This window comes from Microcaecilia unicolor, chromosome 4 (genome assembly GCF_901765095.1).
Source record: "Microcaecilia unicolor chromosome 4, aMicUni1.1, whole genome shotgun sequence".
NCBI lineage: Eukaryota > Metazoa > Chordata > Amphibia > Gymnophiona > Siphonopidae > Microcaecilia > Microcaecilia unicolor.
The window spans coordinates 308330247-308618604 of record NC_044034.1 but is presented as its reverse complement, the minus strand read 5'-3'; the positions used below and the strand labels follow the sequence as shown (position 1 = coordinate 308618604).

At 43.0% G+C, this 288358-nt stretch overlaps 1 protein-coding gene and 1 long non-coding RNA gene across 3 annotated transcripts; one reads left to right on the top strand and one right to left on the bottom strand.

Moving 5' to 3' along the window:
- Positions 1-67557: 67557 nt before the first annotated feature.
- Positions 67558-194001, bottom strand: LOC115469316 (zinc metalloproteinase-disintegrin-like NaMP). 2 transcript variants are annotated; one of them, XM_030201822.1, is made up of 27 exons: positions 193827-194001; positions 178186-178274; positions 168551-168627; positions 162539-162617; positions 158622-158698; positions 153581-153764; positions 153263-153325; positions 150411-150482; positions 145448-145617; positions 142156-142240; positions 137414-137544; positions 135008-135185; positions 127624-127713; positions 125080-125275; positions 118808-118910; positions 110892-111048; positions 106656-106736; positions 103122-103197; positions 99556-99585; positions 98888-98999; positions 97398-97497; positions 92101-92169; positions 85877-85939; positions 83857-83913; positions 77327-77404; positions 72131-72199; positions 67558-68471 (listed from the first exon to the last, which is right to left on the bottom strand). In XM_030201822.1, the coding sequence occupies exons 1-27, from the start codon at positions 193879-193881 to the stop codon at positions 68436-68438; spliced, it is 2577 nt and encodes an 858-aa protein (XP_030057682.1). In that variant the 5' UTR covers positions 193882-194001; the 3' UTR covers positions 67558-68435. The 2 variants fall into 2 exon arrangements, with proteins under 2 accessions (XP_030057682.1, XP_030057683.1); XM_030201823.1 differs by lacking the exon at positions 99556-99585.
- Positions 194002-225514: 31513 nt separating this feature from the next.
- Positions 225515-244925, top strand: LOC115468091. Its single transcript, XR_003941821.1, has 3 exons — positions 225515-225620; positions 238440-238446; positions 244915-244925. It is a non-coding gene; the product is annotated as an uncharacterized LOC115468091 (long non-coding RNA).
- Positions 244926-288358: the final 43433 nt, after the last annotated feature.

Genomic DNA, 288358 nt, shown 5'->3' with positions numbered 1-288358 from the left:
TGCATGATGCAGAATGTTGCCTGGGGCATAAATATTAGCCCTGCAGAAATTTTATGTGCAAGAAATTTTTACAAGGCTAATAAAAACACACAGAACAGCACTCTAGCTCATGCATAGATGTGTGCCTGTACCCTCGTTTTTGTCCAGACATGCACACAGTGAAGTCACCTTTAGCGCAGAAACCGTGCATGCATGGGCCAGGCAGGGTCTCCCTAATTAGTGTGCAAGTGCTGCATGTGTTACATTTCCATCTCATTTGCTTACAACACTGCTGCGGAATTTTTTCTCATTAATCTCACTGTAAAGCCATACATTCATCGGGGCATGGCTCTTCCATGAGGCTTTCTGCATCGCCCTCCTCAGTCAGTCCCCCTTTCCCCAACCGGCTTACCCACCCTTGTGTATGAAGTTCTTTCACTTGCTTCCATCTCTTTTTTCTCAGCCTGTAGCTTTTATGTAAAGGGAGTTTGGGGGGGGTGGGGGGGGGGGGAGGTTATGGGGTTTTTTTGAGGGGGCTGTGAAGGGAGGAGGGTTATATTCAAAATGTTTTTGCCATTGCTCCAGATGTTTGCTTTGTATTTGAAATGGCTGTATGTGGATTTCAGTGTTGCGCTATATGCCTTTAGTTTTAATTTATTCGAAAGCTTCCTGTACATATATCGTGAAAGAAATGTAAATCACTAAAACAGCATATAAATATTGTCAGCATTGACCTTTAAACCATCCGAATTGGAAGAGTTGCCACTCATTGAATTGGAGGTGAGAAAGCGGGTAGGTAGCGTCTCGTCTAAGAAGTTAAAGATGCTATCTCTATTTGTACCTATTCTTTATGTTTGCGGAGTCAGGTATTTGATTTTTCTTCTTGGTATATGTAGCTGATAGTTTGTTTAAAGTACACCAATAATGGCGGCAGCCCAGGGGAGACAGCTTCAGCTTTTTGACATCATGCCGCCTCCTGTCATTAAACCTCCTTGAGCCACCCAAGATTTACACACCTGCAATTGCACTAGCCATAGACCTGGCATAACTACAGGTATATAAATGTCATAAGGGCATGTGTAACTTACAGTATTCCATACATTATGCACAAGTATTCCTTGCTCCACCTATGTGAACATCCACTTACATTTATAGCGCTATCCCCAAAATTCTATATATCGGGGCCTTAATTTCTGCATGGAAATTGGAAGCGTATTCTATAACAATGCACATAATTTAATTGGTTAACAAGCACGTAAATTCCAAGTCACATAATTGAAAAGGGCATGGAATGAGTGGGTCATGGGCATTTCTAAAATCTATGCACATTATTATAGAATACATCCGGTCTGCGCCTAATATAGATACATAGGGATTTATGCCAAGTAAAATGTGGCTTAAATGGACACAATCAAATTTGGTCACATGGAAAGGCAATTGGCATATTCTATATACTTGTGTGGAATTTAAGCCTATTCTATAAAATTGAGGCATACTTTAGAAAATACACCTAGGTGTATTTTTTTCTGTGCATATTTTTCAGGTGCCATATGCAGCTCACAGAATAGTACTTAGTCACTTTCTATCACTTACATGCTGACTTTCTGTACATTTACATTCACAAGTATCATGTAAATACAGGTCCTCAAGTTATAGAATTGCCTTTCACATGTGTAGCTCAGTGATAATATGGTGAAGCCCCATTTTACAAAGAACGTAGAGACTGGAATTGACGTGTCCAGGTCGGGATGCGTTCAGTTCCAATGATATTTTAGAAAAGGATTTGCCATCACAGAACCTTTTGTAAAATGATGGCATGTACAGCAGAAGCAGGCCATTTTAGAAATGTACATGTTGAAAAACTGAACAGCATGAACACATCAGATTCCACATGGAAGTGGCTATTTCACTACTTTCCTATGTAAGTGCCAAAATTCTATATATAGTTGCCCATTTTACAAATCTACTTGCCAATTCAGTAGTGAGGCCACAGTTTTAATGTGGTTTCATTTTGGAAGTGGACATAAACTACATGAGATGAAGAGAGTGATTCCCTTTATCTTTGTTATACAGCCCCTGGTCAAATACAGGCAACATTTAAATCATATGCATAGTAACATAATATATTGTAAATAACTTCGTAAATGACTGGCAGAGAAGAACAATTTGGCCAACTCAGGCTTAATCATATGCTATGTGAAGTCAACATATAAAAACAAATGTGCCATTTATCCATTCCTATACTATACTATAGCTAATTACAGGCTGGGTAGCCTTCAGCATCACCTGAAAATACTGACTTTCAGATTCTTTTCCAGAATTAACTTATAAATGCATATGTTCGAGCCATAGAAGTACAGCACCCATCTTTTCACTTAACCGAGACTGCCAGATAAGAGAACTACAGCTGGTGAGGGTGTAAATATAGTTGACAATGCTTTTTTCAGCTACATGGGGAAAGTGGGAAGGCTGTAAATTAAATGTAAGACTTGATGCTGAGACAGCACTACTGTGAAGAATGATAAGGGAAAGAGCAGACGTGCTAAACAAATACTTCTGTGTTCATATACAAAAATCATGGCAAAGGACTGTGGTTGACTGACAAAGGTACAGTATGTATAGGAATGCAGTAGATATCGCATCATTCACAGAAGAAAGTGTTATGAACATAGTAGCAGTAGAGTGGAGGAGTGGCCCAGTGGTGTTCCCTAGCCGATGCGCCCCCCCCCCCCGGGTGCAGGCGCCCCCCCCCCCCCCCGGTGAAATTACCACCCTCCCCCCCGTGCATTTTTACCTGCTGGGGGCGTGCCGCGCGCCTGTTGGCCGAGTCCGCTCGTTCCTTCCCTGCTGCTCCCTCTGCCCTGGAACAGGAAGTAACCTGTTCCGCGCAGAGGGAGCAGCAGGGAGGAACGTGTGGGACTCGGCCAACAGGCGTGCGGCACCCCTCAGCGGTGTGCACCCGGGGTGGACCGCCCCCACCGCTCCCCCCTTGGTACGCCACTGGAGTGGCCTAGTGGTTGGAGCTCCTGGTCTTGCATCCAGAGGTGCCTGGGGCAAATCCCACTGCTGATTCTTGTAATCTTGGGCAAGCCACTTACCCTCATTACCTCAGGTACAAACTTAGATTGTGAGGCTTCCAGGAACAGGGGAATACCCACTGTACCTAAACGTAACTCACCTTGACCTACTACTGAAAAGGTGTGAGCAAATTCCAAATAAACAACTTGAAAAACTGAAACTGGTCAAACCCATGAGACTGGATGGGATACATCCTGGGTTATTGAGGGAGCTCAGAGAAGAAACAGAATGGAATATGAGTGAATGGTGGTTCCTCTAGAACTACAGGCCAGTAAGCCTCAATTGGTGATTGGAAAACTAATGAGTTACTGCTGAAAAGACAGGATAGTAAATTTCCTAAAATTTGATGAGTTACAAGATCTGAAAGCAACATAGCTTTACCAAAGGAAAATCATGCCAAACGAACCTGACTGATTTCTGTGACTGGTTGCTGTTGAGCAGATATAAAAGTTGACATGGGAAATTTTCCCCATACACATATATTCCCTTTGTGAAATAGGGAATATGTATGTAGCTTTTAGTCCTGTCCAGGCTCTGCCCAAACCACACTCCTTTGAGATCATTACATTATACAGAGCTTATAGCCCTCAGATACCAATACCAATGCGAGTTACATAGCCATTGATAATTGAACCATTTGTTCAAATAAACTTACAAAAAAATATATAGTTAACAAAATGATCTCTAAAAATTTGTTTTCCATCAAGTACAACAAATTTATGAAATAGGAAAGTCTTAAGCATCCTTCTGAAATCCAAATAATTTCTGTTTGTTCTAATTCCAAACAGTAAGAAGTTCCATAGAGAGACAGCTTGATAAGAAAAGGAAGAACAGAAACATTTTACAGACTTAGGGGTGAATTTTATATATGTCACTGAAAAAAGCACTGTTTTGTAAGCTGTGCTTAAAGTTAGGTGTGGTTTACAGAATAACACCTATGCCTGGGAATCACGCCTAATTTTAGGCACCGTCAATTTGCACCAGATGAAACATGAAGCAAATCTTCACGCCTAAATTAGGCAGATTCCTCCCCTATTTATAAAAGGGGTTCTCAAGCCATTCCTCAGGACACACGTAGTCAGTCAGGTTTTCAGGAGATGTCAAGAGATGCTAAACTCTATGAACATTCTTAATAGAGCAGCAAGAAAGTCTGAGGACTAGCCTAGTGGTTACTGCAGTGGACTGTAGACCAAGGAATGTAGGTTCAAATTCCACTTCAACTCTTTCTTTTTAAATCGTGAGTCCTCCAGGGACAGAAAGATATCTATTGCACCTAAATATGACACCTGCATGCCTGAAGGATATTGAAGTGGTGGTCATTCAGGCGTAGAGTTACTTTTTTCCTGGAGGGCTTACAATTAAAAGTAAAATTCACAAACAGTTCCAAGATGGCGTTGTGAATGGACGCACCTGTGTTAGCTCCTGGAAGTTGCTCAGTTTGTAGGTCCTCTATAGCACCTCTGTCGCCTCATTAAGCATGGGGAAATGGAGGGGAAAAGTGAAGGAACATCCCTCAGCTCCTGTGACTTCTTCAGCCATGAGGCAGACAACTTTGCAATTTTTCAGACAGCAACCAGGTCCTCAGGGCTTTTCGACCCCCTCTGCAACTCTCGGCACTTCGGTGTCGATTGACAATGGAAACGGGGCTTCCCTGAGCCCCGTGGAACAAGTTGCTCCACCCCAGCCTGGAGGGGAGTTGCTGGCAGCTCTGACAGGGAAGGAAGCCGAAGGAGCTCAGCCCGACCTGTTTGAGGGAGTGTCTGCAGTAACGGAGGCTGAATCTCAACCCCGCCGAGAACTATTGCTACAATCAGCTTCAAAGGTATTGCCTCAGGATATAGTTTCTAAACTTGCTTGTGTTGAAGATCAACCTCACCCTTCTCCAGCCATTAGTGGTGTAAATAGACCAGCAACTGTGACATTAGAGTCACTATGGGATATGGTTTACAGCATTCACACTTCTATGCAAACTACTTTAAAAATGAATACTTCTGACATAAAGACTCTTTCTGAGGCTGCCCTGCTTCAGGCGCAAAAGACTGCACAGCAAACCTTAGATTTGGAGACTGTGAATATTAAAATTCAAGAAATGGGATCTGTAGAAACGGCTTTGGTTAAGGATAATAATTTCCTACATAAAAGATTGGAGTACCTAGAAAACCAGACTAGAAGATTAAACCTCAGGTTTCTTAATTTTCCCAAATCGCCTTTAATTTCCCCTTTGGACATGGTTAAAAATATATGATTGATATTCTTGGAATGGATAAGGACTCACTGCCTCCCCTTACTCGGGCTTATTACATCAGGAGTGGTGGAGTGGTGGAAGAAAATCCCCCAATAGCAGGGGAAGGAATGGATCTTACTTCTTTCCTTGAAAGTTCATTGGAGATAATTACTCAGAGGTTGACTCTGCTTGTTACTTTTGTGCTGGAGCCTGACAGGAATGCCGTATTAAGGCTTTCCTTGAGACACTTAGAAAATCTGTTTTTGGGCTCAAAAATTCGTATTTTTCCTGATCTCTCAAGGCCTACACAGATGAGACGGAGGGCCTTTTTGGAACTCCGCCCTAGGGTGGTGGCACTGGGAGCAACTTTTATATTACGTTTTCCTTGTTATTGTAATGTAATGCTTGAGGGTAAACAGTTTCAATTTGTAGACCCAAAATAGTTAAAACAATTTCTAGATGCTAGAGTGGAATTGAATGTTGTGTGCCCTCCCTAAATGCAGGCTGGGGTCTGAACCAGAGCTTGCAACCACTAGTCCTTAATTATTGCTAAATGTTTTACTTTAAATTCTAAATTCTTGGATTCCAAAATTTCCTAAACTTGTGGACAGAAAGGCTGTTAATGATATTTCTCTTTATTTTTGCCTTTTGTATAAATGCCGATTGCATATTCACGTATTGTGATGATATATGGAAATATATGAATAAAGAAATAAAAAAAAAAATTCACAAACAGCTGGTTAGATTTGAACTTGGATTTCCTGATTCACAGCATTAGGCTACCCCCTCTGCTGTGTGTGTAGCACATGGACATCCATTTGTGACATTCTCAGTTGGGTATCCTTTAGTAAATACCGTTCCAAGTGTTGCAAATGACTTCTTCCCTCAAATCTCCTTGAGATCTACCTGGTTTCATGCCTCAGCCCTAGGTACAACCTTTGACTACATTGGTCAATTCCAGAGACCCTAGTCCAGGGCTACTCAATTCCATCATCTGGCCTCTGTCACTCAAGAGTTGGTTACCCAATCTGCAGAAAGACTCTTCTTGTTGCATTGAACTACAATTAGTGCTTGCATTCTTGGTTTCAACTGCTTACAATAAGTTTGTTATTTATTTGTAATAACCAGCTGTAAATTAAGAAAGTGAGTCTCCTGTTTGGATATTGAACTGGTTTAGCTCACTGTTGAGTAATGCATGGAAGTACATGTTATGAAAACAGTACATATTTAATGCCACTGGCCACATGAGAAGCAGCACTGAATATACAAGAATGATTTAAATGATGCAACTGGCATTTGAACAACCACTGGCCATGGAGTTTACATTTTGACCTACTATTCTCTAAGCACATTGTATGATAGTTTTCTCAGAGGTTTTTGTTGTTGTTGTTATTCTTTGTTATATTTTTTAAGATTAACATTACATCCCTTTTTGATGCACTTAGTTAAATTTACACCTCATAGCACATCCAGTATCTGGCACTTGCGAATGATTTATTAATATAGTGCAGTTTAAAATGCCTTGTTAGATAATCTAGGCAGTAACATTCAGGCTTCTACCTTATTTGTACTCTACTCTGCTGATCAAAGAATTATTTTCCTTCTCATGTTGCTAGAATGTTCTGTAACAATCTTAGCTGCCAAATTCTGGACCATTCTTCATGGTTTGCTAGGTCCCTTCTCATGTTTTCCACATCATCTATGGTGTCTCCCCTATCGCAGATTTTGATATCACCCACAAAGAGGCAAACCATACCAGGTTCACTATAGGGTCCATACTGAGGTAACTCAGTTTATTTATTAGTCATCTATGCAGAATTGTGCCAAAGGCTTTGCTAAAATCTAAGTACACCACATCTAGTGCTCTCTCTTGATCCAACTCTCTGGTCACCTAGTAAAAGAAAGTAATCTGTCTGACAAGACCTACTTCTAGTAAAACCATGCAGCCTCAGGTCCTGCAATCCACTGGATTCATGAAACCTTACTGTTCTTTGTTTTAGAAGTGTTTCCATTAATTTACTTAACACAGAGGTCAGATTAAGCAGCCTGTAGTTCCCAATCTCCGCCTTACTCCTGCTTTTGTGGAAAGAGATCACATCCATCTTTATCCAGTCCTGTGGGACCACTCTCCACTCTAGAGCAACATCAGACAGCGGCACTGTCAGACCTTCACTAAGTTCCTTCAGTACTCTCAGATGTATGCCATCTGGCCCTATTGCTTGGTCCGCCATTAGCTTAGCTAGCTTCTCGTGAACACAACCTCATTTAAGGTCTACCAGACTTCCATTCCTATTTGTGTTTGTCTTCTGTGGTCCTGCTCAAAAGAACATAAGAATAGCTATAATAGGAAAGACCAACAGTCCATCTAGCCCAGTATCCTGCTTCCAACAGTGGCAAATCCAGGTCACAAATACCTGGCAGAAACCCAAATAGTAGCAACATTCTATGCTACCAATCCCAGGGCAAGCAGTCACTTTCCCCATGTCTATCTCCAGTGTACAGCAGGTATAGTTTAACATAAAACTTATAATTTTGTTAACAGCATAACAATAGTAAAATAACCAAGAATAACTATAAAACAATAAATGAGGTAAACTTGAAAACAGTAAATTGGAACTTAATAATAGAACTTCTGTGAAACAGTATCAAAAATATACACATTTAACAGGACTGGAATTCAAATACCAGAGATATAATACAATGTTAGCATAATACTAATGATACACCTAATAAACATGCATTAGAACATTCAACTAACATTGACATGATGCTAAAGATTTTCTATAATACGGCTTACTATGTAGCTGAGGGACTAACAGCAGATCGTTGCGTACATCTAGTAGCGCTATAGAAATGATAAGTAGTAATAGTAGTAATAGGGAACAAGATGTGTGGTACAGAGTCAGTTGGGATAATTTGATGGTTAGCTAAACTCAAGGCAAGTTCTTTGTATAATTAAGCAAGAGGTAAGGAACTGATCTAAGTTACAGAATGTGTAGCAAGCTAGTCCAGGTGCAGAATGGGTGTCTAGTCAGTCACCCTACGTATTAAAGACTTGGGATAAGAGCCAGGCTTTCACATGCTTCCTGAAGTAGAGGTAGTCTCGAGTCATACATAGCCCCTCTGGGAGTAAATCCCAGAGGGTGGGGGCTACTCCTGAGAAGGCTCGCTGGTGGGTATCACACCGTACAATTTCTTTTGACGATGGTACAGATAGTGATGATTCTTGAGAGAACCTTAGAGGTCTGAAAGGTGTGTAAAGGGCTAACTTATTCTTTAAGTACTCTGGCCCATTTTGTCTCAGGACCTTGAAAATCAGAGAGTTTTAAATTTAGCCCTGTAAGATACTGGTAGCCAGTGTAGTTTTTGCAGGAAGGTTGTGATGTGGTTACACCACTTGCAGTCTTCTATAAGGTGTGCTGCAGCATTCTGAATTAGTTGGAGCTGATACAAAGTCTTTTTGGTTTGGCCAGTGTACAGGGTATCACTGTAGTCTTGTAATGATGCTATCATGGCATGGACCACTGTGGTCAGACTGGTCTTTCCAATATACGGACAGAGATTTTGTTACTGCAATAGATGATAGAGACAATTTTTGAAAGTTGTTTGAATTTGTGGGATCAAAGTGAGTAATGAGTATAGCAGTATCTCAAGATTCCTGATCTTTGATTTTAGGGGGAGTTTATTCTTCCCAAAAGGTATTTTGAACTCGGGTATTTGTCCACTTGTGTTTTGTACCCAAAGAATCTGTGTTTCATTTGGGTTCAGGCAAAGTTTGTTGTTTGTCCATTCATGAGTTGCAGTTAGGCAGGCAGTCAGTTTACTCAGAGCTGTGGGTAGATCTGGTTCAGTGGGTATGAGTAGTTGCACATCATCAGCATAGAAGTAGATTTTTATGTCCTTTGACTAAAGCAGCTCACCCAGAGGCTTGATATTAAATATTGTGGGAGACAGTATGGAACCTGTGGCACCCCACAGTCCAGTGCCCAAAGTGATGATGTGCTGTTGCTGAACAGAACTGATTGTTGTCTATCTGACGGATAGGATTTAAACCAAGTAAGTACTGTGCCACTGATACCTGTTTCTGCATGTCTTGTAAGCATGATATTATGATCCCCAGTGTTGAAGGCTGCCAAGAAATCGAACAACACTAGTATCAAGGCAGAGCCCCTGTCACATTTTTTTGTGTCTTTATCATCAAGAAGGGACAGAAGAACTGCCTCTGTTCAATACCCAGTTCTGAAGCCAGATTGACATGGGTCTAGCCAGTTACTTTCAAATAGCCAATCACTGAGTTGACTGTAGAATGTCCGTTCAATAAGTTTTGTCAGGAAAGGAATGTTAGAGACTTGTCGGTAGTTTTCGAGCTTGTCCTGGTTCACTGACCTTTTTTTCAGTAGGGGGCACACCAGGGGGGCCTCAGTGTCAATTGTAGAATTGTCCATGGAGGGTGATGTTCAAAGGATTTGTGCTCCTGACTTTGAGAGTTATACTTATAAATTGACCTCTTTGAAAATTTACTAGGGCTGAGTACTTAAATTTTTAATCAAATTTCACTAAACTGCTAAAATTAGGAGTGCAAAAAGTGGGTGGTGCAGTAGTGGATATAGACCAAGGAACAAAGGTTATCAGCTTAGTACTGATTTTTAGCACTAGGCTGATAAATCAGGTTCATAAATCTAGGCAAATGAATGGCAGGTCTAAATTTATAAGCATTCATTTCAATATTCAGCTGGCTCTGGCACCTCCAGCTAAGTTTGACCTGGATATTCAATGCTGGGCATTGTCCAGGTACCAGCATTGAATATCTGGGTTAGCAGCAATATCCAAAAGTTAAGATAGCTCTGTTATTAAATGGTTCTACTTGCCCGGTTGCTGTATGGGCACCAAAAGTGCATATTGCCTGTATCCAGAAAGTTTCCCTGACTTAATCTCCTCACTTCCCTGGCACTGCCTGGTCAGTGTTGCAGTGGTCAGAGGGGATATTCAGTGGCAATGTCCAGTTAAGTGCCGCTATATATTGTATCCTGAATTATTCAGCATGGTTTAACCGGGCAGGAGCCTTACCTGCCCGGTTAAATTCTTTTCGGTAATAGACCCATAACTTTTAAGCTCCTAAATCAACTCTGCCACCACTGGCAACAATGCTAGATAGTGCCAGCCCCAAGTCTGCATAAAGGAGTAGGGTTGAAGATTGGCTAGTTACTCAGCCCTGTAAAAATTGAAAAGACTACAGAAACAGTGCATCAAAATATTTTTTGAGGGGCTGTGTTATGGGTGGAGAAAGCATTAACCAGCTAGTGTGTTCACATTAGCATGTACTAACTGGATAACATTGCTTTAACATGGGAGCACTTAGCACCTATGTTATTTTTTTGCAAGTCACGTGCTAATGCACGTTAATGTAGGATCTGAAAAAATACAAAATAAAGGGGCCCATTTGCCAAACTGCAGTAAAAGCGGCCTTAGTGCACCTTAAGCAGGCCAGTCCCACACTCTAATGCCATTTTTACTGTCTGGGTAAAATAGCTGATTTTTCAATTTTCGCTATTAATGACCACACGCTAATTTTCCCACTTGCGCATGGCCATTAGTACAGGAGACCCTATCACCACCTATTTTGTAGGTCATAAGGGATCATATGCTAACCATGCTCTAATCGATTAGCATATGGCAATATAGCTGAGCTAACCGATTAGCGCAGAGCACACCCAATCTTTGCCCTCAGACCTGCCCCAGCGCTAAAAACTAAATTCTATTTTTTAGCATGTGGGTAGCATATGCTGATCCCAAAATTACTGCGGGATGCCTGAGCACACTCCATGGTAAGGAATATTTAGCGAAGGTCCGCCAAGACGGAGGAACATCGAGATCCCACAATATAGTAACAGGGAAAAGAAAGGAGTGGGAAATAGACCAGGCTGACCAGGAACAAACAGGGAGACTTCAGATGCTGGTAAAAACGTTTATTGGTAAAGTCTCGACACAGCACTGTGTTTTGGCAGTGAGCCTGCTTCAGGAGGTCTTTATAAAACATATGTAAAGCAATCAGATGGTCAATAAACATTGGTACAAACAGATCTTGAAAAAAGGTCTTGAGAAAGACCTTTGGATAAAAATTTGAAGATTCGGCATAAAATGAGCTGTCTTACCAGCATCTGAAGTCTCCTCGTTTGTTCCTGGTCAGCCTGGTCTATTTCCCACTCCCTTCTTTCCCAAGGAATATTTAGCTGCGGTAAGCACACGTTAGTGCTTACCGCATCTTAGTAAAAGGATCCCAAAAACCCTATTTTACTGCTGCATTAACAATGGGCTTAGTGCATGGGAAAGTTCCACATTAAAAAACGCTAGCCCATTTTTTACTCATTTTATAAAAATGGTTCATTAATTGCATCACAAGAAGATACTGAAAAGAAACAATTTATATTACAGCAGTACTATCAACAAAATAAAGAAGTTAAAAAGGTACAAGATAAAATAAGAGATGAGCTGAAGAAAATGCTCAAATACCAGACGAAGCAGAACAAAAAAGAGACTTGAAAACAGTGAATTGCAAAATCAATCAGTTAACAGGAATAGAAAAAAAGAAAATTATTACCTGTTAAAGAAACTGAAGAAAAAGAAAAAGTCCAATTTGGAGAAGAACATTTTAAGGAAATACTAAACCATTCAAAGCCTGAAACAGCATTAGGCCAGCTGATTGCTACAGAGCTGCAGACAGAGACCAGGCCATTCAGAATGGATGAGATAAGAAAAGCAATTAAGAGGCTATGGAATGGTAAATTGACAGGAATAAACAGCTATGCAGAACTCTTGAAGAAAGGATCAAATCATATGTAAGAATGGCTACTACAATTATGTAATGTGACATGGAAAAGGAAAAAAAAAAAACCCACCAGATGACTGGAAGAAAGATATAATTGTATAGCTGCTGAAGAAAGAAGATTTATTGGACTGCAATAATTGGAGAGGAATTGTTCTGTTATTTGTATTCAAAAATGTTTATGGTTGAATGATTCTTAACTGGTTTAAGCCTCAAGTGGACAACTTTCTACAAGAAGAACAAGCAGAGTTGAGGCCCAACAAATCTGTTGTAGCTCAAATTTTCACACTGTGCAGAGCATTAAAAAAGGTTCTTGAGTACAAATCTCAGTATTTATAAATTTTGTTCATTTTGAAAAAACATTCAACAGCATCAATAGAGATAGCTTTATGGAGTACTATGAAATCATATGGGATACCTGTCATCAGAGTTATCGAAAACCTGTATAAGAAAAACAAATGCTGTGTATGAGTGGAAGATAGTTACACAAATTGGTTTAAAATAGTAACTGAAATCAAGCAAAGTTCTGTATTGTCACTATTGTTATTCAGCTTAGCCATAGACTGGTTAATGTGGAATACAGTAGAAGTTAAAAATACAGGAACCACATGGCTTGAAAACATGCAGCTAGAGGACTTGGATTTTGCAAATGATGTGGTCTTGTTGGCAAATTCTCTTCAGGCAATGGAGACCAAGACAGAATAATATATTTTGGTGATCAGATTGGGTTAACTATATCTAGCAAAAGATTACGTTTATGAGTTTAAACATAGCAGATAATATAGTGATCAAATTAAAAGAAGTTGAATTAAAAAGAGTACCAGAATTCACTTATTTAGGAAGTCTTGTTAAAGAAGGCAACAATACTGAAAACGACATGAAAAACAGACTGGGAAAAATCTGGGACAGTAAGAAATTAACAACTTGAACAAAGATACATGTGTATCTTGGAGAGCATTTTTGAAAGGACGTCCAAGTTGCGGTTTGGACGTCCTTGCAAAATGGCGAAATCCAGGGACAGGGAACCCCGTATTTTCGAAACAAGATGGACATCCATCTTTCATTTCGAAAATACAGTCAGAGACATCCAAATCCTTAAATTTGGTCATCCCTAGATTTGGTCATCCCTAGACATGGATGTTTCTGACTTACGGCGATTTTCGAAACCAAAGATGTCCATGTCAAAAACGTCCAAATGCAAGCCATTTGGGTATAGGAGGAGCCAGCATTTGTAGTGCACTGGTCCCCCTGACATGCCAGGACACCAACCGGGCACCCCAGAGGGCACTACAGTGGACTTTATAAATTGCTCCCAGGAGCATAGCTCCCTTACCTTGTGTGCTGAGCCCCTCGAACCCCCCCGAACCCACTACCCACAACTGTACATCACTACCATAGCCCTTACGGGGGAAGGGGGGTGCCTATATATAGGTACAGTGGGTTTGTGGTGGGTTTTGGAGAGCTTGCTGTTTCCTCCACAAATGTAACAGGTAGGGGGGGTATGGGCCTGGGTCTGCCTGTCTGAAGTGCACTGCAGTATCCACTAAAACTGCTCAAGGGACCTGCATGTGCTGTCATGGACCTGAGTATGACATCTGAAGCTGGCGTGGAGGGGCATAATCGGACAGCGCCGGCCAAATAGATGGCCGGCCATCTATTTGGCCAGCGCCATAAAGCGGCACCCCGATCGTATTATCGAAAAAAAGATAGCCGGCTATCTTTCGTTTCGATAATACGGTTGGAGCCGGCCAAATCTCAGCATTTGGGCCGGCTTTAGAGATGGCCGGCATTGGTTTCCGGCGATAATGGAAACTAATGCCGGCGACCTCAAACCCGGCCAAATGCAAGGTATTTGGTCATGGGAGGAGCCAGCATTTGTAGTGCACTGGTCCCCCTCACATGCCAGGACACCAACCGGGCACCCTAGGGGGCACAGCAGTGGACTTCAAAAATTGCTCCCAAGTCCATAGCTCCCTTACCTTGGGTGCTGAGCCCCCCAAATCCCACTCTCCACAACTCTACATCACTACCATAGCCCTCTTCCTAAAAGATGTGTACTATTTATAATGAGACACCCTCTTCCTAAACAGTGCACACTATTTGCAAAAAGACACCTTCTTCCTAAAGAGTGCATACTATTTGCAAAGATTGCACACTCTCTTGTCCAGATTGATTACAAATGTGTGAACCATGACATATGCACACACATGCATGCACTATCCAGAAAAGAGTATGCATTCTTTACAAATAGTACATTGTCTTTGCAAAGAATATGCACTCTCTGTGCCAGGGATGGGCACCCATGGTCCTTGAGGGCCACAACCCAGTCAAGTTTCAAGATTTCCACAATGAATATGCATGAGATCTATTTGCATACAATGGAAGTAGTACATGCAAGTCAATCTCATGCATATTCATTGTGGAAATCTTGAAAACCTGATTGGTTTGTGGCCCTATGCCATAGTTCCCATAATGAACAAACATCTGGAACCCCCCCCCCCCCACAACCAAATGAACATTCCATGAAACAGCATAGGAAATGATACAGAATGAAAAATTTCCAGCTGCCCATCCCTAATACACACGTTTGCCTGCCACCGGTAGATACATATGGAGGTTCAATTTTAGCATAGAAAGCATAAGTATACTTTCCCTTTCTATATTGCCATTATTTACATGTAAACCAGTCATATCAATTGATGCCACTGGTTCTAAAATTAACCACACTTTAATTGCTTCATGGAAAGAGTGCACTGTATGGTTTTCACAAGGCTTGAAAGAAACTATTTCTGAGATGTAAGTGGAGGGAGATTGGAAAAAGAAATGACTTACTCTTTGAACATTAAGTTTCAAACTACATGAAAGTGACAGATTGCCAATGGTGATCATGTTAAGTCTGAGTTTTTATTGTGGATGAGAATGAATTGATTTAAAATAATAAAAAAAACCCTTGTGTTTGGACAACTGTTAAAACCAATGTATATTATTAGGCATGCTCAAAAAACAAGTATTATATTACATTTTGTTATTCCTATCTCTAATGCCAATAAACAGAATAAAAAAAGAACTAAATCCATGCCGATCTGTAACTATAATCATTTATCCCTTCTAAATGCTAAAAAGCCCTTACAATACATTTTATTTCACTTTTACAAAATTCAAAAATCAATACATGTTTAAACATTCTTTTCTGCAATTCCTTGCATGTTCCAACAGTGATTATTTCAGGAAAAGTTTTCATTAGTGAAGTTTGCATGGTTTCCACTTCCCACAGTTTCATCTGTACACAAATATCTTACCATAGGAAATCATTGTTTTAGAGCAGTAATTACTGGAAGTTACCCAATATTGTCATGAAACGCCTAGCTACCCACCTGGGGTTACCCCGCGGCCACTTAGAGGGTCTATCCCCAGCACAGATCAGGTCCGCCTGCAGCTGCTGCTTGTACTCTACACTAGCACTCTCTCCCCACCAAATGGGTCACAACCGCCTCTGGGTGAGTCTCCCGCTCTCCAATTATCCCCAGTGATTTTTAGGTTACTGGAGCCACACTCCCAGTGGTCCCACAGTTCCCAGAAAGCACTCACAGACCCAACACACAAACCACCAGAATTCTTTATCAGTTAACATACAGATGGGAAACAAGAGGAAAATATCGCCAAATATTTTAACAAAAAAATCATAAACCTATGCAACACGCTACTTCAAGTCAATACTGACATTGAAAACATCCTCAACGAGCTGGACCCAACCCCTGCTGAATACCCAACTGACCAAACCTGGTCAAACATTACCCCCTTGACCGCAGAAACAGTTACTCAAGCGATCAAGAAGTTCTCCAACTCTCACTGCAAACTCGATACCTACCCCAGCTACCTACTGAAATCCGCCCCGGAACGCTTCATTGCAGACCTCACATCTCACCTGAACTACATGCTACAACAAGGTCACTTCCCCAAGGAAAATGGCAACATTCTACTCACCCCAATACCAAAAGACACCAAGAAAAAAACAGATGACATCACCAACTACCAACCAGTAGCGTCCATCCCGCTGGCAGTCAAGCTGATGGAAAGCATGGTAACCAAACAACTTACAGACTATATAACCAAATTCTCCATACTACATGAATCACAGTCAGGATTTCGCCCCCTCCATAGCACCGAAACAGTATTACTCACCCTTCTAGCCAAATTCAAACAAGAAATAGCAACAGGCAAAAGCATCCTCCTCCTCCAATTTGACATGTCGAGCTCGTTCAACATGGTAAACCACAATATACTAATAAGGCTACTAGACAAGTTCGGGATTAGTGGAAACACACTCAGCTAGATCAAGGGCTTCCTAACCACAAGGACATATCAAGTAAAGTCAAACTCAAACATATCATCACCGTGGAAAGCAGACTGCGGAGTACCACAAGGATCACTGTTATCACCGACCCTCTTCAACTTAATGATGATCCCACTAGCCAAGTACCTTTCCAACAATGGCCTTAACCCTTTCATCTATGCAGACAATGTCATAATTTACATTTCTTACAAAACCAAATTGACAGAAATCGCCAACAAAATCGAGCTAAGTTTGAACATCATGGACTCATGGGCCAACGCATTTCAACTAAAACTCAATAAAGAAAAAACACATTGTCATGTCCTCTCATCCCACTACAACACGGACAACCCCACAAGCATCGACACCTCAGGCCATACCCTCCCTATTTCAGACAGCCTGAAAATCCTCGGCATCATAATAGACTGCAACCTTACACTGGAGAGCCAAGTAAAATCCACCACAAAGAAAATGTTCCACTCAATGTGGAAGCTCAAACGAGTGAAAAAATACTTCCCGAGGGATACCTTTCGCAACTTGATACAATCAATGGTAATATGCCACCTCGACTACTGCAATGGAATCTATGAAGGATGCAAAGAACAAACCTTAAAGACACTGCAGACTGCTCAAAACACGGCAGCCAGGCTCATATTTGGAAAAACGCGATTTGAAAGTGCAAAACCCTTCTGCGAAAAACTACACTGGCTCCCAATCAAAGAACACATTGCCTTTAAAATCTGCACCATGGTCCACAAAATTCTCTATGGCGAAGTGCCTGGATACATGACAGATGTAATTGACCTACCAACCAGAAACACCTCCGATTCAACACGATCATATTTAAACCTACACTACCCAAGCTGTAAAGGTCTTAAAAAAATCCAGACCACCCAAAATACAGCAGCCAGATTGATATTCAGCAAAACACACTTCGACAGTGCCAAACCTCTCCGAGAAAAACTGCATTGGCTCCCAATTAAAGAACGGATCATCTTCAAAATTTGCACTCTGGTCCACAAAATCATATACAGTGTAGTTCCAGGATACATGATAGACCTCATAGATCTACCTACAAGAAACAGAGTCAGTTCTGCTAGATCATACCTAAACCTACACTACCCAAATTGCAAAGGCTTGAAATACAAAACAACTTACGCATCCGGCTTCTCCTACATAAGTGCACAACTATGGAATGGCCTCCCAAAAGCTGTGGAAACAATCCATGACCACCTTAACGTCCGGAAATCACTAAAGACCATTTTATTCCAAAAGGCTTACCCCACTGACCCAACTTAAGTGCCTGAATCCAGCAACACAACGAAACCAAATCCCGTAACGAACACTATATAACTCTTCTTTTCAATGACTCTCCTAATGTATCTGTAACACGTGAACCTCTTTGATAATAACATCACGTTGTATATGTTTTCCATTGAAGGCATCTAATGCCTCACGGTACTATGTAAGCCACATTGAGCCTGCAAATATGTGGGAAAATGTGGGGTACAAATGCAATAAATAAAAAAAATAAATATAAATCTACCTATGCATCCAGCTTCTCCTATATAAGCACACAATTGTGGAACACACTACCAAAAGCCTTAAAAGCGACCTACGACCATCTAAACTTCCGGAAAATACTAAAATCCACCCTGTTCAAAAAAGCATACCCTTCCGATTCAACCTAAAGAACTGACCTTGGCTACACAAGAAAACCGAAGCATATATGAACACAATGCTACTCTCCCACCTTACGACTATTACTGTGACTTTGCCATTTAAATTACATCTTATCACAACATCACATTGTATTTGTTCACACCGGAAACGGCAAACGCCTTTCCGGTACTATGTAAGCCACATTGAGCCTGCAAATAGGTGGGAAAATGTGGGATACAAATGTAATAAATAAATAAATAAATACATATATCGGGAAATATTACAATTGCAACATGTGGAAAAAAAGGAGAGGAAATTCCTGGGAACACACCTGACCTGCACTTGACCCTCCCATGGTCACATCCCTTTTGAAGTTGTAAACCATAAAATGTAGGCGTGTATGTTATAGAATAAGACATAGGGCAGAACTCTTCCTCCTTACAATTACCCAATGTGTCTGTCATACATGAACTCTACTCTGCCACAACATCACTCTGTATTTGTTCATACCGATCGCCTGTACGGTAACATGTAAGCCACATTGAGCCTGCAAATAGGTGGGAAAATGTGGGATACAAATGTAACAAATAAAAATAAAATAAAATAAACCGTGCGTAACTCCTAATTACTGCCAATTAAGGGCTTGTTAACTCCAATATTTGAATGTTAGCACCAAATAGACTGGTCAATGACTAAATTTGGGTGACAAATACAGAATCCAGGGGTCTGTGTAAAATAGCTCTTTCTACAGATGATTTTATTATTTCTTTTCATAGATCATGTTCATTAAATAAAATATGTTGATCCTTCTAGTTTGGGTAGATGTCTTTGATTAGGGAATAGAAATTTTTGCTTCTCATTTTTTGAATATTGTTTCTATACCAGTCATTTTTCTAGGGGAAGGAGGAACATAAGAGACAGATCTGGAAATCCATTTGAGTTATTCTATCCTTGGCTTGTTCAGAAATCACTCACCATAATATTTTAGAAGGTTCTACAGGGCACTAACAGTATTTATCAAGCAATGTAACTGTGTTATTTTTATACGATTGCATGCTGCTTTTTATGGCAAATGAGAGATGGATGCCTGCATTCATTAGACCTATATAAAGATCCCTCTCTAAAAATTGTGATGAAATGATCTGAGACTAAAAGCTGAGACCTGGTTGCAAAGAGGCAACTTTAATTGATTGAATTCCGAGTTGAAATGTGACAAGCAATTACATTAGAGATGTAATAGTAAGCATTGCTGAGCCTGGTGCAGTGAGCTAATGGAGCAGCCTCAGCTGTGTTTGCTTAGATTGTTAGAGAGAATGATTTTACAAAAATCAGAGCTTGATGTGTCATGCCAAACCTCTAGGAAAAGGAAAGCTTTAAAGATTTTTTCTGTTTCCATCCATTCTATTTGTATAATGGTTTAAGTGTTTTCTTTTCAAAGGACAACTTTGCTGTAGTCTCTGAATAAGTCTATTTCTAGAAGCTCTCCACTTTAAGCAGTTCTTTCCAGTGAACGGATATAGGAGCACCTTATACATATGATAATTATTATCATAATTATTTGGTATTATTGTGGGCCCTATTTTTTAGTGGCATTATCTCCTTTTGTGGAAGGATGCCCCCTACTAGTAGTACCATGAGACTATCACTAGAGGTCATGGCATCCATTTTGTTGTATAGAGCTAGATGGGCAGATGCAGAAAGGGAGCGCTCCTACCCCTGCCCACTGGGCTATCAGGAATCACCTCTGGGTAAGTCTCGGGGTGGTAGGAGCCTTGTGGTCAGGGTGAGAGTTTCCTTGCCCACATGTGAGCTGGGCTTGAATTTAGAGGAAAGGCTTCTAGGTATGATGGAATCCAGGGGGCTTAGATCATGGGTGGGAAGGTTGCAGGATTAGATTGTGTGTGTGTGTGTGGGGGGGGGGGGGGGGGATCAGATGTGAAGGGATGTGTATGGAGCAGTTACTCCATGATGGCAGGCTGTTCGGTGAATCCAGACTGCCCCTATCGGACCGACCGTTCACTTGACTGCCCCAATTTGACTGCCCCTATCGGACCGACCGTTCACTTGTCTATTAGATTGTAAGCTCTTTGAGCAGGGACTGTCTCTCTTTGTTAAATTGTACAGCGCTGCGTAACCCTAGTAGCGCTCTAGAAATGTTAAGTAGTAGTAGTAGTAGTATTTATTTGTGAAGAGGCCCACACTGCATTATCTGCCCAGTTGCAAATAGAAGTAAGTGTTTGCCCTCTGTGGTCAATGTAGGGCAAAAGCTAGAGTGGAGGAGTAGCCTAGTGGTTTATGCAGTACCCTCAGAACCAGGGGAATTGGGTTCAATTCCCACTGCAGCTGCTTGTGACTCTGGACAAGTCACTTAATCCTCCATTGCCGCAGGTACAAAATAAGTACCTGCACATAATATATAAACTGCTTTGATTATAACCGTAGAAAAGCAGTATATCAAATCCCATCCCTTTTCCTAGACAAGTTTCCTGCATTTACCACACTGGCTTTGCACTTACTTTAGTAAAAGACTCCCTTTGTTTTGTATTTACAATCTTAAATGGCCTAGCACCTCATTATATGGCATTCTTTTTCTCTTTTCCCATCTCTAAATAGAAAATTGTGCTACACTAAAAGACTGACTTTCTATTTTTTCAAAAGTTAAGGGTGTATTTGGAGTAGATCTTTTGTTTTTATAGCAATCTCTGAGAATAATTATCTTGCATAGTCCTTAAGAAGACAGTCTGAGTATTGTAATTTTTGTTGTGAATTGAAAACTTTTTTATTCAGTATGTATTTTAGAAATGACAAATAATGTATTTATTTATATTGTCCTTGATTTCCCATGGGATTCAGCAACCTGCAGGATCCTGGTACCGCAGGTTGCTGAATCCTGCCTTGGAGGAATAACGCTGCTTGTGAGCCACCTTGCAAGAATGTTCTTCCCACAATCCAGGAGCATTGGTATGTGAAACAGTGGCCTGATGCTCCCTGGTCACTAGCTCAGGGTCCCCCCAGACTTCCAGCCACCCCCCCATTCAAGCCCCCCCCCCCCCAGAGTTGAAGGCTCCCACTCCACCTTCCCCACCTGAAAGGTTGCATTGGTGGTCCAGGGTGGGGGTCTTCCAGGGTCCATGGGGTCTCCTGGGTCCTCTAAGTGGGTCTTCCAGGGTCAGGAGGGCTCTAGGAGTGAGTGATTCCTAGTCACCCCTGCCCTGTCCATGGCTGCCTTTAAAATAATGGTGCCCCTAGAGGTAGTCTTGTGCTACTACTGCTAGGGGTTATATTCCATATAAGGAAAGACCCCCTGGACACCCAGTAAAAAGCTGGGGTTATCTTACTATTGTTTTGGGGCCCTAATGCAACTTGTGATATATACATAAATCAATTCAAAAATACACTCAACAAAATATATATAAAAGAAAAATAATAATATTTTTCCTATGATTTGAGCCTGACTAAGCAGCACAGTTGATTGAGTAGCTAAGAGGAAATAGAATTGGCTGAATATAGTGATGAATCCTGATGGAAAAGATTGAGCTAAGTGATGCTTTTGGGAATATTGGTATACAGAAACTTTTTGAAGAAGGATATTCTGCCTTTGAAGCAAGAGTATTAAGAACTGTGATGGTTAGAATGGACACTAACAAAAATCAATGTCTGCAATTATTAGAATGTTAATGAGTTGGTTGGATTGAATATTGAAGATAGATATTTGATGTTAAATATTTACAGTATAAGCTGTATAATTTGAATGTAAATTTTCATCGGGGCTTATAGAATAGTGAAAAGAAGAAAAGAATTACTCAAGCCAAAGGAGGAATATGATTATTTTTATTTTTTATATATTTTGTTGAGTGTATTTTTGATTTATGTAGTATGAGAGGTTATCAGTTATGAGCGGTATGAATGAAAGGTGTATATGACTAATATGAAAGAAGAAGAACTAAGTAGCCTTGGTAGATATTTTATATGAATATTCAATAAAGGTTAATTTGTGACTAAATATTTAGTAGTTACTTGGTAAATTAGTTTAGATATGTTGTAACTAGATTGAAAAAGGGATATCGATGGGTGTAAATGCATATTCATTGGAGAAATCCTGAAATCCTGAATGGGTTGCGGCACTCGAGTACCGAGGCTGCCCACCCCTGTGCTGATTTGGGCACGTATTTTATAGAATAATGCCTAGCACTTATGTGTGTAAATGCAACCAGTGACATCATGTACACACATGAACACACCACCCAAACTCTTGTCCATGCTCTCATTACCTCTCGCCTTGAGTACTGCAACTTACTCCTCACTGGCCTCCCACTTAGCCATCTATCCCCCTTCAATCTGTTCAGAACTCTGCGGCACGTCTCCAACACCGCCAACTCCAGGCTCCGCTCATTCTGCCTCGCCTCACCCTATGCTTGGAACAACCTTCCTGAGCCCTTACGCCAAGCCCCCTCCCTGCCCATCTTCAAGTCTTTGCTTAAAACCCACCTCTTCAATGCTGCATTCAGCACCTAACTCTTACCGTTCACTAAATCCAGACTGCCCCAATTTGACCGCCCCTATCGGACTGTCCGTTCACTTGTCTCTTAGATTGTAAGCTCCTTGAGCAGGGACTGTCCCTCTATGTTAAATTGTACAGCGCTGCGTAACCCTAGTAGCGCTTTAGAAATGTTAAGTAGTAGTAGTAGTACTATTCTATAAACTGATGCACAAAAATGACACCTAAATTTAGACATTTGCCTTTCATATTTGTACCTGAGGCAATGGAGGGTTAAGGGGCCATTTTACTAAAGCTTAGTGGATGCTAATGGAATTACTGCACTCTAAATGCTAAGAAGCCCATTGGTATAAAATAGATTTCTTAGCATTTAGCATGTGCTTCATTCCATTAGCACATGCTAAGCTTTAGCCTCTAAGTGACTTATCTAAGATCACAAGGAGCATCTGTGGGATTTGAACAAGGCTTCTTTGGGTTTTAACTTACTGCTCTAAACATTAGGCTACTCCTTCATCTCACCTCTTATGTAATTATTATTATTATCCTTCATGCATTTAAATAGTGCTGCTATCAAAATTAAGAATCAAATGTACAATGATGACCCTGACTTATGTAATTGCTTTTCACAATTTGTCTTTATGATGAGCCCATACCATACCTGTCAGGATGCAGACAAATCTTTCACTTAACTGTTCCAGCAGCTAAAGGTTTGAGAAAAACTGTAGCTCAAACCTCACAATTTCACTGTGAATAATGATGTGCAAGCACTGAATTACTGCTCGCTTCAGACATCTGTAATTACTTTATGTTGATGGATACTGATCTGGTAAAAGCCTACTTACAGGCCACCAAAGGAAAGAGTTCTCGGGTGCTGATTAATATATTATTTTCAAGCAGCTTATCTTTGAAAACAGTGAATCTGGGTAATGCCATTCATTTCAGTTAGGTGATACAGGAAGTGCTGTAATAAATGGAGAGGAGAAATGGGGAAAGTGTGGTCTAGTAGGGGGTGCATGGAAAAAAGCTGTTTTGTCTTTCATTTTTAAATATATTTAAGGCTCATTTTGTTTATGTTGTTTTATCTCTTGCTAAAAAGACAGAAACTAAACTAAACAATATTTCATTGATTTGGAGGTGTATTTTCAAAGTATTTAGGCTTACAAAATTACATAGAGGGGCATTTTCGATATGATGTTGAAGTTCAACTTTGGATGTTTTGCTCAAAATGTCCAAAATCTAAATTGGAAAGAAGGTCATTTTCAAAAAAGAAAAACATCTCTCTTTTTTTTTTTTAATACTGTTTTGAACAAGGTTTTGTGCTTTGGATATTTTGTTTTTTGGTCCATTTTTGAAAAAAAAAAAGAATAAATAAGTGCAAAATGTAGAGATTCTTTCTATCGGGATGTAGGAGGAGCCTACATTTTTAGTAGACTGGTCCCCCAGACATCCCAGCAGAGCAATGAGTCACCCTAGAGGGCACTTCTGTGCACTTCATAAAAATGTTCCCAGGTACACATCTCACCTTTGCTCCTTTATCTTGTCACCTGAGCCTCCAAAACCCATCCAAACCCTACTACCTCCCATTATACACCACTTCAGTAGCCCTTATGGATGAAGGGAGCACCTATATGTGGGTACAGTAGGGTTTGGTAACTTTGGAAGGAGTCAAAGTTTCCACCACAAGTATGACAGGTAGAGGGAGATAGGGACCTGAATCCACAACTCCATAGCCAACTGCACCCAGCACTACACCACTCCAGGGCCTGCATAAACCTAACATCTGAGGTTGTCATAGAGGCTGGTAAGTCATATGTTTATTTATATTTTGGAGGGGTGAGAGGGGGGTCAGTTACCACTGGTGGGGTATTGGGGGTCATCCCTGATTCCCTCTAGAGATCATCTGGTCATTTAGGGCAACGTTTTGTGCCTTACTCATTATAAAAACAGGTCTAACTCAAAACTTCTTATGTTTAGTCCTGGGTGGTTTTGTTTTGTATCATTATGGCTGAAAAACATCTAAGTCATAGAAACACCCACATCCCACCCTTAACACCCCCCCCCCCCTCCCCGACACCTCCCCTTGGGATTTGGATGCACTGCAGAAGAACAGTATAGAAAAATGTCTAAAAAATAGGTTTCAAAAATACTGATTTGGACGTTTTTGTGAGAAAACGTCCAAATGCTGCTTTATGCCACTTTTTTCTCTTTCGAAAATGAGCCCCATTGTAACCTGTAGAACTTTGTAAGTCTAAGTGCTTTGAAAATGAGCCCCTTGGTGTCATCTCAGATGCAAAATGAAACAAAACAAAATGATAAATGTTATTTCCCTGGAAACATAGGAGAGGAAATCCAAAGCACACCCGAAGATCAAATTGGCCAAAAAAGCACAAGGAGCCTTCAAGAATAGGGGGGTGTCAAACAGTATTTATTTGTATTTATTTATTTTCAATATTTCTGTTCTACACTATCTGTAGGATCCTAGGTGGATTACAACTTAACATGCACATGTTAAAACAGATAAAACAAGGATTTATTTACCACCTTTTTGAAGGAATTTACTCAAGGCGGTGTACAGCAAGAATAAGTCAAACATAAGCAACAGACAATTACAGCAGTAAAAATATTCAAATAACAGTACAAAGTATGGCATGGTATACTGCTTACAATGTCAACACAATATGTAATAGAACATTTTAATAGACAGGAGTATAAGCAAAGATGGAACATATAGATATGTAAGAGAGTAAGAGGAGTTAGAAAATAAGGGGATTAATTTAAAGAAAGTTGCACATGAAGTCAGGTGCTTAAATATTATCTCAGCTAGGGTAGGAGTGGATGAAGATGACCTGCTATAGTACTTTATTAAGCAGGCCAAATGCTGTTTCCCTGTCATTTTATAGTCTAGTGGCCAGACAGCCAAACAAGTCAGTGATGTTGGAACTGGATAGTGTAAAGTTCCTGCTCTGACATGGTTTTGTCAATTGACTGGTTGAGCGGTTCTCAGTTCTATCCTGGAGGCGTATCTAACCAGTCTGGCTTTCAGGGTATCCTTAATGAATGCTTATACTATATGTGCACATACTAGAGATCAAACATATCCAAATCTATCTCATGAATATTCATTGTGGTTATCCAGGACAGGGCTGAGAACCACTGAACTAATTATTTCTCCTGTTCAGTTGTCATCATCAAGGACTGTCCAAACCCAACAAGTCATCTATATCTTCTCTTACAGGAGAGCTTTAAGAATGATTTTGGAAAACTATGAATTATATTTTCAAAATGGTCTCCCTCGTATATTGTAGAACTTTTAAAATAGTGCACTAACATTCTATTGTGCAAGTTTTTGGAAGAAAACTACTAGATAGCACTGAATAATTGGGAATATTTCTCATGGAATAAAGTGTTTTAATATGTGGTAGTGAATAGTTTTCATATTTCATTTACTTCAACTCAAATCACCAGACAGGTATTGTTTTGGCAATAAGATAAACTGTTGACATGATCTAAGTGTCGTAGCTTGCTGCCTTTACTTTTACCTTGGTGAGACCTCCACTTTGGAAGCAATGATGTACCCTGATGTCACACTGAGGGAACAGAATGAAAAGTATTCTTTGGAGAAAATGGATTTCCCAGCCAAGTGACACTTAACCATGCACAGCTCGACAGTGGCCCACTACAAGGTGACATTGTCTGTCTAGAACACAGAATTCACTCCCACCTGTACTGTCAAGTCATCAATTTGCAAAATAAGCTAGTGAAAGTTTGCTATTTTAGAAACAAGAAAAGTCCATACTGATTACTTTGGTGTTGAAATCGTACCCTCCTTCCTTATCACCCATGTACATGCTTGAACCTGTATCACATTATATTCTGCCAGATACTTGTAACCTGGATTGGCCATTGTTGGAAACAGGATACTGGGCTAGATGGGCCATTGTTGGTCTGACTCAGTATGGCTACTCTTAGGGGTCCTTTTAATAAGGTGCGCTGAAAAATGGCCTGCGGTAGTGTACATGCATGTTTTGGGTGAGTGCAGAATTATTTTTTAGTGCACCTACAAAAAACTGCCTTTTAAAATTTTTGCTGAAAATGGATGTGCGACAAAATGAAAATTGCCGCGCATCCATTTTGGGCCTGAGACCTCCCCGCAAGACATTGACCTAGCGGTAAGGTCTCACACGGTAACCGGGCGGTAATGGTCTACGAATGTAAAATTCCACTTGATGCGCGTAGCTGACGCACGTCAAAAAATATTTTTCAGACACGCATAGTGGACGCACACCAAAATTGGAGTTACCGCAAGGGCCACGCAGCAACCGGGCGGTAACTCCAATTTGGCACACGTTGGGCATGCATAGGCGCCTACGTGGCTTAGTAAAAGGGCCCCTTATGTTCTTATGTTCAAAGTGGCCAAAGAACATACAATAATTTCTAGGACTCTGTGTCTGATATGGAAGAACATCTAGGGCCTTTTCTGTGGTCTGGAGTGATTTGGGGTTACATTATATCAGAAAGATACTTTTTGTTTTATGACAAATTTATATATAATTCATATAGATAGATAGATAGATAGATAGATAGATAGATAGATAGATAGATATGAGTGTATATGTATAAATTTGAACCAACTCTAATTGATTCAGAATGCCACAGCACAATTGATATGAGATTTTAAGCAACATAATCATATCACATTTTTCTGCAAAAATGTCACTGGTTATCAGTACAATACAGTGCTAAATGTAAAACTCATGGAGCAATTCAGTAAAGGGCACCCAATGGCATGCCACAAAATTAGCACCGAAAATCATGGCACCAAGCCGTATTCTGTAAGGGTACTTACATGGGTAAATGCTGTTATAGAATATGGCAATAAGGTGCCACTTACACATGAATATGTAGCAGCAATCACTTACACCATGTTAATAGATGACATAAGTGTTCATTGCTATGTGGTACCACATTATGCTTAACTTACACAGAGGGGCGTTTTCGATATGACGTCTAAGTCGGACTTTGGATGTTTTGCAAAAAATGTCCAAAATCTGAATAGGAAAGAAGGCCATTTTCAAAAAAGAAAAATGTCTATCTTTTGTTTTGGAAAATACTGTTTTGAACAAGGTTTTGTGATTTGGATGTTTTGGTTTTTGGTCCATTTTCAAACAAAAAACAGCCAAGTGCAAAACGCACAAAATTAAGCCATTGGGATGTAGGAGGACCCAGCATTTTTAGTAGACTGGTCCCCCTGACCTCCCAGGAAAGCAATAGGACACCCTAGGGGGAACTGCAGTGGACTTCATAAAATGCAACCAGGTACACATCTCACCATTGCTCCTTTATCTTGTCTGCTGAGCTCCCCAAAACACATCATCTGGTCATTTAGGGAACCTTTTTGTGCCTTATTCGTTATAAAAACAGGTCTAGCTCAAAACGTCTTAGTGTTAGTCTTGGATGGTTTTGTTCTGATCCATTATGGCTGAAAAATGTCTAAGTGTTAGGAACACCCAAATCCCATCCTTAACACGCCCCTGACACCCCCCTTGTGATTTGAATGCACTTCTGACGGACTTCATAGAAAAATATCTAAAAATTGGTTTTTAAAATACCAATTTGGACGTTTTTGTGAGAAAAATGTCCAAATGCAGATTTATGCCACTTTTTGGACGTTTTTTCTCTTTTGAAAATGAGCCCAATAGTAACATAGTAGATGACGGCAAAGACCTGAATGACCCATTCAGTCTGCCCGAGATGAAGTCTGCTTGCACTGGCTTTGCTTTTCAGTTACTGTTGTTGCCATCTAATCACCGCTAAGCTTGTTCCTTCTACACAGGATTCCTTTGTGTTTATCCCATGCATTACTGTTTACAGTATGTACATATCCGAAAGAGCTGCCCATTGCCCCCTTTCACATATGTGCTAAAGTGAATATGCACATATTTTATAGAATCGTAGCTAAGACATACGCAGGTAAAGTGCCAATTAGTGACTCCTCTTGGATGCACCTATGTGCCAATAGGCACAAATTTATAGAATTGCCTTTCATGTCTGACCTTCAAAGTCCCTAAAGGAAATGGGCCAAAGCACCTGAAGAACAGAATCTCCTTTTAGGCACCCCCCCAAGTTTGTAAAAGTCCACCCCCCCAAGGAGTATCCCAACCACACCCTCTCCAAAGGAAATTATGGGATATGACACCCACCAACAAGCCCTCTTCAAAGTAGCCCCAAACTGTGGAATATACACCTAGAAAAACTTCACTTAACACGAGACTCTCTGCTTCAGGACACATCCAAATCTGGGCTATTCTCCCAAGACTTTAATGGAAGAAACAACTAACTAGCTGGGCACACACACAAGGACTAACACCCCCCACCCCCATTACCAAGCTGTGCTAGCGGCTGCTTTACAACAATGCTGACACAGCCCATTCAAAGTGAATGGGCTGTGTCAGCATTAGTGCGCTTAGTAAACCGGGGTGGGGGAACGGGACGGGACAGACTGTACATAACGCAGCAGGACTTGCTTACCACACGTATTCTAGCTGAACTCATTTTTATACACTTTTTCTGAGCAATTTGTCCTTAAGTTGATCACCCTTATCTTCTATTGAAGTCCTGTTACTCTGTCTTTATGTGCTATTAAAATGTTTTTATGTGTATTGTGTTGACATTTTAAGTAGCACGCTATGCCAATAATGTGCATTGCCATTTGAATATTTTTACTGCTGTAATTATTTATTCCTGGCTTAATAAACGACTTGGTGAACCACTTGAAAGTTGTGGTTTGGCTTCTTCCACTCTTATGGTCACTTTGGTTCATTTTGTGGAGGACATTTTTTCCTGTTTTGTATTGGTAATTATTTATTGCCCATGTCCAGGTTATACTTGCTTTACACTGCTTTGGGTGATTTTCTCCCAAAAGGCAGTATATAAATCATAGTAAATAAATGAATATGCATACTGAGCCAGGTAAATTCCCGTGCAGAATGTATTATTGGATGATTCATAAATGAATAATGCAAGAAAATGGGTCCAGTAGAAAGTAAAGGAAGAACTATTACCTCCTCTGCTCTAAAATGTGGATTGTGAAAAAAATAGCGAAGAATATTTGCAATAAACTAACCCTGTATTTAAAATTTATGGAAGACAAGGCTACATGTAAACTGAGTTGGAAGGGGTGCATGGAAGGTCACCAGAACCTTTCACGTATCATAGGCATTTGCAAAAATAGGGGCCATTTACTAATTTGCGTTAGGCGTTAATGTGCACCTATTGTGTCAAAAAATGGACTACTGCAAGATGTACTACAGAAGTATGTGATAGTTTTGGAATGTGCTAACATAGGAGCCCTTTTACTAAGCCGCGTAGGCGCCTATGCATGCTCAACATGCATCAATTTGGAGTTACCACCCAGCTACCGTGAGTCACGGGCAGTAATTTTATTTTTTACGCATGTCCGCTATGTGCAGTGGAAAATAATTTTTATTTTCCTGTGTGCAGCGGAAACCGGACGGTAATCATCATTCTACGTGCGTAGATGATTACTGCACGGTTACTGCGTGAGACCTTACCATTAAGTCAATGACTGGCGGAAAGGTCTCAGACCCAAAATGGACGTGCGCCAATTTTTATTTTGCTGCACGTCCATTTTTGGCAAAAATTAAAAAAGACCTTTTTTACAGGCTCGCTGAAAAATGAATGTGTGTGCGCCCAAAACATGCGCCTACACTAGCGCAGCCCATTTTTTGGCGCACCTTAGTAAAAGGACCCACATGTTTAAAATGTTTCTTTTTTTTGAGGGGGTGTGTCAGGGGCAGAGAGTGGGCATTCGTGCACTACACAGTTAGCGTATCTACATTACCACTCGCTAACTGGTTAGCATACAGATAATGCAGGAGTCCTTACCATCTACAAAATAGGAGATGGTAAATGCTCCAGCAGCAATTTTTAAAAAATGAATGCACACTAATGGCATTGCAGTTGGTCCAAAATGCAGCGGCAAGAACAAGGGGTCATGTAATGAAGCTACAAAGTAGTAAATTTAAAACAAATTGGAGAAAATTTTTCTTCACTCAACGTGTTATTAAACTCTGGAATTCATTGCCAGAGAATGTACTAAAGGCGGTTAGCTTAGCGGGGTTTAAAAAAGGATTGACTGGCTTCCTAAGGCAAAAGTCCATAGACCATTATTAAAATGGACTTGGGGATAATCCGCTGCTTATTTCTGGGATAAGCAGCATAAAATGTTTTGTACTTTTTAGGGGATCTTGCCAGGTATTTGTGACCTGGATCGGCCACTGTTGGAAACAGGATGCTGGGCTTGATGGACCTTTGGTCTGTCCCAGTATGGCAATACTTATGTACTTAAGTTTCAAAATTTGAGCATATAACACCTATGCTGAAGCAATTGCACTGGCTTCTGGTGCTTTTTCGAATTCATTATAAAGCACTGATTTTGATTCATCAAGCGTTATATTTGGGGACTCCCTTTTTTAATTTTTTTGCTCAATTGGTTTGTGATACTGACCGCGACAGTCATAGCGTTCAGAAAATGCGATGCACTTATCTGTAGCAAGAGTTCGGTATGCTGAGATGAGCCTTTCTGCTTTTTCCATTGTGGGGTTCAGTTACGAAAGGCCTTCCCTGGGCAACTTCGATTGTGCAGCAATGTGGGTCAGTTTAAGAAACTGCTAAAAACACAGCTGTTTGTGAAAGCCTTTATGTAAGAGCAATCTGTGTTTAATCTATTGAGGAAATAGTAGAAGTGGGTGACAGTTTGTTTGTGATATGTGGAATGTGATTGCTTTTCTTTCTTGTGGGCTTGTTTTTATCATGTATGTTATTTTGTAAACCACCTAGGTTATAGGCGATATAAATAAATTAGTGCATGTTTATTAATGCAAAAAATGCAAAAAGGGCATTTTTATGACTACAGTAAAACTGGCCATAGCACAAGAGTAAAAAACCTGCATAAAGGGCACACTAAGGCCTATTTTTACTGTAACTTCGTAGAAGGACCCCATAATTATGAATTGTGAACTGATAATAGTGTAGTATATGTATTGAACTGTCTTTCTAATTTGTACATCCAGACACAAACACATTCATGATGCTAAGCATCAAACCATGAAACCTGATCTGCAATTTTTTGTTCTTGGAGGATTTTTGGAAGCTGAGGTTACTTTCTTGTTAGTCTTCAAGCCTTGCAGCTGAATACTGTTTCCTTAATTACTGCAGATGTTATAAATCTGGCTATCTCATTGAAAATGCAGGGAGACCGGGCAGCAGCAACCAGTTTCTGGAGACATACTGCCAACCTGAGTCATTAATTTCAGTCTTTTGAAAAAATATGCTGCTTAATTCAAGACACTGGTATTCTGAGTATTTGCATACACAGGATAGGTTCTTATTACAGACAGGTATGAAATGTGGTTGTGAGCCAAAAGAAGTGATATCATGGCTGGCTTTAGGCTATCAGTGCTTCCAATGCTCCTTTGGCTTAATAGCTCCTTGACAAAGACAATATATTTCAAATTAATCTTTCATTCTACTTAACTCAAAGCATGAATGCGCTATTTGAAAGGATTAACAAAATTTACACCTAGTTCTTGTTAGTAGAGAAGGGCCAATGTGTTGCATATCAACCACAACAACCTCTTTCAAATCAAGGTCAACAAATCACTTAATAGAATAAGAACCTCAAAATGGACCAAGTATTAATATTTGGGGAGATTTACAGATCATATATTTTGTTTGCATTTCTTAAGTGGTGAAATGCTACTTGGCATTAAAATTGTGGTTCTGTTCAGATATACTTCAAAAGAGATCACAGTGGAGATATCAGAGCAGTGGAAGGACCCCTTAGAGCCAGATGGTGTTTGACTAAAGCCCCATAGGAGCTCTAATTAACCATTTGAGAGGGAGATACGAGATACTTTGCTGGGTATCTCATGTCGGTGCTGACATCATCTTAAAGAGCTGGACTGCTGTGGCATGTGACAGGAGAGGCATGACAAAAGGGATGACTAAAGGGGTGTGTTCTTTTGGAGCCCCTCAGGGCTACTTGGAGCTGGTTGGAGCAGCTTATAATATCAGGTACTGTTGGGGCTTCTTTATCTAGTTTTGGATTGAGGGATCATAGGGAAGCATAAAGCTAAAGTCAAAGAGATGCTTTCAACAAGGGCACAATTGAGCCCCATGGACAACTTTGTAGTACATCACACTCCAAATGGGGCTCCAACCTCTCAGCAAGATGGTGGCTTGGGTTTGCAATCAGGAATATCACTTGACCCTATACTATGTTCATCACCCCATCCTTCCAAACTCAATTAAATATATCCCCCTAGGGTCTTGTCCCAGGAAGTCCTGAAATTTGGAAAGAGTTTTCAGCATGTGTACTGACTAAATGAAAACAGTAACAGGAGAGCACCTTCTCCTGAGTTCTTTGCAGAAGTTAATTTCCTTGAAAGGCTTGGGCAAGAAAAGGCAATGAATTTAGTTTTTTCTTGAATGGATTCCCTATAGAGTCTCCTCTTGTACCTCCTGTCAAACTAGTCTGTTTCCCTGGCTAGTTGGGAAGGGGAGTAGGGGTGGGGTTAGATTCATTTGTTTCCCAAAGAGAGGTCTCTAGCTTGGAACTCTGGAAGTTCACAACTCATATGGAATCCATCTTTACTGGCTGCTTTGCACAATTGTGCAGTTTCTCTGGGGAAACAGCAACTAGATCTTCACAGGATGCAAAAAAGATATTGTCTTATTTTCTTTTCTATATTTTATTTCCCCAGAGTATTAATAGAATTGAAAAAATAAACTTGCAGAGCTATTGCTATAAGATATAATTTATCTTTAAAATCAAGCACGGTCCGGAAGATTGGAGGGTGGCCAATGTAACACCAATTTTTTAAAAGAGTTCCAGAGATGATCTGGGAAATTATAGACCAATGAGCCTGACGTTGGGTCTGGGCAAAATGGTAGAAACTATTTTAAAGAACAAATTACAGAGCGTATACATAAGCATGGATTAATGAGACAAATCCAACATAGATTTAGTCAAAGGAAAGCTTGTTTCACCAATCTACTACATTTCTTTGAAAGGGTAAACAAGCATGTGGATAATGGTGAGCCGGTCCGGTCTATATTGTGTATCTGGATTGTCAAAGGGCATTTCACAAAGTACCTTATAAAAGACTCTGTCCAGCCCCAAAGGGCTCCAAGAGCCACTCTCTGCCCTGACTTGTCATTGCGCCCTCAAGGGCTCTTTTAAGAGCCACTCTAATCTGGTCTTTGTCAGGGTGTGACTCACCTGCCACAAGCTGGGACCCACCTAGCCTTCGGGTTGGGTAGACTGTGTAAACCTGAATGTGGCCCAAGGCCTCACCCACCCTGAGGTGTGACAGTTTTGCCAATATTCTATATGCCTGTATCACTTGGAAGATGATGGAAGATTTGAAGAGTCACCATGTGCACTATCTTCTTATAAAGTTAAGTATTTTTCTTCTTCCAGTTTAAAGGTTTTGAGAGACACTTGTGGAAAGTATTTGTAACACAGACTGTGATAGTTTGTGCTGGGTTGAATTGGAGGTGTTTTTGACCACTGATGTTTCCTTTGAGTAGGCTTATTGCTGCTTTGTGACAGCCGTAGTAGAAGCCTTATTTTCAAGGTTTACTGAGGTCTTTTTTTTTTTTTGTTCGATTTTTATTCCTGCTTCGTTGTGGAGACTTTCTGTTTTTTTTTTTTCTGAATGTACTTTGGTTGATATGAAATAAATTAAATAAATACATGAAATAAATAAATAAATGCATATCTCCTGTGGAAATGTTTCAACCCTATATGCTTCAGATTTTATATATTTCTTCTCATGCTGTGCCTGGAGGGTAATTTTTATATTCTTTCTAGTTCTATAATACACATTTCTTTATTAATATTTTCTAAAATTCAAGACAGCAATACAGACAACATCTTTAACTACAAAACACACAAGTGCATGTTCCTTCTTGTTTCCATGCTATTTTCTTCACCCGTTGGCAGGGATGATTAACCACAGAATTGGGCTAGCAGTTCTCAGATTTTAGAATGTCAAAAACAGCAGTCTTCTCTTTTCAGCTGCTACTTTTTCATATTTATGTACTTGGCACACTCTATTCCACCAAGCAGTCATAACCACTGTTGTATTATCCTTCCAATGGTGTAAGATTAGTTGGATTGCCCGAGATAGCAGCAAATAACACAGTTTGTCTTTATTCTTCTCTAACTCAATTAGTAAAGACTGAGATTTTCAAATTATGATCTCTGATGACAAATTCACTTGCATTGTAGCAGTCTGGACCCATCACCCATCATTCTTCAGATTTCTATGACACAATCTAATTTCTATGAAAACAGCCTAGCTAAAGCTAAAAGAGACTATCTCTCTAGACTATTCTTACTACAAAGCTGGATTAGGTCCAACTGATATCCTAAGTACAGTCCAACAGTGGTGCCCCTCTGCCCTTCCATTGCTTAACTGAAAAGACATTAGGACTCAATGCTGAGAAATATCATTACTGTATGAAACAAAACATCATATATGTTTAAATGATTAGAAAAACACTGAAATTCATGTTGGATAACAGGTATGGCAGATGGCAGTGAAAGAGTTAAGTGCATGATAGCTAGGGGCAAAATCTCTGTGATCCTGTCCCTTCCCTTGGTGCCCTAAGCACTTGCTTATTTTGCTTAATGATTAATCCAGTGCTGATTTACTAGATCAAACACCTCTGGCCTCTACCACACCTTGAATATGCTCATCAGCTCATCTATTGTACCTGCACAACCTTCTCAATCAGTTGAAGAACTGGTAACAAGCTTCTATGATAAGGTAGCCAATCAATCACCTTCCCCTATACAAACCTCGACCCCTCCTGGGAACTCCTCCCAAGCTTCTTTCTTCTCTTTTAACCTTCCATCCATGGCTCAATTGTCTAAGATAATTTCATCACTTAACCACTTTCATCCTTTATGTTTAACATGCATGGGATAAACATAAAGGAATCCTGTGCAGAAGGAAGGGATCCTCAGGAGCTTAGCCTAGAATGGGTGGCAGAGCTGGTGGTTGGGAGACGGGGCTAGTGCTGGGCAGACTTATACGGTCTGTGCCGGGGCTGGTGGTTGGGAGGCGGGACTAGTGCTGGGCAGACTTATACTGTCTGTGCCAGAGCTGGTGGTGGGAGGCGGGGTTGGTGGTTGGGAGGCGGGGATAGGGCTGGACAGACTTATACGGTCTGTGCCCTGAAGAGGACAGTACAAATAAAAAAGTAGCACATATAAATTTATCTTTTTGGGCAGACTGGATGGACCGTGCTTGTCTTTTTCTGCCGTCATCTACTATGTTACTATCCAGCTTATAGTCGAAAGTAATCGCCGGCTATTTCCCGACACAAATCGGGATATGGCTGGCGATTTCGCAAAAGCGGCGAAAAGCGTATAATCGAAAGCTACATTTGTGATAGCTTCGCCGCTTTCCCTTCGCCTCGCCGGTGAAAGTTCAAAGGGGCGTGTTGGCGGCGAAGCGAAGGCGGGACATGGGCAGGCTTGGGCGTGGCTACCAGATGGCCAGCTTTCGTGGATAATAGAAAAATAAAACCCGGCGATAAGCAGTATTTCGCTGGGTTTACTTGGTCCTTTTATTTTCACGACCAAGCCTCAAAAGGGTGCCCCAACTGACCAGATGACCACCGGAGGGAATGGGGGATGACCTCTCCTTACTCCCCAGTGGTCGCCAACCCCCTCCCACACTAAAATTATTAAAATACACACCTTTTTTGCCAGCCTGTATGCCAGCCTCAAATGTCATACCCAGCACCCTGACAGCAGTATGCAGGTCCCTGGAACAGTTGTTGTTGGTTGCAGTGGACTGCAGAAAGGCAGAGCCAGGCCCATCCCCCCCTACCTGTTCCACTTGTGGTGGGTAATGTTGAGCCCTCCCAAACCCCCCAAAACCCACTGTCCCACATGTAGGTGCCCCCCTTTAGCCCTTAGGGCTAGGGTAATAGTGTACACTTGTGGGCAGTGGGTTTTGGGGGGGGATTTGGGGGACTCAGCACACAAGGGAAGGGTGATATGCACCTGGAAGCTAATTTGGTTGTTTATAAAAGATGTTTGAAGTGCCCCCTAGGGTGCCCGGTTTGTGTCCTGGCATGTGAGGGGGACCATTGCACTACAAATGCTGGCTCCTCCCACGGCCAAATGCCTTGGATTTCGCTGGGTTTGAGATCACCAGCAGTTTTTTCCATTATCGTGGAAAAACAAAAGTGGTGATCTCAAACCCGGCGAAATCCAAGGCATTTCGCTGGCCCACACCGTATTATCGAAAAAAAAGATGGCCGGCCATCTTTTTTGAAAATACGGTTCCGGCCAGCTGTTGCGCCGCCGCCAAAATAGATAGCTGGCGACCTATTTCGCCGGCGACGTTCGATTATTCCCCTCTATGTTACTATGTTACTATCATATAATGATCCTGTTACCAGGAGCATAGCCAGACCTTACGGTGGGAGGGGGCCAGAGCCCGAGGTTGGAGGCACATTTTGAGTGCCGCCCCGCCACCTCCCCATTGCCTCGCCTAACCAATACCTTTGCTGGCAGGGGTCCCCAACCCCCGCCAGCTGAAGCTTCAGCACCGGTCTCCGGCGCAGCCGCGTTCGCTGCCCTGTGTGCTCGTCTTTCTTGTTCTTGCTCCTCCTGTGCAAGCTGATGCTCCTTTATGTGGAACTGAGAAGGAGCATCAGCATGCACAAGAGGAGCAAGAAGAAAGAAGAGCAGGGCAGCGAACGCGGCTGCACCAGAGACCGGCGCTGAAGAAGTCTTCGGTTGGTGGGGGTTGGGGACCCCTGCCAGCCAAACCAGGGGCTCAGATGAAATTTGCGGGGCCCAGGCCCCCGTGGCCCCCCATAACTATGCCCCTGCCTGTTACCTACATTTTTACTCATACAATTCCTTCAACTTCTCACATACCTGCCTTCTATGGTGGTAGTTAGCTTATCTTTAGGAACTTTCCTCTCCCATGAAAGCCTGGTTCTATAGCCACACCCTGCTCTGTCTGTTACAGTTTGACTCTACCTTTGGCTCCTGCTTTTAGTCTAGCCCCAGTCCTGCAGTTGACTCTTGCTACAGTTAAACCCTGCTCCTGCTTTCTGCTATTGCCAAAGCTCTGTTTCTGCTTTCTGCTAAAGCCAAAACCCTGCTTCTGCTTTCTGCTAAAACCAAGCTCTGTTCCTGTCTCTGCTAAGACAAGTCTGTCCCTGAATCCTGTTCCTGTTGCCAAGCCAAGTCTGTTCTTGAATCCTGTTCCCGCTAAGCCATGTCTGTTCTTTCCAAGCCAAGTCTGTTCCTGAATCTTGGTCCAGCCTAGCCAAGTCTGTTTCTAAATCCTGTTCCTGCCAAGTCAAGTCTGTTCTTGAATCCTGTTCCTACCAAGTCAAGTCTGTTCCTGGTTCGTGATCCTGCCAAGCCAATTCTGTTCCTGGTTCCTGATTCTGCCAAGCCAAGTCTGGCTACTTCCTTGTCTATAGTATTGCTTCTGTTTGTTCCTGTTGCCTAACTCCTGCCCTGCTTTGTCTGCCATGTTTTGTGCCTAGCCTTGCCTTGTCTCATCTCATTCAGTCCAGTCCTGTCTGGATTTAGTCCTTGTCTTGTCTTGCCCTTTTCTGGACCACGTTTTAATCTAGTTCCATGTCTTGCTTTGTTCTGTTTTGCCTTGTATTGCCTGGGTCCTAGTCCCAGTTTTAATCTAGTTCCAAGTCTTGCCTTGTCCTGTCTGGGTTTCAGTTCTAGCCCCTTTGCCATGCTTTCCTTGCCTCATCTAGAGCCAGTCCTTATCTTGTCTATTGTACGTTGTTACCTCTGTCTTGCTTTGTCTAGTCTCCTGGTTTATTCTAGTCCTGTCTTGTCTAGTCCAGTCTTGCCATGCCTAGTCCTGTCTTGTTCTGACTTCTGCCTTGTGCCAGCCCAGGTAACTTGTCTGCCTCAGCTCCAGCTGCGGTCCAAGGACTCACTATACCTGAATCCGTGACAGGATAAAGGTGAGCCGATTGATGTAGAGTATCTAGATTTTCAGAAAGTTTTTGATAACTTTCCTCATGAGAGACTCCTGAGAAAATTAAAGAGTCATGGGATAAGAGGCAATGTTCTGGTGTGGATTAGGAATTGGTTATTGGACAGAAAACAGAGGGTAGGGTTAAATGTTCATGTCTCTCAATGGAGGAGGGTGAACAGTGGAGTGCCGCAGGGATCAGCACTGGGACTGGTGCTATTTAACATATCTATAAATGATATGGAAAACGGAATGACAAGTGAGGTGATTAAATTTGCAGATGACACAAAACTATTCAAGGTTGTTAAAACATGTGTGGACTATGAATATGAAAGACCTTAGGAAACTGGAAGACTGGGCATCCAAATGACAAATTAAATTTAATGTAGACAAATGCAAGGTGATGCACATTGGAAAGAATAATCTGAATCATAGTTACCTAGGTCCACCTTGTGGGTCAGCAACCAAGAAAAAGATCTAGATGTTGTTGTAGATAATACTCTGAAATCTTTTGCTCAATGTGCGGTGGCAGCCAAAAAAGCAAACAGGATGCTAGGAATTATTAGGAAAGAGATGGTGAATAAGACCCAAAATACTATAATTCTTCTGTTTCATTCCATGGTGTGATCTCACCTTGAGTATTGCGTTCAGCTCTGGTCATCGTTATCTCAAAAACGATATAGCAAAATTAGAAAAGGTTCAAAGAAGAATGGCCAAAATGATAAAGGAGATGGAACTCCTCTCATATGAGGAAAGGCTAAAGAGGTTAGGGCTCTTCATCTTGGAAACAAGATGGATTAGGGGAGATATGGCTGAGGTCTAAAACATCCTGAGTGGTGTAGATGAAGTAGAAGTAAATCAATGTTTCACTCATTCCAAAAGTACAAAGACTAGGGGACACTCAAGGAAGTTACATGGAAATACTTTTAAAACAAATAGGAAGAAATATTTTTTCACTCAACGAATAGTTATGCTCTTTTCCGGAAGATGTGGGAACAGTGATTGACATATCTTGGTTTAAAAAATGTTTGGACAAGTTTATGGAGGAAAAGTCCATAGTCTGCTATTGAGACAGACATGGGAAGTAACTGCTTACCCTGGGATTGGTAGCATGGAATGCCATGGTTTGGGTTTCTGCGAGGTACTTGTGACCTGGCTTTGGCCACTGTTGGAAACAGGATACTGGGCTAGATGGACCATTAGTGTGATCAAGTGTGGCTACTCTTATGTTCTTATGTACTGGTAAAGTTTCTACTTGGGGATGGTTTAGCTGGCTGTTGAAGCTACACTATACTTTGCCTAGAACAGCACATTAAGGGCTTTTGCAAGAGTTCAGAAGTTACATGCTCACAGAAAAATCAGTCTCAGTTGTTTTGTTGGAGATTATTGTTGAGTTGTATATTTTCAATAAATATTTAAAAATGAAGGAAACAGAAGTAGGTCTGAATGAAGGCAGAACCAAATTTATCCAGAAAGTGGCAATTTTCAGCTGCTATCTGGATGCATTATACATTTAGTTTAGGCAGTGCTGGTGTGGAACTGCTTAAAACATACATTCAGCACTGCTGCTTACACATATATCAGTACTGGATATAGAGATTAATTGAAGCGCCAATGCTAGGTCTTAAATTAATATGGACCCCATATTCAGAATGACACAGAGCTGAGTGAAAGAAGAGGATATATTTAGTTAGTTTTCCCAGTTTTCTTCACACAGGGAAATTTTTTGAAAAAATATTTCAAAATCACTCCTATAGGAAGTAATAGCAGCCTGCACGCACACCATCCTTGAACAGGAGGAAATATATTTGCAGCTGAGGACTGCTGGGGTGAATAAACGCTCTGAATGCATTATTTCTGTGAATAAGCATGTGCGGTAGAGTGGAGATCATTAATCTAACATCAGTGATTGACAGCGCCTCTTGTGTGTTCCAAATATCTTTTAACCTTACAATTACTTTTTGTGTGTGTGTGTGTGTGTTATGTTAATTGTTTGAAACTGTCTGCTTTTGGATTCCTTTGCTATTCATAATTCTTTGAACTGGGGTATTTGCCTTCCAGGGATCAAAATGATTTTGAAGTGAGTTGTGATATTTGTAGCTGAGTTCATAATGACACTAGCATTTTGGCACCAGATCAGATCTTATTTTAAAAGAAATCTCATATAGCTGATGAAAATATAACATAACCCTCTAGTGCCACCTGTTTTGTACTTTAGGACTACATAGATATGCAAGCTATATTTTCTTTTTTTTTATTTTTATAATAGGTTGCATCTTAAGCAACACTTTCCCTCTATTCTATAAACTTGCATGCATAATTTGAAGCTTGGGCTAGAATCTGTAAATGGCATCTAAAAAATAGGCACAGTTTAAAGAACAGCGCATGTGGCCGGGGAACACGCCTACATTTAGATGCGGCCATTTATGCTACTGAAAACCTGGTGTAAATACTCGTGCCTGAATGTAGGTGTGTTCCTCTGAATTCTACAACCACACGCGTAAATTTGTGGAATGCCTTCAACACGACCACACTCCTCCCATGGCAATGCCCCCTTTTCAGCTGCACGTTAGGATTTATGTGCGCCTCTTTGTAATACGTCTAAAAAGATGCATGTGTAAAATTCCAATATTGTCGATAATTGGTTGTTATTGGCCAATTATCATCACTGATTGGCTTGTTACTCAATTAGGGTGCACTCATAAATTTAACATGCACAACTCACCATGCCTTATATAGAATCTGGGGGTTAGTGCACAAATGCCAGTTATGTAAGTAATTTAATAATTAGCTGCTAATTGGTGTTAACAACCAATTATTAGTTAAATCGTTGTTAATTTTAACTGCCCTTAGTCGGGATTCTAGAGCTTGAATGCACAAAATTCATAGTGCCAAACTGCAAGGGAGGCAGGGTCGGCTCAAGGGACTGTGGTGCCCTGAGCCAACTTTTGCATTGGTGCTCCCTCTCCCATTACCACTTATCCTTCCACCTGTGATCCGGTATCTCCCCCTCTCTTTCAAGCAGGGGCATAGCCAGACCTTGCAGTGGGAGGGGGCCAGAGCCTGAGGTGGGGAGGCACATTTTGGTCTGCTGCCCTGCCGCCGCCCCCTGCTGCCTCGCCACCCCCCCCCCCCACTGACCTGCCACTCCCCACCTACTGCTGCAGCGCATACTTTGGCTGGCGGAGGGTCCCAACCCCCGCCAGCTGAAGCATTGTCCAGCGCCAGTCTCCGGCGCCACTGTGTTGCCTGCCCTGCTCTGTCTTCCCCTCACATCCTGCACACTCCTTTTAGTGAAATTGAACATGGACCCCTGGCAGCAAAACCAGAGACCCACAGGAAATTTGGGGGGCCCAGGGCCCCAGGTAGCTATGCCACTGCTTTCAAGTTCTCCTCCCATTTCTGGACCAGCTGAGGCAGTGGCTCAGGGCGCTGATAAAAAAGATTGCCAAAATCTCAGTCCAGCATCTATTCCTTAGGAGTTTGAAGGTAGACCAGACAGGGATTTTGGTGGCATTTATCACTGGCGCCCTGGGCCAGGGCCTCACATGGTCCATAGGTTGAGCCGGCCCTGGAGGGAGGTATGGACCTGGGAGAGGCATGCGTGGGTCAGGGATGTGCCCCACCCTTATGCACATACAGTGGTGGAAATAAGTATTTGATCCCTTGCTGATTTTGTAAGTTTGCCCACTGACAAAGACATGAGCAGCCCATAATTGAAGGGTAGGTTATTGGTAACAGTGAGAGATAGCACATCACAAATTAAATCCGGAAAATCACATTGTGGAAAGTATATGAATTTATTTGCATTCTGCAGAGGGAAATAAGTATTTAATCCCTCTGGCAAACAAGACCTAATACTTGGTGGCAAAACCCTTGTTGGCAAGCACAGCGGTCAGACGTCTTCTGTAGTTGATGATGAGGTTTGCACACATGTCAGGAGGAATTTTGGTCCACTCCTCTTTGCAGATCATCTCTAAATCATTAAGAGTTCTGGGCTGTCAGCTTGGCAACTCGCAGCTTCAGCTCCCTCCATAAGTTTTCAATGGGATTAAGGTCTGGTGACTGGCTAGGCCACTCCATGACCCTAATGTGCTTCTTCCTGAGCCACTCCTTTGTTGCCTTGGCTGTATGTTTTGGGTCATTGTCGTGCTGGAAGACCCAGCCACGACCCATTTTTAAGGCCCTGGCGGAGGGAAGGAGGTTGTCACTCAGAATTGTACGGTACATGGCCCCATCCATTCTCCCATTGATGCGGTGAAGTAGTCCTGTGCCCTTAGCAGAGAAACACCCCCAAAACATAACATTTCCACCTCCATGCTTGACAGTGGGGACGGTGTTCTTTGGGTCATAGGCAGCATTTCTCTTCCTCCAAACACGGCGAGTTGAGTTCATGCCAAAGAGCTCAATTTTTGTCTCATCTGACCACAGCACCTTCTCCCAATCACTCTCGGCATCATCCAGGTGTTCACTGGCAAACTTCAGACGGGCCGTCACATGTGCCTTCCGGAGCAGGGGGACCTTGCGGGCACTGCAGGATTGCAATCCGTTATGTCGTAATGTGTTACCAATGGTTTTCGTGGTGACAGTGGTCCCAGCTGCCTTGAGATCATTGACAAGTTCCCCCCTTGTAGTTGTAGGCTGATTTCTAACCTTCCTCATGATCAAGGATACCCCACGAGGTGAGATTTTGCGTGGAGCCCCAGATCTTTGTCGATTGACAGTCATTTTGTACTTCTTCCATTTTCTTACTATGGCACCAACAGTTGTCTCCTTCTCGCCCAGCGTCTTACTGATGGTTTTGTAGCCCATTCCAGCCTTGTGCAGGTGTATGATCTTGTCCCTGACATCCTTAGACAGCTCCTTGCTCTTGGCCATTTTGTAGAGGTTAGAGTCTGACTGATTCACTGAGTCTGTGGACAGGTGTCTTTCATATAGGTGACCATTGCCGACAGCTGTCTGTCATGCAGGTAACGAGTTGATTTGGAGCATCTACCTGGTCTGTAGGGGCCAGATCTCTTACTGGTTGGTGGGGGATCAAATACTTATTTCCCTCTGCAGAATGCAAATAAATTCATATACTTTCCACAATGTGATTTTCCGGATTTAATTTGTGATGTGCTATCTCTCACTGTTACCAATAACCTACCCTTCAATTATGGGCTGCTCATGTCTTTGTCAGTGGGCAAACTTACAAAATCAGCAAGGGATCAAATACTTATTTCCACCACTGTATGTTATAGAACATTAGCAATTACGTGCCTGACAGCAGTTAGAAACGGGCATTTACACCAGCCACTGAGCTAGTGTAAGTGCTTGCACTTAAGGGGGCCCTTTTACTAAGCCACATAAGCGTCTACGCGCGTCCAATGCATGCCAAAATGGAGTTACCACCTGGCTACTGCATGGCTCTTGCAGTAATTTCATTTTTTGGTGCACATCTGATATGTACGTCTGAAAAATAATTTTTATTTTCCGACGTGCGCCAAGTGGCATTTGATGTGTGTAGGTCATTACCGCCCATGAGACTTTACCGCTAGATCAATGGCTGGCGGTAAGGTCTCAGACCCAAAATGGACGTGTGGAAATTTTACATTTTGCCGAACTTCCATTTTCGGAAAAAAGTTTTTAAAATGGCATTTTTTTACAGGTGCGCTGAAAAATGATTCTGTGTGCACCCAAAACACGTGTCTACACTACTGCAGGCCATTTTTTAGCATGCCTTAGTAAAAGGGCCCCAAAGTTAGGCACATAACTGTATTCTATAACTGCAATTACATGTGTAATTGCCAATACAGAATTGGACATAGCATGCAGCATCCTGCTGCCTAACTGTAGGTGACATGAAGAGAATTACCCCCTTTATGGGCCAAGACTTGCATCCCATATTTAAAATCAAGACCCACCTTCATCCTTCATTCCCCTGACTCCAGTCCTCCTATCACTTTTTTTCTTCAGATGAAAGAGAATCTGGTACCCGAGTTTTAGAAGCAGAGCTACAAGGAAGAGATGCAGGAGAAAGACACTTTAGTTAGTGCCGACTTTATGTTGTTTCTAGTCTATTTGCATAAATTTATCCAGGGAACAGAAGTCCTTGTGCTGCAGAGGAACCTTGATCTCCCAGATGTAAGGGGTCACAGTGTCAATAGGCCAGTGTAAATGTGATTAGGAGTTCCTCCAGCAGATGGGGATGGGGTGAAAGGGGGAATCACTGCTCCTCTAGCGGGGAGGGGGTGAGAGTGGGGTGCAAAAAAAACAGTTCTGCAGAAATCTCTCCAGAACGTGAATTTATTTCATTTTGTGGGCATGATGAGTTTTACATTTCATCTGCTGACTGCAATAGAGAATTAATCCATCACTTTGATTTACATTGGTTGTTCTTAGTTAAAATTAAAACCAAAGAAATGCTTACTGAGCAAAGCCTCTTAACTGAAAGAAGAAGCAGATATACATGCATGCATCAGAGTCCAGTACCCTCCCCTCCCCCCCCCCCAAAAAAAATATACATATGGCAGTTTGCAGTTATTATTTTGTGAAATCTTAGTCCTGTAAAGTGCTGGTGCATCTTTAAATTCTGCTCATCCCAGCTTGTCAGACAGGGTATATTTTTTGGCTTGACTTTAAGCCCCACCCATATCTTTGCAGCATCTGCAGCAGAAATACTAAAGTCTGTTGGGACACCCAGGTCGGCATGGGCCGATCTGACGTCAGTCTGTTGGTCTGCAGCATGCACACAGCAGCATCACTGCAGATCTCAGCTTTCTTCTTGTTAAGGGGCTGTAGTGCTGATTGCCTCCTGTCAGTTCTTCAATGGACTTCTGCAGCAGCAGCAGGATGTGGTATGGGTCATGGGCTCAGCCCCCGACATATTTTGAAAGAGTTCTTATTGGCAAATATTTTGAATCACAAGAAAGAAAGTGTGACAGATTGTGTTACTGAAAAAGAATTAGAACTGGAATTATGTAAACTCACACTGAACACTGTAACATGAGAATTCCAATTAACTACTGATCTATAAAGAAATGCTGATCTGTAACACATTTATACAGATACCTACTGTACTTGAAGGTAACTCCCCTTGAGCTTCTATTGAAAAAGGTGTGAGCTAAACCCCTATAAACAGATACATAAAGAGAGTAATTATATAACAGGGTGCCTCATGGAAAGATGCTGTGCAAAGTGCATGTACAAGTAACTTTGTGTGTGTGTGTGCGTGCTGGCAACAATCAGCACATATGTGCACATGTTATAAAATACATGCATAAGTGCCAGTTACATCCCCACTCCACCCATTCTCTGCCTCAGGAACGCTTTCACATGTGAAGGGACATTCTATAAATAGATGGGTAAATGTATAATCATTTACACATGTAAGTATATGCATACCCGCGAAAGTGCCAGCAGGGCGCTTAAGTACTATTCTGCAAAGGTGCATATAACTTATATAGTGTGCAGATGCAATAGGACATATGCATGGGTAGAGCTCCTAGCTCTCAGAGAACATATCTGTTCTCTCGAGGCTAGAGTAGCAGACTTGGTGGAGCTGAGGGAGACAGAGAGGTAAATAGAGGAGACCTACAGGGATGTTGTAGAGAAGTCCCACCTCCAGTCTGGTAGCCCCTGTGCTACCTTGGAGGAGGGAGGTCTCCTAGAAGGAGAGCATCACCCTGGTGAAGTAGGAAGTACTCCTGTAGCCAGGACCTGCCCACCATGGGATGTACTATCCTCTCGCACCGAGGACATGTTTCCAAGTGCTGACCGGGAGGGAAAGGTTAGGACAGTTGTTGTAGTTGGTGATTCGATCATTAGGCATATAGATAGCTGGGTGGTTGGTGGATGTGAGGATCGCCTGGTGACTTGCCTGCGTGGTGCGAAGGTGGCAGACCTCACGCGTTACCTAGATAGGATTTTAGATAGTGCTGGGGAGGAGCCGGCTGTCTTGGTACATGTGGATACCAATGACATAGGAAAATGTGGGCGAGAGGTTCTGGAAGCCAAATTTAGGCTCTTAGGTAGAAAGCTTAAATCTAGAACCTCTATGGTAGCATTTTCTGAAATGTTACCCATTCCACGCACAGGGCCCAAGAGACAGGCAGAGCTCCGTAGTCTCCATGCGTGGATGAGACATTGGTGCCGGGATGAGGGTTTTAGATTTTTTAAGAACTGGGCAACATTCTGGGGAAGGGGGAGCCTATTCCGAAAGGATAGGCTCCACCTTAACCAGGGTGGGACCAGGCTGCTGGCATCGGTATTTAAAAATGAGATAGAGCAGCTTTTAAACTAGAAACGGGGGGAAGGCCGACAGTCACTCAAAAGCGCGTGGTTCAGGATAAGGTATGTTTCAAAGATATCAGCAAAACAGGGAAGATATGGTATCCTGATAGTGAGGTTGCAAAAGAGACCGTAGTAGATCAGGTGTCCTTAAATAAAAATAAAAATCAGACAAAAGATTTCAAATTAATACTGTCAAGCATCATGTAAATAGGAACAACAAACATACTTTGAAATGTCTATATGCGAATGCCAGGAGCCTAAGAAATAAGATGGGAGAGTTAGAATATATTGCACTAAATGAAAAATTAGATATACTAGGCATCTCTGAGACCTGGTGGAAGGAGGATAACCAGTGGGACACTGTCATACAGGGGTACAAATTATATTGTAGTGATAGGGTGGATTGAATTGGTGGAGGGGTAGCATTGTATATTAACGAGAGCCTTGAATCAAATAGATTGAAAATTCTGCAGGAAACAAAACACTTCTTGGAATCACTGTGGATTGAAATTCCAAGTGTAAAGGGGAAAATGATAGTGATAGGAGTGTACTACCATCCACCTGGCCAAGATGAACAGATGGATGCTGAAATGTTAAAGGAAATTAGAGACGCAAACAAACTGGGCAACACGATAATAATGGGTGAAATCAAGGACAGCTTTATGGAGCAGCTGGTACAGAAGCCGACGAGAGAAGGAAAAATTCTAGACCTAGTCCTTAGTGGAGCGCATGATCTGGTGCGGGAGGTAATGGTGCTTGATAACAGTGATCATAATATGATCGGATTTGATATTAGCTTTGAAGTAAGTATACATAGGAAATCAAATACGTTAGTGCTTAACTTTAAAAAAGGAGACTATGATAAAATGAGAAGAACGGTGAAAAAAAACTTAGAGCAGCGGCTGTGAGGGTCAAAAATTTACATCAGGCGTGGATACTGTTCAAAAACACCATCCTGGAAGCCCAGGCCAAGTATATTCCACGTATTAAAAAAGGAGGACGGAAGACCAAATGACAGCCGGCGTGGTTAAAAAGTGAGGTGAAGGAAGCTATTAGGCTAAAAGAAAATCCTTCAGAAAATGGAAGAAAGAACCGACTGAAAATAATAAGAAACAGCATAAGGAATGTCAAGTCAAATGCAAAGAGCTGATAAGGAAGGTTAAGAGGGACTCCGAAAAAAAGATTGTGTTGGAGGCAAAAACACATAGTAAAATTTTTTGTAGGTATATTAAAAGCAGGAAGCCGGCAAAAGAATTGGTTGGACTGCTAGATGACTGAGGAGTAAAAGAGACGATCAGGGAAGACAAAGCCATAGCGGAGAGATTAAATTAATTCTTTGCTTCAGTCTTCACCGAGGACAATTTGGGTGGGATACCATTGCCAGAAATGGTATTCAAAACTGACGAGTCAGAGAAACTTAATGAATTCTCTGTAAACCTGGAGGATGTAATGGGGCAGTTCTACAAACTGAAGAGCAGCAAATCTCCTGGACTGGATGGTATTCATCCCGGAGTACTGATAGAACTGAAAAAATGAGCTTGCGGAGCTATTGTTAGTAATATGTAATTTATCCTCAAAATCAAGCATGGTACTGGAAGATTGGAGGGTGGCCAATGTAACGCCGATTTTTAAAAAAGGTTCCAGAGGAGATCCGAGAAATTATAGACTGGTGGAGTCTGACGTCGGTGCCGGGCAAAATGGTAGAGACTATTATTAAGAACAAAATTACAGAGCATATTCAAAAGCATGGATTAATGAGACAAAGTCAACATGGATTTAGTGAAGGGAAATCTTGCCTCACCAATCTACTACATTTCTTTGAAGGGTGAACAAACATGTGGATAAAGGGGAGCTGGTTGATATTGTGTATCTGGATTTTCAGAAGGCGTTTGACAAAGTACCTCATGAAAGACTCCAGAAGAAATTGGAGTGGCCTAGTGGTTAGGGTGGTGGACTTTGGTCCTGAGGAACTGAGTTCAATTTCCACTTCAGGCACAGGTAGCTCCTTGTGACTCTGGGCAAGTCACTTAACCCTTTATTGCCACATTGAGCCTGCCATGAGTGGGAAAGCACAGGATACAAATGTAACAAAAATATTTGGAGAGTCATTGGATAGGAGGTAGTGTTTTATTGTGGATTAAAAACTGGTTGAAAGATAGAAAGCAGAGAGTAGGGTTAAATGGTCAATATTCTCAATGGAGAAGGGTAGTTAGTGGGGTTCCCCAGGGGTCTGTGCTGGGATTACTGCTTTTTAACATATTTATAAATGACCTAGAGATGGGAGTAACTAGTGAGGTAATTAAATTTGCTGATGACACAGAGTTGTTCAAAGTCGTTAAATCGCAGGAGGATTGTGAAAAATTACAAGAGGACCTCACGAGACTGGGCGTCTAAATGGCAGATGACATTTAATGTGAGCAAGTGCAAAGTGATGCATGTGGGAAAGAGGAACCCGAATTATAGCTACGTCATGTAAGGTTCCACGTTAGGAATCACAGACCAAGAAAGGGATCTAAGTGTTGTCGATGATACGTTGAAACCTTCTGCTCAGTGTGCTGCTGTGGCTAAGAAAGCAAATAGAATGTTAGGTATTATTAGGAAAGGAATGGAAAACAAAAATGAGGATGTTATAATGCCTTTGTATCACTCCATGGTGCGACCACACCTTGAATATTGTGTTCAATTCTGGTCGCTGCATCTCAAAAAAGATATAGTGGAATTAGAAAAGGTGCAGAGAAGGGCGACGAAAATGATAAAGGGGATGGGATGACTTCCCTATGAGGAAAGGCTAAAGCGGCTAGGGCTTCAGCTTGGAGAAAAGGCAGCTGAGGGGAGATATGATAGAGGTCTATAAAATAAAGAGTGGAGTTGAACGGGTAAATGTGAAGCGTCTGTTTACGCTTTCCAAAAATACTAGGACTAGGGGGCATGCGATGAAGCTACAATGTAGTATATTTAAAATGAATCAGAGAAACTTTTTCTTCTCTCAACATGTAATTAAACTCTGGAATTCGTTGCCACAGAATGTGGTAAAGGCGGTTAGCTTAGCGGAGTTTTAAAAAGGTTTGGACGGCTTCCTAAAGGAAAAGTCCATAGACCATTATTAAATCGACTTGGGGACAACCCACTATTTCTAGGATAAGCAGTATAAAATGTTTTGTACATTTTTGGGATCTTGCCAAGTATTTGTGACTTGGATTGGCCACTGTTGGAAACAGGATGCTGGGCTTGATGGACCTTTGGTCTTTCCCAGTATGGCAATACTTATGTACTTATGTAGATGGTTATAGCAGAGAGAACACTGATGGATTTATCTTTTAAAAACAGTGAATCCCAAGGGATTGAGGGTTCCTTTTACAAAGGCGTGCTGAAAAATGGTTTGTGGTATTGTAGGTGCGGGTTTTGCGCACGTGCCAATCAATTTTTTAGTGCGCCTGTAAAAAAGGCCTTTTTTTTTTTACAAAAATGGACGTGCAGCAAAATGAAAATTGCCGCCCATCCATTTTGGGTCTGAGACCTTACTGCCAGCCATTGACCTGGCAGTAAAGACTCATGTGGTAACTAGGTGGTAATGACCTACTCATGCCAAATACCACTTAGCCGTGCGTATTGGACATGCACCAAAAATGAAATTATTGCATGAACCACATAGTATTCTAGCGGTAACTCCATTTTGGCACATCATAGGCGTGCGTAGATGCTTATGTGGCTTAGTAAAAGGGCCCCTGAATAAATCTATTGAATGGCAATCCTTAAAAAGAGGTTTCTTTCTCTTTAAATCTGGAGTTGTGTGCTTATTGGGCGATGATGCTTAACAGTTTTCCTACTCAATTAGGTCCCATTCTACTTTACTGGTACAATGTTCACAAGAAACCGTTGCATGCTGAGGTCCATTTGAATCTGGCAGCCATCCTGTTGCCATTTGAGAAGTGGAGTTCCTCCTCCTGAAAAAATAGCAGGCGAAACAAGTGGCCCTAGTCGAGGTTTTCATTTGCAGTGTGCTAAGAGCCTGGTATGAGTTCTTCAAGTTGTGATTGTTTTGGAAATCTGTCTATGTTGAATAATTCTGCAAGAATGTTTTTTCTCCAGTAAATGTAGTTGTGAAGTTATTAGGTGGTGCCATTTTCTGAAGACAAGTGATTTTTATCATACGTTTGCTTGCACTATTTTGAGATTTTTGTGTTATATATGTAGAAGCTACATTGTGTAGTGACAGGTAATTGACCTTTAGTGGTGTGGTTCTGGGGGGGGGGGGGGGGAGTTTTGAACAGTGAATTTTTCTCCAAATAGAAAATTTTTTTGCACCGTTTTTTTTCTCACTGTTTTGGTTTCTCCCTGGTGACTATATGAGAAACCTATGATAGTATTGGACTCTGATATGTAGTTTTGAGGTTTTCTTTTTTAATATATGTGGGTCTTAATGTGTGCTCTGTACATTCTAATGTAAATTTTTTTCAAACTTTGATATTTTGGAAGTTTATATGGCTATTTAAGAGTCATGAGACCCACTCAACAATGGTCAGAAAACTGGGGACTGCACATGAGCTCCTTTTCTCTTTCTGGGTGGGGGTTGGGGAGTGGATGTAAAGAAATCCTTTTGCATGCTGATTGGATTTTCCTCACATAGATTTCTCTTTCTGCGAGATCTGCATAATTTTTATGAGCTTAATCCTTCATTCATGAAAGCCTCTGACCTTTCCTTTGCAGCTGGTGTCGTGAGCTCTGCACCATTTCATTTCTTATCCTTGTCTTTCCAGTCAGTTTGAGCTTAATTTTAAGCCCATTTGAACCTTCTTGTTACATGGCAATTGAGATGTCTTTTCTCCTGCCTGCTTTCCTTATCTGAGAAGGACTATGGTCCACTTGCTCTTCCTCCTTCCCCATTCTGCTTCCTTCTTTCTGCAAACAGCTAGGCCACAGTGTACTGTGGGGACTTTCCAAAGGGGCCCTTTTTCCAGGACACGGTAAAATCTGGCCTGGTGCACACCCAAAACACTTGCTCGCACTACCGCAGGCCACTTTTTGCCACAGCTTAGTAAGAGGGTCCCTTAGAGAGATCTGCATGCAAATCTCAATTAATGCCAATTAGTGCTGATAATTATTTGTTAATATCCAATGAACAGCACTGATCAGTGTTTAAATTTGCATGGGCTACCTTCTGCTTGCAAAAGAGGACATCACCCTCAGTTTAATGTGAGAAATTGACAAGAAATGTTCTCCTGAAAACCCAACTATGCTGCCCCTGACGTAGCATTAAGCGGTATATTAAACCTAATAAACTATAAACCATTCAATTTTCCGTTTTAGAACCATCATTTTCCTTATGTGCATTGCAGTGCTTTCATTTGTACATTGGGAAGGAATATTTGATGACTTCATTAACATCTATTTAAATACATTTAAATACAATTTGCAGCCATCTTTAGTGCACATGTTAACACTGTTGCTCAAATTTTCAGAGCTTTTGGCACTGTATAAAGTGTGCACACCTGGCGTTAACTGAATGTTAACGTCTGCAGTAGTTTTGAGTATCAACCCCTAAGGCCCCGATGCTCAAAAGTCACCATTAAATATTGCAGCCGCTGTTGAACTTATTGATTTCTAATACTACTACTTAACATTTCTAGAGTGCTACTAGGGTTACGCAGCGCTGTACAGTTTAACAAAGAAGGACAGTCCCTGCTCAAAGGAGCTCACAATCTAAAGGACGAAATGTCAAGTGGGGGCAGTCTAGTAACATAACTACAAATTGTAGTTATCCTAGAAAACTTGTTTCTAGTTTTCAAAACTCCTTTGGGAGATTTTATAAAATAAAGTTACTTGTTTGCAAATGAGATGCATGAAAAATTTGCAAGTGGCTCGGTAGGGAAAGCACCTAGCAAATGCGCAGAACAGTCCCTCGGTAAGAGTCCATATTCTACACATGTCCAGGAATCATTTTTTCCCACTGCTCCTTTCCCCTGCAGTGCTCAGTTTATTTGCTTTCCCTCTGATCCCCCCCCCCCCCCCCGATTGATTTTGCCAGTGTGATTGGGAATATTCTGCTTGTTAAAGCCTCCCAGCTGACATCATAGGGGCTTTCTCCAGCCAATAGGCTGTCTGCTTTTGTTTCTCCACCCCTCTAAGCTGTTCTCTGCTTTCCCACACTGTTTTGCTCCTCCTGCTATTGAAAAATGCAGGCAGACTGCACACAATGACAACTTCAGACCTGCCAGACAATTTTGCAAGTTAACCCCCGGATTCTATATAGTGCAACGTGAGTTGCATGCACAAATCTGATCATATTCTGGATCTGTGTGCGCAACTTAATTGGCTTAATAAGCCAATCAGCGCTGATAATTGCTGCTTAACTAGCAATTATTGACACTAATTATAATTTACACGTACAACTTGCTAAGCGTATTCTATAAAGTGGTCATGTAAATTCTATCATGCGGATCTCAAAAGTGGTCATGGTAATGGGAAGAGCATGGGCAGGTCATGGGCGTTCCTAATATTTATGCGCAGTGTTATAGAATATGCCTGCTCTGCGCCTAAATTATTCATAGGAATTTATACCAAGTTTTACTTGGCGTAAATGGCCATACTTACATTTAGTTGCAGTTTATAGAGTACACCTAAGCATATTTTTCGGCACTGATTTGTTTAGGCTGATATATAGAATCTAGCTCTAAAGGTAGGTGCTCCTTTCTGTGCATTGCATTGCATGGAATGTTCATTTTAATACTAATGAGCTCATTGTAATACATTTACGTTAGATTAACAGTAGTTGTTATGGTGAACGGTTAAAACCACAGAGGACCCCTTTGTGCATTAGACTTTATAACCAGTCTAAAACAAATGTTGCAGGCACGGTAAGCTTTGTGCATCAGCCCTTAAGTCAGGTTCCTCAGCCACAGTATATTCTTGTTAACCCATTAGTGCCCAATGTTCCCAAAATAAGCCATATGGGAACATCAGACACTAATGGGTTAAGGTGAGTGGATCCATTGTCCCTTAAGGTGGATTGTGGATGTCTTCTATATACTCCTTCATACAATGCTAACCCTAACTGGGTAAGTTATCTAAGTTAGGACAGCTATTTAAATGACCCTTTTAAACAAACACAAAGATAAATAGCTACTGAAGGTTATCACTACCTGTTTATCTTTTAGCCCCATCTCTACCCCTTCTATCTATATAATTTTTGGATTGACATTATTGAGATGTGCAGCCAAATTAATGAGCTTGCTGGCCCAAAATTTATAAAGCAAATTCTTTATATAGTTAGCTCCAAAATCAGTCATACAAATCCTTTAGCCTATGGACCTTGACGTTTTTAGCAGTAAACTCTCAAAGTATAGCAAAATATACCCAGTGTACCTGAATGTGACTCACCTTGAGCTACTATTGAAAAAGGTGTAAGCAAAATCAAATAAATAAGTTAAATCAATTTGAAAATTAACCTATATATGTATTATGATTGCTGACCTTACTCTATTTGCTTCAGTCTTCTGGTGACCCACGTGGTGTAACTCTGTCCCTTAATATGAACAACAATGTTATTCATGGGTGTATGAATCAAGAATTAAGCTAAGTGACGCTTATTAAGTCAACAGTTGCATTTGAATTATATTGAACGAAGGAGCCTGTTGGACTTGTACTAAGGGCCCTGTTTACTAAGCTGTGTTATAGGCGCGTTAGCATTTTTAACGCGCGTTAACCATGTATGCACGTTAACAGTATACATGCCTACAATATCCTTATCAGTGTCTACACAGCTAGCATGTGGCTAATTGTAGGCACGTTAAAAATGCTAACGTGCCTTAGTAAACAGGGCCCTAAATGAGGAGTTCTACAACCACGGTGTATTTTTATATAATTGCAAGAATACAACGTACAAACATTTCCACACACTGAAAATGTCTGGATTGGGTTATATATATGACAGTGTTACTCCCACTGTCTGTGGATACTGAGACTCAAACTAGGAAAGAAAAAAAGGCCTCAAAGAGCTCATAGATAATCACAGTTTACCAGAGCTGAACAGATCCATATGATCTTCTCTTCATCATCGGCCGAAAAAAAATCTTCCGCTTATGGTCAACTTCAGACTCATCAAATACCATTCGTCTTTTTAATTTTAGTTTTTATATTATGTATTTTTATATTTCTCTCAAATACTTCACTCCCGCTTAATGTAGACACTTGATACAAAAATGCTTCACCAGAGGGACAGCAAGCATATATAAATACCCCAAATGCCAAAATGGTAGTATCGTACAGACACTTATCTTTTAAAGTCGGTACTTTCTGTTGTCAGCACCACAGGATCATGTGCTGTGCCATGCTATCTTCACCCCCTTGCCCCAAGCCGACGGTGGCCAGCATTTCGCGCTGCTGCTTCAGGGTCTCGGTGACAGGGCTACTTTTGGGACGGTCACAGATTCTCTTCTCAGTGCTCTATTCATTTATATATTTGTATAATTGAACAAAAAAAGGATTAAGAGCTAATCACAAAAATTAATAATCAGAAGAATTAAACTATAGGAAATTTGGAGTTTTTTTGACCAAAGATATGATTGGAGTCCAGTATGAGCTGGTATTAAGACTTTACACTTGCTGCCTAGCCAGGACATTTGAGGTCTTTTCCTCCATTTAATTAGAAGTGAATAACATTGTTTTTGATATTAAGGGGCAGATATACGAACATGAGGGTGTTTTTCAGCTCATTGTTGTGTCATTGACATTAGATTTACTGAAATAAAAGTCTATATATTGATTTTGACCCACATGGTGTAACATGAGACTGTCCTGCAAATATTTGTCTGTTGCTTTAAAATAGATACGGTGACCATGCCAGTTAGAAGAATAATTTCACTTACCACATTGCTCAAGCTCCATATTACTGTGACAAAAGCATTCAAGTCTCCTAATGCAACCATATATTCCATCTGGTTCAAAAATTTGTTTTCCTGATTGCTTTAGGGGTTTTATTTTTTTGATGTTGTTTTCCCCTTTGTTAAGGTTTCATATTTGCTGGAATCTGAGGCATTTTTAAAATATCTCAACAAAATCTATAACTCCCTTTGGGAGTGTTTTTTTTTCTTTCCCAGGCTAAGGAGTTCTGTAGGATTAGCTCTTCTGAAAATCATGATCACGCTACCATAAACTGAAAACGCCCTTCACCTGAGGTCATTGATAGTCTGGTACTGCTTACTGCCAAGACACTGCCTTAAAGGCACTGCAGCGCCTCCTAATGGACAGCAAGTGAGCAACCACGAGCAGCCCTATATTAATTTCTAGAAATAAAAAAATTACATATTAGTAGAAGAACAGAATTGCTACTTGAAAAGGAACAAAACAGAGTAGCAAATGAACCTGAGTAAAGTGATGTGGTAGATGTGCTAGTCCACTTTTAAAGGTAATAAACAGAAATAAATCAACACATAGAAAAGAAAATATGATGATACCTTTTTTATTGGACTAACTTGATACACTTTTTGATTAGATTTCAAAGGTAACCCTTCTTCTTCAGATCAGAAATAAGCATATTTGACAAATATCAGAATATATATGTGAAACAAAAGTATTCCAATGACAATCTCACAGGAAGAGGGTGGGGTGGGTTAGATGAGAAACTGGTAGAACTGAGTGGATGAGAGACAAGGAGAAATGGATGGCTGATAAGAGAGTGACAAAGCAGTAGAATGTTATGGTTTATGGGATAGAAAGCCCAGATCTTTGTTAAGTCCTGTCTGGTGGGTGTCAAAATATTTCACCATTTTGACTTCAAAGGTCTTACATTCCTGGATTGTCATAAAATTTCCTTTTGTGTTTCACTTACATATTCTGAGATTTGACAACATTTGCTCATTTCTGATCAGAAGAAGGGTTGCCTTTGAAAGCTAATCAAAAAATGTATTAAGTTATTCCAATAAAGAAGGTATCATTTTGATTTCTTTTCAATGTTTTGATTTATTTCTATTTATTGCCAAAGAAACCTGGGAATTTTTCTTGGTATTATCCATTTTGTACTCTGTAATTTATTTTATTGTTACTATTATTTCTTTTACTCACGCCTACATTTTTGAGCATATATTCCAATTAAATCTAATTAGTGCCAATAATTGCTTGTTAAAAAACCAATTCTTAGTGCTAATTAACTTGTTATTTAATTAAATTGTATGTGCAAATTGGATATGTGCCCAAATTGAGACACAGAATTTTTGGCAACTTTTATAGAATTAGGGGGTATACAATTTGGGTGAACATTGTTATAGAATAGTGCAAGATGTGTGCCCAAATCCAAATTGATGCCAATTAGTGCCAATGAACACCGAATTATTGGCACTAATTGGCTTGTTAGCCAACTTAGGGTCCCTTTTACTAAGCAGCAGTAAGCCCAATGCAGTAGTTTCCATCCCTGTGTGCGCCAGTCTTTATCTGATGGTAGTCGCGGTTACTGCCGGGTTAATGCGGGAGCCTGCAATGGGTGGCAGTAAGTGCTCCTCCGAACACGGCCGTGTAGTAAGTGGTTCAGTTACTGTGTGGCCATTTCTTGTTGAGCAAAAAAAAACCCCAACCTGTCTTTTATCTGCTGCAGTAAAAGGGGGCCTCAGCGCACATCAAAAACATGAGCTGAAGCTAGCGCAGGCCTCCTTTTACCATTGCTTAGTAAAAGGAGCCCTTAGTTGGGTGCGCATCTTGGGTTGATGCCCAAATTGGGCGGCGTAAAGAAACTGGGGGATATATTACATTACTTTGGCATTAGACTTAAAATTGTCATGCCAACAAATTGATCTAAATCTGAATCTAGAATCAGACTTGTATGCTTTCTGGAGGAGGGAATGGGCTAGACTGCACTTATCTGCTTAGAAAGATGCAGTTCTCCAAAACACTGCAACAAAAAGGCGTGGGCCTTACCGCATGGCTTAACTGTAGAAGCCTACGGCAATGCTTGCATAATGGTTCGTTGGTTTATAGTTCCACCTTTTGGCCAACTAGAAAAATGCAAGACATGAAAATTATATGTATAGTACTGTGGATTCATCATATGCCTAGGAAACCATGACTTAGTCTGGGTTAAACCTGCTTACCTTCCAATTTTATTCTTCATAGGTCTAGTGCTAATGGACTGGAGGGTTAAAATTTGACCTTCTCATTCTAGAAATAGTATCAAAAGCATCAAGATTCACAAAAGCTACCATGAATATTGGTTTCTTTCCATCTTAAAGGGAGGTGGAAGTTTAGGTTGACTTTAGCCTCAATGTCCAATGAAGTTTTTTCAAGAGCCAGGGACCTGCCACTGAACTGTAATATAACCAAATGCCTCAGGTCTTCTTTATTCCAAGGTAGTTGGCACAGTTTAATAGAAGATGGAAGCTACCATTTGGCATATAAGTGACCTGGCATAAGAGAACATGTCAGGCAGTACATGTATTTATGGGCTCTTTTTATATTGTTGTAAATTCCTTTTAATTTTTATATGCTAGACCAGTGGCGTATCTATGTGGGGCCTGGGGGGGCTGGGATCCCTCATATTTGGGCCTTCCCCCCACCGACCCCTTCAACCCCCCCGCCACCATCTTTGACCCCCCCGGTGTCGCCAACCCTCCCCCGTCGCCATCGCCATCAAGTACCTGTGCTGGCGGGGGTCCCCAATCCCTGCCAGCTGAAGTTCTGTGTCTTCAGCCTGTCTCTGGGCCAGCGCGTTGCTTCAGCCTGCAGCAGCTGATCTGATTCTGGAAGCGGGAAGCCGATTCTCTTTGCATGGTATGAATCGTCCTGACGTCCTGCACGTAGGGCATCCTTAGTTTCCATTATTGCCGAAAATCAGAAACGACTAAGTCTAAGGACGACCATCTCTAGGGACGACATAAATTTCAAGATTTGGGCGTCCCCAACCGTATTATCAAAATGAAAGATGGACGCCCATCTTGTTTTGATAATACGGGTTTCCCTGCCCCTTCGCCAGGACGTCCTTAGAGATGGGCGCCCTTAGAGATGGTCGTCCCCGTTCGATTATGCCCCTCCACGTGTAACAATGGCGTCTGATATTTTAAAACTGTAACTTCTGGTAGTGCCATACTATGGGCTGTGGCAGTGGCGAAGCTGCACAAGGTATAAATATGGATGGGTGCAATAATTTGCTCCAAGCCCACCATCTCCTCTCATTGGAGGTGGCAAAGTAGGCATGACAGGGGCACCAGTGGCTAAGTTGCACAAGGTGAAGCTACAGTTCAGTAAGGTCCTGACTTCTGGTTATACTTTAGAGCAGTGGTTCATAATCCAGTCCTTGGGGCATACACAGCTAGTCAGGCTTTCAGGATTCCCAAAATGAATATGCAAGAGATAGATTTGCATCCTATGGAGTCGGTGCATACTGCCTTTAGAGTACTGATTTGTTTTTTTCTCAGCAGGAATGTTATTGTTTTTTTTTTACCAAAGAGTGAAACCAAAGATCCCTGTTGACCTCACTGTGATCCTTTATTACACACTCCCACCCACCATACTCACACACATAGCCAATGCATGTTCACACACCCCACAAGCACTAACTGCCAGCATGGACCCACACCTCATGTAGGAAAGACAGTCTAAATCCAGAGGTCTCTATTCCATCCTCATTCTTCTTGATCTTTCCGCTGCTTTTGACACTGTCGATCACAGCATACTCCTCGATACCCTGTCCTCACTTGGATTCCAGGGCTCTGTCCTTTCCTGGTTCTCTTCCTACCTCTCCCTCCGCACCTTCAGTGTTCACTCTGGTGGATCCTCTTCTACTTCTATCCCTCTGCCTGTCGGCGTATCTCAGGATTCTGTTCTTGGTCCCCTCCTCTTTTCTAGCTATACTTCTTCCCTTGGTTCATTTCTTTTCCTACCATCTCTATGCTGATGACTCCCAAATCTACCTTTCTACCCCTGATATCTCACCTTGCATCCAAACCAAAGTTTCAGCGTGCTAGTCTGACATTGCTGTCTGGATGTCTCAACGCCACCTGAAATTAAACATGACCAAAACCGAGCTTCTCATTTCCCCCCCTCTCATTCTCCCTGTCTCCTCAGCTCGAAACCCTGGGGTCATCTTCAACTCTTCTCTCTCCTTCTCTGCTCATATCCAGCAGATCGCCAAGACCTGTTGTTTCTTTCTTTACAACATCCGTAAAATCCGCCCCTTTCTTTCCGAGCACACTACCAAAATCCTCATCCACACCCTTGTCACCTCTCGTTTAGACTACTGCAATCTGCTTCTTGCTGGCCTCCCACTTAGTCACCTCTCCCCTCTCCAATCGGTTCAAAACTCTGCTGCCCATCTTGTCTTCCGCCAGGGTCGTTTTACTCATACTACCCCTCTCCTCAAGTCGCTTCACTGGCTCCCTATCCATTTTCGCATCCTGTTCAAACTTCTTCTACTAACCTATAAATGTACTCACTCTGCTGCTCCCCAGTATCTCTCCACACTCGTCCTTCCCTACACCCCTTCCTGTGCACTCCGCTCCATGGATAAATCCTTCTTATCTGTTCCCTTCTCCACTACTGCCAACTCCAGACTTTGCGCCTTCTGTCTCGCTGCACCCTATGCCTGGAATAAACTTCCTGAGCCCCTGTCTTGCCCCATCCTTGGCCAGCTTTAAATCTAGACTGAAAACCCACCTCTTTAACATTGCTTTTGACTCGTAACCACTTGTAACCACTCGCCTCTACCTACCCTCCTCTCCTCCTTCCTGTACACATTAATTGATTTGATTACTTTATTTTTTGTCTATTAGATTATAAGCTCTTTGAGCAGGGACTTTCTTCTATGTTTGTGCAGTGCTGCGTACGCCTTGTAGTGCTATAGAAATGCTAAATAGTAGTAGTAGTCTGAGTAAGTAATCTCTGCAGTGATCTACATCTACTGTTATAGGAGTAGCCTAATGGTTAGAACAGTGGGCTGAGAACCAGCAGAGTCCAATTCAAATCTCACTGCAGCTCCTTGTGATCTTGGGCAAGTCACTTAACCCTCAATTTCCTCAGGTATAAATGTAGACTGTGAGCCCTCCAGGGGCAGAAAAATACTTACTATAGCTAAATGTATACCACTGCAATAGCTTTTGGACTTGTAGGCATTAAAATAAAATATAATAATAATAATAATAGTAATAATAAAATATATAAGAACTGGTCAATCTATTGAAGGTCAAGTAAATTTAGCAATTTACAGGGGTCTACTATAGACAGGTTGGTTTGGGATGATTGTAAATTAGCGAGTTTGAAATAAATCTGCACCAAATCTGGCTGAATATCATTGCTGTGACAGCAGAACTTAGTTTTGCATCTACTAACCATCCTTCGACTCAGAGTTTTTTCTGCACCGCATCATTTATGTCCACCAATCACTAGTCTTTTTAAAGACTTGATTTAGTATCTTTCTTCCTTCCGTAATCTTTCGATTTTACCTTCAAGCTACCATCATATACAGACTCCTGAGGCAGGCATTGTTGCCGAAACATTTTTCTACACTCCATCTCCTTGCCTGTTTGGAAGAGTCTTGCTGATCACACTACTCCCCTGTTGTTGAATATCACTGGGGAAATTTCAACAAATATCTGAAGAGTTTGTTAAACTTAAAGTAAGTTTAAATTTGCTTGGTATGCATCTCTAGTCACCACTGCCAAGGATTCAAGCATGATTTCCAATAGAACATTAAAGATAACCAAAATTATAAGTATTTAATATTTTTTAATGCAAATAGGTTTAGACAGTACAAAAAAACTTGAAATTTTCAACTTCCAACACCATACAAACTAATTAAGTTACATGACCATAAAAATAAATGTTCATAGGACAGGATCCCAGATCAGAAAAAATATAATCATTTTTTAGTAACTTGTAAACCAGGAACTATTTACAGTAGTTCAAATATTGCCACACACCCGAAGAAAGGAGAAATACAATTATAATTCATACATGCATGAAATACTCAAATGTGCGCCACTATATCTTTTCTCCATTGAACTGAATTATCAAGAACCCCAATATTAAAGGTACCAAGTAAATAGTAATAGCTCCTCCTGGTTGCTGGAGTTTTAAGGCTTGAGCCATAGCTCTTTATTCCCCAGGATAATAATGATAGGAATAGGAATTAACCTTGGAAGTCATTATTAGAATTACCAGTCTCTCTCTGGAATAGGTCAAGATTTAGGCATAGGCAAAACATAGGCATACAGGCTAAAAAGGAGCCCTGCTCCTTCTTATTTCAGGGCTATACAGTGGCTCCACATCCCCTGTTTTCCAGCACAAGGGCTACCCTACTTCCCCTTCCCTTTATCCAACTGTCTGATCCACCATGAACCTCAAAATCTTAAATGTAGCCCTAATCAGAAGTATTTTTAAACTAAATTATGAAGTTTCGAGGGCATGGAGGATAACAGTAGCATGAGAATCATGCAGGCAGATATATTTGTTTACTTCAGAGCTCCAGTGTTTTCCTAGTAAGTGGGTTGGTTGGATAGATGTATGTAAATGATTTATATATGCTTAGAGTTTAAAGGTAGACCACACAAGAACATATGAATAGCCATACTGTGTCAGACCAATAGTCTATCTAGCCCAGTATCCTGCTTGCAATAGTGGCCAATTCAGGTCACAAGTACCTGACAGAATCCCAGATAGTAGCAAGATTCATACTACTGATCCTAGGGACAAGCAGTGGCTTTCCCTATGTCTATCTCAATTGCAGACTACGGACTTTCCTCCAGGAAATTGTCCAAACCTTTTTTAAACCTAGATACACTAACTGCTTAAATCACATCCTCTGGCAATGAGTTACAGAGCTTAACTATTCTTTGAGTGAAAAATAATATTTCCTCCTGTCATTTGAAAAGTAGTACCATGTAACTATCTTGAGTGTCACCTAGTCTCTGTACTTTCTGAAAGAGTAAAAAAATCAATTTACGTTTACCCATTCTATACCACCAAGTATTTTGTAGACTTGTATCATGCCCCCCCCAAGCCATCTCTTTTCCAAGCTGAAGAGTCCTAACCTCTTAAACCTTTCCTCATATAAGGAGTTCCATCCTCTTAACCATTTTGGTTGCACTTTGAACCTTTTCTAATTCCGTTATATCTCTTTTAAGATATGGTGACCAGAACTGCACACAATACTCAAGGTGTAGTTGCACTATGGAGCGATACAGAGACATTATAGTATTCTTTGTCTTATTTTCTACCCCCTTCCTAATGATTCCTAGCATTCTGCTTGCTTTGTTGGCTGCCACCACACAATGGGCAGAAGATTTCAGCATGTTTAAATTAGAATGAGGGGGGAAGCCAACAGTTGCTCAGGAACACATGGAGTGAGGTATCCTTAAATGATACTACTATAACAGGACATTTAGGGAATCCCAATAGAGAGGTTTCAACAAAGGTGAAAGAAAACCAGGCATGTTTAAGGATAGAGTAGAGCAAAGATTGCAAACTATATCTGTCAACTTCTAAGCAGCTTGTAGAATCAAGGAAAAAATACATTTGTCTGTATACAAATGCTAGAAGCCTAAAAAAATAAGCTAGGAGAGTTAGAGTTAGAGTATATAGCACTAAATGAAGAAGTAGATAAAATAGGTATTTCAGAGACTTGTTGGAAGGAGGACAATCAATGGGACACTGTGTTACCAGGGTATAAATTATATTGCAATGATAGGGTGGATCAAGTGTGTGTGGGGGGAGGGGTTGTGCTGTATGTTAAAGAGGGAATTGAGTCAAACAAAACAAAAATTCTGCATGAAACAGACAGTAATGTTGGATCCTTATGGATAGAAATTCAATGGGTGAAGGGAAAGAATATACAAATAGGGATATACTACCATTCCTCAGGCCAGAACGATAAGACAGATGAAGATACAGTAACAGAAATTAGAAAAGCTAGCAAATTTGACAACAGTATAATAATGGGTGATTACAATTGTCCCAATATTAACTGGTTAAATGCCACATCAGTGAGTGCTAGGGGGGGGGGGGGTAAGATTCATAGACATAATAAATGACTGCTTCTTGGAGCAACTGGTCCAGGAACCGACAATAGAGGGAACTATTTTAGATCTAGTCATTAGTGGAATACAGTATAAGAGGTAATGGTGTTGGGTCCACTGGAAAACAGTGATCATAACATGATTGATTTTGACTTAATAACTGGAGTGCAGTCAGTAAGGAAATCTACTGTAGTAGCATTAATTTTTAAAATGGTAAGTATGATAAAATAAGGAAAATGGTTAAAAAAAGATGAAAGGCTCAGCTACAAAGCTTATGACTTTAAATCAGGCATGGGTGTTGTTTAGAAATGCCGTTTTGGAAGCCCAGACCAGATGTATTCCATGTGTTAAAGGAAGAGTAAAGCCAGCATGGTTAAAGGGAAAAAAATGAAAATGGGTATTAGAGCCAAAAGAACATCTTTCAGAATATGGAAAAAAAATCCAAATGAAGAAAGCAAGAAGCTTTCATTGCTGGAGAATGTAGTGACAGCAGCTGGCCTTACGGAATTTAAGGGGGGTTTGGACAGATTCCCGAGAGAAAAGTCAATTGAACATTATTAATTTTTGTGTGTGTGTGTGTGTATGTGTGTGTGTGTGTAGGGGGGGGGGGGGGGGTTGCCGGGTTCTTGAAGCCTGGATTGGCCGCTGTCAGAGACAGGATGCTGGGCTTGATGGACCCTTGGTCTTTTCCCAGTATAGTGGTGCTTATGTACTTATGAAGCAACATAAGCACTGGCAAGTTAGATGGAAAGCATTGAGAAAGAAGGGCAAAAGAGAATACAAAGAGAAACTTGCCTTGGAGGCAAAAACTCATAGTAATAACTTTTTCAGGTTTATCAGAAAAAGGAAGCCTGTGAAAGAATTCATGGGATCCCTATATCATCAAGAAGCAGGGCTTAATTTATGGAGGAACATCCTGGAACGCAGTTCTACCACTTGTTTTCAGACTCTAGGTTAAGCAGAGGTGTTCTGTTCCAGTACCTCATTTCCAAGAAGCCTGTAGGTTGCAGGAGAGGATGGAATGAGGCTAAAGTAGCAGAAAATAGTTACTTTACTCCCTAATTCAGCCCCTCTTTTCCTGTTGCTACTGCCCCATCCTCTTCCCCGGCTCCACAGTTCCACTTCATTTTTGGTCTACAAATTAAGCCTGGTCAAGGAGTAAAAAAGGGACACTCAGAGAGGACAGGGCCATAGTAGAGGGTGAATGAATTCTTTGTCTCTGTGTAAGAGATCTACTTTTACTAGAGATGGTTTTTAAGGGTGACGATGTGGAGGAACTGAAAGAAATCTTGGTGAACCTGGAAGACTTACTGAGTCAAACTGACAGGTTAAAGAGTAATAAATCACCTGGACAAGATGGTATATACCCCAGGGTACTGAAAGAACTCAAATATGAAATTGCACATATGCTGTTAGTGATCTGTAACTTGTCGTTAAAATTGTCATTAGTACCAGAAAATTGGAGGGTAGCCAAAGTAACGCCTATTTTTAAAAGGGATCTGAGGTGATCCAGGAAATTATAGACTGGTAAGCCTGATGTCAGTGCAAGGCAAAATAGAGGAAAGTATTATAAAGAATAAAATCACTGAACACATAGACAAACATGGTTTAATAGGACAGAGTCAATATAGATTCAGCAAAGGGAAGTCTTGCCTCACCAGTTTGCTTAATTTCTTTGAATACATGAATAAACATGTTGATAAAGGTGAGCTGGTCGATGTAGTGTATCTAGATTTTCAGAAAGCGATTGACAAAGTCCCTTATGAGAGACTCTTGAGAACATTAAAAACCCATAGGATAGGAGACTATCCTGCTTATAATCGAACGAGAAAAACGCCCAAGTTCCGACCTAAATCGGGAGATGGACGTTTATCTCACAAAAACGAATAACGCGGTATAATCGACAGCCGACCTTGGACGTTTTCAACTGCACTCCATCGCGGAAGCGTACAAAGTTGACAGGGGTGTATTGGAGGCGTGGTGAAGGCGGGACTGGGGCATGGTTATCACCCGAACAGAGATGGGCGCCTTTCGCCGATAATGGAAAAAAAGTATGCGTTTGTAGCTAGAATTTAGGACACTTTTCCTGGACCCTGTTTTTTCACGAATAAGGCCCCAAAAAGTGCCCTAAATGACCAGATTACCACCAGAGGGAATCGGGGCTGACCTCCCCTGACTCCCCCAGTGGTCACTAACCCCCTCCCACCACAAAAAATGATGTTTCACAACTTTTTATTTTCACCCTCAAATGTCATACCCACCTCCCTGGCAGCAGTATGCAGGTCCCTGGAGCAGTTGTTAGGAGGTGCAGTGGACTTCAGGCAGGTGGACCCAGGCCCATCCCCCCTACCTGTTACAATTGTGCTGCTTAATGCTTAGTCGTCCAACCCCTCCCAAACCCACTGTACCCACATGTAGGTGCCCCCCTTTACCCCTTAGGGCTATAGTAATGGTGTAGACTTGTGGGCAATTGGGTTTGAGGGGGATTTGGGGGGCTCAACCCACAAGGGAAGGGTGCTATGCACCTGGTAGCTCTTTTACCTTTTTTTTTGTTTTTGTAAAAGTGCCCCCTAGGGTGCCCGGTTGGTATCCTGGCATGTGAGGGGGACCAGTGCACTACGAATCCTGGCCCCTCCCACAAACAAATGCCTTGGATTTATTCGTTTTTGAGCTGGGCGCTTTCATTTTCCATTATCGCTGAAAAACAAAAACGCCCAGCTCACAAATTGTCGAATAAAACATGGACGTCTATTTTTTTCAAAAATACGGTTCGGTCCGCCCCTTCACGGACCCGTTCTCGGAGATAAACGCTAATGGAGATAGACGTTTTCGTTCAATTATGCCCCTCCACGTTCTGTTGTGGATTAGGAATTGGTTGATGAATAGAAAACAGAGGGTAGGGTTAAATGGCCAATTCTTTCAGTGGATGAGGGTGAATAGTGGAGTGCCACAGGGATCTGTACTGGGAGTTGTGCTATTTAACATATTTATTAATGATCTGGAAATGGGAATGAGTGAAGTGCTTAAGTTTGCAGATGACACAAAATTATTCAAAGTTATTAAAATTCATGCAGATTGTGAAAAATTGCAGGAAGGCCTTAGGAAGCTGGAAGACTGGGCATCTAAATGGCTGATGAGATTTTAATGGGGACAAATGCAAAGTGATGCACATTAGGAATAATAATCCAAATCATAGTTATTTGATGCTAGTTTCTACCCTAGGAGTCAGCAACCACAAAAATGATCTAGGTGTCATTGTGGACAATACACTGAAATATTCTGCCCAGTGTGCGGTAGTGGCCAAAAAACCAACAGAATGCTAGGAATTATTAGGAAAGGGATAGAAACTAAGACCACATTTTCTGTATGTTCTCTTCTGTATGGATATAAACTCTTCAGATACATGCTTTTAAGTTACAATTACTGCCTAAAGTGCATGCTTAGATACTTCCAAAATATTCAGCATTGACAGTGATGCCTGAACTAAAAACCTGTATGATACAGGTTCCATCATGATCTTAGCAGGGGGCAGGCTGTAATTCAGAGATTCACTATTTTGATATTTTCAAAAATGGCATGTTTTCATTGTACCAGTCTAGACTCCTGCCTTTTAATCACATTTCCAGTGTTTTTTGGGGTGGGGGTGACTCTTCCAGGATTTTCAGAACTGGACAACTTGGGAAAATATATCTATGCCCCCAGGAAAACAGTTAAAAACCTTGAAGCAGTAAACATTGGGACAAATTCTGAGTGATGTTGGGAATATAATTGTAATGCCTCACTGTGACAGTACCCACTGCTGTATCAGAACATTGTAGCACAGAAGTATAAATAATCCATATTTAATGCTTTATATAATTTAAAGTGAACTAGATAAAACACGTGTTGAAAAAAATTGCAGTGTTGTACTGAAGAAAACATTCTCTGGACACACATTTTGTTGCAAGAAGTCAAAAGCACCATACATATAATTAATTATTATGAAAAGAATGTATTACATCAAAAATATAATATTCATTCAATTGATTTCTTGGCTTCAGTATCATTTTGACTCTGCCACTACAAAATAAAAGCAAGTTCTCAATATGAGAAAAAGGGAGAGGAGAGGCTCGTCTGACTGGCCACTGAATGACTATGCAATGGTGCCACCTGGTGTCCAAAAGAAGGAATTCTGGATGCATCCATTGCAGGTCAGTTCCCTAACACCATCCAACCTAAGTTGCATTTTAAAAACCTCCTTTATATATAGTTTAAAATAGTGAGCAAGCCTCTTGTTCCTGACCTCATACCTGCTAGCATGGCATAGCAGGAGTACTAATATACAGTATTTACACTAATTGTTCCTAAATGGTGCTGTTTTACTCAAGTATTCTAGCCCTCAGAACAGATATATTAAAATTACTACAGTCAGCTGACAAAATCGCTTAGTAGGTTTTCTTTTACAAAAGTTGTTGTAAATGTATTCATTGGAATTTCAGTAGTTCTGAAGTTTGTTCTTCAAGCATGTTATTTTTTTGGTCTATTTGTGGTTGGCTTCAATGCCTAAAGAAACAACAAAATACATAAATGAATTAGTATGAAAAAGAAAGCTTTCATTTGCAAGGGTAGGTAGTTTTGGAGAATCAGTTGCTGCATTTAACATATTAAATCGGTAAAATATGTTGAAAATGTTGTAGCCTGGTCTTTAAAATTTAATATTTAATAGAATAGAATCAGATCCCAGATCACTGCTGAAGGTCAGGAATGTTGTGAGCCCTTACCACCACATATTTTATAGGTGGTAAGGGATCACGCTCTAATCCCTCGCTAATTAGTTAGTGCATGGAAATGCAGATGCGCTAACTGATTATGCAGAAATGCCCACTCTCTGCCCCAGACATGCCCCCTCCCAGAAAAAAAATTCAACACATGGTTTGCACACGTACATTGGAAATTTACCACGGGACGCCTCAGTGCATCAACGGTAAGCCCTTTTAAGCTGTGGTAAGCACATGATCTTACAGCAGCTTAGTTAAAGGACCCTAACAGGGGCATTTTCGAAAGAGAAGGGCGTACATCTTTCGACACAAATCGGGAGATAGGCGTCCTTCTCTCAGGGTCATCCAAATCGGCATAATCGAAAGCCGATTTTGGGCGTCCTCAACTGCTTTCCATCGCGGCGATGACCAAAGTTCCCAGGGGCGTGTCGGCAGCATACTGAAGGCGGGACAGGGGCGTGCTTAAGAGATGGTCATCCTCGGCCAATAATGGAAAAAAGAAGGGCGTCCCTGACGAGCATTTGGCCAACTTTACTTGGTCCATTTTTTTTCATGACCAAGCCTCGAAAAGGTGCCTGAACTGACCAGATGACCACCGGAGGGAATCGGGGATGACCTCCCCTTACTCCCCCAGTGGTCGCCAACCCCCTCCCACCCCCCAAAAAAATTAAAGAACTTTTTTCTAGCCTCTATGCCAGCCTCAAATTTCATACCCAGCTCCCTGACAGCAGTTTGCAGGTCCCTGGAGCAGTTTTTAGTGAGTGCAGTGCACTTCAGGCAGGTGGACCCAGGTCCATCCCCCCCTACCTGTTGCACTTGTGGTGGTAAATGTGAGCCCTCCAAAACCCACCCGAAACCCACTGTACCCACATGTAGGTGCCCCTCTTCATCCCTAAGGGCTATGGTAGTGGTGTACAGTTGTGGGGAGTGGGTTTTGGGGGGCTCAGCACACAAGGGAAGGGAGCTATGCACCTGGGAGCAATTTCTGAAGTCCACTGCAGTGCCCCCTAGGGTGCCCGGTTGGTGTCCTGGCATGTGAGAGGGACCAGTGCACTATGAATGCTGGCTTCTCCCACGACTTGGATTTGGTCGTTTTTGAGATAGGCATCCTCGGTTTCCATTATCGGTGAAAACCAAGGTCGTCCATCACTAAGGTCAACCATCTCAACATTTAGGTCGATCGTCTCTAAGGTCGACCTAAATGTTGAGATTTGGGCGTCCCCGACCGTATTATCAAAACGAAAGATGGACGCCCATCTTGTTTCGATAATACGGGATGCCCCGCCTCTTCACGGCTCCGTCCTTAGAGATGGGTGCCCTTAGAGATGGTCGTCCCCGTTCGATTATCGCCCTCCACGTGTTTCATGATATGCACATAACTTATAGTATTCTACAACTTACGCGCATAGGAGTAGATTCTATATATGGCACCTAGGCATATTCTGTAAACCATGCCTAGATTTAGGTGTACTTTTTACAATATGCCTAGCGGGTTTATAGAACACACCTAGCAGTCATGCTTGCGCCTAACTCTAGGCATGTCCATTTTCACCAAGTTAAACTTGGTGTAAATATCGGTGCCTGTATTGTATAACCGTATGTGTAGATTTTCCTAATGCCCATGGGCCGCCCATTCCACGTTCATAGCCACGGCCGCTTTTTGGCAGTGTGCATTAGAATTTACACACACCACTTTACAGAATATGCTTAGCAAATTTGAATTAATGCCAATTAGTGTCAATAATTGCTTGTTAAGTGGCAATTATCAGCACCGATTGGCTTAAGTAATTTAAATTATACGCACAAATCCAGAATACAATCGGATTTGTGCGTGCAATTTCAGCTGCACTATATAGAATCTGGAGGATATGGGGTAGACATGCTCATTGTCCCTATGCTCCGTCCACATGTATGCCCCCTTGCAGTCACAAACTAATGCACTTACACGCTATGTTATAGAATATTGTGTAGAGCACATATGTGCATAAGTGCCAAAAATTGCCGCACATTTATCATAAGGTGCATGTAACTACACAAATACAGTTATAGAATTGTTCTAAAGATGTCTTTGTTTTGACCATCCATGGCTGCATAGGAGCTGACTCTGTGGGTGCTGTGGGTGCTTGAGCACCCCCAATATAGAGAATATTCATTGAATGTGTCCAGGGAGGGGTTATTTCCACTGGGCTTAGCACCCTCAATAATTTTGAAACGTTGGCTCCTATGCATGGCTGTCTCATGCCATCTTTCCATTGGGTACTCCTGGTTTGTTGACCAACCATCATATCCATCCATCCAGCCCCCACAGTGAGCCTAGGCCAGAAACGGTGAACACCAGTCCAGCAGCAAGGAATTAGATTTTCTGGGCAGTCATGTTATGCAGATTAACTGGCTTCTTGTACATAAATACCCCATGAAGGCCCACGGTGGAAAGCTTGGAAGCTAGACCTGTTCAGGGCATTTGAAAACTGGATTTTGCCATCCTCTTACAAGACTTTCTGTAGACCCAGTCTAACTAAGTTACTAGTCTTAAGGTGTTCTGTTCAACTAAAGGACACTTTTGCCCAGCTGGATAATTATCCACCATGAATGTGAAGCATCAGCATTATCCTTTTGTACCACAAAGGCCACAGCACATAACGATATCAGTTTTTAATTCCCACTTGGCCTTTGTATCTCAAGGATATTCTTCTGGCATTACTTCCACCTCTCTCGTGCAGTGGTTCGCAACCCAGTCTTGAAGGCCCATCTAAGTGGGTCTGAGTTTGTGGATACTCATAATGAACATGTATGAAATACATTTGCAGGTCTCCAATGTACCTCATGCATATTCATTATGGATATTCACAAAATCAGACCCACTTAGGTGTGTGTAGTCTTTGATGCTCTAGTGCAGGGCTTCTCAACCCATTCCTTAGAGCATACCCAGCCAGTCAAGTTTTCAGAAGCAGAAGAGTAGCCTATTGGTTGGTACAGCAGGCTGAGATCTGGGGGAACTGGGATAAATTCCCACTGCAGCTCCTTGTGACCTAGAGCAAGTCCCTTAACCCTCCATTGCCCCAGGTACAAAACTTAGATTGTGAGTCCACTAGGGACAAAGAAAGTACCTGCTTATAATGTGTACAGCACTAAATACATCTAGTTGTACTATAGAATAGATAAGTAGCAGTATAATATCCATGTGGAACATGAATGAAAGAAATTAGCATGCACTGCTACCTCAGTATGCAACTCTCTCATACATATTCATTGTGGATATATTGAAAACCCAACTGGTTGGGTGTGCCCTGACGACTGGGTTAAGAAGCACTGCTCTAGTGCACCATTATAGGTGAGATTTTTGCAGTAAGCTGAGAGAACCCCTGAGTTATAGTTGCTTTTATATTGAATGAGAAATATTCTGGATAGGTGATACAGCATGGATTGTAGAGTGCAGAACAGTACCTGGGGAGGAGGTGCTGGCAGGACTGGCTTCCCTTTGGGAACAGGTGGAGGATTACTTGGTTTTGGTACCTGTGACGCAATGAAATGCTTATTAGTATCATGCACCCTACCAGGCAAATTACATTGTCCTAGATTTCTTAGTTGTTCACAGGGGCACACTAATGCCTTACATTAAAGTACTTTGGCGAACAAAATAACCATACATATACACCTCTTAGCAGTGGTGTGCTGGTAAATTTTTAACAACAGGCTCTCTCCCCCATCCACCTCTGCGCCCCCCCCCCCCCATCCACCTCTGTGCCCCCCTCCCCCCAAATTGCAGAGCTGGCTATTCCCAGGGAGAGAGTTAGCTGGTAAAGTATTAACAACAGGCTCCCTCTGCAGGCATAGCCTGCTCTGCAATTTGGATGGTGGGGGGAGACCCAGGGGTGGATTTCTTGAAAGGATTATATAAATTTAGGATGCATCATGACTAGGGACACACACACACACACACACACACACACAAACACACATATGCTTAAGGGACACACACACACACACACACACACACACACACACACACGCTTATTTATTCAATATCACAATTCTTCATAGAAGCCACAAAACAATATTTTAGGGTAGATAGTGTTCACAAAGAGCTCCTTTTATTACCAACCAGACAGAGATAAGAGTTTTCAGTTTTGGCACAGTATAAGTTATCACAAGAACAAAATATAAGAAAACCAATATGGGCTGCATTAGGGGCTTATATAGCCCATTTATATAAACAAAATACATCTGCAAACAAAATATTTATTTTGACTAATAAAACCACTTCCCCCTGAAACATGTTCAAAATAGAATAATCCATTTGCATATCTAAAAGGTAAACTTCTACAAAACAGATGAAGATCTGATTCCATGTGTGCCCCAATGAAAGGAGAGTTTAATTCTACTTCCATTTAATTTCAATATATTCCATCAAACTTTATAACACCAGGCTTCCCATGGTAGATTACAACAACAACAACAACACAACAACAACAACAACAACAACAACAGTTAAGAGTGACCCATCAGGAAACAGGATATCCTCACGCACTAGCAGCAGCAGAAAATGCAATGAAAAATGTCAATTTAAATAAATAAATATTAGATCGCGCCGCGGGGCCTACCTGGCTGGAATGGAGTGGTGATCCAATCCAAGATTCTTCTACCGACGAGGAGGACGACGATGGACTGGTGGCTGGTGGCAGGGGTGTGTGTAAGTGCAACAGAAGGCACTACTACCTCGTGGCCAATGAAGAGTGCGGTCAGACGCGAGCTGCCTGGGGCGGACAGGAACCAAACTAACACCTGCAGGAGCTGAAGCAGGAAGGGCGCGCTTTCACTGGCGGGCAGGGTGCTGCAGGGGCGTCGTGACATTGACAGGGCGGGACTCGGAGAGGCAGAGAGAGAACGCGAGGAGCCGCTGGGAGGAGGACGGCATCCTGACGTCAACAGATGGGCCACTGGGCAGGACTGGGAGACACAGGAGAGGCGGAGAGAGAGAGCGAGAGGAGCCACTGGGAGGAGGTAGGTGTCGTGACATCGACTTGGAGACTGGAGAGGCGGAGAAAGAGCTGACAGCTGAACAACCGGCTCGCTAAATTCTTGAAAAAGTAACAACCGGCTCTGCAGAGCCGGTGCGAGCCGGCTCCAGCACACCACTGCCTCTTAGGATCAGCATGCAAGCAGCATTATAATGGCTGGTTATGGTGAAAACGGTCCCTATTGTGATTAGGATGTAGTGATCAACTGGTAAAAATAATCACCATGTGGAATATCTACTTTGGGGGAGGGGTATAGGGGGAGGGGCACTACTTCTGCTTTCCTAATCTACATGGTTTCTGTAATGATACCTTTTTTACCGTGATAATATGGTAAACAATTTCACATTTTAAATAGTAGATGGTGGCAGATAAAGACCTGTATGGTCCATCCAGTTTGCCCAACAAGATAAACTCATTACATAAGGTTGGCATAGTACTAGCTAGAATAATAATTTTTAAAAAAGCCTTAAAAACATGTAGGGCCATATTTATTAAAATGTGCTAAGGATTTGCACCTAAAACACTTTAACAGCTAAACTTAAGGAGTGTTTAGTGCATAACCTCAGCATTAACTGTTGAGGAGTTTCCCAAAACGTCGAGGAAGGCAGTTGTGCAGTTACTTCAGAGCAATGTTCCTTACTGTGTGTTAACGGATAGCTACACTGTCACAGAAAAACAAAACAAAAGAAGAACCAAAAAGCTTCCTCAAACAACTGCGAACACAAGCCATAAAAGAGGGTGGAAGCCACCAAGCCAACAGTCCAAAGGTATTAAATTCTGAGGACATACAGTTCTAATGTTCCAAATTATTTATTCATCAATAGTGTATACAGATAAAACTCAACACGGGCTGTGTTTCGGCACAGTAGCCTTCGTCAGGGGACCTGTATGGAGCTAATAGATACACAGCTGTGTCTATTAACATGCACTTCTGTTTTAACACAGATACAGTGTGCTGCCAGTGCTGTTCCCCACACTATCCTTCCAAAAACCTCTGTATTTCTCACTTTCCTTCCCTTCCCCCATTGATGGAGAGAGAAACATTAACTGTTTTTTGTACTAAAGTGTGGTGAAATCTGGGCTTGGTGCATTCTAACACGGGACTTTTCTGCACGCTAAGCCCAGATTTACCGTGGCATTAAAGCAGCTGGGCATTTGTTTTTCTTTGTTTTTTTGTTTTATAGGTCATGCACTAATGTTCCCATTAGCATGGAGCACCTGCATGAAAAACAGGACCGGGGGGGGGGGGGGGGGGGGGGGGGGGGGGGGGGCAGCAACCGCTTCCTGTTTAGGAAGCAGTAAGTACTCCTACATTAACCCTGTGTTATCCAGTTAGTGAATTCTAATGTGAACCTGCTAACTGGATAACTCAGGAATGCTCGCTCTCTGCCCATGACTTACCCTCTCTTAAAAAATATTTTAACAAAATAGTTAATGTGTGCTTAGGGCACTCAAAGAGGCAAAATATCGCAAAACGCTTTAACGTGATTAGCAGTAACCTATTTTCCCTGCGCTAAGGGGTCCTTTTATGAAGTTGTGGTAAAGGGGGCCTGCGCTGGCATCAGTGCATGTTTCTGATGCATGTCGAGGCCCCCTTCTACCACAGAGGGTAAAAGGCAGGTTTCCCTTTTCTAAGAAATGGCTGTGTGGCAAGTGAACCACTTGCTATGTGGTCATTTCGGTGGGGTGGGGGGGACGACACTTACTGCCACCCATTGAGGAGGTGGTGGTGGTGGTAAGGGCTGCTGCGCTAACCTGGCGGTAACCAGGCAGCACACAGCAGTATCCGATTACCGCCAGATACACAGAGGTGCTACAAAAATTCAAATATTTTTGCAGCATCGGAATTGGTGCGTGCTGGGGGATGGAGCTACCGCCGGGCTGCTGCTGTAGCCCAGCAGTACTTCCCTTTTAGTGAGCAGTAAGCCCACATTGGACTTACTGCCGCTTCGTGAAAGGGCCCCTAAGTACGTTAGGGCACCTATGTTAATTGGTACCATTCATTAAATCCTATGTTAGGGAAAGGTAAAGGGGATGGGGTTTGTAACACTGCCTTTCTGTGTTAAACATATATCGGACGATATTCAAAACCATTTAATCGGCAAGGATCGGCACCTAGCTAGTTAAATGGTACTTAACTGGCTATCCACCAATATTCAGCGGGAGATAGCTGGCTGTCTCCCACTAAATATTCCCGGTTAGCACTTAGTCATTGTATCACAAGAAATAACTGGCTATCTGCTGATATTCAGCACATCGCTGGCTGAGTTTGCAGTCAAATCTGGCCACGTCATTAGCAGGTCTCTCTCTGGCCAGCACTGAATATTGATTTGGTCGACTATGTTCTTAGTGCCCAAAAATAAACTGGATATTCAATTCCGGTCACTGGAAATGGCATGGCACTGAATATCCAGCATCACCGCCAACCACGGGAGTTAGCCGGGCTAACTCTGTGGTCTGAATATCGGCCCCATAGGGCCAGATTCAGTAAATGATGCCCAAAGTTAGGAGTCACTATGATCTGTTAGTATTCTGTAAAGCAGTGTTTCCCAAGTCCAGTCCTGGAGTAGCCTTTGCCAGTCAGGTTTTCAGGATATTCACAATAAATATGCATGAACTGCCTCCATTATATGGAAATCTCTTTCATACATATGCATTGTGGATATCCTGAAAACCTGACTGGTAAGGGGTACTCCAGGACCGGACTTGGGGAAACACCGCTGTAAAGGGTAACCTGCATGGAACAACCTTTACAGAATACTAGCTTGGTGCACTTCTTTCAGCTAACATTGGGCACGAGCATTTACACCTGCCAAGAGGCGTACAAATGCATGTAATCTACAACATTTCTGGGATGCTCCTGACCCACCCATGCCCCTCCTATAATCTTGCCCCCTTTTGAGTTGACACCAGGGGTGTAGCCAGACCTCAAGATGGGAGGGGACCAGAGCCCAAAGTGTGTGTGTGGGGGGGGGGGGGCACATTTTGGTCCGCCTCCCTGCCACTCCCTCCACCGCCACCGCTGCCACTGCACATACTTGAAACGTTTGTCCAGTGCTGGTCTCTGCTGCATTGCCTGCCCTACTCTCTCTTACCTTCACGTCCCGCATGCTCGTTTTAATAAAAGTGAGCATGCAACGATGTGAGAGGAAGAGCAGGGCAGGCAATGCGGCGGAGACCAGCGCTGGACAAACATTTCAGCTGGTGGGGGTTGGGGACTGCCACCAGCCAAACCAGGGGCCCAGAGCCAATTTTGGGGGGGGGGCCCAGGCCCCTGTGACCCCACATAGCTACGCCACTGTTGCACACTATGAAATTTAGGCACTCATGTTATAGAATAAGGTGTAGGGCAGATCCACACATAACTCCTAATCACTGCCAATGAAGTGCTTGTTACCATCAAAGTACCCGACGAAGAAAAACTGTACTAATTGTCACTGTATCAGCTGGCAACGTTTGCTGCTGCTGGCTGGGCCTAAACCCAAACTGAAAGGACCCATCCATGGCTATGGCACTGATTCAGATGCAGACGTATCAAATTCTATAGAATATTCAGATAAAAGTATCAGAATAACTTACTTACTCAGTGGGTTTTTGAATACGGGGCTCTATATTAACTTACAGAATTTGCCTGAGGCTGCTGGAACTCTGGTTTCAAAGCAGGAACAGGGGGTGGTCCTGTGGTTGGTTTCTTGGGAGGCTTTAGAAAGACAAAAAAGAGAAATGGCTTGAACTTGGAGCTAGAACAGATACTGAGTACAAGAAGGACGGTCAGTGATAACAGCTATCCCCCTGGTTCACTTCAGACTGCAGAACAGAAACCCAAAGCCCCAGCAGGGGTAGAGATCTTGAGGTTCTGCATAAAGGAACAGTACAATATCCAGTGGAACAGGTGTGTGCGGCTGAGTTTGAATAAACCTAGCATGGTCTCTGTATTTTAGCCCACTTCAATCATCCTGTTGCCCTTGCAGACACTGTTTAAATACTAACCAGGGCCTGTTCTGGGTACCCCACAGTCTGTCAGGTTTTCATGAGATCCACATTGAATACGCATAAAAATTTCCATTACATTGGAAACTCAGGGGCCCTTTAATTAGGCCGTGTAAGTGTCTACGCACGCCCAACGTGCACCAAAATGGAGTTACTGTACGGCTACCTTGTGGTAATTTCATTTTTGGCGCACATCCACTATGCGCGCCTGAAAAATATTTTTCATTTTCTGGCGTGTGTCAGATATGCGTGGCAAGTGGCATTTGGATGCACATAGGACATTGCCGCCCGGTTACCGCATGAGACTTTACCACTAGGTCAATAGCTGGCGGTAAGGTCTCAGACCCAAAACGGACGTGCGGCAATTTTCATTTTGCCACACGTCCAATTTGGGCACAAATTTTAAAAAGGCACTTTTTTGCAGGTGCGCTGAAAAATGATTCTGCGCGCTGTGAGCACTCTGGAGGGCTGGTACGAGGGAGAGGGGATAGTGGTTCTTTCAGCCGGCATCATCCCCGGTCATTCAGCCCAGCTAGGAGAGCAGGGCGCCCTCTAGGGATCAAACTGCCAGGGAAAGCTGTAATGCAGGAGAAAAACTACACTCCCCAGAAGCCAGTGCAGGGTCAGCTGAACTCTCAGGAGGGGGAGGGTGGAATGACTGATTGGGAGATGAGGTCTGATCCTGGAGATGGGGAACAGCTGGTGGAGCTTGGGGAGGAGGAGGAGATGGAGTGGAATAAAGCAGAGGTAGAAGGAGAAGGTAAGGGGGAATGTATGGAGGTGGGTGGTTTGGCTCTAACCCGTGCACACAGGGTGAGAGCTTTTGTGGCCTCAGCATTGCCCCGGTTGTGGAGTTTGGGGAAGCTGGGAGCAAAGCAGTGGGGGAGCAACTGGAAAGCACAACTTGCTACCATATTGGCTGTTCCCAAGAGGTAGTGCTGTGGAAGGGGGGGAAGGGTTTTAAGACAGAAAGGCATGTGCATTTTGGGGGAACTTAAAACTGTAGGAGGTGAGAGAGGGGGTGGTTCCAGCTAAATCTCCAAAACTATCTGCGGTGAAGATAGTGTGGCTGGAGGTTTGGGGAGGGAGAATTTAAAACAAAAGCCTGTAATTGAAAATGGATTAAAGTTTGCTGATAGTTGGAGGTGTAACAATAAAGAACTTGGATTGCTCTTTCTGCTGGAGTGGGACTGATTTTCTCAGCAGCTGGCAAGGTGGAGAGGGAGAGTAAGTGAAAGTGCGGTGGCTGGCTAGGAAAGCAGACGGAAGCCAGTGAAAGCTAAGCAGGGTCAACCCCGGCTCCCACCTGGAAGGGAGACCTGGTTACAGCGCGCACAAAACATGTGTCTACGCTACCGCAGGCCATTTTTCAGTGCACCTTAGTAAAAGGACCCCTTAATATATGCTCATTGGTCTCATACATATTCATTGTCGAGCTCCTGAAAACTTGACTGACTGTGTATCCCAGGACAGGTTTAGGGGAACCCTGCTCTAGAGTGATTTTCTGTGGGCATCTCTGTTGCAGTTAGCTAGTGTATAGTGGGCTTTTGGTGGGTTTTGGAGGGCTCACACTTTCCATCACAAGTCTAACAGAGTGGATTATTGGCCTGGGTCCTTTTCTCTACAGTGCACTGTACTGACTACTAGGATACTCCAGGGACCTGCTTGCTTTTCTAATAGGACTGGCCATAGCACCTGAAGCTGTCATATAGCCTGGTATTTACTATTACCTTACATATTTGGGAGGGGGAAGGGGGTCAGTGACCACTGAGAGAGTAAGGGCAGTCATGCCTTAATCACTCCAGTGGTAATTTAGGGAAAGTGAAATGGGACTTGACATACCGCCTTTCTGAGGTTTTTGCAACTACATTCAAAGCAGTTTACATACAGTGGGGGAAATAAGTATTTGATCCCTTGCTGATTTTGTAAGTTTGCCCACTGACAAAGACATGAGCAGCCCATAATTGAAGGGTAGGTTATTGGTAACAGTGAGAGATAGCACATCACAAATTAAATCCGGAAAATCACATTGTGGAAAGTATATGAATTTATTTGCATTCTGCAGAGGGAAATAAGTATTTGATCCCTCTGGCAAACAAGACCTAATACTTGGTGGCAAAACCCTTGTTGGCAAGCACAGCGGTCAGACGTCTTCTGTAGTTGATGATGAGGTTTGCACACATGTCAGGAGGAATTTTGGTCCACTCCTCTTTGCAGATCATCTCTAAATCATTAAGAGTTCTGGGCTGTCGCTTGGCAACTCGCAGCTTCAGCTCCCTCCATAAGTTTTCAATGGGATTAAGGTCTGGTGACTGGCTAGGCCACTCCATGACCCTAATGTGCTTCTTCCTGAGCCACTCCTTTGTTGCCTTGGCTGTATGTTTTGGGTCATTGTCATGCTGGAAGACCCAGCCACGACCCATTTTTAAGGCCCTGGCGGAGGGAAGGAGGTTGTCACTCAGAATTGTACGGTACATGGCCCCATCCATTCTCCCATTGATGCGGTGAAGTAGTCCTGTGCCCTTAGCAGAGAAACACCCCCAAAACATAACATTTCCGCCTCCATGCTTGACAGTGGGGACGGTGTTCTTTGGGTCATAGGCAGCATTTCTCTTCCTCCAAACACGGCGAGTTGAGTTCATGCCAAAGAGCTCAATTTTTGTCTCATCTGACCACAGCACCTTCTCCCAATCACTCTCGGCATCATCCAGGTGTTCACTGGCAAACTTCAGACGGGCCGTCACATGTGCCTTCCGGAGCAGGGGGACCTTGCGGGCACTGCAGGATTGCAATCCGTTATGTCGTAATGTGTTACCAATGGTTTTCGTGGTGACAGTGGTCCCAGCTGCCTTGAGATCATTGACAAGTTCCCCCCTTGTAGTTGTAGGCTGATTTCTAACCTTCCTCATGATCAAGGATACCCCACGAGGTGAGATTTTGCGTGGAGCCCCAGATCTTTGTCGATTGACAGTCATTTTGTACTTCTTCCATTTTCTTACTATGGCACCAACAGTTGTCTCCTTCTTGCCCAGCGTCTTACTGATGGTTTTGTAGCCCATTCCAGCCTTGTGCAGGTGTATGATCTTGTCCCTGACATCCTTAGACAGCTCCTTGCTCTTGGCCATTTTGTAGAGGTTAGAGTCTGACTGATTCACTGAGTCTGTGGACAGGTGTCTTTCATACAGGTGACCATTGCCGACAGCTGTCTGTCATGCAGGTAACGAGTTGATTTGGAGCATCTACCTGGTCTGTAGGGGCCAGATCTCTTACTGGTTGGTGGGGGATCAAATACTTATTTCCCTCTGCAGAATGCAAATAAATTCATATACTTTCCACAATGTGATTTTCCGGATTTAATTTGTGATGTGCTATCTCTCACTGTTACCAATAACCTACCCTTCAATTATGGGCTGCTCATGTCTTTGTCAGTGGGCAAACTTACAAAATCAGCAAGGGATCAAATACTTATTTCCCCCACTGTATATTCAGGTACTTATTTTGTACCAGGGGCAATGGAGGGTTAAGTGACTTGCCCAGAGTCACAAGGAGCTGCAGTGGGAATTGAACTCAGTTCCCCAGGATCAAAGTCCACTGCACTAACCACTAGGCTACTCTTCCACCTTTTGTGACTTAGTCACTATTAAAACAGGTCTAGCCCAAAAACATCTAGGTTTTAGCCCTAGACATTTTTGCTTTGTTTCATTTTCATTCAGAAAAACGTCCAAAAAACACCCAAATCCCACCTCCAATATGCCCCTGACACACCCCCTTGTGATTTGGACACGTTTCAGATGAACTGCATAGAAAAAGTCTTAAAATGGGGTTTTGAAAATAGCGATTTGGATGTTTTTACAAATGCTTTGTGCTGTTTTTTTTTATATTTTTCTGTTTCGAAAATAAGCCCCATGGAGGGGCATAATTGAACGAAAACGCCTATCTCCATGGGCGTTTATCTCCAAGAACGGGTCCGTGAAGGGGCGGACCGAACCGTATTTTGGGAAAAAATAGACGCCCATGTTTTATTCAACAATGTGTGAGCTGGGCGTTTTTGTTTTTCAGCGATAATGGAAAATGAAAGCGCCCAGCTCAAAAACGAATAACTCCAAGGCATTTGTTCGTGGGAGGGGCCAGGATTCGTAGTGCACTGGTCCCCCTCACATGCCAGGACATCAACCGGGCACCCTAGGGGGCACTTTTACAAAACCAAACAAAAAGGTAAAAGAGCTCCCAGGTGCATAGCACCCTTCCCTTGTGTGTTGAGCCCCCCAAATCCCCCTCAAAACCCACTGCCCACAAGTCTACACCATTACTATAGCCCTAAGGGGTGCAGGGGGGCACCTACATGTGGGTACAGTGGGTTTGGGGGGGTTGGACGACTAATAAGCATTAAGCAGCAAAATTGTAACAGGTAGGGGGGATGGGCCTGGGTCCACCTGCCTGAAGTCCACTGCACCCCCTAACAACTCCTCCAGTGACCTGCATACTGCTGTCAGGGAGCTGGGTATGACATTTGAGGGTGAAAATAAAAAGTTGAGAAACTTCATTTTTTGTGGTGGGAGGGGGTTAGTGACCACTGGGGGAGTCAGGGGAGGTCATCCCCGATTCCCTCCAGTGGTCATCTGGTCATTTAGGGCACTTTTTGGGGCCTTATTCGTGAAAAAACAGGGTCCAGGAAAAGTGTCCTAAATTCTAGCTAAAAACGCATACTTTTTTCCCATTATCGGTGAAATGCGCCCATCTCTGTTTGGCAGATAACCACGCCCCAGTTCCGCCTTCGCCACACCTCTGACACGCCCCCATAAACTTTGTCCACATCCGCGACGGATTGCAATTGAAAACGTCCAAAAATCGGCTTTCGATTATACCGCTTTATTCGTTTTTGTGAGATAAACGTCCATCTCCCGATTTAGGTCGGAACTTGGGCGTTTTTCTCATTCGATTATAAGCAGGATAGTAACATAAATGTTATATTGTAATTATCATGTGTATAACATTCTATTTCAATTGTACTTCACTTTGAGATTATTTGGTGAATCAAAACATAAAATTTTGATAAAAGTAAAATAAAGTACCTTTCTTGGCCAATGATTCGTATTTACGGTATATCATTAATTCATTTTTAGGTGGTCAGTAAGTTTTCTTTTCCCGGCAGGGTTTCTCTGCTCTTTAGTTAGAGTATTTTTGTCAAAGGCAGACTGGGAGACTGGGCGGCTAAATGGCAGATGACATTTAATGTGAACAAGTGCAAGATGATGCATGTGGGAAAAAAGAACCCAAATTATAGCTACGTCATGCAAGGTTCCACGTTAGGAGTTACAGACCAAGAAAGGGATCTGGGTGTCATTGTTGATAATACGCTGAAACCTTTTGCTCAGTGTGCTGCTGTGGCTAGGAAAGCGAATAGAATGTTGGGTATTATTAGGAAAGGTATGGAGAACAGATGCGAGGATGTTATAATGCCGTTGTATCGCTCCATGGTGCTACCGCACCTTGAGTATTGTGTTCAATTCTGGTCGCCGCATCTTAAGAAAGATATAGTAGAACTGGAAAAGGTGCAGCGAAGGGCGACAAAAATGATAGCGGGGATGTGATGACTTCCCTATGAAGAAAGACAAAGGAGGCTAGGGCTTTTCAGCTTGGAGAAGAGACGGCTGAGGGGAGACATGATAGAGGTATATAAAATAATGAGTGGAGTGGAACAGGTGGATGTGAAGCGTCTGTTCACGCTTTCCAAAAATACTAGGACTAGGGGGCATGCGATGAAACTACAGTGTAGTAAATTTAAAACAAATAGGAGAAAATGTTTCTTCATCCAACACGTAATTAAACTCTGGAATTCGTTGCCGGAGAACGTAGTGAAGGCGGTTAGCTTGGCAGAGTTTAAAAAGGGGTTGGACGGTTTCCTAAAGGATAAGTCCATACACCGCTACTAAATGGACTTGGGAAAAATCCACAATTTTGGGAATAACTTGTATAAAATGTTTGTACGCTTGGGAAGCTTGCCAGGTGCCCTTGACCTGGATTGGCTGTTGTCGGCGACAGGATGCTGGGCTCGATGGACCTTTGGTCTTTTCCCAGTATGGCATTACTTATGCACTTATGTACATTGCCAGCAATATGCATGGTGGCTAGAGGAGCCAGCTTTCACCTTTTCAGGCTTACCTTTGCTGAATTATCATAGATGGCTGAAGTGCTATTGAGTTCTACTCCCGGTGTTGTCTGTGGAGGAAACACAAAGAGGATTGCAGAGTTCTCCCAAAATGGCAAAGGGCAGGTGACAGTGTAAAGCTGTAAAGGCTGGGCCAATCACACAAGGTTCTAAACTGAGGGGCCCTTTTACTAAGCCGTGTAAGAGTCTACGAGTGTCCAACGTGCGCCAAAATGGAGCTACTGCCCGACTACCACGTGGCTCTTGTGGTAATTTTATTTTTGGCGTGCGTCCGATAAGTGTAATGGACACGCGCCAAGTGGCATTGGACACGCGTAGGTCATTACCACCCAGATTCTTTACTGCTAGGTCAATGGCTGGTGGTAAGGTCTCAGACCCAAAATGGACGTGCGGCAATTTTGATTTTGCCGCATGGCCATTTTTGGTAAAAATGGTCTTTTTTACAGGTCTTTTTTACAGGTGCGCTAAAAAATGGATCGACACGTGCCCAAAACCCACGCCTACACTACTGCAAGCCATTTTTCAGTGCGCCTTAGTACAAGGAACCCTGAGATATTTATGAGCCCTGGGATGGCCCCACCCATGTAGGCTAAACACTAATTATTACAACTGCATTCCATGGAACTGATCATCCTGAATAACAGAAATGTATCAACTTTGAGTTGTATCAGTTCTTTATTTTTTCTTAATTTTAGCACACAGCATTTTTTTTCTTGATATGTATTTGAGTCAGCATCCTCTTGGCTCCTTTGTGAACGTTCACATGCTCTGCCACATCCTTGTTCTACACTAAGACTTATCTTGTAGCCTGATCTGGAGGACTGTCACAGACTTCCCTAAAAGCCACAGATGGTTGACTGCATACCACAAGTGTCGACAGAAGTTGGTGCTTTTGCAATCCTAAAGACGTGTTGGATTCTACTGTGTGGATTTTTTTTTTTGAAGATATGTATCATGTGCTGTCCAAGTCTCTATTAACTTTCCGCACCTGCTCTGCAGGATATGCTAGTCTTTTGGCCTTCTGAAAATCCTTCTTCCATAGGCCTCTTCAATTTCACTCCTTGAGGGCTAAAGACGGCCAGATTTTCAGGGTATCTGTATTAGAAGATCTCTGGCAAGACTTCTCAAGGTATCTTTGGTCTGGCTGATATTCAGCTGGCGGCAGTGTGCATTTTTAAAAAAACACTTAGGGCCCCTTTTACCAAGCTGCGGCAAAAGGGGGCCTGTGCTGGCATCGGCGCATGTTTGTGTGGCACTGCCGGATTACCGCCAGGTACAACCCGGCACTATAAAAATAAAAATATTCTTGTAGTGCCAGATATGATGGCGCACTGGGGGTGGGAACTACCGCCAGTCTGCTATTGTAGCCTGGTGGTATTTCCTGTTTAGCGAGCAGTAAGCCCACAGTGGGCTTACCACTGCTTTGTAAAAGGGGCCCTCAGTGACGCTGGCTGAATTAGCCACCAATAATCAGTGCCAGGTCATATCTGGGCATCAGCACTGATTATTGGGGGCTAAATGGGGGTGGGCAGGCTGCCATACCTTATGCTGGCACGGATAATATTCAGGCAGGGCTCGCATAAGACTGTTATGCGAGCCCAAGCTGACTATCCGGCCGGCACCGGGGGGGGGGGGGGGGGGGGGGGGGGAGGAGGGGGCTTTGTCATGGGGATTGGGAGGGGGCTCAGGGGGCTCAAATTTGTTTAAACAAGTCATGCAGGTGCCAGCTCGATGTTCAGTGTCAACACTCGCATGTTATGTGGCCTAATTTAGGACAGCTTTTGAGCTGGACAGCACCAGATTCCTATTATAATCCTCTGTCCCCATTTTTTCCATTCTAGGTATAACATACAGTATTACAAGCACGGTTTCATGGTAATGTCAATAGCACTTATCTATGCAGCTGTTTCCTACTAAAAGTGGATTAGGAAAATAAGTGTGGGTGTGGGTGTGGGTGTGGGGGGAGAGGGTTGTTGTTTTTATTTTTGAAGAACAACCAAGCAGATAACTTACCACAACATGCTGAGGACTCGAATAACCTATCTTTGGTGGGCGTGGTCCATCGGAAGTGTTATACTGTATAAATATTAAGACCTGAATTAGTGAGAAGCAATCTAAGAAATGCTTACCATTCTCAAAGACCTACTGAATGGACAAGATAGTCAGCTAATTTTAGATGGTGAGGGGTTTCAGCTGAAAAATTTGTCTAAATCTTAGCTGGACAATTTTTTTAATTCAAAATTTTTATTAATTACTACTTCTACCTGTATAACTGGACAAAATTTGACCAAATAGGTTTAGCATGGCTATATTCCTTGTCTAAATTTAGCTAGTTAGCATTGAAAACCAGAAACTAACTGGGTAAAACCTTTAAAAATAAAAGCAATTAGCAATCCTTCCATCTTTCCTAACTCTTTATATACCAAGCACCTGAGATAGTAGGACCCCTTTCTCCCCCCTTCACTCTTTCTATATGCAAAATCCCTCTGGGGCAGCTGGTGCTCGCCTTGCTTTTCCTTCTCTTTCTACATAAGAATTTAACGTAAAAGAAGAGTCCATAAACCATTATTAAGATAGACTTGGGAAAATCTGCTGCTTATTCTTGAAATAAACAGTATAAAAATCTGTTTTACTTTCTTGGGAATCTGCCAGGTACTTGGACTTGATGGAACTTCAGTCTGTCCCAGTATGGCAAAGGTTATGTACATATGTACCTTTTTTTGGACAGAACCAAGGGAGAGGGAATCCCTGGCCAGCACTTCCTTTTTGAGACAGGAGAGAGAGAAAGGGATCTGCTGTCCATAGGGTTATTTTAATTTTATTATTTATATATTTTAAAAAAATTTATAGAGCCAGAAGGGCAGAGAGGAGGCTGCTGTCAGGGAGCTCTGTATTCTTTGAGACTGGTGAGGGTTATCCTCAGTCAGTTTTTTTGTTGGAATATTGGGCTGGCAGGTCATAGAGAAACAGTGGGCACTGGGGATGAGGAAAGGGCTCCAAAAATTTACATAATTTTATGATCAAACTTAGTTTCCACTTAGGAGGTAAATTTAAAAAGTAATTTTTGCGTGTATATGGCCGCATACTTGCATAAATGACATCATAAAATACTGACTAGTGTAAAAGTGTCATGACATGAAGGTGCATACTGTGAGGGAGGTAGATCAAGTTAGTATGCATACAGATTATAAACTACCGTAATCTATGCACCTTCATTAACACCAAGTTCTGATCATATCAACATTCAAACTACAATCTTTGCCACATATGATAACTAATGAAGGTGGCTGTGGAGGTGCCTACCAAGGAGGTTTGATTGGCAGGAGACAGCTTCGCATGACAAGGCTGAAGCCGCCTACACCCAAGGAGGCTTAATTGCTTCCCTATGCAGCAGTTGCCATCTTGGTACACTCAGAATACATTACTTTGTATGGCAGCAAGCTCTGCCTACTGGCTTCAGACCAGATAATGGGTCAATCATGCTCCTGTTGTCTCTTGTCAATTAAACCTCCCTGGTGCTTACCTATAATGTCATGTAATAAAATTACCCTTTGCATGTTTAATGTTCTCTCAGTGTAGACATATCTTTCTTGCTCAGATTTCTAAACAATATGCTTGGATGAAATGATTTGTGAATACATTTTTCCAACACATCTACATCTTTCTTTTCAAACTTTATTTTTATTGAGAATTTTCAGCACATTTCAATGCTTTCAGCATAGTCAGGTTATCCACTTATTTCACACTGCAAATGATAGATACACTAAAAGGCCTATTTATTGCACTGTAGTAAAATGTGCATGATTGCAGTTTAATAAATAGACTCCTTGGTGCAGGGCCACTGAAAGAGGTGGCAAGATGAGCACTTGCTAGAAGAATCATGCCCGGGGGTGGGGGATGCCATGCTATTGTCAACAGTGAGCAGACCTCTGCTCTCGATTGTCCACTTCTATGTGACCCAATGAATAGTTAAGATCTGGAACTTGTTACCAGAGGATTTAAACAAGGTTTAGACAAGTTCATTGAAGAAAAGTCCATAATCTGCTATTAAAATATACATGGGAAAAGCCACTAATTATCCATGGGATCAGTAGCATGGAATCTTGATACTCTTTGGGATTCTGCCAGGTACTTGTGACCTGAACTGGCCACTGCTGGAAACAGGATACTGGGCTACATGAACCACCAGTCTGACACAATAGACCAAGTTCTATAAATAGTGCTGAAAAAGGTGCGGGAAAAAAACATGCTAAGCGCTATTCTATCAGAGGCGCTGAAAGTTAGGCACCATTTATAACTAGCGCTTAGCGCCGGGATTTGCATCTAACTTTAGATGCAAGGATTTACACTAAGAGGGGCATAATCGAACGGGGCACCCAAGTTTTCATGAGGGCGTCCTTGCAGGACAGCCTGCGAAGGGGCGGGGAAACCCATATTAATGAAACAAGATGGGCGTCCATCTTTCGTTTCGATAATACGGTCGGGGATGCCCAAATCTCAACATTTAGGTCGACCTTAGAGATGGTCGACCTTAGAGATGGTCGTCCCCAGTTTTCGGCCATAATAGAAACTGAGGACACTCTAGAAATGTTAAGTAGTAGTAGTAGTAGGACGCCCATCTCAAAAATGACCAAATCCAAGCCCTTTGGTCATGGGAGGAGCCAGCATTCGTAGTGCACTGATCCCCCTGACATGCCAGGACACCAACCGGGCACCCTAGAGGGTACAGCAGTGGACTTCACAAATTGCTCCCAGGTGCATAGCTCCTTTACCTTGGGTGCTGAGCCCCCGAAAACCCACTCCCCACAACTGTACACCACTACCATGGCCCTAAGGGGTGAAGGGGGGCACCTACATGTGGGCACAGTGGGTTTGTGGTGGGTTTTGGAGGGCTCACATTTACCACCACAAGTGTAACAGGTAGGGGGGATGGGCCTGGGTCCACCTGCCTGAAGTGCACTGCACCCACTAAAACTGCTCCAGGGACGTGCATACTGCTGTCATGGAGCTGGGTATGACATTTGAGGCTGGCAAAAACTTTTTTAAAAGTTTTTTTTAGGGTGGGAGGGGGTTGGTGACCACTGGGGGAGTAAGGGGAGGTCATCCCCAATACCCTCCGGTGGTCATCTGGTCAGTTCGGGCACCTTTTCACGGCTTGGTCACAAGAAAAAAATTCACCAAGTAAAGCCTGTCAAGTGCTCGTCAGGGACGCCCTTCTTTTTTCCATTATCGACCGAGGACGCCCATCTCTTAATCATGCCCCATTCCCGCCTTCACTAAGGTGCTCCCGTGAACTTTGGTTGTCCCTGCAATGGAAAGCAGTTGAGGATGCCCAAAATCGGCTTTCGATTATGCCGATTTGGGTGACCCTGAGAGAAGGACGCCCATCTACCGATTTGTGTCGGACGATCGGCACCCTTCTCTTTCGAAAATAAGCCTGTAAGTAAACCTTGGTATAAATCCTTGTGCCTAACTTTGGCATGGATCCCCCTTATTCTATAATAGCACACATAACACCATTGATTCACCCATGATACTCCCATGGCCATGTTCCCTTTTTGGGGCCATATGTAAAATTTATGTGCAGATACCTGCAACTAAAAATGTGCAAGTACATTTTAATTAATGTCACTTAGTGCCAATAATTTATCATTAGTACTCAATCAGTACTAGTTGGCTTGTTATTCAATTAAATTGTGTGCGCAAATTGGGCACCTGCCCAAATTTGTACACATAATTATGAGCACCATGTATAGAATTTATGGGAATATGGCTATTCTTATGTTCTTATGGCTGTGTCATAAGTAGGGAATTCCCTCTTTACTTTGCTTGCATCATTGGAAAAGGATGCCCCCCAGTCACTAGCATCGCCCTGCCTAGCTCATGAAGGGGAATGGGCCTGAGTACATGAATAATAGGATGATCCTCCACACACCGCCAAGGACACTAAGGTCCTCCCAAGGACTATCACTAACCACATCCTCTCCAAAAGACATTACACCAGGGGCGTAGCTACGGGTGGGCCTGGGTGGGCCCAGGCCCACACAGTCTTTTGCGACCTTCTCCTCGACGATGACAGTCTTCTTGCAGCGGCGAGCGGGCGGGCGTAAAACCAGCAAGCAGCCAGGCTCGACTCCGTCCTTTGCTTCCTGCCCTCTCTCAGCGTCCCGCCCGCCCGAAAGGAAATGACATCAGAGGAAGGCGGGGTGCAGAGAGAGGGCAGGAAGCGAAGGACGGAGTGGAGCCTGGCTGCTTGCTACTTTTACGGGCGCCTGCCACTGCGACTTCGATGTACTGGGATCCCATATTCCACTCCCTGGCACTTCAAGCAGGTGGCTGGGGGACCTGGCCTTTTTCCAGCCTCGATGTTTTCTTCAGCTTTATCTGCATTCATTGACTAGTGTTCTTTCGGGAGCTCACTAGATTTTAGCTGGTAGGTGAGTTAAGCACGATGTATTTATACTGTTTAAAAAAGTGCAAGGGTATTTGCCCCCGCTCAACTACTTAACAGGGGTCTTTAGCTTGCAGACTTTCTGCTACCTAATTTTCAAATGGATAACTGTTCCTTTGAAAATTTGCTAAAATCCGTGTATTAAAGAGCCCAAAACTATGGGGATGACTGAAATTATTTCCAAAATGGGAAAAATCTTTTAGCGCCTCTGGCCCTGGTTTATTTTTTTTCTGTAATGCACATAATGGTCACAAATATTCTGTCCCTTTACATTTCAGATATATTGGTTGATTTTCTATATTTGATATTTTAACCTAGGTAAATGTAGCATATTTTAACGTCTACCGCATTGATTCCCAAACCTGTCCTGGAGACTCCCCTGCCAGTCAAGTTTTCAGGATGTCCACGGTGAATATTCCTGAGAGAGATTTACATTCACTGCCTCCACAGCATGCGGGTTTCTCTCATGGATGTTCATTGTGTTGTGTCATGTGTTTTTCATGTGTGATCAAGGTGCAGTATTCTGCTAGCGTGTAGTATTTGCAGCCCTTTTTGTTTTGCTTTTTTTTCACGAGGTAGTGTATTGGTGTTTTAGAGCCTAGTGTAATTACAGTTCTGCCTTTTCAAGCATAAGGTTGTAGCTCATCCTGTCCTTGGAATTAGTGCTGTTATGGTTTAGTAAGAATATGCGTGTGTTTTTGCACAAGTTTGTGTATAGCATTTTGCAGTAGAGAGATTGTGGGATAATGTAATTATATTTAAAAATATCAATTTTTCCATTAAGTATGTATGTGGTTATACTGATGCAGGGCAGCTGTTGGGCAGACTACTTAGAAATCCATCATCAAGTGAATTCTAAGGCCATATTTTGTAGGATCCCAAAAGACACTACTCATACTTATATAGACAGTGCGTGCCCACCCATATTAGCTCTGGGCCCACCCAAAATCTCAGGTCTGGCTAGGGCACTGCATTACACGATGTGATACCCGCAAACAAGCCTTCTCCGGAGTAGCCCCCACACTCTGGACTTCACTGACTGAAAGGCTCTGCTTAACACAAGACTACTTCAGGAAGCAGGTGAAAGCTTGACTCTTCAACCAGGTCTTTAATGGAAGAAGTAACTAACTTGCTAGTCTCACTTACACACACAAAAGGAGTGATTCGGACTGCACATACTGCAACAGGACATGTTTATCCACTCCTACCCTGAGATAATATTTAACCATCTCTCTGAACTCATGTGCAACTTTCTTTAAATCAGTCACCTTACTTTCTAACTCTTCTTACTCTCATACCTATCTATATTTTACATCTTTGCTTTACCCTTCACTATCAATTAATATGTTCTATTAGATATTGTGTTGACATTGTAATAAGTATATACCATGCCATACTTTGTATTATTTGAATATTTTTACTGCTATAATTGCCTATTGCTCATGTTTGATCTATTCTTACAGTACACCGCCTTGAGTGAATTCCTTCAAAAAGGCGGTAAATAAATTCTAATAAATAGATAAATAAATAAAGGGAAAGGGAGATGGGACTTGATATACTGCCTTTTTGAGGTTTTTGCAACTACATTCAAAGCGGTTTACATATATTCAGGTACTCAGTATCGCCTTGCCCTCCCTATATCTGGGGTGCTATAAAGCCCCCACCTTAGTATCTTATTCAGTACAAATTTTGCCATATGAACAAAACGGGGGAAACTGCTTTCTGAGGATGGCCCTATGCCAGAAATTCTAATGTAGGTTTAAAAAGCCTGTACCAATATACTTACAAAAGTTGGTTTTGGTTTGGTGGCCTGGCCAGGAGGAGGTGGAGGAAATAGAAGGGATCTTGCAGTGAGCTGATAGCAAAAAACCAGATTAATTTGTTGACAAATGTTTGATATTGCAGTAAAATAGAATTCAAATAACGAGACTGTGGTTAGTGGTAATACATTTCCCCAATGGGTCAAGTCAGGTTTGAACCAATTTCAGACTAGTTTCAGATCAACAGAATTTTCAAATATTTCACTCAGTCATCTGGGGAACAGCTACATTTCTTCCAAAGTGAATATGGGGAACATCTAATGGAGTTGATGTGGATTTGCTGATTTGAAGGAATATGTATTTCAATCAGAACCCTTCCCCATGCACCCAGCAAATATGACAAATATGCTTAAATTGCAGTTTCAGGTTTATTGGGTTTCTTTTGGAGAAGGAAATGCTTTGCCAAGCTAATTACTGGTTCACTGAACAAATTTGCAAACATTTTTACAATAAAACCAGCAGAAACAAACTGGCAGCACAATATAATTGGAGCATTTAATTGTATTTCTCTTTGTCCTTCAAATTCAAGACCTAATTAACATATTTTTTCTTAGTGGGATAAATTATGTTAGCAACAAAACTTGACAATCATCCTGTGATATATGAAAACAGAAGAAAAGACCAAAACTGAAAGCGCTGTATAAATCTCTAAGGATGTGTAAAGTTTATGCAAACATCAGCAAGTAATAGGGGTGAAGCAGAAGGATTTCACTGGCCTCTTTCACCTCTTTCTTCCCTTGTGACAGGCCACAGGGAGACTAATGACTCAGCCACACCACAGTGAGAAAATATTTGAGAAGTCAGAAGTGCCACAAAGCTAAAAGGAGTCAGGCAAAGCTGTATTGAAATATATCACATGCTCAAGACTGAGGTAAAAGAGTTAGGAGTCCTTTAATTAAGCTGCAGTAAAAAGGGGTCTGCGCTAGCATCAGCAAGTGTTTTTGACATGCACTGAGGCCCCTTTTTACTGCAGTGGGTAAAAGGCTGGCCATTTTTGAGGAAAAGAAATGGCTGTGCAGTAAGTGAATCATTTACCGCACGCCAATTTTAGTGGGGAGCCCTTACCGCCACTCATTGAGATGGTGGTAAGGGCTCCTGCACTAACCTAGCGGTATGAAGAGAAGTGGGATGTTTGACCACGGAAACCAAAAGCTGGAGAGATGAATTCTTCTGAAATCAAACGTTTATGCATCAGGAGTCTCAATGGACGGAGAGCATCTGATGCACAAATGTTGGAGAATATAAACTGGTTAAGTGTGGAGTCAATGAAGTCGGTCTTTTAAAAGAGACTTGCTTGTCGATGGGTTAAGTTACCGGCATAAACGTCTTTCGTTTATGCCAGTAACTTAACCCATCGATAAGCAAGTCTCTTTTTCAACAAAAGCTCTTTTTAAAGACCGACTTCATTGACTCCACACTTAACCAGTTTATATTCTCCAACATTTGCGCATCAGATGCTCTCCGTCCATTGAGACTCCTGATGCATAAACATTTGCTTTTAGAAGAATTCATCTCTCCAGCTTTTGGTTTCCATGGTCAAACATCCCACTTCTCTTCATACCTTGTGTTTTCTGTGGGACGTTCGAGTTCTCCGCCTTAGGCGGATCTTCCTGGACACTAACCTAGCGGTAACCAGGCAGTGTGTTGTGTTGCCCGATTACCACCAGTTAAGTTCTGGCACTATAAAAATCTAAAAATTACTGTAGTGCCAGAAATGGTATGTGCTGGGGGTAGAAACTACTGCCAGGCTCCTGCGGTAGTTCCGGTTTGGCACGCGGGAAGCCCGTTGCCACACGCCAACCCTTTAAGTAAAAGGGCCCCTAAACAAGCCTCCCCACACTGCTCATCATTTCATAGACCTTGTAGAGCTGAAGGGGGAAGTTATCAATAGGGGCTACCATTAAGATGTGTTACCACTGGTCCTATTTTATGCAATGAGACCTGGATACTAATAATCTGAGTTAACAGTAAAATAACTCATCTTAATGGTAGCTCGTGTTGATAACTCCCTCCTAAAGAGAAGAAAATTGCGGACTTCAATAAACTGACATAGAATTGAAGTGGGATGCATGATAATGAATCATAAAAATCACAATTAAAGAAAATAAGAGAGAAAGGATCAATGAGGAATATAGATGCTGGTACTGGAAAAAGTATTGAATTCACTGAACCCAGTTTCTGAAGGTCCATATACACATGAAATTATTTCAGATGAATGAGAGATTGTTTGGAAATTATTGCTTTCTACTCTCTCATAGAAAATTTATATTGACCGCGGTAGATAGATACATTTGTGGATGGAAAATGGTCATTTATGTGCATACTAGTAAAAAAGGCCCGTTTCTGACACATATGAAACGGGCGCTAGCAAGGTTTTCCTCATAGTGTGTATGTTTTGGAGAGTGTATGTGAGAGTGACTGTGTATGATAGAGAGAGTGAAAGTGCGAGTGTGTGTGTGTGTGTGAGAGAGAGAGTGAGTCTGGGTGTGAGTGTGTCTGTGAGAGAGTGTGTGTGTGAGAATGAGAATGTGTGCAATTGCGTATGGGAGACACAGTGTGATAGAGAGAGAGAGAGAGAGTGTGTTTCACACAGATACAGTGTGTACGAGAGTGAGAGTGTATGTGAGGCACAGATTGTCTGTGAGACTGAGTGTATGAGACCAAGCGAGTATGTAAGTGACTGTGTGACACATAGAGAGTGAATGTGATACACTGTGAGACAGAGTGTGTGAGAGTGAGAGACAGAAAGACATTGTCTGTGTGAGAGAGAGAGAGAGAGAGAGAGTGTGTGTGTGTGTGACAGAGATACCTCCCTCCCTCTCTCTCTATGGTGTCAGGCCCCCCTCTTTTTCTGGTGTCTGAGATTGCTGCCACTAAACCTAAGCAATTGGTGTGCTGGAGGAGAGAAAGAAAGAGAGTGTGTGTGTGTGTGTGTGGGGGGGGGATGTGTTGGAGGGGTTCAGCTTGGAAGAAGAGGGGTGTGGGGGATTCAGGATACGCTGCCAGATGAAAGTGAGAGAGTGAGTGTGTGTGTGTGTGTGTGTGTGTGTGGGGGGGGGGGGTTCAGGAAGCAATGCCAGATGACAGAGTGAGGGAGCGTGTGTGTGTGTGGGGGGGCAGGGGGTTCAGGAAGCGCTGCCAGATGAGTGAGAGAGTGAGTGTGTGTGTATGGGGTTTCATGAAGCGCTGCCAGATGAGAGAGAGTGAGTGTGTGTGGGGGGGGGGGGGGGGGGGGGGTAGAGGGGGGTTCAGGAAGCGCTGCCAGATGAGAGTGTGGGTGTGTGTGTTTTGGGGGTGTGGGGGGGGTGTTGGGGGGGTTCAGCTTGGAAAAAGAGGGGTGTGGGTGGTTCAGGAAGCGCTGCCAGATGAGTGAGTGAGTGTGTGTGTGGGGGGGGGGGGGGGTTCAAGTTTTGCCTGATGATAGTGAGTGTTTGTGTTTGTGGCGTGTGTTCAGGAAGCACTGGCAGATGAGAGAGTGAGTGAGTGTGTGTGTTGGGGGGGGGGGGGGTCAGGAAGCGGGGCTAAATGAGAGTGAGTGAGTAAGTGTGTGTGTGTGTTGGGGGGGGGGTTCAGGTACGGCTGCCAGATTAGTGAGTGACTGTGTGTGGGGGGTGGCAGGGGTTTCTGGAAGCACTGCCAGATGAGACAGAGTGATTGTGTGTGGGGGTGGGGTGCGTGGAGGGGGGGTTCAGGAAGCGTTGGCAGATGAGATTTTGTGAGAGTGTGTATGTTGGAGGGGTATGGGGGGTGTGTTGGGTGGTTCAGTTTGGAAGAAGAGGGGTGGGGGGGGGTCTGGAAGCGCTGCCAGATGAGTGTGGGGGGCGGTTTATCAAGCGTTTGCAGATGAGAGTGAGTTTGTGTGTGTGTGTGTGTGTGGTGGTGGTGGTGGGGTGGTTCAGGAAGTGTGGCTAAATGAGAGTGAGTGAGTGAGTGTGTGTGTGTGTGGGGGGGTTCAGGAACAGCTGCCAGATTAGTGAGTGACTGTGTGTGGGTGTGGCAGGGGTTTTAGGAAGCGCTGCCAGATGAGAGTGTGTGTGTGTGTGTATATGTGTGTGTGTGTACGTGGTTTCTGGAAGCGCTGCCATATGAGACAGAGTGTGTGTGTGTGTGTGTGTGGGGGGGGGGGGTTCAGGATGCGCTGGCAGATGAGATTTTTAGAGAGAGAGTGTGTGTGTTGGAGGGTTGTGGGGGGTGTGTTGTGGTGTTCAACTTGGAAGAAGAGGGGTGTGGGGGGGGGGGGTCTGGTAGGGCTGCCAGATGAGTGAGTGAATGTATGTGTGTGTGTGGGGGCAGGGGTTTCTGGAAGCGGTGCTTTGAAGATGAGTGAAGGAAGCGCTGCCAGATTGCAGGGGTTTGTTTTTTGCCGTCACTGCCTCCTCCGCGTGATGTTCTCCCCCCCCCCCGCCGCCATCCCACCCACCACGATGGTCCCGCTGCTGCCGCCATCCCACCCACCGTTGCGTAGTTTTGCTGGCGGGGGACCCAAAATCCCGCCAGCAGAAGTCCTGTGTTGTCTGCTGACTCAGCATGTTCTTCAGCATTGCTAGCCTCTGCTGGGCGGGGTTATGTGCGTCTGACGTCCTGCACGTGCATGACGTCAGACGCACAGAAGCCCTGCCTGCAGAGGCTAGTAATGCTGAAGATCACGCCGGAGTCTGAAGACAGGACTTGTGCTGGTGGGGTTTTGTGTCCTCCGCCAGCAAATCTACACGACGGTGGGTGGCTTGGGGTGGGCGGCTCGGAGGGGGGTGTTGCACCTCCTTCTTTTTGTGGGCTTTTCTTCTGTTGAGGTTTGTTGGTTGTTTTGGGGGGGCATTGCGCGAGGGGGGGCGGTGGGTGATGGACCTCGGTCATTCTGTTGGTGGGGCTTCATTTTATCTATGTAGCTTTCGGGTGGTTTTCGAGGTTGGTGGCCAGCGTTTCCTTGGCAGGGGGAGGAGTAGGGAAACACGCAGTCCCTTCTTTCATTTTTCTGTTGGTCTTCCGCCCTCGATGTCATGACGTTTGACGCGAGGGCGGGGCAGCAAGTCGTTCATTGGCTTCACCACCATGAACTTCAGAACGTTGTCCTCAGAACGTTGAGGGTGAGTTTTATTATATTAGATGTGTTCATATACTCATGAGAATGACTAGAATACCAGCATTTATGTGCGTTCTTGCCACCTAAAACTGGTTGGTTCTTTGTAAAATGATCCTCACAATGCCCATAATTTCCAGTGTTAGAAAATACAGTATTTCTTAAAATCTGCAGATTGACTCATACCTCAGGGGTGTGTACAATGGGAATATTCTGTTTTCTGCTCTGCTCCTGAACTGTGAATGCTGGGTTGCTTAAGCCAGATACATTAGAAGTGGGTTGAGTGCTGAAGAAAATAAAAATATTACTTACTATCTGCTATGAATATTCCAAGATTACTTTAGTCCTGTCCTGACATTGTAGACCCCTTTTACTAAGCTGCGTAGATACACGTGCCCAACGTGCGCCAAATTGGAGTTACCACCTGGTTACCACATGGCCCTTGTGGTAAATTTCAATTTTAGCACGTCTGCTATGCATCTCTGAAAAATATTTTTTATTTTCTGGCGCGCATAACAGACGTGTGCCAAGTGGCATCTGATGCGCGTAGGTCATTACTGCCCAATTCTTTACCGCTAGGTCTATGGCTGGCGGTAAGGTCTCAGACCCAAAATGGACACGCGGCAATTTTGATTTTGCCGCACGTCCATTTTCGGGGGAAACAAAGAAAGTGAGACCTTTTTTACAGGTGCGCTGAAAAATGGATTGGCGCATGCCCAAAACCCCCGCCTACACTACCGCAAGCCATTTTTCAGAGCACCTTTGTAAAAGGACCCCTGTGTGCATTAGATCTTCCACAGCTGGAATAAAATTGTTGGTCACTGTATGCTGTGCAGTACTCCATATATACTCATGGTGAGAAGCATCTAATTGAAACCCACAATGCAATGGAAGATCACCTGGAATCAGGACGTGGGGGACCTCTAATGAAATTTTGTGGCCTTTTTTTCATAATAGTGTTCTGATTGCCAACCCTTCATTTTGCCTTTAGTTGCTTTTACTAATAACTTTAAAGGCCTCTGTGGTGGGCACAAGCCTTTATGTTGACAATTGGGGAAAGGGAAATGTGTCTTGATATACCACCTTTCTGAGGTTTTTGCAACTACATTCAAAGCGGTTTACATATATTCAGGTACTTATTTTGTACCAGGGGCAATGGAGGGTTAAGTGACTTGCTCAGAGTCACAAGGAGCTGCAGTGGGAATCAAACTCAGTTCCCCAGGATCAAAGTCCACTGCACTAACCACGAGGCTACTCCTCCATTGGGCATGAGAGCCTTCATATTCAGTAGCTCCTGAACAAGGTAAATCAGAGTCTGGGTACCTAGGAGTCAAACTTTTCCAGTTATATCCTTTTTTCAAATATTGGACCTTTCAAAGGATGCAGTCCTATGTGAGAAACACTGACACAGAACACAGGAAGAGATGAGGCCTGCCTGACAACTGCACCCTACCAATATATTTTGCTACTCAAAGTGCTGATTTCATATGAAGTGCCCAAAACACCACAATGTGTATGGATGCGATTCAAAGGCTAAGGTGGTAGAGTATGAGAAAGATTGCTGCTAACCATTCATGGATTACTCATGGATTTTTTTTTTCAGCAAAAGCATGCTAGGTAGATTGGACTCACTGTTGGTTTATGAAGAAGATGAAATATGAAGATAGAGGTCTTACCTATGAAATTGCTTCATTGTCTGCGGAAACTTTTTGTATCGTATAAGCAACCCAATGATAACGCCAGTCACAATGATAATCATCACAACAACGACCACAATGATAGCAATACCTGAGAAAGAGAAGGAAGTTTTATCTCTCAAAGGCTAGCCAAGAAATGTATTTAGTCCATTAAAAAGTATTAGCAAATCTTTTCAAATTGACTGACATTGCAACTGCATTGCTTGAAGCAGAAATAAGGAGAGACAGCAGCCGCAGAAGTGGTTGAGTTTGTATTAAAATGTGGTTTAAATCAGAATCTCTTCCGGAAAGGGTTAAACATTGAAGAGGAGTTACAAACAAATCTTATTGCTAGAGGTGTTCAAATTCCTTCAAAACTCCTCTATAAACACCTGGAAGGATAAACGTTTTGTAGTGCACCCAGTCTCCTAACCCAGAAACCAACAGTACTCAACAGCTTAACTCAAGGTTAATGAATAAACATAGGAATTTCACACAAAGGCAACAACACAAAAGAATTATATGGTTTTGAAGCAAGTGCAACATAAAGATGAGGAATTGGCAGCAGTCCTGGATTAGTGCAGTAGCATATAAATCCTTGCAAATTGGCTGTTTGTGGAAATAAAGTTGTAGGTGATACATGTTAGTCCAATAAAAATGTAACTTACTTATGCTTTCAAGAGTTATCCTTTCCCCATCTGGTCAGTGAAGAAATAATGCAGTTACACTGGGTTTAAACAGTACAAACTCAGCTCAGTTTTAGATTGTTTGCAGATGTTAGTACTGCTCAGTGAAACAGGACTGGGGGATAGACAGAGGTAGTGTGACATTTCAAAGACCCTATATCTGATAATGAATCAGAGTGTAGGGGTGTGTAGTCCAAATTATTTTTATTTTGTTTTCCATGTTGTTGACAGGAATTTTCATTTTGCTACTGTTGCTGTTGTTGTTTTTAAGAATTATTATTATTTGGTTTTGGAAGAAATGTCATTAGTAATGCATACTCTTCCAAAAGAATGCACATTATTTTTCAATATTGTGTACACTGAGAAGAGTGCCTGCCACACACACACACACACACAATGGCAAGGGAAATGTCAAAGACATGAATGCACATCTTGTGTTAGTCTCAAAGGGCCAGGTTCAGTGAATCATACCCAAAGTTAGGCACCATTACGATCCACACTAAATATTCTGTAAAGGGCAGTCTGTGCTGTGCCTAATTTTGGTGCGGGCACTTATGCCTGTTGAAAGCTGGTGTAAATGCTCAAGACCAACTGAAGACAGTTAGGTGCGCAAATCTTGGTATTCTATAATATTGCACCTAATTTCTGGGAATACCCCTCATCTATGTGCCTCCCATGGCTACACCCTTTTTGAGTTGCATACTTTGGCCCCGATATTCAGACTGCGGGAGATAGCTGGGCTGTCTCCATTTCCAGTGACCGGTTTAACTTTGGCCGGTCCGATTTCAACTGGCTGCACTAATATTCAGTGCTGGCTGCTTAAAGTGAGACAGACAAAAGTTATTCCACCTATTTGGCTGCCAAACTTGGTTGCTCTTATAACCAGCTATCTTTAAGCTGCTAAGCAGCGATATTCAGTGCTTGATACTGGCTATCCAGCACTGAATACTTACGGATAGCTGCTTTTTAGCTGTCATTTTTGTTTGAATTTCGGGCGGTATGAAATTTAGGAGTAAATGTTATAGGACAGGGCATAGGGCAGATCCATGCATAACTCCAACTTACTGCCAATGAAGTGCTTGTTAACACCAATTATTGATTATTGGTGTCTAATTAATTAATTAGTTTATGTGCATATTGGGATCCACGCCCAAATTTGGGGGACCTATACAGATTCTGGGGTAAAGTGTTTGATCATTCTAATTTCTCAGATTTTCTATTCCTGTCTGCTCCTGGCGTTTCTTGTATGGCTATTGAGGCGTCATCTTCCTTTGAGAAATGTTGACCTAAGGAGCTGTCATTCAGGCCCGTTAATCAAAAGAAAATGCAGGTGCTAGAGGCCACTAGGGATGGACTAGCACCTGCATTTACACAGTGCCCATGATGAGAGGGCATCGGGCACAAGCGCATAGGGAATACCACAGAGTTCATTTAAATTATATTTACATGAGCTCTCCAGTATTCAGCCCGTATGATCAGAGCACTCTGCTCTGATCGTATGGGCCGAATAGCACCTTAACCCTATGACAGTTCGGAGCTGGCATTAGGGTTAAGGCTCTTTTTCTCCCCCATCCCATCCATGCTAGGCAGCCCAGGCTGCCACCATCAGTCCAGTGGATCCCTGGACTCCCCAATTGCTAAGGCCTTGGTGGCCTAGTGCTCCCCAAGCCCCCACACCACCTGGAAAGTGACATGGGGGGCTGAAGGTCTGGTGGACCTCCAGCCCCCCTAATCCCCCCCGACATCCCAAAAAACTCCCTGGTGGCCTAGTGGGCTACATACCCCACCCCTGGCCATCCTGGTGGTCTAGTGACCCCTCCCCCCATACCTCCTTGTGTGATGGAGGAGGCAATAGCACTCCCTCCTCTTCCAGTGCTGCCTCCAAAATGATGGCACCCTTCCTTGTCCAGTGCCTAAATTAGCATTTTATTAGCACTGATAATTGGGGAGTCAATTCCCTGTGCTGTTGCGGCACTAACTTTAGGGTGCTGTCTTGGAACAGTGCAGGGAATTGATCATCATGGCCTCAGCTTTTTAGTTTATATTATGTCTATAAAGATTAACAGGTATCACCTACAACTTAGTTGTTGACCTTATTTCCACATATCAAAGATAAGTTAGTAATCACAATTCTCTTCTCAAACTGACTTTTGAAATCTCAAGGTTGATAATGTCACTCTTCCCATGAATCCTTTGTACCAACAGACTGTCTAGCTCTTCTTTTCAGTTCAGTTACAACATGCCTAATTGGGCCCCTTTGAAAGTAGACAGATTGCCAGTTGAGTATTGCAAAAAGAAATATTGGTTAAGAGCTGATATTGCCATCAGTTTAATTACAGAGGTGGTATAAAGTTCCACAAAAGTGTGGCAAGTGTGGCAAATGAAGTGTAGTTTAAAATCACCACATTCTCACTCCAATTTCCACAGGGTCCTAGCAATATCAAGGTTTAGGGCTCTACTCAATGTCTGCACAGTCATGCAGCACAGCTGGGGAGGCGGTAGATATGGCGGTTAATGGGGACTCCTCTCTAGTCATTCAACCCCATTGCTCTTTCTTTAATCAACATGCAGGGCTTCACCTGGGACAAAATCCTTTTCTCCGTTGTTTTAAAAAACCTTTTTGTCCTGATGTGCTTCAGGCTTGCCACCTTTCTCTCTCTCTCTCGCTTTTTCTTCCTGTGCTCCAACTGGCTCTCAAAGTCAGATAGAATAAGGTATTGTGCAGACCTATAAAGCCATGGTAATCTGAGGCAGTCATTTGTATCAGGTCTGTAAGGGGTAATTTTATAGAACAGGGGTTCTCAACCCAGTTCTCGGGGAAACACCTAACTAGTCAAGTTTTCAGGCTATCCACAATGAAAATGCATGAGACAGATTTGCATACAATGGAGGCAGTGCATGCAAATTTCTCTCATGCGTATTCATTGTGGATATCCTGAAATCCTGACTGGCTAGGTATGTCTCAAGGACTGGGTTGAGAACCCCTGTTATAGAAGATTTATCATTCCTAAACCCTGTTTAATGCTTATAAAAGGCCTCTTGTAAAATTACCCCATGGGTTATGTGCTTAAAAGTATGAGTGATGACAAAAGGCACATAGTTTTATGCAACTTACATGTAAAGCTGTGGCCTATAAGAATATGAATATGCTGGAATTTGCAGGCACAGATGTTTATTGAAACCAAGGTTGCTATCTGGCACTATTTGCAATTACGTGGGAATTTTAATCCTCTTTTGTAGCACCACCCAACTTGCTTTAAACCAATTATTGCAGTGATGTTTTTTGGCTGCGAAACCAGTTAGGCATATTTTAACTCTGAATGCTGCAATCATGAGCCCTGAATCTGGCCACTAGATGTCGCAGTAGTGCAATGACTGGGACTCCCCCTCCCTAGTGACCTCTGTCTCCATGGCAACTGAATCCCAGCCAATCCAGACATTAGAGAGCTAGAATCACTGCACTGCCATTAAGTCGATAGATGTGAAATGTTAGTTGTTCTGCCACCACTAAACTCCATTACCATGGAAAGACATCACTCTGTACTTACTTGCTCCAGAAGCACTGTCACAGTTTGGTGGAGCCCAGCCTTCTTCACACTGGCATTTCAGTTCATGGTCACACACCTAACAAATCAACATTGTTTGTTATTTCTCCGTCTCAAGCACTGGGCATGTGTAAATTTTATCAGTACAGATGACAATTCTATTGTTTTTAAAACCCTAATGTATACATAATTCTAATAATCAGATCATTTCTATTTACAGCAGTTGTCTTCCAACTTTTGTCCAACAGAAAATCAGGTCTCAGACAACTTTTCCCCCCTTCTCTTCTTCTTTTTATGTGTAGTCTTTGCTCCTAAGTGTTTTTTGTGCTAAGATGATGCAAGGGAGGATAGGTCTTCATGTTCACCACTGTGCAGTGGGTGTATTCTTTTAGGATTTGGAAAGAACTATATAAGGTCCAGTATGTTGAGGTTGGAAATTAGAGGAGTTTGAGGTGTAAGGGTGATGTGATATGGGCTGAAGGGAACTAGGAGAGCTCTGAGGGAGCAGGAAAAGGATCTGCCTCTTGGAATGGCTGACTTGACCTATGAGATAGAGAGGACAATTCTCCCTAGGCTGGATATTCTTTAAGGGTGTGTATAAGTGCTATAGTATGTACTTGCACTGGGTAAATCTATCTTATTTGTACCCTTCTCCTCCACTGCCAGCTCCAGACTCCGTTCCTTTTATCTTGCTGTATCATATGCCTGGAATAGACTTCCTGAGTCGTCATCATCAGGCTTATTTTCGAAAGAGAAGGGCGCCCATCTTTCGACACAAATTGCAAGATGGGCATCCTTTTCCCAGGGTCGCCCAAATCGGCATAATCGAAAGCCGATTTTGGGTGTCCTCAATTGCTTTCCGTTGCGGGGACGACCAAAGTTCATGGGAGCGTGTCGGAAGCATAGCGAAGGCGGGACTGGGGCATGCTTAACACATGGGTGTCCTCGGCCGATAATGGAAAAAAGGGCATCCCTGATGAGCACTTGGCCGACTTTACTTGGTCCATTTTTTCTTGCGACCAAGCCTCAAAAAGGTGCCCGAACTGACCAGATGACCACCGGAGGAAATCGGGGATGACCTCCCCTTACTCCCCCAGTGGTCACTTACCTCCTCCCACCATAAAAAAACTTTTAAAATATTTTTTGTCAGCCTCAAATGTCATACCCAGCTCCCTGACAGCAGAATGCAGGTCCCTGGAGCAGTTTTAGTGGGTGCAGTGCACTTTAGTCAGGTGCACCCAGGCCCATCCCCCCCTACATGTTACACTTGTGTTGGTAAATGTGAGCCCTTCAAAACCCACCACAAACCCACTGTACCCACATGTAGGTGCCCCCTTCACCCCTTAGGACTATGGTAGTGTTGTACAGTAGTGGGTAGTGGGTTTTGGGGGATCAGCACCCAAGGTACTGGAGCTATGCACCTGGGAGCAATTTGAAGTCCACTGCAGTGCCCCCTAGGGTGCCCTGTTGGTGTCCTGGCATGTCAGGGGGACCAGTGCACTACGAATTCTGGCTCCTCCCACAACCAAAGGGCTTGGATTTGGTCGTTTTTGAGACGGGCGCTCTCGGTTTCCATTATCGCCGAAAACCGGAGACGACCATCTCTAAGATTGACCATCTCTAAGGTTGACCTAAATGTTGAGATTTGGGCGTCCCCGACTGTATTATCGAAATGAAAGATGGATGCCCATCTTGTTTCGATAATACAGGTTTCCCCACCCCTTCGCGAGGACGTCCTGTGAGGACGCCTTCAGGAAAACTTGGGCGTCCCGTTCAATTATGCCCCTCCATGTCAAGCTCCAGTTCTGGCCGTCTTCAAATCTAGGCTAAAAGCCCTGCTTTTAATTTCTAACTCCTATTCACTTGTTCAGTACCTATGTCTATTTTATCATTCCCACTTTAAATAATTCCCTTATCCCTTATTTGTCCTGTTTGTCTATCTTGATTAGTTGTAAGCTCTGTCAAGCAGTGACCATCTCTTACATGATCAGTATACAGCACTGTATACAACTAGCAGAACTATAGAAATGAGAAGTAGTAGTAGTAGTAGTAATAGTAGAACAGGAGAGGCGTAACTCGCATACTTACAGAATACTGTAAGTACATGCCATATTAGGTATGTCCATTTAAGCCTGCCATTGAGCTGGCATAAGAGGGCACACATAACTTTAGGTGTACCAATGTAGGTTTATGCTAGTATTCTATCATGGAATCTAGGTGCCCAGATACCATCATAGAATAAGTGAACCCCATGAAGCACTGGAGTGCCTAAGTTAGAGAATTACCCCCTATATCTGATATTCAAGGAAATGGGGCAGAATACTTGAACAAGATCTTCCTCTGTGCACCTCCAAGGTCACTAAAGTCCTGCCAAAGAATAACCCTAACCACACCCTCTTCAAAGGAAATCATTCATAGTGTCATCCCCCAATGAAAGAAGCCCCCACATTCTGGAATGCACTGCCAGAAAGGCTTGCATTAAGGAAGCAGATGAAAGCATTACTCTTTCCCTAAGCCTTTAATGGAAGGTACAATTAAATACCTAGTTAAATACACAAGGACTAACACTGGATACACATACTGTGTAGCAAGACTTGCTTATCCACTTTTTCTCTAGCTGAAATTATTTTCCTGCACATTTTCTGACTCGTGTGCAAATTTGTCATTCTGACAATCACCTTTATTTTTTATCTAACACTTGTTACTTTCTCTTATCTGTCTATATGTTCCATCTCTACTTATACCCTATGCTATTACGCTCTTTTACCCCCAAATTCAATAAAAAACATTAAAAATTACACATGCAAATTTGGGCATACATCCAATTTCCATCAATTTAATTGAATAATGAGACAATTAGTGCCAATAATTGGCTTTTTAACAATTATTGGTGCTAATTGGATTTAATTAAAATGTACTTGTGTAAATTTAGGCTCGGAATCCGTGCGTAAATTTTATGCATGGGTCCAAAAAGGGGGCATGGCCATGGGAGGGTCATGGGTGGATCGGGGGGAGTTCCTACAATTTATGAGAGTTGTAGAATAATGGGAATCCATGCCTAATTTAAGCATAGAGGTTTACACCAAGGTTTCACTACTGTAAATGTTTGCACCTAAATGTAGTTGCGGTTCCTAGTGCTAAGTGCTATTCTATAAATGGCACCTAACTTTAAGCGTCGTTTATAGGATAGCATTAAGCACTTTTTATAGAATTTAGGGGCCCTTTTACGCAGCAGTGGTAAGCCCAACGTGGCTGCCAGTGGTAGTCCCGCCCTGAGTGCATGCCATTTCCAGGGGAAAAAGAAAACCTCCGAAAATGGCTTGCATGGTGGTAAGCTGGCGGTAATCGGGCATCACCACATACTGCCCAGTTACAGCCGGGTTAGTGCGGGAGCCCTTATCGCCACCTCAAATCTGTCTAGACACTATGATAATCTCTTAAAGGCCCAGTTCCTTCTATCCATTCCCTTAAATACACCACGTGTGGCTCTCTTAACTATTATAAGCTCTCAAGAAGGTCAAAACACACAGATCTTACCGCATGTCCCTTGCACTTGGCTGCACAATTTGCTGTTCTGTAAGCAGTTTCAATATCGACACATCTCCCGGAGTTGCACACCTATAAGCCAGGAAACAAGTACAATTTCTTTTTCACATTTTCCCCTTAAATATGTTCTGAAGTACAATCAGTTCATATGTAATTATTAACCTCATACGAAGCTAGCCATCTGAATTACTAGAGTTCAGAATGGAACTCTTGCCTGTATGTGAATGTGGAAAAGTACAAGAGGTGAGTCTTTGAATACTTTATATCTTTTTACATTTCTTACAAGCTTTCCCTAGTGGTCTTGCATCTCCATAGCTTTGTCTTTATTCATGTGTAAAAGTGCCAATTAAAATGAAATATATTGGTCATGTATTCCAAGGTTCTGGTAGCAAACTAGGAGGGCACGATAGAGGGCAAAAGAAATAGATGAAAACAAAGTAGTCAGGGGCGATGACATAAAATATTGAAACTCTGGAAACTTGAGTGAGGCAAGAGGGAAACTGAGCAGGGGGCTCTTTTAGGTAGTCTCTTTTTCTGGCTGGGGTCAGTTTTGGGCAGTTTGGTTTTTGGTGTCCGTTTAATTTATATTTTTAAGAGGGAAAGACAGTTTTTCATCCCATACGTTTTTCTCATGTAGTATGAGTTTTTGCGTCTGGGTTTTTTTCTCTTTTTCCTCCTTAAATAGGAACCTATGATATTAACCTACTCCTGTTTATACAAGGCATTGTTAATACTTTGGTATTGTTCCTTGTCAGAAGGTTTGAGGTTCCATTTGTGAGATATATATTTCCTATATGGGTTGGAAATTTTTTCCATCAATTTAAAGGGACACCTCCAAACTAACTTTACATATATTAATCAAACTCCTCTTATCAGGTTGGAATATTCTTTATAGAGTTTGTATTCTCCTGTAGTTGTTAGAGTTTTTCTACATACACGAAGGGCAATTTGGGCTCATCACTACAATACAGCACAATGGGGTGAATTCTATGTATGACACTAATTTTCAGCACCAAAAATGCACTATTCTATAAGCTGTGCTTAAAGTTAGGTGTGATTTATAGAATAGCACTTATGCCCTGGAATCACACCTAACTTTAGGCACGGCCATTTGCACCAACTGAAATGTGGTGCAAATGTATGTGCCTAAGGGGCATAAGGACCTACGCACATGCAGCACGTGTCAAATCAGTATTACCACCCGGATGGCTATAATTCTGAGTTTGGCATGCACTGAAAAGACGCAGTAGAAAATATTTTCTATTTTCTACCATGTGGTGCTTTCCTGGCAGTAAATTGGCAGTTGGCATGTGCTGGACAGTTATCACATGGGTAATGCATGAGTCCTTACCGCTAAGTCAGTGGGTGGCATTAAGGGCTCAGGCTGTAAATAGATGCACGCTGCTTTTCATTTTCCTGCATGTCCATTTCCCGTCTCCCCTCCAAAAAACCTTTTTTCCAGATATGCTTGAGAAATGGTCCAGCACGCGTCCAATACACGTGCCCATGCTACTGGAGGCCACGTTTTGGTGTGCCTTTATAAAAGGGCCCCTAAATTAGGTGTGCTTCCTCCTTATTCTATAACTACACACATTAATTTTAGGAACGCCCCTGTTCCACCCATGACTCTCCCATTTCCACGCCCCCTTTTTGAACTCGCGTGTAAAATGTATGCACGTATATTCTAATTAAATCTAATTAGTGCCAATTCCTTGCTAATAAGCCAATTAGTACTAATTAGCTTGTTATTCAATTAAATTGTGCTTACAAATTGGGCATGTACCCAAATGTGTGTGTGCAAATTTTAGCAACTTTTATAGAATTAGGGAGAATGTGCTTAATTTCTTTGTGTGGTAGGGAGAAGGAATGCATATGTGACTGTGGTGTTACCTTGATGACATAAATGGTTATGTTCAAAGGTATAAGAACTAAAAAGCTGGGTTAGATCAAGTAGATCCATCTGTTCTATGTTTCTGTTATACTCCAAAAATATAGAGGATGAAAGACGTAGGATTTCTTCTACACAATACTCTTTCTCAATTAAGACTATTAGTACTTCAAACTGATGAAATCAAATATGAAGAACTCCGGAGAACACTTTCTGCAGGAGGAAAAACCTCTCTCTATCTATCTACTTATCATTTCTATAGCGCTACAAGGCATACGCAGCGCTGTACACTATACACAGAAGACAGTCCCTGCTCAAAGAGCTTACAATCTAGATAAGACAGGTAAAGAGAAAGAACAATTAAGGGGGTAAGGGAATAAAGAGGTGAGGATAAAGGACAGGGTAAGTGAGTTAGGAGTCAAAAGCAGTGGTAAAGAGGTGGGTTTTGAGTTTGGACTTGAAAACAGCTAAAGAAGGAGCTAGACGTACAGGCTCGGGAAGTCTATTCCAGGTGTGAGGTGCAGCGAGACAAAAGGAACGGAGTCTTGAATTAGCAGTAGAGGAGAAAGGGATTGATAAGAGAGATTTATCTACAGAACGGAGTACTCGAGGGGGAACAAAGGGGGAGACAAGAGTGGAGAGGTACTGGGGAGCAGCAGAATGAATGCACTTATAGGTCAATAGGAGAAGTTTGAACTGAATATGGAAACGGATAGGGAGCCAGTGAAGTGACGTAAGGAGAGGGCTAATGTGGGCATAGTGACTGTGGCGGAAAAAGCCTCAGAACCCCTCCCATCCACACATTAAAATTTTTCAAAGTGTTTCTGTTATGGCAATTATTGTCTATGGACCTGGACATTCACTAGGAAAACTGAATCAATACCAGGGCTGGTTTTTGGATGGTGTCACCTGTGCAACTACACATGGGACTAAATTCTCTATAATTGGTGCCTAAAAAAATTTGGTGCTGAAAAAAGTGCTTAAAGTTAGGCGCCGTTTGTAGAATAGCACTTAGAACTGGGAGCAGCAACTACATTTAGGCACGACCATTTACACCAACAAAACCTTGGTGTAAATCCCCATGCGTAAATTAGGCACAGATCCCTGTTATTCTATAACAACATATATAAATTATGGGAATGCCCACGATCCACCCATGACCCTCCCATGACTGCGCCCCCATTTGTGCGTATAACTTTTAATTAAATCCAATTAGCACCAATAATTGCTTGCTAAGAAGCAAATTATCGGTTCTCATTATCTCATTATTCAATTACATTGCATGTGCAAATTGGGTACATGGCCAAATTTGCATACATAATTTTTAGTGACTTTTATAGAATTTGAGGGGTGGTGATTTTGGCTGGTGAATGTGGAAAAGTACAGGAGGTGAGTCTTTGATGACTTTATATCTTTTTACATTTCTTACAAGCCACATTCACCAGCCAAAATCAGGGCTGGTGGGTAGAAATCTTCTGATGGTGGTGACAGCAGTAAGAAGAAAAATAATCATGGGTTCCATAAGCCAGTCCTGACCTTTGCTTGGGATTGTGTGGTAACAGCAAGTCCATGTGGAGGAAGGGATAAGGCCATTGCAAAGTCTATGAGTGCTTGTTAGCTTACAGACCCCAACCTAATTCTTCCTCCTCCTGCTGCTGCTACAACCTGAGGATATCTGCCAGACGAAAACCTGGCATCAACCAAATGAAGTAAAGAGAGCTTTGAAGAGTAAAAGGAGGGAGGGGAGGGAGATGACCCACATAGGGGTCATGGAGGCAAGAGTAGAAAGGAGAAGCCATATTTTTAGAGATCTTTAGCACAATGAAAGTGTTGAAAGATCTAATTCGGCATGGAGTCATCAAATATGAACCTTTACACAATTATTAGAAGAAAGGTATAGTGGTTTGAGCTTGATGCTGTGGATGCACTACGTAAAACATAAAAACCTAGGACAAGCTAGACCACCCATACTAATGATTAGAGGGAATAAAAATGGACAGATTTGTTCAAGAATAACAAAACATTTGAAAGAAGAGAGGAGAGTGGTTGCTGCATCAAAGATGCCCCCATTATGAAAATGGATATGGAACTGATCGTAGTAAATATGAGTAGATCTAGGTTTTAAACTGATTTACATCAAATACTACAAACACATTGTTCACCATAAGAAAATGTAATACATCATTAACCCATCCTTGTAGAGTAAATTTCTGTGGCTATTAATCAGCGCTGTATTCTGAATGTAATTCCTGGGTGATTAAGCTGTCCATAGGAAACACATAGTCTATTATTCGTGGGTTTCCAAAGCAACAAACCTTGCAAATATTGAGGGAGCTCACCTTTCCACTTCCACATTTTGTTCCATTTTCCACCATCCCCACAGTTTCTGGTTGACCATTGATTACACCTTTGCAGTCGTGGAATGACACCATGGATGCATATACACGGGGCATGTCGGAACCACCAGTGCAGTACAGCACACCACAGAGGATATCACTATATTGTTGAGGAAGGAAAGGAGTATACAGCTTTGATTATGGTATAGTGACAGAACTGGTAAATCTAAGAAGAAAAGAACTGTCAACTGGGTCATCATGCCCAACCACTTGTCTCTAGCAAGGCAAGCAGTGGTGTTAAGAGGAAGTATGTAAGAAATATGACAAGTGTGGAGTTATCTTCTGTCACATCTTCAAGTTGTCATGGCTTACTGAAACTAAGGTGCTACTTCTGACCATTCTTTTCGGTAAATCAGAGTTTATCTATTTTCCATAACTTAGGCAAAATGACTCAAACTCAGGGCCCAATGCACAAAGTTTACCATGCTTGCAACGTTTGCTTCAGTCTGGTTGTAGCTAGTCTAAAGCAAATGTTTTTAGTGTCTAATGCACAAAGGGGTTCTGCATCCCTTTTTACTGTTCGCCATCGCAGCTACCGATAACCCTATGCAAATGTATTACAACAAGTTCATTAGTATTAAAATGCACATTCCATGTGATGCAAAGAAAGAAGCGCCTACCTTTAATGTGCTAGATTGTCTGGCAGGTCAGTTCAGCCCTTCTCATCCATGCTGGCAACTCTGGGACTGACCCCCTGTCCAATTCCCTTCTCCCTTCAGCCTTTGCCTCCTGATCATCCCCCGGTCTGGTGCAGGGAGCCCTCCTGTCCTTCTTGTGCTCTTCTGACCTTTATTACAAAAGGGGGGGGGGGGGAGAGCAAACTCTGGACCCTGGAACTCTATTAATTTTCTGAGCAGGAGCTCTGAGTTTTTGTCCCAAAGATGAAGGGGAGCTCTGTCCCGAAGATGAAGATAGCTCTTGTTCTGAAGATGAAAGTGAGCTTGTTTCATGAGCACAGGCGCTCTCCCCTCCCCCCATCTGATCCTGGAAACTACTTGGGATCCTGTTCTGCACATGTACTAGGCACTTTACCTCACAGAATTTCCATGCATCTCATTAGCATGCCATCCCATTTGTGCATCGGTTGCTGTTTGGGAGTCGGTAAGTTCACTTGTGGATGCCATATTCAAGAGCAACCTTTGTGCATCGGCCCCTCGGTTATAATCTTCTTTCTTTCCTCTTCCCCCTATAGCCTGTTGTAAAGAGTCCTGAAGGCTAATACTGCGCTATCTTGTCTGTACTTTTCATTATCTTGTTTCATCAGTCATTATTAAAGTTTTTGGTTTTTCCTCTTGCATCACTTCATGGATGAAAATAACTTAGGAAACTTTTTAATAAAGCATGCTAAGCAGTTTGCACATGATTTTTTCACAAAGAAACAGAGAAAATGTTGGCAAATAAAAACCGTATGGCCTATCCAAGCTGTCTACCAACCCTTCCTCTTCCTTAGAGATTCCATGTGCTAGTTGCAAGCTTTCTTTAAGTCCAATACAGTCTTCACCTCCACCATCTCCACCAGGAGGCTGTTCCATGCATTCACCACCCTTTGCATAGAGAAGTATTTAAATGTCTCCATCATATCTCTATCTCTTGCCTTTCCTCCAAAGTATACCTATTGAGATCTTTTAAATCTATCCCCATACATTTTCGCCCCCGATTCTATATAGGTGGCCCAAAGTTGGGCATGGAAACTTGGGCACCCATGGCAGATGCATGGGAAAGGGAAATGGGACTTGATATACCACCTTTCTGAGGTTTTTGCAACTACATTCAAAGCGGTTTACATATATTCAGGTACTTTTTTGTACCAGGGGCAATGGAGGGTTAAGTGACTTGCCCAGAGTCACAAGGAGCTGCAGTGGGAATCAAACTCAGTTCCCCAGGATCAAAGTCTACTGCACTAACCACTAGGCTACTCAACAATCAATAATTGATGTTAATTGGCAACAATTTGGAGTTACATATGCATCTGCCCTAGGTACTATTCTATAAAATCCGCACCTAAGTTTTTTAGCGTGCAAGTCTAAAGCGGTGTGGTCATGGGAGGGGAATAGGCAGATCAGGGGGGCATTCCCAGAAGTTAGGCTCAATGTTATAGAATACTATAATTTGTGCACCCAACTGTCAGAAATTGGGTACCAGCATTTATACCAGTTTTTGGCAGGTGTAAATGCTGGTGCCCAAATTTAGGTGCAAAATTCACACTAAAATAATATTCTATACAGGGTACTCTGCATAGAGCATCCTTTATAAACTACTGTCTTAGGTGTCCTTTTACTAAGCCGCAGTAAAAAGTGGCCTGCGGTAGTACAAGCGCGTCTTTTCGGTATGCACTGGGCCATTTTTTACCACCTCTAGGAAAAAGGTCCTTTTTTAAGGGGCTGGAAAATGGACATGCGCTAAAATTGAAACCAGAGCGCATCCATTTTTGGCCTGAGACCTTACCATCACCCACTGACCTAGCAGTAAGTTTCACATGCTACCCGCAGTGCACGCCAACTGCTGTTTCTTGCTGGGTAAGTGGCCCACAGTAGAAAATAGAAAATTATTTTCTTTTGTGGGATTCGGCGTGCACCAAATTTGGAATTACCGCCCGGCTCATGCGCTAGCTGAATAGTAGTGCCAATTTGGTGCATGCTGTACACGCGTAGGCCCTTACACAGCTTAGTAAAAGGGCCCCTTAGTGCGGATCTTCCCAGTGTCTAGCTTTGGCCACCATTTACTGAATCTGGCCCCTTATGACAAAGACCACTAACCAGTGGCGTACCAAGGGGGGGCGGTGGGGGCGGTCCGCCCCGGGTGCACGCTGCTGGGGGGGGCCGCGGCGCGCACCTGGCTCCGAGTTCGCTATCTTCACTTGTTCGCTGCAGCTCCCTCTGCCCCGGAACAGGTTACTTCCTGTTCCGGGGCAGAGGGAGCTGCAGCGAACGAGTGAAGTTAGCGAACTTTTCAGAGTCGACAGGCGCGCGCCGCGGCATCCCCCCCCAGCGGCATGCACCTGGGGGGTGTCATTTCACTGGGGGGGGGGAGGTGTCATTGCACTGGGGGGGGGGCGCTGCACCCGGGAGGGGGGCGCATCGGCAATCCGCCCCGGGTGCCATGCAGGCTAGGAATGCCACTGCCATTAACCATTTCAGTAGCCACCCTCTGAACTGACTTCTTGCTGTTTATATCTTTTTGAAGGTGCGGTCTCCAGAATTGCACACAGTATTCTAAAGGCCCTGTTTACTAAGGAGCTCTAGCATTTTTAGTGCATGCTAAAAATTAGATCTTGATAACTGTGTAGATGACAATAGGAATATTATGGGCATCTACACGGTTAACGCATGCTGATGTTTAGATCGCGCTAAAAATGCTAATGTGCCTCTAGTGCGGCTTAGTAAACAGGGCCTAAATGTGGTCTCACCAGAGACTTATACAGAGGGATCATCACCTCCTTTTTCTTGCTGGCTATTCTTCTTCCTATGCACCCAAGCATCTTTCTGGTTTTTGCCATCACTTTTTCTACCTTTTCTACCTGTTTTGTCACCTTAAGATCATCAGATATGATCACCCCCAAGTCCCACTCTTCTTTCATATGCTCATACTTCAACATGAGCTAAGTCCCCTAGGTCAGGTTTCACATAACAGTTTGTATTTCAGATGAGCTGGGCGCAGGCTGAGGCTGGAGTATATCTGTTAGGCTGAAGAGAGATCTTTTCTTGGAGCATACTATAATCCACTTTCATACCAAAAAAGAAATTCCAAACTAGGGTTACCATACGACTCCAGAAAAAGGAGAACAGATCCTTTATTTATTATTTATCCTTTATTTATTTATTTATTATTTATTAGGATTTATTTACCACCTTTTTGAAGGAATTCACTCAAGGCGGTGTACAGTAAGAATAAATCAAACATGAGCAATAGGCAATTACAGCAGTAAAAAGTATGGGATAGTATACTACTTACAATGTCAACACAATACGTAATAGAACATTTTAATTGATAGTGAAGGGTAAAGCAAAGATGGAACATATAGATAGGTAAGAGAGTAAGAAGAGTTAGAAAGTATGGCGACTAATTTAAAGAAAGTTGCACATGAGGTCAGAGAGATAGTTAAATATTATATCAGCTAGGGTAGGAGTGGATAAACATGTCCTGCTGCAGTATGTGCAGCCTGTGTCACTCCTTGTGTGTGTGAGACTAACAAATTAGTTACTTCTTCCATTAAAGGCCTGGTTGAAGAGCCAAGCTTTCACTAGCTTCCTGAAGTAGAGATAGTTCCATTGAAAGCTTCCTTTTTCTGGAGTTATATGGTAACCCTAATCCAAACGACTCTGGATTCAACTCCAGCATCGTTAGTGAACAACTTGAAAAAATAGTTCATAACTGCTTTAGTATGTACAGTTTCAGGGCATGTCATAATCACAGGTCAGCTTCAGACATTATCTCCTCTAATACAGTTCAAGGCTTACATAGGTGTGAATTAATTTAAAGCATTTGTCTCCTATCCTCTCTGACTCATCCCAGATCAGGGGACCTCTGAGCACCAGCAAATGTCCCACCAGAAGTGAGGCTCCTGTGCTTCGACTTCTCTTCTACCTGGGGTGTTTTACCCCTCTCAGGAACCAACTGCAGGTACCCACTGCCCTGTGACAGGGGTCTCATTTACCAAGCACTACAAAATCCTCCTTCTTTATCCCGAGACTTCCTCCTCAGTACTTTGGTCTTGGTGGGCAACCAAAGACTATGTTTTCACAAAAGCAAACTCTTATTTATTTATTTATTTTTTTTGTTACATTTGTACCCCGTGCTTTCCCACTCGTGGCAGGCTCAATGCAGCTTACATGGGGCAATGGAGGGTTAAGTGACTTGCCCAGAGTCACAAGGAGCTGCCTGTGCCTGAAGTGGGAATTGAACTCAGTTCCTCAGTTCCCCAGGACCAAAGTCCACCACCCTAACCACTAGGCCACTCCTCCACTCCTGGCCCTATCCATTAGGGCTGGCCCCTCCCATGTCCATCCACCAGGCTGGCAATCCCAGCCCTCATTGTTTTAGTGACCACCAGAAGATCTTCTTACCTCCAGCCCCATACTACTACTACTTAATGCCAGAGGACTTCTTCTGGGGGGTTGAGGGTGGGGGTTCACAATGGTAAATGGTACTGTACAGCCATGGTAATCATTATTGCTCTAGCATAACTCACTAATTCAAGTGTTAACTGCATAGCCTGTTATGGGGTGAGAAATGGGTGTATTAAAGGATGAGAATTGGTAAGTGTATCCATACTAACTGGGAACATGCAGTAATTTTCTGAGCAGTAACTCTATGAGGCTATGCTGACACACAGGCTTTGCACATTGCTCAGTAAGGGCTAAATTATATATATGGTGCCAAAAAGAATCAGCACTGAAAAAACGCTATTCTATAAGCCACTCTTAAAGTTAGGCATGGTTTATAGAATAGTGCTTACGCCTGGGAATTACACCTAACTTTAGGCTTCGCCATTTGCACCAACTGAAACATGGTGCAAATGTATGTACCTACATTAGGTGTGTATCGCTGGTATTCTATAACCATGGGGGAGATTCTATATATGGCGCCTAAAAAAAAAATCAGTGCTCAAATCTGTGCCGGCTAAGCGTATTCTATTATAGGCACTGATTAAAGAATACACTTAGTTGATATCTCAGCTCCTAAAACTATGCACATCCATTTACACCAATGAAAATGTAGTGTAAATCCCTGACGTAGATTTATGCACTCTGGGCCCTATTCTATAACTATGCACCTAAATTTCAGAATGCCCACGAAATGCCCATTTCCCCACCCACAACCACATCCCTTTTTGCCTGCACGTGTTAGACGTTTGACACACTTTGTAACAGAATACGCTTAGCGAGTCGAGCATGCCAATTCTAATCAGTTCCAATTAGTGCTCATTATTTATTTATTTATTTAAGGTTCATTTCTACCCCACATTACTGCTTGTTAAGTGCTGTTATCAGCGCTCATTAGCTTCTTAAGCTTGTTAAGTTACGCACATTGTTACAGAATCCACACTGATTTTGGTGCAGATCTCTAGGTGCGCTATATAGAATCTGGGGGAATATACGTTAATTTTAGGAATGCCCCCATTCTGCCTAGGACCCTCCCATTTCTGTGCTCCCTTTTTCAAATCAGGCGTAAAATTTAGGCATGGATCCCGCACCTAAATTTACACGCATAAACTTCAATGTAATTTAATTAGTGCCAGTAATTGCTTGTCAAAAAGCCTGCACCCAAATTTGCACACGCAATTTGTAGCAACATTTACAGAATTAGGGGGCAAGTGCAAAACTTTAGTAAAAGGGCTCCTTAGTGTTAGTTTGGAACAGCTATAAATAAAGGTCCCAAGATTCAGAAAACGCTGAGCTCATAAATGTATGCTTCTAAGTAAGCCTCCTAAATTTGTGCCCTATTTTCAGCCAAACTTAACAGCATAACTTAAAAGTTATACTCATAAATTTAGGCCTGCCATTCTTTTATCTAGATACATGAGCCTATGATATGAGCCTAGTGCTGAAGATCAGTGCCAATTTCCTAACTTCTTTTTCCCCACCCTAAATACACCCCTGTTACCACCCACGTTTTACCACCATATATAGAATCTATTTATATGCATACTTTTGAAAATGTTAAAAGTATGAATGGAAGACCAAAGTCTGTTGAACTCCTACACCCCTTCAGGTATACCTCTTCCCCTCACAAGCAAAAGTATGTGGAAATAGCATTGCATATAAACTTTTACCTGTATAAATTCTGGGCAATTTCATAACAAGTCAATTTTGTACGTAAATCTCTGTTTTATGTATGTAAATGGCTCTTATAATTAAAGAATCATAGAACATGAGAGCAGTTAAAAACCTACTATTACTACTAATTTCTATAGTGCTACTAGATGTATACAACGCTGTACATATTATATGCAGGTACTTTCTCTATTCCCCAGAGGGCTCACAATTCAAGTCTTTTTGTACCTGAGGCAAAGGAAGGTTAAATGACTTGCCCAAGGTTACAAAGAGCTGCAATGGGAATCAAACCCACATTGCCAGGATCAAAGCCCACTGCACTAACCAATAGGCTACTCCTCCACCAGCAAGCCATGTAGTCTAAAAACCTGGGATAGGGTTGTTGCAGAGGGGTTGCACAAGCTAATTCTATCACAGCAGGGTAACTAATGAACTGGAAGAGAAACCGAAAAAGCACAGATAGCACAGAAAGATTTTCAAATGTTCTGTAGCATAGGGTGGCTCATGTTTATGTGGTGAGCCTCAGCATCTTTCTCCCCACTAAGCATGCACCAAGGCATCCGATGACTTAAATTTGGAGGTTTCTAGCACCTCCTCCAAAACTACAGGGCATTGGCGGGGGACATGATGATATGAATGATGTCAAGAGACTCCCATGTTCCCCAGTGGAAACCAGTACAAGGCATACAGTTCTAACCCTAACTCCATTGCTGTGGTACAGGTAGAATTGATTACAAGTACTGTATTAAAAGAAAGGGCTGACTGGAACAGCAGAAACCTTTTCAAATGCATTTTGTACTCAAAGAAGCTTGGAAGCTGACTACAAAAAGCTGTGGTGATCTTTCTGTATCATTCTAAGACAATTTTATAAAACAATGGCATCTAATTCAGCTAATTCTCTATAAGGCAAAGTAATACCACAAGAGCAGAAAACAATGTACAACACTGAGAGGTTTCAAGACTAAACACAACATCTAAGCTACAAAAAATGTTTTCCCTTTTTGCTCCTGTGGTGAAAATGTTTAGTATGCCTGGCCCAATACCACACTAGAACCTGACATCCTGGACTGGGCAGCTGGAACTGACCTGGGTGTACAGGGAACATATGAGCCTTCAGACTTATAGCAGTAGCCGTAATAATTTCCTTTCTTGTTCACTTCATAACAGGAATTGGCGGCTTTTACTCCACCTAAAAATAACAACCCATCCCCCCCAATCAAACAATTAAACCATATAAAAACATGAAGGAGACAAATATGGCATCAGCAGCATAAGTGGATGCAGCCAGAAAACATCTAAAAAGTGGAACTTCCCCTGGATTCTATATAGTGCGGCTTAAGTTTCTCGCACAAATCCAATTGTATTCTGGATATGAGTACGTAACTTAATAAGTTAACAAGCCAATCAGTGCTGATAATTGCCACTTAACAATCAACTATTGACACTGATTGGCATAATTAGAATTTACATGTAGAACTCTCTAAGCGTATTCTATAATATAATACGTGTAAATTCTAAGGGGTCCTTTTACAAAGGTGCACTGAAAAATGGCTTGCGGTAGTGTAGACACAAGTTTTGGGTGCACGCCGATCCATTTTTCAGTGTGCCTGTAAAAAAGGCCTTTTTACATTTTTGCCAAAAATGGACATGCGGCAAAATCAAAATTGCCAAGCGTCCATTATGGGTCTGCGACCTTACCGCCAGCCAGTCTCACTTACTAACTGGGTGGTAATGAGCTATGCACGCCAAATGCCACCTGGCACACGTCCGATATATGCGTCCAAAAATAAAAATTATTTTTTGGCCATGCGTATCGGACGCACACCAAAAATGAAATTACCCAAGAGCCATGTGGTAGCTGGGCGGTAACTCCATTTTGGCGTGCGTTGGGCATGCGTAGAGCCTTACATGGCTTAGTAAAAGAACCCCTAAGTCAAATAGTTAAAAAGGGGCGTGGCCATGGGCATGGAATGGACGGGTCATGGGCATTTCTAAAATCTATATGCGTGGTTATAGAATACACCCGGTCTACACGCAATTTAGACGTCGCCATTTATACCAAGTTTTACTTGGTGCAAGTGCCCATGACTAAATTTAGTCACACGGACTGGCGCTCAGCGTATTCTATAAACCACACAGAAATTTAGGCTTTAACTATAAAGTACACCAAAGTTCAGGCCTAATTTTATAGAATACACCTAGGTGTATTTCATTTCGGCGCCAAATTTTTAGGCATGATATATAGAATCTAATCCTTTACGTATATCTTCCTTTCTAAATCATCATTCATACATGCGTGCATCCTGGTGGTGGCAGGTATTTTCAGCAAGTGATCCATGAGGCAACTATGTGGTTTACAGTTTCTATTACAGGTACCTTACACTGTCCTTAATGGGCTCACAATCTAAGCATTCAGGCATTGTCCTTTGGGCTATACTTTGCCTGTCTGCTTACACTGTTATCCTAGGTATATCCTTTTGTTGTTCCATTTTGGCACTGTATACAATATTTACAGTGTTGAGAGTGGTTTTTGTGACCCCTGAAGCAGGCGGGTTTGACTGTTGAAACACGGCCTCGTGTAAACATGTATACTGGCAGAAATAAACACATGTGGGTGTTATACATTTCTACATCTTTTTAGAGGTCAACCCTAGGGATCTAGGTGTCATTGATGATGATATGTTGAAACCCTCTGCTCAGTGTGTAGCGGTGGCTACGAAAGCAAATCGAATGTTAAGTATTATTAGGAAAGGAATGGAAAACAAAAATGAGGATGTTATAATGCCTTTATATCGCTACATGGTGCGATCACACCTCAAGTACTGTGTGCAGTTCTGGTCACCATGTCTCAAAAAAGATATAGTAGAATTAGAAAAAGGTACTGAGAAGAGTGACAAAAATGATAAAGGGGATGGGAAAACTTCCTTATGAGGAAAGGCTAGAGCAGCTAGGGCTGTTCAGCTTAGAGAATAATTCACTATAAACACTGTGTTCAGTTTTACATACTCCAAAAACTTTTTTTTTTTTTTTTAAATTTATTATTTATTCATTTAAACAATATTTACAAGAAACATCTTGCTTAGGAAAGTGTCATATAACTAGGAACTGTTATAAAAGGAAAATACTCTCAAAAACAAGCATATAAATCTATACACTTTCAAATTTATAAGACACTCAAGTCCATAATGGGAGATCCAAGATTTCAGGTAATCTAAGGGGAGAATTATAGTAAAGGAAAAAAGTTGCTAGGTAAATCCTTCTCTGCTAAGAAATTATACATTATTCTTTAAAGCTTCTCCATTTTAACTGAGGCTACTAATGCTGACAGATGTTCAGGTTCAGTAAATGCATATTTCTTCCCCCCTAGCCTTACTATGCACTTGCAGGGGTACCTTAAAAAGAAGGCACCCCCAAGTTCAGAATTTCTGGCTTAAGGAGTAAAAATGGTTTCCTCCGTCGACGTGTCTCCTTGGAGACATCAGGAAATAACAATATTTTGAGACCCAAAAAAGGGTTCTCTTTATTACGGAAAAAAAGGCGGAAGATCCAATTCTTATCAGGTAGTAGGGCGACAGTTGCTACCAAAGTAGCGGCTGTCACCAATTCAGAGTCAGAAGTCTCAAGCAAAAGAGAAACGTCAATAGGTTTTTCAGTCTCTTGATTCAAGTTCCTTTCTGGGACATAATAAACGGGAAAAGGGTGGAAAGTCCTTTTCCTGAACATTCAAATTTTCACGGAAATAACGTTTCAACATATCAAGAGGAAGAACATTTGGAATCCTAGGAAAGTTAACGAATCTCAGGTTATGATTTTTGGTATAATTGTCAAAAACCTCTGTTTTCCGCCTGAGATTAGTTACATCTTTTACCATCAAAGTTTGTAACGTTTCCATCTTCATAATCCTTTGATCAATTTTTTCCATTTTTTCATTTAAAACTTTAAACTCTTCCTCCTTTTTTTTCAGGTCAGTTTCAATAGTCTTTACTCTTGGTAAAAACTCTTCAGTTTGCTTAAGAAAACATTGTCCCAGGTTAGACATTAAATCCCACAGAGTATCTAAAGTCACATTCTTTGGCTTGGCCACTAACTCTTTAGGAAGTTCAAACCTTACTGAAGACTGTAAATCTGCTGCACTTCGACCCTCAGTTTCTCTCTCCTCAATAAGTGGTGGTGATATGGGCAAACTTCCCTCCATTCCTTCCCCCGATGGTAAAGACGCTTCTCCCCGAGGTTCTTCCGGGTCCCCTACTCCTTCCGAGGGAGACCCCGTCGGGTCAAAGAGGAAGGAACTGGTGCCAAGCGGTTGAGGAGGAGGAGTGCGTGCAGCGGGGCTTAAAGTTGTTTCCAGTCCGGGGAAGCCAATATCTCCCGTTCGCCGGCGTTCCCAATCGGAGGCGTTCCGCCTTCTTGTATAAGTTCCCGTGGCCTCATGAATCGATCCAGAGGACCAGGTAATGGGGATGAATGCGGGGAAGCTCTGCCCGCAATTTTCCCTCGACGTTTAGGCATCGTAAGGAACGAGGTCTAAGGCGTCCTAGCAGGGCGCAGCCATCTTGGATCTCCACCAAAAACTTTATTTTTAATTGACATGTTCCAAAAAAAAAACCAACAACCCCACTCTAAACAATTTAATTGAAGGGTTTTTTTTTGAACATGCTAATTAAAAATACAATTTGAGTAAAAGAAGGGAGGTTGGAAGGTTTTTATGCCTGTGATGAATACATGAATGGGTAGAAAAGTTTAAAGGCACCTGTCAGAAATCTGAGGCTTTTCCTTCCCATTTTTCACATATGTATGTGAATCATTTTTTTGGAGTATGTAAAACTGAACACAATGTTTAAAGTGAAGAATTGCTGTTTTGGTGATTGGTAAACACAAAAGGTGCAGGTCTGCAGGATCTGGGGGATATTGATGGGCAGAAGTGGGAAACATGTACAATCATTTGTTCCTAGTAATAAAAAAAAGAGTCAGTCATGATAGGAACCTTCATCTATTCTATCGGTCCCTATTTACCTTCCTGTTCCTTTTATTTCTCCAGTGCTACACATGGAGGGGCATAATCAAACGTGGACGCCCATCTCCATGGCTGGCCATTTCCGAGGACGGGGCCGCGAAGGGGTGGGACAGACCATATTTTCGAAAAAGATGGGCGTCCATCTTTTGTTTCGATAATACGGTTTGTGCTGGGCAAATGCATCGGATTTGGGCGGATTTGAGATGGGCGGCCTTGGTTTTCAGCAATAATGGAAACCGAAGCCGCCCATCTCAAAAACGAACAACTTGAATGCATTTGGTCGTGGGAGGGGCCAGGATTCGTAGTGCACTGGTCCCCCTCACATGCCAGGACACCAACCGGGCACCCTAGGGGGCACTTGTAAAAAGTAAAAAAAAAATTAAAATGCCTCCCAGGTGCATAGCTCCCTTACCTTGGGTGCTGAGCCCCCCAAACCCCCCCCCCCCCAAACCCACTCCCCACAACTCTACACCATTACCATAGCACTTATGGGTGAAGGAGGGCACCTAGATGTGGCTAGAGTGGGTTTGGGGGGGGGGGGGGTTGGAGTGCTCCCATTTATCACCACAAGTGTAACAGGTAGGGGGGATGGGCCTGGGTCCACCTGCCTGAAGTGCACTGCACCCACTAACAACTGCTCCAGGGACCTGCATACTGCTGTCAGGGAGCTGGGTATGACAGCTGAGACTGGCATACAGGCTGGCAAAAAAAAGTTTTTAAAGTTCTTTTTTTTTTGGTGGGAGGGGGTTAGTGACCACTGGGGGAGTCAGGGGAGGTGATCCCCGATTCCCTCCGGTGGTCATCTGGGCAGTTGGGGCACTTTTTGGGGACTTGTTCGTGAAAAAAAAAGGGTCCAAAAAAAGCGGCCCAAATTATCGCTACTGCCGCCCTTCTTTTTTCCATTATCGACCGAGGGCGCCCATCTCTCCTTGGCCGATAAACACGCCCCAGTCCCGCCTTCACCACACCTCCGACACTCCCCCATCAACTTTGTTTGTTCCCGCGACGGACTGCAGTTGGAGGTGCCCAAAGTCGGCTTTCGATTATACTGATTTGGGCGCCCATGAGAGAAGGGCGCCCATCTCCCGATTTGAAAGATGGGTGCCCATCTCTTTCGAAAATAAGCTGGTTGATTTGTATGAAAGATGCCATATGAAATTTGAAGATAACAATCAGGGGCATTGTCAAAGAGAAAGGAGCCCATCTTTTGACACAAATCGGGAGATGGGCGGCCTTCTCTCAGGGTCGCCCAAATCGGCATAATCAAAAGCCAATTTTGGGCGTCCTCAACTGCTTTCCGTCACGGGGACAACCAAAGTTCATGGGGGCATGTCAGCAGCGTACCGAAGGCGGGATGGGGGCGTGGTTAAGAGATGGGCGTCCTCAGCCGATAATGGAAAAAAGAAGGGCGTCCCTGACGAGCATTTGGCCGACTTTACTTGGTCCCTTTTTTCCACGACCAAGCCTCGAAAAAGTGCCTGAACTGACCAGATGACCACCGGAGGGAATCGGAGATGACCTCCCCTTACTCCCCCAGTGGTCACCAACCCCCTCCCACCCTAACAAATTTTAAAAACATTTTTTGCCAGCCTCTATGCCAGCCTCAAATGTCATACCCAGCTCCATGACAGCAGTATGCAGGTCTCTGAAGCAGTTTTTAGTGGGTGCAGTGCACTTCAGGCAGGTGGACCCAGGCCCATCTCCCCACCTGTTACACTTGTGGTGGTAAATATGAGCCCTCCAAAACCCACATGAAACCCACTGTACCCACATGTAGGTGCCCCCCTTCATCCCTAAGGGCTATGATAGTGGTGTACAGTTGTGGGGAGTGGGGTTTGGGGGGGGGGGGTTGGGGGGCTCAGCACCGAAGGTAAGGGAGCTATGCAGCTGGGAGCAATTTGTGAAGTCTGCTGCAGTGTCCCCTAGGGTGCCAGGTTGGTGTCCTGGCATGTCAGGGGGACCAGTGCACTATGAATGCTGGCTCTTCCCATGACCAAATGCCTTGGATTTGGTCGTTTTTGAGATGGGCATCCTCGGTTTCCATTATCGGCGAAAACTGAGGTCGGCCATCTCTAAGGTCGACTATCTCAACATTTAGATCGATCATCTCTAAGGTCGACCTAAATGTTGAGATTTGGGCATCCCTGACCGTATTATTGAAATGAAAGATGGACGCCCATCTTGTTTCGATAATATGGGATGCCCTGCCCATGCATGGGAACATCCTCAGAGATAGGCACCCTTAGAGATGGTTGTCCCCGTTCGATTATGCCCCTCCACGTCATCTTGCGGGAATCCCTTCAGGTGTTAAACCCATCAGATTTCCATGGCGCCTTCCACTTACCTGCTCCCCACAGTTTATTGCATTGGTTGTCTAGGTAGGTGCATTGTCCCAGGTAACAGTACCCCTCTCCATTTTTGCATGGGTACCCATTAACACGGAAACTATTAGTTGGACAGTTGGGTGAGTCACCGTTACACATGTCAGCGATGTCACAGTCATTTTTGACTTCTCTGCACACTTTCCCAGCGCTCACAATCTGTAGGCAAGAACAGACAATAGCTGATGGTCTTGCCAAGCACTAATGCAAAGAAGTGCAGCCTACACGGATCTTTTCTACTGAAGCAATAGCCATCATTTTTGAATTTTCAGCCACGTCTGTCTCATTTTCAGTATAGAATTGGCATAGTTGCAGGCCTCTGGTAGACAGAGAGAAGCAGCAGGAAAGTTGAAGCTATAGAAGCTGGGGTTGGGGAGAGAGTTAGAATCTTGCTTTGGTAATAAGGATGTCTGAGCCAAGAGGCACCTACTTATTTTGTTATGAAACAACAGGAGTAACATGGGAGTAGAAAGATGATATAACTACAGAGGTGCAAAAAGCAGTAAAAGTAATGTTGTGCAGCATATTATGCCATACTTTGTATTGTCTGAATATTTTTACTGCTGCAATTGTCTATTGCTTATGTTAGACTTATTCTTGCTGTACACCGCCTTAGTGAATTTCGTTAAAAAGGCGGTAAATAAATCCTAAGAAATAAAATAAATAAAGAGTTTCAGCAAAGTGATTGGTCAATATCAAGAAAATTATAGGAAGTTACTGCCATACATTTTGGATTACCATCTGTTAGATGATTGCACATTACATTGGGGTTCTTTGAAACATATGCATTTAATTCAAAACAAATAAATAATTATGAGATCACACCCATTTTCAGTAACTATCAGATCAGCATAGTGATGCCACTGAATATAGGTGTAGAAAACACACTAATTTCTTATCATGTATGGAAGCCTATATAGTGAGGATATCACATGCAAATTTGTGATTTAATATTAATATAGTAAATGATTGCAGACAAACACCAGTGTAGCCAATCCAGGCTGTCCAGAAAGGTGGCTAGAGTTGTAACTGCCACTCTTTGCATGTTATCCCACTTTTGTTTAGGCTTGTAACTGCCACTCCATTCAGGTTACCCCCCTCTGAGATTAATTCTTTAAGTTTACTGTGTACCCATAGCTAGGTACCCAAAGAGTGCCTGTAGGAGACTATTCAATAAAGGAAATCAGGCAACTACCTCAGGGCCATCGAGGGGGGGGGGGGGGGGGGCAGGAAGGCAAAATTCCCCAGGCCCGGGCCTCCAAGGCCCGTCTCCTTTACAATATGTTATTCAATTAGGGGCGGGCAACAATAAAAAATGTTAATCAAAATTAATCGTGGTATTAAAATTTTTAATCACATCGTTAGAGCTTGTTGGTACTGGTAAATTCCCACTGCATGTAAATTTTTTAAACCTGCTGAATATAATGAAAAGTTGCATTTGCACACTTCCTTCCCACAGCACATTGCTCCCCCTCTCCTCCATATTCTTTTCTGCTGCATCCTTCCCCTTCAGCTCCCATTCTGCTGCTAAACCTGTTACCCCTGTCACACAGGCACTCATTTCTCTCCTGTACTACTGCTGACACTCCCCCCCCCCCAGTACACAAGTCTAGAATCCACCCCCTGCATTTATCTTAACATTTATCTGGGTTTTCATAGGGTCTCCGGCAGTGATTCCCACATGCTACTTGCAATTGACACTGATGTTGTCTCCCTGTTATGTTATGTCAATGTGAAATAGGATAGGCAGGGGAGAGCAAGCAATGCCGGGCAACAGACGGGAGTTAAAAATCTAGATCATGATTAAAAAATTTAATCGTAGTTAAAGAAAAATAAAAAAAACGTACTCGCATTAATAGTGCACTAAATGCCCACCCTTAATAGATACATCTTGACTTAATTACAATAGCTAGGGTTCTCCAACTAGCATAGCAAGTGGCAGGATCCTTAACTGGAAGCTAGACAGTTGACAGTTCAAATCCTAAGATCGCCAGCTGCTAAATAGACTGGAACATTGTGTAAAACCTTCACAGATCTTAATGGGTATCAGTTGACCAAAAGAAATATTGAAGTTTTCTATTTCTTAAGGACTGAAATTTGGATTGAAAAGTGCCAGTCAAATATGTCTAAAAAGGCAGCATAACTAAAATACCAAGTTAGATCATGTCCCTGAATTTCATTCCTTATGAACCACAAATTGCTGCACCTTTAAATTTCTGTGCCTCAAATGTATTGAACATTTACTGAATGATGATGATGATGGTAATGTTCCTCCTCTGCTTTCCATGTCAGTGAAGAGTGCTGTGATGATTCTACTTCCATTCACCCTTGTAGTAGCTGCTTGTATGTTTTTGGAGTTCAGAGACTGGGATAACTGCTTGCTGGTAGCAGGCATTTGCCGGCAGACTCTGTGACTCTGAGAAGCACATCAACACTTGCCAAACAAATTGGCACCACATCTAGAACAGGTTTTTTCCTAGCACATAGTCCAAAAGAAAATACCTCACCTGACAGTTCTCACAGCATTCCCCATGGGCGCACTTGGCTTCTCCCTTCAAGGTACAGGTATTTGCATCACAACAGGGATTGACACACTCCTGCCAATTAACAAAAGATAATACTATCAAGTATTTTTACTCTTTTCAACCTAATGCAATGAGGTTCAGGATGTCTGTCCCTCTGCCCTTCTGTCAAGGGTCAAAACACTGTGACTCTTTGAACAGTTAACAAATAGGACCAAATCTGGCATGGCAGAAAAGTGGGAGAAGGACACATTTAGTTAAAAAGTCCTGAGAAAAAAAAAATAAGGCACAGTGCATTTGTGTGGGGAGGCAGTACCAGGAGCTGCAGCACAGGAACACAGGGGGGTAATATCTAGCTGATAGCAGTAAGCGGCTTTTAAGTCGATCACAGCTGTGGGCTAAACTAACCCCAGATATTCAATGAGATGGAATGCATGGTTCCTGGCACTGAGTATGTGGCTATGGGGGCCTTTTACAAAGCAGCGGAAAGCCCAATGTGGGCTTACCGCTCGCTAAAACGGAAGTAGCGCTGGGCTACCACAGCAGCCCGGTGGTAGTTCCCATCCCCAGCACTTGCCAATTCTGGCGCTCAAAATATTTTTATTTTTGTAGCGCTGGTGTGTAGCCGGTGGTAATCACTGCCCAGTTACCACTGGCTTAGCACAGGAGCCCTTACCGCCACCTCAACGAGTAGCGGTAAGTGTTCCTCCTGAAATGGACGCGCGGTAAGTGCTTCACTTGCCGCATGGCCATTTCTTTAAAAAAAGAAAGACCTGCCTTTTACCCACTGCGGTACAAGGGGCCTCATCGCGCATCAAAAACACACACCGATGCCAGCACAGGCCCCCTTTTGCTGCAGCTTCATAAAAGGACCCCTATATGTGCTGACCTGGAAGCCTTTTTGCTGTCCTAACTTTATGCACTTACTTAGCCAGTTAACGGACTGAATATGGCCACTAACCATTTAAGTTCTGGCTCCGCCCATCCTCCACCTCCAGACCAAATCTAATTTACTCAGTAAGGGAATGGTCAGTTAGTACAGATATTCAGCTGCACTATCCAGTTAAGTGCCACTGAACAGCAGTGGCCAGCCAGCTCAACAGACCTTAAGCAGGCAGGACACTCTCCAACCTCATTAAACCCTTTTGAATATTGACCCCTTAATGATTACTGCTCCTTTGAAACTCTTGTCTCCGCTCTTATTTATAGACACCCACAGAGCTAAAAGAAATACACACATATACATACAAGCATAACTACACAAATATAGATATATACACAGATATAAACACACACACATAGTTGTGTGCAGCCCAAATGTGCATAAAACGTAGAGATCAGAATTGAGACATCCAGATTAGGACATGCTCAATTCCATTGGTATTTTAGAAAAGGATCCAATGACACAGAGCCTTTTCTAAAAGACCCATAGGAGTGTATGTGTATGCATGAGAGCAGTCAATGGAACAAAGAGAAAAGGGGTCCCACATCTTCCACAAAACACAAGCAAACCAAAACAAGGGTGGAAGAGGACAAAATCCAAATGACCAAACAAACAGCTGAGCAGGAGCTTAAAAAAATAAAGTTTATTGGGACCCAACACGGTCTGTGTTTCGGCAAAAGTGCCTTCTTCAGGAGTCTAAAAACATAAAATTGATTTGCAAATGTATAATTTAGAAGTACAATAAAACAATATTTAAAACATAAAATAACACTACAGAAATTAATATAATAATCATAATAAAAATGTTAATAATAGTAAAAACATATAGAGATAATAATATAGACATGATATTATTAATGACATACAAAGCGTTACAAAATTAAATATAAGTTTTCACATAAGTACATAAGTACATAAGTAATGCCATACTGGGAAAAGACCAAGGGTCCATCGAGCCCAGCATCCTGTCCACGACAGCGGCCAATCCAGGCCAAGGGCACCTGGCAAGCTTCCCAAACGTACAAACATTCTATACATGTTATTCCTGGAATTTTGGAGTTTTCCAAGTCCGTTTAGTAGCGATTTATGGACTTGTCCTTTAGGAAACCGTCCAACCCCTTTTTAAACTCTGCTAAGCTAACCGCCTTCACCACTTTCTCCGGCAACGAATTCCAGAGTTTAATTACACGTTGGGTGAAGAAAAATTTTCTCCGATTTGTTTTAAATTTACTACACTGTAGTTTCATCGCATGCCCCCTAGTCCTAGTATTTTTGGAAAGCGTGAACAGACGCTTCACATCCACCTGTTCCACTCCACTCATTATTTTATATACCCCTATCATGTCTCCCCTCAGCCGTCTCTTCTCCAAGCTGTATAGCCCTAGCCTCCTTAGTCTTTCTTCATAGGGAAGTCGTCCCATCCCCGCTATCATTTTAGTCGCCCTTCGCTGCACCTTTTCCAATTCTACTATATCTTTCTTGAGATGCGGCGACCAGAATTGAACACAATACTCAAGGTGCGGTCGCACCATGGAGCGATACAACGGCATTATAACATCCTCACACCTGTTTTCCATACCTTTCCTGATAATACCCAACATTCTATTCGCTTTCTTAGCCGCAGCAGCACACTGAGCAGAAGGTTTCAGTGTGTTATCGACGACGACACCCAGATCCCTTTCTTGGTCCGTAACTCCTAACGTGGAACCTTGCATGACGTAGCTATAATTCGGGTTCTTTTTTCTCACATGCATCACCTTGCACTTGCTCACATTAAACATCATCTGCCATTTAGCCGCCCAGTCTCCCAGTCTCGTAAGGTCCTCTTGTAATTTTTCACAATCCTGTCGCGATTTAACGACTTTGAATAACTTTGTGTCATCAGCAAATTTAATTACCTCGCTAGTTACTCCCATCTCTAAATCATTTATAAATATATTAAAAAGCAGCGGTCCTAGCATGGACCCCTGAGGAACCCCACTAACTATCCTTCTCCATTGTGAATAGGAATATCCTCAATAGCATGAAATTGTAAATACAGGTACCATATGGTCATAAGGACTAAATATAGTGACAACACAGTAAGATAATTCTAGTGAAACAAAAAGATATAGCTGCATGGTAGGCTCCATCTTTTGTTAACATGATATAATTTAATAAATAATAATGCCATAATATGATTGTCTCATCCGGAGGAATTAATACATTTTTGTAATATATGTAATTGAATAACTGTTTTTGCTCAGTTGGTTATGCATGAGAACAGCCATTTCACAGCCATGACAAAAATGGAGAAACTCAGCAATTTACACCTGTAAGTTGGTATTTCACAATTTAACACATGTAAATGTCGACACACATGCATTTGAACCATTTTGCAAACCTATCTATATAAATGCTGCTAATTAACTACAGAGGACACAATCTCTGTTTTCAACTTAAATAATGCAGATCTCAGGGTGCAGTCAATGGGTGAGATAGGTGATGGCCGCATGCAGCCTGTAGTATCTGCTGCTTTTCTGTTGTAAATGGAGTTCTTTGTTCTATTTCTTGTTTTAATAGTACTGTAAACTGCTTTGTTGCCAAGGGAAAGAGGTAGTAGAGCAAGTTTTAATAAAAATACACAGAGACACAGACCCAGACGCGCGCGCGCGCGCGCACACACACACACAAGGCTGGAAAGAATTTCCTGAACCATGCTTCAAATGCTTTCCGATGTTTTAGGATTAATTATTCACTGTTTAAAATCAAAGCTATATATCTAATATCCTAACTTACTAACCTTGGTTAATGTACATCAAGACGAGTTATTTAATACAAGTTCTATTATTTTCAGTGGGGCCTATTTACCAGGGGGGGGGGGCAAGTTATCAACATGGGTTGCTATTAAGACTGGTTAATTTACTGTTAATCTGGATTATTAGTAACTAGGTTTTACTGCCTAAAAGGGAACTTGTGCTAAAATAGCATCAGATAGTGCTAAAATAACCCATCTTAACAGTAGCCCACATTGATAACTATGTCCCTAACTGCCTGATATTCAGCCCATGGTGGTCAGCATTTTTTAAAACTCTGGCTGCTGCGTGTGTTTCTAGGCCTGGATATTAAGCGCTGGGCTATAAATCGGATATGGGCACAGAATATACAGTTCTTTGGCAGTTGCCTATTATTACCTCACATCATCTGTATTCAATGCCGGTAACTGGATAGCTATCTGGGAAAGTTAGAAAGCCTTTTCTGTGGTCTAACTTGCTTGGATCATTATCTGGGCACTGATACTAAATATCAGTGGTGCCTGGATAACTTCTGGTATGCCTTGGCCCCGCCCCGACATTACCTGGATAGTGCCAGGGTATTCAGCAGCATGATCCGGTTAAGTGCCATTGAATATCTGGTCAGGACCCAGTCTATAGGAATTAACCAGACACAGGGCTGCCGAGAGGGGGGGCGGGGCAAAATTCCCTGGGCCTGGCCTCCAAGGCGCTGGCAAGTTTCTTCCTGCCTGCTTGCTTCCAGGTTTGTCCTCTCCTGCTCCTGCATGCTGCCCAGGACCTGGATGACTGCATTAGTGCGATATTCTGTTAATGTAATCATCCAGATCTTGACTCCCGGCATTGACAGGAGCAGGCGAGGACAGATTGTGGGAGCAGGCAGGAAGAGGCTTGCCGTTGCCGGGCCCCTCCTTGGAGGCAGAGTCAGAAAGGTAAGACGGGCGGGAGGGAGTGGTGGCATGAGTGAATGTGTGTGGGGAGGGGGGGCGGTGTAAGTGGGAGGTGGCACGAGTAGGAGGGTGGCACGTGGCGGTCCGGTTCTGCTCCAGACCTGGCTGTGTCTCTCGGCGGCCCTGACCAGGCAGGAGCCATCCTATTTGGTTAACTCCCATTGGATTTTGACCCCTAAGTGCATAACTCATATTAAGCTATTAACATAGGTTAATTAATGAGGCCCTCAGTTTGGAACTGAGGCAATAGAGGGCAAACTGACTTGCTTAAGTCAAAAGTGGTATCTCTGAGAGTTTGTTTATCGTTTATTTCACTTGATATACCATTTCTCTTGTAATCAAAACAAAACAGTTTACAGTAGCAAATAAAACAATTAAAACAAACAGAACATAAAAACAAAGGAACACCATTATTTGATAGTAAAGCTCAAGCACTCAAGACCAGGGTCTTCATTAGCACAAACCTTCACCAGACTCAAAACAATCACAAACATTTCTAAAGTCCAGATTCAACTATATTTATCAATATAAATTAGCAAGTGCTTTTTCCTGTTCCCATTGCAAAAGATCGATCAGATAAACTGAATAACTCATAAGCTGAATTGAAGATAATTTATTGTCCAAAAGCCAAATTGAAAAAAAAAATAAGATTTCAATAGTACTCTGAAAGACTTATATGAATCTTCAAGCCTCAGATGCTGAGGAAGTGAGCTACAGAGGGCTGGGGCAAGGAAGAAAAAAAAAAATCAGCCGAGCGAGTTGATTCCCATCATGCTTTTGAGGGGGGTAGAAGGACCAGCCTATTATCAGTTAGAGAGGGAAGCATATGAGAAGGTGTGTAAGGAACAATATGGGTTGCTAGGTAGGAAGAAATGGCTGTGTGCAGAATTTTATAAGTCATTGTAAGGATTTTGTATATGATCCAATACTCAATGGGAGGGCAATGCAAAGCGCTGTGGTAGAGGAGAAATATGATCATATCATTTTACGTTACATATAATGCGTGCTGCGGTACTGAGTAATGCTTGGAGATGTTTGAGATTAGCCCTTGTGACACCTGCACAGATAGAATTACAGTTGTCACAGCGAGAGTTTATGTAGGAATAGTACAAAGAACACAATGAGGGTAAATCCAAAATGTAACGGACTGCTCTTAGACGACGAAGAAAGAAAAAGTCTGATTTCACAACTTGAGATATTTGAGGGGTGAATGACAAAGCAGAATCCAGAAATATCCCTAAATATCTAAATGAAGAAACAAGAGTTACTTGTCTATAAAATAGCACCGGTATCAGGGAAGGAGTAAAAGAGGAAGATCCCTTGATCCAACAGGCCGTTGTCTTTTCGGGATTGAGAATCAAGCGATGTTCCTTAAGCCAGTTGGCTACTTTTTGCAAACAATCTTGAAGACGGCCTAGGTTGGGGGGGATGTCAGAGTAGAGTAGTAGACCAGAAAAAAATCACAGCCTATTAGTAAGCATTAATGCCATAGGTCTGAATAAGTAGTGCAAGAAGACTTACAAAAATATTGAAAAGAGAAGGTGAGAGAACTGAACCCTGAGGAGCACCACAGGACAGTGAATGAGAGGAAGAGATAGATGTTTGTTGAACTACTATAAAAGACTGATTCTCCAAAAAAGAAATGAACCACTGCAGTACCGTCTCCGAAAAACGCAGTGAAGCTAAATGTGAAAGAAGAAGCGAGTAGTCAATAAGATCAAAATCAGCCAATAGATCCAAAGATGCAGGATCTTGGCCTGTGTGGTCCTAAGCTCACTGCTCAAACCAAAATGCTACTGTTTTATAGACTTGCTCAATAAACAAGGAAATGCAGCTTTGTATTCTAATAGTCTTGTCTAAAATGTGAATTGTTATAGGTTACAAGTAAGTTCTAGCAATCAAACTGCTCATGAGAATGGCATGAGACTATGGCCTTTATGTTAGAAGCTTTCTTATATGTAAATGTCAGCATCTAAACATTTAGAGAGTCCTAGATGTATAAATGCCATTTCAGAACAGGGGCTATTCATACTTGGGGAATCTAACTACGTACAGAATTCAAGGGAACCATGTGTATGGTAGGGACAAGGATTGTCCTGAGGGAGCCTACAGTATAAACATGGATTCTCCATTTCACATAGGGAATCCACATTTGAACAGAAAATGATAGACATCAGTAAATATAGCTGCCCCAAGACTCATATCAGTACACATCTGGTCTTTCTTATTCATACAACCTGCTGTCTTTGGGCTCCCCAACAATGTCCCCAACATCTTTTCTCCCTTCTTGGCTTCATCCCCTCTTTACGATGACCACTCTGATGCCAACACCTCAATGGCAGCCCCCACCTAATGGCAGCCCCATCAATGGAAGTTTTCACCTTGAGGCAACTCCCCTATGTGAGCAATCTCCCATGGAACCTCCAAGGGTCTAAGGTGGCAGAATGAGGACTCCCCGACATATCCCCCCCCCACTCCCCATTCCCAACCCATTTACCAGGCTTACCAGGGGTCCCTGGGGTCTGGTGGGACATGAACGATGCTCACTTGCACCCGCCTCAGTGATTGGGTTCTGCAAAATGGCCACTGAGACTTCTAATGGTAATTTCAGGGTTCAAACTTCCATAAGTGGGCAGATATCTATCATTTCTTCTCAGTAACACAATATGTTTACACAAGCAACATCATGTGAAAGTTAGACTTACCCCTGAATTTCCACAGTCACACTGCTCTCCACGTTCAACAAAGCCGTTCCCACACACAGGGTTTGCTATAATGTCTGTTTCCAAAGGCTTGTTCCTGATGCACTCAGGCATTCGGTTCAAAATATAATCATTAAAATTCTGATGGCTACAGGAACTGAATTCCCTAGGGGTGTTGTAACTGTACAGACCAATGGATAAAAGCATGCTTAATTCATAATTCATTGTGCACATGTATCACTATTATAATGCATGATTTGAGTCTGTATTAGTTTAGCTTAAGTTTCTAAAAAGTGACATCTGTGCATATTTTTAAAGCATTTAAAAAATGAAAACAAAACATCTCTTGGATACTCCATGCAGACAGTGTGGTTTGTTCTTTCTATGACATCTTCATCACATATTTCAAACCTCCCCCTCAAACATGGCAAAACTAACATAATCACAAGGCCTTCATTATCAGAAGCAGTAGCAACTTTTGATATTTGCCTTGGTTTTTACTGCTTCGGGTTTTGTGATGCCTATTGGGCACCTCTCCTTCTTAAGGGGGTTTATGTTTAATGTTTGTGAACTGTGCATTTCTCACACAGTTCATTTGGTCAGTTGACTTTTCCTGGAGTACTACAAAAATCCAAAATAACTGGGAATATATCTGGGCTGCAAGTGGCTATGCTAGCTGTAACTTATTTAAAAAGAACACACATATCAATATCATGGAACCCTAGGCATAACTCCGAGCACTATAGGCCATCCAGCATACATTAGCAATGAAATGAGAAAAACTCAAATGCTGATGTTCTATTTGTAGGATTCGATCCTGACTAAAATTTCAATATTAAAACATTGCTTTACCTGTGAGTAGTAGAGGATTGAAAGTAATCAAAATAGTTTTGTATTTCCCAAGATATTATTGGCAATAATGTTTTTCAGGTCTTTCTAATATTTGCTCCACCCAATAATATTACAACATTAGTCAACTAGGCCATTGTTATCAGAAGCAATACATAAAAACTAGCAAAAGCTATTGTAACTGTGTGCAGAGCACTGTTATTAGCACTATATAAAAGTGAGACTGTATTTCCCAAGGAGGTGTAATAAGTCAGGAGATGGCAGAAGCATTCTTGGCCCATTCTGTGGGTTGAAGCCAGTAGGCGGAGCTTGCCGCCATATTGAGTTACCCAAACCAATAGCAAACACTTAATACATCAATGGCAAACGTTTATTAGAAATAACAGACTGTCTATGCATGGTCCATCTGTTAAAAGTCTAAAGCTGTTCCAGTTAGTACTACTACTATAAATCATTTCTATAGCGCTACTAGTCGTACGCAGCGCTTCACAATTTAATATGAAGAAAAGACTGTCCATGCTCAAAAGAGCTTACAATCTAAATCAGGACAGACAGACAGGACAAATAAGGGATAAGAGTAGGAGAGACAGATAGGAAATATGGGGAAAGGGACTAATGAAGAGAGGAAGACAAGATAAAGTTAGATAGGCAGTGCCTTAAAAGGTGGATTTGCCAGGTACTTGTGACCTGGATTGGCCACTGTTGGAAACAAGATGCTAGGCTTGATGGACCTTCGGTCTGTCCCAGTATGGCAATACTTATGTACTTACGGAGGACAAAGGATTAAAAAAAAATTACTTGCCATTTATATCCCACATTATTCCAAGCAAACTCGGGTTCAATGTGGCTTGAAAATACAGTGAGACAGAGTAATAGAATTCAGTAACATCATGGGAGCAAGTAGATGGGTATGTATGAAACATTTGACACAGTTCAGTGCAGTGGAGAGCCAGGAAGCCATGGCTTGACAGGAGCCCATGGTGTGCTAACAGGAAGCGACAATGGAGAGGCAGAAGGAGAAGGAGGGCCTTGGCCTGGCCTGACAAAGAGACTTGGCTAAGGAGGACAGGATGGATTGCAACAGAGGTGCAGGTTCTGAGGGGGCTCTTCATCGGGGAGTCACCATGGTGTTTCTGAAGCTCCAGGATCAAGTGTGTATGTGTGAAATGCCCTGCTGGCTGTTGCCGGGAGTTATTTATGAAAGTGTGCAAGCTCTGGTAGCCAAGGTCAGCGGAAGTAAAATAATTAGGATGGACCCACTGCGGAGAGTGGAGCAGATTGGAGAGGTAGGCTGTGCTCCACTCTTAAATGTAGCTTCATAAATTGCCCTGATGACTGATTTGTGGTAATCCCATCCATCATAGGGTTGTTTTGGATGTATCAAGATGGCAGCTGTTGGGGAAACCAGCTTCAGCCTTGTGACGTCAAGCTGTCTCCTGTCTTATTAAACCTCCTTGGTATTTCCTAAGATGTGCTTCTTGCCTGCCTATCAAGATTTTAGTCATACAATATGGTATTCCTAGAACTTGTTTGATTCAGGTTCCAACCTGGATATCTAACCTTAAAGAGGGGGACATGATGCATGAGCCCGATGGACACCTGCAATCTCTTGTGTCATGGTTCATTCCAAGGTTATGACCCATCTCGTGTGCAACTGTAGCTCCCACTGCAATCGCAATCCTGCTGTGGTCCTGCAACAAAAGATTAAATTTGTGGACCAAAATGTGTACAGTCAATGAAGGAGAAACTAAAAGTATGCATACTTTAGAAAACGTTATTGCACAGATTTACCCAGTTACAGATGAGTAAACTGAGGCAGAGAGAGATAGTGATTTGCCTCAGGAGCTAGCCTAGAGATCCATTAATATTATGTGCTATCCAAATGTGAGATAAATCATCTGCACAGATGAATTATGATAGCAGGTAATTCACCATAATTTTCATCATCAGTCCAGATAAAAAGAGTTCTCATTGTTTTGAAAACTTTTTGAAATTCACACAACAAAATAAAGAAATAACATCTTGAATTTCAAAGCTGTCATCCTCAAAACAGGATTGCCAGTTAGAAAAATTTGTTCATGCCATGAACCTGGTGCGATGCCTTCAGGAAAGAGGCTATCCAATGTTGATCATTGAGCAAGCCTATATATGAGTTGGATTTGTGAATCATGACTCTTGTTACAACAACAGATAATGGATACTTCTATGTATTTTTCCTTATTGTATTGGTATAAGATATATAATTTGAACTATTTTTTTACATATTGGCATGTGTTGTCTTTGCACTCTAATTTTAATGAATTTGCAATTATTGCTTATAAGCAAGTGCTAATATTGAGGACTTATTTTTTCATAACTGTCTACACCAAGTTGATAAAATCACTGATCTTGGACAAAACAGCATGTGGCCAATGTGCCTAGTATAGCTGTATGAGAGAGGGTTAGAATGGAAACATCCCACTACAGGTTGGGTGATTAAAATGCAGTGGCATATGTCTTGTCTATTGACATTTGTGATCTACATTATCATCTGCCCTTGCCTGCTGGTATATGTGGGGCATATTTAAAAAAATGACAAAATGAGGTTTGAATTAGAACAGAAGTAGATTTAACATCAGAAACTTGACAGTTCCTCTAGCAGAACACTGGATATCTAGAAGCCATGCAGTCCAAGAGTTTAGATGGAGAATTCTCAATTTTGTTCCATTACATTGGGGTGGTGGTGACTGTAAACAGCAGCTATTTTGGTTTTTTTTTTTCTCAGCATGGTTACACCAATTGGTCTGAGTGCTGAATTAGAGTGGATGTCCTTCGTCAATAATTGTTAGTCACTATTTCTTTGATTGGTGGTCTGAATGACATGTCTATCATTGATATCTGTGATTTTGGGGCCATTCTACTCATTTGTTATTTAAACAGGACACTCACACCATTTTTCTTGCAGATTTTGATACAGAGTGGACCTTTGTTTGTTTGTGATATCCCTGATGCAGTTTTTTTGAAACATGATATCATGTCAGATGCTACAGCATATTATAGAAGACATCTAAAAAATTCACCAAATTCTATATATGACACCTAAAGTTATGTGTGCAATTGCGTGCACAGTTATAGAATAGGGTCATTTATACACGTAGAGGGGCATAATCGAACGGGTACGACCATCTCTAAGGGTGTCCATCTCTAAGGATGTCCCGGTGAAGGGGCAGGGAAACTCGTATTATCGAAACAAGATGGGCGTCCACCTTCGTTTTGATAATACAGTCAGGGACACCCAAATCTCAACATTTAGGTCGACCTTAGAGATGGTCATCCTCGGTTTTTGGCGATAATGGAAACCGAGGATGCCCATCTCAAAAACGACCAAATCCAAGTCATTTGGTTGTGGGAGGAGTCAGCATTCATTGTGTACTGGTCCCCCTGACATGCCAGGACACCAACCGGGCACCCTAGGGGCCACTGCAGTGGATTAACTGATGCACTAACTGAATGGAAAAAGGCATGCAGTGGTCACTAACCACCTCCTACCCTGAAAAAAAAAACAACTTTAAAAACTTTTGTCTTTTTTTTTTTTTAGAGTATGAGTGATGTCCTTTGCTATGCCTCCGCCTCCGTGACAGCAGTTGAGGATGTCGTTTGCTATTTCTTTGCCTCTGACACCCCCTTTATTTGGATTACAAGTAGCAACAGTGGGATTTAAACTGGCCACCTCTGGATTACAAGACCAGTGCTCTAACCACTAGACCACTCCACTCCCTTGAAATTTGGCCATCCCTGTTGGGGGGGGGGGCAGTTGAGGACATCCAAAATGTTTGAAAGAAGGACGTCCATGCCCTTGTTATGCCTCCACTGACACACACATACCGCCCCCCCCCCCAGGGACCTGCATACTGCCCTCCCCCCACAGGAATGGCCAAATTTCAAGGGAGTGGAATGAACTGAAGTGGAGAAGTGGCCTAGTGGTTAGAGCACTGGTCTTGCAATCCCAAGGTGGCTAGTTCAAATCCCCCTGTTGCTACTTGTGATCCAAAACCCAAAAAATAAAGGGAGTATCAGAGGCATAGTAGGCATGGACATCCTCTTCAAAAAAACATCCACATTTTGGACTTCTTCAACTGCGTTGCTCACACAGATGAGGGATATCGAAGGACGTCCTCAACTGCGGTCACAGGGACAGAGGCATAGCGAAGGAGGTCCTTCACCCATACTCTAAAAAAAAAGACAAAAGTTTTTAAAGTTGTTTTTTTCAGGGTGGGAGGTGGTTAGTGACCACTGGGGGATTAAGGGGACGTCATCCCCGATTCCCTCCGGTGGTAATCTGGTCATTTAGGGCACATTTTTGTGGCTTGGCCATAAAAAAAAAGGATCAAGTAAAGTCGGCCAAGTGTTCGTCAGGGACGCCCTTCTTTTTTCCATTATCGCTTGAGGACGCCCCTCTGTTATGCATGCCCCAGTCCCGCCTTCGCTACACTCTGACATGCCCCGGAGAACTTTGGTCATCCCCATGACGGGAAGCGGTTGGGGATGCCCAAAATCGGCTTTCGATTATGCCGATTTGGGCGACCCTAAGAGAAGGACGCCCATCTCCCGATTTGTGTCGGAAGATGGGCGTCCTTCCCTTTTGAAAATAAGCTAGATAATCAAATTAGCCAATTGGCACTAAATTGGCACTTAATTAGGGATAAGTACCAATAATTGGTGTTAAAAAGCCTACAAATAGGTGGGAAAATGTGGGGTACAAATGTAATAAATAAATAAATAAATAGCAGTTGTGTGCGTAACTGACATGTCTCTATTTTATAAACCAAGTGCCTAACTTCTCTTGAGCACAGCTGCAAAGGGAATATTAACATGGGAGGGGACTGGACACATCAGGGGCATTCCAACTAACCTTGCATGCACTTTATAGAATACTTGCTTTTACACATGCACCTGCTGCATTTAGGGGTCCTTTTAATAAGCTGAGGTAAAAAGGCCCCGCCCTAGCGGCGGTGGCCGATTTTGCCATGTGCTGAGGCCCCTTTTACCGCAGTAGGTAAAAAGGCCCAAAAAAGACATGGCCATTCGGTAAGATTTACATTATGGCAATGCAGGGGGGAGGGGAGTGCTTAACACCACCCACTGATGTGGCAGTAAGGGCTCCTGTGCTAACCTGGTGGGCCCTATTTTCACTAGTGTAGGAAATGGTGCACACTGGTGCTGGACCTATAGCTGGCACCCGCGTTGGGCCTGCGGTAGCTCCAGATTTTGGGCTTACCACCGCTTTGTAAAAGGGCCCCTTAGGTGCCACCATTTACACTAGCCATGGCATAAGTGGTCATGCCTAAAGGTGGGCATGTTACTAATTTTCTATAATAAATTTGGGCCCCTGTGTACTAAGGTGCATTAGCATTTTTAACGCGCCTACACTTAGCGTACACACTAACCATGTAGGTGCCTATAGGGATATTGTAGGCACGTACACGGTTAACGCACATATATGGCTAATGAGCGTTAAAGATGCTAATGCACCTATAATGCAGCTTAGTAAATAGGGCCCTTGGTGTGCAATTGTGCCATTATAGAATACTGGTTTAGTGCCAAGTTTTTCATGCCTAACTTTTAGCACCTTTTATTGAACTGGGCCCTTTATGTTTTGTTATGTGAATTTCAAAAATTTGGGGACTTATTTTGGGGATGTCTCCAATTCTATATTGATTGTACCTTTGAACACTTTGAATTAATATTTTATTTATTTATTTCTTGGGATTTATTAACTGCCTCTATGAAGAGATTCACGCAAGGTGTGTGGACTGATGATGGTAATTGTGGTGAATTACCTGCAGTGATAAGCTATCCATGTAGATGATTGATTCCCAAATTTGTTGTCCCATTATTCATTATATTTAAGATTATTGGGAATCGCTTTTTTCATTTAGCCCATGTGAGATTGGATGCTTATGAAAGCATCACTTCTAGACCTTTGGGGGATTGAATGTGGGGGGAACTAACACTAACCAGATAATAATCTTTGAGCTAAGATATAGGGGGTTGTTCAATGGCCTTGGTCATGGAGTAAATTATATAGAAGGGAAAAAAGCAAGACTATAAAGGGAACAAGAATGAAAATCTGTGAAAACCCTTGTCAACATCATGGAAGTGTGCTGAGCTGGCAAATTACCAATGACCTTGATGCAAGCCAAAGGTGAAGAGCATGGACAGCAGAGAAGCAAACAGAATTGGTTTCAGGATCCCATGCAGCTTTGCTCCAACCATGAAAGCACATCTCCTTCTATCATTTTTTAAATTAAAACAAAATTTACCTGAATGACACCAGCAGAATGGTCAGCGCTACACATGGTGCCCACGTATGCGAGTCCAACTGTTGCTCCATCAAAGTCAATGTTTCTAAAATAACCAGAAATACCTTCTAGTCTGATTTTTGTTATTTGTGTGGAGAGCAAGTAAGTGCGAGAGAAGGATGAGGTTTAGGGTGGAATTCTGGTAAGGCGGGTAATGACAATGTCTAAACAGGGCTCTGAAAAACTTGGGGCCCTGTTTACTGAGGTGTGCTAGCGTTTTTAGCAGACGCTAAAAATTAGTGCACGCCAACCCTAAAGACACCCATATATTCCTATGGGTGTCTCTAGCGTTAGAGCGTGCTAAAAAACACTAGCATGCCTATAGCGCGGCTTACTAAACAGGGTCTTGCTTTCATGGTTCAGACTAACCCACTTGGCAATGGGGAGTTAGTGCCCACAGTACATCACAATAAGTAAATTAGGGGCTCTTTTATTAAGCCACATAAGGATCTACACAAGCCCAATGCCAAAATGGAGTTACCACATGGCTACCATGTGGCTCTTGCGGTAATTTTATTTTTTGTGCGTGTCTGATATGCACGGCCGAAAAATAATTTTCATTTTCAGAAGCGTGTATCGGGCGCGTGCCAAGTGGCATTTGATGCACGTAGGTCATTACCGCCCGGTTACCACGTAAGTATTTACCACTAGATCAATGGCTGGCGGTAAGGTCGCAGACCCAAAATGGACATGCGGCAATTTTGATTTTGCCACACGTCCATTTTTGGCAAAAATAAAAAAAGGTGCATACCCAAAACCCGCACCTACACTACTGCAAACCATTTTTCAGCGCACCTTAGTAAAAGGACCCCTTAAAGCTTGGGCTATAGTTTTTCACAGAAAATTTGTACAAAGCACATTTTTCTCTTCATATTGAAGTATAAGGGGATTTCATAACAAATCTTTATGTATTCAGCTCCTATTCAGACATGAATTCTAGAGGCATTAGACCTAACACAGAATTCCATAGAATTTCTACATTCTGTATTCCTCTAGAAACTTATGTATATTTGGAACTAATATTCCACAGTCTTTTGTGTTCTAGAATTTGCTATATGCTATAACAGAAATATCTTGAAAGAACCAAATATTACTGTAGGTTTAAATGGCATAACTTAATGTCACAATGGGTCAGATTCAGTAAATGGTATCCAAATATGGGTGCCGAAAAAAAAATCGATGTTCTATAAAGCTGTGTTTCCCAAGTCCAGTCCTAGTGTACCCCTTGCCAGTCTGTTTTTTAGGATATCCACAATGAATATGCATGAAACTGATTTGCATACACTGCCTAGGTTATATGCAAATCTCTTTCATGCACATTCATTATGGAAATCCTGAAAACCTGACTGGCAAGGGGTACTCCAGGACCGGACTTGGGAAACACTGCTGTAAGGATGCTTTGGGATGAGCACTATTTACAGAATAGCATTGGGCGCCGAATTCCACGCCTAACCTTGGGCACAAGGACGTACACCAGCTGAAACTAGGTGTAAATCCTGGCGTGCGAGTTGGGCGTGCGGTATTCTATAAAATTGCATGCAATATTCTGGAATGCCCCTGCCCATTTCAATCCCATGGGAACCCCCCTTTGCAGTTGTGCATGGATACACTTAGGTGTTATCCTATAACTGGGTTCATAAGTGTATTTTTGCACCAATCTGCCATTTCAGTCCCATTTTGGCACCTTGCATCCATTAGAACATGTTTCTATGCTGAAAACTAGGTGCGGAATTAGTGCCTAACTTTAGGTGCCATTTATAGAATTGTACAGTAAATGTGCAGATTGATAACCACACTCAGACAGGAATGGCTGTCCACAGCAATGCAGGGAGGCAGTATGGCTGAAACAGGTTGCTAGCAGTAGCTTTGTGACTGGGAACTACTTACCCCCAAATTCTATAAATGGTGCCTAAAGTTAGTTGTGTAATTATGCTCCCAGTTAGAGAATAGGGTCAGTTATGTCTGTAATATAATTAGGGGCCCATTTACTAAGCTGTGGTAAAAGGGGACCTGCGCTAGCATCAGCATGTGTTTTTGACGTGTGCTGAGACCCCCTTTTACCAAGCGGGTAAAAGGCTGTCTTTTTTTTGCTCAAAGGAAATGGCTATGGAATAAGTGAAACGCTTACCCTGTGGCCATTTTATGTGTGTGTGGGGGGGAGGGGGGAAGCCCTTACCTCGACCCATTGAGATGGCGGTAGGGGCTTCTGGGCTAACCCTGCAGTAACCGGGCAGTGATTACCACTGGGTAAGCCCTGGCACTACAAAAATAGAAGATATTTCTGTAGCACTAGAAATGGCACATGCTGGGGGTGGGAACTAGCACCAGACTCCTGCGGTAACCCAGTGATAGCTCAGGATTAGTTTGCGCCAAGCCAATTGCTACGCTCCAAGTCTTTAGAAAAAGGGCCTCTTAATGAGCACTACATTGGCACTTAATTGCAGATAAGTATCAATTAGTGTTAACAAGCACTATATAACTTTTTCTTTGTGAAAAACCCCTTGCCCCCCCCCCCCTTTCACTCTTTAAACCAGCCACCCTATCCAACTGTAAGGCACCCCACTCATACACCCAGAAACCCAGCCATCACATCACACATCCCCACCATGTTATCGTGCCATTTCCCACGCTATGGAAAACTGTCTTGCAATGTTTAGCGTGGCGCTAACCCACGGTGATCAGGCAGGTAATCACCCTCAGTGGGTGGCGGTAAGGGTTCCCCCTCACATGGCCACACGGTAACAGCAATCTTACCATTTGGCTATTTTCAACATTTTTTACCCGCTGAGGTAAAAAGGGTCACAGCATGTGGGAAAAACAGCCCCTGCCACTAGCACAAGGCCCTCTTTACCACAGCTTAGTAAAAGGACCCCTGAGAGCATAAATTCACGTTTCCAAATTTCTCTTAAAGGACAATTACTTTGTTTTTGGGATTACCATTGCAAGTACTCAAAATTAGTATTAGCCGTTTTCCCTTTTCACTGCTATTTGTATTGCTCTCTTTTGGACCTGTGAGGGGCTACAAGCTCCTGTACAGCAACAACTTTGGTTATTCATTGTACTGGAATAATTAAAGGTACTGCAATCTGCAAAGGAACAAATTCTATCCTCCCGCCTCTTCTCTCCTCCAGGGACAGCTAGAGCAATTGGAATGTAATGGTTGTGTTCACATCTTTGGGATAAGCTTAATTGATTTGCAATGAATACATAAACATTGAATCCTCTTAGGTTTTACAGTAGAAGCCAAACTTACGTGATAAACTGGGCATTGTCATTTGGCTTTCTTTTCAGCAGGTCGTTGTTTCTCCAACTGGAGAATAGATCCAAATTCACATTGGCGGAAGAGTTCACTTTTATCAAATCTTTATTACTCCAGACTTCTATCCCAGTCAAAGCTACAAATATGTTTAAACCTTTATAAACCTAGGGAATGAGGAAGAAAATGCCTTTTCATCTTTCTCAAGGAATTATGGATTTTATGAATAATGAAACAGCTCAACTGTACTGATTTCTAGAAAATGTTATGCACCAAGGGCTTCTTTTACAAAGCTGTGATAGCAAATGAGAGGAAGCCCATAGGAATTGTATGGGTTTCCTCTCATTTGCTGCTACAGGAATCACTAGTGCGGTTTAGTAAAAAGAGGCTCCATATGAATACAGTCAAAATTATGCAGTGCTGGAAGGGTTAAGAAAAGAGTTTGTAGTTCCTAGTGAATTTTGCTATAATGAAATGTATGTTACAGTAAACATTTTTCAGAACATCAGATTGCTTTTCATGCATTTCAGTGCATACATGCTATGTATGTATTGTAGTAAGCTGCTTAGAATTGTAAAATAATGCAGAATATAATTTTTTTTTAAATAAATAAGGACTGATTCCATGGAGTTACACTCTTCACTACTGACAATGAGAAGCCTTGAATATTTTTAAAAATATTAATAAATCACCTTTCTAATCCAACAGGAATGCACAGAGGCCCCCTTTTACCAAGCTGCGGCAAAAGGGGGCCTGCACTGGTGTCTGCGTGTGTTTTTCACGTGCACCGAGGCCCCGTTCATCACAGCGGGTAAAAGGGAAGTCTCTCTTTCCTGCAGGAAATGACAATGCGGCAAGTAAAGCATTTGCTGTAAGGCCATTTCGGAGGGAAGCCCTTACCGCCACCCATTAAGGTGGCGGTAAGGGCTCCCGCGCTAACCTGGTGGTAACCGGGCAGCATTCGGCACTGCCCAATTACCGCTGGGTACACTCCGGCGCTACAAAAATAAATATATGTTTGTAGTGCCGGATATGACAGTGCGCTAGGGGTGAGAAGTACCACTGGGCTCTGTGATAGCTCGGCTTTGCTTCCTGTTTAGCGAGCGGTTACCACTACTTAGTAAAAGAGGCCCAGAATGATATACAATTTTTTAAATTTAAAGTCCAATAAAAATAATATTTAAGCAAAAAACATTAAATAAAAAAATTTATAATACTATCACTTAAAAAACACTAATTCAGAGTAGATCTTATTTTTGGATTTTTACAAATGCAAAGAGAATACGATCTTTATTTAGCTGGAAGATAAAAATGACAAACACATTTCAGGTTCTTTACCTTCTGTAGAGCTGATAATGTTTACTCCAATTTGAAGCAAAAACAATAGGCAATAGCTGCTAGTGTTGATAGATAACTATGGGACCGCTAGAATCTGGTCTTAGTACATTTTATTGCAGGACTTTCCAATGTGCTAAGGCAAGATTCAGCATGGCATAATATTAGGATTTTAAAATTATTGTGTTTATGTTCTGGTCATGCAATGATGTTTGCATTAGTATGCTGTACCAGTAAAAAAGTTAACACAGGAGCTTTTACTGCCTCCTATTTAGGAGGCGCTAAGGGGGGATTCTATATATGGCATCTAAAAATTTCGCATGGAAAACATTTCTGCCTCAGCGCATTCTATAAGCCACGCCTAGATTTAGGGGCAGTATCTAGAATATGCTTAGGCGACAATTGTAGCGTCTAAATTCATGTGCATCCATTTACACTAATGAAAACATGGCATAACTCCTGACACATAGATTTAGGTGCAGAGGGCCATGTTCTATAACTACATGTGTACATTTCAGAACGCCCATCAAATGTCCACTCCTACACCCATAACCACACCCCTTTTGTCCTCATGTATTAGAAGTTAGGCACTGTGTGTTACAGAATATGCTTAGCGAGTTGTGCATGTAAATCATAATTATTGCCAATTAGTGCTCATTATTGCTTGTTAAGTGCTTTTATCAATTGTAGTTTTTAAAGCCAATTAAGTTACATCCGCTATTATAGAATTTGCTTGGTTTCGGTGCGGATTTCTAGGCACTCTATATAGAATCTTAGGGTAAGTGCCAGATAGAGCCAGATTCTGTAAATGGTGTCTGAAAAATAGGTGCATCCAAAAATAGCACTTGCCTCCGGATTCTATATAGCGTGCCTAGAGAGATGAGCTGAAAATTAGGCACATTCTATAAGAACGATTGTAACTTAATTGGCTTAACAAATTTATCAGCATTGATAACAGCACTTAACAAGCAATAATGAACACTAATTGGCAACAGGGGCATTGCCAGACTTAGGTGGGAGGGGGGTCCAGAGCCCGAGGTAAGGGGGCACATTTTAGCCCCCCCCCCCGGCGCCACCGACTCCCCCTGCCATTGCCGACCCCCCTCCCGCCGCCAACCCTCCTCCTCTGCCGCCGTCACCTACCTTTGCTGACGGGGGACCCCAACCCCCGCCAGACGAGGTCCTCTTCTACCGGCGCAAGGCTTCGTTCTGTTTCTGTGAGTCTGACGTCCTGCACGTTGTACATACAGGATGTCAGACTCACAGAAACAGAACAAAGCCTTGCGCCGGAAGAAGAGGACCTCGGCTGGTGGGGGTTGGGGTCCCCCGCCAGCAAAGGTAGCCAACGGCGACAGTGGCGTGGGGTTGCTGGCAAAAGGGGGGTTGAGAGGGTCATCGGCAGGAGGGTCCAGGGACAAATCTATGGGGGCCCAGGCCCCCGTGGCCCCACGTAGCTACACCACTGATTGGCAATAATTAGAATTTACGTGCACAACTCATTATGTGTATTCTGTAATGAACTGTGCCAACATCTAACTTATGTAGTTGAGAAGGGGTGTGGTTACGGGTGGGGAAATGTGCATTCCAGAATTTACACCTGCAATTGTAGAATATGGCCCAGTGTGTGTAAATCTACATGCAGGGATTTAGGCCATGTTTTCATTGGCCTAAATGGAAGTGCATTGTTTTAGGCATTAGGATTTCTGCCTAAGCGTATTCTATATATCGTGCCTAAATCTAGGTGCTGCTTATAGAATATGCTTAGGTGGAAATCTTTACCATGTGATTTTTTTAGGTGCCATATATATAGAATCTGCCCTTTAGTGCTACTCTATAAACCATGTTTAAAGAACAGCGTGTAGGGCTGGGGAACAAATCTACATTTAAGTGCAGTAATTTACACCAATGAAAACCTGGTGTAAATACCTGTGCCTAAATTAGGTGCAGTTCCCCCAAATTCTATAAGCATCTGCGTAAGGCTGAGGGACGCCTCTGACATGCCCACACTCCTCTCATGTCCTTTTCAGCTATGCGTGTTAGAATTTATTCACGCCTCTTTTTTTGAATACGCCTAAAAAGAAGCACACGTAAATTTCAATGATTGTCAATTAATGCTGATAATTGGATGCTGATTGGCTCAATACTCAATTAAGTTGCATGCGTCAATTGGGTGAACACCCAATTTAACATACACAACTCACCATGCATCATATAGAATTCAGGGGTTAGTGTAATGCTTCCATGCCCATTCTCTGTCTATGACACGCCTCCTGTCAAAAATATATTTTTTAAATAGCTAATATAACAGGCAAACTACCACATTTTGTGGTAAGCATTTCTTTTTGCATGCTAAGCCCATTTTAGGGCTCTGAGCACTTTAGTTAAAGGATGATTGTGTTGTAATATGCAAACAGTACAATGTATAGGAGGAAATCATCCTCATCATGCTTAAAGGTAGCTCACCTAAAAATTCTCATTCTGTTTTGTTTCCCATGTTGTTGAGGGAAATGTTCATTTTGTTTGTGTTTAAAAAAAAAAAAACTCTCCATTTTGGGAGTAATATCATTAGTAGTGTGTACTCTTTTAGAAAGTTCACACTCCTCCACAAGAGTGCACACATCCTGTATATTGAAGAGTGTGCAGTATTGGGAAAGAGTCACCTTGTTCTGCAAGAGGGTACACTATTTCCTAACAGTGCACATAACAAGATTGAAAGCTTAAGGGCCCTTTTACGAAAGGGTTGGCGTGCAGCAATGGGCTTCCTGTAAGTGTTTACAGATCTGCCCTGGTGCTTTTGTTCATGCATTTTACTGAAAACCCAAGTGGATTACGAGGATTTTTTAAAAAGTAAGTGCCTCTTTTACTAAGCTGTGTAAGGCTCTATGCATGCCCAACGCGCACCAAAATGGACTTACCACCTGACTATCGTGTGCCTCTTACAGTAATTTCATTTTTCGTGCACGTCCGCTATGCGCGTCTGAAATTTTTTAAAATTTTTGAACGTGAGTAGCGGACGCGCTCCAAGTGGCATCTGATGCGCGTAGGTCCTTACCACCCAAATTCTTTACCACTAGGTCTACGGCTGGCGGTAAGGTCTCAGACCCAAAATGGGCATACGGCCATTTTGATTTTGCCGCATGTCCATTTTTGGAAAAAATAAAAGGCATTTTTTGTAGGTGCGCTGAAAAATAATTCTGCGCGCACCCAAAAACCGTGCCTATACTACCACAGGCCACTTTTTACCACGGCTTAGTAAAAGGACCCCTAGATTGCTAAAAACTCCAGATAAATGGGCATTCTTGAATGAGTGTATCTTGAGCATTCCTGCTTAGCATAAGAGTCCCTTGTTTGATGCAGCACTCTGCTAATAACAGTCTACTTGTTTTTCTCATAGCTTTTAGCCGTACAGTCCAAGCTAATATTGACTGCTACCAGACAGGATACTAGGACACCCATATGTTGTACTCATTTCTTGTCACTGAAATACCATCCATGCTGCATTTCTGGTGTACTGTTTTGCATTATTCGATTGTAGAATTAACTAACAAAGGATTAAGAAAAACAATCTTGATCAATAGCATTTTGCACTTCCCTTTGCACACACACACATATGAAAAACTCTTACCAAATTGACATAGTTAACAGTTTCAAAGCACCTCTTTCTTATGTTCTCGATGCTTTGATTGTATTTCCTATACTAAAAACAGAAAGAAAGTATTATTAGTTTAACTTAGCAAAACTGAGAGGGAAAAATAATTTGTTTGTGCCATATAAATACAGCATCTTATTTTATGGAAATAGAGGCTGTACATGCAGTAACTTGGTATAAACAGAAGCAGCTGAAAGGTACACTGTAGCACAAATGCCTCCAGAGCTAATGAGGAGTAGGGTAGAGGAATCCACTGCATTGTTGATTGGCAGGTATTTCCATACCAAGTATTCCTTTAATATTAGAAAGAGAGAAGTGCATAGAGCATGCTTAGTTGTATTCTATTGCCTTACAACAAACATGCTTAAGGGCAATTCACATAATCAGCCAAGGGAGAGCAATTTTTGAAAGGGAGATCTTAGCACACACTCCAACCCCATTCCACTATGTACCAGCCCCCTTCCATTCCTCCACCCCACCCACTCCACCCCACCCACTCCACCTTCTAGCCCTTCCTCTTGCCCCATTTCAACCCCCATGGTAATTCCCAAACAAATACCTTATTTACACCTGTTACAACAGGGATGGATGAGAACTACAGATAACCATTTCCGCTATCCTTCATGTCACTAGAGGCTGACCAAAAAACTGTTTTTTTTTTCTTGTTTCAGCCGAAACCAAATCTGTGGCCAAAATTGGTCACTTGGCTTCAGCTGTGAACACTGTTTAGTGAAAACTCCAGCAGTGCTGAATAGCGAGCTGCTAACTGTAGATATTTAGAGGAAGATAAGCAATTATCTCTTGCTAAATATCTGCGGTTAGGCGCCGATATGCTATTTAACCAGTCAGTGGCCAGATGGTTAAATAGCTTTGAATATTGGGGGATAGTGGATAGCAGAAGATAAAGACCAACAAGGCCCACTGAGTCTGCCCAGTAAGATAATTACATAAGTACATAAGTATTGCCATACTGAGACAGACTGAAGGTCCATCAAGCCCAACATCCTGTTTCCAACAGTGGCCAATCGAGGTTGCAAGTACCTGGCAAGATCCCAAAACAGTACAATACATTTTATGCTGCTTATCATAGAAATAGGCAGCGGATTTTCACCCAAGTCCATCTTAATATTAGTATATGGGGGGATCCAGGGCCTAACTTGGGAGTGAGGATTTGCACCAGGTTTCAGTTGGTGTAAATCCTCATGCCTGAAAGTTGGGCGCAGATCCTGTCACTACATGCTATTCTATAAATGGTACCCAGCTCGGAGTGCTGTTTATAGAATAACGCTCAGTGCACATTTTTTTCAGCGCACAAATTTGGGTGCCATTTACTGAATCTAAACCTGCCCATACCACACCCCCTTGCACTGCACACATAGTTATGATTTAGATTTGTACATCCCAGTTTCTAAAGTCAGGATTTAGACAGATATGTGACATTCAAATCGAAATGCAGACTCATGCATGTCCAAATCACAAATAAGGCTTCTAAAATAACCATCATAATGTATATTGGATCTATGTTACTTTTACCAATTGATAGAAGAGACAATGGGGCTCATTTTTGAAAGAGAAAAATACCCAAAACGTGACAAAAAGCAACATTTGGATGGATTTCTCCTCAAAACATCCAAATCAATATTTTCAAAACCTGTTTTGCAGACGGCTCTCTATGCATTTCATCTGCAGTGCATCTAAATCACAAGGGGGCATGTCGGGCATTTTGAAGGCGGGCTTAGGGTGTGCATAACATCTGGACTTTTTACAGCCATAATGGAACAAAACCAAAATGTCTAGGGTGAAAAGTTCAATGTTTTGGTCTAGACCTGTTTTTACAAATAAGATACAAAAGGTACCCTAAATGACCAGATGACCACTGGAGGGATTCAGGGATGACCTTAGTACACCAGTGGTCACTGACCCCCCTTCAACCCCCCCCAAATGCAAATAAAAATAGTACTCACAAACCTCTTTGACAGTGCACTGTAGACAGGTGGAACTAAGTCCATACCACTCACCAGAAACCCACTTTACCCATATATTGCTGCCCCTTCACCCCTAAGGGCTATTGTTGTGGTGTACAGTTGGGGGTAGTGGGTTAAGGGAGCAATGGTGAGATTTGTACCTGGGAGCATTTATATGAAGTTAGGGTGCCCCATTGCTCTCCTGGGATGTCTGGAGGCCCAGTCTGCTAAACATGCTGGCCCTTCCTACATCCCAATGACTTGATTTTGTACATTTTTAACTTGTTTGGGTTTTTCAAATGGCCTAAAAAGATAAACGCACAAAGCACAAAAACCTTGTTCGAAACAGTATTTTCGGGAAAAAAAAAAAAAAAAAGATATCTGTTTTTCCTTTTTTGAAACTGGGTATATTTTAATGCAAAATGTCCAAATTCCAACTTAGACAAACTATTGAAAATGTTCCTCAATATTCTAAGAAGTGGACTGAAAATAAAGCTATAGGTTTAGTAAAACAAACAAACAAAACAACAAACTGTGTATCTCTCAATGGCTTTGTCCTGAGAAAGGAGCAAGTAATTACCAAAGAGGAAGTGACATCATAATAGATCCTGAATTGAACTCTGACTATATTATATTGTGACCGCTAATGGCCTCACAACAAGTGATGAAGCAGCCCAAAGTATTTCCCTGAGCCTGTGTCTCCCTCCCCTAGCTATATGAAAACTTAACTTCATCTAATGCCTGCTCAAACACAATCCTGCTTGACTAATCTAATTAATATTTTAGGTTTCCGTTGGCATTGCCTTTTCCTTTGCCTAAAGGCTGAGTTGCAATATAGCTTTGAGTACATGGTCCCATACTCACCATGCTGTTATCAGCTACAAAGTAGAGTTCAACATATTTCTTTGCTTGCAGGAACTCCTGACTCTAAAAGAAAGTATGAGAACAGGTCCCGTTAGAAACTTTAGTGTAATTCTTGTGCATGAATAAGTCTTGTTTTTGTGAATTATTGTGCAGAAGGCAGTGTGCTGCTGATCTACTATGCATGCTTTTTAATAGAAGCTAATTGTGCTGTCCCACTTTCATGGTTTCTGTGCCTTAAACTTCCCTTTGCTTTAATTGCTGTGTTTGCTATCACAGATTTTTGCATGCATAAACATTGTTGATTTAATTTATACCCACTTCTTGGCCACTTCTGGATCTTGAGGTTTTAGCATTAGGATCTTCTTCCCAAGTTGTGTTGATGACACCACATGTTTTGGGGGCATTATCTATGGTCTCATATTCATAAACTGCATGTTCCTCACCGTCTGTCAGTTTCAAGGGTTCAATCAGATATCTCTGAGCCGCTGTCTTAAAGATGCCTCTGAAAGAAAATAATAAGAACGTGTAAAACAGTACAGTAATACCTCGGTTTTCGTTGACTTCGGTTATCGTCGGTTTCGGTTTTCGTCTATTTTTCCTGCGAAAAATTTGTCTCGGATTTCGTCGGTTGCCTTGGATTTCGTCGGTGTGCCCATGTGACCTCGCTGCTAATTTTGCGAAAACAAAGGGCCTTCTTCAGAGATTAAGGACATCTTCTCCATGTGGAGCAAGGTACAGGGGTTTGTGGAGAAAAATCACCCAGACAAAGCTGTTACAGGCCGTGTCTGCAACTTGTTTAATGATAATGTCTTGCCCCGTTTTAGGCAAATCTTAAAGAGGCGGCAGAAACAGACCTCTTTGGACAGCTTTCTTGTGCGACATGGGTCCACTGACTCTGAAGCTGGTCCTAGTGCCAAAAGACCAAGAAGGGAAGTGACCCCAGATAGTGCCATTATAGAGGGGCATCCCCCTTCCAAACAATAATATCTGCACCTCTCTCTCCCCTCCTCGCCGTCTTCCATACACCAAGAAGAGTCTTCAGAAAGGTAAATGCCATGTTAAATATTCATTTATTCTTTACATTAGTCTTTTATATTCATTTTATATTAATTTCTTATTGTTTTTAGTATTAAAAACTATATTTATTCTCTATAAAATGTGTTTTTGTATGTATTTTGGTGTGTCTAGAATGAATTAATTGGATTTACATTGATTCATATGGAAATAATTGCCTCGGTTTCGGATTTCGCCGATTGTTTTCGGACAGATTATTGACGAAAACCAAGGTATCACTGTACATTATAGAACTAGATTATGCGATATAACTTGCTAACAATAGAAGGTTTTTTATGAAAATTGTTCTTCTGACTCAATGAGGACCAGCTTCTACTAGGCAACAGTGCTGTGAACCTTTATGTGTCACCCACCGGAATTATACAACAAATGAAGGCAGGAAAAAGAGCAAAGTTTAGATATTCTGATGCTAGGAATAATGATTTTCTTTCGGTACTACCTAAACTGTAAATGCTTAGATAAAGTTTTAGGCAGAATAAAATTAAACTAATGAAGAAACGTGGCAAAAATCATTTTTGATAGCGGGTCCAAGGGTGGGGAATTTGTTGCCAGAACACATCAGGACAATGAGGAATACAAATCAATTCAAGAAATTGTTGAATTGTGGATGCATTTATGATTTGGACCAGTGAATTTACTTTTAGTTGGTTGAAAGAAAGTAATCATTGTACAATGGAGACAAGATAACGTGCTGTATTTTGTTTTGTTTTAATGTGTTTTTTTGGCTTTTATGATTATGTATGTATTTTTGTGATCCATACAGTTTTACATGGAATATAAATTAATAAAACTAAACTAAACTAAAAGTAGTCATATTAAGCACTGGCAACAATGATGCAATATTAAAAGAAAACAAAACTGGAATCGGTAATAGTAATTATGCCATTGCTTGTAACTAATGCTGAAAGTTAATTGCAGTTAACTATGCGGTTATAATTATTAATAGCAATGTTAAAAAAAAAACCCTGATTCTGATTAAAGAATTTAATCACACTGCGGCATCTCCTATCTCCTCCAAATATCTCTTCTGCTCTCTTCCACTCCTGACCCCAGTCCTCAGCATGACCCAGCATATTTCCCTCCAACCAGGATTCAACATCACCCCCCCCCCCCGCACATCAGCCTTCCTTAAAAATGGTCTTCTGTTGGTCCACAGCAGTGGCAGTGGTGCACATTTGGTGCCTGCAGTCTGCTCCAAAGCTTTCCCTCTGGCCTGTTCTGCCTCCTCTGATATCACTTCCTGTTTTTTCATGGGTGGGATGGGTCAGAGGGAAAGCTTCGGACCTGTCTGCAGGTAGCCACTGCAAGGGACCAACAGAAGACAACCTTGAAGGAAGACTGGGGGGAGAGGGGAATTGAGAGGGGGCAAATATGCCAAACTCTGAGTGGTAAAAATTAAGCGAGTGGTAGACTTGAAAGCAGAACTGGAAGGGTCACCAATGGAAGCTATTGCCAAAACAGTAAGCTCCAGCAGCCACGAAAAGTACTTTGTGTTGCTCCTGTTTGTTTTCCTACTCATGAGGGTGGAGGGGAGGGAGAGGTGCTGAACAATAGGAGGGAGGGAGAATGAAAGAGATAATGGACCTGGGGGAAGAGGAAAGGGAGGGATGGAAGGGAAAGGGAGATATGTTGGATCTGGGGGTGGGGGGTGGAAGGGAAGTTCTTTAAGGAAGGGAAGGGGATGGGATTTGATATACCGCCTTTCTGCGGTTACAATCAAAGCGGTTTACATATTATATACAGGTACTTATTTTGTACCTGGGGTAATAGAGATTTAAGTGATTTGCCTAGAGTCACAAGGAGCTGCAGTGGGAAATAAATACATAAATAAACAAACTTTAATCGTGCAATTTACCGCAATCAAGATGTTTCTATCCTGTGATTAATCGTGATTAGAAATTTTAAGCGCAATGTGGCCCTACTTGTAACCATTATCCTTTTAATGCACTGCAAGTCTATAGTGCTAGATTCATGCAGTCTGCCCTCAGCACACTCAGAATGTGACTCATAACTGCAGAGATGGTATGCTAGATCCAGAAGGATATTAGAGTACATTTATGGGGTAGATAGCAGTGATCAGTGGTTTTTGGCCACCACTGTCTTTATCCCAGTGGCCAGGCACTGGTATTGAATATCTGGGTATAAAGAAACATAGACTCTTGATGTCAGATAAAGGCCAAATGGCTCATTCAGTCTGCCCATCCTCTGTAACCCCTAACTTTTCCTTTTCCTAACGGATCCCACGTGCTTATCCCATGCTTTCTTAAACTGTGACACAGTCCTCAACTCCACAGCCTCCACTGGGAGGCCATTCCACGCTTCCACCACCCTTTCCGTGAAATAATACTTTCTTAGATTCTTCCTAAGCCTATTCCCTATGCGATTAAGTTCAGTATTCAGCCCTTAACTATATAAGGTGAAACACATAAAGATAAGACAGTGTTTCATGTGGTCCTATTTATGCGGTTACCCTACATACAGTAGTTAAGTGCTGATTGTTGACACTTAAACACAGAAGTGCTGATTTCCCCCCAGACAACCCACAAAATAGACAATAACCAGGAATATTCAAAGGCACTATCTGCTGCCCCCAGGCAAGTGATTTAAATGGTTTCTTGTTGTTTAAATCACTTTGAATATTAACCCTATAGGTATATGTAGAAATGGCTAAAGTTCTGCCTTTGCAGCAGCACCAGATTCTTTTGCCCTGTACCAGAATGAGAAACAGCTTTGACCTTTTCCTAATCCCATCAGCTTCCAGAACAGGGGGCTGTATCTTCCTTCCTGACTAACAGTGTAGGAGGAGCCATCCCTTGGAGGGAAAACAGGGCTCCTAAAAATACCCAGCTCCGTAGAGTATCTTTGTATTTGTTTTACAAATGGCATAGTCGCGGGTCTGCCCGAGTAGGCAGGGTCCCACCCAGCAGTGGCGCACATTGTTAGTGTAGCTGAAGGGGATCCCTAGGCCTCACAAGCTGAACAATCCTCTCTGGAGTCCTCCTGAGCAGTTTCATTCCCGGGGCAGTCAGCAGTGTGTTCCAGCAACTGATGCTGGCATTCCTCCCATCCCACACATGCTCAGTTTAATTGGCACCTCCATGCATGCACGCACGGGAGGGGGATGCTAGTTGAACTGAGCATGTGCAGTTGGGGGGTTGCAGTGCTGGTGTTGGGGATGAGACTGCTTGGGGGGTACTCCAGAGAGGACTTCAGAGAGGTCTCCAGAGAGGTCTGGCCAAGGTATTCATTTTACGGGAGGAGTAGCAGGCAGAGAGAAAATGTGTGGCTTGTGCCCACCCATTCCACCCCCCAGGCCCACACAAAAATTGAGGTCTGGCTGCAGACTACTTGCTCCTTAGAAACCCTATAGACCCTGTTTACTAAAAAACCTCTAAACCACTGTATTACATCTCTCACAATGCCTACATTTCCCAAAACATCCAACAATGTTACATGATCCACCAAATCAAAAGCAGATGACAAGTCAAATTGTAATAAAATGACTTGATAACCTTGAGACCTAAAAATTCTAGCTTGTGCTAACCATGAATTCAACGTCTCCCCTTACGCTCCTACCCGTAACCTCCGCTCACAGGATCCTTCTCCACCACCGCCAACTCCAGGCTCCGTCCTTTCTGCCTCGCCTCACCCTATGCTTGAAATAAACTCCCTGAGCCCATACGCCAAGCCCCCTCCCTGCCCATCTTCAAATCCTTGCTCAAAGCCCACCTCTTCAATGCCGCTTTTGGCACCTAACCATTATTCATCTATTCAGGAAATCTAGACTGCCACAATTTGATTGACTGCACTTTTTTTGTCCTTTAGATTGTAAGCTCCTTCGAGCAGGGACTGTCCTCTGTGTTAAATTGTACAGCGCTGCGTAACCCTGGTAGCGCTTTATAAATGTTAAGTAGTAGTAGTAGTAGTCTCAGTACTAAAACCCTGTCTAAAACCAGATTGTGTTTGCAAAAGCACATTGTGTCGATCTAAATAATCCTCCAACTCAGTGGCGTAGATAGGGGGGGGGGGGGGGTGCCAGGGGAGCGGCCGCTCCCCAAATGGAGTTCTGCCGGTGCCGGCGCCTATTTTTTCTCAATGTGTTGCATTGAAAATGTGCGCCAGTGCCGGTGGAAATCTGCTCTCGCACCGCTCTCGCTCCCCCCATTCCGTCAACCTGGCTCCGCTTCTGCTCCAACTGTTTTGCCACCAAACCCTCTATAATCTCAGCAAACATTAAGGAATGTCCTTTCCTGAAGCAGTCTACAATCTGTTAAAAAACACATACCTTATACCATTGCATATACTGATGCTTGCTGAAGATCCAGTTTCATTTTTTAGGTATCCTTGGTAGTAGCAGTTCTCCTAATTGGGGGTGGAATACAATGGTTAGAGGTAGCTTGGACAAACCTTATTTCTTTTTCTAGACAGATTTGTCATTAGAAGTATAAATTATATGTAAGTATCTGCACTGCCTAGCTTATGTTCGAAAGGGAATGACGCCCATCTTCCGACACAAATCAGGGGATGGGTGTCCTTCTCTCAAGGTCGCCCAAATCAGCATAATCGAAAGCCAATTTTGGGCGTCTTCAACTGCTTTCCATCGCAGGGATGACCAAAGTTCACGGGGGCGTGTCGGCAGTGTACCGAAGGCGGGACGGGGGCGTGGTTAAAAGATGGGCGTCCTCGGTCGATAATGGAAAAAAGAAGGGTGTCCCTGATGAGCATTTGGCTGACTTTACTTGGTCCAATTTTTTTCACAACCAAGCCTTGAAAAGGTGCCCGAACTGACCACATGACCACCGGAGGGAATCGGGGATCACCTTCCCTTACCCCCCCCCCCCCCCCAGTGGTCACCAACCCCCTCCCACCCAAAAAAAACATCTTCAAAAATATGTCGTGCCAGCCTCTATGCCAGCCTCAAATGTCATACCCAGCTCCATCACAGCAGTATGCAGATCCCTGGAGCAGTTTTTAGTGGGTACTGCAGTGCACTTCAGGCAGGCGGACCCAAGCCCATCCCCCCCTACCTGTTGCACTTGTGGTGGTAAATGTGAGCCCTCCAAAACCCACTGTAGCCACATCTAGGTGCCCCCCTTTACCCTTTAAGGGCTATGGTAGTGTTGTACAGTTATGGGTATTGGGGTTTGGGGGGCTCAGCACCCAAGGTAAGGGAATTATTCACCATGGGAGCAATTTATGAAGTCCACTGCAGTGCCTCCTAGGGCATGTGAGGGGGGGGGACCAGTGCACTACGAATGCTGGCTCCTTCTATGACCAAAGAGCTTGGATTTTGTCGTTTTTGAGATGGGCGTCCTCGGTTTGCATTATGGCCAAAAATCGGGGACGACCATCTCTAAGGTCGACCATCTCAACATTTAGGTCAACCATCTCTTAGATTGACCTAAATGTTGAGATTTGGGCGTCCCTGACTGTATTATCGAAACGAAAGATGGACGTCCATCTTGTTTCGATAATACGGGATGCCCCGCCCCTTTGCAGGGACATCCTCAGAGATGGATGCCCTTAGAGATGGGCATCCCCATTCAAAAATGCCCCTCCACGTGTGAAGATTTGAATTACAGTTGCCCGCCCACCTCTAACAAGTTTCACTGTAATTATATGTGTTAAGTGTAGTAAACATATGCAGTGTATTACATGATGCACATGTATAGATCCTTGCAGGACCCTCACTAGTCCTGTATGTCCCTGCCCCCAGAACCATACCAAATTGCAGAGCAGAGAAGGAGCATACCATCTAGTTATAGTATTCCCCCTTCCTGATATAGCAACAATGATACTGCCTCCCCTTTATAAGTTAGAGACCCTAATGAGCATGTGTGATGTTGCTGGTGATGTGGTGTGGTGATGTGAGCTGTGAGGAGTTAAGCTCTTAATTTGTCTGAGTGCAGGGCCCAGCCCTTGGGCCTCAGTTTTTTAATGCTTTGTAGGCAATTTCTCTAAATGGGTTGGTTTCGCGCATAATAAAATACTGGACTGGCAAATATAATAACAGCACAGTCACCTCACTTTAAATTGCCAGAAGTATAGTCACAAGGCACTTCTCCTGAAACCCACTTCTTCTATTTTATAATTTAATGATGGAGAAAAAGACTCAAACTTAAGTAACAGGCACACAGGGGATATACCTACAACTTTTTCCTGTGGCCACTACTTTTATCGGCAAAATACTCCATCAATTAAGTTCAAGAGCATCAAATAATCATGTGGGTTACACAGTAGGACATGTCTTCAACTCAACATGCACTAAAAATATTTTTCACTTATCTGCAGCTCTTCCACATACTGTCCCAGGAACTCCAGAACTTTTCACCTTATGGCATCTCCACATATGCACTTTTATAAAACTTAGTCCATGCTGTGGAATCTAACAAAATACCCGACAAGGATCCTTGTTTCTCCAGGTCTTGTGCATTCTTCAGGGGATTCACAAACTTGGTGCACTTGGTGAAACAAGGATACTTGTCACGTCTCATTTTGGAAGGTGGCTCCTACACCTACCTTCATAGAGAGGACATAGCAGGGGGATTATATTACTTTAACAGAATCTAAATCTAGCCATGTTGTGATAATATTTAGGAATCAGTATTCAATGTGATTTAATGAGCCAGGAGAAGCTCCTCACTGGTTAAATCGCTTGTACGGGGCTGATATTGAGCAGCATTTATCAAACTGATAACCAGCTATTTTATGGGCAGTGGGGGCGGAGTTGGCACTTATAGTGGTTAAGTGCCAATATTAATGATTTAACTGCCTAAGAGGGTCTTTTACTAAGCTGTGGTAGCGTTTCTAGCTCGCGGTACAAATCAGCTGGCGGTAAATGCCGAGACACCAGCTGATTTGTACTATGAGTTAAAAATGCTACTGCAGCTCAGTAAAAGACCTCTTAAGTTAACCAGACAAAATCAGACCGCATAAAACACAGTCCTATCTTGATGTGCTTCACCTTAACTGGTTAACTGCTGAATATGGCACTTAACCAGATAAGGGCAAGCCAGTTGCATAAACCCAAATATTCAATGCCAGTACCTGGATATCGCCCAACATTGAATATCTGGGGATAACACCAGCAGTGGCAAAAAAAGAAAAAGGTTATCACTGCCCACTGAACATCTACCTCATACCTAATAATTAGCTCAGTTGCCTGGCACAAATTTCATACCCAGGAATTAAGTTGGTAGGGCTGTGCAGCCAGAAAGCTTTTGCTTTGTTGCCATTTCTTGAAATGTTTGTTTTGAGTTTTTTTCCTTATGTCAACATAGGAATAATGTTAAGAACATGTGTACTTTTGAGAGCTTGTGCACTGTTTATAAATAATCACACTCTTTTAAGAGATTTGCACTGTTTGTAAACAGCACACTCTTTTGCGAGATTGTGCACACTTTTTCCCGATCGTGCACGCATGCATTCACTATTCATTCATGCACAATGGTTTGCACATGAGCACTATTGAAAGAGTGTGTGGTCTTTAGAAGAGTCCACACTATTGATGGCACAAGAAGAAGTACAACATTGTGCTTTTTTTCTGCTCGTTTTCATTTGCCAATGGAGTAAAATGATATAGGATATGGTTTTTTTTTACATTTCCTATGTTGTTTCAAATGAATGCACATCCCTACAAGGTGGTCTCACCATGTTTTACTGAAGCTACTGATATGCAGAGATGGCACATGGTTTGAGTGAGGAATAGTCTACGAATGCAAAGGAAAGCAACAAACTAGTGAATATAAGGAAATTTTAAAAAGACCCCCTTCTACCCTTTCCACTCTCACTTTATCCATGAATACAGGATGTGCCTGCCCTCAAATTAGAAACCTACTCGGGTTGGCCTGGAGGCAGATATGGACAGAACAATGGAGAGGAAGAAAGCTGGGAAATGAGAAGAGGGCTGAGAACAATTGTGGTGTTTATTAAATTTCCCAATCAGAAAATTCAGGAACTAAATTGAGAAACACCGACTCAGTGCACTGAGTACAAAACTGACATGCTAAGCTGGCATCTCTTTCTGCTATTTGAGAAGCAAAATATAGATAGATACTATTAGCTTCTCTTGCTGTTGAGCAATGTTTAAGCAGAGACAAACCTTCATCTATTCAGTAACAAAACATGTACTTATGGGTCACAGAGACAGCCTCCCTGTATAACAACATTGGAGTAAAGTCAATAGAATCCATAATGCCTTACCGAGAATGAAGGCGCTTTTGTCACTCTTTCTCCATTCTTTAAATAGTATGTTTCAGTGTAGGTTTTGGATATTAGGTCCCTGGAAGGAAAACAATACCTTTTTTATTAGGAGCTGTAGAATTTATTTTTATAGTGGGCCAATGAGTATATTAAGTGACAGAAGCAAAAGTAGCATTATAAAAGCTATCATCATACTTGCAAATACATGATTGATAGGTTACATGATTAAATATGATATTGTGTATAACAGTGGCTCTCAACCCAGTCCTCGGGGCACACCCATCCTTCAGATTTACAGGATATGCACAATGAATATGCATGAGATAGATTTGCATGCAATGTTTCCTTGCTGGTATGCAAATCTATCTCATGCATATTTATTGTGGATACCCTGAAAACCTGACTGGCTGGGTGTGCCGCGAAGGCTGGGTTGAGAAGTACTGAAATACTACTACTACTACTACTTATCATTTCTATAGCGCTACTTGACATACGCAGCGCTGTACACTTGAACATGAAGAGACAGTCCCTGCTCGACAGAGCTTACAATCTAATTAGGACAGACAAACAGGACAAATAAGAGATAAGGGAATATTAAAGTTCCTGCTCTGGAGTGTGCAAAGCCTCAATTTTAGAAGAGCTTTTTATATCTTGGTAGTATGAGTATTAATCTGTAAACTAATGTAATGCAATTAAAATAGTGTGCCCCTAAAAGCTGGATGTAAAGGGTAGCATGACTCATGCACAATGGCCCACTGTTGCACGTTATTAAGTTTGTACAGGGTTTATAGGTATGACAACAATGCAGGGACTGTCTCTTCATGTTCAAGTGTACAGTGCTGCGTATGTCTAGTAGCGCTATAGAAATGATAAGTAGTAGTAGTAGTATGTTCTTGATTTTGTATCTGTAGGCAGATACAGTGCACTCCATTTAAATGCACATCAGATAAGCGCATGCTCTGTTTAACTGCATGCCGTACTTCGGTCCCATTCTTGGCGCCATCAATTTCTATGGGGACAAACTTCGGTTTAGCGCACCACTAAGTGCAAGATTCGCTTATATGCATGGTTGAAGACCGCTCCTCTGCAGGAAAGACTCTGCATGGGTGCGCGCACGGAATATGAAAGCCGATTGGCATGTGACAACCAATGAGATTTCAAATTTACCGCCCCTTTAACTGCCACAGGCAGAATAAGCAAAAGAATGTTGTTAGAGTGTACACTGGGGTTGTCGTCGTCGTCGCGCAACTGTAAGACTTTAACACTGGCTGAAGGAATAGAAGTTCTTAAAAAATTAGGAAACAAACAAGGTCAAGCATCTATTGCTAAAGAATATGGTGTCAATCCCAGTCAAATATCTTGAAGCAGAAAGACCAGCTTCTGGAAGACTGACAAAACAATATAAATCCACAACGGAAACGAAAACGTGCGGGAAAAGCTGAGGAGGTAGAAGATGCTCTTCTTCTGTGGTTTTCTCAAGTCAGGAGCAGACAGTTTCCTGTCAGTGGTCCACTGCTTATGGAGAAAGCTAATCAGCTAGCTGAAAGTCTTGGACTAACTGAATTCAAAGCCACTGTTGGATGGTTGGAAAGAAACAGCATGGTGAAAAACAAGACGCTGATGACTTTGGTGCTGAAAATTGGGTTGTTTCAGTTCTTCCTACCATCTTGAACGAGTTTGCACTTCGTGACATTTTCAATGCTGCCAAAAACGGTCTCTACTGGCAAGCAATTCCTGATGGAACACTTGCATTCGAACAAGCCAAAACTACAGGAGGTAAAACGTCGAAGGACCGACCGACGATCCTGCTGCAATATGGATGGGAGTGAGAAGTTGGAACCACTCGTCATTGGAAAGAGCAAACAGCCCTGTTGCTTCAAGAATGTTAAGCTACTTTCTATGTCATATGAGGCTAATTCAAATTCATGGATGACTGGGGAAATTTGGAAGCAGTGGCTAAAGAAGTTAGACACTAGAATGCGGACACAAAAGCGTTAGATTTTGTTGCTTTGTGATAATTGTGCTGCACACAGTGATGATGTCAGGCTGTCTAACGTCAAGTTGGTCTTCCTGTCAACAAACACTACCTCTCTGATCCAACCTATGGATCAGGGCACAATAGCCAATTTCAAACAACATTATCGTGCTCTTGTGCTATGTCGTCTGATGAGCATTATGGATGACCAGACTGGCAAGGATAAACGTGCTGTTGAACTGGCTCATAATCTATCACTGTTGGATTCCCTACATATACAGAAAGAAGTCTGGAATCGTGTTGCACAGGCAACCATTGTGAACTGCTACAAGCGGGCAAGCTTTGTTAGGGATGTGGAGAGGGACGAAACAGATGCAGCTGTTGCAAACGCGTCAGATGAACAGGCTATTGACATCCTAGCCTGTGTTACTGAAGAGGAGTTTCATCACTATGTAGTTATTGATTACGATCTACAAACAGCTGACGACAGCACTGATGTCCAGATATGCACCTACATGCAGGCAACGACTGATGATGAAACAGATGATGAAATGAGCAGCGAGGCACATGCTGACGAAATTCAACAACCTCCTGTCACTTTTGCAAGAGCGCTGGAGAGTCTCAACACCGTGCGGGCCTATCTGGAGGCCACTGGATGTCAGTGCTATGACAGTTTTTACTGTCTGGCAGACGTAGTCTATGGAACTCACAGACACGAGTGTACAGAGGACTATGACTGGTTACTTCAAGTAAGCCTAATGTCAGTTAACGGAGACTGTATAACGTCAGTTAATGGAGACTATATACTGTACGTATAATAAACAGTACTGTACATATGTTTATCAGATGTCAAGTTTCTTTGGGTCACAACGGTTAAGTGTCTGAGTAAGTGGAACCAATGTTTCAGCCATCGTGCTGCAGCTTTCTGGGTATGCTGTGAGGTATGCAGTTTGTCTTTATTTATAATGGATTCTCAAACCCGATTGGCTAGGATTTGAGGTGGGTAGTTTCGTCAGGAAGGAAGAAGATCTCAGAGGGAAATTGAGGCAGGAAAGTCCATTGGGCACAAATCTGAATTTTGACAGGAAAGTTCATTGGCCACAAATTTGAAAGAAACCTCTCACCTCAAACCCCAGCCAATCAGGTTTGAGAACCTATTATCTATATCTATATAAAGAAAAACTGCAGACCTCACATTATACCCTGAGCAAGCCAGCATGATGGCTGGAAATCAGTTCCACTTACCCAGGCATGGTAAGACCTGAACAATTGCAGCAATCATGGCATCAGGCATGGAAGCCTAAGTTTTATTAAAAATTAAAAATAAGTAATATTAAACATTCTTCAGGAACTGCCTAGCACAAATATAACTTCTCCACTATATTGCTTTGGGCTCCAACTAAACTATATGCACACCCTGAAAAGGTTGTATTCATTTTTATGCCTTTTCTTTTATTCTTTTTGGCTTCTAGTATTACAAGACTGGTGTATCTATATAGGAAGCTGATCTTATTTATTTATTTTATTTGTTACATTTGTATCCCACATTTTCCCACCTATTTGCAGGCTCAATGTGGCTTACATTGTACAGTAGAGGCGATCGCCAATACCGGTATGAACAAATACAAAGTTAGGTTAATGACAGGGTAATGATCAAATGTGAGAGGCACATTGGAGGTTATAAGGAAGAATGGTTAGGTTATGTCCACTACAAACTTATATCTTGTGTTGCGGGATTAAGGCATTTAGGTAGGATCATTGGGGTATGCCTTTTCGAATAGGTAAGTCTTTAGGAGTTTCCGGAAGTTTACTTGGTCATATGTTGTTTTCACGGCAATTGGTAGTGCGTTCCATAGTTGTGTACTTACATAAGAGAAGCTGGATGCATAGGTTGATTTGTATTTGAGTCCTTTGCAGCTTGGGTGGTGGAGATTTAGGTATTTTCATGTTGGTCTTGTTGAGTTTATTTTTATTTTTGTTACACTTGTACCCCGCGCTTTCCCACTCATGGCAGGCTCAATGCGGCTTACATGGGGCAATGGAGGGTTAAGTGACTTGCCCAGAGTCACAAGGAGCTGCCTGTGCCTGAAGTTGGAATCAAACTCAGTTCCTCAGTTCCCCAGGACCAAAGTCCACCACCCTAACCACTAGGCCACTCCTCCACTGTTTCTGTTTGGTAGGTCTATAAGGTCTGTCATGTATCCCGGGGCATTGCTGTAGATGATTTTATGAACCAGGGTGCAGATTTTGAGCGCGATACATTCTTTGATTGGGAGCCAGTGTAGTTTTTCTAATAGTGGTTTGGCGCTTTCGAATCTAGTTGTTCCGAATATAAGCCTGGCTGCTGTGTTTTGTGCAGTTTGTAGTTTTTTAATGATTTGTTCTTTACATCCCGCATATATTCCGTTACAGTAGTCTAGATGGCTTAGTACCATGGATTGCACCAGGTTGCAAAATATTTCCCTTGGGAAGAAAGGTTTCACCCGTTTGAGCTTCCACATTGAATGAAACATTTTCTTTGTTGTAGCTTTCGCTTGGCTCTCTAGTGTGAGGTTTCGGTCGATTGTTACTCCGAGAATTTTCAGGTTGTCTGAGATAGGGAGAGTGTAGTCTGGGGTAGTTATGTTGGTGGGTTTGGTTGTATTATATTGGGATGAGAGGATAAGGCAGTGGGTTTTTTCTGTGTTAAGTTTTAGTTGAAATGCATTTGCCTATGAGTACATGATGTTTAAGCTGAATTTGATTTCTTTGGTGATTTCTGTTAGATCATTTTTGTAAGGGATGTACAATGTGACATCATCAGCGTATATGAAAGGGTTAAGGGTTAATGCTCTATATCATTGTCTTTAATTATCTGACTGATTATATTCTTGCTAAGTCCTTTTATGTTATTGTTCACAATACAGTTCATGAGCACATTATAGTATAGTTGTTTGTTGTTGAATTCAACTTGGTGTCTGTTATAATTTAGAGTGAAAGGGGTTCGTTGACAAGAACTCAGGACGCTGCTATATATTGTGATACCAAATAGCCAGTACAGGTCCCAAAACCCTGATTCCAGGTATAGGAGAACTAAATCCCACAACCCAAACTACTCATCCCTGAAGGTGTACCAAGACCTACCTCCCTGCAGGACATAATCAGTTACAGGGTTACAAAAAGGGGGCCCTGGGGCTACACACATATAAGCAAAACAAAATAATTGTACACGTTTTGACATGTACAATTATTTTGACTGGTTCAGGGCTCAGGGCTTATAGTTTATATGCTTATAGTTTATAAACAAGGGTTTATTGCTACTTGATCTTGCATCCAATAGATAGCAATATATGCTGAATAATTGTGAGATGTTTGTCAGTTACCAGCCAATATCAGATCAGTGTAGTAATGCTGCAAGCAGGGCCGGCGTTAGGGGGTGACAAACAGTGGAGTTGACCTGGGCCCCCATGCCACAGGGGCTCCAATGTGCCTCAAGCTGAAGAAGATATAGCTTGTAGGCAGGCTTTGGGGGCCCCTTCTCAGTTTCTGCCCTGGGCTCCTGCATGTCTAACACCAGCCCTGGTTGTTAATCTACTAGCTTGTTACCTATCTGGAAGCTTAAAAACTGATATATAAATTTGAGGACTGTCTGTGCATCGTGCAGAATACAAAGGAAACGCTCCTAGTTTTTGCTGTTGTGTCTTTCCGTAAGCAGCCACTCTTTTTAAAATGCCTTTTTCTTCCAGGAAGTATACTGAATGTCAATATACACAGATTTGGTTGCTATGCTTAAATGTTGGGAAATGTTCTTTTCCGAGAAAGGACGGATTTATAATTAGAAAGGATTTTTTTTCATTGATGTAGCAGAATAAACCCCATAAAATGACTTAAACTAACACAGGTCAGGTTTCATGACTGAAAGCAAAAACAGTCATGAGGCCTCATGATTCCAAAGCACATGATACTATGAGCAAAAGAGTGTGGTTAATGCTTACAACACCTGTTAACCAGTACTCTAAGCCCAGCATAACTAAATGATAAAAATAAAATAAACTTACACTGTTTTTTCAAGATGAAGCACCAATGGATTCCCTTGCACGTTGAGTCTATACTGCACACTGTCTGGATAACTACCCTGAAAATATATTTCCAAAATGTAGTTAATCTGTGGAAAATCCAATTAACAATGCTGCATTCTTTGACTTTTCCAATATGCTGACCAACTTTATACAGTGAATTTAGTAATGATAGGAAAACTTTGACCTACATTTCCTGGCCCTTTATTTTTCCAATAGAAAATTCTGCCACTTGTTGAATAATTACGTCCTCCTGCAGTCCATAAGTCCAATATTATTTTTGTTATGACAATTTTATTTGAAGGACTATGCTGCTAAACCCAGAGGCGATACAAGACTTTTGCCAACAACAAAATTTGGCATCAGTCCCACAGGATTTGCTTTGGATTTCCTGCTGATTCAAGGGAAGCCAGTAGTGGGCTTCCACAAATTGGCCGCATCTACATTGCAGTAGCTCTACTGGGAGCCATGGAATGGATTTTACTGATGGTTCTGTTTCTAAATTTAGAAAGGTTTATCAAAATTTCAACCAGACAAAAATCAACTTAGTGGCAGAAGGAGTGGCGTAGCCAGGACTGATCAGTGGTGTAGCCAAAGTGGATGGGCACAACATTTTTCCCTGTTCTTCCCTGTTTTCTGCCCTCTCCCCCAAAGTGCCTCCCAACTCAAATTCTAATACCTGAGTTGGTGTGGATTCTCAAGGTCAACCAGCTGAAGTGGCCCTCCTCCAGTGGCCAAAACGCTCCCCTATGCAGTGGAAATGTCTGCAGACCAGCAACATGCCAGCCCCCGGTTCATACTCAGTTTTTGCACATGTGCAAAAACTGAGCATGTGCAGGGGGCCAGTTCCACCAACTGCAGACAGTAGAGGAGTTCTGGTTGCCAGAATAGGACCTCTTCAGCTGGTGGGGATTCAGGATCCCTTTCAGCCATAGCAAGGAGGCTGAAACTTTAGATGAGTCTGAGCCCAAAGCGGGTGGGCCCTGGCCCACTAGTGGTTATGCCACTGTTGATACTATCACTAGTTCTCATTGACCTATTCCATCGGCATCTGACTATGAGGGCCTGACTCCAAATTTGAGAGGTCATGGTCCATTCAGGCCCACTTTGATTATATTCCTGGACTCCAAGCAATCTGCTGCTTGAGATGATGGATAAAGTGGTGCCCGCCCTTCTCCCAAAGAACTAAGAGCTAGGGGGGAGAAGTCCACTCTCAGAGGTCCAGTCTGGGAGCTGGGGGAAAGTAGGGTGATGCAGGGTCCCTTCCTTCAGACTATTGCTGAAGACTCCACCTATTCTTTCAACCCCTTCCTGCCCCACAGTGCTAGTCTCCCAGAAAGCAATGAGAGAAGCTCAGAAGCCCCAACATAACACCTTCAATCTATACAAAAACTACAAGGGGGTAGGGAAGTTCAATGGCCCCGACAAATACAAATACAAATACAGAGATGCTCTTCACCAAATGCAGAATAAGTGAATACAAATTAGAAAACGTGCAGACAAAAATTGAAATGGAGACCCCAAGAAGCCAGGCTCTGCATGCAGTGCAACACTAGGAACAGAAACATGTTTCCTTCCTCTTGGACTGTACAAAATACAAACATAAATCTTACAAGGGATGCTTATTCCAAAGATGATACAGTTCAATATTAAACAGAAAGTAAATCTCCTTTTTCTATCTCTGTTGTTTAGACATTTTGGACTAAATTCTATATATGACCCCCCCCCCCCCCCAAAAAAAAAAAAAACCCTGCTCAGCGCTATTCTATAAACCACGCTTAAAGATAGGCACGGTTTATAGAATAGTGCTTATGTCAAGGAAACTTAACTACATTTAGGTACAGCTGTTTACATCAACAGAAATGTGCTGCAAATGATTGTACCTAAATGAGGCATGGATTCCACCTTATTTGATAACTACTCTCGTATCAGAAAGGAATGTCCCCGATCCACCCATGACCGTCCCATTTCTATGCCCCCATTTTTGAATCACATGTAAAATTTAGGCTCAGATCTCATACCTAAATTTAGGCACATACATTTCAATTAAATTAGTGCCAATAATTGCTTGTGAAAAAGCCAATTATCAGCGCTAATTAGCTCATTATTCAATTAAATTGCATGTGCAAATTGGGTACCTGCTCAAATTTGCACACATATTTTTAGTGCATTTTGAGTTAGGCCATTTATTTTCCTAACTGCATTGATCTGGGCTATATTTTTGCCACTTTTCTAAATAGTCTCTCTCCCCCTCCCCTCAGCTCAATCTGATTCCCTGTACTCCCCTCCTTAGCTTCTGCTGGCACTGAATCTTTTAGTCCTCTTCCCCTTCCTGCTTCCAGCATCAGCCCCCTTTTCCTACCCCCACCACATTCCCAGCATTTTCCAGCATCAGCCCCTTCTCGTCCACCATCATCTTTTTGCCACACCATCTTTGTCATCTTTCCACATCTTTTATTAACCTGCACTCTCCTTCACCACTTCCCAAATCCATCTTTGGTTTTGCTCCTTCATCTTAATCATCACACTCTTCATATTTTATTCCCACTGTCCTCCCCCCATCCTGCCCTTAATCTCCCTCATTTTAACCCTTACTTGCCATCTCCCATTCTATCCCTTTTCCCAGTCCACTTTATCCTCTTTATCCCTGCTTCCCCTCTCCCCAGCTGTGAGTCTCTTTGTCTCTGCACATAATCACTGATCCCAGCTCTTCATTCCCATCTCAGTCACCAAGTCACTGCCTTAAGCCCCTTTGAACAGATGTTTCCCCCAGTTACTGAGTGCATGCTCTCTTCCACAACCAACTTCTGTTTGTTCCTATTTTCTCCTACCTGCCCTCACAATGAATAGGTAAACTCCTGATCTTTCAGAATCAAATATCTGAGTTCTCTCTCTCTCTCTTTCTACCTTGGAGCTTCATAATATACCTGCTGCTGTGGTCTCTCTCACCCCTCTTCTTGCTCCTCATCCCTCATTTCTCTCACATGGTTCAAGTATACCCAGCCTTTGCCTTGTGTCTCCTCTTAACCCATCCACCACATGATCATAACTCTCCATTCTGTTCAACATTTGCTCTCCCTTGTCCCCCATCCAGAATTCCCCCTTTCTCTCTTCTCCACCCCATCCAGAATCTCCCCTTACTCTTTCTCTTCTTTACCTCCAGTATCTCCTCTTGTTCTCTCTCTTCTTACCCCCTAGCATCTCCCCTCTCTTCCTTTTCCCCTACCAGAGCCTAGCATCTTCCTCTTCTCTCTGTTCCTTCTCATTGACCAGCATCTTCCCTCATTTTACCCCACCCCCATCCAACATCTCCTCTTGCTCTATCTCCTCTCCTCTCTTCCAGCATTTCCCCTCTTTATATCTCCTCCAGCATCTCCCCTCTTTCTTGTCCCCCATCTAACATCTCTACCCCTATAGCCCATTCAGCATGTCCCTGAGCCTATAGTACCAGCTCAAGATTTTGCTGTATTGGTGCTCACTCCTTCAACACATAATTCCTGTTACTGAGTGGTAGGGACATGGATGTTCAAAGGCTCCAGGCTTACTTTTTCTTTTAGTGCCACTTCTTTGGTTCCATACCACAGCTGATTCACATCTGCTTGTCCAATGACAACTCATGGACTAGTATCAAGGGTCCATGCCCCCCCCAACCTCTTTCCGTATATCGCTGCAATAAGCCCTATCACTATAGCATGGAGGGGCCTTTAAAATTTTGGACATTAGAGAAAAATTGTAAGGACAACTGCTATCCTTTTTATGGATTAAAAGAAAGTGAGGTGTCCACCACGGGAGTACTTGCTACTGCACTAAAATATTTGCCACCTGAGGTGACACGTCACCTTGCCACCCCTAGGTTTAGTTAGAGCTTGATGACAAACAATTGGCACATCTTAAAACTAAAACTACATCAGAATCATAAAATACATATAAATCGCTGAGCTATAATTCAGTTGCAAAGATAATCATAGGTTTTTGGAGGAGCAGGTCCCTGCCAGAATGCAGATTGGATTTTTTTTTTTTAAGTTCTCAGTATATACAATTCATCTCATTTTACTGATATTTTTCTAAATCCCAAATCCAGACTACTTAGCATACTGCAGAGGTAGAGAAGGACAGAAACTTTTATTTGCCTTCTATCCTAAAGTACTTATGAAACTCTAATGAACTTTATAGATCAAACAGAACATAAATAATTGCTTTGCTATGCAAACAAGAAATGGTAGAATAAGGAAGCTCTTTACTCTTGGTGATCTGCCCAGTGGTAATAGGGCAAAGAAACTACTCTGTGTAATATTTCCTTAGGGCAGTGGTTCCCAAACTTGGTCCTGTAGGCACCCCAGCCAGTCAGATTTTCAAGCTACCCACAATGAATATTCATGAGAGAGATTTGCATGCAGTGGAGGCAGTGGGGAGTCAATATTTAAAAGCACTTATGCTGTCGATGGTAGCAGTAGGTACATAAGTGCTTTAAAAATATCCCAGTGGTTGAATGTATAATTTTGGCTATATAAAACAGCCAAAGCTGTACTGTATGTTTTAAAAAAAGAGACATGGTTTAGGGCAGAGCAAGGACAGACAATAAAGTTATATGGCCAGTGGTGAAATTCAGCTGCTTGAATGTATAACATATATGTCCAAGCGGTGACCTGTAACTAGCAAGTCTAAACATTTAGCTTAAATGTTTTAAGTTTTATATGTGGGTCTTCAAAGCCAATATTTAGACAGATAGGGTCAGATTCTACATATGGCGCCTAGATTTGCATGCCGAAATCCAGCTGCATTCTAAAACTACACGCATACCTTAATTGACTCAATAAGCCAATCAGCGTTTTTAACAGCACTTGACAAGCAATAATGAGTACTAATTCACAGTAACTGCAAGTTACACGTACAACTTAGTAAGTGCATTCTATAATGAACTGCGCCTAAATGGTGAAGCGCAAAGTTGAAAATAAATGCACTCAGTTCAAAGGGGAATCTTTATGGGCTTTTTGTGGGTGTTCCAAAATTTTCATGCATAGTTATATAATACGGCCCAGTCTGCCTAAATCTACATGCCGGTATTTATACCAGGTTTTCGTTGGTGTAAATGGGCATGTGCAGATTTAGGCGCGATATCGACTAAACATATTCTATATACTGCATGGAACTCTTATAGAATATGCTTAAGCAAAGCTGAGTTCCGAGTGGAATTTTGAGGCACCATATATAGAATCTGGCCTATAGAGGGCAATTCTACAAGTGGACACCTCTATTTAAGTACATAAGTAATGCCATACTGGGAAAAGACCAAGGGTCCATCGAGCCTAGCATCCTGTCCACGACAGCGGCCAATCCAGGCCAAGGGCACCTGGCAAGATTCCCAAACGTACAAACATTCTATACATGTTATTCCTGGAATTTTGGAGTTTTCCAAGTCCGTTTAGTAGCGGTTTATGGACTTGTCCTTTAGGAAATCGTCCAACCCCTTTTTAAACTCTGCTAAGCTAACCGCCTTCACCACTTTCTCCGGCAACGAATTCCAGAGTTTAATTACACGTTGGGTGAAGAAAATTTTTCTCCGATTTGTTTTAAATTTACTACACTGTAGTTTCATCGCATGCCCCCTAGTCCTAGTATTTTTGGAAAGCGTGAACAGACGCTTCACATCCACCTGTTCCACTCCACTCATTATTTTATATACCTCTATCATGTCTCCCCTCAGCCGTCTCTTCTCCAAGCTGTATAGCCCTAGCCTCCTTAGTCTTTCTTCATAGGGAAGTCGTCCCATCCCCGCTATCATTTTAGTCGCCCTTCGCTGCACCTTTTCCAATTCTACTATATCTTTCTTGAGATGCGGCGACCAGAATTGAACACAATACTCAAGGTGCGGTCGCACCATGGAGCGATACAACGGCATTATAACATCCTCACACCTGTTTTCCATACCTTTCCTGATAATACCCAACATTCTATTCGCTTTCTTAGCCGCAGCAGCACACTGAGCAGAAGGTTTCAGTGTGTTATCGACGACGACATCCAGATCCCTTTCTTGGTCCGTAACTCCTAACGTGGAACCTTGCATGACGTAGCTATAATTTGGGTTCTTTTTTTCCCACATGCATCACCTTGCACTTGCTCACATTAAACATCATCTGCCATTTAGCCGCCCAGTCTCCCAGTCTCGTAAGGTCCTCTTGTAATTTTTCACAATCCTGTCGCGATTTAACGACTTTGAATAACTTTGTGTCATCAGCAAATTTAATTACCTCGCTAGTTACTCCCATCTCTAAATCATTTATAAATATATTAAAAAGCAGCGGTCCTAGCACGGACCCCTGAGGAACCCCACTAACTACCCTCCTCCATTGTGAATACTGCCCATTTAACCCCACTCTCTCTTTCCTATCCTTCAACCAGTTTTTAATCCACAATAGGACATTTCCTCCTATCCCATGACCCTCCAATTTCCTCTGTAGCCTTTCATGAGGTACCTTGTCAAACGCCTTTTGAAAATCCAGATACACAATATCAACCGACTCCCATTTGTCCACATGTTTGTTCACTCCTTCAAAGAATTGAAGTAAATTGGTCAGGCAAGATTTCCCCACACAAAAGCCATGCTGACTCGGTCTCAGTAATCCATGTCCTCGGATGTGCTCTGTAATTTTGTTTTTGATAATAGCCTCTACCATTTTTCCCGGCACCGACGTCAGACTCACCGGTCTATAATTTCCCGGATCTCCCCTGGAGCCTTTTTTAAAAATGGGCGTTACATTGGCCATCCTCCAATCTTCCGGTACCACGCTCGATTTTAAGGATAAGTTGCATATCACTAGCAGTAGCTCCGCAAGCTCGTTTTTCAGTTCTATTAGTACTCTAGGATGAATACCATCCGGTCCAGGAGATTTGCTACTCTTCAGTTTGCCGAACTGCCCCATTACGTCCTCCAGGTTTACCGTGAAGTCAGTAAGTTTCTCCGACTCGTCCGCTTGAAATACCATTTCCGACACCGGTATCCCACCCAAATCTTCCTCGGTGAAGACCGAAGCAAAGAATTCATTCAGTCTCTCCGCTATGTCTTTGTCTTCCTTGATCGCCCCTTTTACCCCTCGGTCATCCAGCAGCCCAACCGATTCTTTTGCCGGCTTCCTGCTTTTAATATACCGAAAAAAATTTTTACTATGTTTTTTTGCCTCTAATGCTATCTTTTTTTCATACTCCCTCTTGGCCTTCTTAATCTGCGCCTTGCATTTGCTTTGACACTCCTTATGCTGTTTCTTGTTATTTTCAGACGGTTCCGTCTTCCATTTTCTGAAGGCGTTTCTTTTAGCCCTAATAGCTTCCTTCACCTCACTTTTCAACCAGGCCGGGTGTCTTTTGGACTTCCGTCTTTCTTTTCTAATTCGCGGAATATGTATGGCCTGGGCCTCCAGGATGGTATTTTTGAACAGCGTCCACGCCTGATGTCACATGATGAAATCCTATCCTATTTTATAAAGGCATTAGTGCCCAGATTCTGTTATATAATACTGGTGTAACCCAGTATTGGTTCACTTTACATTTGTGCTTCCGCACATCGAGCTGCTGTAACTGTATTCATGTTAATGTGACAGGGATGGGCGTAACTTACAACATTCTGTAAGTTATACATGTAAATGGGATACATGCCTATATCCTGCCCATGCTCTGCCCATGTGTATGCCCTCTTTGCATTTATGCACAATACCTCTTATGTGTGCCCTTACAGCAGTGATTCCCAAATTGGGTTCCTCAAACACTCTTCAAGGGTTCCATGTCAGTGCAAGTTCTACCTAGTTGGGGACAGGAGCAGTCCTATCTCCTGCTTATGTTGGCTCCAGTATCAAAATGACTGCCAAGACCTCCCGCTGCAGTCTTGTGAGCCATTTTGTCAGCAGAGTCGGCATGGGCAGGAGCAATAAGCTAACACTCACGCCAGCTACCTCACCTAAATGACGTTGCCACCACCGAGTGATCATCATCATGATTCACGCAGACGTCATTTTGCTTTAAACATACACAGTTACCATGGTTTTCCATCATGAGGATCTGATCCTTATTAAAAATGTGTATATGGAGAAAGGTTAAGGTTCTCATAGACTGGTGTAAGAGCCCCCAGAAAAGAGGTGGAAGAGGGTAGTCGTAGAATATGTCAGGAAGCAGCAGGATCTGATCAGTTTGCACTGAAGAAAACATGTGAAAGTTGAAGAACCATGTTTTAAAGTGGCATTGTTTAGGTGAGGTGGCCCATGTGAGGGTCAGCTTATTCAGGATGATATATTCCAAATTTTATTGAATTTGTCAAGTTTTGACAGAGTTATATAGAAACAATCTTTGTATAGTTTTTATTTTTAAACACAGTATATGTACTACTAAAAATAATGCATACCATTATGGTAAATAGTTTAACGGTGAGTTATATTTACACGAGACTGATATACCATCACTAACTATCCAGGATGACTGGTTATTGGCGAACCTATCCCACTGTGAACCTTCTTAAAAAAGGCCTTTTACCTTTTGGTTATTTCCATCTGAGTATCCAAAGATGACTAGTTAAAATTATGCATTAATTTTGCCATCCAAAATCTACCCCTTCACTTTATAGGAAAAAATATCTAGAATATTTGACCTTAAAATGTTATATCTTTGCCTGGCATTTCCCCACTTTCCTTAATGCAGCATAATCAGACTCTTTGATGGGAAATAGTGGCAAATGTATGCAAAGGGGCATTATCTGAAGAAAACATAGGGGCTCTTTTATTAAGTTGCACTTAGTAAAACAGCACAGCGCATTTTCACGTGAGCCTTTCCTACACACCAATTTCTAGCACAGCCATCATAAAGGACATTTATCTATTTGTTTTATTTCTGGCCATGCACTAATGCTAGTATTAGCGTGCTGTCATTTAAAAAAATTACCATGGGAGCAATTACAGCCTCCTATTTAGAAGATGCTAAGGATCCTGTGTTGTGGACCCACTAACCATTTAATGTGGTGGTAATGTCAGAGTGCCAGCCAATTAGTGCTTCCACACACTGACACTACCACACACTTTAGCACATCCTGCATTAAGTCATTTATACGGTGTTAGATGTGTGTTAGCATGTAATGCAGCATAGCAAAAAGGCCTTATAAAATCCTCTTTACTAAAGTGTGATAAAAGTTTGCAGCTCAGCCACTAGAGGTAGTAGTGTAAGACCACTACTAGGGTTATGGGTACCATTCTGATGTCAAGCTGGCTACGGGGCAGCAGTGTCAGAATCACTCCTGCCCCTGACTGGATACTAGGTAACCCCCAGTAAGAGATGGGGATGTGATAGTAATTGATGAATGTTGGGGAGGGGGGCGCAGGACAAAGGGTATTTGATGGATGTTAGGCCATGGTAGATGCATTGCAGATAGAACAGATGTACTTTCCACCTTCTTTTTAGGAGATGGTAAGTATTTGAAGAGATAGCAGCAAATTCATTTGGTAACTGCTAATTCACATGGTAACTACTTACAGCACTTTAGTAAATGAGTGCAATAATTTGCTACACAATATAATACTATATATATACACCTCTTATCTACATGTACAACAACTCATTGCATGACATTTGTTAGCATTTACCTTTGTGTCTCTTTTATGTACAGAGTGGAGTTTCTGTGGGTATACCACTTCATATTGTGTTACGCCAGGTAATGGATCTAAGGCACTGGCTGCAAGAGAAAGAGAGTGTATTAGAGAAGAACACAACACAGTGCATGAATGTTGAGTATTTCATGTTCAGAAGATGATTCAAGTAGGGTTTATTCAACATTTATGCTATCCCTTCTTCCTTACAATGGCCAAGAAATATCAGCATGGACCATAACTTCAGCTTAACTGAAAGAGAGCAAAACAACAATTCTGCTATCTTAGGACATGCAGTACTGTGAGCATGTAGCATCATGTCCAAAAGTGACAGAGCCAGTTCTGGGTTTGCTATATAGTATGCATGAAGACATAATCCATGCAAGCCTGTCCTTCCTGATGTGTAGAGGATATACAGATTCTGCCTGGCAGAGACAGCTTGACAGTGATCAATATTGCCTCTACCAGTGTCAAGTGTGTGAACTTTTGATTTGGAAAGCTCTTGTAGTTTCTAGAATTAGGGCTGACCCTTTTGCTTGAGTGACAATGGGAGGAGGAGACACCCCTTTGGAGGAAAACTGATGGAATATACAGCCAAGCTCATGGGAGTGGCCTTAGAAACATTGAAAAAAAATGCAATGAAGGTAGATAAAGACCATATGGCCTATCCAGTTTGCCCATCCATTCCATCTCCTTTCCCCTCCTCTCCTTTAGAGATCCTATGTGCTTGTTCCATGTTATCTTGAATGCAAATATAGTCTTTGTTTCCACCACCTCCACCAGGAGGCCATTCCATGAATCCACCAACCTTTCCATGAGAATGTATTTCCTTGAGTTACTCCTGAGTCTGTCCCCTTTCATTTTCATCCTATGACCCCTCATTTCAGAGCTTCTTTTCAATTGAAAGAGACTTGCCTCCTGTGTATTTATGTCACAGAGGTAATTATGCCTTATCTTTAGGTTACTGCTTCTCAGGCCACTTCATCATTAAGTAAGGGGAGCTTAAGACTGACTAACACAACCAGAACATGGAGGAAAGAAGGAGTAAAGAAACAGTCACAGAATCTGCCAGTTGCATTGATTCCGGTAGATCTAGAATGGGGATCAGATCACTAACACTCCCTTCACAGGAAAAATAAGGAAAGTAACAATGGAAAGCATCTATCCAGGAGACGCATCCACACAGAGAAGCTCAGTAGTAAATCCCACTGGGGAAGGGACCAGCTTCTAGGACTGCTTACATATAAGCTCAAAAAGCCCAGCTCCCTGAGAAACTTCTACCTCATAAAATCTCTCTCTGGAAATCGGTCCAGAGGGAGAAACAATGGTAATGAACTATCTGCAAAGAACCTTTTCTAAAGCAGAGTATTTGCCAGAGTTTCTACTACATCTATTTATTTATTTCTAAACTTTAGAGACCACATGATCCACCATTCTCAGCAGTTTACAAAATAACATACATAATCATATAACAGCACATACAAAACATAATATCAATAATTTAAACATCAAACATTATAAAATCATCTCAAAACCACTTCAATAAGTACATCATCCTTGCCAAGTCACATTAAAGGCAATTTGAAATAGGTTTTCAGCAATTTTTTGAACTGAGCTACATTCCTTATTGCTCACACAGTAAGAGGTAGACTGTTCCACAATTTCAGTCCAGCAACACAACAAAAACTGAGGCTCTTTACTCTTCTAAATAAATTAGCAGAAACGAAGGTACATCTGATAGGTTATCTTGTACACACTGTTAAGATGGACATTTCTTTTATTTTACTTGTGACTGTAAATAGTTTATACTGAGAACTTGTGTGTCTTTTCCCCTTTACCATCCAAATAAACCCTTTTTGGTTGCAACTGCATCTTCTGGCCTGGACTGAGTTATTAAATGGAAGAAGTATCCTGAATGAGTAGATCTGTAGTGCTTTTCAGCATTCCAGATTTCTGGTCCCAGCCTTGACTTCACCATAGTCTGAAAACTACTCGACTAACCTGCTTTGATGCTCACTAGGCAACCATGGGTTATAAATGGAACTCTATGGTCACAGTAGAATGTGTTGAGGTCTTTGTGCACGAGCCTCTATATATTAATTGGCTAGTACAGATTTCATCTTTCAGGCATGAGATTTGCATGAAAAATCCAATGGGAACATTTTACTTGTCATGTGTATTGAGTGGAAGGCATTTCCATAATAATGCTACAAAAGAACCCCATTGCCACAGATCATTTTTATAACATCATTTTCATAACCATTAAAAAATAGCTATTATTTCAGAGAGACATAATAGTAAAAGTGCAGAAGCTTCAAATGGCAAAAGGCTAGTACAGAGACAACCCTTTAAAAACTATTTGTACCATGTCTGTTGGCACTATTTGCCTAGATTATATGCTTAAGAACATAAGCATTACCATACTGGGACAGACTGAAGGCCCATCAAGCCCAGCATCCTGTTTTCAACAGTAGCCAATCCAAGTCCAATCACCCCACAAGACCTCAAGTAAAACATATTTTATGCTGCTCATCCCAGAAATAAGCAGTGGATTTTCCCCAAATCCATCATAATAATGGCTTAAGGACTTTTTGTCCAAACCATTGACCTTGCTAAGCTAACTGCTTTTACCTCATTGTGTGGCAAAACATTCCAGAGTTTAATTTCATGTTGAGTGAAGAAATATTTTCTCCAGTTAGTTCAAATTTACTACTTAGTAGCTTCATTGCATAGAAAGAGTAAACAAGTGATTCACATCTTCCCGTTCCACTCCACTCAGTATTTTATAGACTATCAAATCTCCCCTCAGCCATCTCTTCTTGAAGCTGAAGAGCCCTAGTTTTTTTTAGTCTTTCCTCATAGGGAAGTCATCTCATCCCATTTATCATTTTTATTGCCCTTCTCTGCACCTTTTCTAATTCTGCTATATCTTTTTTGAGTTGCAGTGACCAAGTAGGAAAGCCTGTCCTATAACAACTTATGATAAAACAGCAAGAATGGATATCTCCCCTTCACCATTACACCATGAAGCAGCATTACCTACAACCTGAAAACTCAGATCTGCACTATTCTGAAAAAATGTGCCCTATGTCTTGGTGCCCTCCCAGAGATAAGCATTAACAGTTCTCTAAGGGTTATTCCTTCTTTTATGACACATAATTCTGTTTGCTACCTTCCAAATGTATTTATTGCATACTCCCAGCAAGAAAGAATATGTAACATTTTGCTGAGGTATGTGGCAGTCACTAAGATTTTCTGGTATCATTAGCATTGTCCTTTGGTGATGTGGTACTTGGTCTCAGTGGAGGCCTGCACATCAATGCAAAATCTTATTAAGGGTTTATTAGACTCCTTCAGTATTATATACAGTTACATCCCATCTGAAAATTGATTAGAAAGCAAACACATAAGGGATTTAGATTCCCTGGATGCTGTATGTTCTATTTCTTGTGTTTAAGGGCTTCTTTTACAAAGCTAAATTCAGTTCCTATGGGCATCCTCTCATTTGCTGCATGGGAATTGCTAGTGCAGCTTTGTAAAAGAAGCCCTACGTTATGTCATGTATTTTAAATTCCTTTTTCTTTGAATTTGATTCTTGATAACGCTCATCAGATTTGCTAATTAACTTCCTGTGTGCTCTCACACTGTTTTGAATCATATTCAGATAAAAATAGTCTTTGTGCATGTAATGTAGCACACGATTAAACAAACAGTAGAACTGTAAGAATCATTAAGGGGCATAGTTCATAGTTATCAATGTGAGCTACCATTTAGACATGTTTTTAGCACTAAGGGAGGATGTTATCAACTTGGGCTACTATTAAAAAGGTATTAATTTAACCACTAAGTGAGAATGTTATCAATGTTGATTACCATCAATGTATGCTACTATTAAGAGGTATTATTTTACCACCAATAGGTATTCTAGCAGAGACCCCATTTCATGCAATGAGATCTAGTTATCAATAACAGGGGCTAACAGTAAAATAATACATCTTTATGGTAGCCATGTAACTAATTCTCCCTTCTCCCAGTTACTAATAATTGGAATTAATAGTAAAATAATATGACTTAATGGTAGCTCAGGTTGATAACCCCCCTCCCATAATGCTAGAGAAACAAACTAGACTTTCTATATAACATTTTTTAAAGTTTATATCTTTTCAGTAGTAATTCTTGCTGAATGATATTAAGGAATCATGGGTATTTCCATGCCCCTCAAAGAGTTTGCAATCTAATTTTGTACATGAGACAATGAAGTGATTTGCTTACAGAGCCGAGACCAGCTTTTTCTGCACCCAAGACAGACATTCATAAGTATACCCCCTCCCTACCATACATACACAGGTTTTTTTTTTTTAAATCACATTTGCTTTATTTGTGAGAGTGGGGAGAGAGTTGAAAAGAGCAGTGGTTCTTCTCAGGACCTGTCAGGGCCCAATATTCTGTCAGTCAAGATGGAGACAGGGAGACCAACAGACCATAAGAACATAACCATCATTGCACTTGGACAGACCAAAGTTTCATGAAGCCTAGTATCCAACAGTGGTCAATCCAGGTCATGAGTACCTGGTGATCCCAAAAACAATAAAGTAGATTTCATGCTACTTATTCCAGGAATAAGTTGTGAATTTTCCCCAAGTCTACTATAATAATGGTTTATGGATTTTAAGAAATTGTCCAAACTTTTTAAACCTACTATGCTAACTCTTTTACCACATTCTCTGGCAAGGAATTCCAGAGATTAATTGCCCATTGAACCTCTAGACCAGTGATGGGCAACCTTTTGAGCTTGGTGTGTCAAAATTCACCAAAAAACCGAGCATAACTCGGGTGGTGTGTCACTTCAACAAAAATCACTGTTACTAGGACCGCCCCCGGGCCCCCCTACCCGAGATCGCTGCCCACCCGAGGTCACCAGGCCCCCCCTCCACCCGCTACCGGGCCCGGAACTAACCTTAAAGCCTCCTTTCACGTTGCAGCAAGCAGCAGCAGGGCAGACCTCTCCTCCTTCCTTCTGTGCTCCGCCCTAGCGGATGTTACGTCAGGCGAGGTCAGGACACGGAAGGAAGGAGTGGCCTGCCCTGCTGCTGCGACATGAAAGGAGGCTTTAAGGTTAGTTTCCGGGAGCGAGGAGGGAGGGCGGACCACACTGCGGCGGCGCCGCGTGTCATTGAAAATGGCTACGCGTGTCAGTGCTGATACGCATGTCATAGGTTCGCCATCAGGGCTCTAGACAGATAAATCTGGGGTGGCAATATAGGAGTAAGCCAAAGTAAAATGTCCACACATCAAAGGTAACAGGGGCTCCATTTAAGGTACTGGTTATGGTGCTTATTTTATGCCTATTTTGTAAAGAAAAGTGGGCATCTAGTTTGGACAGAGGTCTTACAGTATTAAATACTTTTAACTAGCATAACATCTGTTAGTTTGTTTCAGGATGAAATAGAGGGGCATAATCGAACGTCGCCGGCCAAATAGATCGCCGGTGATCTATGTTGGCGGTGGCGCTACAGCTGGCCGGAACCGTATTATCGAAAAAGATGGCCGGCCATCTTTTTTTTCGATAATACGGTTTAGCCCGGCCAAATGCCTTGGAGTTCGCTGGGTTTGAGATGGCCGGGTTTGTTTTTCAGCGATAATGGAAAGTTATGTCAGCCATCTCAAACCCCAGCCAAATTCAAGGCATTTGGCCGTGGGAGGAGCCAGCATTTTTAGCGCACTGACCCTCTGACATGCCAGGACACCAACCAGCCACCCTAGAGGTCACTGCGGTGGACTTCAGAAAAGCTCCCACGTGCATAGCTCCCTTACTTTGGGAGCTGAGCCCCCCAACCTCCCCCCCCAAACCCACTACCCACAAATGTACTGCACCCACTAAAATTGCTCCAGGGACCTGCATACAGCCTCTAAGACTTATTGCTGCTGTATAACTTTGGCACACCAGTTCACACCTGAAGACTAATCTCTCTGAAAAAGTCCTTTCTTGAAATAACCACGTTTACTCACAGTTAACTGCAGATCAGAGGTTGTGCCCCACTGGCAAAGAGTCCCCTGGTACTAAGATTAGCAGTAGGTCAGAGCTGGCACAATGGTGTACAATGCCCTCTTCAGCACCATTCAAGGTAAGAACTACATTCTCTAACGTGGGTAACACAGGAAAGGGAACTAAAACTGGCTTACAAAAATGGACACTACCGCATGGACTACAACAGGAAACAAAACAGGGCATACTCTGACCCAGTTAGCAGGGGGGAAAAGCACCATGGGAGTAGAGTCCAGTACCCTACACCCACCACAATGCATTGCTAATGTGACTCTGCAGGGCACCTAACAGAAAAGGTGTCATACTCACCCGAGAGCCACATCGCAACCAGGGAAAGGCTGTTGGAGGATACAACACATTCTGCTGTCATGGAGGTGGGTACGGCATTTGAGGCTGGCATACAGGCTGGCAAAAAAGGTTTTTAGTTTTATTTTTTTAGTTTGGAAGAGGATTGGTGACCACTGGGGGAGTATGGGAAGGTCATCCCCCATTCCCTCCAGTGGCCATCTGGTCATTTGCGGCACCTTTTTGAGGCTTGGTCGTGAAAATAAAAGGACCAAGTAAACCCAGCAAAATACTGCTTAACGCCGCTTTTTTTTCCCATTATCGGCGACACCTGGCCATCTGGTAGCCATGCCCATGCCCCGCCGTCGCTAATCTACCGACACGCCCTCTTGAACTTTCGCCGGCGAAGTGACGGGAAAGCGGCGATGCTGTCTAAAATGCCGCTTTCGATTATACTGATTTCGCCGCTTTTAAGAAATCGCCAGCCATCTCCCGATTTGTGCTGGAAGATAGCCGGCGATCACTTTCGATTATAAGCTGGATAATCATTCAAGACACTCTTTTTCCCTTTGTTCTTGCATTTTTCTTCTCTATAGACACCCTATCCCTCTTCACACCTGTTGCCTTCCTCCTTCCAGATGCTGTTCCTTCTTCTACCTTTCCCTCTTTCTGGATGCTCTTCATCCTTCTCAACCCCTCTTTCATTTTAACCCCACCCTCCTGAAGACATTACCCCATTTCACTCTCTCCCTCTAAAGAGGCTCTTCATTCTTAATGTCCATCTCTCATCACATCCTTCCACTCTTCAAAAGCTACCCCCCTTCTCACTTTGGCTTCTCCATTGCAAGTTCTTTCCCCTCCTTCCCTCAGTTCTCACTCTCCCCATCCTCCCAGACTTGACAGGTTACTATGGGATTACCCACACTCAATTCCCCTCCCACTGTTCCTCCCTACTGTCCATCTGAAAAAGTTTGCCTGAGAGCCAACAAAGTACTGAGGATAGTAGGACCACTAAAAAATCTGTTTGAACTTTTTCTTTAAAAATTTTCAATGTATATTTAAGAAACCTTCAGTTTGTAACATGAGTCATATCGTGGAAGTAATAAAAACCACAATGCTCAATATTTACTGATTTGAAACCCATTAGTTTTCTAGAACTTACAAGCTCCACACCATCACAGAGGTCCTTAGTGTGATCAGTTCACAATATTGCATTCAGTGAATAATAGTGAAAATTTTAAAGAAAGCACTATCCATAATACTGAAACTCCAATCTTAGTCAAAATACATGTGATTCCAAAATCTCATTCATCAATCATGAAAGTGTACTAAACCAAAATATAAGTCCATGACTTATCTGAATGGTGAGTCAATCACCACATGGTGACATGACAATCTGCCATCATTCCCTGCTGCCATGAGACCAAATCTCACAGCTCTAACCACAAGATTTGGCCCCAAGGTGGAAGGGGATGATGTCAGATTAAACATGTCTTCTGTTGCAGGCCTATAGGAATGTATGGTGGGAGGGGGATTGAGTGTGGGTAACCTGTGGTGGTTCATTCAGCATGGGAAGATGGGTATAATGGAGAACAAAGAGAAGGATAGAAGAAAGGGAGTTAGAAGAAAGGAGTTTCCTTATGCCCCTTGATGCATGACACCTTGGGCAGCCACCCTTTTTGCCACTCCTTAGTCCTGGCTCTATTTGTCCAAAATTTCAAGACTTGTCAATAAGATTCAAATCCTGGCTTCCCTGGTTCCTAGCCCACTGTGCTAAGTACTAGGTTACTCCTCCACTCTTACAAGGGGATTCTATAAAGGGCACTCAAACCTGCATGCCCAGATTTGGGTGTGATCCAGAGATGCAACTAAATTAGATAATGAACCAATTAATGTCAATAATTGGGTGCTATCAATTATTAATGTTAATTGGCATCAATTTAGGTTTGCATGCACATCTTGTTACGTGCTATTCCATAAAACTGGGCACCAGGAATAACACCTGATTTCAGCAGGCATAAGTTCTGGCACCCAAATTTGGGCACAGGAATCAGCACTACTCACTATTCCATAAAGGGCACTTAACCCAGAATGCTCTTTATAGAATAGCGATGGGTGCTGATTTTTTTTCAGTGCCCAAATTTGGGCAGCATTTACTGAATCTGGTCCTTAGTGTGTATAAAACTTTTTTTTAAAACTTTTATCTGAGTATGATTCAGTATAGTATCTGCAAACAGAGGAAGTTCCCAGGGACCAAAGCAGAAGTAAAGAAAAGAGGATTTTGAAAATATAATGAAATGTATCTCACGAACTGAAGACACCAGAACTTTACAGGCAAAAGAGTACAGCAACTATATCATACCCCCCCTCTTTCTGGGACAATGACACATTGATTAAAATGATGTGCACTATAAAATGATCAGTTATATGATGACACTGACGGGGCCAGGACTAGGACTGAGGCTTAGGAACTCGCCTGATTCTTTCCCACATCTCATGTTCCTTTGAGTAAATAAAGAGATATTAACTGGAATAAAATTGATGCCAATTAACATCGATAATAGCAAGGCAAGGACGAATTACTATACCTGTGCAACAAGGCCCACATTCTGCCAGTCAAGGAACAATATCATCCTAAAGTCATACTTAGGAATATGTGAAACACTCAGGAGTATTTTCAAAGCACTTAGACTTACAAAGTTACATGAAGGGCATTTTTGACATGACATCTAAGTCCAATTTTGCTTAAAAGATCTAAAATTCAAGTGGGGAATATAGTCATTTTCAAAAAGGCTGTTTGCTAGGTGTTTTTGTGCTCTGTGTGTTTATCTTTTTGGTCCATTAAAAAAAAAGTCCAAGTGAAAAATGCACAAAATCAAGTCATTGGGATATAGGAGGAGCCAGCATTCGTAGTAGACTGGTCACATATACATCCCAGGAGAACAATAGGGCACCCTAGGGGACACTGCAGTGGACTTCAAATAAATGCTCCCAGATACACATCTCACCTTTGCTCTCTTTTCTTGTCTACTGAGCCCCCCAAAACTGACTACCTCCTACTGTACACCAGGGGCGTAGCCAGCCTTCCGTGGGAGAGGGGTCCGAGCCCGGGGGGAGGGGGCACATTTTAGCCCTCCCCCCGGCGCCGCCCCCCCCACCGCCGACATTGCCGCCCCCCCTCCCGCCGCGAACCTGCCGCCGCTGCAGCCTACCTTTACTTTTGCTGGCGGGGGATCCCACTCCCCGCCAGCCGACGTCTTCTTCTTAGTCGCTTCCCGCTCTTCAATTTGTTTGCTGACGTCCTGCACGTTGTACGTGCAGGACGTCAGACTCAGAGAACAGAACTGTTCTCTGAGTCTGACGTCCTGCACGTATAATTACGTGCAGGACGTCAGCAAACAAATTGAAGTGCAGGAAGGACTGAGAAGACGTCGGCTGGCGGGGAGTGGGATCCCCCGCCAGCAAAAGTAAAGGTAGGCGGCGGCGGGGGCGGGTTCGCCGGGAGGGGGGTCCTTGGGTGAATCTGCGGGGGCCCCGGCCCCCTCAGGCCCCACGTAGCTACGCCACTGCTGTACACCATTACAATAACCCTTATAGGTGAAGGTGGCACCTATATGTGGGTACAGTGGGTTTCTGGTGAGTTTTGCGGGGCTCACAGTTTCTACCACAAGTGCAACAGATAGGGGGAGGTCTGGGTCTGGGTCCATCTGTCTGTAGTGCACTACACCAGTGGCGTAGAAAGGGGGGGCGGTGGGGCGGTCTGCCCTGGGTGCACGCCGCTGGGAGGTGTTGGCGCCTCTCTGGTTCCTTGCTCTCTCTGCCCCGGAACAGGTTATTTCCTGTTCCGGGGCAGAGAGAGCAGGGAACCAGCGAGGCGCCGACACCCCCCAGCGGCGTGCACGCGGCGGATTGGCTCTCCCACCCCTCACCGCCTTCCAGGTATGTTCTTCTCGGGGGGGGGGGTGCGCTCCGGAGGGGGGAGGGAGCGCTGCGCTGCACCCGGGGGGGGGGGGTGCGCAGCGGCGACCCGCCCCGGGTGTCAGCTGCCCTCGCGATGCCACTGCACTACACCCACCACTAGACTACTCCAGGGACCTGCATGCTGCTCTAATGGACCTGAGTATAACATCTGAGGCTGGCATAGAGGCTGATAAGTAATGTTTTTAATCACATTTGGGGGGTTGGGAGGGGGTTAGTGACCACTGGGAGAGTAATGGGAGGCAATCCCTGATCCCCTCCAGTGGTCATCTGGTCATAGGTCACTTTTTTATGGCTTATTCATTAAAACAGGTCTAGACCAAAATGTCCAACTTATAGACCTGGATGTTTTTGTTTTGTTCTACTATGGCAAAAAAACATCCAAGTGTTAGGAACGCCCAGATCCCACCCTTAAGATGTCCCTGACACATCCCCTTGTGATTTGAATGCACTTCTGACTGACGTCATAGAAAAATGTCTAAAAATTGGTTTTGAAAATACCAATTTGGACGTTTTTGTGAGAAAAACATCCGAATGCAGATTTATGCCACTTTTTGGACGCATTTCTCTTTTGAAAATGAGTCCCAGTAACTTATGGAATTTTATAAGTCTAAGTGCTTTGAAAATGAGCCGCACTGTGACATAACTTTGAAACATCCACTTATTTAAAAACAGATAAGAAGACTTCTGTAACAGTGATTAACTGCAATTCTATTAAATGAGAATGCCTAGAAATACTTTCACCCAGTGTCATTAAGACTCACTAATAAAATGGCAACTAGATCAGTGGACCTCTTACATCTAAACTAAGTCCCTCACACAGTACAGACTAAGAACTTCTAGAAAGCTCTAAGTCTGACATAGGCATGCATATCATCCTTATCCTCATGCAAACCGTAGCATGAACACTATCAGTGTTCCCCTTGCCTTAGCCACTCATCCCACACCCCCTGCATTTCTGTTGTAAAATTCCTCTCCTTTGTCTTGTTTGCTGGTGTTACTCTTTGAATCTTTCTTTGGTGGTTATGGGAAAGCTGCATTAAGAAGGACACCTTCACGTATTAGCAGCAGTATATCCATTTTTAATTTAAATTTTCAGACTACTACCAGCTACACTGATTTGTCTAGGATCACTTAATGGGTTCTTTGCAGAAGAGTGGAACTTGTATTTCACAGACATTACCTACTAGACCAGTGGTTCTCAAACTATCTCTAATATGCGATCTTCAACAATTAAGGGGGAAGTTATCAATGTGGGCTACTGTTGACGTGTTTTTTTTTACTGTTAGCCTTGCTTAGTGGCCTGATGCTCCCGGAGGGTAAAATTACCCCAGCAAAAAGCTGGAGTTATTTTGCTGTGCTTTTTGGCCCTAAATTGACTTGTGGTGTATCACCACAAGTCATGTTGGGGTATTTGCATAGTAATGAGATGCCAAACATGCATCTGCATATTTTGTATCTTATTACCACCTAACACACAGCGACTTACTTATCGCCACAGTATTTTAGGTCAGGAAGTGTTAGGGTCTTTTAAGTCATGTTAAGGCTCTAACATTGATTGATGAATTCCCCCCTTAGTGGTGAAATAACACATCTTAACGGCAGCCCAAGTAGATATCTACACCCATAAATGACCTGTACTTCACTTTGTAAGAACTTTGGGGAAAGGTACTAATTGGAGAAACAGGGACCAAATATACTTATACAGTCAAAACCTATGACAGCATAGAATATGCCCTGCTCATCCTCCCTAAAAACGTTCAGTTGTCCTGAGAGCCGGTCAGTCCCTCCCTAGGGTCAGCAGTGAAGGCAGGGTTCAGGGGCACTGCTGATCCCAACCTCCCCTCCACAAATCTGCCTGCAAAAGAGGGATCTGCACTCTGATCATGGTTGGTTCCCTCCTCTACTGACTGAGTGCTTGAGGTGTGTCGGGGCATCGGTGGAGGGGAAAATAGGGAAGGAACAAGACAGTGAGCAAGCATTGACCTTAAGTGAGCATTGTTCCCAATTTGTATGAGCGTGTTCACCTTAGAGGGCACACTGGAGGGCTGTAACCTGCATGAAGTATCAAGTACAATTCTGGCTGCCTTGTTGGGCATATTGGATGAACCACACAGGACATTACCATCATTCGTCATGGTACTATGTATTACACACAGCATTACTCCATTTGAGATAGCTGGGATTAGGAAACTGCCAAATATATTTTTCTGTATTTCTTTAATGTGTGTGAAGAAACATACTTAAGCAAACTGACCTTGTCCTTTTCAACTTTTTTAAAATATTTTTCTCTAGTTGTGTGAAAAATCTGCATAAAATACACTGTTAGAGGAACTTTGATTGGGAAGCCTGCCTTGTCTTGCAATAAAGAATTTAATAATAAAAGAAAATCCTGATTATGCTAAAAGAAAGAAAGAAAGAAAGAAACAAAATAATAATATTTGAAATTTCTGATGTAAACTAATTTTGGAATGGAAAGGGAATTTTTTTTAATACTAATTTTGGAGCCTGATCCACACAACAGCTTCACAAGTGGGCAAAGAGCAGAAATGTTTCACCCTACTTGTTTCCCCAATATATTTCAGACATTGGGAGTTACCGCCCAGCTACCATGTGGCCCTTATGGTAATTTCATTTTTGATGCGCATCTGCTACGCGCACCGGAAAATAATTTTTATTTTATGTCATGCAGCTGAAACCGGGCAGTAATCGTCATTCTATGTGTATAGACGATTACCACACGGTTAACATGTGAAACCTTACCACTAAGTCAATGGCTCGCGGTAAGGTTTCAGACCCAAAATAGATGCACTCCAATTTCGATTTTGCCGCATGTCCATTTTCAGCAAAATTTTAAAAAAGGTATTTTTTGAAGGCACGCTAAAAATGGATCTGTGCGCACCCAAAACAAATGTCTACACTACCGCAGGCCATTTTTCAGTGCACCTTAGTAAAAGGACCCCCAAGCAGGGGCATAGCTATGTGGGGCCACGGGGGCCTGGGCCCCCATAGATTTGGCCCTGGACCCCCCTGCCGATGACTCTCTCGACCCCCCTCCCGCCGCTAACCCACCGTCAACCCGCCATCGCCATCTGCTACCTTTGCTGGCGGGGGACCCCAACCCCCGCCAGCCGAGGTCCTCTTCTTCCTTTGTTTTGTTTCTGAGTCTGACGTCCTGCATGTACAACATGCAGGACGTCAGACTCAGAAACAGAATGAAGGAAGAAGAGGACCTCGGCTGGCGGGGGGTTGGGATCCCCCACCAGCAAAGGTAGGCGACGGCGGGGGAGGGTTGTAGGTGGGGGGGTCGAGAGGGTCGTCGGCAGGGGGGGGGGGTCAAAGTTGGTGGTGGCAGCAGACGGCGGCAGTGGGGGAGTCGGCAATGGTGGGGGGTGTCGGCGGTGCCGGGGGAGGGCTAAAATGTGCCCCCTCACCTCGGGCTCTGGACCCCTCTCCCGCCGAAGTCTGGCTACGCCCCTGCCCCCAAGTGAGCTGTAATTCCTGCTAACTATCCCCTCTTGTACCTAAGGATGAGGTGCAGTAACATTGAAAGGAACTGATGAACTTGTGCTGGCTGCCTTTTAATAACGTGTTCCTCATGGGACAGTGGGACTCGGGAAGTCTGGCATTCTACACCACTTTAGCAGACTGAAGATATACGTGTGTTATTTTACTAACATACTCAGATTTTATTTTTCCTTTGAATATTTTGTTCTGCTGTTTAGTTCGCAAGCTGTTCCACTCTGTGTTGAAAGGAGGCTAGGAATGCTGTCTGCTCTGTTTTTAGCCTTAGAGCTCCTGGTCTAATTCATCAAGCTGTTCATTATGCAAACAGGCGGGAAACCTCTTCACCACAAAGGGGAAAGCTAACAGTTGAACAACTCCTGAACAAAAACCACACACAGCGGAAACATCAGAGAAATGCCAACCATGGTAACTTCAAAGAGGATGGCAGAAAAAGACCAATTAACCCATTTAGCTGAAACTCATTTTCCAGTAAAAGATTCCTACTACTACTACTACTACTATTAAACATTTCTATAGCGCTACTATAGACTTACGCAGCGCTGTACAAATTAACATGAAAAGACAGTCCCTGCTCAACAGAGCTTACAATAGTTTAATTATATGTGAAGTTAGTTTTGTTTGCTTATCTCCAGAAGGAACTGCATCTTAGTGAGCAGGATTTCAGTAAGGACACAATGCAGGAAAAAAGCAGAGGACAACAGATCTAGTTTAAGTATAATATAAATAAGTAATTTTTCTTTCTGATATTGTTCTGGTTTGATTTTGAATGTTTATTTCATGTATGTTAATTTTGGATTTCAGGTATTATTTTTATATAATTTCATTTAATTTATATACCTCTTCTTGTATAAGCTGAATGGCTCATGATACAAAACATCTGGTAACTGTCAAATAAAATAGCAAACAAAAAGTACCCCTACTTCAGTACCAAAATAGTGCTTAAAAATTCAGCTTCAATTTCTTGAAAAATCACAGGTAGTTGTTTTTCTCCTTCACAGACTGTGACAACTTATTCCAGAGGACAGCACCCAGGTAACTGGAAGAGAAGTTTCTCATAACTAACAAATGGTCGATAAAGATGAAAGATATAATAGACCCTTCTGTGAAGACTTCAAAGACGTACCCAGGGTATTATAGTTCAATTAACTCATTAAATATCACGGCAGACCTTTGTACAAATTAAACAAGAGACTTTGAATATCAGTGTTGCTTCATTACACTGATGGCGGTTTAGGTTTTATGATTGTATATTGTTTTGGGCATTAGGTAAAGGAGATTAATGAATATAAATGAACAAAAAAAAAGCTATTTATTTTGTGACAATCAGTCATGTGTTATCTACGGCTAGCACAGTAATTTGACTTTCATCCCAGCAACCTTTCTAATGCATATGCTTCTTCAGTACAAACACAGTCTACCAGGTGAGAACAAAAACAGTACCTGAATGTACCGCGCCTTGAACGACTAAGAAATGCTTAAGCTAAATCCAAATCCCCTTTTCCCTTGCTGTAGTTGTTTAATCATTACTGGACTACAGCTGGGCAAACTGAAACATCAAGAAAGAACATAAGATTTCTAGCCATACCAGCCATTAGGAGTACAGGGATTGAACTCACAATTCCCTGAGGATCACTTGACTTATAGTTTCCTGTTCTTATTGCTGGGAGAACAGTCTGTTAGAGGTGGAACAAGTTAGCATTTCAAAAGAGATGCTTTGATTCTGGAGCACTAAGAACAGCAATAGTCACAAATTAGTGCTTTGTCCCATGTGAGAAATAACCAAGAACAAAATTTCTCTTACCTTTCTGCTCAACCAGTAGCAAGATGGCAGCGAGACAGAGTAAATGAAGATGCATTTCAGGTGGGGTGATGGAAAGAGAATGGCTGTTAAGAATTTAAGAAGAACTTGTTACAGCTTGGTACAAGTTCACTTCCCTGACACTATCTCTTCATCGACTGAGAAGAAACAAGGAGAGCGCACCTTTTTATTCTTGTCTCTGCATGAGCAAATATGTTTGCCTAAGGAGTTGCACAACTTCTGCAGGTTTCAAGAATGTATTTGTAGCAGAAGACGGAAGTGTTGACTGGATAATTGCACTCAGCTTGTTTCTGTGAGGACTGACCAGTGGTGTGCTGGTAAATGTTTAACAACAGGCTCTTTCCTCTGTCCACCTCTGCGCCCCCCCCCCATCCACATGTGCGCCTCCCTGTCCACCTCTCCCCCCCCCCCCCCCCCAAATTTCAGAGCTGGCTATAGCCGGGGAGAGAGCCTGGGGGGGGGGGGGGGCAATGCATTACTCCAGAAAAAAAAAATTAAATGATCCCAGGTTCTAATCTAATTCATGTTTAATATGGGATAAAATGCCATAAATAAGTAAATAAATATAAACTTTTAATGTTGAGCACCTGATTCTCAAAGTAGGCATATTCCAAACACTATAATGAAAATAAAATGATTTTTTCTACCTTTGTTTTCTGATCATGCTGGCCCAGTATCTGATTCTGCTGCTATCTATCCTCTTAACTCCATTTCCAGGGCTTCCTTTCTATTTATTTCTTTACTTTCCGCCTTTCTTCTTCATTTTTTGCCCTACATCCGTAAGTAAAAGCTGGGTCTTCCACAGATTTGACTGTCCAGTTGATCCGGCAGCTTCTGCCTATTTTCTTCATCCATATGCAGTTTTTCTCCTCTCTTCCTTTCCCCCTCATCTCATCTCCTTCCTCACTCTTCCCTCCCCTCTATCCATGTCCAGCATTTCTTCTCTCTCCTTTCCCTCTCCTCCATCCATGTCCAGCAACCCACCTCTCCCCTGCCCTCCCCTCCATCCACCCATGTCCAGCAACCCTCCTCTCCCCCCTAACCTCCCCTCCATCCACCCACCCGTGTCCAGCAACTCTCCTCTCCCCTGCCCTCCCCTCCATCCACCCATGTCCAGCAACTCTCCTCTCTCCTGCCCTCCCCTCCATCCACCCATGTCCAGCAACTCTCCTCTCCCCTGCCCTCCCTCCATCCATCCATATCAGCAATTCTCTTCTCTCCCCTGCTCCCCTCTATCCATCCATACTCATTGATTTCTTCTCTCCCCTGCCCCCCTCCAGCCATCCATACCCAGCAATTCTCTTCTCTACTTTGCCTACTACTACTACTACTATTTAGCATTTCTATAGCGCTACAAGGCATACGCAGCGCTGTACAAACATAGAAGAAAGACAGTCCCTGCTCAAAGAGCTTACAATCTAATAGACAAAAAATAAATAAAGTAATCAAATCAATTAATGTGAACGGGAAGGAAGAGAGGAGGGTAGGTGGAGGCGAGTGGTTACAAGTGGTTACGAGTCAAAAGCAATGTTAAAGAGGTGGGTTTTCAGTCTAGATTTAAAGGTGGCCAAGGATGGGGCAAGACGTAGGGGCTCAGGAAGTTTATTCCAGGCGTAGGGTGCAGCGAGACAGAAGGCGCGAAGTCTGGAGTTGGCAGTAGTGGAGAAGGGAACAGATAAGAAGGATTTAACCATGGAGCGGAGTGCACGGGAAGGGGTGTAGGGAAGGACGAGTGTGGAGAGATACTGGGGAGCAGCAGAGTGAATACATTTATAGGTTAGTAGAAGAAGTTTGAACAGGATGCGAAAACGGATAGGGAGCCAGTGAAGGGTCTTGAGGAGAGGGGTAGTATGAGTAAAGCGACCCTGGCGGAAGATGAGACGGGCAGCAGAGTTTTGAACCGACTGGAGAGGGGAGAGGTGACTAAGTGGGAGGCCAGCAAGAAGCAGATTGCAGTCACCAATACCCAGCGATTCTCTTCTCTTCTCTCCCCTGCCCCTCTCCAGCCACCCATACCCAGCGATTCTCTTCTCTCCCCTGCCCCCTCCAGCCACTCATACACAGTGATTCTCTTCTCTCCCCTGTCCCCCCTCCAGCCACCCATACCCAGCGATTCTCCTCGCTCCCCTGATTACCTCCGACGAAGCAGCCGCATTATTGTAAGCCCTGCCTGTCTCTAGCCTTCCCTTTGAGTTCATTCCCTCAGAGTCCCACCCTCGTGGAAAAAGGAAATAATGTCAGAAGGCGGGACTCTGAGGGAACAAACCAACGAAGGGAAGGCTAGAGACAGGCAGGGCTTTCAATGACACGGTCGAACGGAGGTATTAAAAAAGATTCACCCCCCCCCCCCCACCCAGGGCAGCGCAGGCAAATGAGGGCAGTGGTGGGAGGTGAGGTAAATGGGGTAAGCATGGCTTGTGGCGCTCTCCTGCCATGCTTACCTCGTTTACCAGAGCCGGCTCGCCCTGCAGAACAACCGGCTTACAAGATGTTAAAAAATTTAACAACCGGCTCTTGTGAGCCGGTGCGAGCTGGCTCCAGCACATCACTGGGACTGACTGATCTTTATAACCAGAGTCAGGGCCACAACTTCTGCTGGTTTCAAGAATAAATTTGTAGCAGAGGATGGAAGTGTTGCCTGGATGATTCCACGCAGCTTGTTTCTGTGAGGACAGACTGATAGAGTCAGGGCCAGCTAAACCATTGGACCAGGTGAGGCTCTGGAGAGGAGTAGATAGTGGGGTTCCCCAGTGGGGGTAAGTACCATTTACCTGCCCAGGTGCCGTTCCTTGCTGGTTAAATGGTTTTGAGCATCAGCAGATAAGTTTCCACACCAGTGTGTTAGAATTCAAAAGAGAAACAATAAAACCAGACTTCCAAAAACTGTCCAGATTTTCAGGATCTCCACAATGAATATGTATGAGATAAATTTGCATGCATTGTTCTCATGCATATTCTTTGTGGATATTCTAAAAACCTGGCTGGCTATGGGGGTCACCACGATAGGAGGAGAGGTTTGTGAAGTTGTGCATCAAAGGTTTTCCTGGAATTTTACAGATGGTGTTTGATTATGATCGGTGATAGATAGATAGATAGATAGATAGATAGATAGATAGATAGATAGATAGATAGATAGATAGATAGATAGATAGATAGATAGATAATCAATCTATCTATATCACTGATCATAATCAAACACCATCTGTAAAATTCCAGGAAAACTTATTATATATAAAAGGAGATTGAAGTCACCTTTCAGTGCTAATCAGAGAAATATTGTGCATAATGTGGAGGAATTTGCACTTGTATTTCTAACTTGGACTGATATTTTCATAGAAAGAAGAGCACAGGTGCAGTGTGCCTAAGTACATTTTATTTTATGAAGATCACAACGGGGAGTTGTTAGTAGTATATCTTATAGAGGAATATTGCAAAAGCAGCATGTGATGCCTTAAAGTATTTAAAGAAGATTTTGAATGTGCTGAGAGAGGTATCCCTCCTATTAGTAAAATATGCTATCTCCCTTCATGAGAAGATCTGGAGAAGGAAGTATTGGGAGATAAGGGACATTTTGATGTTGTCTCTGTGGAAATTTATTTTGAAGAGGTATATAGAAAAGGAGACTAACCAGCTTATTTTCGAAAGAGATCGCCGGCCATCTTCCGACCCAAATCGGGAGATGGCCGGCGATCTCCTGAAGTCGGCCAAATCGGTATAATCGAAAGCTGATTTTGACCGGCTTCCACTGCTTTGAATCGCAGAGGCGGCCAAACTTCAAGGAGGCATGTCGGTAACGTAGCGAAGACGCAACGGGAGCGGAACGAGGGCGTGCATTGAGATGGCCGGCTTTGCCCGATAATGGAAAAAAGAAGGGCGTCCCTGGCGAGAATTTGGTCCGCTTTATTTGGTCCCTTTTTTTTCAGGTCCAAGTCCCAAAAAAGTGCCCCAACTGACCAGATGACCACCGGAGGGAATCGGGGATCACCTCCCCTGACTCCCCCAGTGGTCACTAACCCCCTCCCACACTAAAAAAAAAACAACTTTAAAACCTTTTTTTTTGCCAGCCTCTATGCCAGCCTCAAATGTCATACTCAGGTCCATCGCAGCAGTATACAGGTCCCTGGAGCAGTTTTAGTGGGTGCAGTGGACTTCAGCATCAGACCCAGGCCCATCCCCCCCCCACCTGTTACACTTGTGGTAGTAAACGGGAGCCCTCCAACCCCCCCAAACCCACTGTACCCACATGCAGGTGCCCCTCTTCACCCATAAGGGCTATGGTAATGGTGTAGAGTTGTGGGGAGTGGGTTTTGGGGGGATTTGGGGGGCTCAACACCCAAGGTAAGGGAGCTATGCACCTGGGAGCTATTTTATTTTTAATTTTTATAACTGCCCCCTAGGCTGCCCGGTTGGTGTCCTGGCATGTCAGGGGACCAGTGCACTACAAATGCTGGCCCCTCCCATGATCAGATGCCTTGGATTTGGCTGGGTTTGAGATCACCGGCCTCGGTTTCCATTATGGGCAAAATCCGAGGCCGGCAATCTCAAACCCGGCCTTCTCTGACATTTGGGCGGCCCCAACCGTATTATCGATAAAAAAGATGGCCGCCCTTAGAGATGGGCAGCCCCGTTCGAAAATGCCCCTCTAAGGGGGTCATATTCAGCATGATTTAACTGGGCAGGTGTCACGATTGTGTCCATGTTTCAGGCTCTCATGCATCTCGCCACCTGGTGTTTAGACCTGGTGGCTGCGATGGACTGTCTGTTTGCTGTTTCCCATGTTCCAGAAGTGATGCCGGTCCGGATTTTCCAGCCTTCCAGACTGGCTCGGGATTTTTGGAACTAAGCAGCACCCTTACCTGGTGAACTCCCTTGTATGTTGCCTTTATTAACCACCTGGAAACTTTCTACTTTGCCTTGGCAGCAGAGGTCTTCAGTTGTGTTCTTGTCCTTGTTGGTCTGTTGCGGTTCCTGCCCTGAAAGCTTGCTTTGCCTGTCTTTGACCCTGCTGGTTTCCTGGTTAATGCTACGGTCTGCTGCCTGCCCAAGACTCTGCTTGTTTCCTGGTTTATTCTACTGTCTGCTGCCTGCCCAAGTCCCTGCTGGATTCCTGGTTTACTACTGATTGCCGCCGGTCTATAGACTCTGTTGGGTTCCTGGTTTCCCTTCTGCCTTGCTGCCTGCCGGTAAGACTCTGTTTAATTCATGGACTATTCTCCTGCTTCAGCTTAGTGATTCTGTTCCAGTCCAGCTGCTCCAGTCCGGCCTGTGCCCATCTGTCTGTGGTCTGCCTTGCCTCCTGTTTGGGTGATTTGCCTGCCGCTCCTCGGCAGTGGCCAAGGGCTCACTTTTCCTCACCAGTGTGACAGCAGGAGAGATGTAGGGGGATGAAGCAGAAGTGGTTTCCTGCCCCTTCCCTGTCTGATTCCAGGTGCAAAATGGCCCTTTGAGGTAATCTTGCTGTGCTATGGTTAGGGATCAGTCTTCCATATAAAGGCTGACTTCACAGTCTTCCATATAAGGGTTGATTTAATTGGTATTTATGCATATAAATTTAGGCATGGGATCTGCACCTATATTGTACGCCGTCTTTTCAGCGCAGAGTTTTTTTGGCACCATATATAGAATTCACCCTTTGCTGTCTAAATCTATGCAGCTCCTTACAGAATTATCCCTGTGTCTCTAAGCCTTTTTTTCTTTTGAGATCACCAAATGATGCACATTTGGTAGCCCTTGCAAACAATCAATTCAGACACTTGGAGGGGAATAATCGAACGGCGCCGGCGAAATAGATTGCTGGCAATCTATTTTGACGGTGCCGCATACAGCTGGCCAAACCGTGTTATCGAAAAAAAAAAGATGGCTGGCCATCTTCTTTCGATAATACTGTTTGGCCCGGCCAAATGCCAGAGTTCGCTGGGTTTGAGATGGCCGGTTTTGTTTTTCAGCGATAATGGAAAAAAATCCTGGCGATCTCAAACCCGGCGAAATCCAAGGCATTTGGTCATGGGAGGAGCCAGCATTTGTAGTGCACTGGTCCCCCTGACATGCCAGGACACCAGCCGGGCACCCTAGGGGGCACTTCTAAAAATTAAAAAAATATATGCAAATACCTCTCAGGTGCATAGTTCCCTTACCTTGGGTGCTGAACCCCCCCCCAAATCCCCCTAAAACCCACTCCCCACAACTCTACACTACTACCATAGGCCTTATGGGTGAAGAGGGGCACCTACATGTGGGTAGAGTGGGTTTTGGGGGGGGGGGGAGTTGGAGGGCTCAACACTTACCACCACAAGTGTAACAGGTGTGGTGGGGGGGGGATGGGCCTGGGTCCGCCTGCCTGAAGTCCACTGCAACCAACAAAAACTGTTCCAGGGACCTGCATACTGCTGTCAGGGAGCTGGGTATGACATTTGAGGCTGGCATACAGGCTGGCAAAAAAGGTATTTATTTTTATTTTTTTAGTGTGGGAGGGGGTTGGTGACCACTGGTGGAGTACGGGGAGGTTATACCCCATTCCCTCCGGTGATCATCTGGTCAGTTGGGGCACCTTTTTGAGGCTTGGTCGTGAAAATAAAAGGACCAAGTAAAACCAGTGAAATACTGATTAACGCTGCTTTTTTTTTTCATTATCCGCGAAAGCCGGCCATCTGGTAGCCATGCCCATGCCCGCCCATGTCCCACCTTCACTACGCCGCCGACACGCCCCCTTGAACTTTCACCGGCTCGGCGATGGGAAAGTGGCGATGCTGTCAAAAAAGCAGCTTTCGATTATACCGATTTTGCCGCTTTTGAGAGATTGCCAATGATCTCCCGATTTGTGTCAGAAGATCGCCAGCGATCTCTTTCGAAAATAAGCCTGTTATTGATTCAGTGCTGCACTGTTCAGGAATGTGCTCCAATGGTTTGAAATGTTGCTTTTTACTTAGGAGCCCTTTTACTAAGATAAGTAGTCACCTAAGTGTGTACAACGTGTGTCAAATTAGAACTACCACCCAGCTACTGTATGCCCTGGGCGGTAATTCTAATTTTGAAATGCGTCCAAAATCGCGGCAGAAAATAATTTCTATTTTTTACCATGTGGCGCTAACTGGGCAGTAATCACCAGTGCATGTGCACTGACAATTACCGCCCGGTTAATGTGTGAGACCTTACTGCTTAGTCAGTGGGTAGCGGTAAGGTCTCAGGCCCAAAATGGACGCGCGCTGATTTTTAATTTTGCCGCATGTCCAGTTTCAGCCAAAAAAGGCCTTTTTTGCAGGCACACTGAAAAATAGACCTGCATGCATCCAATAAATGAACCTACATCAGTGCAGGCCATTTTTTGGCATGCTGTAGTAAAAGGGCCCCTTAATTTTCAGCTGATTGCTTTAGGGATTATTGTGTATTTTTATGATTTCTAATTTTATTGCATGACATTTTAAAAATGTTTTGCGTATTGCTTTTCATTTTGTTTTGGTGGTTTTCCATGTTATTGTTTTTAGAATTCTTGAATTCACCTTGAATTGATTGTTGGCTAAGCGGACTATAAATGTCATTAAATGAATTAAATTAAATTGTGTAATTTCTTTCTTTCTTCTGGTTTGTGGACTTACTTCACAATATATGTTTTTTTTAATTCTCATTGATTATCTTGGATTGCTTATATATTTTCTTTGAATTGTTTTAATATTTCTGTGGAAGTTTTTTTTTTTTTGCTCTGTATTATAATATTGAAACTTCATTTAGAAAGAAAAGTTCATTTTTCCATATCACCTCCATTCGCATTACATTTCTAAATGTATCTAAATTCACACATGCAAGTATAATTGTATGTCCATCCCTACCTTTGAATCTGCAGATAGCATAGTGCTCTACTTCCTCCAGAGTTCAGTAAATTACCTGCAAACAGCATCGTTAATAATCTAAAAAAACTTGATAGCATCTGACGTTATTTGGTCTTTCAACAAATGTATTTTCCTGGCACTAACATGCACCATCCTGTACTTGTCCAGTGCTCTGCTTTGCTACTTAGACTGAGAATGTAACACATTAACTAAAGGAACCGATATATGAAAGAAAAAATAAATAAATAAAAGCTTAATGGCAAACTAAAAAAAACTCCAGTGCATACCTGCTATGCTTTGAACTACAAGCTCTCAAGATTTCCTCTCATTTTAAGCCGGGGGGGGGGGGGGGGGGGGGGGAGGCAGGAGGCTAGGTGTGCAAATGTTTTCTGTCTGTACTTTTCTATTGTGAGAAGATGTTATCTTTCGTTAGACCTTGGTTTCTAGATGGTTCATATACACTTAGAATTTAATGCACATTTGTTAGAATTAGAAATGTTAATATATTAAGATGCACCTCAGGGAGCTCTCATTACCTACAGTGCCTATTGTCCCGTTTCGGGACCTTACCAGTGCTCCCGCGGCGGGGAGCGATGATCGGCGGGGGCCATGGGCCCCGGTGCGGCAGAGACAGGCCGCTGACGGGGCCGGCACTTCCGCGGGGCGGCCCAAGGCTGGAGACCCGCGGGAACGAACGCCGGCCCCAGGGAAGGGAGGACGCCGGCCAAGATGGCGGCGGCGTCGTTGTCTCCCCGACCGGAGCTGAGAGGATTGCAAGTCCCGCCCCCTTGCGCCGGATTGGTGCATGGCAGGAGGAACTCCGCCTGCGAGGCGGGTCCTCCAATCCCGGCCATCCTTGCCTGTCAGGGCTACAGGGATTGGCTCTTCTCCAGGGAGAGGATGGACGGGCGGGGGATTTAAACCCCGGAACAAGGAGGGCTCGGGGCTTCCGTTTCAAATGTCAGAAGCCACCTCAGAGACTGTGTTCTTCGTCCTGCTAGCCGTCCTTGCTAGCCACTTCAGGGATTGTGTTCTTCGTCCTGCTAGCCGTCCTTGCTAGCCACTTCAGGGATTGTGTTCTTCGTCCTGCTAGCCGTCCTTGCTAGCCACCTCAGAGATTGTGTTCTTCGTCCTGCTAGCCGTCCTTGCTAGCCACCTCAGAGACTGTGTTCTTCGTCCTGCTAGCCGTCCTTGCTAGCCACTTCAGAGACTGTGTTCTTCGTCCTGCTAGCCGTCCTTGCTAGCCACCCTCAGAGACTGTGTTCCTTCCGCTAGCCGTCCTTGCTAGCCACCCTCAGAGACTGTGTTCTTCGTCCTGCTAGCCGTCCTTGCTAGCCACCCTCAGAGACTGTGTTCTTCGTCCTGCTAGCCGTCCTTGCTAGCCACTTCAGAGACTGTGTTCTTCGTCCTGCTAGCCGTCCTTGCTAGCCACCCTCAGAGACTGTGTTCCTTCCGCTAGCCGTCCTTGCTAGCCACCCTCAGAGACTGTGTTCTTCGTCCTGCTAGCCGTCCTTGCTAGCCACCCTCAGAGACTGTGTTCTTTGTCCTGCTAGCCGTCCTTGCTAGCCACCGTCAGAGACTGTGTTCCTTCCGCTAGCCGTCCTTGTTAGCCACCCTCAGAGACTGTGTTCCTTCAGCTAGCCGTCCTTGCTAGCCGCATCCAGAGACTGTGCTTTTGCAGCGCTAGCCGTCCCTGCTAGCCACTCAGTCGGGACTGTGTTGCTGGTGTTCAGCCAGGCCGGCCGTCACCCCGCGGTTCCAGCAGTCCCGCTGGCCGCCTGCAGCTGGGGGCTCAACCTCCGGTGAACGGCGGTCGCCGCGGGTGAAGATCCGGGGTGCGCGGCAGTCCTCTGAGGTCCTTCGGGCCTCAGAGAACCTAAGGGCTCACCACTACCTAGACGGGACACCTATTTACTTCAAGTTAAGAAAGAGGCAGAATACCCCTGATTCTATATAGTGTGACTAAAAGTTGCATGCGCAAATCTGGTCATATTCTGTATGTGCATGAGCAACTTAATTGATGAGCCAATCAACATCAATAATTGCCATTTAACAAGCAATTATTGACACTAACTGGCATTAATTATAATTTACACATACAACTGTCTAAGTGTATTCTGCAAAATAAAGCTCATAAATTCTAAGATGCCTAGTTGGAAAAGGGGCATGGCAATGGATGTAGAATGGGCGGATCGTGGGTGTTTCTAAAAACTATATGCATTATTGTAGAATATACCTAGTCTGCACCTAATTTAGGCGCCGGTGTAACTGCCCACAACTAAATTTAGTCACGTGGAGGGCGCTAGGTGTATTCTTTAAACCATGCCTAGGTGTATATTTTTCTGCACCAATTTTTTGGGCATGATATATAGAATCTAGCCCAAGATTCATACTTCACCTACCAGTCTGATGCTTTGTCAGTGAAGCCGAAAGTAGCAGACATTGTAAAGATAACAGTTGAGTAGATATAGCCACAGGATGGGAAGGAAGGAAAAAAAAGTGCCACCCCAGAAAACAGCTTGAGATTCTTTGCCACACCAGTTTCAGTCATTAGGTTGGGCCTGGGGTAGCCCAACCTCGTGTCTGATCAGATGGCTCACTGCCCTGGTTATTTATTGCATGGGTGAATGTCATAGATCAGGAAATGCTAGGAGGTAAAGTTTCAAGATGAAGTAAATGACTAATGGAGCAGCTGGTCCAAGAGCCAACAAGAGGGGGAGCTATTTTCGACCTAATTCTTAGTGGAACATAGGATTTAGTATGAGAGGTAATGGCATTAGGGCAACTTGAAAATAGTGATCATAATGTGATCAAATTGGATTTAATAACTGGAGGAAGAACACTAAAGATGAACTGCGCTAGCATTTTACTTCCAAAAGGGAAATGATGAAAATGTTTAAATAGTGAAAATGAGTAGCTACAAAGATTAAAGTGCTGGTATTCAATGGGATTTCAGTGTGTAAGAGAGGCTCATAGGCGCCCTGTATAAGAGGCTTGGGGAGGCTAAGCCTCCCCAGGCCAATCGTGGACTTCCCTTGGCTGCTCTTAAATGCTGCAATGACCGGCAGTCTCTGCCTCCTTCCCCCTCCCGCGCGAGTCTTGCACCGCCGCCCCCCCCCCCCAATCCATCCGCGTAGTCACTCTGTCTCCGGCCTGAGGCGTTCTTCCTCCGATGCCGGCGAATCAGCGATTCACATAGCCAGCCTTAATCTGCCTGCGTCGGAGCCTCTCCCTCAGACACATCCCGCCTCCTCTAATTCAACTTCCTGTCTTACGCAGAGGCGGGACGCGTCCGAGGGAGAGGTTCCAACGCAGGCAGATTAAGGCTGGCTATGTGAATCGCCGTGTCGGAGGGAGAACGCCTCAGGCTTTAATAATGATCGAGCACGTGAATGGGTGAGAGCGAAGAGACGGGGGGGGGGGGGCCAAAGCCGCGGATGGCTGGAGGGGGGCAGGGGAGAGAAGAGTCGCTGCCAGATCAGAGCTGGGAGGAGAGTAGAAAGGAGATCGATTTGAGGGACATGCTGTGCACAGAGGAATGGAGAAGGAGAGATTGGGGAACATTCTGGGCATGGGCAGTGGAAAGGAAGATTGGGGAACATGGAAGGGGAGATTGTGGGACATGCTAGGCATGGAGAAATGTGAGAAAGGAAATGGGAGGTTCATGCTGGGCATGGAGGAGGGTAGAAAAAGGGCGATTAGGGTGACATGCTGGGCACAGAGGAGTGAAGGTGGGAGGAAAGATCAGGGGGTAGTGCTGGAGAGGAGGGAAGGTGGAAAGAGAAATCAGGGAGATGCTGGTTAGGAAGGAAGGTGGAAGAGAATACCAGGAAGAGATGCTGGGCAAGAAGGAAGGGGGAAGAGAAAACCAGGAAGAGATGCTGGGCTACAAGGAAGGGAAGAAAGGAGAGATGCTTGGCATCAATGGAAAGGAAAGAGGGGAGATGTTAGAAATGGGTGAGGAAAGAGATGCACAGCTAGAAGGAAGCAGTAAAAAGAGGGAGCTGGAAGACTGGAGGATGAGAAAGAGGGATAAAGTTTGAGAGGCAAAAAATGTATTGGGGGAAGATGAGCATGAAAATAATCAATGTCTGAGTGGAAGAAACTGAGAAAATATAACATGGCAAATGAACAGGAGGCCCTGGACAGTGATCTAAGGGATACAGAGAGAGAATGAGACTACTATGCTTGGAAAATAGCATTACCAGGCATAAAGGTAGAAAAATAATTTTATTTTCCATTTATTGATTGAAATTTGTCAGCTTTTGGAATTAAAATCTGCTATCTCTATATTTTGCACTGTACATAAGGAAGGTTGCTGGACATAGGTGGATGGAGGGGAGAGGAGGGTTGCTGGATATGGATGGAAGGAAGAGATGAGTGAGGAAGGAGATGAGATGAGGGAAAAGGAAGAGAGAAAAACTGCACATGGAGGAAGAAAATAGGCAGAAGCTGGATCCACTGGACAGTCAAATCTGTGGAGGACCCAGCTTTTACTTACGGATGTAGGGCAAGAAATGAAGAAGAAAGGCGGAAAGTAAAGAAATAAATGGAAAGGAAGCCCTGGAAACGGAGTTAAGAGGACAGATAGCAGCAGAATCGGATACTGGGCCAGCATGATCAGAAAAACAAAGTCACCACACAACAAAGGTAGAAAAGATCATTTTATTTTCATTATAGTGTTTGGAATATATCCACTTTGAGAATTAGGTGCTCAGCATTAAAAGTTTATATTTATTTACTTATTTATGGCATTTTATCCCACATTAAACATGAATTAGGGTGTTTTGTGGCTCTACACGTATCATGATATTATGATCCCTTGTTTCATATTGTTGACGGTCTGCATTTTCCATATGGGTGGTATATTGGTGTATTAGGTTCTGCCCAGTGTAATATTTATGGTACAGTAAGGTTCTGAGTGTGTTTTGCAGTTGAGCGATTGTGGTTAGTATATGCTTTGAGCAACCACTTTATTCTTTGACATATGATACATAGCTTATATCTAAATTTAATAAAAGGTATTGTGACTTTTATTTTTATTTATTTTTTTTTCTGTGTGTTATCAGATAATTATGGATTTAAGCTCCACCCCTGGCCCCACCCCTAACCCCGCCCCCTTTAGCCTCCCCAAACAGTTGGGCCACCGACCGCCTATGGAGAGGCTCCTGTCCACTTAAACTCTGCTCAGTAGGCTGTCCCTGGATAGTCAGTGGCTCTGAACTACACAGTGCACAGAATACTCCCTCTGACTGTCCAAGCACTGTGCAGTTCATGACAGAGTTGGAGAAGATCCATAGTTATGCAGGCACTGGGCACATTCATTTCTGGTGCCTGCATTGCTAAACATGCAAATAGGATTGCACTCTTTGCTTAACTACATTGGTAAAGGCAGTGAATACTGGCCTGCATTCCCATAACTTCAAGGTTGGCAGCTGAACTTGAAATTCAACACTGGTGCTTGGACATGGTCTCAGCATTCAATATGCAAGTTAGATTCAGCCCACAGTGGACAGTGGTTTTAAAGCCGCTGACTGTTGTGGGCTGAATATTGGGTGGTAAGAGCTTAAATCAGACATGGATATTGTTTAAAAAAAATACTATTTTGGAAGTCCAAATCAGATGTATTCCACACATTAAAAAAGGTGGAAGGAAGGCCAAATGACTGTTGCCATGGTTAAGAGGTAAGGTGAAAGATACTATTATAGCAAAAACAGCATTGTTCAAAAAATAGAAAGCAGATTCAAATGAGCAGGAAAAAGCTTAAAAGGGCTTACCATAGGACATGCTTAGGTATCCTGTGTTAAGTTTGACATTTGTGCAAGCAAACTGTGCACAAAAGAATTTAATTTTTTTTCTTCTGTGGAGGGGGATATTGAGAGCAGAGAATGGATGTTTCTGCACTAATCATTTAGCACATCTATATTACTGTGTGTGACACCCCGAGCGGGGGTTGGCATGGCAGTGAAATAATACAGCTGAACAAAAGGATGAAACACAAAATAAGCATTTTATTTAAACAGATTCTTGGGTCTGTTCTTTCACAGAGCTCAAGACATAGGGTGGAAAGCCCTCTGTGGTTCAGCATCCAGAGTCTTAGGCAGGCCTCTGGAAGCAGGCCAAACACAGTCTATGGTTGTTGGTGTTCCCATACTCCAAACACAGCCTAGAAGTTCTCAGGTTCCTCCGAGAGCCAGACCTCAAAGCAAAACTTGGACAGTTCAATTCAATAGAAACAGTGGCTTACCTCAGTCAGGTCATGATTGTGGAAAAGATGCTTCAGCGGCATATGGAGGGCATTCACGTTTTCCCTCCCTTGGCCTCCGTAACTTCTGCCTGGCCCTGTCTCTTTGAAATTCCTGGTAGTGACTCCACCCCTCCTGGTTTACTTCCTGCCAAGGCGGGATCTGCACTCTTAAGGTGGCCCAGGCTAATTAAAGAGGGACTTTTCTTAAAGGTGAGGGGCAATGTCCTATGAACCCCGTCACACTGTGCATTAACTGATTAGTCTAGGATTAGCACATGAACCCTTACTGCCTATAAAATGGGTGGCAATAAGTGATCACATGCTAATTTTTGTTAATGACTGCATGTTAATGGCAACATTAGTGCATGTTCATTAATTGAGAAAATAGAATTGGCCATTTTCCAGCTGCGGGAAAAATGGCCTTAGCATGTGGGAAAATCCTGCTTAAAAGCATGCTAAGGCCAACTTTTCCCACAGCTTGGTAAAAGAACTCCTAAATCAATTTTCTGTTTTATTCTTTACTGAAGAGGATATAAGGGAGATGCCCATGCCAGATAAGGCAGGGGCGTAGCCACGGGTGGGCCTGGGTGGGCCCAGGTCCACCCAGTATTGTTTCAGGCCCACCCAGCAGTGGAGGCAGCGGAGCGGAGGGAGCAGGCTGAGCTCCGATCCCACATCTGCCTCCCCAGCCCGCCACTGCCCCGCCCCCCGCCGTACCTTTAAATATTACAGTTTTGCTGGAGTCGCGGGCAGCCGGCATTGAAGACATCGGCAGGCTTACGCTGGTTCCAGCAGCCTTCCCTTCCCTCGTTGCAAGTCGGATGATGGCTCCGTCCTCGTAGAAACAGGAAATACGTCAGAAGAGGGCGGAGCCATCATCCGACTTGCAACGAGGGAAGGGAAGGCTGCTGGAACCGGCGTAAGCCTGCCGATGTCTTCAATGCCGGTTGCCCGCGACTCCAGCAAAACTATAATATTTAAAGGTACGGCGGGCGGGCGGAAGGAAACAGGGCAGACAGGAGAGGAGGGTTGCTGCACATGGTGGAAGAAGGGGAGAGGGGGGTTGCTGGATGGAGGGAAGGGGAGAGGAGGGTTGCTGGACATGGTGGAAGAAGGGGAGAGGAGAGAGGAGGGTTGCTGGATGGAGGGAAGGGGAGAGGAGGGTTGCTGGACATGGTGGAAGAAGGGGAGAGGAGAGAAGAGGGTTGCTAGATGGAGGGAAGGGGAGAGGAGGGTTGCTGGATATGGTGGAAGAAGGGGAGAGGAGGGTTGCTGGATGGAGGGAAGGGGAGAGGAGGGTTGCTGGATGAAGGGAAGGGGAGAGGAGGGTTGCTGGACATGGTGGAAGAAGGGGAGAGGAGAGAGGAGGGTTGCTGGATGGAGGGAAGGGGAGAGGAGGGTTGCTGGACATGGTGGAAGAAGGGGAGAGGAGGGTTGCTGGATGGAGGGAAGGGGAGAGGAGGGTTGCTGGATGAAGGGAAGGGGAGAGGAGGGTTGCTGGACATGGTGGAAGAAGGGGAGAGGAGGGTTGCTGCACATGGTGGAAGAAGGGGAGAGGAGGGTTGCTGGATGGAGGGAAGGGGAGAGGAGGGTTGCTGGACATGGTGGAAGAAGGGGAGAGGAGAGAGGAGGGTTGCTGGATGGAGGGAAGGGGAGAGGAGGGTTGCTGGACATGGTGGAAGAAGGGGAGAGGAGGGTTGCTGGATGAAGGGAAGGGGAGAGGAGGGTTGCTGGACATGGTGGAAGAAGGGGAGAGGAGGGTTGCTGGATGGAGGGAAGGGGAGAGGAGGGTTGCTGGACATGGTGGAAGAAGGGGAGAGGAGGGTTGCTGGACATGGTGGAAGAAGGGGAGAGGAGAGGAGAGGGCAGGGGAGAGGAGGGTTGCTGGATGAAGGGAAGGGGAGAGGAGGGTTGCTGGACATGGTGGAAGAAGGGGAGAGGAGGGTTGCTGGACATGGATGGATGAGAGGGAAGGGAGAGAGAAGAAATGCTGGACATGGATGGAGGGGATGGAAGAATGAGGAAGGAGATGAGATGAGGGAAAAGGAAGAGAGGAGAAAAACTGCACATGGATGAAGAAAATAGGCAGAAGCTGGATCCACTAGACCCCTGATGGCGAACCTATGACACATGTGTCAGTATTGACACGCGTAGCCATTTTCGGTGACACGCGGCCGCATGTGGCCGCATACAGAGAAGCAGCGGCGTTCCCCGGGGCGGATCGCCGATGCGCCCCCCCCAAGGTGCAGCGCGACCTCCCCCCCCCCCGGTGCATGTTTACCCGCTGGGGGGGTGCCGTGTGCGCTCCTATTGGCTCCCTCCGAGTCCTCCGCTTGTTCCCTCCCTGCTGCTCTCTCTGCCCCGGCTCCTGCACGGCCGTTAGGGGATCTTTGACCTCACTTCCGGCCGGCGGAGCAGAGAGCAGCGGAATGCCGTGGGGGACGCATCTCTGGGGGCCCTGTGATCGCCATTACCACATAACCACAGCAACCATCATCCAATCTACTGTTCTGGGGTGTCGTGGATTTCTAATAGACCATCATTACTGAGATAGGTGAGGGGGAGGCTGGGAGAGGTGAGGGCATGTGCTATGGGTGCCGTTTCCCGCCATTAGAAATAGCGGCAGCCATCTTAATTTACATAAGGTGGTCAGTTAGGCTAGTTAACCCCTAATTGCCTGCAGGGCTAACAGGCTATCTATAATTCTATATTCTGTCACTGTCCCTCTGATGGAGAACCCAAAAAATAAAAAACCAAGGTTAAGTAAAGGAAGTGGTAGTAGCAGTAGCCGACCCTTTCAAGAGACATGGACCGAGATGTATGGCATTATAGAAAAAAATGGCAGATCATTTTGCGTTCTATGTACTGAAACGGTAGTAAGCAGAACGTGGAATATAAATAGACATTTTGAAACTAATCATTCCCAGCTCTTGAAAAAAAGTGAGGATGAAAGGAAGGAATACATTTCCAGGCAGCTACACTTTTACAAAAGCCAATCTAATTCCATCCTTAAATTTGTAAAAGGTTCTACAAATTTAACATCTGCAAGTTTGAGCATTGCTCACTCCATAGCTCAGCATGGAAAAGCACTCAGTGAGGGAGAATTTATTAAAGAAACTCTCCTAAGATGTGCACCAGTTCTATTTCACGATATGCAGAATAAAGATGCAATTATTAAGAGAATATCTGAGTTACCACTCAGTAGAAATATCAATTGAAGATTTAGCCAATGAAATTCAGCAACAAAAAAGTCACTAATAGGCAGATTAGTTAAAGAATTCCCCCTCCCCCTCACTTATCTTAGTTCACGGCACCCCACACAAGTTAAATAATATCAAGACCAACAAAAGAAACCGACTGACAGATGAACAAAGAAGTCACTAAGCAGGTAAGTTAAATAATTAGTTTTTGGTTTATTAAATACAGTTATATATTACAATTATACATTTTTGTTAAACTATAAATATCGCGAAATTATGTTTTTTTTTTCTCGAAGTGACACACCACCCGAGTTATGCTCGGTTTGTTGGCGAATTTTGACACACCAAGCTCAAAAGGTTGCCCATCACTGCACTAGACAGTCAAGTCTGCAGAGGACCCAGCTTTTACTTATGGATATAGAGCAAGAAATGAAGAAGAAAGGAGGAAAGTAAAGAAATAAATGGAAAGGAAGCCCTGGAAACGGAGTTAAGAGGACAGATAGCAGCAGAATCGGATACTGGGCCAGCATGATCAGAAAAACAGTCACCAGACAGCAAAGGTAGAAAAAAATCATTTTATTTTCATTATAGTGTTTGGAATATGTCCACTTTGAGAATCAGGTGCTCAACATTAAAAGTTTATATTTATTTACTTATTTATGGCATTTTATCCCACATTAAACATGAATTAAATTGGAACCTGGGATCATTTAATTTTTTTTTCCTGGAGACAGTAATGCATTGCCCCCCCCCCCCCCCCCCAGGCTCTCTCCCCGGCTATAGCCAGCTCTGCAATTTTTAAGGGGAGGTGGAGGGGGGGGGGGGTTGGGGGGGGGAGGTGGACGGGCGCAGAGGTGGACCGGGGAGAGAGCCTGTTGTTAAACATTTACCAGCACACCACTGTCTAGTGCCCACCCATCCAACCTGTTGGCCCACCCAAAAATTGACTTCTGGCTACGCCACTGAGATAAGGTACTTAATGGTGATGATTCAGAGGAACTGGATCAAATCTCAGTGAACTTGAAAGATGTAATAGGGCAAATTCATAGACTAAAGAGCAGAAAATCACTTGAATTGGATGGTATACAGCCACTCAAAAATAAAATTGCAGATATACTCTTAGTAACATATGAAACTATCTACAGTATGAGAAGATTAGGGGATGGCCAACTTAAGCCAAGTTTTAAAAAGGATTCCAGGAGTGATCTGGAGACAGGTGACTTTTATGTCAGTGCTGGGCAAACTGGTAAAAATTATTATAAAGAATACAATAACTCAACCTATAGACAGTTTAATGGGACAGAACAAACATGAGTTTAGACAAATGAAGTCATGAATCACTAATTTGTCACGTTTTGAATGTGTGAATTAACATGTAGTTTAAGGTGAACTGGCTGATGTAATCAAGTATCTGGATTTTCAGAAGGCATTTGACAAAGTTCCTTATGAGATACACTAGAGAAAATTAAAAAGTCATGGAAAATTACAATATTGGTGTTTTTTTATATGCAATAAAAGTTCAATAAAAATAGTCAATTTCAAAAGTTATGAGACAGAAGGTAATGTTATGGATTGGAAAACTGTTTTAAAGACAAAAAGCAAAAAGTAGGGTTAAATGGTCAATATTTTTGATGTAAAAAGGTGTACAGTGGAGTGCCCAGGGATCTGGTGCTTTTTAACATATTTATAAATGAGCTAGGAATGGGGGAAATGGGATGTGATCAAATATGCAGAAGACACAAAGGGGGTCTTTTACAAAGGCATGGTAGCATTTTTAGCATGCACAAAATGTTAGAGACACCTATAGGAATATGGGCTTTTCTAGCATTTAGCACATGCTTATTTTTAGCATGCACTAAAAATGCTAGTGCACCTTTGTAAAGGGCTCACAAAGTTATTCAAAATTGTTAAATCACAAGTGAATTGTGAGAAATTTCAGGAAGACCTTATGAGATTGGAAGGTTAGAGTGGCAATTCTATAAATGGTGCCCAAATTTGGGTGTTAAAATGCAGTGCTGTTTGTGCCAATTTTATAATAGCATCCGGGTGCTTAGATCCTGTTAACGAATGCTAGAGCAAACTGGCATTTGGTGCACCAAAATGTATGCATGCCCACTTATGGCAGGTCAATGGCTGGCTCAAACGGGCATGTGTATATGCAGCAAGCTATGCAGGCATCCTATAGTATTCTATAAGGGGTCTGTGCATATGTGTGTGTGTATGTCTGAGTGGGAGACATGCCCATGTCCCACCCAAACTCTGCTCATATGTACACCCCTGCTCTTACACATAATGCCACTTATGTGAGCCCTTATTAGGTCGACCTAAATGTTGAGATTTGGGTGTCCCTGACCGTATTATCGAAACGAATGATGGATGCCCATCTTGTTTCGATAATACGGGTTTCCCTGACCCTTCGCCAGGCCATCCTTACAGATGGGCGCCCTTAGCTATGAGCGTCCCCGTTCGATTTTGCTCCTCCATATGACAGAAAATGCTTAATGTATACAAGTTCAAAGTGTAATACTTAAGAAAGAATAATTCAAACAACAGTAAGTGATAAAGGTGTCATCTTGGACAATACATTGAAACCCTCTGTTAAGGACATGGCAGAGGTTAAGACAACAAGCAGAACGTTAGGAGAGGAATAGGTAATAAATCTGAGAATACTATAATGCATCTGTATCTGTACAAATCCGGTTGCTGCATCTTCAAAAATACAGAGCAGAATTAGAAAATGTAAAGAGAAAGATGACCAAAATGATAAAGGGTATGGAATGACTACCCTCTGAGGGAAAGTTAGTTAGGGTTCTTCGGCTTGGTGAGATGGATGAAGGGCAAAATTCTATTAAATCATGAGTGGAGGTCAATGAGTAGGCACAAAATCAGTTGTTTATTTATTTATATTCCACATTTTCCCAATCAAATTTTTCAAAACTACAAAGACTAGGGAATATGACATGAAGTTACTAAGAAGCACATTCAAAACAAATTAGAGAAAACATTTTTTCACTCAACTTATAATTAAGTTCTGGAATTTATTGCTGGAAGATGTGGTGAAAGCAGTTAGTGCAGCTGGGTTTAAAAAAGGATTTGACAAGTTCCTGAAGGAAACATCTTGAACTGTTGTTAAAAATGTAGACTTGGGGAAAGTTATTGCTGGGGATAAATCATCTACTGTTGGGATCCTATAAGGTACTTGTGACCTGGATTGACCACAGCTGGAAACATGAACTGGGTTTGATGGTTTGACCCAGTATGACAACCTCCCCCCCCCCCCCCCCCCAAAAAAAAAAAATGGAGACAAAACACCTATATGAAGGCAACAGAAAAGTTGAACAAAGTAGGGATGGACCATAGGTTTTCAACAAGAGGACAAAAGGGGCACTAGATATAAAAAGTCAATAATAATTTAATCAAACCCAATAAATATGGCAATGTCCACCAATAGGAATAAAAGGTATAGTAGGCCAAACAGTGTTTCTCCATCTGCTGTATAAAATCCACCAGAGAATAACATAACCGAGCTAATGGACCCTGTGGCATCGTGCAAGTTCAACAAAGCAGAGAGAAAGGGAAGAAAGAAGAATGAGAGGAAAAGGGGAAAACTGAGGGAAGTAAGGAGGGATTAAGAAGGAGAAGATCTTAGGATGGAGAAGGTGAGAAGAGGGAGGAGTCTATAATGTGGTGTTGGGGTAAGTGTGAGGGGGTAAAAACAGAGGAAATCTTAAATGTGAGGTGAGGAGGGTATAAGAAAGAGAAGGAGGGAGGGAGAGAGTGAGAAAAGGAAGTGCCTTTAGGAGGTAGGGAGAGAGAAGGCAGAGGAAAGAGATAGAGGGAGGGGTGAGAAGAGTGAGAAAGTGCCTTCAGAGGGAAAAAAGGAGGGAGTCAAAGAGGAAAAACACCACTAGTAGGATGAGATGAGAAGGGGGAGAAAAGAATCTCTACAATGGGTGAGATAGTGAGAAGGGAAAGGAAAAGGAAGAGTCTCTAGTGGCTGGGTGGGAGGAAGGAAAGCTGGAAGACAGGAAAGAAGAGTCTTGTGTGGGAAGAAACGATAAAGTGAGGGAGATGCCTTCAGTGGTAGGGAAGGTGAGAATGGGGAAGGGCATCTAGTGGGAGGGAGGGAATGAAGAGAGAGGTATGAAGAGGGTGAGAAGGAGGAAAGAATATCTGGGTAGAATGGTAGAAAGATGTGAAGGATCTGAAGGGCCTAGGAGAGGGCTGAGAGGCAATGTACAGAAATCGGACTGCAGAAAGGGAGAGAATATGGAAATGAGACTGGAAATCTGGGTAGGGGGTAAGGAAAGAATGAGATTAGATGCAAGAAGAGGTTAAGTGACAGGGAAAGAGCTGGGCTCTTGAAGGAACAATAAGAAGAAGGCAGATGAGTGCTTAGGAGCTGGTGAGTTCAGATGATAGAAAAAAAAAAGGGGGGGGGGAACAAGGGGCCAGGTGACAAAAAGAGAATAGGCTGGGGTGAGACAGAGACACAGAACTGGGCAGGAAAGGGGTGAGAGTGGGAAATGGAAAGATAGTAGAGTACCTGATTCCTCTGGGCTCAGCTCTGGAATGAAGTGGGATCCTGCCCTTGGAGCAATATGTGTGTGTGTGTGTGTGTGGGGGGGGGGGGGGGGGGGAGGAGTAGGAATGTAACTTGCCATGCATAAGTGCAGAGAGTGAATTACTTGTCCTGGATCACTGATTCAAACCAGAACCCTTAGTAATACAAACTATATTTATTTGAAAGGCTAAGTCTGTCCTAGATCATTGAGATCTTTTTTTTTACCTCCTTTTTAATTACATTGAATAATTATTTTGAATAAAGGTTTATGTACTTTTCAGTTAAGAGGGGATCTTTTTGTTTTGTAGTCCTGGTATTTCCAGATCATTGCCCACCAACTGGCTCCTTGTATAACCCTATCCCAAACTTCAGAATTTCTTGAAGAATCTTCAGAAGTATAACCATTGCTATTTAAAAGAAAAAACAAAAACAAACAAACAAACAAAAAAACACCTATTAGGTCAGTACTGGAGATGTGCTTTTCTCTGATTTTCATTGATTTTTTGGGGGGTTCATTTACACATTCATTGAAATCAATATTTTGATGTGTGTTAGAGCTTTTTAATGAGTACATATCATATATGTGTTAGTTCTACTTTATCCATATTTTAATGTGTATTACATCAATTTGGTGCACACTAACCCTCAAATTCTATAATTAACGCTTAAGGGTAAATTCAAGAAAGAATGCCAAAATTTAGGTGCCAAGATGATGAGAACTAAGCACAAATTTAGTGTAAGTCTGCAGTTTCATGCCTAGCTGTAGGTACAAGCATTTACATCGTCAAAGACTGGTGTAAGTGCTCACGCCTAACTGTTGGCAGTTGACGTGTAACTCCTGGTATTCTATAACATGTGCACTTAACTCCTAGGTATGTCTCTGACCTACCTATTTCCCTCCCACATCCACACCCCCTAGAAAGTGCATGCGATGGAATTGGCATGCAAAACTTCCAGAATAGCGACTAAGGGTAGTTGAGCATTCTATTGCTAATTGGTGCCAATTAGTACTAATTAAAATCAAATTAAGCCAATAATTGGCTGCTAATTCTAATAGCTGATTATTAAATTAAGTTGTGCACACACCTGACCTTATTTTGTAAATTGCATGTGCAAATTTGTGCGCTAAGCGTAAATGTGGGTGTGCAAGTTTATAGAATTAACATGCGCAAGTTATAGAATAAAAAGTCAGTTCTGTCTGTAAATTAATTTAACAATGAAGAGCTATTGGTGTTAATGAGAAATAATGGTCCATAAATGGCCTTAATTGGTGCAAAAATGAGAAGTTATGTGCTTAGATCCCCTTAGTCGGTTTTCTAGAAAGGGGCATGTGTGGGTCAGGAGCGTGTCCAGGATGACAATGCACAGGTTATAGAATACTATCACTTAACACATGTAACTGACATCATTTAGGCACACACTTATTCCAGACATTGAGCTAAACTAGTATCTATAACAACAATTACAAGCAGGGCCACTGAGAGACTGGGCCTGGCCCGGGGCAAGGCCGCCCCTGGGCCCTCCACCTGCCCCCCCTCTGCCCACCACCTGGCCGGGCCCCCCTGAATTAAAATCATAGAACCTCACCTTGACCTCGCTCCGTGTGAAAGAAGTGCAGCAGTGGCAGACTGCAGATCGCCTCCCTTCGGGCCTTCCCTCAAGGGCGGGACACAGGGAAGGAAGGCCTGAAGGGAGGCGATCTGCTGCTGCGCTTCTTTCACATGAAGCGAGGTCGAGGTGAGGCGCTATGATTTTAATTCACGGGGGCCCGGCCCGGTGGTGGATGGAGGGGGACGGTGGAGGGGACTGCGGTGCCAGGCCCGGGGAATTTTGTCCCCCCTGCGCCCCTCTCGGTGGCCCTGATTACAAGCATAATTGCCATTATCACCTAACTTTAGGTGCCCTTTCTTCAATTACCCCACGGGGGCAATTCTACAATCAGGTCTCTTCATTTAGGTGCCCTGAGGCTGTGCAATAGAAGCCTATTCTATAATGACACCTGGGTGCTCAGGTTCCATTAGAGAATACACGTATAACCCAGGATTGGTACACCTAACATTTATACAGCAGCCATAGACCCAGCATAACTGTGGGTGCCTAAATGCAGTGCAGATGCGTGTAACATATTTTTCTGTGAGTTATGCACATAACTGGGAACCCCATCCACACCCCTTTGCATTTGCACACAGTATAAAATAGCCCCTCAGTGACAAGGCCCAATACTCAGCACAGCAACATCAAATTCTCTTTTCAGTCTTGGACTGGCTAATGTGCAAGGTGGAGTTATTTAGTTTATTAAAACGTCCTATACCGCCGTATCTGAACAAACGAGTCTAGGAGGTTTACAGAATTAGCGCATACTAACCCCAGGATTCTATATAAGGCGCCTTAATCTATAACAATGTGCATAACTTAATTGGTTAACTAGCTAACCAGTGCAGATAACTAGATGCTAACAAGCAACTATCAGCACTAATTGGCATTAAGATTTATGTGCAGAACTCACTAAGCGTATTCTTTAACATGGTGCGCGTAAATTCTAAGTTGCATAGTTGACAAGGGGGCGTGGCCATAGGTGGGACATGGGTATTTCTAAAATCTATGCTTGTTGTTATAGAATATACCCATTCTGTGCCTAATTTAAGCATTGGGATTAACACCAAGTAAATCATGACATACATGGCCATGACTACATTTGGTCGCATGCCTATTCTATAAAATGTAGGCATACTTTACAGAATACGCCTAGGCTTGTTTTTTTTTCCACATGGAATTTTCAGGTGCCATATATAGAATCTAGCCCTAAATGCTGAGTATCCTATTTTATACCTATGGACCACATGGCACTTAGTGCACGCTAATGTCCGTTAGTATGTGCTAAGCTTTAGTAAAAGGGCCCTGAAATTTCAGTTATTCATATAGGAACTACAGCATCTTGCTAGAAAAGATAAGTAAAAGGTCTCAAGGAAGACATTCAGATCTCGGTGATTACCCTAAACAGGGCAACTAAAGTACTTTGCACAACAGGATGGCATACTAAGCCCTGGGAATATTGTTCCACAGAATAAGCAAAACCATGAGAAAGCTTCTTCACCAGTGGACTTGAGGGGTTTTTAAAAACTAATTTAGTGAAAAATGCCATACTCGCAATGCAGAAAGCAAGGGGCAGGGTGGAAAAGCAGTCACCCTTTGAATGCAAAATAAATTTCAGCACCTGGTTATAAGATAAGAGACCCAAGGAAAATGGTCCTCTCAAGTAATGAAAAGCCACTAACTGCCTCTATCCTTCTGCTGCTTAAAAGCTATGGGATGACGCACAGAACTGATCAGATGGCATCATTACTTGCTATCTATACCACATCCCAGAGGAAGTGACCTGAAATAAGAACATTGCAATCCAAATAGAGCACCAGCAATCTTAGTGTGCACACATGGGACATTTTTTTGCAACAAGAATTATGTTCATTTAAATACAGGGCATTGCACAGACTGCTGACTAAATTGCTTCCACAATTTCTTTGTTAACAGAATACATTAACATCTTTCTATTGACTAACCTAGCACCCAAAATAACAAATGTTCCCAAACCAGAAAACGTTAATGAAAATTATATTCTTAAATGTGAGTAAATGTGAGCTCTGTGGCCCAACTTCTGCTTACCAGCCCTTTGAAGAGCAATCCAAAATCTACCTTAGCAGAAGATTTGGAGAATAACTTCAAATCCTAATTCACAATAGCTGGAACCTGCCAAACATTGAATCCTTGGTGAAAAATGAGCCAGATGCCTAATTATCCCCTTAGTTAAACACACAAGATGTTTTATGAAAATTCACCTATTGAGCTAGCCCTGCAGGCAGAATGAGGTCGTTCCATGGTGCAACCGCACCTCGAATATTGTGTTCAATTCTGTTCACCGCATATCAAAAAAGATATAGTGGAATTAGAAAAGGTGCAGAGAAGGGCGACGAAAATGATAAAGGGGATGGGATGACTTCCCTATGAGGAAAGGCTAAAGCGGCTAGGGCTCTTCAGCTTGGAGAAAAGGCGGCTGAGGGGAGATATGATAGAGGTCTATAAAATAATGAGTGGAGTTGAACGGGTAGATATGAAGTGTCTGTTTATGCTTTCCAAAAATACTAGGACTAGGGGGCATGCGATGAAGTTACAATGTAGTAAATTTAAAATGAATCGGAGAAAATGTTTCTTCACTCAACGTGAAATTAACTCTGGAACTTGTTGCCAGAGAATGTGGTAAAGGCGGTTAGCTTAGCGGAGTTTAAAAAAGGTTTGCATGGCTTCCTAAAGGAAAAGTCCATAGTCTATTATTAAATGGACTTGGGGGAAAATCTACTATTTCTGGGATAAGCAGTATAAAATGTTTTGTACTTTTTGGGGATCTTGCCAGGTATTTGTGACCTGGATTGGCCACTGTTAGAAACAGGATGCTGGGCTTGTTGGAGCTTTGGTCTTTCCCAGTATGGCAATACTTATGTACTTATGTCAGTCAATGACAAACTTGCTCCAGGGCCAATTTCTTGGAGGAATAGGCCTCACATATGGCATCCAATAACTGTCTGACAGGTTGGGTGTTCTGTGTTGATGGTGACATGGCCATGCCTGCCTGATAGACTTCACAAGAGGCTCCCTAGTAATGGTAGGTAGTTAGATTATACTGTGGTGACAGACCCAAATTAGCAACAGGGTCTGCCTAGCAGGCTGTACACTTTCTAATGCAAGTGCTCAAATATCTAGGTCTGTCTTGTAAGATATGCAGGGAACCTAGGAGCTGAATTGAATTACACTTATAATCTGCAGGATTCTACCCAAGTGGTTCAATGAGCAGTACAGATAATTAGCCAAGTAAAAACTGCTGGGAAGATTAAAAATTCAAAATGAAATTACTCTAACATTATTCCCAAATATTCAATGCTGGTGCCTGGCATTAGCTATCTGGGAATAACGCTGGTGGCGGCTAAACAAAAATACTCACGTCAACCCCTAAGGGAAGCAATTCTTTAACTTGGTGCCTTCAATTAAATGTCCGGACAGCATGCAGTAGGAGCCTGTTCTGTAAAGAAACCTAGGTGCCTAGAGTCTCTTACTAAAATATTAGTGTAACCAACTACCAATGTGCCTAAAATTTAGGTGCTCACACTTACATTACCATAGAGCTGGTGTAAGTGTGTAGGCTCAAGTATGACTGTGCCACATGTAACTTACAGTATTCTGTAGTTTACTTGTATAAGTGGGAACCGTACCTATGTCCTGCCCATGCTGTGTCTCTATTCCCCTCCCCCATGCTAATACATGTTATGTAAGTGACCACTGGGGGAATAAGGCGGGGAGGTCATCCGTTAATCTCTCCAGTGGTTATTTCATCATTTAGGGCACCTTTTTGTGACTTAGGGGTATGTTTACTAAGGCGCATTGGTGTTTTTAACGTGCCTTTAAAGTTAAGGCGCGTTAAACGCTAACACACCAATACATTCCTTTAGGCATGTTAGCGTTTGACGTGATTTAGCATTTAATGTGCATTAAAAATGCTAACGCGCCTATAACACTCCTTTGTAAACACAGGTCTAAGTCATGATTGAACAGGTCTAGACCACACTGTCTAACTTTTAGCCCTGGATGCTTTTCCTTTGTTCCATTATGGCAGAAAACCATCCAAGTTTTGGGGACGTCCAAAATCTTGCCCCCAACATGCCCCCTTGTGATTTGGATGCACTACAAATGTACTGCATAGAAAACCATCTTAAAAATGGGTTTTGAAAAAAAAAAAAAAAACATCCATCTGCCGCTTTGTGCCACTTTTTGGATTTTTTTTGGGTCCATATACTAATTATTCCCTAAACTTGAATTAACATGAGTTGATGCTCATGAATACTCTCTAATTGGTAAATGAGACCCTAAATCCCTTTTGAAGTAATTTAATGAGGAAATTGTTTTTTTTATTTAAAGAAGAGAAAAAGGAAAGCTTTCCAACTTGTAACAAACATTTCTGTTAGGAAAGTAATCTATTAAAAACATGAAAGTCATAGAACAGGTTTGTGTACTGTCAGCAGGCCACCACCTTCAGGCCTTCCTGCAGGTATGAACTCAGCTGACCCTGGAAGGACCCGTCCCTGGACACAGCACTCCCAGAAGCAGACTCCAAAAATATGCTTAAAACTGCTTTATTCCTTCAGCAAGGCCAAGACATTTCCTCTTCCAGACTCCAGACTCAGTCCTTGGTTACAGCACATATCACCCCTTGTTCCCCCCCCCCACCCCCCCCCCCCCCCCCCCCCCCCCCCCCCGCCGGCCACAGTTTCGGGATACAGTTTAAATCATTCACTGCTTCCCCAGCGTAGCCTGATTCCTGGACACAGTTTTAAATCACTCACTGCTTCCCCAGCATGGCATGACTTCTGGACACAGTTTAAATCATTCACTGCTTCCCCAGCATGGCATGACTTCTGGACACAGTTCAAATCATTCACTGCTTCCCCGGCATGGCATGACTTCTGGACACAGTTCAAATCATTCACTGCTTCCCCAGGATGGCATGACTTCTGGACACAGTTCAAATCATTCACTGCTTCCCCAGCATGGCCAGGTTCCTGGACACAGTTCAAGTCACTACCTGTTTCTCCAGTCAGGACTGACTTCTGGCCACAGCTGAAATCATTCACTGCTTTACAGCACGGCACCTTTCTCCCCCTTGATTGGAACAGCTGCTTAATTTTTCTTCCAAGCTTTCCCCAGCCTTGAAGAAGGTTTGTTATGAAGCCTTTCAACTTCTTCCCTTATACCTGAGCTAGAGCAGCAATCTCCATGGGCTCACTTCCCCAGAAATCTTGGGCTTGGATCTCCTCTTCAACCTCTTTCTCCACCTCCCATTCCATGGGCTCCTCTCCCTTTATGGTCCCCAGCTGGTCCTCTCCCTCCTGATTATTCCTCCTCAGTCAATCCCTCTCCTCTCCCTCAGGATTCTGGGACTTGTAGTTCCCTTTCAGCTCCCTTTGCTTGCCCCCAGGGCTTTGCAGGGGTTCTTGAAAACTGTAGTCCTCCTCCCTTCTCCGGCTCTTGGGAAGCTTATGCCTCTGTGGGGGCGTGGCTTCCCAGCCCCTATGATCCTGGGATTTGTAGTTGGAATCCCGGGTATGAAACCTACCCATCTTGCTCCTCTTCCGGATCTCTGCTTCCCTGACCCTCAGGGGTTCCTCACAGTACTAACATTTAAGAGGACCAGAAAGAACATGTGCAAATAGGACAGATCTTTTTGATTTGCCTGCATTGTTTACACTGTACAAGGACACTTCTTTTTGAATTGCCTGCATTGTTTACACTGTACAAGGACACTTTTAACTAGGGATGTGCATTCATTTGAAATGAAATGATGACGTACTTTTTAAAAAACTGAAAGAAAATGAATGGAATTTTGTTCATTTTTATTTATTTTTTAAAAAGCTGACTGATGCTTAACCAAAACAAACAAACAAAAAAATCAACCAAAAAGCAAAACAACCAACAGCAACAAAAATGATGGTGCTCACCCCCAAATATTTGAGCCCTCCAGCCTCCAAACTCTCTTCTAATTGTGGAAATCTTCACAGAAATATTCAGACAGACAAACTCCAAAATAGTGCTATGTATTTAATTTATTTAGATTTTGCTCACACCTTTTTCAGTGGTAGCTCAAGGCAGGGGCATAGCCAGACCTCGGCGGGAGGGGGGGTCCAGAGCCCGAGGTGGGGGGCACATTTTAGCCCACCTCCCCCAGCCATCGACCCTCCCCTGAAACATTTGACCCCCCCTACTGCCGCCGCTGTCAACCGTCCCCCGCCGCCGCCGTTAGGCACCTTTGCAGGACGTGTGCAGGACGTCAGGAGTCAGTACTCACAGAAACAGATCAGCGAACATGCTGGAGACCGGCGTTGAAGAAGACTTCAGCTGGTGAGGGTTGGGGACCCCCGGCAGCAAAGGTACCTGGCGGCGGGGGGAAGGGGGGTCGAAAGTGGTGAGGGAGGGTCAGCGGCAGAGAGGGGTCAAAAGTAGAGGGGGCCAGGGCTAAATCTGTGGGGGCCCATACCCCTGTGGCCCCACCTAGCTACACCCCTGGCTCAAGGTGAGTTACATTTAGGTACACTGGGTATTTCCCTGTCAGGCTCACAATCTAATTTTGCACGTGAGGCAATGGAGGATTTAGGGGTCCTTTTACTAAGGTGCACCAAAAAATGGCATGCACTTTTGTAGATGCGTGTATTGTACACGTGCAGGTCCATTTTTTAGAGTGCCTGCAAAAACTGCCCTTTTTTTGGCCGAAAATGGACTTGCGGTGAAATGAAAATTGGCACACGTCCATTTTAGGCTTGAGACCTTACTGCTAGCCATTGACTTAGTGGTAAAGTCTAACGTGTTAACCGGGCAGTAATCATCAGCGCGTGTACAATGCCGATTACTGCCCAGTTAGTACCACATGCCAGAAATTTTCTAGGGCACATACTGGGTGTGCATAAAAATTGAAATTACTGCCTGGGCCACATGATAGTTCCCAATTGGCATGCATTAGGCGTGCGTATGTACCTACATGGCTTAGTAAAAGGTCCCCTAAGTGACTTGCCCAAGATCACAAGAAGCAGCAACAAGATTTGAACTGGCCACCTCTGGATATCAAAATGGGTGCTCCAACCACTAGGCCACTCCTCAATCTAAACATACAAAAAAAGTGCTTGCAGTATGGCCATATAACAATGGAGTCAATATTCATCCATCAGCAGTGAGTGTTTTTGCTCACCGCCAATGGCATCTTTCCTGGGACCTATATGAACTCTGGCTTTGAATATCTGGTTATTTTTAAGCCGGTTAAATTCTAGTGTAGAATTCCCCTCCCAGCTTTACAACCATCTTCAGGCACCCTTTTGTTTATATGTTTCTTAATTTAAAAAATAATTTTGAACCATCAGAAACAGCGTTGCTTTCTCTTCCCCTTGCAGTCAGAATGAAACATTTGCAAGCCACAACCCAGTACTTTTTGTTCCCCAAAATCATCACAGGTTATAACAACAATGTATTAAGATTTGATAAGCTGTAAAGGGGTCCGCTTCCTCTGCTCTGGGTTGGGGCCGGCAGCCCGGTTAGGCTCACAGGTTTCCAGCAAAGAACCAGACTGCCAAATGGACTTAAGACTAAAGTGCTTTATTCTCAATTTAGTTCCACTCTCAAAATTGAAATGCAGTTCACAAACAGGATTCAGGCCAGGTTCACAATTCCAGCCAACATTCAGTTCCTTAACAGTTCAGGCCCACTTCCTTTGCACTACCCCCTCTCTCCCTCAGAAGGGCTCAGTCAAAGTTCAGCTTGCTGTTCTATACATCCCAATAATTCAACCCTTTCACAAACAGTCTCTTCAAAGGAAACCACTACTTAATGCCCCTGTCCTCTTCACAGCACCCAGGAGGACCCTGTACCAAACAGGGCTGGCAGCTTTCCTCCTACCTCACAGCACCATACCCCTGTGGCCTCTCACACTGCCTTCATGTGCTGGACAGGGCTACATTTACATTCTCACACTCCATGGCAGCTTACTCTCCCCCCCCAGGGAAGCTCCAGTGGCAGGCCCTTTCCGTCCTCCACCTACTCCATGGCAGCTTCTCTCTCAATCAGTTTCCTCTCCCTCCAGGTGGCTGGGAGCCACCCAGAAATCTCTCCTTCTCTCACAGCTGGAGGGAATTATATACCGGCGATGCAGCTAAGGGACCGAGCTTCACCTCCTCTTCTCCCTCTAGTGGGGAAAGGAGTAACTGGCTCCCCTAGCACTGAGCCACTGCTCCCCCTGCTGGAGTTGGAAATCCATTCCACCCTTTTGGGGCTACCCTCCTCTCGCCTGCTTGCAAGGGCTTCTTGGAACTGTAGTTCAGGGATTATCTGCTTCTCTGTGGGGCCCCGAGTGCTAGCTTTGTCAAAAAGCTCACATTTTAAAAAAGTGATTACAATGCCAACTGTTGCTCCGAGCTACAAAGCTATGTAGATTTTCGGTAGCACTCCTTTTGCTTCTGTGGCATAATGTGTCCTCCCTGCCTTTGTTTCATCCCTTCCAACCCCACCTCATTTAAAATAGACCAATATATTCTGCTAAATTTACCTCAGTGATTGCTGGCTTTCCCTTACTTCTTTGCAACTAATGATTCTCAGTGTTTATTCCAGATTTCCTTAATTTTGTTACTATTCTAACCCTATTATCTTTGCTGGGAGGTTGTTCCATGTATCTTCTACTTGTTTCATGAAGATAATTGCACCTTGTGTAATTGATAATTCTCTTGGGGTAGTGTCTCCAAATGGGTTGGTTTTGTGCATACCATGACAGTAATGAACATCGCTCCAAAGCCAGGGTATGTGAGGTAAATTTGGTGATGACACAAAGTTGTTCAAAGTTGTTAATTCGCAAGAGGATTGTGAAAAATTGCAAAACGACTTTTTGAGACTGAGAGACTGGGCATCCAAATGACAGATGAAAGAGGAACTCAAACTATAGATATGTGATGCAAGGTTCCATATTAGGAGTCACTGCCCAGGAAAAGGATCTATGAGTCATTGTTAATGATACGTTGAAACCCTCTGCTCAGTGTGTAGCGGTGGCTAAGAAAGCAAATAGAATGCTAGAAATTATTAGGAAAGGAATGGAAAACAAAAATGAGAATGTTATAATGCCTTTGTATCACTCCATGGTGCAACTGCTATGTCTCAAAAAGAGGTATAGCGGAATTAGAAAACGTACAGAGAATGGTGACGAAAATGATAAACGAGATGGGACAACTTCCCTATGAAGAAAGGCTAAAGCAGGGACCACTAGAGGGATTAAGGTATAACCCCCCTTACTCCCCCAGTGGTCACTTAACCCCTCCCACCCCCCAAAGATGTACATACTAGGCTCTATTACAGCTTCAGATGTTATGGTCAGTCCTATTAGAGTAGCAAGCAGGTCCCTGGAGTAGCCTAGTGCACTGTAGAGAAGGGGACCCAAGCCCATATTGTAACCAGGGTTAAGAAATAAAGGGTTAAGAGAAAATAAAAAATACTTACCTGGGTCTTGGGAAGCAGTGGGGGTGTGCTGCAGGAGGCAGGGTTTTGTTTTTGGGCCGATTGTGGCTGGATTGCGGGGGGGATGCGCTGTGGGAGGCAGTTTTGTTTTGTTTTTTTGGTGGAGGAAAGGGGAGGTTTGCGCCGTTGTTTCAGGGCGCTGCCCGAGTCTTGGGGTCGCGTCGGGGCCGATGACGGGCCCATTTTGATAGTCGGGAGCGCTGCAGGAGGAGAGTGGCGCTCCCGAGAGATTTTTGGGGCCATCCGGTGCCTCCTCTGGAGGGAGAAGCGGCGCCGTTGTTTTTGGGCTCCCGGGGACGATTGGGCATGTCCCCGGGAGCGAAGAGGAGCAGCGCCGTCATTTTTTTTGATGGGGGTAGCGAGCGGGGCCTGCCTGGCCCGAGGGAGGAGCGTGAGAGGTGTGACGGGGGTGCGCGCACGCGCACGAACTGTTTTTCGGCAGGAGCTCCGGCGAGGCCTACAAGCCTGGGCCTCGATTTTTAAGCCGGAGCTCCAGAAGAATCGCGGTTTTTGGGGCAAATTTTTCAAAACGCTCCGTTTTTGCCCCAGGACGTCGGAGACCGGAACGGATGGAAGGCTTAACGTGAGGGGAAATTCTACAACAAGGTAAGGGGTCGTTTGGCCCGGAAATTTGATTGGTTAATTTTTAAATTGTGAAAATAGTGTTTTTTATTTTTAAAAAATCAGGGGTTTATTGGTTTTAAATTCTATTTACATATTTGGGTTCAGGGTATTTTTCTTTATTTTTGTGGGGGGTTACATTTTAAATTTTAATATTTTTTGGGGGTGTTCTGGTGTAGTGTGGGTTTTAAAGGGGTTAATTACATGGTAAAATTTTAAATTCGACATAGCAGGTAGAGGGGAGGGGGATTGAATTTTTAGAGTGGGTTTTAAATTATTTTGGGATTTTTGAGGGGGGTTTAGGAGAGATAATTGCGGGCGGACTGTAATAAGGGGTATTTTTAAATTTTAAAAGCAGGATTTAATAGGGAATGGGAAGTTTAATTAATGTAGAAATTTTGGGGTGATTTGGATATAGTTTTATAGGGTTTTTATTTAATTTTATTAATTTTCCATTAGTTTCTATGGGGTTAAAATGGGGATTTTGCACTGCTGGCCAGAATTCCGCTGGTCAGCAGTGGAGATTGGAATGTTGGTACTAGTCAGGGATTGGCTGGAAGGGTCTTGGAACGCAAGCCAAGGCTGTCTTGGAACGCAAGCCAAGGCTGGTTACCAAGGCAACTGGGGAGTTGCAGTTGGTCAGAGTAGGATTGATGGTCAGAGAGAGTGGAGGTGCTGAGGAGGTGCTGGTAGTGAGAAGAGGGTTTTAATGGTAAAAGATAGGATATTGGGAAAGGTTTCTGGTGATTGATGGTGAATGAAAGTGAGGTGTGTAAGGAAGGTGTGATTTATAGAATAAGCTTTAAAATTTTATTAGGATAGGGTGAATGTAGTAATAGGGTAAGAGTTAAGGGGAATTTGATAAGAGAGGGTTATTAGTGTAACAGTATTAGTAGCTTAAGGAGTATTTGGTAAAGGGTTTGGGAATAAATTTAAAGTTTAATTCAATGGAAGTAGAGTTATAGCTTAATGGGTAGTGAATTGAAATAAGAATTTGAATAGTGTAATAAAAGAATTGTGTGGGAGTGATTGTGTGAAAGGGACAATCAATCTCTCTCACCACAAGTTCAGGGAAAAAAAAAACCTAAAGTTTAGACCTGGAAGATAGGGAACATTTAATTAATTTTATTTTTGAAGAATAGTTGGCCACAGTTTTCCATATATCACTCCTTAGCTAAACTGGTTTCAGTTCAACCCAGGAAGAGAGGGTTTTGCCCCCATTTCATTTTGTTAAGGAAAGGTTTAGAATGAAAACTTCACAGAAACAAAGCAACTGTTGACAACGGGCCCCCACGCAAGAAAGACGGCGACAAGAACGGAGTGTGAACCAACGACAGCTAAGTGACATTCTGGGACACAAAAAGTGTTTAGAAGTAAAGAGAGAAAGACTAATAGGGAAGAAAAAAAAAAACAATACTTACCTTACTTCATTGGTGAGAGGGGTGGGCTGCTTACGGAGACCTGAAAAGAGAAAAGAAAACACCAAAGAATCAAATTCAGGGAAATACTCACAAAGAGAGAGAAAATACAGAGAAAATTTGGGTTTGCTAAGGTTAATTTGTACTTATCTGATTTTGGGGTGTGTTCTGACGAAAGCGAACCTAAAAGAGAAAAGAGGTACAAAAATAAGATAGCACAACAAGAGAGTTAATCTGCACATTGTATTACAATTATCTACTTTCAATGTTATAATATTTGTTATAGAAATTTCTGAAATTAAAGTTGACTTATTGTTTGAAAATCTTAATATTGTGTTGGTTCTGGTTAATTTAGAAAAGTATCCAATTTAGTTTATTTTTCCTCCCACATCTTTTTGAAAGGGTGGGACGAGGTTAGTATTCCTGCACCATCCCCTGAGCTCCGTGTGGTACCCAACATTAGCCACGACTACTAACAACAGGTGTTGGGTAAACCTACACAGATTGTGAAAAGGATGAGGCTTGTGTATGATGATGAAGCTCCCACCTCAGGTTCCCAGATCCCTCTTTCACTCAGGGTGAGCTGGTTCTCAGTATGCAGATTTTATGCAAATTAATGTCCTACCCCTTTCTACTCGGGGTGACCTGCTTCTCAACAAAGGCAAACAGAGTCAGGTCTTATCAACAGGATTTTTCATACAAATCTTTATTCCAGCCTCTGGGGCACACTTCTCTTAGCTTAAAACACTTTCACAAGCTTGAACAGTTCTTCTTGCTTAACCAGTTCATTTCTTCCTACTCAGTGCAATCTTCCATTTTAAATATTTCTTCTTCCTGAGCCCTCTCTCACAAGCCTTGGGCTCAGTCATAGATTTCTACTTGCACAGTTCTGACCCAACAGAGTTCTTCCCACTGGGCCCACTCACACAGGCATTTGGACTCAACATTAACTCAGTCCCGGACACATAGTCCCTCCTTGTAGCACCCAGCTCTAGACACCCAGTCTTTTCCTCTGGGACACCCAGTACCTCTTTGCTGTTCCAGACACACAGTCTTTTCACCACCAGGACATAGGGCTCAGCCAATACTTCACAAGGAGATCCTTCTGCTTAGCTACCAGCTCTCCTCTCCAGCCCCTAGCTTTCCTCCTCCCCTCCTCACAACTCAGGAGGGGTGTTAAGTAGTTAATGGCCAAACAGGACCCAGCCCCTAACCGGCTGCACCTGTTCCCTCCTCCAGGACTCTCCCCGGTCCTAGCGACCTCCAGCTATACCTGCCCTTACTGGCTCCCTTCAGCAACTCACCCAGCCCTTCTCCCTGGACATTTTTAGGGCAACAGCGCCCTCTAGGGGCCTAACCAGGGTAGGACAGCCTCTTCCTTCTTACATACCCCCACCCTTAAGATAATTGCTGCTCCATCTCAGCAACTCTTTTAGCCTTTTCCACTGAGGAGCAGCAATTCTTCACAAAGGGCTTACACTTTTCCAGGCTCATCCCTGTTCTATCCCTGGGCCTTACCAACCCCCCATCTATCTAGGCTCCTCATCCCCCTCTTAGCACACCCCATGGCCCCAGGCCCTTCCCATTCACCAGGCCTTGAGGGGCTCCCACTGCAGCGGGCCCTACCTGACCCTATTCTCCTGCAGTCCCCTCCCACCTCTTGGGCGCCCGACACTACCATGAGCCCTCCGAGGGAGGGGTCACCTAGCTCGCCTAGGTCCCTTATCTTCCTCTTAGCACCTCACATGGCTTGGCCCATCCCCCCATTCCCGGGGACCTGAGGTGCCTGACCGCAGCAGGTCCTGTCTGACCCTCCAACCGCGGCCAGCCTAACCACAGCAGGTCCTGTCTGACCCTCCAACTGCGGCCACCTCCTACCTCCTGGGGCTTCCGACCTCACCACGATCCCTCCGAGAAAGGGGTCACCTGACGACTCTTCTCTTAGCACCACACATGGCCCGGGCCCTTCCCTCTCACTAGGGTGCCCGCCCCCACCATGCTCCCCCAGGCTGGGCCCCTGCAGTAGGTCCCTTTTGACCCTCCCCCTGCAAGTCCCAAAACCTGGTTCTTAATGTCCAGCTTTAATAGATCCTCTCCAGCGATACTTGACTCAGGTGAGTGTTCTTGCCTTCTCCTCTCCAGCTTCTCAGGCCTCCATCCTTTCTGGCCGTCCGATGGGGTGCAGCCTGCAAGCACACAAAACAAAATCCAAGTGTGGCCTGTTTTCTCTCCTGGCCCTCTCACTTGTGCTGCACATCCCTGTGTGTCCGCCTCCCCCTCCGGGGAAGGGGCTTGTGGCCTCCTCCATCCCCTACAGCCACTCCCAAACCTCCAGTTCTCACTTACGTATCCACTCTCACCTCCCCCCTAGATACCCTTTACCTGGGGTAGGTGAGCAAAGCGCTTTTGCTAGTGTTGGCCCCCTCGACAGGCTTCTGGAACCACCGCCTCTGGAACCTCCAGGGACACCGCCATCTCACGCCGACCCCTCATCTGGTCTGATCTGGACTCCGCTGCTCCCACGTGGATGTTCAGTGAATATCCCACCGCTGCCACCATTTGTGAAAAGGATGAGGCTTGTGTATGATGATGAAGCTCCCACCTCAGGTTCCCAGATCCCTCTTTCACTCAGGGTGAGCTGGTTCTCAGTATGCAGATTTTATGCAAATTAATGTCCTACCCCTTTCTACTCGGGGTGACCTGCTTCTCAACAAAGGCAAACAGAGTCAGGTCTTATCAACAGGATCTTTCATACAAATCTTTATTCCAGCCTCTGGGGCACACTTCTCTTAGCTTAAAACACTTTCACAAGCTTGAACAGTTCTTCTTGCTTAACCAGTTCATTTCTTCCTACTCAGTGCAATCTTCCATTTTAAATATTTCTTCTTCCTGAGCCCTCTCTCACAAGCCTTGGGCTCAGTCATAGATTTCTACTTGCACAGTTCTGACCCAACAGAGTTCTTCCCACTGGGCCCACTCACACAGGCATTTGGACTCAACATTAACTCAGTCCCGGACACATAGTCCCTCCTTGTAGCACCCAGCTCTAGACACCCAGTCTTTTCCTCTGGGACACCCAGTACCTCTTTGCTGTTCCAGACACACAGTCTTTTCACCACCAGGACATAGGGCTCAGCCAATACTTCACAAGGAGATCCTTCTGCTTAGCTACCAGCTTTCCTCCTCCCCTCCTCACAACTCAGGAGGGGTGTTAAGTAGTTAATGGCCAAACAGGACCCAGCCCCTAACCGGCTGCACCTGTTCCCTCCTCCAGGACTCTCCCCGGTCCTAGCGACCTCCAGCTATACCTGCCCTTACTGGCTCCCTTCAGCAACTCACCCAGCCCTTCTCCCTGGACATTTTTAGGGCAACAGCGCCCTCTAGGGGCCTAACCAGGGTAGGACAGCCTCTTCCTTCTTACAAGATACAACGGAGCGCAGGGGGGTGGTGACAATATCCCACTCTGTTACATTTGTGAGCCATCCCAAACCCACCAAAAACCTACTATACCTACATACAGGTGACACTTGCAGGCATAAGGGCTATTGTAGTGGTGTACAGTTCAGCACAGTAGATTTTAGATTTTTGGTGGGTTTTGGAGGGCTCACCATACAATATAAGGAGGTAACAGTGAGATGTGTACTTGGGACCTTTTATGTAAAGTCCACTGCATGCCGCCTAGGGTTCCCTCTAGCTCTTCTGGGATGTCTTTGTGGCCAGTCTACTAAGAATACTGGCTCCTTCTACATTCCAATGGCTTGAGCACTGAGCACAAAAATATCTAGCAAATGGCGATTTTCGCAAAAAAAGAGACTTTTCCAGGTTCAAAAATGGCTATGTTCGCTACTGGAGTTTTGGAAGTTTTCTGTAAAATGTTCAGTCATATTTAGACGTCATTATTAAAAATGCCCCTCCACATCATAGAAAATGACAGCAGAAAAAGACCATCAGGCTCATTTTCGAAAGAGATGAACGTCCATCCAGTGGCGTTCCTGGCCTGGATGGCACCTGGGGCGGATCGCCGATGTGCCCCCCCCCCCCCGCTAAATGACACCTCCCCCCCAGCGAAATGACACCCCCCCGGGTGCAAGCCACTGGAGGGGTGCCGTGGTGCGCGCCTGCTCCGAGTTCGCTAACTTCGCTCGTTCGCTGCAGCTCCCTCTGCCCCGGAACAGGAAGTAACCTGTTCCGGGGCAGAGGGAGCTGCAGTGAACGAACGAAGTTAGCGAACTCGGAGCATGCGCGCGCCACGGCACCCCCCCCCCCCCAGCGGTGTGCACCCGGGCCGGACCGCCCTCACTGCCACCCCCCTTGGTACGCCACTGCGTCCATCTTCCGACATAAATCAGAACAAGGACGTCCATCTCCCAGAGACGTCCAAATCGGTATAATCGAAACCTGATTTTGGACGTCTCTAACTTAAGACCATCGCAAGGATGTCCAAATTTCAAGGGGGCATGTTGGAGGCTTGGTGAAGACCTAAAGTAAAACTTGGACATTTTCACCTGGACGTGTTTTTTTAACGAATAAGGCACAAAAAAGGTGCCTGAAGTGACCAGATGACCACCGTTACTCCCCCAGTAGTCACTAACCCCCTCCCACCCTCAAAAAACATCTTTAAAAATATTTCGTGCCAGCCTCTATGCCAGCCTCAGATGTCATACTCAATTCCTTGACAGCGCATGCAGGTCCCTGGAGCAGTTTTAGTGGGTACAGTGCACTTCAGACAGGCGGACCCAGGCCCATACTCCCCTACCTGTTATGTTTGTGTTAGAAACAGCGAGCCCTCCAAAACCCACCACAAACCCACTGTACCCACATCTAGATACCCCCTTCACCCGTAAGGGCTATGGAAGTGGTGTACAGTTGGGGGTAGTGGGTTTTTTTTTGGGGGGGGGGGATTGGAGGGCTCAGCACACACGGTAAGGGAGCTATGTACCTGGGAGCAATTTATGAAGTCCACTGCAGTGCCCCCTAGGGTGCCCAGTTGGTGTTCTGGCATGTCAGGGGGACCAGTGCACTACAAATGTTGGGCCCTCCCATATCCAAATGACTTGCATTTGGATGTTTTAGACATGGACGTCTTTGGTTTCAAAAATCGCCAAAAGTCAAAGACGTCCATGTCTAAGGATGTCCAAGTCCAAGGATGTCTTTGGTATTTTTGAAATGAAAGATGGACGTCCATCTTTTTTCAAAAATATGGTTCTTCCTACCCCCAGATTTGGACGTTTTACAAAGACGTCCAAATCCCAACTTGGACGTTTCTTTTGAAAATGCCCCTCCATATGACTCAGTCAGTCTGCCCATGCATACCATCTATTATCTCTGTCCATCCATACCATCTACTATCTCTTCCTCACCCTAAGAGATCCTATGTGCTTGTCCCATGCTTTCTTGAATTCAAATATTGTACAGTTTTTGTTTCCACTGCCTCCACCAGGAGGTCATTCCACAAATTCATCGTTCTTTCTGTGAAGTATTATTTCCGTATTTTACTCCTGATTGTATCCACTTTGATTTTATCATATGCCCCCTCTTTCTGGAGCTTCCTTTCAATTGAAAGACTTGCATCCTGTGGATTTATGCCATGGAGGTATTTAAATGTCTCTATCATATCTCCTCTCAACTGTCTTTCATCCAAAGTATACATATTGTGGTCAATATTCAAGGTGATTTGAGAGAGGCTCCTGACTGATTAAATCATGTTCACTGGACCAGCAGCTGATATTGAATGGCATATAACCATGCAGTGCCAGAGTATTGGCTCAGATTGTACAAATTAAATCTGATCAGTGGAGGGGCATTCCAGGAGCAGAGTCAGAGAGGAATTGGGAGGTGTGTGGGTACTGGTGATATTTTATTTTTTATTTTTATTACATTTGTACTCCACGCTTTCCTACTCATGGCAGGCTCAATGCGGCTTACATGGGGCAATGGAAGGTTAAGTGACTTGCCCAGAGTCACAAGGAGCTGCCTGTGCCTGAAGTAGGAATCAAACTCAGTTCTTCAGTTCCCCAGGACCAAAGTCCACCACCTTAACCACTAGGCCACTCCTAGTGGAACATTGGGCTGTACTTTGAAGCTCGATGATCCTTGCATGCTAAATATTCAGTGCTGTGCCCGCATAGCTAGTGACCAGGTAGGACTCCACAAAAGACTGTCTTAACTTTCATGCTTAACTGTACAGGTGGTGACACTGAATATCATCCAGCTCCCTCATAACGTTTGGATAGTGGCCTGATTCCTCCTCTGTTCTCCCCTCTCTCCCCCACACAAACAATATTGAATCTCCCTTCCAACAACCCATCTAAGAGCATGGACCCCTCAACAAAACCTTACCCTCCTCCCAACCCCCCTTTAAAAAGAAGTTCCCCTCCCAAAAGCCCACCCACTTCTGACCCTCCACTAAAAGCAACCCATCTCCTTTACCATTCCTCCTAAAATGCCTCCTCCCTCCTAAAGCATTTCACACCCACCTCTCGGACCCCCAAAACCACATTAGTATCAATGGTGCTCTAGAAGGTTAGGCTGGGCAAGTGCAAACCTCAATTACCCCTGTTCCTGCTGTCTCCATTTCAAAATAGCTGCTACGCTTTCTAGCTGTAGGTTTATGGTACTAGAGAGGTTGCAGTAGATATTTTGTGACTGGAGCCAGCATGTGCAGGAGTGATCAGGATTTGCTCCTGCTGAACCCACCCCCTAGACCACTAGGGATTCTACAGTAGGCCCATGGGGCCTATACAGTGGTGGAAATAAGTATTTGATCCCTTGCTGATTTTGTAAGTTTGCCCACTGACAAAGACATGAGCAGCTCATAATTGAAGGGTAGGTTATTGGTAACAGTGAGAGATAGCACATCACAAATTAAATCCGGAAAATCACATTGTGGAAAGTATATGAATTTATTTGCATTCTGCAGAGGGAAATAAGTATTTGATCCCCCACCAACCAGTAAGAGATCTGGCCCCTACAGACCAGGTAGATGCTCCAAATCAACTCGTTACCTGCATGACAGACAGCTGTCGGCAATGGTCACCTGTATGAAAGACACCTGTCCACAGACTCAGTGAATCAGTCAGACTCTAACCTCTACAAAATGGCCAAGAGCAAGGAGCTGTCTAAGGATGTCAGGGACAAGATCATACACCTGCACAAGGCTGGAATGGGCTACAAAACCATCAGTAAGACGCTGGGCGAGAAGGAGACAACTGTTGGTGCCATAGTAAGAAAATGGAAGAAGTACAAAATGACTGTCAATCGACAAAGATCTGGGGCTCCACGCAAAATCTCACCTCGTGGGGTATCCTTGATCATGAGGAAGGTTAGAAATCAGCCTACAACTACAAGGGGGGAACTTGTCAATGATCTCAAGGCAGCTGGGACCACTGTCACCACGAAAACCATTGGTAACACATTACGACATAACGGATTGCAATCCTGCAGTGCCCGCAAGGTCCCCCTGCTCCGGAAGGCACATGTGACGGCCCGTCTGAAGTTTGCCAGTGAACACCTGGATGATGCCGAGAGTGATTGGGAGAAGGTGCTGTGGTCAGATGAGACAAAAATTGAGCTCTTTGGCATGAACTCAACTCGCCGTGTTTGGAGGAAGAGAAATGCTGCCTATGACCCAAAGAACACCGTCCCCACTGTCAAGCATGGAGGTGGAAATGTTATGTTTTGGGGGTGTTTCTCTGCTAAGGGCACAGGACTACTTCACCGCATCAATGGGAGAATGGATGGGGCCATGTACCGTACAATTCTGAGTGACAACCTCCTTCCCTCCGCCAGGGCCTTAAAAATGGGTCGTGGCTGGGTCTTCCAGCACGACAATGACCCAAAACATACAGCCAAGGCAACAAAGGAGTGGCTCAGGAAGAAGCACATTAGGGTCATGGAGTGGCCTAGCCAGTCACCAGACCTTAATCCCATTGAAAACTTATGGAGGGAGCTGAAGCTGCGAGTTGCCAAGCGACAGCCCAGAACTCTTAATGATTTAGAGATGATCTGCAAAGAGGAGTGGACCAAAATTCCTCCTGACATGTGTGCAAACCTCATCATCAACTACAGAAGACGTCTGACCGCTGTGCTTGCCAACAAGGGTTTTTCCACCAAGTATTAGGTCTTGTTTGCCAGAGGGATTAAATACTTATTTCCCTCTGCAGAATGCAAATAAATTCATATACTTTCCACAATGTGATTTTCCGGATTTAATTTGTGATGTGCTATCTCTCACTGTTACCAATTACCTACCCTTCAATTATGGGCTGCTCATGTCTTTGTCAGTGGGCAAACTTACAAAATCAGCAAGGGATCAAATACTTATTTCCACCACTGTAGGTTAGTGGAAAAGTGGGGATGAGGCTTTATGAGGGGGAGGCATATCAGAAGGATCTGGGAGGGGGAATGGTCTGGGAGGGTCAGGAGGGGGTGGGCTTTTGACATTGGTGATGCTCTTGGGGGAGTTGTGAACAGAAATCCAGGGGGCAATTGGCATAGAGTGGTTGGGGAACTGAGTGGGGGGGACTGTGGGGAGCGGAAGGAGGGATTTGGACCAGAAAGGGGGATTATTTATGGGGATCTGGAAGATTCCCTTAACAAGTCCTGGCCAATATTCAGCTGAGATCTGCATAAATGTCTTATGCATGCCCTGGCTGAATATCAGCTGAGAATTGCGTAATTCTGGTGAGCAGGACATGTCCAGTCATACCCAGATATTCAATGTTGGTGCCCAGACATAGCCCAACACTGAATATCTGGGTCTACTTTAGCCAGCAGTGGTTAGTGATTAAAAAAACACTGACCACCACCAGTTGAATATTGACCAGATTGATGTCTTTAAGTCTGTCTCTATACGCTTTATCGTGAAGACCACTGACAATTTTAGTAGCTGCCCTCTGGACCATCTCCATCCTGTTTACATCTTTTTTACAATGTGGTCTCTTTAACTGTATGAGTACTGTAAATGGGATCTCACCATAGATTTATACAGAGGCACTATAACTTCCTTTCTCCTGGTGGCCATTCTTCTCCCTATGCACCCAAGCATTCTTCTGGCGTTTGCTATTGCTTTTTCTACTTGTTTGATCACCTTAAGATCATCACACATGTTCTATTCTTTCTTTTGGGTGAGTGGGAGTATAATCATTAGGAGAGGTTTGACTACAGGGTGGCGATCTCTTCAAGGGAGGGGGACTTTGATGGGGGAATTTATGATTGGGGGAGTCTATTCAGGTGGGGGATAGGGCTGTGATTGGGGGGGTGGAACATTGGGCTGTACTTTGAAGCTCGATGATCCTTGTATGCTAAATATTTTTTCATCATTTTAGGTCTATAATGTGCTTTACAGTGTGCACCCGCTATTCACTGCAAGCCATATTATGGAATTTACATACTAATTAGCTGCTTTACATGCATTTTCATGATTTGCATCTCATTGCTATGTATCACTAGGTAACTTATTTAATGCTACATTAGGGTGAGAAACCCAGGATTAGAGCCCTTTAATTTATGTTAAGGAGCTAATAATGTGGGTTGTTGCCCTAAAACAGCTTGAAAACTTAAGAACATAAGAATAGCCATACTGGGTCAGACCAATGGTCCATCTAGCCCAGTATCCTGTTTCCAACAGTAGTCAATCCAGGTCACAAGTACCTGGAAGAAAACCAAACAGTAGCAGCACTCCATATTACCAATCCCCGGGTAAGCAGTGGCTTCCCCATGTCGTCTTAACAACAGACCATGGACTTTGCCTCCAGGAACTTGTCCAAACCTTTTTTAAACCCAGATAGGCTAACTGCTGTAACCACATCCTCCGGCAACGAGCTCCAGAGCTTAACTATTCTTTGAGTGAAAAAATATTTCCTCCTATTTGTTTAAAAGTATTTCCATATAATTTCATTCAGTGTCCCCGGTTCTTTGTACTTTTTGAAAGAGTGAAAAATTGATTCATTTTTACCCATTCTACACCACTCAGGATTTTGAAGACCTCAATCATATCCCCCCTCAGCCATCTCTTTTCCAATCTGAAGAGCTCTAACCTCTTATGTCTTTCCTCATATGAGAGGCATTCCATCCCCTTTATCATTTTGGTTGCTCTTCTTTGAATCTTTACGTATATCTTTTTTGAGATATGGTGACCAGAATTGAATGCATTACTCAAGGTGAGGTCGCACCATGGAGCATTACAGAGGCATTATAATATTCTTGATCTTATTTACCATCCCTTTCCTAATAATTCCTAGCATTCTGTTTGTTTATTTTTTTGGCTGCTACCGAATCACTTTACATTTGTCCACATTAAATTTCATCTGCTATTTGGCTGCCCAGTCTTCCGGTTTCCTAAGGTCTTCCTGAAATTTTTCATAGTCTGCTTGTGTTTTGACAACTTTGAATATTTTTGTGTCATCTGCAAATTTAGGGGCCCTTTTACAAAAGCCATGAAGGGCTACCTCAGGTTTGGCGTGCGGTGATTCATTCCTACTGCCAGGCTACATGGGAGCCCGACGATAGTACTGACCCCCACCACGCAGCATTTCTGGTGCCAAAAAATTATTTAAAACTTTTTAACACTGGGGGCTTACCTGGCGGTAATCGGGCAGTGCTGGGTTAGTGCAAGAGCCCCTACCGCCTCCTAAATAGGAGGTGGTAAGGGTCTCCCTGGAAATGGCCTTGTGGCCAATATTACACTTACTGCACCGCCATTTCCATTTAAAAAAAAGCCCTTTTACTGGTGGTAGTAAAAGGAAGCCTAGTCGCATAGCAAAACCGCACACCGATGCCACCGCAGGTGTCCTTTTACCGCCATTTGGTAAAAGGACTACTTAATCACCTCACTTGTTTGAACTTCCAGATCATTTATAAATATGTTAAATAGCACTGGTCCCAGTACAGATCCCTGCAGCACTCCACTATTCAGCCTCCTCCTCCAATGAGAAAGATGGCCATTTAACCCTACCCTCTGTTTTCTGTCCAATAACCAACTTCTCAGCCACAAAAGGACATTGTCTGCTATCCAATGACTTTTTAATTTTCTCAGGAGTCTCCCATGAGGGACTTTGTCAAAAGCTGTCTGAAAATCTAGATACACTACATCAACTGACTTACCTTTATCCACATGTTTATTCATGCCTTCAAAGAAATGAAGGAAATTGGTGAGGCAAGACTTCCCTTGGCTGAACCCACACTGATTCTGTCCCATTAAACTATGTCTGTCTGCGTGTTCCATAATGTTATTCTTTATAATAGTTTCCATTACTTTGCACCCCTGTAGTTTTAAATCTAGCCTTGTATTGTACTGGTAGCCAGTGAAGTTTTTGCAGAAATGGTGAGATGTGGTCATGTCACTTACAACCTTCTTTCTATTTGTGGTGCTGCAGCATTCTGAATCAACTGGAATCAGACCAATGTAGAGTGCATTACAGTAATCCAGTCTTGATGTTATCATGGAGTGAACCACTGTGACAAGACTTGCTTTCTGAATGACTGGAGAGAGGCAGTTTAATTGTTGCAGATGATAGAATCAGCTCCTGAAAGTTGCTGGGATTTAGGGGATCAGTATAAAAGTATCCCAGTGTTCCCGATTTGTGATTTAAAGGTTTGCATCACCCAAAAGAGATTTTGATGTTAGGTATGTGATCGCTTGTGTTAGGGACCCACAAGAGCTCAGTTTTACTTGGGCTCAGGCAAAATTTGTTGTTTTTAGCCCGTTCTTGAATTTGTATTATACAGGTGTTTTGAAGGAATAGCAGTATTGGCGAAGAAAAATGATTTCTTACAGACTTTAATGCAGTCATACATAAAAAATGAACTCCCAGTTACTATAGCACTGCAGGCTTACTTTACCTTTCTACAAGCACGGACAAGTTTTCTCAGCAGAGCTTTTCTCCAGATGTGCATTCTCAACTCTACAAATACTTCAAGAATGAGTGTGCAGAGGCTTTCCCTGGTAGATTTCTAAAAGAATTAATTCTCTTCTATATACCAGATTTTTTTATTCAGTTCACATGCTTCTTCAAAATGGAGCAACAGCCAGCAGATAAGTCCAAGTGGATTTACAAAAGCAGCAATTAGCCATTATAAAGCTGAGAAGCTGGACTTTTGTTTCAGCTAATGCTGTGCTCTGCACTCTGTCCAGAAGTTTGCCATGGCTGGTATCACCAGCATTTTATTTATTCAGGCCCACAAAGAAAAAACTAGAGCCCTGGTCACCAAGTTTCCAGAGGGGTGTCAACATTTCAAATAATGGCTTGGAGTTTTGTTTCTGACAGCCAGAATTATATTAGGAAAAACAAAATATGAAAGTGCTAAACCCTTACGAGAAAAGCTACATTGGCTCCCACACAAAGAACGCATCATGTTCAAAATCTGTACCCTAGTTCACAAAATCATTCATGGTGATGCCCCAGCCTACATGTCAGAACTGATAGACTTACCACCCAGGAATGCAAAAAAATCATCCCGCACATTCCTTAATCTTCACTTCCCTAACTGTAAAGGTCTAAAATACAAACTAACACATAAGTCAACCTTTTCCTACTTGAGCACACAATTCTGGAATGCGCTGCCGCTCAATTAAAAAATGATCTATGAATTAACTAACTTCCGCAAACTTCTGAAGACCCATCTCTTTGACAAGACATACCACAACGACCAACACATGTGAACTTCCACACATGTACCCAGAACTGTCCTACAAAATTTACTTGTTATTCTACTATCATGTTTTATCATTATCATGTTACCCTAGATCCTTCTGCAATACCAAATGTCTAATTTTTACATATTTCCACTATTATGACATATTGTAAGCCACACTGAGCCTGCAAAGAGGTGGGAAAATGTGGGATACAAATGTAATAAAATAGAATTAAATAACTAACTAAATAAATACATATTATCATTGCTCCTACTTCACTAGCAGGGTTGACCATATAGTCCATGGCACAGCACACTCTTGTTTGAAATGTCTGCACATCAAGGCTGGCTGGAGTTTGGCATACTGCAGGAATAACATAGTTAATTTGGGAGATGGAAGGTGACTGCTGCAGCACTGAGGGGACATGTCAGAGGAGGTTTCCTGTGGCACAGGTTCCCTTGGTACTGCCCACGTATACTGTCTGAATTGGGTGAGGGAGGTTTACAGAGCAGAAGGTTTAAAACAAACAAAACAAGACATCTTATAATTGTCTCTTTTACTTTCCTACCATCAGCGCTGAATATTTAGCTTGTACTTATTAAGACTGCATTCAGTGGTGTGCTGGAAAGTTTTTAACAACAAGCTCTCTCTCTGGGCATAGCCAACCATACAATTTGGGGGGCTGAGGTGGATTGCAGTAGAGGTCTGTTTATTAAAGTGCAGTGCCAGTAAAATTACCCCTGCAACTACTGCCACACCCCAAAACTATCCTCTACAATTGGCACACCACAGCACAAATTTCCCATCCCCCTGTAAATATCCCATCACCCTGCAAACTGCCCAACTCAAAAATCTACCCCTGCAACTGCCCCACCAGCTTCCAAACTACCCTTACCCCCCAAAAAACTACCCTTTGCAACTGCCCCACTATTCCATAAATTATTCCCACCCCTAAAAAAATAACCTTCCCCAAGCCCCCTCCCCCCACACAAATGCCTTACCTGCAAACTGCCCTATCCCAGATACTACCCCTGGAAACTGCTCAACTCTCAAAAATTACCATATTCAACTGCCCTACTACCCCACAAATTATCTCCACCCCAAAACTACCCCTTCACTATTGCATCACTACCAATCTGCAAACTGCCCCACTATCCAGCAAACTACCTCCCACAATTGTCCCACCACCCCACAAACTGTCACCACTCTAAAAATTATTCCCCAACTACTGGCTGCACCACTCCACAAACTGCCCCACCACCAAACAGTACTCCTCAGAATTACTCCACCAATTTGCAAACTGCCTCTACCCACATATACGTACTAGCTCTCAATGCTGCCCCACCACCTTGTAAACTTCCTCATTCACCACCAACTGTCCTACCACCCAGCAAGTCACCACTATCTGCGAATCCACTCCCACACAACTGGCCCATCACCATGCAAACTGCACTGATCCACAAAAACACCCCTTACAACTGCCCTGCCACATAGCAAATTGCTCCTGCCCTCCTCCTCCCCCCAAATTACTGGCCTACAACTGGTCCACCATCCCACAAACTGACCCATCCTCAAAAACTGCTCCCCCACAACTGCCTCCTCCCTATAAAATGCCTTTTCCCTGGACTGGTGCAAAGGTATTGAGCACCCTAGGCAAACTTACAGCTTTGTACCTAATTTGCAGCCTCACCCAATTAACTTTCAGGTCCTTAATCTGCCCCACCCACAAAGATGTCATGCTTTTAAATAGTACACTTTATTTATTTATTGAGATTTACTAACCACCTTTATGAAGAGATTCACTCAAGGTGGTGTACAATGCATTTAGCTTGACATCACTTAAATTTATATTAACTCAGCAATAGTAAATAGACCAAATGTAAGCTTAAAACACAAATAAAGCAATAAGGTAAACATGGAAGTAGGCGAATTAAATTCTATCAATAGCAGTAATATGATGCATTAACACTAGTGTATACATTAAAAGAATACAGTAGAACATTCATATACAAGAAATATGATAAATGTCAGTGGCACAATAACAGACATCATGGAAGAACTTTTATGTTGTTTATGTGCAAATTTGTGTTTGTGTGTATGTCTATATATCAAACACACAAATAATGAGGGATTTTCCAAAAATCATTTACCACATCAGTGGACATTTTGGAAACTGCCCACCCTTCATGCAGTTAAAAGTACAGATGTACTGAATTCTATAAAAATTGCTAAAAAAAAAATCATTGTGGAAAAAATAACCGCTAAGCGGAATTCTATAAAGGTTGCGTGCCATTTATTGAATTATGCTTAGCGGCCATTTCCATGCCATTTATAGAACCTGCCTAGATATTTTCTGAACTGTTTATAGAATCTGCCTAAATTTCTGTGCTATTTATAAAATGATCTAAAATATTGGCGTGTAATGATTTCATGACATCATGCCTGATGGGACAGTGAGAAATTGGCATCCAGACATTGGCAGCCAAACTTCAGTGATGCTGACACCTTGCTGTTGGCCAGGATCTTACTAAAAAAAGGAAAAGCTGTACTTCACCCTCCCAGGCCACAGGAAGAGATCCTACCTAAGATAGAGGAGTGCCTGGGAGCAGCTGATAGTACAATATAATGCAAAAGCCTCATTCACCAGAGATGAAAGCATATTACTGTGCACAGGTTAAGCTCCTGGTTGCATTGGTCAGCTGTACCTGGGACAGTGCAGGGTTAATGGCTCAAGGTGACAAGAACTTGTACTGGAATTTGAGCAGGCCACTCCTGTATGATCAGTCAAATATTCTAACCACTAGGTTACCTCTTCTCCTGTGTAGCAATGCCTCTATAGAATGGGGAAGCCTCCTTCCCTAGGGATGTAAGTGTATAATGCAAGCAAATTACAGTGTAGTTCAGAGACAGCAGTAGGAAGGGGGACAGGTTCTGTTGAAGGCCATTCATTTAAGGTTGGGATGCTCCACCCTCTACCTTCCAGCAAAATAGAGAATGTCAGTACAGCTGTGAGAAGGAAGCTTCCCGAAGTTTAGAAAATTCATCCTGAAATAAAGATCATACCAGACTTGTAAAAGAGGAAACACCTCATAACAGCAAACCACCTTTTCCACACAGAGAAGATGTCCCATTTCAGAGTAGCAGAAATCAGGCAGCTAATTGGGCACCAAAATTGTCCATGGTTTTTGATATCACCAGATTCTATGATAAACTTTATAGCCCACCCCTACTCAAACATAGTTTCAGATTACCAGTTCCAGTAGTGTGATTTGCACCTGCCACCCCTTCAAATCCGCACCTCATCTGCTGCATAGTTTAATATCTCAGCCATTTGTACTGATTCATTAGTAGAGCAGCATGTTCATGACAGAGTGAAAGGCTACAGAGGAAATTGGAGGGTCATGGGATAGGAGGAAATGTCCTATTGTGGATTAAAAACTGGTTGAAGGATAGGAAACAGAGAGTGGGGTTAAATGGGCAGTATTCACAATGGAGAAGGGTAGTTAGTGGGATTCCTCAGGGGTCTGTGCTAGGACCGCTGCTTTTTAATATATTTATAAATGATTTAGAGATGGGAGTAACTAGCTAGGTAATTAAATTTGCTGATCACACAAAGTTATTCAAAGTCGTTAACTCGCGACAGGATTGTGAAAAATTACAGAAGGACCTTACAAGACTGGGAGACTGGGCGGCTAAATGGCAGATGACATTTAATGTGAGTAAGTGCAAGGTAATGCATGTGGGAAAAAAGAACCCGAATTATAGCTACGTCATGCAAGGTTCCACGTTTGGAGTTACGGACCAAGAAATGGATCTGGGTGTCGTCGTCAATAATACACTGAAACCTTCTGCTTAGTGTGCTGCTGTGGCTAGGAAAGCGAATAGAATGTTGGGTATTAATAGGAAAGGTATGGAAAATAAGTGTGAGGATGTTATAATGCCGTTGTATCGCTCCATGGTGCGACTGCACCTTGAGTATTGTGTTCAATTCTGGTTGCCGCATCTCAAGAAAGATATATTAGAATTGGAAAAGGTGCAGTGAAGGGCGACTAAAATGATAACGGGGATGGGACGACTTCGCTATGAAGAAAGACTAAGGAGGCTAGGGCTTTTCAGCTTGGAGAAGAGTCGGCTGAGGGGAGACATGATAGAGGTAAATAAAATAATGAGAGGAGTGGAACAGGTGGATGTGAAGCGTCTGTTCACGCTTTCCAAAAATACTAGGACTAGGGTGCATGCGATGAAACTACAGTGTAGTAAATTTAAAACAAATCGGAGAAAAAGTTTCTTCACTCAATGCATAATTAAACTCTGGAATTTGTTGCCGGAGAATGTGGTGAAGGTGGTTAACTTGGCTTAGTTTAAAAAGGGGTTAGACGGTTTCCTAAAGGCCAAGTCCATAAACCACTACTAAATGGACTTGGGAAAAATCCACAATTCCAGGAATAACATGTATAGAATGTTTGTACGTTTGGGTAGCTTGCCAGGTGCCCTTGGCCTGGATTGGCTGCTGTCATGGACAGGATGCTGGGCTCGATGGACCCTTGGTCTTTTCCCAGTGTGGCATTACTTATGTACTTATGTATGATAGCCATTTCTACATATGTCCTGACCTAGAAATAAGATCACTAAAACCACCACAGCAGCCTCTTTCCCTAGGTTATGAGGTAAATATCAAGACGTCTGTATAGCAATCTACACTGCATCAGGTGGAGGTGGAGGCAGGAGGAGTGATGAGCCACAGTAATGCCACTCCCCACTATGAATAGCGAGGTACCATCGTTAAACATCTGTATCTGCCACTCACCCTCCCTCCCCTTCTCCCTTCCCACCCCTATTCTCCAACCATACAGAAGACTTAAGTAGGACAAACTTTGCTGTTGATGATTCTCAAAGAGGCTTCTCACAGGAATACCTCTCACAGAACATCAATGTATGATCAGTATACACTTGTCCTCCATCTACCTCACCCAGGAGATACATTACCCAGGCCCTGTTTCCCCAAACACACATTTCTCTATGGGATGGATCAATGTTCCAAAGTAAAACATAAACCGATATGGATTGGTACAGATTCTACAGTGGCACTGAACCCTGGACTATGGTTTCTGAGGCTGCTGTATAAACCATTAGACTATAGCACCAGGCTGACTGTCAAATGTGTCACTGAGAGAAAACAAAAGCACTGCATAGTTAAGTATGACACATCTCTAACAGTGGCTCCTGTGCTTATCAACGTAGAGCTGTGACTAGGAGTTCTAGAAACTTGACGCTGGAATAAAGGCCATCCCAGACTTATGAAAGTGGAAATATGTCAAAAACCTAAAACACCTTCCTTGGTAGAGCTATGCCAGGTTACATGGTATTGACTGCAAAATAATCCTGGTTACCCCACCAATTACTGTTAGCTCTGCATGAATATAACCACCTAATTTCTGAGAACAGGTGCAAATATCAGCGTCAGTATTTGACATCATTACATTCTGCATGATAAGAAACCAGGTAGAAAAATCGGAGCTGAAATGTGACTTCATCCAAAAATGTGCATTATTATAGAATATGCTTAATCCATGCTTAAATTAAGTAGCTTGCGTTTATCCCTGTGCATTAATTTGGTGTGACTTATAGGAACACCCTGACACGCCCTTAAACAGAACACCGAAGAATTGTGTGACTTGGGACTTAAGCACGGATTGTTATAGAGTACGAGCTGCTCGTAAGTCCCAATTTATGCCAATTATTGCTGGTTGACACTCAATAATTAGCCTTGATTGACTCATTAGTCAATTGATTTGCACACTCTAATTGACAATGCACATGGATTTCCACCCACAAATTTTGGTGACTTATATAGAATCCAGGGGATAGTGTGCACTGTTAGCAGCAAACAAAAGCACAAAATCTTTGTGAAGAGTGTGCACTCAATCAGAAAGCATGCACACTTTTGCAAACAGTACACACATGTGCAAATCGTTGTGTGAATCTTTGAAAAGACAGTGCACTATTTTGAAAGAGTGCACACTCTTAAGAACATTGCCTCTGAAATAAAAATGAAGACTAGCCAAAACAAAACAAGCACAGATGCAAATGAAATAGAAAATGAAATGAAACAATAATTTTCTGGCTGCCCATACCTGGTTGTACACATGTATAATAGTAGGTATCATTCAATTAAGGATCAACTGCCATTTGAAAATGACATGAAAACACCAAAACATGTTAAATGTGGAAATGGCACAAATAAAAAGAAAAAATATATCATACCATGGCATTAATGCTGGATGCTAAGCAATCTATTATGTTTAGTGAAGGTTCTCAGTGGGATCCTTTTACAAAGCAGCACTACCAATTCTCAGTGTGGGAAATGAGAGGAAGCCCATTCAGTTCCTATGGACTTCCTCTCATTTGTTGCTAGCGTGGCTTTGTAAAAGGGGCCCTTAGGTACTTCAAATAAGCTGGCCTTATCAGTCCAACGGTAGAAACCCAAGAATCCCCTACTCACTGGGTCAGACCAATGGTCCATCTAGCCTAGTATCCTGTTTCTAATAGTGGCCAGTCCAGTTCACAAGTACCTGGCAGAAATCCAAATAGTAGAAACATTCCACGCTACCAATTCCAGGGCAAGTAGTGGAGTCCGTTCTCAATGCAATACTTTAATCATTTCAAGTCACATGGCAGTTTCTGATGTCTCTAATTCTGCTGACCACTGCTTCAAGAGAATGGCCACAGTCACTCCTGTCCTTCTTTAGGCCTCCCTTGTCCTTGCTTAGAGAAGGCTCCTCTTTCCACGTCTCTTCCCTGCACTTTCCTGAGGAGAGTTTCTCTCTTCACCTCTAGCAACATGTCTGGGGATCTCCTTGAGTGTTCCTAAGTCACCTATTAGACAGTCAAACACACTTGACAAAACCTGAGGGTTTTGCTGGATTTAAAGATTAGATTAAGTGCACCCTAGGCTACAATGATTTATCAGAAAATCCTATTCTATACAAAAACAATATCCTGTATTATCCTTTGTTTTCTTTCTATCAAGCCCAAACAAACCTAAAGGTAACACAGACAGTTTTTCCTTTGGTGTACGTAGGCGGGAGAGAGGGGATATGATAGAGATGTTTAAATACCTCAGTGGCGTTAATATACAGGAGGTGAGCTTAAATGGAAGAGCAGCCCAAACAGGATTCAAACAACAGATTCAGCATGTAAAGGGTTAAAGGGAACCCACACAGAGAAACAGCTCACAGCTGAGCTGCAGCACAACTAGAGGAAGGAGCAAGCTCCCATAGACTCAAACAGCAAATACAGAAAGTAAAGGGTTAAAGGCTAATCACACAGAGAAACAGTTCACACTGTGCCAAACATACAGACAATGGAGAATCACAAGGTAAGTTCACAGCTGAGGGAAATAATGCTAGAGTGTCCTATGCAAGCAAAGTTAGGTATAAATAGGGTCTGACATCTGACATAATCTGCCTCAGATGTCAGTCCAATCCCTGACATAGCCAGTCAGGACCTAGACCCTGTCACTACCATAATTGTCATATATATACCCATAAATTAATCCTTATTTTTATTCTATCAAAAATGATAATGAGAAGAAAGGGCATAAAGTACACAAATCAAGCAAAAGGCAACATGTAAAAGAGCTTTAACTTGTGGGTTCCAAGTTTTCAACAGACAACATATGAAACTGATGAGGGTTGTGGTGGTCTATTTTGATTGCACTGAAATCTATCATTAGCTTTCATTCATTTTAGATTTGTAATTAATGTGGAATGTTCATACGATAAGGAGCATGTTTTGCACTTCATTGTGATGCCAGCTGATTGAGTACTACGCAATAGCCCCCTCATTCTTTAACATAGCTCATAATGTTAAACACCAACTCTTTCATTCTATAACTTGGCACCTTAGGTGCCAACTGTATGTGTGTGTTATAGAATAATAACATTTAACAAGCATCAGAGGCGCAGTTATGTGCAAAAGGTAGGTGTTATTTTATAATATATACTCCAAAGTCACATACCGACGGATTTTATATAGTGTGCTTAGATTTAGGTGCCGAAAATAGTGCAGATTCTATAACACAGCATGCAACTCAATTGGTTTAACAAGCTAATGAACGCTGATAACAGCACTTAAGAAATAATGAGCACTAATTGGCACTGATTAGAATTTAGGCGCACAACTCGCTAAGCTTATTCTGTAACGATGTGCACCAAACTTCTAACGTGCAGAGGCAAAAAGGGGCATGGTTATGGGCAGGGAAATGGGCATTCCAAAATTTAGGTGCCTAGTTCTATTATATGGCCCAGTGCGCCTAAATCTATGCACTGAGATTTACACCAAGTTTTCGTTGGCTTGAATGGATTCAAGCAGATATCGGCGCTGACATATCAACTAAGCGTATTCTATAATCATTGCCTAAATCTAGGTGCCGATTATAGAATATGCTTAGTCTGTACTGATTTCAGCACCAATTTTTTAGCCATCATATATAGTATGTCCTCCATAATGCATAACAATGTTGGAGTGTACATCTGGACAAAACATAAGCTGGTCAAGGGCATGTCTCCACGTAATGAATGCAACTCTTAGAATACTATCAGTTGCACTCATTGCATGGTGCATTTAGGTGTGCCAACTTATGTCAGATATACCAGAAATTCTTTAAATAAATTTATCAGATTCAAGAGCTATCAAAGCAATTTCTTCTATATTTATGGGTTTGATTGGAAATTTCAGGTCTGAAGAAACTGGATGAAAACCTATCAAATATCAACATTTTAAACCAAGGACAATAAAACACCATCAAATTTTGTTCGATCAATATCAAGACTAAAGTTTCCCCAAAGAGCTTGAGGAAAAAAATCTGAGAAACATGCTGAATTGGAAAAGAGTTGAAAATCTACCTTGATTTCATCTTCTTATTATGTTTTCATGTCCTTTACTGACCAGGCCTGTGAACTGTATTAGATCTTGGGCTGTGTTGTCTGTTCATTAACTTCAGTAAAATGATAAATAATGGTACTGGTTGAATTTGTTTCTTGCCCTTCCAAACATGAGCTTAAGATACAGGTTCTATAGATATTTCATTACATCAGAGGATTTACATTCTGAGGATCTCATTTACTTCATTTATTAATTCACATTAATGTAAGTTATGCACTTAGGGATACATTCTATAACTAGTGCCTAAAAATTGCTGCAGAAAATGTAACACACATAGCACTATTCTATAAAGAGTCTGTGTCCTTTATAGAATCACACTTAGGCATAAACTGCGCCTAACTGTAGGTGTTTGCAATTAGGCCTGCTATAACCAGGCTTAAATGCAGGCGCCTACAGTTAGGTACAGTTTGGCCATATTCTATACCAAGGTTCATAACATTTTAAAATGTCCCCAGAAACAGTTATGTGCGTTAAATTGGGCATTCACTCAATTTAATGTGCGTAACTCTTAGGGCCCTGTTTACTAAGCAGCGTTATAGGTGCGTTAGTGTTTTTAACGTGCGTTAACCATGTATGCTCGTTAACCATCCATGTACGTGCCTACAATATCCTTATAGGTGCCTAACACACCTTAATAAACAGGGCCCTTAGGAGTATGTTTACTGAGGTGCATTAGCATTTTTAATGTGCCTGCAAATTTAAGGCACATTAAATGCTAACGCGTCTATACATTTCTATGGGTGCATTAGCGTTTAACGTGTGTACACCATTTACACGTGTTAAAAACACTAACGCGCTCATAGCACCGCTTAGTAAACCTAGCCCTTAGTGCCATATATAGAATTTGGCCCTTAGCAAATGGGCTCCAATTGAGAATAATGGGTCTCGTGTTAATTAAAATTAAAATACAGTTTAATAAATGAGATCCTAAGCTTGTACCTGAGACAATGAAGGCTAAAGTGACTTTCCTAAAATCATAAGGAGTATCAGTGGGAGAATTAAGATTTAAAGCTTGTCTTCCCTGGGCTTCAATTGACTACTCTAGCCACTAGGCTACTTCTCCACTCAGTAATAGGAGTCATTGCTTCTCTTAGATGTCATAGCCTTTCCTATATTTTGTCTCTTCCTAACCCCTTCCATCCCCTGTGGCCATTTATTAAAGGTTTTCAAAGAGACCCAAGATTGAGATAATATACTGTATGATGTGCAAACACAACTTAACATAAGCAGAAATTACTACAGAAACTAAAGAAATGTGAACAAGAATAGACATGACCAAAACTTGATGGATGGCTGTGGAATGTTTTCATATGTCCTTGGCTTTGAACAGATTGCAGTTTTAGAGGTTATGGCAGCAATAATAAGTGCCAATCAAGGCCATAAAAGTTTGAGATGTGGAACAATGCATGAAGAGCCTCAACTGACTAAATGACAAGGATTTATCCCTCTGAAAATGGAATAGTTGCATTTCATGCCCTTTTTGCAGTTATTTGGAAGCCCTTTTGAAGCATCACAGAATCTATTCTAGCCACTTTTGAAACTGCCATAGCACTCTCTGCTTTTTTAGTGACAGCTTTGGATAAACCTATGCTTAGAAAGCACATGCTTAAAATGCTACCAGTTTGATGACTGATGTGAAATGATTTACAAATCTTTGTTACATTCTTAGGGGACAGACTTTATTCCTATCAGAAAAACAACAACAACAATGATTTCCTATTTGAGGGGTCCTTTTACTAAGGTGCGCTGAGAAACGGCCTGCTGTAGTGTAGGCATGTGTTTTGGGCATGCACAGATCCATTTTTCAAACGTGCCTGCAAAAAAAAAAATGCCTTTTTAAACATTTTTGATGAAAATGGACGTGCGGGAAAATCAAAATTGGCACGTGTCTATTTTGGTTCTGAGACCTTACTGCCAGCCACTGACCTAGCGGTAAAGTCTCACACAGTAACTGGGTAGTAATGACCTATGTGCGTCAAATGCTACTTGATGTGTGTAGCGTATGCACGCCAGAAAATAAAAATGTTTTTTCTGATGTGCGTATCAGATGCACGCCAAAAATGAAATTACCACAAGATCCACGCAGTAGCCGGGTGGTAAATCCTTTTTGGCATTCATTGGGCACGTGTAGACGCTTACGTTGCTTTGTAAAAAGCCCCCCTGAAGAAGTAGAATATTATACCTTCCAGTGGCATTATCACAGAGTCATTTGAAAATCCAAAAGATGAGTAGTTAAACATGACTATAACTAACCATACCACATCCTTTTCATTGCTTTCTTTTATCTAAAAATATAAACAAAAAATAATCCACTTGTGTCCTATTAGCAGAACCATAATTTTGTGGTTTTGCATTGGCACACTGAGTTACAAGATTTGTGGCTCCACAGTTCCATGAAGCAGTAAATTAGGGTCCAGAAGCCCCCAAATGGCTGTAAAAAGCCAGAAAGATCTAGAAATGGAGAATGGGACTTATATACCACCTTCCTGTGATTTTTCCAACTACATTCAAAGTGGATTACATATTATATACAGGTACTTATTTGTACCTGGGACAATAGAGGGTTAAGTGACTTGCCCAGAGTCACAAGGAGCTGTAGTGGAAATTGAACCCAGCTCCCCAGGATCAGAGTCTGCTGCACTAACCACTAGGCTACTCCTCCACAGCACAAACTTACTTATCATCGTATATAGATTTGCTTTTGTTAAAGAAAAATGGGGGTTGGAGCAGAGAAAAATGTGTTAATCAGATTAAAAAAAAATCTTTCCTATAAGTAAATAGGAGCCTTTAAAATGGAACATGAAAAAAATGGTGCAGAACATGAGGTTTTGATTCCTTGCAGACCCCTATCTTCAGATGTGAATGTAGAGCTGAAGAGGGGAACTATTATAATATGACAAATATTGGCGAATGTGAATTTCCACAATAGGGTACAGCAGAAAGGGACTGCAGTTAATATTACTGGCTTAGAGAAAGAAGTAAACTGGTTCATTAAATGCTATATGATATGAGAGGAATGTCAGTGTGTAATTCCTAAGAACAGCAGGTTCTGTAGATCTATAACATGCTATACTCCTTCTAATAAAGGTAAAGTTTACATATAATTAGAATTGCATCAAGCAGCCTACAGTTTTAAGAAACTAATCTGGCACAGTTCTTTGCATAAGACATGCGGTCTTGCTATACTGCTGGAAACATCTTTGTTCCACCTTTTCAATCAGCTAAATGTCTGACTCACAATAGACTTGCATGAAGAGTATTTAACTGGATTTAATTGTTGGCAACAACCCTTTAGGGCATTCAGAACAAACATGAATCAGAAGAACCCTAGGTGATCATTGAATAGAAACTGGTGTAAATCAAACAACTAAAATTAATGACATGCAATAGATATGGAATCTATAACACTGGGAAAAAATTGGGTAGACTAGGGGGCAGATGCACTAACCCCACGGAAAGAGCCCTTCCCTTACCAATTCCTTAGCAAATCAGTAATAAACGGGCATGCATGAAGGAAATCGCATGCAAATGAGCTGCTCGCTGTTAGCTCATTTGCACTCAATTTCCTTCCTAAGGATGGGAAGCCAGTCGGCCAGCTGAGCATGCACAGAACAGCCAATCTTTATTCTGGCTGCTCTGCGCATGCCAAAGATGTCCTTCACAAAAAAAAGGATGTCCCTGACGAGCACCTGGACATTTTCATTCAGCTTTTGTGATGGGCGTCCTTCTCGGACATGTTTTTCTTATCTGTACCTTAAACGAAGTCTGAGTTTAGCTAGCCTCTAATGCTTGTTCGGCAGCTGGCATTGTTTAAAAGCATTAACCAGAAGTAAACTATGGCTTCATTTAAGGTACAGATACTGTGAGTTATAGAAAGCTGCTGTGAACTGTGATCAAAACTATTTGGATGTCCCGCCCTCCAGGTCTCTCTCAGCCAATCCCAGCGCGATTAGCTGTCACCGGTATCAGCTAAACATGCTGTGATTGGCTGAGAGAGACCTGGAGGGCGGGACGACCAAATAGTTTTGATTTGGACGTCCTCGCATGTCCCGATCCTGGGGGGGGGGGGGGGGGGGGGGGGGGGGCGCAAGCTGAAAACAACCTTGGATGGGACTGAGAATGTTGAGAGAACCTCCATGGCTGTGGTCATTTCAGGCACGTAAGAAAAACACATCTGAGAAGGACGCCCATTGCAAAAGCTGAAGAAAAACATCCAGGTGCTCCTCAGGGACGTCTTTTTTTTTTTTTAGTGAAGGACGTCCAAGTTTTAGGCACTTGGACGTCCTTCACTCAAAAAAAAAAAAAAAAAAAAAGAAGAACGTCCCTGATGAGCACTTGGATGTTTTTTTTCCTTCCGATTCCCTCACAGCAGCCCCAACAAGAGGTGCAGACCTCCCGTTAGGTTTTCCACGGTAAGGGGATCAGAAAACGGTAGTGCATCGCATACACATTATAATACTAATTTGCTCATTTGCATTCCATTTTCGTTAGCTGCTACCATGACAGAGAAATGGCTCGGAGAACCCTTTTGTGCATGTCCCGGTTTACTACTTGCGCGTTAAACTGGCTAGAACCGGTTTAAAAACCACGTTGCTGGCTTGTTAAGTTTAGTTCATCTAGCCCTAGGACCCTTGTAATAAAGTGCAAGATGACTTTGGATATGGGCATTTCACATGAAAAATAGTGCAAATTAACTAAAAACATTAGAAGTGCTTATTCTTCTTAGCTTTTTTTTTTTATTTTCATCTGTTTCTTCTGAGTTAGTGCATTATTATTATGTTTTTGTTTCTTGTGAGATGAGTTTTGTAAAAACAATAATTACAGTTAAATAAGTTTAGTTATTTTCCCCAAGAGCCAAAAAAGCCCCCTTACACAGTGGTGATACAATTTAAAAGGTCCTGATGGCAGCTTTGGAGGCACTCACAGTTCCTCCCCCACCCCCACCCCCCCCCCCCCGATCTCTGCCACCAAGATGACTTCAAAACTTTGCAGTTTATTGTGCTGCAACTCACCTCACCAGCCCTAACTTCAATGCAGGGCATAAATACCTAAAGTAAACTCTCTCCACTGAAGCCTGTTCCTTCAATCTCGAAATCTGAGTGCTGGCCCTGCCCCCACCACGTGTAATTAAACTCTGGAATTTATTGTACAAGAATTTGGCAAAAGCAGTTAGCTTAGCAGGGTTTAAAAAAGAGTTGGATAATTTCATTAAAAAAGTCCATAAGCTATTATTAAGATGGACTTGGGAAAATCCACTGCTTATTTCTAGGATAAGCAGCATAAAATCTGTTTTACTGTCCTGGGATCTTGCCAGACACTTGTGACCTGAATTGGCCACTGTTGGAAACAGGATACTTGGCTTGACAGTTCTTCTGTCCAGTGGCGTACCAAGGGGGGGGGGGCGGTCCGCCCCGGGTGCACGCCGCTGGGGGGGTGCCGCGCGTCTGTCGGCTCTTCGTTTTCATGCTCCCTTTGCCCCAGAACAGGTTACTTCCTGTTCCGGGGCAGAGGGAGCATGAAAATGAAGAGCCGGCAGGCGCGTGGCACCCCTCCCCCCAGCGGCGTGCACCCGGGGGGAGGTTCTTTCGCTGGTGGATCGGGGGTTCTTTCGCTGGGGGGGGCGTCGCACTGTTCTGGGGGGGCGCTGCACCTGGGGGGCGGGGCACATCGGCGATCCGCCCCGGGTGTCAGCCCCCCTAGGAACGCCACTACGTCCCAGTATGGCAATGCTTATGTTCTTACTGTCAAATAAATGTATGGGAAGGGTGGCATCACACTAGATCACCAGGGTTTGATTCCCCTTCAGGAATGTATTCATTTATGCCTCATATTATGGGCTGTCCATGAGGGCCTCCAAAAGAGGCCATCAAGGCCTTTCAAATTGAATCACTGCCAACCAAAAAGAATCTATTTTAAAGACTGTTTTGCATGTTTCCAAAGCCAGTAACGCACAAAGATCCTGGTCGAAATTTAGCTGTAGAATGCAGATGGGGCATGCTGTAGCTAAATTTCACCAAAATGAATGCTAACCAAGAACACTTTTACTGGTTAGTGCATGAAGGCCCTCAGTGGATGGTCCTTTTCTGCTGCCATCTTTTTTGTTACTGTGTAACAAGTCTTCTGCTGATTGTATTAATGGGATTGAGAGAACATTTTCTTCATGAAGCTGTCTTGAGATGTGCAGGCCCATTTTAGATAGAACACAGACATCAGAATTGATACATTCAGGTCAGCATATGTACAGTTCTGTCAATTTGTGCAGTAGGAGCAGCCATTTTACAAAGATAAACATTGGAAAATTGCATGGAAGAACTTGGCTACTTACAGGAATAAGTTACACACGCCAATTAGCAAGTTATAGTCTTTTGCCTGACATTTTGCAAACCTACACATATACTAATTAACAGAGGCTGCAATCCTTATTTCTATTCCTTTGGACAGGGAACTAAGCAATGAAGGATTCCATAATCCCTCTTTTAAAGGGCTAGCCAAAATTACCAATTTTTACAAAGCTACACATGCAAGGAAGCAGCTGTTAATCCTGACTTTGATGTATTGAGAAATACAAGTGCATTCCCTTTCTGAAAGGGAGAATAACATGTAGATTTTAGTTCTACCCAAGCCCTGCCAAACCACACCCACTTGCAATCTACACATAGTGCAGAAATGCTGGCGTTCTGAAATCGGGTTTTATATATGTATGTGATATACATGTGTAAATACTGGTATTTATACATGTAAATCATGACTAGGGCTTCTAAAGTAAGGCCCTCCATTCTTAGACAAAACCTTGTATTGCCTTCCAAAGATTACTGCTGATCAAAAGATTTTTTATTTTCCAATGCTTTCTCCAGTACCATGTGAGAGCTAACCAGGAAGCTGTTTTTCTATTTGCATATATTGAATGTCTTCCATGGAATCTGATGTGATTACATTTCATGGCAGTGCTATGATTGCTTAATGCACAATCGCTTGTACTGTATGTCCTCCACACTTTGCATAATAATTCTAACAATCTATAGAGGTTACGGCTCATCAGAAGCTGAAGAATAAGGAGAGCACAGAGGAAGTTCTGGCACTGCTTTTGCAAAATCACTGCATTGCATCAGTACCAAGGGCTCTGTGAGTGGGGTGTTCGCTCAGGGCACACATATAGAGGGGCACAAAAATTGTTCTCAGTCCACCATTTTCTTTCATTGGCAGAGGTGAAGTGGGCAGGGCAGGGGGTGCCAGTGAGTTGCACAGAGCACAGTTATAGCTCAGAATAGTCCTGCATGGTGTTTCTCCTTTTAAGCCTATCTAATGTGTCTTAGAAATCAAATTTTATCTGATTGGTCTATGATGGTTTACAAAGTTTGAGTTCACTTTGCTATTGTGGATGTCTGTCTTATTGCTTACATCCCTCTCCATCATCTAGTTTTGCATCATAAACCACCTGGATATTTCTTGTTTATCATACTATCAAATATAAATGATACTTGGTACTCAATATCAGGTGTAACCACAAACTGTTCATAAGTTCAACACCATTAAATCTTTCAATACTAAATCAATGTTTCCTTAATAAATGTCTAGATACATGAAATAGTAACCTAATGGTAAATGCAGTGGCTTGAGAACCAAGAAAACTAGGTTCAATTCCACTGTAGCTCCTTATAGCTCTTGATAAGTCACTTAAGGGCCTTTTTACGAAGCAGCGGTAAGCCCAATGCGGGCTTACCGCTCACTAAAAGGAAAGTACCGCTGGGCTACCGCAGCAGCCATTTTTGGGACTGCAAAAATATGTCAATTTTTGTAGCACTGATATGTACCCGATGGTAATTGGAGAGGCATTTGCAGACTCCGGTGAGAACAAATACAAAGTGATGTTGTGGTAAGATGATTTCATTTTTACCGCAGGCCCTTTTCCGTCCCATTAAAACCCTCCATTTTTTGTAGATACGGTAAAAACTGGCCCGGCACGCGCCCAACATGTGCGCCTACACTACCGCAGCCCACTTTTTACCTCGGCTTAATACATTTTTTTAAAATGTCTGTTTCTGGAAAATGCTATTCTTTGAAAGTTAGTCAAAAAAGGTATTGTTAGTCCAATAAGAAAGGTATCAACTTATCTCCTTTTGTTTTGTTTTTGTTTCTATTTATTGCCTTTAAAGTGGACTAATACAGCAACTATACCATTTTATTTATGTTTAAGTCATGAATTTGCTATCTACTCATGTCAGCACTTTCAATGCCAGGTTTTACAAAACTTGGCTATCCAAGGGGAGCCAATTATGGAGCCAAGCAAGAAGTCTCTGAATTTTTGCTTTTAGTAGCGGTATTGCACACTAGAAAGGTAAGCACAATTGCCCCCTCAGTGACTCCTGCAAACCCAGGTCCAAGCAAGCAGTCAGACATATGACTTGGAGCAAATGTAAATGCCAGTATTTAGGTTTTGTAAATTCTGGGTATATAAACTGGAAATGCATGCATGTCTTTCAGGTTCACCTCCATCAAACTGTCAACATATCTAAAGTTACCATATTTGCCCTAAGGAAAAAAAGAACACATGCCCCATCCCCTGCCACACCCCTACCCCGCCCCTGCCACTTTGACCCCCCAAAGAAAGCCAGATTCTCTCTCTCCCCCATGTAGATCCCCTCCCCAATTTTCCAGCCTCCCTCCACCCACATGACTCCATTCACTACCCCTCCCCTCCTTTACATTTGTGTGGTGCCCTGGAGGTCTAGTGACATCTTCTGGACAGGAAAGTCTTGTGAGGCTGCCGCTTGAACTCTTGGCAGCCATTTTGAATCGGCGCCGGGAGAAAGACAGTCTGCTCTTTCCTGCCCCAAAGAGGTCACTAGACCACCAGGGCACCACACTAAGGTAAAGGGGAGGAGGGAAGGATAGGACGCCCACCTGCCCGCCAGCCTGCTCGTTCATTCGCAAATCTGGACAAACAGGCAGGCTGGCAAAGCCTGCCCGGTTGCCTGGCCATGTCCTCAAAAACAGGACATGTCTGGGTAAAACCGGACATATGGTAACCCTAAACATATCCCCTTCAAAAATGTGCACGCTGCGGATCTACAGGTATAAGTAGTTGCTTTCTAAAATCACTATTTACATGCATAGGCATTTACACACATAGGGCTCTGTTTACTAAGCCGCACTGTAGGTGTGCAAACGTTTTAGTACAAGCTAAAAATTAGCACATGTTAATGCTATAGACACCCATAGGAATATAACGGGTGTCTCTATCATTAGCGCGCACTAATTTCTAGTACATGTTAAAAAGTTAGCGTGCCTACAGTGCAGCTTAGTAAACAGGGCTCTAACGCATTTACACATACAAACATTATACATCTAATTGCTGCATAAGCCTTGTAAAATGACCTCCCGACTCTAATTTGAATTTAACAGATTTAGCACCACAATATTCCTCAACCATTTTATTTATAAAATTATTTTCCTTAGAGCTTCTTTATATTACTTTATTTGACGACTCGCCTCACTAAAACAGAGAATAAACAATATAAATACCTCAACAAAACACAGAATGAGATCATATAATACAGAATGAGATTAAATATTGGATATTTTCTATTTATTTATTTGTAGTTTTTATAAACTATCTTCCAAATACTGTACACTAGGGTTGTTCAAAATGGTGTAAAAATGTTAAATACATAAAATACAATGTATAAAACCCCAAAATAAATATGCCTACTATACCTGAATGAAACTCTCCTTGAACCTGGGTATGAAAAGTCAAGTATGTTACCTTCTGTGTTTTTCTATCTCTGGCTTACCGGGCTTATCAGATTTGCATATGAGAACCTGAAGTGATCTTTAACATTTCAGCAAACATTGAACGGATATATTTAGATCCTTGTATTATTATTATTATTTATTGCATTTGTATCCCACATTCCCCCACCTATTTGCAGGCTCAATGTGGCTTACATAGATTTGATAACATTGTCATAGCTGGATATCAGATACAATTAGTTATGTGTGGCGATTAGGAAGGGGAGAGGGAAGAAGGAAGAGAGTTGTTTAGGTAGTTATAGAGGGTGTGCATTCATAATTGAGTGGACTTAGTGAAGTTATAGGTTCAAGTCGTTGTCTTTTTAGCATAAATAGGATAGTCACCTATTAATTTGTTCTTAATTGAACTAATGATTTCTTCTTTGAGAGCAATTCTTTATATAAATTTATAAATTGTTCAAGCACTTCATAATCTAAAGACATGTTAGTTCCCTCATCTGTTTTTATCAGCTCATCATTTTTGGTTGCATTACATCAGTGCAACATTCCTATTGCCATCATTGTGTCTGTCTGTCCATGTACAGGTTTCAGGGGCCCTCCCGGTTGACAAATTTGGCTGAAATTTTGTAGGAGAGCTCCTTACTCAGTTGCCAACACTTCTTACAGATTTACCCAGGTAGTGGTCTCCTGAAAGATGTGCTGGATGCATGCATGAGGCCTTGGGTGAATTGGAAGGAAGAGGTGGAAACAGATGTCACCAACAGAAATTTGACCATTAATCACAGTTCACATGTCTCTGATTCTATGTACCTAAAATATTTTTGTCCCTACCTTGCCCTAACATTTTTGTTTGCAAGCCATTAAAGGTTTATTCATACCTGATTTTTCTTTTACTTGGAAAAGAAGGTACGTCCTTCGTGTCTCTAATCACCCCTTTGTAATTCTGTGTAATTAGAGATAAGCCTATTACATGTAAGATCACCTATCACAAACATTGTTCAGGCCTTGTTTAAGCCATACAAATCACATTATGAATTACAATAAATTGTGTAGAGGAGAAGAAATGGAGAGGAAAGATGGGCTTGCTGGGAGTAGGTAAAGGGAGGAGAAGGAGCTGTCAGTGCCCCACCTCGGCGCAACACCCTAGCCCCTGCCCTGCAAAACCGCAAGCCAGGCAGGGGGAGGAGTAGGGAAACACGCGGAACGTGTTTCATCCCCCTGCCTGGGAAACAGCTGTCAGTGCCCCCCCCCCTCGGCACAACACCCAAGCCCCTGCCCTTCAAAACCGCGAGCCAAGCAGGGGGAGGAGTAGGGAAACACGCGGAACGTGTTTCCCTACTCCTCCCCCTGCCTGGGAAACAGCTGTCAGTGCCCCCCCCCTCGGCACAACACCCAAGCCCCTGCCCTTCAAAACCGCGAGCCAAGCAGGGGGAGGAGTAGGGAAACACGCGGAACGTGTTTCCCTACTCCTCCCCCTGCCTGGGAAACAGCTGTCAGTGCCCCCCCCCCTCGGCACAACACCCAAGCCCCTGCCCTTCAAAACCGCGAGCCAAGCAGGGGGAGGAGTAGGGAAACACGCGGAACGTGTTTCCCTACTCCTCCCCCTGCCTACCAATCAGCTCTCAGTGCCCCCCCCTCGGCGCAACACCCAAGCCCCTCTGCCCCGGCGCAGCACCCAATCCCCTACCCCCCTCAACGCATCACCCAAGACCCTCCCCCCGGCGCATCACCAAAGTCCCTACCCTCTCCTCTCGGGCACATCAACTCCCTCGCCACCCGCAGCCACCAATACTAACGCTGTCCAGCCGCTGCTGCTTCTCCTGTGGAGCAGCAGCGGCTGGTACAAAAAGAAAAAAGCCAAAAAAAAAGATTTTTAACCTAAAACGTGGCTCCGTAGACAGCCATCTGGCATTGGCTGTCGTCACTGCAGCTCCTCCTCCTCTCCCCTCCATGTCACTGCCCCTGCAGGAAGACCCCGGAGGAGCGCAGCTACGTCAGAGGGGAGAGGAGGAGCGGCTGCAGAGATGACAGCCAATGCCAGATGGCTGTCTACGGAGCCGTGTTTCAGGTTTAAAATCTTTTTTTGGCTTTTTTCTTTTTATACCGGCCGCTGCTGTTCAACAGGAGACGCAGCAGTGGCCGGACAGCGTTAGTATTGGCGGCTGCGGGTGGCGAGGGGGTTGATGTGCCCGAGGGGGGGGGGTAGGGGCTTGGGTGATGCGCTGGGGGGAGGGGTGGGTCGCTGGACATGGGAGCTGGAGGGGGGAAGGAGGAGGGGAGGGTCACTGGACATGGATGGCTGCAGGGGGGGCAGGGAAGAAGGAGGTGGGGGAGGGGGTCCTGAGACCAGATGGGTGGCTGCAGGGGAGGGCAGGGGGAGAGGAGGGTCACTGGACATGGGTGGCTGCAGGGGAGGCAAGGGGAAAGGAGAGGAGGGTTGTTGGACATGGGTGGCTGCAGGGGGGCAGGGGAGAGGAGGGTTGCTGGAGATGGGTGGCTGCAGGGGGAGCAGGGGAGAGACGAGGGCCGCTGCACATGCGTGGCTGCAGGGGCAGAGGAGGGTTGGTGGGGAGGGGGTCCTGAGACCAGATGGGTGGCTGCAGGGGAGGCAGGGGAGAAAGGAAGGATGCTGCAGGGGGGGGGGGGGATTACCTTGCTAGCGCCCGTTTCATTGCCTACCGCAACTGGCCTTTTATACTAGTATGGAATAACAGGAAATAAAATATGTAGTGGAATAGAAGGAAATAGGTAACAAAGAAAGAAATGGAGAATGAAAAGCATTGCTCACTGGTCTCTGAGCTCCAATGAAGATCTTCAGGAATTTTGTTGGAGACTCAAATAAATAGTATTGGTAAGGGTCGAGACTATAACACATTGCAAGAGACTTAAAGGATATGGAAAATAAAGAGGTAAAATTAAGAGAAATTAGATGAGAGGAAAGAAAATTCACAAAATCAAGAAGAAGAAGAAGCAGAAAATAACCAGTTTAAAATGTACTTACATTTTTAACTTGGTGGTTCGTCCAGTTCCTTTTTTTTTCTTTGGTTCATTTGGAAATAGAGTAGGATCTGGCACCATCAGACTTCATTTGTGCTGCTCAGGGACTTTTTCCCCTCTTCTATATAATTCCACACAAAAATCCTCTGATTTTCTGAAATATTGCAGTGACCATTCTGGACTGAAGGCCATGCAGCTTGGCTGTGCTGTGTTCAGAATTTTATAAATATGGGCCCTGAACCCTAGCCATCTAGATATTTCTCCCACATGAATGGCTACAACCCCCCTGAGGGCTGTGAATAATCTGCCATTTCCTGGACGTCTACATCATCGGAGCTCATATGTTTTGCCATGTACCTTCTGTGTAGTGTGATGTGTTTATGGAAACAGACTGTATTAAGGGGTCCTTTTACTAAGCCGCGATAAAAAGTGGCCTGCAGTAGTGTAGGTACGTGTTTTTGGCACACAGTGGGACACTTTTCACTGCAGCTGGGAAAAAAGGCATTAAAAAAAATGGGGCAGTAAATGGCCATGTGCTAAAATTAAAAGTAGCGCATGGCTATTTACTACCTGAGCCCTTTACCGCCACCCGTCGACCTAGTAGTAAGGGCTCATACGCTACTTGTATGGTAATCGGGAAGCACATGCCAATTTGGCCGTGCTGTCGATTACTGCTGGGAGCCCCCCCCCCCCATGGTAGAAAGTACCATTGGGAAATAGGGCACGCTAACTTTGAAACTACCACAGGGCGCCTGTGCTACCCCTGCGGTAGTGTTGATTTAGTGCGCTACCTGCATGTTAGCCCTACCACCACTTAGTAAAAAGGCCCCTAACAGCCTTAGGGGAACATGCGCTCACTTTGTGCTGTTCTCATGATAAAGTCACTGCTGTTTTCTGACACTTGTATTTCCATGCTGTTCTGCTGCGAATGTAAGTAAAGAGCGCCCTTTATTTTCATAGTACACTTGATGTGGAGTTAGTTCTCTTTATTATCTGGGTGCTAGAATTTGGATCTTGAGGTCTTTAGTGAGTACTTGGCAAAGGCCAGTTTTGTGGTAATTTATACTGTCTCAGGTTTCCCCGATAACACCCCGAAAGTTGTTATCTGTGTACGCTTCACAGATCTATGCTGACAGACCCTTTTCAAAATGTTTGCCTAATTGTAGACTATCTCATCCGGACATCTCTAATCAGATTTGTGCATCTTTTCTGAAATACTGCTCTCCATATCTTTATAAAATGGGTTTGAAATACAGTGGGGGAAATAAGTATTTGATCCCTTGCTGATTTTGTAAGTTTGCCCACTGACAAAGACATGAGCAGCCCATAATTGAAGGGTAGGTTATTGGTAACAGTGAGAGATAGCACATCACAAATTAAATCCGGAAAATCACATTGTGGAAAGTATATGAATTTATTTGCATTCTGCAGAGGGAAATAAGTATTTGATCCCCCACCAACCAGTAAGAGATCTGGCCCCTACAGACCAGGTAGATGCTCCAAATCAACTCGTTACCTGCATGACAGACAGCTGTCGGCAATGGTCACCTGTATGAAAGACACCTGTCCACAGACTCAGTGAATCAGTCAGACTCTAACCTCTACAAAATGGCCAAGAGCAAGGAGCTGTCTAAGGATGTCAGGGACAAGATCATACACCTGCACAAGGCTGGAATGGGCTACAAAACCATCAGTAAGACGCTGGGCGAGAAGGAGACAACTGTTGGTGCCATAGTAAGAAAATGGAAGAAGTACAAAATGACTGTCAATCGACAAAGATCTGGGGCTCCACGCAAAATCTCACCTCGTGGGGTATCCTTGATCATGAGGAAGGTTAGAAATCAGCCTACAACTACAAGGGGGGAACTTGTCAATGATCTCAAGGCAGCTGGGACCACTGTCACCACGAAAACCATTGGTAACACATTACGACATAACGGATTGCAATCCTGCAGTGCCCGCAAGGTCCCCCTGCTCCGGAAGGCACATGTGACGGCCCGTCTGAAGTTTGCCAGTGAACACCTGGATGATGCCGAGAGTGATTGGGAGAAGGTGCTGTGGTCAGATGAGACAAAAATTGAGCTCTTTGGCATGAACTCAACTCGCCGTGTTTGGAGGAAGAGAAATGCTGCCTATGACCCAAAGAACACCGTCCCCACTGTCAAGCATGGAGGCGGAAATGTTATGTTTTGGGGGTGTTTCTCTGCTAAGGGCACAGGACTACTTCACCGCATCAATGGGAGAATGGATGGGGCCATGTACCGTACAATTCTGAGTGACAACCTCCTTCCCTCCGCCAGGGCCTTAAAAATGGGTCGTGGCTGGGTCTTCCAGCACGACAATGACCCAAAACATACAGCCAAGGCAACAAAGGAGTGGCTCAGGAAGAAGCACATTAGGGTCGGAGTGGCCTAGCCAGTCACCAGACCTTAATCCCATTGAAAACTTATGGAGGGAGCTGAAGCTGCGAGTTGCCAAGCGACAGCCCAGAACTCTTAATGATTTAGAGATGATCTGCAAAGAGGAGTGGACCAAAATTCCTCCTGACATGTGTGCAAACCTCATCATCAACTACAGAAGACGTCTGACCGCTGTGCTTGCCAACAAGGGTTTTGCCACCAAGTATTAGGTCTTGTTTGCCAGAGGGATCAAATACTTATTTCCCTCTGCAGAATGCAAATAAATTCATATACTTTCCACAATGTGATTTTCCGGATTTAATTTGTGATGTGCTATCTCTCACTGTTACCAATAACCTACCCTTCAATTATGGGCTGCTCATGTCTTTGTCAGTGGGCAAACTTACAAAATCAGCAAGGGATCAAATACTTATTTCCCCCACTGTAGGTGCCTGCTTGGCCTTCACACTTAGGTAAAGTGTTATAAAATAACTGTCCACAACACTAAAGTATCCAATTGAAACTTGTACAATTGATGGCCACTGAAGCCCCTTTAGTAGCAGGGTTGCATTATTACATTTTTCTTTCTGTAGCACTATCTTAGCTACCGTATTCATAAGTACATAAGTATACAAGTATTGTCATACTGGGAAAGACCAAAGGTCCATCAAGCCCAGCATCCTGTTTCCAACAGTGGCCAATCCAGGTCACAAATACCTGGCAAGATCCCAAAAAAGTACAAAAACATTTTATACTGCTTATCCCAGAAATAGTGGATTTTCCCCAGGTCCATTTACTAATGGTCTATGGACTTTTCCTTTAGGAAGCCGTCCAAACTGTTTTTAAACTCCGCTAAGCTAACCACCTTTACCACATTCTCCGGCAACGAATTCCAGAGCATAATTACATGTTGAGTGAAGAAATATTTTCTCCAATTCTATAGTAACTGCCTTTGAATTGCTCCATGGTGTGACCACACCTCGAATACTGTGTGCAATTCTGGCTGCTGTATCTCAAAAAAGATACAGTGGAATTAGAAAAGGTACAGAGAAGGGTGATGAAAATGATAAAGGGGATGGGATGACTTCCCTGTGAAGAAAGGCTAAAGCAGATAGGGCTCTTCAGCTTGGAGAAGAGATGGCTGAGGGGAGATATGATAGAGGTCTATAAAATAATGAGTGGAATGGAATGGATGGATCTGAATCACTAGGGGGCAAGCAATGAAGCTATTAAGTAGTAAATTTAAATCAAATTGGAGAAAATATTTCTTAACTCAACTTATAATTAAATTCTGGAATTCATTGCTAGAGAATGTGGTAAAACACAGTTAGCTTAGCAGGGTTTAAAAAAGGTTTGGCTAACTTCCCAAAAGAAAAGTCCATAAGCCATTATTAAGATGGACTTGGGGAAAATCCACTGCTTATTTCTATGATAGGCAGCATAAAATCTATTTTACTCTTTTGGGTTCTTGCCAGGTACTTTGGCCTGGATTGGCCACTGTTGGAAAGAGGAAACTGGGCTTGATCGACTTTCGGTTTGTCCCAGTATGGCAACTCTTAAGTTCTTATGCTTGAGTTTAGTTCTTTCTAAACCTTGGCACAATGAACTGAAGTACTCAATATGCAACATCACCATTGCATGAGTCACTATCAACAAATTCTTCTGGTCCATATATGGCTGTAACTCGTGTAAGTCATGTAACAAACATCTGGCCACGGATTTTCTACGTTTCAGAAACTTGATTCTCTTTTTTTATCCCAGGCTTTTACTGAGAAAATGTTAAGCTCTGCAACTCACATCCAGTGCAAGTGGTAAAAACAGTTAATGAAGCTTGTTTAAAAAATGTTTGAACAAATTCCTGGAGGAAAAGTCCAGAAATTGTTTTTAAGGTAGACATGGGGAAAGCCGTTCCTTCTTGCTTCTTTTTGGAATTCTTTCAGATACTTGCGACCTGGACTGGCTACTATTGGAAACAGGATACTGGGCCAGATGGACCTTTGGTCTGACCCAGTATGGCAACTCATGTTATGTTCATTTTTACATTGCAGTGTTGTCTTATTTTCTTGTGTTGTGGTTATGATCATTTTTATGTGGTTTTATTTTGATATCATATAGTGTTTATGTATTGTTTGTTCCTTTGTTTTATATACTTATACTAAAGTGTACTTTCCTAGAGTGACTTTGTGATAAATAGTTATGTGCCAAATTTGGCATACAAATGATACATGCGTTGCTTATTTTATTTTTCTGGCTAACCTCCGGGACTCACTGGTGAGATGTATGCTACATCTATGTTGCTAGTTATTTTTGGAGTGCTACAAATTGTTTATGTGGCTAGATAATAAGGGTTTGGATTAATTTCAGAAGATTATTTTATTGAGTCACTTACAAAATAAACTTCAAATGATACACCTTTGATCATGGGTTATTGTGTTCTCTTGTTGATGTTTCCAGTTGTTCTATCATTCTTTATGTGAAATGCCATCTTACTCTGCAAAGTTTGCTAGGACAACTCAAATCAATGTTATGGAAGCACATAGCTGGTCAGGTGAATGGATATCATCTACAAGCATGTAATTAGAATAAGTGTGTTGCAAGTTTCACCCAGCTTTGCTATGATCATTCTGACATAATACTTTTGTTATTCCAATTCTCGTCTTCTTCAGAGCAGAATTAATCAATTGTACCAAATTTTCTGATTTTTATTTGTTACAGATATAATCAGGCTGGTATTCAAATGCATTTATAAAGCACATCTACATTAAGGCACACTTTACAGAATAGTGTGTAGGCTGGGGGAATTCACCTATATTTAGGCACGGCCAATTATGCTAGTGAAAACCTGGTGTAAATACCCATGTCTAAATGTAGAGACATTCCGCCAAATTCTATAACAATGCATGCAAATCCGAGTACCATCCCCAACACATCCACATTCCTCCCAGGGCTTCACCCCCTTTGAACATTGGAATTTACGTGTGCCCCTTTTCAGTATACGCTCAAAAAGAAGCTTGCGTCAATTTCAATTATTGCCAATTAGTGATGATCATTGGTTGTTAACAACTAATTATCATCACTGATTGGCTTATTTAGTAATTGAGTAGTGTATGTAAATTGGCAGTATGCACAATTTAACAGGCGCTACTTGCCACACCTTATATAGAATCCGGGGTCAAAGTATAATTCTACAATAGTGGGCCTCTTTTTAGGCACCAAGAATGACCATAATGCAAGCATATCTGCACTTATGTGTACAATGACATGCGTAACAGTGGTGTAGCTATGTGGGGCACAGGGGCCTGGGCCCCCATAGATTTGGCCCTGGATCCCCCTGCCGATGACCCTCTCGACCCCCCTCCCGTTGCCAACCCGTATACGTGCAGGACGTCAGACTCAGAAACAGAACGAAGGAAGGAAGAAAAGGACCTTGGCTGGCGGGGGTAGGGGGTCTCCCGCCAGCAAAGGTAGGCGATGGTGGCGGCCGGGGAGGGTTGGTGGCAGGAGGGGGGGTCAAGAGGGTCGTCGTCATGGGGGGTTCAAAGTTGTTGTTGGTGGTGGCGGGGGTCGGCAATGGCGGGTGGGTCAGCAGCGCCGGGGGGGGGGGGGGTAGTAAAATGTGCTCCTCACCTCGAGCTCTGGACCCCCTCCCGCCGAAGTCTGGCTATGCCCCTGATGCGTAAATGCCAGTATTCCAGCTACGTGCTATTAAACTAGTGCCTAAAGGGTCCTTTTACTAAGCTGTGGCAAAAGCGGGCCTGCACTGGCATCAGCAGGTGTTTTTGATGAGAGCTGTAGCGCCCTTTTTACCGCAGCGGGTAAAAGGCTGGTTTATTAAAAAGAAATGGCTGTCGCGCGGCTATTTCAGGGGGGAGCACTTACCGCCACCCATTGAGGTGGCAGTAAGGGCTCCTGCACTAACCCATCGGTAACCGGGCAGTGTGCAGTACTGCTCAATTACCGCTGGAAATGGCGCATGCTGGGGTAGGAAGTGGAACTACCGCCGGACTGCTGTGGTAGCCCGGTGGTACCTCCAGTTTAGCGTGTGTTTAGCCCGTATTGGGATTACTGCCGCTTAGTAAAAGGTCCACTAAATGCACTGGGGCATAGTTTGAAAATGGGTATATGCATGGGCAGAGTATGGGCATAGGCAGAGTTATAGAGTACTATAACTTACATGAGTTTTGTAGTAATCTAGACATGTGCTTATATGATACACCAGCTGTATGGTTGGTGTAAGTTGTCATGCCTAAAATATAGGCATAAATTTGCCCTGCTACACTAGTATTCTATAAAGAAAAGTAGACACCTTCTTTTTTTTTATATAGAATAGGCTCAAAATAAGTGCCTTTTTGGTGCCTAAAAAATTAAGCACATATATAAAATTACCCTCTCAGAGTCAAAGTTCAGCTGCTAAACATATAATCTATCTGTAAAAGTGTTGAAAGGCATAATGGGTAAACATTTTGTAGCTGGTTCCTTGTCTTTTAAAGCTGCTTCAGGGGCTATAGAAGGAGAACATTTCTTGCCTTTTGTATGTGGGTCTTGAGGTGCAGGAGAAGACTTTAAGATCCCAGGGTTTTCCTTCTTCCTCATTCATCCCTTCATTCACCCGGAAGATCCACAGTAGAGAGTTGAACAGGGGCAGAAATTTCACCCATCCCCACCCATCCCCAATAGAATCTAACCCATACCCACACATACCCACAGGACCTATCCCCACAGTCTCCTCTATCCTGCCCATATCTGCAGGAGTTGATACTATTATTTAGTTGCTTGCAGCCCTCGGTTTCCCCTCAACCCCAACAGCCTCCTGTGATTTTTTGGATGATATTAACTGTTCAGCCAATGAGTGCGCCAAGCCTAAGTCGGGTGTTGCATATGCCTCTCTGGGCATTACAAGCCTCATTCTGATACTCCAACTGTCTCTCTCCATATATTCCAAGCCTCATTCTAGTGCTCCAATTGCCTCTCTTAGGGTACCTTTTACAGAGTGGTGGTAAGCCCAACACGGTCATACCGCTCGCTCTTCTGGGACTACAGTCCCACCACGAGTATGTGCCATTTCCAGGGGAAAAAGAAACCCCCCAGAAATGGCTTGTGTGGCGATAATCTGGCTGTAATCAGGCATCACCGCATGCTGCCCAGTTACCACCGGGTTAGTGCGGGATCCCTTTTTGCCACCTCAATGGGTGGCAGTAAGGGCTCCTAGTTGCAAGGCAATGCGGTAAGAGTTATCTCACCATGTGGCCATTTTTTAGAGGCTTTTACCGGCTGCAGAAAGAACAGCCATGGCTTTGTAAAAATGGCCCCTGCAACTAGCGCAGGGCCCCTTTCCCGCAGCTTGGTAAATGGACCCCTTAGGACCTGTCATTTCTTTCTCTATAATATCACCAAAATTCGCCCTTTCCTTTCTGAGCACACTACCAGAACCCTCATCCACACTCTTATCACCTCTCGCTTAGACTATTGCAACTTGCTTCTCACAGGTCTCCCACTTAGCCATCTCTCTCCTCTTCAATCTGTTCAAAATTCTGCAGCACGACTAATATTCTGCCAGTGTCGTTATTCTCATATTAGCCCTCTCCTCAAGTCACTTCACTGGCTTCCTATCTGTTTCCGCATACAGTTCAAACTCCTCTTATTGACCTATAAGTGCATTCACTCTGCTGCTCCTCAGTACCTCTCCACTCTCATCTCTCCCTACATTCCTCCCCGGGAACTCCGTTCACTGGGTAAATCTCTCTTATCTGCACCCTTCTCCTCCACTGCTAACTCCAGACTCCGTTCCTTTTATCTTGCTGCACCTTATGCCTGGAATAGACTTCCTGAGCCGGTACGTCAAGCTCCATCTCTGGCCGTCTTCAAATCTAAGCTAAAAGCCCACCTTTTTGATGCTGCTTTTAACTCCTAACCCTTGTTCACTTGTTCAGAACCCTTATTTTATCATCCTCCCTTTAATATTCCCTTATCTCTTGTTTGTCTTGTTTGTCTGTCCTAATTAGATTGTAAGCTCTGTAGAGCAGGGACTGTCTCTTCATGTTCAAGTGTACAGCGCTGCGTACGTCTAGTAGCGCTATAGAAATGATAAGCAGTAGTAGTAATTTTTAATTCTGGAGTCACCAGAGATTTTGACTACACTCCTGCAGGAATCCCATGGTAACTTCTTCCATCCCCCTGGGAATCCTTTGGCAACTTCTTCCATACCAACAGGAATCCTGCGGGTTCTGCAGGATTCCCACAATCCACATTCCTGTACAAGTTCTCTAATCCACAATCTGATCCAGTTTGGCTGTATATATAAAAGTATATAATTTTCTGGGTGATCAAAATCAACATAACTAGCATGTTAGAATCAAAGACATTAAAAAATCAACAAACAAAAATGTAGGCAAGGGAAGACTTTTAAACTTTTTATTTATCAATTTCAAAGTACAATACTAAGAAATGCATGTTGTCAAGCAACATCAGAGATAAAAACAGAAATATTCAACCAATAACACTTTAGATTGATCCAAGAAATAAAATCTCTACCTCCAATATAACAGTTCATCATAACAAAAAGAAAGGAGCAAACAAAAAATAACCAAGTTGAAAAAAATGAAAAAAAAAACAAAAACAACTGCAATTAGAAAACACAATATGGTGCCCTTGCTGAGGGCTACCGCACTAATCCGAAACAAACAAATCACCTCACTGGCACTAGATAAGATGATTACACTGAAATTAAGGAAGTAATTAGAGGAAATTTTTCATTAAGGAAAAACATAAATGAGGAGGTTTGAAGAAAACATACCTTGCATTTTCATAATATACTGTATTTACTGGTATACCCAAGGGAAAATAAAGTTGCAATCTGTAAGACCCTCTTCCTTTGCATGCCTATTGCCACATCTGGAAAAACAAATCACTATCCTGCTTATTTTCGAAAGGAGAAAAACGCCCATGTTCGGGAGATGGGCGTCCATTTCCCGTGGGCGGCCAAATCGGTATAATCGAAAGCCGATTTGGGTCATCTTCAACTGCACTCCGTCGCGGGAACGAATAAAGTTGACGGGGGCGTGTTGTAGGTGTGGTGAAGGTGGGACTGGGGCGTGGTTATCGGCCAAGCAGAGATGGACGCGCTCGGCCGATAATGGAAAAAAGAAAGGCGTTTTTAGCGAGAATTTAGGACACTTTTTTTGGACACTTTTTTTCTCACGAACAGGTCCCAAAAAAGTGGCCTAAATGACCAGATGACCATTGGAGGGAATCTGGAATCACCTCCCCTGACTCCCCCAGTAGTCACTAACCCCCTTCCACCAAAAAACCCACTTGCAAAAACCTTATTTCCCAGCCTCTATGCCACCCTCAAATTCCGTACCCACCTCCATGACAGCAGAATGTGTTCGATCCTCTCACAGCCTTTCCCTGGGTCAGATGTGGCTCTCGGGTGCACTGCAGGGTCACATCAGCATTGCATTGTGGTGGGTGTAGGGTATTGGGCTCCGTGATTTCACTAGCTTGTGTTACAGTCTCACGATGTTGGTAGTTGGTAGGCTCTTCTCCCATGGTGCTTTTCCCTCTGCTTACTGGGTCAGAGTGTGCCCTGTTTTGTTTCCGGTAGGTCCACGAGGTAATGGCCATTTTTGTAAGTCCGTTTTTGATCCCTTTTGTGTGTTAGCCACGTTACAGAACTTAGTTCTTACCTTGAATGTTGCTGAAAGAGGGCATTGTACACCATTCTGCCAGTTCTGAGCTACTGCTAATCTTAGTACCAGGGAGACTCGTTGCCAGTGGGGCACAAGCTCTGATCTGCAGTTAACTGTGAGTAAATGCAGTTATTGAAATAAAGGACGTTTTCAGCGAGATTAGTCTTCAGGTGTGAACTGCTGTGCCAAGGTTATACAGAAGCAACAAGTCCTGTCCCTGGAGCAGTTTTAGTGGGTAATGCAGTGCACTTCAGGCAGGCAGACCCAGGCCTATCCCCCCCTACCTGTACCACTTGTGGTGGTAAACGAGAGCCCTCTAACCCCCCCCCCCCAAAACCCACTGTACCCACATGTAGGTGCCCCCTTCACCATTAAGTGCTATGGTAATGGTGTTGAGTTGTGGGGAGTGGGTTTTGGGGGGATTTGGGGGTCTCAGCACCCAAGGTAAAGGAGCTATGCACCTGGGAGGTAATTTAATGTTTATTCCTATTTTTTTAAAAGTGCCCCCTAGGGTGCCTGGTTGGTGTCCTGGCATGTGAGGAGGACCAGTGCACTACGAATCCTGGCCCCTCCCACGACCTAAAGCCTTGGATTTGGTCGGTTTTGAGCTGGGATGCTTCGGTTTCGATTATCGCTGAAAAACAAAAATGCCCAGCTCAAACGAATGCCCACATCTCAAAAACGCCCAGATCCAATGCATTTGCCTGGCACAAACCGTATTTTCGAAACTAAAGATAAACGCCCATCTTTTTCAAAAATACGATTCGGCCCACCCCTTCACGGACCCATTCTTGGAGATGGACGTTCTTACACATGGGCGTTTGCGTTCGATTATGCCCCTCCACGCCTAAAAAACAGACATTGAATGTAGTCTCAAAGCAGTTTCAGGACAAAGGAAACCATCATAGTACCTAGAGCCTTAGAAGTTTCCAACAAAGCTGTATAGTTTGTCTAAGCAGGATGTGTTCCTTGGTGTGTTCCTTCGTGCATGCTTGCTTTTACCTTATATTACTGCAGGATCAGGCTTCTCTATGGAATACAGAACTTCTAACCATCTTCAACAAACTAGCTCCTACTACCTCTATTTCAGCTTCTGCTTCCAGGAAATCAAAGGATCCCTGGTATAGTCCAAATCTATCTCTTTTAAAACAACTACCCCATCAAGAGTGAGTTTGGCGAAAATGCCGCTCCCCTTCCCCTTAACATCATTACAAAGCTTTAATCTTATCCTAAAAATCAGCTATTTCAGACAAAGAAAAATTATTACCCAACTGATGTTATTAATGCTTCCCGATATGCAAAAATATATCAAATTTTAAAAACTCTTACTTCCCCACCAACAAACTCTCAATCTCTGTCCGGAATCCAGTTTGCTTCAGAACTGGCCAAACACTTTTCTCATAAAATTAGCACACTCCGCTTCTCTTTCTCTCCCTCCCCCTTCTCCCTTCCCCCTCTTTCTTCTCCCCTTTCCCCTATTCAAGTCCTTACTTTCTGTAGGTCTCTGACATCTTTTAATCTCCCAACCTTATCTGATATCACGTCTCTCTGGATTCAATTAATCTAACCACCTCACCCTCAGATCCACTCCCTTCACAATGTATCAAGAAGTTCAAAAAGATCCTCCTTATGCCATTATATTCCATGATCCATAACAGCTTGAACAATGGACTATTTCTAAAAACCTGGAAAATTGCATACATTTTCCCTAAACAAAAGGACCAAAAACTAAGTTCCTCCTTACTTACAAATGATCGACCAATATCTCAATTGCCACTTATCTCTAAAATTGCCGAACATCAAGTCCTGCAAAACCTCAATAACTTTCTGGACAAAACAAATGCTCTTCACCCTCATCAGACAAGTTTTAAACAAACACATAACACTGAAACTGCCCTTTTTGGTTTAACCATGACCATGCTTCACTATCTAGATTAAAACAAGTTCATATTCTTCTTTCATTAGATTTTTTTTTATCAGCTATCAACTTGGTTGATCATTCAATTCTCTTACAGCTTCTTTCTGACTTAGGGATATCAGTCATAGCATATCTTTGGTTCCAAGATTATTTACATAACATATCTTATTATGTTTACTGCCAAAATTCTTCCTTTGACCATGTCAGACTTGACTGTGGTGTCCCTCAGGGCTCACTCCTGGCCTCTACCCTTGTTACATAAGTACATAAGTTTTGCCATACTGGGAAAGACCATCAAGCCCAGCATTCTGTTTCCAACAGTGGCCAATTCAGGTCACAAATACCGGGCAAGATTCAAAAATAGTACAAAACATTCTATACTGCTTATCCCAGAAATAGTGGATTTTCTATGGACTTTTTCTTTAGGAAGCCGTCCAAATCTTTTTTGAACTCCGCTAAGCTAACCGCCTTTACCACATTCTCTGGCAACGAATTCCAGAGTTTAATTACACATTGAGTGAAGAAATATTTTCTCCGATTCATTTTAAATTTACTACATTGTAGCTTCATCGCATGCCCCCTAGTCCTAGTATTTTTGGAAAGCGTAAACAGACGCTTCACATCTACCCAATCAAATCCACTCTTTATTTTATAGACCTCTATCATATCTCCCCTCAGCTGCCTTTTCTCCAAGCTGAAGAGCCCTAGCCGCTTTAGCCTTTCCTCATAGGGAAGTAGTCCTATCCCCTTTATCAGTTTCGTCGCCCTTCTCTGCACCTTTTCTAATTCCACTATATGTTTTTTGAGATACGGCGACCAGAATTGAACACAATATTGAAGGTGCAGTCGCACCATGGAGCGATACAAGGACGTTATAACATCCTCATTTTTGTTTTCCATTCCTTTCCTAATAATACCTAACATTCTATCTACTTTGTTAACCGCAGCAGCACACTGAGCAGAAGGTTTCAACGTATCATCAACGATGACACCTAGATCCCTTTCTTGGTCTGTGACTCCTAACATGGAACCTTGCATAACGTAGCTATAATTCGGGTACCTCTTTCCCATATGCATCACTTTGCACTTGCTCACATTAAACGTCATCTGCCATTTAGACGCCCATTCTCCCAGTCTTATGAGGTCTTCTTGTAATTTTTCACAATCCTCCCACGATTTAACGACTTTGAATAACTTTGTGTCATCAGCAAATTTAATTATCTTACTAGTTACTCCCATCTCTAGGTCATTTATAAATATATTAAAAAGCAGCAGTCCCAGCACAGACCCCTGGGGAACCCTACAAACTACCCATCTCCATTGAGAATACTGACCATTTATCCCTACTCTCTCTTTTCTATCTTTTAACCAGTTTTTAATCCAAAATAGAATGCTACCTCCTATCCAATCATAGGCGCCGACTCCGTAGGTGCTGTAGGTGCTCAAGCACCCCCAATATTTCACTGGCCAGAAGTTCCCTTCCAGCCCAGCCAGAATTTTAAAACTACTCTACTACCCTCCGAGTTCCAAGGCCACCCCTCCCTCCGAGTCCGAGTTCCAAGGCCCCCCTCTCTCCGTCCGTCCGAATTTTAAAAGCCCTCTTCTTACCTCGCGTCAGTGAAATGCGTGCACTGCAGGCTCATCGGCGCTTCTTTTGCCGGCTTCCTGCTTTTAATATACCTAAAAAATTTTTTACTATGTGTTTTTGCCTCCAACGCAATCTTTTTTTTGAAAGTCCCTCTTAGCCTTCCTTATCAGCGTTTTGCATAGGCGGTCGGTGGCCCAACTGTTTGGGGAGGCTAAAGGGGGCGGGGTTAGGGGTGGGGCCAGGGGTGGGGCTTAAATCCATAATTGTCTGATCACACACAGAAAAAAAAAATGTCGTTTGGTCTTCTCCTTTTTTAATACGCGGAATATATTTGGCCTGGGCTTCCAGGATGGTGTTTTTGAACAGCATCCCTGCCTGATGTAAAGTTTTGACCCTCGCAGTCGCTCCTCTGTTTTTTTTCACCATTCTCATTTTATCATAGTCTCCTTTTTAAAGTCAAACGCTAACATATTTGATTTCCTATGTGTACTTACTTCAAAGCTAATATCAAATCCTATCATATTATGATCACTGTTATCAAGCAGCCCCAGCACCATTACCTCCCACACCAGATCATGCGCTTCACTAAGGACTAGGTCTAGAATTTTTCCTTTTCTCATCGGCTCCTGTACCAGCTGCTCCATAAAGCTGTCCTTGATTTCATCAAGGAATTTTACCTCCCTAGCATGCCCCGATGTCAAATTTACCCAGTCAATATCGAGGTCATTGAAATCACCCATTATTATTGTGTTGCCCAGTATGTTTGCGTCCCTAATTTCCTTTAACATTTCTGCATCCATCTGTTCATCCTCGCCAGGTGGACGGTAGTACACTCCTATCACTATCCTTTTCCCCTTTACAAATGGAATTTCAATCCCTAGTGATTCCAAGAAGTGTTTTGTTTCTTGCAGAATTTTCAATCTATTTGATTCAAGGCTCTCCTTAATATACAATGCTACCCCTCCACCAATTTTGATCCACCCTATCACTACGATATAATTTGTACCCCAGTATGACAGTGTCCCACTGGTTATCCTTCTTCCAACAGGTCTCAGAGATGCCTATTATATATAATTTTTCATTTAGTGCAATATATTCTAACTCTCCCATCTTATTTCTTAGGCTCCAGGCATTCACATATAGACATTTCAAACTATGTTTGTTGTTCCTATTTACATCATGGTCAGTACTTGACAGTATTAATTTGCAATCCTTTGTCTGATTTTTATTTTTATTTAAGGACACGTGATCTACTATGGTCTCTTTTGCAATCTCACTATCAGAATACCCTCTCTTCCCTGTTTTGGTGATATCTTTGAAAGATATCTCATCCCGAACCATGCGCTTTTGAACAACTGTCGGCCTTCCCCCCATTTCTAGTTTAAAAGCTGTTCTATCTCCTTTTTAAATGCCGATGCCAGCAGCCTGGTCCCACCCTGGTTAAGGTGGAACCCATCCTTTCAGAATACGCTCCCCCTTCCCCAGAATGTTGCCCAGTTCCTAACAAATCTAAAACCCTTCTCCTTGCACCATTGTCTCATCCATGCATTGAGACTTCAGAGCTCTGCCTGTCTCTTGGGCCCTAGGCGTGGAACGGGTAGCATTTCAGAAAATGCTACCCTAGAGGTTCTGGATTTGAGCTTTCTACATGTACCAAGACAGCCGACTCCTCCTCAGTACTATCTAAAATCCTATCTAGGTGGTGCAAAAGGTCTGCCACCTTTGCACCAGGCAGGCAAGTCACCAGGCGATCCTCACATTCACCAACCACCCAACTATCTATATGCCTAAAGATCAAATCACCGGCTACAACCTTTTCCTCCTGGGCAGCACTTGGAGACATATCCTCGGTGCGAGAGGATAGTACATCCCCTGGTGGGCAGGTCCTGGCTACAGGAGTACTTCCTACTTCACCAGGGTGATGCTGTCCTTCTAGGAGACCTCCCTCCTCCAAGGTAGCACAAGGGCTACCAGACTGGAGGTGGGACTTCTCTACAACATCCCTGTAGGTCTCCTCTATGTACCTCTCTGTCTCCCTCAGCTCCACCCAGTCTGCTACTCTAGCATCAAGAGAACGGACATGTTCTCTGAGAGCTAGGAGCTCTTTGCATCAACTGGGAGATAATCATACATGTGACACTCAATGTAATGTTAACATTTACATGACCCCAATTCTCACCATCATTCAATCTCTTTTCTCACCATCTTTCAATCTCTTGGTCTGTCTGATTACATATATGCAGATGACATTCAGGTTATCACTACATTGGATATCATAGACCAGACTGCCCTTGATGATCTCAGTTCAAAATGACTTATTATAGCTAATTGGTTATCCTCTGCAAAATTAAAACTCAATCCCGAGCAAACTACTTTCTCGTACAGGCTGCCCCAAGACCATTTGTCCAATCCCAATCCTTATTGCAGGATCTCCGGTCTTATTCCATAAGAACATAAGAATAACCAAACTGGGTCAGACCAATGGTCCCTCTAGCCCAGTATCCTGCTTCCAACAGTAGCCAATCCAGGTCTAAGTGCCTAGTAGAAATCCAAATAGTAGCAGCATTCCATGTTAACAATCCCAGGGCAAACAGTGACTTCCCCATATCTATCTCAATAGCAGACTATGGACTTTTTCTCCAGGAACTTGTCCTTTTTTAAACCCAGATACACTAACTGCTGTTACCAAATCCTCTGGTAATGAGTTCCACAGCTTAACTATTCTTTGGGTGAAAACAATATTTCCTCCTATTTGTTTTAAAAGTATTTCCAATTCACCCTTAAAATTCTTGGTGTCACCTTTAACTCAACTTGTTTTTATCACTCACACATCTCCAATGTAGTATAGTACTGCTTCTATAAACTTAAAGTAATCTCTTCCATCTATCATCTTATCACAAAACAAGCACTTTGAGTATTCATTCATTCACTAGTTATCACAAATTTTTGCAATAGCCTGTATCATAAAATTAAACATTCAGAATTAAGACTTCAATTAGTACAAAACACAGCAGTAAAATTAATAAATGGACACAAAAAAAATCTGATCAGATCATTCCTCTCCTTCAAGAATAACATTGGCTTCCAATTGTTTATCGTATCACCTTTAAAACCCTTACTCTAATTCAGAAAATTCATAACTCGGTCACACCGCTATACCTCTTCCACCACTTAATTCCTCACATTCCCCCTAGAGCATCATGATTATCTCAATCAAATTCATTGCATATCCCTTCATCTTGTCATGCTTCAATGTCATATTTTCTAAGGCATTTAGGGCCCTGTTTCAAAGGCGTGCTAACGTTTTTAGCACTTGCTAAAAATTAGCACACGTTAACCATGTAGATGCCCATAATATTCCTATGGGCAGTGGCGATCCTAGGTCGGCTGCCACCCGGGACAGATCGCCGCTGCACACCCCCCCCCCCCCCCGGGTGCAGCGGCGTCTGTCCCCACAGGCTGCAGCATGACATCCCCGGCGCAATGACACCCCCCTCCCCGGCACATCAAGCTCCCCCCCCCCCCCCCGGGTGCATTCTTGGCTGCTGGAGGGTGCAGAGAGCAGCCGCGTGCCTGTCGGCTCCACTGGCTCACTGCTCCCTCTGCCCCAGAACAGGAAGTAACCTGTTCCGGGGCAGAGGGAGCAGGGAACCAGTGGAGCCGACAGGCGCGCGGCTGCTCTCTGGAATCTAGCGTGCACCCAGGGTGGACCACCTCCACCGCCCCGCCCTTCCTACGCCACTGCCTATGGGTGTCTACACAGCACATGCAAATTTTTAGTGTGCACTAAAAAGGCTAGCGTGCTTTTGTAAACAGGGCCCTTAGAGTCATTGGGCCAACTCTCTGCAACATTTTACCTTTTAATTGCGACTGACCGACTCATATACAGACTTTTGTTCTGCCCTTAAAACTTTCCTCTTCCGGGATGCCTATAATACTAATCCCTAGACATTCTAAGTTGTAGGAACTAATTTGGTTCTGCTTGGGGAGCCCAGCACACCCCAGCATTATAACCCCTTAGTATTTTGGCTCTACCTTATCTTAAACTGTCCTATATTGAATGGAGTTCTTTTTCTTTCCCTGCTTTCTTAATCTTATTTTATTATATTTAAAATGTAAACGGCTTTGAAAGTTTTTACTCTAGGGTGGTATATCAAATTTTAATAAACTTGAAACCTAATCTGAAGAAGTTGGCGACAACTCAAAATAGACTCCAGTTTTATCTTTTTTTGGCACATGGAGATTAAAATGTTCTCACTGCTGGTTGAAAAGCTTCCACAAGGACACTTGAGAGGACAGGGATTTATGAATATGGTCTACAGTTAAGACGTTATGTTACTGTTATCGCCAGTTAGTAGTTTAGGTCTCATTGCATAAAGGATACCTTTTAAACGTTTCTTTGGCAGGTATTTTATCTAGCTAAGCAAAGTTAATAAACCAAAAATTCTTTCTTGGCAAAATTTTCGAGATTTTCAATATTGTTTTGTAGCAAAGTATTGTCTTAGCCAGGGTAGACTTATGTTAAGCCTACAAATCCATTCCCAGTTCCTAGGCTCAACATAATCCACACCTCTATGGAGGCAATTGTGAACAAGGCTTCCTGAACCTGAACCTTCCCAACTGAAGCTAACAAGAAAATTGGGAAGATGGCTTCGAAATGAACTTACCCAGCCCTTCATCAGCAAACCAGATAGATTTTTTTTTTGTTAATTTGTACCCTGTGCTTTCTCACTCATGGCAGGCTCAATGCGGCTTACATATTGTATGCAGGTACTTATTTGTACCTGGGGCAATGGAGGGTTAAGTGACTTACCCAGAGTCACAAGGAGCTGCCTGTGCCTGAAGTGGGAATTGAACTCAGTTCCTCAGGATCAAAGTCCACCACCCTAACCACTAGGCCACTCCTCCCAAAGATTCCAATGCTAGAGATCCAGACCTAAAAGTTTAAAATCAGGTGAAAAATCATTACCACCGACTGCTTCCTGAAACATTTCTTCACTGTCCAGGGATGCAGTTGCCCAGTCCCATGGGTTGCTCTCTGTGACAGCAAAAACCCATGCTCTTTCATACTTTTTCTTTTCTTTTTATTTCAAGTCAATTTTTACTTTCTTTGCAACATTAGCCGAAATACCAGTTAAAGTACACTTAGGGGCATATTTTTTTAAACAGAAAACATCCGAAAAGCAGCAGAAAGTGGCAGATGGACTTTTTTTTTTGCCAAAACTTCCAAATCACTATTTTTGATACCCATCTTAAGATACTTTTCTATGTAGTTCATCTGCAGTGCATCCAAATCACAAGGGGCATGTTTGGGGCATGTTGGGGGGGGGGGGGGGGGTATTCCTAGAACTTTAATGCTTTTTCTGCCATAATGAAACAAAGCAAAAAAGGGGCTAAAAGTTAAATGTTTTGTTCTAGACCTATTTCAGTGATGACTAAGTCACAAAAAGGTTCCCTAAAAGACCACTGGAGAGACTAAGGCATGACACCTCTTACTCCCCCAGTGGTCACTGACCTCCTCCCACACCCCAAAATGTGAATGAAACAGTACATACCAACCTCTATGACAGGCAGTCCTAATAGAGCAGCAAACAGGTTTCTGGAGTAGCCTAGTGGTTGGTGCAGTGCACTGTAGAGAAGGGGACCCAGGCCCATAACCCACTCTAATTGTTACACTTGTTGTGGAAAGTGTGAGCCCTCTAAAACCCACCAAAAACCTACTGTATCCACATATAGGTGACATCTGCAGACATAAGGACTATTGTAGTGGTGTATAGTTGGGTACAAAATGTTTTTAGTGGGTTTTGGAGGGCTCACTATATGATATTAGGGTGTAATGGTGAGATGTGCACCTGGGACCTTCTATGTGAAGTCCACTGCATGCCCCCTAGGGTGCTCCACTGCTCTGCTGGGATGTCTGTGGTACCAGTCTACTAAGAATGCTGCCCCCCCCCCCCCCCCAGATGTCCCAGTGGCTTGTTTTTGTGCAGTTTTTCCTTGGACCTTTTTTTTTTAATGGTTATAATTGTAAAACGCACTGAGCACAAAACGTCCACAAAACAACTAGGCCATGTTCGCCACTCAATTTTTGGATGTTTGGATTTAGGCATCATATTGAAAATGCCCCTTTTAATAACCTGCACACAGAAACAAAGAATTTTTCTGCATCTTTATGTATTGGAAGCAGATCCTATGAACCCCTGTGCCACTGCCCTATTGAGAAGTCAATGTATTATACTTATATCACATTTTTACAGTAATCCAAATTTTTTTGCATTAACCATCTAAGTAGATCATGCACCAGTACATGACTATTAGCTGCACTACAAAAACCTTCATCTTTGTGCACTCTTCTGTAAACGTTCGGGTTCCTAGCCTTCTCTCCACCCTCACCAAAAATTTGAAAATTAAACAATCATTATCACCCAACAGCAGCACTAATGGGCAACCACATTTTAGAAAGGACATAGAAGTTGGAATTGAGAAGTCCAGGTCAGAACATCTCAAATTTCGCTGGTATTTAAGAACAGAATCTGCTGATGTAGAAGTTGTTCTAAAATATAGGAGTAATAGACATAAACATCCATTTTAGAAAAACAAATGTCATAAATTTCAATAGGTTAAAACCCAGCTAGCACATACACTTTTATCTTTGCCATTTTAGAAATACAAATGTATATTTTCCCAGCATTGCCACAGAGACTGGAATCTTTGGCCTTTGGGGCGGAGGGGAAGGACAAAAAACACTACAAGATTAAAGGGGCAACCTCCACTAATCCCTCCAATGCAGTGCTGCTCATTTGGAGCAGTTTGCTAAACCTATGTGGGCTAAATTTTGAAATTGGTCTATTAGGATATACATGTGTGTATTTTGTAGTCCCACTCAAAAATGCTATTTATTTATTTATCTTTCTTTCTGGAGGGCAAATACCCAATTTAAACAAGAGAGTGAAGAGAGTGCCAGGCAGCAGTTTAGATCAGGACAGCAGCAGACATGGAGGTGTGAACAGCCAACAGCACACACACACACTTTCTTTTGATACTATGCATATTTTACTTCATGCCTGTTTATATTCAAGAACTTAAACATTTTCATTATATAAAATGTTTATGTGCCGGTACAAAAAGGTTTATTTGCCCATTATGACCTGTTGCGATTGTAGACATTTATGGGGCCCTTTTACAAAGGCGCACTGAAAAATGGCCTGCGGTAGTGTAGTGTAAAATGGCGTTTTAAAATTTTTGCCGAAAATGGATGTGCGGCAAAATGAAAATTGTCGCACGTCCATTTTGGGTCTGAGACCTTACCGCCAGCCATTGACCTAGCAGTAAAGTCTCATGCGGTAACCGGGTGGTAATGACCTATGTGCATCAAATGCCACTTGGCATGTGCCCAATACGTGCGTCCAAAAATAAAAATTATTTTTCGGATGCACGTATCGGATGCCAAAAATGAAATTACTGCAAGAGTCACGTGGTAGCTGGGCGATAACTCCATTTTGGCACGCGTTGGGCACGCATAGACGCTTACGTGGCTTAGTAAAAGGGTCCCTATGTTTCTAAAATGAATGCTCCTGCTGCATGTAACCAGTGCATAAGCATCCATTTCTCCGTGTATGCAGAACAGTCTCTATGTTAGCAGATCCTGTTTTTATTTTTAAATGTTATAATTATTGAAATTTAAAGATACCTCCAAGGACAAATGACTTGTAATAAAATATATAGACAAAAAATTCTATATCAGTGGAAATAAAAGGAAAAAAAATACTTATTATATCTAAGTCCACAACACTGCGGGGAGAACATCAAGTGGTAAATCAAAAGAAAATGTTAAACAGCACACTCAACAAAATCTATGCATGCAATATCAACTAGTCAATCTTGTCAGGGAATTAGAGATCACCCTTCTCCTGCTAATAAAAGCCGAGAGCTGCACAGGTTTAAAAAAAAAAAGTTATTTAACTGACTTCAGTTTAACAATTAATTTATAGGGAAACTTCAGAGTACCCTCAATTGTAGGATGCTCAGTTTCAGCAAAAGGACATTTCCTTTAGCAGATCCTGTTCTAAAATACTAGTGGAACTTAAGACATCTCAACCTGGATGTCTCATTCCAATTTTCTGAACTTCTGATCCGAAGAAGAAGGGTTACCTTCGAAAGCTAATCAAAAAAAGTATTGTTAGTCCAATAAAAAAGGTATCATCTTATTTTATATTCTCTGTTTTATTCTATTCTATTTATATTGATTACCTTTAAAAGTGGACTAACATGGCTAGCACATCTCTCTAATACAAAACTCGAGACCCTCTGGAATTAGATAATAATGTATTGGAGGTCAAGAATAGGTTTTCAGGACTGCTATTTCTAAAATTAAAAATGTAGAGATAGTACTGTACTGTGTGAAAAAGTATAATGTGAAAAGTATATCTGAAAGAAAATGTGGTTCTTATTAATTATAATGGTGCCACTTAAAGGGAACAAAGTAGAGAAGAACTGGTACCAAATTCACAGTCAAGAATGAACCTGTCCTGGGGAGTCTTCCAGTCAGCTGAGTTTTCAGTATATTCACAATGAGTATGCATGAGATAAAATTGCATGCAATGAAGGTATGAGTGGTTCGGGAACCACTGGGCTAAAGATTCTAAAGGTTGCTAGTTAGCTTCATGTTTTACCTACAGGCTTATCCAGTCCTAGTTTTATCCTTTTCCATGTATGAAAATGTGGTTCTGAGAGAAATCATAACTAGTAGTCTATAGATGTGGTGAAAGCCAGTACTGGATCAACCCATTCGAAAATAGTGAACCAGCAGGCGACACCAGGTCAGACTTGGTAAATGTATTATGGTGTTTGATTCTGAAAAATTTCAGGTATATGCAAAAGTTGCACAAAAAAGTAATATTTTGTGGGACAGATGACAGAGCCAAATATTGTATGTTGACCTCTCTTTGAAGGATTAGGAAAAAAAATGCTGCAGGCCATCTATCTTCAGACACTTTCCTATAGAGGCATCTGAACAAATTTCTCACAAGGCATTCCTCATTCACATAAAGGTTCACACAACAAAGAAAGGGGTTTAAGCAGGACAGGGCTGCTCTCCAGTAGGAGGAGAAAGAAACCATGCCAGCTGAGAACTTGCAAAGCAAACCCTCAACTGGAACAAGAGGCAAAAACAACAGTGTAACCTTACAACAGTATGAAATTACAAGGTCATCACTTGGAATCTGCCGTAGATCTTGAGAAACCTGCCAGGTTTTTCGAACAAAGGCCATGTCTTGTGTTTCAAAACAAATCTTAGGAGACTTGCTGATACAAAGGTGAGTTGTCCTTTGTGGTAGCTGGAATGTTATGCTGCAGCATTTGTGTATGTAGACTAGTTGGTTGGTGATAGAATTTAAAAAGTTAATCACATAAGTAGCAGAAAGACAAGGTTTGCCATGACCATCATTGACGTAAATGAGAACAAAATCTATGTCATTCATTAGTATTCCATAAATCACCATAACTGCTCATATTACTGATGCAGTCCCAAAAGCAAGTATATTTCACCTGTCCATCATTATCCAAGATGATGATAATTACATAGATTTCTAGTAGGTACAGACTACTAATATTGTTACTGGTCCTGGATAAAGCTGTCTGAAATGCTATCCCAGATCGGGAGATAGACGTTTATCTCACAAAAACGAATAAAGCGGTATAATCGAAAGCCGAATTTGGACGTTTTCAACTGCACTCCGTCGCGGATGCGGACAAAGTTGATGGGGGAGTGTCGAAGGCGTGGTGAAGGCAGACCTGGGGCGTGGTTATCGGCCGATCAGAGATGGGCGCCTTTTGCCGATAATGGAAAAAAATATGTGTTTTTAGCGAGAATTTAGGGCACTTTTCCTGGACCCTGTTTTTCCATGAATAAGGCCCCAAAAAGTGCCCTAAATGACTGGATGACCACTGGAGGGAATCGGGGATGACCTCCCCTGACTCCCCCAGTGGTCACAAAACCCCTCCCACCACAAAATATGCCATTTCACAACTTTTTATTTCACCCTCAAATATCATACCCACCTCCCTAGCAGCAGTATGCAGGTCACTGGAGCAGTTATTAGGGGGTGCAGTGGACTTCAGGCAGGTGGACCCAGGCCCATCCCCCCCCACCTGTTACACTTGTGCTGGTAAATGGGAGCCCTCCAAACCGCCCCCCAAACCCACTGTACCCACATGTAGGTGCCCCCTTCACCCCTTAGGACTATAGTAATGGTGTAGACTTGTGGGCAGTGGGTTTTGAGGGGGATTTGGGGGGCTCAACACCCAAGGGAAGGGTGCTATGCACCTGGGAGCTGTTTTTCCTTGTTTTTTTTTTTGTAAAAGTGCCCCCTAGGGTGCCCGGTTGGTGTCCTGGCATGTGAGGGGGACCAGTGCACTACGAATCCTGGCCCCTCCCATGAATAAATGTCTTGGAGTTATTCGTTTTTGAGCTGGGCGCTTTCGGTTTCCATTATCGCTGGAAAACAAAAACGCCCAGCTCAAAAAAAGATAAACGTCCATGTTTTTCGAAAATACGCTTCGGTCCGCCCCTTCACGGACCCGTTCTCGGAGATAAATGCCCATGGAGATAGACGTTTCCATTCGATTATGCGCCTTCACGTGGTTTCAAAAGTCTAAAATGCATTTTTGGTCAAGAAAATGTATTCCAGCTTACACAGATTCCAGAAATTTCCATGAACTAATATTGATGATCTAATATTCGTTTATGCTATGTATTTTGTGAAGAATATTTCATTCATACTGTGTATTGGATGTCCAGATCTAGGAAAATATTTATTGGACATGGGAGACATTTAGAATACAGCAGTACACATGCAGAGTTAAAATATTATATACCAGTTCATGGATATTTGGCCATAGCAAATTTTATTATTAGGAAAAGTGATGTTAAAACTGAATCTTAAAATCACATAAGAGTTCTTTTACAAATGTTAATATTTATTAATTTTTCAAAAAATTCAAATAACATACATTGGGGCCCTTTGAGCACTAATGCATGCTTAACACAGGTAAAATGGCCTAACACAGAATAGGGTCCTTTTACAAAGGCGCGCTGAAAAATTGCTTGTGAAAGTGTAGGTGCGGGTTTTGGGCGTGCGCCAATCCATTTTTTAGCGTGCCTGTAAAAAAGGCCTCCATTTTTTGCCAAAAATAGATGTGTGGCAAAATCAAAATGGCCGTGCGTCCATTTTGGGTCTGTGACCTTACTGCCTATGTGCACCAGAAAATAAAAAATATTTTTCAGACACATGTAGCGGACGCATGCCAAAATTGAAATTACCACAAGGGCCACACGGTAACTAGGCAGTAACTCCAATTTGGCATGCATTCGGCGCACGTAGGTGCCTACTCAGCATAGTAAAACGGGCCCTCTGTGTTAAACATTTTGCATTAGTTTTGCCATTTGCGTGTGCTAACTGCTTGGTGTTTATTTTTGGAGGGGGCTGACAGGAGTGGAGAATAGGTGTTCAGCTAGTGCGCTGATATTAGTATGCTATAATTCTGACTTTCAGGTCCCTTTACTAAGGCATACTAAAAGGTGGAAAATAAGAAATATTTTCTAGCGTGGGATTAGCACATGCTAAGTAAACCACTACCAT

What these genes read in the sequence shown, in the direction of transcription:
- LOC115469316 (XM_030201822.1), bottom strand. Translation starts at nt 193,881, where the DNA reads ATGCATCTTCATTTACTCTGTCTCGCTGCCATCTTGCTACTGGTTGAG. An exon ending in TATGTTCCCTGTACACCCAG is followed by an intron (nt 111,049 to 118,807) that starts GTCAGTTCCAGC and finishes TCAACAATATAG; the next exon opens with TGATATCCTCTGTGGTGTGC. An exon ending in TGACAGTGCTTCTGGAGCAA is followed by an intron (nt 99,586 to 103,121) that starts GTAAGTACAGAG and finishes TTCACTGACCAG; the next exon opens with ATGGGGAAAGGATAACTCTT.